The sequence below is a fragment of the Manis javanica genome, chromosome 1 (assembly GCF_040802235.1).
Source record: "Manis javanica isolate MJ-LG chromosome 1, MJ_LKY, whole genome shotgun sequence".
Taxonomy (NCBI): domain Eukaryota; kingdom Metazoa; phylum Chordata; class Mammalia; order Pholidota; family Manidae; genus Manis; species Manis javanica.
In genome coordinates this window covers 154884853-155173210 of record NC_133156.1, presented here as the reverse complement: position 1 = coordinate 155173210, position 288358 = coordinate 154884853, and the positions used below count along the sequence as shown (strand labels likewise).

Here is a 288358-nt window from a genome sequence, read left to right as displayed (position 1 = left end):
TCAACAAGTCTTGTTGATTCTATCTCCTAAGTATCTTCTGAATTCTGTTCACATGCCTTTGTTCCTATTAATACTACCCTAACGACCTTCCATCACCTCTCACCTGGAATATCACAATACCTTCCAGTTAGCCTTGCTGTTTCCTACTCAGGTAATTCAAAACACTATAGCCATGTGATTTTTAAAATTCACTTTCTTTCTCATTATTCCTTTGTACAGCATTTTGAGCGAATTCCTCAGCCTTATAATCCTGTAGTTCATGAATTCACTATTCAGCAGTTTATTGCTAATGTATCTAATTTGTTCTTGTTTGAAAATTCCTTTTACTACTCTGAGAGATATAAAATATATTTATTTTAAAGCTCTGTTCTACTAACTTGATTTCCTTAGAAGTTTCACTGTTTATTGTTTCTCATGATGTCTGTTGCTATCAGATGTCCAGTAATTCTTGCTTGTGTGCTCAACTTTGCACTTGGGATCCCTGGTAGATTATCACCTCTGCTCCTAGCAGGGAGGGGAGAAGAATAATCTGCCAGAGTTTTTGCTTCACACTGTTTTCTGCAAAAGCTGAAACACCCCAGGCCAGGTCACTGGGCTAGGGTGACCCATTCCTTGAAGGCTTTGCCAGTTGCCAGGTGGTTGCCCTGCCTTTCTGCACCCGTCACTACTGTGTATGGTAACAAACACTCTTTTTGCTGAAGCCTCGCCCATGGCAGGGTGTGTGATGTCAAGGAGTAGACTAAAGCAGCAGGGAGAAAATCAGTAAGGGCATAGTTGAACTCAACAGCACCATTGTTCAACTGGATATAATGGACATTTATAGGCTACTTCATCCTAGTAGAGTACACGTTCCTCTCACACTCACATGGAATAATCACCAAGATAGAGTACACTCTGGGCTATAAAATACACCTTAACAAATTTGAAAGAATAGAAATCATATAATGTTTACTCTCAGATCACAGTGGAATTAAACTAAAAATCAGTAATGGAAAGATAACTGGAAAATCTAAAAATACACAGAGATTAAATAGTATGCTTTTAAATAACACATGGGTTATTTATAAATTACAGAGATATATAAAATATCTAATAAATGTATAATATATATGCATAGTAAAGAAGAAATCTCAAGAGAAATTTAAAAATATTTTGAATTAAATGAAAATTAAAATGCAACTTGTCTAAATTTGTGAGATGCAGTGAAAGCAATGCTAAGAGGAAAATTTATAGATTGAATGCATATGTTAGAAAGAAGAAAAATCTAAAATGAATAAGTTTCACCTTAGGAAACTACAAAGAAAAAAAAATCTGAGTTAAGCAGAAGAAAATAAATAACAATTAGGGGAAAAATCAATAGAGAAAATCAACAAAACCAAAAGCTGGTTCTTCAAAAAGATAAATTAAATTGATAAACTTCTAACCAGACTAACTCAGAAAGAAAGAGGGAGGACACAGGTTACTGATCAGAAGTGAAAGCGGGGATGTAAAGGAAAGGATCAAGGGTGATCAAGGGGTGCTATGAATTCTCTGTTCACTAATCCAATAGCCTAGACAGAATGGGCAATCTGACATTGAAAGACACTCTGCTAAAACTCATATAAGAAGAAATAGATGACAGGGATTGGCTTTATCTCTTAAGGAAATTGAATCAGCAATTAAAAACCTTCCAAAACAAAAAGCACCAGGGCACACTATCTTGTTTCCATAGCTTTGTAATTCATCTTGAACTCAGAATAGTCACCTAACTTCTTTTTCAAAATTGTTTTGGTTACTCTGAATCGGTTTCATTACTTTAGACATTTTAGAATCAGCTTGTCAATTTCTATATAAAAGTCATCTGAGATTTTGACTGGGATGATGTTGATTTTATAGATGAGCACTTCGCAAGGAGTATGAGAACTTTCAACAAGACACTTCTGTTTTCCTGGCCAACTATTTAGAATATGGTTTTCAAACATTCTACTTCTGTATTTCCATAATCCCCATACTGTTGTTATTTTCATGTTAAATAGTCAATTTTTTTTGGAGATTTTTTTAAAAGAGAGAAAACAGTCTCATATTTACATACATATTTTATCATTTCTGGTATTCTCCATGCTTTTTCAAAAAATTTGAATTTCTGCTGGGTATCATTTTTGTGTAAGTCTGAAAAATTATTTAAATATTTCTTAAAGTATAGGTCTACTGGCAATTATTTATGTCAGATTTTTGTTGCTGTTGTCTTAAGAAATCAAGTCCTTAAACTTTGAAAGACTTTCTCCAGATACAGAGTTCTAGATTAACATTTCTTTTTAATTTCAGCATTGTAAAGATTTCCTATTACCTTCTGGCTTCAATTGTTTATTATGAAAAGTCAGTGATAATTCTTATGTTCATTACTCTATACGTAATTACTCTAATATTAATTACTTTTTCCCTCTGGCTGCTTTTAAGATTTCTAATTTGTCACTGTTTCCAGAAATTTAATTATGTTGTGTCTTTGTGTGATTTCTTTGTGTTTGTCCTGTTTTGAATTCATTGAGTTTATTGGATTTGTGGGTTAACACCGTTTTTCTCAAATTTGGAAAATTTTGATAATTTGTTCTGTACTATGCCTTCCCCTTTTGGGGACCCTAATTATATGTATATTAGACTGCTTGCTATCTTGCCACTGGTCACTGATGTTCATATTTCTTCAGTTTTTTCTTTCCTTGTGCTTTAATTTGGGTAGTTTTTATTGTTCTGATCTCTAGTTGACTGATCTTTTCTTTTCCAGTGTCTAATTTCTGTTAATATAACCAGCAATTTTTAAATTTTAGCTATTGTATTTTTTTGGCTATTGAGGTTTTACTGTGTTTCTTTTATGCCTTTCATCTCCTTTTTTCTGTGTTCATGTTCTCCTTTCAATTTCAATAGTGGTCTTAAAATCTTCACCTGCCAATTCTATCATCTTCTTTGCACTTCTGGGCCTGTTTTTATCAGTTGAAATATTTCTCCCAGTTATAGGCCATATTTTTCCTGCTTCTTCATTTGTCTAGTGATTTTTATTTTATGCTTGCTGTACTGTTCAGTGTCTGGATTTTGTTGTCTTCTTCTAAGGAGTATTGAGTTCTATTGTGGCAAACAGGTTATCTACAAATCACTTTAATAAGAGAATCCTCAAGAAAAGATTTGTTTTTAGCATTGCCAGTGTGGGCCCACAGTAACAATTAGTGACCTTTAGACTCGGGCTTAGTCAGTCCTAGTACCTAGTATGACACACCTCAGTTGTTAAGTGCTTCAATACTCAATGATCTCTCTCCATTTTGACTGGTTGGAGCATGAATGCCTTTAAGCCCCATGCAAAGTTTGGGTGTTTTTCAGCTTATAAATGTCACTGCTCCCTGAACAGCCCCATGGATGTTCACCCTTCTTCATGTTCAAGGGGGCCACTCTACAGAGTCTTCAATGCTTTCATTCTGTGGCTCCTTCCTCGCCAGCACTCTGCTGAGGAAATTCCACCACCTCACTCTCATCAAACTCCGACCTCTGTCTCCTCATGTCAGTGAGAGTGCTGTCCTCTGTTCAGATTCCCCTTTCTGTTCTACAGTCTGAAAAATGCCTTCAAGCAGAAACCTAGGGTGGTTGTAGGACTCCTTTATTTACTTCTTGCTATTGGAGATCACAATCCTACTCTGCTTGTTGTCCAATATCTGGAAACAATTGTCTCCCACATTGTGTCCAGTTTGCTAGTTATTTACAGCAGAAAGGTCAGTCTGGTACCAGTTACTTCATCACGCTTGAAAGTGCAGGTACCTGTAACATATTCTAATGTAAGAGCCAGGCTCAAGCAGTCTTTGGGGCGCTGACAGTCTCATTCCAAAAGACAAAGGAATATTTGAAGTCATACCCTGTGCAAAGCACTACAGACCAATGGGACATTAAATACTTGTGGAATAGTTGTGATGCACAAACACATAAATGTGCAAAACAATTTCCAGTATAATTGCTTTAATCTCCTTAAAACACTTATGGATAAGCACCTTTATGTAACAGGTAGAGTCCACTTCTAACACTAAGCTCTAGTTTTAATTTCCATCACATAAAAAGTTCTCTCACTAAGGTCTTTGTTGTTCTTTTGGGTTCTGTGTGTGTTTACAGTGGAATTTTAATTGTGTGGCACATACTGTAGCTTCAACACTAAATCACTTTTGTAACAAGTATTTGGCAGACATCTGCCACTGCACATTTGGGCTTTTGATCAGAGCACTGAAGTCTAAAGTGTTTGCAATACTGCTTTGGTTCACTGCCTAACAGGCTTTGACGACATGCCTCTTGCCACTCAGTGCTTATTTACTGATGATATTCCTGCCCCACATTTTCTTCCCTTTGAGTTTCTGCTTTAGCTGTTAGGTTTTTTTTTTGGCTTTTTTGACTAATTGGGTGTTTGTTTTTCTCTTTTGGCTCCTGGTACCACCTTGTCCCATTGTTCTTTCTCTAGTTTAAAGCTCACAAGGTGTTGGCTGGCTGCTTTTATTTATTTGTGGATCTTCAGCATGTGCCTGCTCCATCACACCAGAGACGCTTGTCCAGAAAAGAGCAGAGTATGTGACAACCCCTGACTCACGTAGTCAAGCTCTCCTCCTCCCACAATCTTCTTGTTTCTTGATCCTCTGGATACCAGAATCAGCAAACCTGGCCCAACCCCCTGGGTTCAGCCCCTCAGCACAGCTTCTACCTGGCCTGGGGAATGTCCTTTCTATCCAACCTTCCCCATCTTCTCTCCAGCAAAGCTGAATCATTCTCTGTGCTAATGGTTGTGTGATCATATTCCAACCTGTGGTCTCACTGGAGAAAACCAGACTGCTCCAAAAGATTCAGGACTGACAGTGGCGCACACAGCCTTCCAGCATACGGGGTGACTGAGGTCAGGGCGGTCAGTGCATGGGCAAACCCAGGAAATGATTCCAGGCCAGTGTTTCAGGCACAGAGGGAACATGTCAAAGGAGTCCTTTTGGGGGCTGCTCTTCCCTGAGCTTCTCTAGTCCCTTTTCCTATGCCTCTTTCATCCTAATACCAAATTCAGAGAACACGCAAACCCCCAGAGTTTACCAAAGGGCTCTTGACTTCTGTGAATGAGTGTGGCAACTCCAACAGTACATTTGAAAACTCAAAATACTAGTTCTGGAAGGGCTATGTTATCATGCTGAAGATTCTGCCATTCTTGCATGGAGTTGATTATGTCAATTAGCAAGCTTTAAATTCCCTATTTTTATAGGCAGGGAGATGGGGTGAGGGGTTTATCTATAAAGTACAGCCTGGATAACTTTAATAACTGATGTTTAAATAATCTCCCAACTATTGGACTATCTGGGCACTGGGGGGAATGGAAGGGCTTTGTCTTGTTGGTAGTAATACCTGGATGTGCAACCACAGAGGAGGAACGACTGACGTCTCCTCTGCGTGGGCTCGTCCCTTGCCATCATCAGAATTGTGACAAAAAACAAAAGTTGATCCAGAAAAAATATTTGCATCTAAGCTTTATATAAGTGGTTAGTTTCATTCAAATACATAGTCAGTGGTATTGAATTGGAGTCTTTTTCATGAAATTGTTTGACAATTAATCTTACACTAACTGAACATTCAGTTGGTTTAGATATTAGACTTCCACAGCATTGAAGCAGATTCTTTTTTTTCCATTAAAAAAAAATTAAGGTATCATTGATATACACTCTTATGAAGGTTTCACAAGAAAAACAATGTGGTTATTATATTCACCCTTATTATCGAGTCCCCCCCATACCCCATTGCAGTCACTGTCTGTCAGCATAGTAAGATGCCACACAGTCCCTGTTTGTCTTCTCTGAGCTGCACTGTCTTCCCTGTGACCCCACACACACCATGTGCACCAATCACGATACCCTGCAATCCCCCTCTCCCTCCCTCCCCGCCCACCCTCCCACACCCCTTCCCTTTGGTAACCACTAGTCCCTTCTTGGAATCTGTTAGTCTGCTGCTATTTTGTTCCTTCAGTTTTGTGAAGCAGAGTATTTTTAAACAGAGCAAATTTTGGTCAATGTATTTTTCTCTGAAATTCCAACAAAGACATTTATTTTAAGTCTCCCTCAACATCAGAGGCAGGAATAAGTGATTTTGCTGCTTGGGGTTATAAGGAAGTATTTATCCTCTGGATTTTTTTTTTAACTCTTGCAGCATCTGAATGATTACGGCGCTTTCTCATGCTGTGAAAAATATGACCTGCTTCATACAAAAAGCAACTAGTGTAAGAAACCAAAATGGTTGTATGATCAGCATGAGCTGCTTATATGTGGGATCTTCAAGGAAAAGGAACTGCTGATCACACTGAAGTCCGATCTTGAGCTCAACGACCCAGTCAGAGTGTACGTGGGGGATGGGGGGACCGTGGGTGGGAAGGTCCCCCGCGGAAGTGTGGAAGTGCACAGAGTGCGTCGGTGCTGAGATCACACGGAGGCCCCAGCCATTCAGCGAGGAGCCTTGTTGCTTCTTACTACTGGAAACGCATTCTGCTATTTTCTTCCAGTCTTGAGTCCAGCATTGCTGGCTATACGCGATTCCTTAGTGCCCAAAGCTCCCCGGAGCCAGTCTCTGGGTGTAAGACAGGAAACGTAAAGTGTTCCTGGCCCCAGAACAGACAGATCTGTGAACTCCAACAGAGAACGCACTGTGGGATGGCCTCTATTGTTTATACACTGGTTCAGACCATGTTGAGTCATGAATAGCCTGTCTCTGTGGAAATGTCAGTGTATCAGGCCACTTTTGGGCTAAGACCTATTGGGCTAATTAAAGCCAGGATTGGAAAGTTTATGGGAGATCTCACAGGCTCAGAAACGTCATGGACTTGTCAAGAGACTCCTGACAGGATCTCTAGGATGCCCAACTCTCCTCTCTCCTCTTCTGCCACAACTTCATTTTTCTCCCTCCCTGCAGACAGTGGTCCTCCCATGATGGCTAGCACACAGCTGCCAGCTCCTGGACTTCCCCTGGCATGGCCTGGGACACACTGAGCAATGCTGCCCCAACACAGGCCCAAGTGTCCCAGGGAAGGGACCTGAGTGAGCTGTCCACCAGCGGGGACCTGCAGACCGGGTCCTCTAAGAGGGGAAGGGAGGTCCTGGCAGAAATGGATGCAAAGGGGACTGCTGGTGGCATGCTCTGAGAAGAAAGGACAGCTCTTGGGTACATGTGGCAAGACGGGCATGTGTCCTAGTTGGTGCCATTCATCCAATTCCCATTGGCCGCAGACTTCTGATGGCCTTTTATCCTGTCTCTTCCTGTTATGGTCATTGTTTAATGGATTTAAGGCAAGAAACAGATAGCCATGTCTACACCATTTACAGCTTCCTCCAATCACAGAGAGAGAAACAGGACTCTGCGGCCTGGACTGGGTGGTTTTCCATGGTCCTCCAAAGCAGAGAGAGCAAATGCACAGTTCAACTGGACAGCAGATTTGTGGGAGCAGGGAGCGGGTCCTGCTCACCTTGGGTGCCCTCAGTTGTGTTAAGCAGTGCCTTGCACACACAGCACTATGTAAAAGCTCACCACATTCAATTTTTGAAAAAAATGAAAGCAGGAATATTATAAGCAACTGCTACTGGCCCATTGTCCAGAGCAAAAATGTGAACAAGTGGTTAAGCACAGGAATGACGATGGGCTTAACAAAGGGCCACCACATGGACCTCACTGAGGCAGGGTGCCTCAGATTCCCGCCTGGGAGCATGTCCTATGGGGTGTCACCAAGTCTCCCCACCAGCCCCAGAGCCGCTTGCGCCTGGGCATCAGCACCAAGGGGCTGTGCTTGTGTTCTGACTTGGCTGTGGGACTCTTGGAATTTTGTTGTGTTCCCTTGAAGCTCTCATAACTTTACATTAAACTGCACATTGTCACAAAAATAATTTTCAAATATACTAAGATTGCTAAACAGTAACATGTTACTCTTCTGCCAAAATGTACCATGTCCTGGAAACTCCAAGCACTCTCTAGGTGCACTGCATACATCACACGTTCAAAAGATGCTTCCGTCAGTACCGAGATGGACTTTCTGAGTGCAGCTAGAAGTCTCCACCTGACGCGTCCCGGTGGTGTCTGCTCCCACCTGCGCTGCGTGGCCCTGACCCTGTGCCCGGGGCTGACCTCCCCTCCTACTGCTTTCCGCCCTCCTGTATGCATTGCTCTCCTTTTCTCAGACTGTCTCCTGCCCTCTTCTTCGCTCCTCCGTGCACCTGCTTCCCAGGCCTGCCTCACCACAGCCCTCAGACCTCTGAGCTGAGGTGCTGTGAGCTCTGGGGTGGCCCTCAGATTCAGAGGGGGTGCTGTTTGGGCCACTTGTTTCCGGGGGACACACCAGCAAACCCAGGGGGTCAACTCTGCTGGGTGATGCCAATGCTGGTCTCCCTGGGCTCCGCCACAGGGCTTCATTCAGCTGAGGGCTCAGCTGGGGCAGAAACACTGTGACGTCCTCTCCGGCAGGACACCAGGGTTCTTCCGTGGCAGCAGACTCCCAAAAGAGAGGAAAGGTTCTTTCAAGGCCTGGCCTGGCAGGTCTCCAAACATCACTTCCACTGTTTCCTATTGATAAGCGTCGGCAAACTTCTTCTGTAATGGACCAGCTAGTAAGCATTTAACTTTTTTGAGGGCCATGTGCTCGCTGTCACAAGAACTTAAAGGCAGCCCTAGAAAATACATAAGGGAAACAGGCTGTATTCCAATATAGCTCTATTGACAGGGAGAAGCAGCAGTGGGGCCTGACCAGGGCCCATGTGCTGACCCTGTGGCTGTTGCAGTGGCACAGCCAGCCTGCACACGGAGGAAGCTGCAGACCTGGTGGTGAGCTCCTGGAGCCTGGCTGGCACGGCGCCAGGCCCCAAGTCTCCCGGGTCGGTTGCTGAAGGGCAGAAAGGCCAGCAGAGCGCATGACGAGGGAGGGTAAGCACCTGCTCGTCCACAGCCTGCTCCGGAGGACGGCGCCGGGATGGAGGGAAGCTGGCTCTCTGGCCTCCTCAGTAGCTCGGCTCTGGGTACAGGAGGGCACCACGGTGAAGCTGAGCTCCCCTGCCAGTCGGGAACGTGGGCTCCCAGTTGATCACACTGAAAACCCCCAGAAAATGACTGTCACCTCCCCCACGTTGTTCTGCCAGTAATGGCGACATTCTTTTTCTTTCTAAAGCAATTAAAACCAAGACGACTGCAAAGTGGTTGTTTTCCTGCTGTGTGATCCTTTCGTGAAAGTACATCACCATTGCTAATATTATCAGGACCGAGCGCGTTGCAGAAGATGGAGGAAAAGGGTGAGGGGGTGAGGGGGAGGTGACCTGCCTGCCACACTGCGCGGGCAGGAGTATGGGAAGCTGGTGGTGAGGTGGGCATGGGAGATGGCGAATCTTTGAAGTGGTGAAGATGTCATGCTCATCTTTCTGTACAGGGCATGCAGTGAAGTGGACAGTATGGAAGAAACAAGGTCTGGCTCTATAAACTGTACTTAATGACTGAAGGACAGGGCTCAGTGGTTGGTGGCGGAACGTTTGTAACGGACGGGGGGAAGCTCACCAGACACAGGGCTTCTGCTAACAGGGTGTCAGTTCAGCCTGGCCACAGCCCTAGAGTGCAGTCAACAACCTCTGGAGGCGGGGTCCAGTAATCCTCAGAGGAAAACCCCAGGAGGCAGGCTGGGAGGGCCCCCAAGAAGGGGGAAGGAGCGCAGCCATCCTGAAACGGCGGCAAGTGGGTGGCCGCATGGGCATCAGAGCATGGCACAGGGGGCTTCTGTGGTGCAGACGGCAGCTTGGGGGGTCTGGGAGGCTTGTGGGCTGGGTGCAGAGCACTAGGCCTACCCCAGAAGCCCCATGGGAGAGGTGAGAACGTAACTGAGTGAACAAGCGGCATCTCTGCCTCCATCCTGTGTCTGTCTCCTTTGCTGCTTCATCTTTGGGTCCAAAGCTTCTGCTCAGCCCTGCAGCCTGTTAACCATCAGAAGGAAACTTGCTCAGGAATTAAGGTTGAAGCAACCAACCCCTTACCTGAAACTCACCTCCCCTGAGGTGATAAAAAAGTATGTACAAGACTGATGGCTGGATTGTCAGGGACTTTCAGGAATATCATGGCCAAGCCACGTCAGCAAAACAACGAGTCAACTACCCACAGACCAGGAGTATCACCACCCTCCTCAGACTTTTGCTGACGTCCAGATGTCTGAGGTTGATTGTTACATCCTGACCTGAACCCCTCTCCACTCCCCAACTTCCCTGATATAAAAAGTTTGAAATCAGCCCTAAGTTAAGGTGGTTCTTTGGACACGAGTCCCCCATCTTCCTGTCTGCTGGCTTTCTGAATAAAGTCACTTTCCTTGCCCCAACACCTTGTCTGTCAACCTTGTCGGCATGTCATGCGGCAAGTGGCACAAGCTTGGACTTGGTGACAAGAATGGACAGCGGCCCAAAGAGGGAAGGACTTTGTAATGATGAGAAAGTCCCCAGGTGGGAATGGCTTCTCCCACCCCCATAGGGAGCGGAGGGTCCCTAATATCAGAAGCCTTCATGCAGAGGAAGGCAGGATGGACTCCCATGCTGAGTGGGCCCCAGGAAGTGACACGGCCGGTAAGATCCCACGGAGCTCACTGACTTGCCTTCCAGCCTCCCTTCTGGGAAGCAGCCTGCCGCTACGTGGAGAGCCCCTCAACCAGGGACTCACTGGCTTTCACGCTTCTGGTGCACGGCACGTCTGCTCTTCCCATTCCCATTTGATGTATGAAGAGTTGGCTTCACACACACCCTCATTATCACTATGGAGGTTACAAAATGTAGCTAGACACACTGTGCACTATGACCCAGCCATTGCCTACCAAAGAGAATGGAAAATACTTGCACAAAATGCGTGTCCAAATGTTCACTGCAGCTTTATTTGTAAAGGCCAAAAAGAAGGAAACAGAACAAATATTCACCAAATGGTGAATAGATAGATTGAATTGTGTTAAATCCATACAAGGGAATCGTCATAAAACATCAGTTAAAAGCAACAACAGCATAGGAGAAAGGAGAGAAGAAGCCAGACATGAAGGGTGAGCGCGGTGTCATCCTGTTTACACGGAGTTCTGCAAGAGACCAAGCTGTCGGTTGAAAGTAGATAAACACAATTACCAGAGGCCAGAGGGCAGAGGGGGAACAACTGCTAAGGGGTGTGATGGGACACTGCGGTGATGGAAACACGCCATGCCATGATTGTGGAGTGCTTGTGCAACTGTGTATGTTTGTAGAAACTCTTCGAATCACACACAAATATGTTCAGTTTATTATACTTCAATTATACCTCAATAAAGTCATTAGACAATGTGGTTTTCATTGGACTCAGCTTTCAGAATGGAGCAGTTAGGAAAAGTGGGAAAATTCTATTAAGTAACTCAGCAGATTGCTGATAGGGAGTGGGGCTCAGGTAAACTCTCTATGGCTTGGGTCCTTGGGCTGAGTTTCCAGTGACCAGTGCCCAGGGTCCATGGGGACAGAGAGGAAGATAACTGATCACCTGGCATGGCTGCAGGGGGCTGGAGGTGGCTGTGCCTCAGAAAAGTATCACCCTTCCTGGAGGCAGTAACCTACCCAGGACCCTCAGAGTAGGGACAGTACTAATGCACATGGCCCCTGGGGGAGCTTCTCTGTAACAAAGCCCTCCACCCCTGGGCCTGGAGCTGGTCCAGCCACCAGGGCCACACCGCCCCTTCCTGTACCTGCAGGCAGCTCTCAGGGATGAGGTTTACTGGTCAGGCAGTAAACAGTGACTCAGGAGTACATATCCAAAGCATGGAGGGTCTGATGAGTGCAATATGAAAAACAACTTAAAAATATCCACCCCCCGCATCCCTCCCTGCAACACACATACACAAGGCAGGAAAAAATAGAACAAAGACTACATTTCACAAAGCAAGTGCAACTATTTCAGACTAAGATGATATGAACAGCATTATAAATTATCAAAGGGCAAAGGAAATTTCCTGTGAAAATATCTTGGGTGAGACAAGAATCTTGTGCCAAACCTTAGGATGAAGAGGCATGTTTGCCAGAGAGGACTGACCCCACCCTTGAACCATGAGACTGAAATAATGAACTCCACAGAAAGGCGCTTTACAAGGCATCATCACTTACATAAACCCTTATCATTCTTGTTCTAACAATATTAATCTTGATTGTTTTGGGTCCTTAGGATGTCAGTCTGAGACAGCGATCAAAGAGCTTGTAGAATCAGAGTACGGTCTGCAGCTCCTTGTCACTTAGTGGTCATGTATGACTCCCCCAGGTAGACTGACAGCCCCCTAAGGACCCGTACACAGCTCCCAGCAGTCGGATCTGGGCCATCCAGGGGTGCAGGTGGACCCAGAAGAATCTAAGTGCATCAGACTGAGTCAGAAAACAGACACTGCTGAAAGCTGCTGATTTGCAAGTCACCACTCTGACCCTCAGGTTCCTTATCTATAAAATGGAGGTTCTGTTTCTGCCCACCCTTCAGGAGCTGGGAATGATCAACTTGGGAATCATAAAATGCCATTTAAAGTACACCTTTAGCAACACCTGGGGCAGCCTTCATACCCACTAGGTGCCTATAGTACTGGGGACTGAATGAAAGGTTTGTAATGAGGACACCTTTGCTGCGGCCTCCCCTCAATGAATGGAGGCTTTTTGACTGTTATTACTACCATATCAAAGATATTTTAATTTCACAGAACATCTTGAAGATGCTCTTACAGAAGATACAAATCTCTAATGCTCACATGGGGCTAGTTTGAACTATGTTTTCACTCCAGCCATAGGCCCTGCATTCAACATGTATCTTAACACTCTGTGCTCAGTAATTCATGGCATAAATACAGTTCAACCTTGAACAACACAGGTTTGTACTGTGTGGGTCCATGTATATGCAGACTTTTTTCAATAAAAAATACATTGGAAACATTTTTGGAGACTTGTGACAATGTGAAAAAACATTTTCTTTTCTCTAGCTTACTTCCCTGTAAGAAAACAGTGTATAATATATAGACTGCTCATGTCATTAGTAAGACTTCTGGTCAATGTAGGCTGTGAGTAGTCAGGGCCTGGGGGGAGTCAAGTGTTAGACATGGACTTTGTGCGGGGAGTTGGGGCCCCTAACCTCCATGTCATTCAAGAGTCAGCAGTAGAGGACAATATAAAACACACACATCAAAGAAGAAAGAAGGAAGTGAAAACCCCCACAACAGTTGAAGCTCTAATGATCTGGCCCCAAACGGAGCTCAGTAGGACTCGGTCCTCACTGCTCTAAGACCCACAGGAGCAATGCCTCTGTAAGAGCCCACCCCGCCTTTCTGGACCTGAGAAGACCGTCCGAGGCTGGAGGTACCCTGTGGATCACTCACAGCCCAGGGGCCCTGTAGGTGCTGGGGGCCTGCTGGTTCCTTGGCCTCTGCCTGCCCCGTACATGCTGGGGGCCCATCGGCCTGCAGGACCGTGCAACTGGCTGGGACACTGGCCTCTGGCTTTAGCCGTGGAGTACCAGCTGCTACCGTCATGTCTGCAGCTGCAAACTCCCACTACAAACCCAGACTTTGTGTCCAGGTGGTTGAACGGCTGCCCTGGGTTTAATGTAAGAGGCTGCCGAGCCCTCTGCCCAGCTGGCCCAGGGTTTGGGGAACGTGTGAGGAGTGGGCCTAAGGTGGGCAGCTGAGCTGCTCCAATGTGTCACCAGTCCATGTCCTCATGGTCTCTTCAGCTTTCAGGATCTTTTGGGTAAAATGCTGCAAACTGAAGGTATGAAGAGACTAGAGACTGGCCTCACTCAATGTGTCCATCTGTTTTAATAACACCATCTGTTTCACCAGAGATCCCTTTGGGATACAATGACCAGTATTTCAAGATTCTTTGTCTCCAGGACCCTTGTCTGGAAGTTTATGTCCACCTGAACTAAGGGCCACACCTGCCTGTGGAGTCCTGGACACATCAACAAGGGACCATGCCTGCCTGCAGAGTCCTGGGCTCGTCTAAGGGGTCACATCTGCCTGCAGAGTCCTGGTACCTCTTCAGAAGCCCTGCTCACAAAGCCTTTCAGTGAGCTGGAGCTGTGCATAATAAGGACTTTGTGCTTCTGAATATTTTTTTAGACTGAAAGGAAACTTTCCCACTTTCTCTGCCTTTGGCTTCAGTTATTTGAAATGGCAAAAGTTTTAAAATTCCGATGTGGAAATTTGCTTAATAAACAGGAAAGGAATTTTAAAGACCCGCCACTGAGCATGAAAGTTAACCCCTTGGGTGTCAGTCCTTAGGCACAGACGGCTTCTCTGGCTGATGTTTGGTGGGGTTCTCTACGCAATGGTCCTTCCATATCAGAGTTGCTGAGAGCTTTGATTATATGAACATATACTTTTTAAATATCGAACTTAAAATAAAAAGCAGATATACAAAATGACCTCATTTACACATGATTTGTGTGACCACAGATTCACTTTTAGGTGACAATATTTATTCACTCACCAAATATTTATTGAGTATTTGGTTTTATGGGGTAATGAAAAAAGAGAGAACAAACAAATTGAGGAGGTTGAAAGCTTAACATTCAATGAAGAGAAATAAGGCACACAAATAAGTCCAAAGGTGAATGGGGAAACATTCAGGGGAAAAACAAGTGCTGTAGGAATCAAAAAGAAGTATGCTCCTGGCCCAAAAGGGGGAAGTAAGAGAGATCCCTGGGAGAAGGTACATCTGAGCTTGGCCTTGAAAGGTGGGCAGTGTGGTGGACTAAAGATGGTCACAGATTCTTTGATGTTCTCCCATTGAGAAATGGCATCTTTGTCCCTCTTCCTGAATGTGAGTGGGTTGCTTCACTCAATAGAATACTGAGGCATAGATTCATGTCAGTTTCCAGGCCAATGCCTTAAGATTCTGACAGTGTCCTCTTCTTGTTGGAATAGCTGACCTTGGAATACTCTCTCTAGGAGCCCTGAGCCCCCCTGTAGCTACCCTGAGACCCTCATGCTGTTAGCAATTCAGTTGACAATCTCAGCTGAGCACTGCCTTTCCAGTTACCCCCACTAAGTTACCAGACATGTGAGCAAAGCTCTCTGGGACTGTCGAGTGCAGCCCGCCTGCCAGGTGCACTGTCCAGTGAGCTCCATCAGCACCACATGGAGTAGAAGAACCACCCAGCTGAGCCCTGCAGAGATAGGTGCCCAGAGTAGGAGGGATTTGACAAGCAGGAATGAAGGCCCAATGGCCTCCAAAAGTGGGAATGCTGTGAGCCAAGACATGAAGTTGTAAAGGTGCAGAGAACAAATTCAGGCATTGAGTTTTGGGAAAATCAGGGAATGTACAGGAAATATACAGGAAAAAAATAACTGTTGTACACATTTAAAAGCTAGAAAGAGAGTCTGAAGGTCATCTGTATGTCATATAATCTATCAGTGGAATGCCACTAAAGTTCTATGTGTTTTAAACTTTTGGTCATGGAAATTTGCAAATATACACGAAGAATAGTAGAGTGATCCTCTGTAGACATCAAAGTTTGGGCCCAAGCAATGTACAAGTGGTGTCCTAGCAAAAGAATTATCAATATTTGCTAGTCTTTTTCCTGAAATTTTATTTTAAGGGAAATCTCATCTATTACATCATTTTACCCATAAATATTCCAGCATGTTCTAATAGATAAAGACTTTAAGAACTGTAGAATCATTGTATACCCCCAAAATTAAAAATCTTAATAAGAAACCCACTCCACAATCAAGTTTCTCCTGTCAGATTTCTCATAGTGTCTTCTCATTCTTGTTTGGTTTGACTCAGAGTCAAACTGCACCCCCCACACCCTGTGTCTGGCCGTCTCTGAGATCTCCTGTGATCAGTGGCAGCTCTGTGTCCAGAGCTGCCCTCCTTTCCGTGATGTTGGCCCTGTAGACCTTCCCTGATGGGCATGGGCTCCTGGCACCCTCACTGGGTGGTGTCACTTGGCATGCTCTTCCAGCACCATGTTTCCTGTGACCAGGAGTGAGGGAGGGAGGACTCTTGGTCGCTGTGGTGTTTTGAGGTGGAGGATGCCAAGTCAGGGCTGTGTTTGAGAAGGTTGGTCTGCTAATGCATAATAATGAGTATGGGGGATACTGACTCAGCCAAACGGAGGTTTCCAAGCTTCTGGCCAAGGCTGGAGGGTGGGGATAGGGAAGGAGCTCACAGGTGTCAGAGACTATGAATGGAGAGGCTGGAGGGGAGTCGTGATAGTGATAATCTTTCCTAACATTTCTGGTGCTTGCTAGATGCCAGGCTCTGCCCCTGTAGTCTCTGATCTCAACTGCTAAATAATATTACAGTTGATATTTAGGGAAGTTTTAGAGAAGGAGGCCTAGAGAGGACATGTGTTTTATGCAGGCAAAGGCGACTCGCTGTCAGTATGCTCTTCCAGCACTGGCTTCCCATCTGTCCCCTCCTTGTGACAGCTGCTACTGACCCTCTGGCCCCTGGGATGTGGGCTGGAGAAGGGTGGAGGTGGCCTGGGAATGAGCTCACCTCCATCACTCCCTGGGGAGAGGAATCAGGGCCTAATCCTCACAAAATGTTCTTCTCACCCACTGGCAATTATTTGAAAATAATTTTCTGTAGAATCCTTGATGTCTTATCAATGCTATATTAAAGCAGTAATCAAGGTTTTTAAAAATACATATATAAGCTCATTAAAAAATTAGGACTCAATATTCACTTTGTCTTCAAATCCTACGACAGTGTGACCTGGGTAGAGCAGACTTCTTTCTTCTTGGAATATCTGAATTAACAAAAAATAAAATTGCCACTCTGCATTTTCAGCTGCTAATGGGAACAAGGGACAGGTGTGAGAGCTTGAAATGTAGGCCTGGTTCCAAAAGAAACTGTCCAGGGGGGTGGCTGCTGTCCTTATTGACCACATGAACTCCGTTCTGATCAAAATCTAGTTAAGAGATGAGAATTTACATGTTACATCAGCAAATACTGTCTCAGACACACAGTGAGGGGGGATGTTTCCAAAAGGTAAATGAGAGATTATAGTTAATATTTTTAATGTATACTGTGAACCAGTCCAAACAGCATGTTGACTTTCTGTTTGCTCTGATTTTCTTCCTAATAATAGATGTCTCGTCCTGGGCAAAGGTAAATATTTTGTGCTTTTTGTTGCTTTTTCATCGTCCCCCCTTCAGCAGTTTCCCCAAGGGTAAGACCCTCCCTGCAATCGTTTGCTGTTGCACATTACCTTTCCCCTCCGGCGCCTCGGGAAGCCGGTGCAGCCGGTCTTAGGGGTCCTCACAGCCACTTGACACTCTTCCTTGGCCCGGCATCTCCCTGTTCCAGCTCAAGGTCAGCGTCCTCATTCCCACTGCCCGCTGGAGACCCCGCCGCCTTGCAGGGAGGGCCGATGACACGGTGAGGTGGAGGGCACCCACCACTGGAAGGTGGGGAACACGAGAAACCAGACGAGGAAGGGAGGCAGCAGCCCAGGCCAGACCAGACCTTCGGCGGGAAGGGCTCCTAACGGGAGGTAATCACACAGGGGCCGCTCTGTGGCGGGCGCCCAGGGGGATCAGGTAGGGGCCTGCCCAAGGGCAGCTGGGACAAATCGCTCCCGTGTCGCTCCCCACGGCACCCCGCCCTTCGGCGTCCTCTGCACGCGAGCAGGGCGGGCCTGGGAGGCCCGGTGCGCTCCCCTCCAGCCTCACGTGGGGGCCGTGCAGGGGCTCGCGGCTGCCAGAGCGCAGGGGGGCGCGCTGCCCTGCCCGCACCTCCAGAGCGCGGCCCTCCTGGTTTCCACAGGCTTTCCTAGCGGCGTGGCTTGGAGCGGGACGTTTTCCTGGGCTGACTGCAGCTCCGAGCCCGCACTGTGGCGTCTCTGAGCCTTTCACAGTATCCCCGAGCACAGCGCTGCCAGAGGAATCCAATGAAGCCATTCCCAAGGCCCCTCTGCCCCCGCGGCGAGCGCGGCGGCGCGGCCGGCTGGTCTCCCACCCCGTCCCCTGGCCCGCAGCCCTCATCCGCTGATGTCCGCGGCCCTCCCCGGGCCGCCCTGCTGCGGTCCTCGGGGCTCTGGCACCGCGCCGGGAGCAGGGGGCTGGCGCGGCCGCTGGGCCCTGCTCGTTGGCTTGGCGCCCGCCGGGCAGGCAGGCAGGTCCCGCCCCGCAGGTTCGCAGAGAGCGTCCGCCGCCCGCGCCCCTCTCCGCGCCCAGTCCTCCCGCGAGCCGCGAGCGGAGCACACGTGGCCCTCTTGCCGCCCCGCGCCACCATGGCCGCCTCCTCTGCGCGGCCCGCCGTCCTGGCCATGACCGCGCTGGCGCTGCTCCTGACGCTGTGCCTGGGCCCAGGTAAGTTGGCGCCGCCGGGGCGTCGCGGAGGCAGATCAGTGACGGGGTGGGCCTAGGGACCCATCCTGCGCGCGGGCGAGGGGTGATAGGGGTCTTGGGTTTTGCGCTTGCAGGAGGGGGAGTAGCACGCTTGGGCAGCGGACAGAGTACCAGGACCAAGGGCAGGGTCTCAGATGTACGTGGAAACCTTGAGAAAGAATGAGAACGAAAAGTCTGAAGGAGGGACAAGAGGAGTTTGGAGCCTAATGTCAGGGGCAAAGGGGTTTGGGGAGCTTTGGGCGGGGCCTGCCCTCCAGGCCTGAGGGAGCTTTAGGCTTCATCACCGAGATTCCCTCCCAGTCGCTCTCCAAACGGGGCAAGTTCCAGGTCTGCAGAGCTGCCAGCAGGCTCACAGTCCAGATGGGGGCACTCCTAAGGAGAAATCCTTACCCTTCTCTGCTGCATGAGCCTCAGTGAAGCCGCTGAAAGTTACAGGTTCGTTCCCAATAAAACATCTACATTCACACACACACACGCCCAAAATGAAGCAGTTCGGTGGGTGTGCAGACATCTGAACCCTGTGAGTCCACAGACCCCAGCTTAAGAAGGGCCATCTGAAAATAATACGTTTTGTCCTGACCATATTGCCTGCCTCTTGAGTCGCCAGTGGCCTCCTGTGTGCAGGGGCACCGTGAAGGCTCAGGCTCAGCTTGGACAGGCAGGTATCGTGATCCCCGGCCAATTGCAAAGGGGACCAGGGTTGGGAGGTGTGCAGTGACTTGGCCGAGCCCCTGAAGCCGGTGCTTTTCCCACTGCAAAGCTGCTGGGCGCCGTCTAATGGAAATGAGGCTCTCTTGATTGCTCAGCTTCTGTACTGTGCCTCTTCAAATCAGGTGTGGAAACCCAGGCTCTCCATGGAGGGCAGGGAGCGGACAGGCAGCAGGAGCCCTGAGGCCAGAACCCTGGGTCTGGGGGAACAGCAGGGGACCAGTTCCAGTGTGTGTGGGGGGGCATCACTGCTGTTCTAAACTACCACCGCAAGAGAGGCTAATCAGTATTTGCTGTTATGTGATTTCTTTACCTCTCTGCTTTGTTCCTCCCATTTTAAGAAGCATGTCTGAGTGAAGTGAGTGAGCCTTGGCTATAAGCCATTCCTTTTCAGGTTGTATTTTATATTGTTCATACCAAGAACATAGTGAAAGTCATTTAAAATATTGTCATTGAGCTGGAATATGAACATAAGATATCAAATGAAAATCTTCATATCTATGAAAAGCATACAGGTGACTCTGTATGACACCTAATAACATTTAATGGAGAAAATGATCACTGCCCCTTCTTGATCAATTTATTAGTAGTTGTTAACTCCTTCAAAGGAGGCATCCTGCAATTCTCAATGTGTTGGGGAACCTAACAGCAGGTAACTTGATTTGATAAATTCAGGAGTGCCTATTATCACAGCCTAGGAATAGTGACAGGTGATGTTGGGCTAAAAACTACTACAGGAAAAAAATCACAGCTATTCATTTGTTCTTTATTCCTTTCTCCAAACTAATTTAGTGTGTCATCCAATTATATGTATTAATATTGATAGTTCACTGTGTAGTAATTGGCAGAGGCAACATTAATGATTCATAATTTAGGACTTATCCCTGCTTTGCACTTGGATAGCTGAGATTTGGTGGGGTTTTCATTTCTGGAGCAGCAGTGACACACATTTGCTGCAATAAATTGCAGCCTCCTGGCAAATGCCTAAGCCCTGTGTCTACTACTTCAGCATCAGGCTACATTTACTCCTTCACTGTAAGTGCTTTCACAGAAGGCACACAGTTGGAGGTACAGTTCTGTATGTGTGACCCTGTGGGTTGTTAGAGATGAGCAAACATTAAGATATTAATGAATGCTGATATTGGTACCGAGGAACGTAGCTGCCTGCTTCAACAAACGTTTTCATAGATTTCTTCTTGGACTTACTGTTGGAAGGGAAGCACAGCCTTCAAGAGTGGCGCCAGCCCATCTAATTAAACAGTCCCTCTAAGGGAGTCTTGCAAGCACACCTCCCTGCTGATTAATGCTCAGATGCCTCCAGCAACTCTTGATGGGGAACCTCTCGGGGTGACATTTCATCTTTGGATGGCTGTCCAGGTATTGGGAACCAACTTCCTGCCCTCTTCAATGGCCCAGTGGACCCTTAGAGCCATGGTTCTCCTCCCAGAAGTTCCATTTCTCTAGGTTAAACATGGAAATGCCTCTAAGTTTTTCTCATGTAATACATGTTTGGGGCCTTCCCTCCCTGGACCCTTTCCTCGACCACAGCTCCAGCCTATCTGTGACCTGCAACAGGACGTCCTGAACTGAGCCAAACAACAGAGGTAGTGATGGAACAGAGATGAGACAATTATGTTCTTTTCTCAATTTGCTATTCTTTTATTAACGTGGCCTAAAATTGCAATTGCTTTTTAAATAACCACATCACTGTAGACTGCCGTGAGCATAGACAGCGACAGCCACTGAACTCTGACAGCTGCACTTCTGTCTCAGGGCCCCCCACCCTCTTGCACAGTAGATGCCCAGCCTTCTAGGGAAGTGTTAGGACACCAGGACTTGCTCCCCAGGACTTCAGCACCTCTTGTGATATTTAAGAGAGACCTACCAACTCCCTGACAAGACTGTTTTTCACATACAGCATCAGGCCATCATTGGAAAGCTGGTTTGTCCCTGTTAGTACAGTTGGTCACCTCATTTTGCTGTGTGCTTCAGATTATGCAAGTTTACAGGGGTGTTTTTGGCAATCATTTGCTGAATCACTTTTGGAATCATTTCTCAAATCATACTCCACTGTGGCAGTAAACATATATTTTTAAGTGCACATATACTAAATATCTCTAACCAGATCATTTGACGGCTTGGTAAATTTTTAACAGAGTTTGTACATTTTTCATGACAGTTCATAGTAATGCTTTACTAAGTAGTGTGATGGATTTTTAGTTTTAATCCCTGTGCCAGTTTTGGAGGGTGTTGGTAATACATGTATGATGCAACAACAACAACAAAAGACCCTGGTCCCTCAAGAGTCTTCCCACATCAGGCTCCCTGGCTGGCACCCCTACTCTACCTGTAGGTAGGTAGCACCCACATACACTGACGGGGCTGATAGGTGAAGTGGCTGTTTAGGGACCATGGGTGTGCTGAGTGACTTGGGCCCAGAGGCATGTGAATTCCAGTTTTGTAAACACTGGACACACTAATAAAATGCATGCAAGTAAAGTGCAGCTGTGGGCAGCCTGTTTGTGACCTTTGGCTAACAATGTGTTTGCTTTTTCCCAACTGCATTGTAAATTCTTTAAGCAGGGATTCTTAATCTTATTTGGGTCTCAGACACTGTTAAGTCTGCCAAAGGCTATGGCTCCTGTTCCCAGAAAACTGTACCTTGGCAGATGCAAGCACAGGCCTTGGGACCTGCCCATGGATGCGGGGGCCCTGGGCTAAGGACCTGCCCCCTGCCCTCAGTGAGAGTCTCCATCCTGGGGCCAGACCAGCTCCTTACCCCTGAACGTGCTCTGCTCACTATTTAGGAGACGGGCTTTTCCCCAGGAGGGCTACCCCCTCACAGGACAAGACTTATACCCCATGTAGCACTTGGGGATCAGAGGCATCTGAAATCATCAGACCAGCCCACCAGGTGGAGGTGGGTGTTCTATTCAGCAGACATGCTATTTTCTATTAAAATGATTGGGCTGATTAGAAACACTTTTAGAACTGAATAAAAATAACACAAATGATGCCTGATTACAAGATGATCAGGCTAGCTAGAACTGGGCTGAATCTTTAGTGATAAGGGGGGGTTCCTTGGCTTGTGACAGCCTGACTCTAATTTCTGCCTGCTCCAGCTTCACCTGCTGCCTCCTCTGTGTCCCCTTTTCCTCTTACAGGGGCACCACTTACTAGATTTAGAGGCCACCTTAAATCCAGTGTGAGATAACCTCTTGGTTCTTAGCTAGTATGTCTGTAAATACCCTATTTCCAAATAAGTTCACATTCCACGGTTCTGGGTGGACATAAATTTTGGGGGGACATTATTCAGTCCACTGAGCTATGAAAGGTGACAGTCTGCAGGAAGGTATATATGACAAATGGCTGGCTCTCAGGATAAGACATAAGAAGGGCAGAAAGAACAATGTCAGTTTTCCTAGGGCCTAGTTCACATCCCAACTCCCTTGGCCAGCCATGGGCACTGTCACCAGGGTAAGCCATGCGAAGCCTGAATTGTCCTTCCTGGAGGACAGGGAATGCAACAAGCATTAAATACTGTGATCCTACCAAGCTGCCAAATACAGATGGGGAATGCGGTGATTTTTCCAGCTCTGATTTCTGCATTTTAAAAGGTAAAGTGCAACTCTGAAAGGATTTCTATTTCCATTCCTTTAGGTGGCGTAAGTGGAAATAAACTCAAGCTGATGCTTCAAAAATGGGAAGGTAAATATACCCCAAGTGGATAAGGGTTGCATTCTTAAGTTGATTAAAATAAAATGGCAATGCTGAATGTGCTCATTGGAGTCTTGTATTTGGAAAATCAGAAGTGTTTACTCCTTAAAAGGCTAGCAGGTCTGAAGGGCTTATTCTGTGGGTATGTGGTGTGCTTTTTTACTAGGTAAATATTATTGCTGGTAAATGTTTGAAGGTTGTTTTTCTGAGAACTGTCAGTATGGACTCAAAAATAAAACAAACAGCATTATAATGTTAATTGAATGCTGTGTATTTCAGAACCATGATGCCCTTTAGAGCACATGTCTGAATTTAGAGCACATAAGACAGTTGGCAGGGTGCATGCAGAAAAGTACTGTTGTGGTACTCTATATCCAATTAGCTTTGGGGCAGGGTTAGGCAAGAAAAAACGTTTTGTTACTAACACCTGCTGTGAAAATACCCCTCAGATAAACGTGGTAGACAGCAAAAATGTTCATAGGAAACAGAACAGTCTGGGAGCCCCACACTAGGAGCTCTGGGCCTGCTGTAATCAGTCAGACCAGCCATTCCAGCTGTGTGCTCTGGGAATGCCACTCTCCTTTGCATGTTCATCTTCACCTATAATATGAAGAAGTTATCCATTCCTCAGATATTAGGAAGTGTGACTGCATTTCTGATGTGAACACTTATTCTTCACCCCCTTAGTTAACGGGAAGGCTAATAAGCTGATGTCTGCTCCCTGACGTGGGTGCCCAGCACTTACTCCCATGCTTCCCAGTGAAGCCCCCAGGTGTCTGCCCAGGTGCTGACCACACAAGGCCCCTCCTGGGGCTGGGGACTCCTGGAGGGCTCTCAGCATCCTTCCTAGCACCTCCACTGCTCGCAAGGCCCTGGTCCACCCTGACAGATGGCCCTGCTCTGTGAGCCGCAGTGGGAAGCTCTTGCAGGCCGGCCAAAGTGGGGGCCAGAGAGCAAACCATCGAGATAATCCCAACTCCTGGGGTACATCTCAGCTTTTATTCAAGTTGAGACACGTACTGAGCACTAACTGTGTACAAGAGTATAATAGGCCCCGAGGGAAATAGACAAACAAGAGGTGAGGAAACAAATCCTCTATCTAGGTACCAATGAACACACAGGGCCCTTTACTCCCATAACCTGTGCACCCTTCATGACCACGCTAAGATGGGGACTGCCCTTCCAGCATGCCAGATGAGGGGACAGATGCAAAGCCAGACAGCAGGGGCCAGCCTGGGGCATGGCTGCTTTCCTGAGCACATCCTGCAGCAACCCTGCCCTTCCAGTAGCTGGGACCATGATGGAAAGGCAATAGCGGACATGGTAAAGCAAGGGGCAGGACCTTCCCAGTCTCAGCCAGCTCGTCCGTGGTCCATGAGGCTCAGAGATGGTGGCCCAAGGTGGCACCAGGGTCCCAGTGAGCTGCTGTGAGAAGCTTTATCACTAGGCTGGCCTGGGTCCCGGGCTTGGCCTCACCCTCCTGTGCTTTTCCTTTCTAGTTTCCTGAGCAGGCACAGTGCCCTCGTTTGCATATACAGCAAACCGTTGTTTTCTGAATGCAGAGCCCAAGGGGTAGGCACGGTGAGTGGCTGCAGGGGTGAGCTACCCTTCGTGTGATGCCTGGGCCCTAGAGACTGAAGGCTCGCCCGGGTCCCTTTCACAGCCATGCCCCTGGAGAACTGACTCACAGGCAGCAGGGAGACTGGTGATGTGGGGCAGCCTGTCATCACACGCCATGTCAGAACGGAGCAGAAGCCAGACCATGTATATGTGGTGGGACTGGGGAGCAGATGAACATTAGAGAACCTCCCCCGCCCCCAGTAAGAAAATAAATCACTCATTTCAGCACCTGCTCCAGCTGAGACCAGCGTGGCTGCCGAGGAGAGCAAAGCCAAGGAATTCCTCAGCGGCCTGAGGCGCCAGAAGCGGCAGCTGTGGGACCGGAGCCGGCCGGAGGTCCAGCAGTGGTACCAACAGTTCCTTTACATGGGCTTTGACGAGGCGGTGGGTGTTCTCACCTGCCGGAGGCCTGGCTTCCTGCACGGTGGAGTGGGGACCGGGCTTGGCTTGTGCAAACGACAGAGAAAATCAGGCTTCCCTTTCACTCCAAAGGCTTAGGTCCATCGTATGCCAAGTGCTCTCCAGGCGTTAGACTCTATTCCCATCTGTATAAGGACTCAGCTCGAATTTCCCGTCACACTACCCCAAATGAGAGTCTTTCCCGAGCACGGCTGGGAAGAATTCCAGAGACATCCCCCTCCAGAATGGCTGCGACTTAGATTCATAGAGAATCTCATTTTCCTAGGAGTCTTTTTATCTGTAGAGTTTGCCTGAGTGTCCTTAAAATAACTCACAACCTCCCAAACATATTTTCAGCCTTACCTCAAAAAATGTCAGGAACAGCAAAGTCAATGCTAGACCCATGAGGACAATGGACAGAGATGAGCACTGACTTGAGTGGTGGGGCTTCACAGATGTTTCTTGGAAAACATGTCAGTGCGTTTGAGGGAGAAGATGGTTTCATTCATGTGTCCAGGTAGGTGGGCAGTAGTTTTGTGGCACAGGAGTAAGTCGGTTGGTCATGGGGTAGACACAGCCTGCCAGCCATCCAGGCGGCAGGTGAGGGGCCGCATCTCCTGCTGGGGCAGGTGAGCCTGCAATTCACACTGTGAATAGAGGGTGTATATAAAATGTGGCAAGAGGTGAAGAAAACTCTTCAGAAACATTTTTAATGGCTGCAGAGAATAACCATGTAGCTAGATCATAACACTCCTCTCCTTCTGACCCACTGGACATATGGGTGGTTCCCTAATTTTTTGCTACTCATATATAATTTTTTGTGTGCAAATTGCTAAACACATATAGGCAAGCTCTGTGCCAGGCATGATTGTGAGTACACATATAGATTAACATTCATAACAAACCAAAAGGCAGGTACTGTTATTTGCATTTTTGTGTACAGTTTGTCCTGTATTTAGTATTAACGGGCTCAGTGGAGTTACTAGGGCAAAGGGAGACTCACATAGAAGGGCCTGTAAGCCTGTTGTGTGTTCCCTTAAGTAACGTGTGAAAGCACCAATTTTCTAGTATCTTCAGCAGCATCTGGTCTTTTCATTGACAATATACTTCTTTGATAGACGGAAATACTGTGTTCTCTCTTACTATTTTGCATTTCTTTGATTTACCAATATCTGCAGTTTATTAAAATGAGAGTTTAACATGGAGAAATGACCAAAATAATGATTGGTAACAAAACCAGAATAAAGATGAGGAGCAAATAAGATTATATGCATAGAAAAGTTCAGAAGGAAATGTATCAAGCACTACTTGTGGTTGCCTTTGGCAATGGAATGATGATCCCCCTTTTCCTTTGCCCTGCACCCACAAATAGATTTCTAAATACAAGTCTGTATTAGTTCTGTATTCACAAAACATTTAAAAAATGTATTGAAAAATACACTTTATGCCAAAACCTCAAACAAGATCATAAAATGAGAAAAACTAAGGAACCACATTATTTCACTATGGGAAAAACTGCAGTGTTGTGAGAAAAGAAAGTGTTTTCCTGGTCAAGGTGGAGGCTGAGGGGATGCTTAGAAGAGGCCAGAGCCCCCAGGCTAAGCAAATGGCATGAGTCATCTCTCCAGCCCGGCACAGTCTGGCCCATTGCTCATCCAAAGTGGGTGGGTGGCCACACAGAGCACAACACAGAGTTCTCAGATATTAATGTTCATTGGCAGTCAATATACAGTAAAAGTAGATGACAGATGCAACCACTAGAAAGTTCGATCTGGGGATGAGGCATGGTGCCTTGAGAATCTGCACTTCACAGCGTACCTTGAAATTTGGATGCAGGGGTCCACTGGCCACACTTTCAGAAAAGCTGGACCCAAAGCCCCAACTTCTGGACATGCTTGACCCTCCTCAGGCCATCTCTCTGCTCCCTGCCTTTTTGTCCTCACACAAAATCTCACCCAGTCCTGAGCATCAACACATCTAAGTCCCAATCTAAATCCATCTTGCACGTTCACCAGCAACAAAAAAAAAATCTCTCCTTTAAAAAATGGGTTAACAGCCAAGACAGTTGCCCAGGCTGTAAATGGGAATGTCATTCTGCACTTCCCACTCCCCTTGAGCTGTCCTTCCCTTACTTGTGTTAACTACACCTGTCTACTGGGGTGTCTCTCAGGGACTGCAAGGTTCTTCAAGGTAGGCAATCTGGGACTCGTTTTGAGTGGCCCTCCAGTGCCCAGACCATGGCCTGATGTGCGGTGCCCTCTTAAACAGTATCTGTGGACTTAGTAAATGCACTGTGCACGTTCTCTCCACCACCACGGGTCTGATCACAAGTACCCAAAATACCTGCCCCGTGGCTCAAATGTGCCAGTGCAGTGGCTGGTATAATGCAGCCAACATTTGTCAAGCACCTGCTCTGGGTGCAGGAGTGGGCCTGGTCGGGCATCGGACGGGGAGACAGACAGATCTGCCTCAATAGGACATGCACCACGCCTGGGCGCAGGCTGTGCCTGTATTTGGTAGATGTCTGTGTTACTTACCAAGAAAGAGAAAAATGTTTAAGTCTGGGTTATATTTAAAACTTACATGACAGAAGTTTTTAAGGGTAAGGGTGTGCATTCCTTTGGGGAAAATAGCTTGGATCCATACTCTGCAGCTGGCTGTATGGGCCGCTGAGCATGGAACACTAAAATGGGTTGCAAATTCAGGCTCTTCATCATGGAAGAACAACGCCCCAGCCTGACTTGGCTGCAGAGAGAAGCCAGGGCAAAGGTGTGGTCCAGGGGGAGTGTGTATCCTTAAGTCCATTCTCTATTGTTCTTTTTCTCCAGAAATTTGAAGATGATGTCACCTACTGGCTAAACAGAGATCGGAATGGACACGACTACTACGATTCCTACCAACAGCACTATGACGAGGATGCTGCGATCGGCCCGCGGAGCCCCTACAGCTTTAGGCACGGGGCCAGCGTCAACTACGACGACTACTAGCCAGCACCAGGCGTGGCCTCTCCACGGCGCCCACGCTGCTTGGTCTTTGGAGTGCTTCCTTTCATTAGATACTTCCTACCTGCTTCCTGTGACCAGAAAGGAGGAATTAAAGCTAAGAATATAAATGCCTTTTGATGTGTTGTGCAAGTACCTAACAATGCATTTCATTTAAAATTAGAAATAAAAGCATTTTGTTAAAAAGCCTCAGAATTCATTTGAATAAAAATTAAGCTGACGACCATTTCCTTTCCCTGCTTGTCTCTGAAGCTGGGCCATCATTGGAGAGGCACCACCCCGTTGTCTCCCCCGTGCTGTCCTTCCAGAGCCCGCACTGCAGGCCATGGACTGAGCAGGTGTCTTCAGTCTGTCACAACCCAGTCCACACTCAGTGCAAGACATAAACCAGCAGGAAGTTTTGGTTGAGAACTATTTAAACCTACAGAACATGGTTTGGAGTATTCTAACAATTTGATGGGTGTTTGAGGGCTTTTTCTGGTTCCAGGCCCTCAGCTAGCTGGATCTGTTTACTATTCTCATTCAGGAAATGAAGGGTCATAGAAGAAAACCCAGACTGGCTGATTTCAGAGCCTTACGTATCTTAAAAAATTAAAAGAATGAACTCAGGAAAGATAAAAGGATATACTTCACATTATATAAACCACCTGAGGGAAGGACAGGGAGAGTTGCTGGGGATGGAGTGGGTGGGGGGAAAGGGGGGGAAGGAGATGCGGTAGGGAGCCGTCGGGCCAGGAGGGATCTGCTCACACCCATGCACACCTACAGCCGGTAGGGGATGAGCAGTGCGGGGAGGTTTCACTCAGAATGGCTCTCATACTTTTGTGGGTCACAGACCCCTCTCAGGGAAGTTTTTTTTCTCAGAAAAATGATACACAATTTTGCAGTCTTTGAAACATCTATTCAGAAACCATAGGTAATAACAAACCCTGGGCTTAGTAACAAGAATTGGCTTTAGGAGAGGTGTTTATGGACAATCACAACATCTGCATATAAAGGTCATTCTTTTTCTTGGGAATCCTTACAACTTTTTAAATCTGTGATAAAACATACATAAAATCTGTTTTAACTATTTTTAGGTGTACAGTTCAGTGGCATTAAGGACATTTGCATTTTTGTGCAGCTCTCACCACCATCCACCCCTGAACCTGTTCATCTTTCTAAACTGAGACTATCCCTGTTAAACAACAAACCCCTGGTACCCTCCCCAGCCCCTGGCAACCACCAGACTACTCTGCGTGCTTGAATTCGATGACTCTGGGCGCCTCGTACAAGTGGAATCATACAGTGCTTGTCTTTCTGTGACTGGCTTATTCACTTAGCATCATGCCCTCAAGGTCCATCCATACTGTAGCCCGGACAAGAGTTTCTTCCCCTTCTAAGGCTGAAAAATACTCCATTGCATTTTATACCCCATTTTACTTACCCATTCACCTGTCCATGGGCAGCTGGGTGGCCTCCACCTTCTGTCGTGAATAATGCTATGAACCCGGGTGTACAAATATCTCTTCATGTCCTTGCTTTCATTTTGGGGGAATATGCCCAGAAATGGTATTACTGTATCATACAGTAATTGTTTAATATTTTTGAGGAACTGCCATACATGTTTTCCACAGTGGCTGTATCGTTTGACATTCCCACCCTTAAAACTTCTATTCTTCTTGACTATTGGGCTGGTTCAAAACCCAGGGTGATGTTAAAGGAAGGAGATTGGAGGGTGGCGACGGAGACGTGGTCGCTTCATTACTAATCCTCAAGTGCCTGCCATGTTTTTCTGTAAAGTATGTTTGCTGAACATTCTTTGTAGATACCTTTTATCAGGGAAATTACTGTAATTTTAAAACATACTAAGAAAGTTCTTAAATAGCATATGAATGTTGAATTCTATTTAATCTGATGACATAACTTTTCTTTTTAATCTATTAATATGAATTCTGTATTAAAATTCTAACTTAATTGACAAAATTCCTGCAATAAAACCTAACTTTATCTTTTTTTTAATTCATTGTTGGATATGGTTGGATAATACTTGCTTGGAATTTCTGCATCCATGTTCATGAGGAAATACTGGCTTATTTCCTTCTGGTTCTGATTTTATCCATTTAGGTGTCAAAGGTTATGCTGATCTCTTAAAATGAGCCTTTTCCATTCTCTGTGTGAGGATGGAACGGTCTGTTTCCTGAATTATTTGGTAGCAATCAGATATTGCCATTTGGATATGATGCTTTCCTCATGGCAAAATTTCTGACTTTAAATTTCTTTTACAGGTTAACTATTATTCTTTGTGCTTCTTCTTGAGTATGTTCTGCTAAATTCTAAGTAGTTATCCATTAATATCAAAGTTTTGAAGTGTGTGGAGAGTTTTTCTTAATATCCTCTTGTCTGCTTTTCTCTGTAGCCTCTGTGGTTTATGTGTTTTTTTCATTCCATTTCATTTGTGCCTTTAAAAAGATAAAATTTTCAAACACAAAGTTTTTGCTTTGTTGAGCTGTTCTTTTTGTAAATTTGTTGAATTTCATGAATTTGTTCTTTTAATTTCCTTCCTTCTATATCTGTGGGTCTTTCATTTTACATTAGATCTTAGCTCTATTTTGAGACTTATTTTTCTTAAAGGCAAGCACTTAATACTTTGTTTCCTCCCAAGTATCGCATCCCATATGAAAAGTTAGATGATGAAATCTTCTAATTTAATTTACAGTTTCTCGATGGACCCATGAGCTGATTACAAGTGTTATTAAATTTCCAAGTGAATGAATTTTTCTAATTATCTTATTGGCTTTGTTTGATAACTTACTTGCAATTGGGGAAACAAAAAAAAAAGTTTGGTCAAAGTTCCCAATCCTTTGAAGTATACTGGGGCCAACTTTATTTCTGAGTGTACATCAACCACAGTAAGTATCCATGTGTGTCTTTTGAAAGGAATGTGTCTTTTCCAGACATCAGATGTGGTCAAGTCCATCAGTATACAAGCTCAATAGTTAAATTGTTGACATTTCTTTCTTTCTGATTTTTCTTTGGTCCTTCTGATCTACTGATTAATGATATATGTGTTAAAATCTACTACGGACTTGACACGTTTTTTTCTTTAATTTTGCCAGTCTGGCTTCAAATGAGGCTATATACAAACTCATGTGGCACACACAAATTTAGAATCGAAACATCTTTCCAGTGAACGGAATCATGTATCATTATGCAGTGAATTTCCCTATTTCTAGCAATCTGTTTTTCCTGAATTGCTCTTTGATGTTAATAGGACTTCATGTGACTCCTTTTGGTTACTAATTTCCCATCTATCTTTTCCATAGTTTAACCTTTTATTGTTCTGGTCCTCTAGGGGCATCTTCTGTAAAAAGTACATAGCTGAAATTTGTTTTTAAAACATGACATAGGGGCGGAGCCAAGATGGCAGTGTGAGTAGAGCAGCAGAAATCTCCTCCCAAAACCACATATATTTATGAAAATACAACAAAGACAACTCTGCCTAGAATAGAGAAGAGGACACAGGACAACATCCAGACCACATCCACACCTGCGAGAACCCAGCGCCTCATGAAAGGGGTAAGATACAAGCCCCGGCCGGGCGGGACCCGAGCACCCCTCCCCCAGCTCCCGGCGGGAGGAGAGAGGACTGAGCGGGAGGGAGAAGGAGCCCAGGACTGCTGAACACCCAGCCCCAGCCATCCGGACCAGAGCGCAGACACAGTGCATGCGTGGGGTCCTGGATACTAGGGAAACAGGCCAGCAAGACCGGTGAGCGGGACCCTGAGGCTGGCACCTGAGGACAAAGAAAAGAAAGCAGCTTTTTTAAAAAATTATTTATTTATTTATTTATTTATTTTTTGTTGATGTTCTTTTGTTTTGGTGAGTGCTTTTTGGAATACTTAAAGAGACAGGGCGGGACACTTATTCCAGAGGCAGGGAATCTCGGGATCTCTGGGCACTCTAACCCCCTGGGCAGCAGGGAGCACGGAGGCCCCTCACGGAGATAAATAGCCTCCTAGCCGTGCCCCCTCCAACAAGGATCCACCATTTTGGAGCAGCAGCCCGAGCCAGGTCACACCCACCATAACAGCAGAGATAAACTCCATAGCAGCAGGCCAGGAATCAGAAGCCCTGTCTGCACACAGCTGCTCAGCACAAGCCACTAGAGGTCGCTGTTCTTCCAGGAGAGGAAGGCCACAAACCAACAAGAAGGAAAGCTCTTCCAGACATCACTCGTACCAGCTCTGCAAACTATCTCTATCACCATGAAAAGGCAAAATTACAGGCAAACCAAGATCACAGAGACAACAGGCAAACCAAGATCACAGAGACAACACCAGAGGAGACAGACCTAACCAGTCTTCCTGAAAAAGAATTCAAAATAAAAATCATAAACATGCTGATGGAGATGCAGAGAAAAATGCAAGAGCAGTGGGATGAAGTCCGGAGGGAGATCACAGATGTCAGGAAGGAGATCACAGAAGTGCAACAATCCCTGGAAGGATTTATAAGCAGAATGGATAGGATGCAAGAGGCCATTGAAGGAATAGAAGCCAGAGAACAGGAACGTATAGAAGCTGACATAGAGAGAGATAAAAGGATCTCCAGGAATGAAACAACACTAAGAGAAGTATGTGACCAAACCAAAAGGAATAATATTTGTATTATAGGGGTACCAGAAGAAGAAGAAAGAGGAAAAGGGATAGAAAGTCTCTTTGAAGAAATAATTGCTGAAAACTTCCCCAAACTGGGAGAGGAAATAATCGAACAGAATATGGAATTACACAGAACCCCCAACAGAAAGGATCCAAGGAGGACAACACCAAGACACATAGTAATTAAAATGGCAAGGATCAAGGACAAGGAAAGAGTTTTAAAGGCAGCTAGAGAGAAAAAGGTCACCTATAAAGGAAAACCCATCAGGCTAACATCAGACTTCTCGACAGAAACCCTACAGGCCAGAAGAGAATGGCATGATATACTTAATGCAATGAAACAGAAGGTCCTTGAACCAAGGATACTGTATCCAGCACGACTATCATTTAAATATGATGGCGGGGTGCTCGCTTCGGCAGCACATATACTAAAATTGGAACGATACAGAGAAGATTAGCATGGCCCCTGCGCAAGGATGACACGCAAATTCGTGAAGTGTTCCAAAAAAAAAAAAAATATGATGGCGGGATTAAACAATTCCCAGACAAGCTAAAGCTGAGGGATTTTGCTTCCCATAAACCACCTCTACAGGGCATCCTACAGGGACTGCTCTAGATGGGAGCACTCCTAAAAAGAGCATAGAACAAAACACACAACATATGAAGAATGGAGGAGGAGGAATAAGAAGGGAGAGAAGAAAAGAATCTCCAGACAGTGTATATAACAGCTCAATAAGTGAGCTAAGTTAGGCAGTAAGATACTAAAGAAGCTAACCTTGAACCTTTGGTAACCACGAATCTAAAGCCTGCAAAGGCAATAAGTACATATCTCTCAATAGTCACCCTAAATGTAAATGGACTTAATGCACCAATCAAAAGACACAGAGTAATAGAATGGATAAAAAAGCAAGACCCATCTATATGCTGCTTACAAGAAACTCACCTCAAACCCAAAGACAAGCATAGACTAAAAGCCAAGGGATGTAAAAACATATTTCAGGCAAACAACAGTGAGAAGAAAACAGGGGTTGCAGTACTAATATCAGACAAAATAGACTTCAAAACAAAGAAAGTAACAAGAGATAAAGAAGGATACTACATAATGATAAAGGGCTCAGTCCAACAAGAGGATATAACCATTTTAAATATATATGCACCCAATACAGGAGCACCAGCATATGTGAGGCAAATACTAACAGAACTAAAGAGGGAAATAGACTGCAATGCATTCATTCTAGGAGACTTCAACACACCACTCACCCCAAAGGATAGATCCATCGGGCAGAAAATAAGTAAGGACACACAGGCACTGAACAACACCCTAGAACAGATGGACCTAATAGACATCTATAGAACTCTACATCCAAAAGCAACAGAATATACATTCTTCTCAAGTGCACATGGAACATTCTCCAGAATAGACCACATACTAGCTCACAAAAAGAGCCTCAGTAAATTCCAAAATATTGAAATTCTACCAACCAATTTTTCAGACCACAAAGGTATAAAACTAGAAATAAATTCTACAAAGAAAACAAAAAGGCTCACAAACACATGGAGGCTTAACAACATGCTACTAAATAATCAATGGATCAATGAACAAATCAAAATAGAGATCAAGGAATATATAGAAACAAATGACAACAACAACACTAAGCCCCAACTTCTGTGGGACGCAGCGAAAGCAGTCTTAAGAGGAAAGTATATAGTGATCCAGGCACACTTGAAGATGGAAGAACAATCCCAAATGTATAGTCTAACATCACAATTATCGAAACTGGAAAAAGAAGAACAAATGAGGCCTAAAGTCAGCAGAAGGAGGGACATAATAAAGATCAGAGAAGAAATAAACAAAATTGAGAAGAATAAAACAATAGCAAAAATCAACGAAACCAAGAGCTGGTTCTTTGAGAGAATAAACAAAATAGATAAGCCTCTAGCCCAACTTATTAAGAGAAAAAGAGAATCAACACAAATCAACATAATCAGAAATGAGAATGGAAAAATCACGACAGACTCCACAGAAATACAAAGAATTATTAAAGATTACTATGAAAACCTATATGCCAACAAGCTGGAAAACCTAGAAGAAATGGACAACTTCCTAGAAAAATACAACCTCCCAAGACTTACCAAGGAAGAAACACAAAAGTTAAACAAACCAATTACGAGCAAAGAAATTGAAACGGTAATCAAAAAACTACCCAAGAACAAAACCCCGGGGCCGGACGGATTTACCTCGGAATTTTATCAGACACACAGAGAAGACATAATACCCATTCTCCTTAAAGTGTTCCAAAAAATAGAAAAAGAGGGAATACTCCCAAACTCATTCTATGAAGCCAACATCACCCTAATACCAAAACCAGGCAAAGACCCCACCAAAAAAGAAAATTACAGACCAATATCCCTGATGAATGTAGATGCAAAAATACTCAATAAAATATTAGCAAACAGAATTCAACAGTGTATCAAAAGGATCATACACCATGACAAAGTGGGATTCATCCCAGGGATGCAAGGATGGTACAACATTCGAAAATCCAACATCATCATCCACCACATCAACAAAAAGAAAGACAAAAACCACATGATCATCTCCATAGATGCTGAAAAAGCATTTGACAAAATTCAACATCCATTCATGATAAAAACTCTCAGCAAAATGGGAATAGAGGGCGAGTACCTAAACATAATAAAGGCCATATATGATAAACCCACAGCCAGCATTATACTGAACAGCGAGAAGCGGAAAGCATTTCCTCTGAGATCGGGAACCAGACAGGGATGCCCACTCTCCCCACTGTTATTTAACATAGTACTGGAGGTCCTAGCCACGGCAATCAGACAAAACAAAGAAATACAAGGAATCCAGATTGGTAAAGAAGAAGTTAAACTGTCACTATTTGCAGATGATATGATACTGTAACATAAAAAACCCTAAAGACTCCACTCCAAAACTACTAGAACTGATATCAGAATACAGCAAAGTTGCAGGATACAAAATTAACACACAGAAATCTGTAGCTTTCCTATACACTAACAATGAATCAACAGAAAGAGAAATCAGGAAAACAATTCCATTCACCATTGCATCAAAAAGAATAAAATACCTAGGAATAAACCTAACCAAAGAAGTGAAAGACTTATACTCTGAAAACTACAAGTCACTCTTAAGAGAAATTAAAGGGGACACTAATAAATGGAAACTCATCCCATGCTCATGGCTAGGAAGAATTAATATTGTCAAAATGGCCATCCTGCCCAAAGCAATATACAGATTTGATGCAATCCCTCTCAAATTACCAGCAACATTCTTCAATGAATTAGAACAAATAATTCAAAAATTCATATGGAAATACCAAAGACCCTGAATAGCCAAAGCAATCCTAAAAAAGAGGAATAAAGTAGGGGGGATCTCACTCCCCAACTTCAAGCTCTAGCACAAAGCCATAGTAATCAAGACAATTTGGTACTGGCACAAGAACAGAGCCACAGACCAGTGGAACAGATTAGAGACTCCAGACATTAACAAAAACATATGTGGTCAGTTAATATTTGATAAAGGAGCCATGGACATACAATGGCGAAATGATAGTCTCTTCAACAGATGGTGCTGGCAAAACTGGACAGCTACATGTAGGAGAATGAAACTGGACCATTGTCTAACCCCATACACAAAAGTAAATTCAAAATGGATCAAAGACCTGAATGTAAGTCATGAAACCATTAAACTCGTGGAAAAAAACATAGGCAAAAACCTCTTAGACGTAAACATGAGTGACCTCTTCTTGAACGTATCTCCCCTGGCAAGGAAAAATAACAGCAAAAATGAACAAGTGGGACTATATTAAGCTGAAAAGCTTCTGTACAGCAAAAGACACCATCAATAGAACAAAAAGGTACCCCACAGTATGGGAGAATATATTTGTAAATGACAGATCCAATAAAGGCTTGACGTCCAAAATACATAAAGAGCTCACACACCTCAACAAACAAAAAGTCAAATAATCCAATTAAAAAATGGGCAGAGAAACTGAACAGACAGTTCTCCAAAAAAGAAATACAGATGGCCAACAGACACATGAAAAGATGCTCCACATCGCTAATTGTCAGAGAAATGCAAATTAAAAACACAATGAGGTATCACCTCACACCAGTAAGGATGGCTGCCATCCAAAAGACAAACAACAAATGTTGGCGAGGTTGCGGAGAAAGGGGAACCCTCCTACACTGCTGGTGGGAATGTAAATTAGTTCAACCATTGTGGAAAGCAGTATGGAGGTTCCTCAAAATGCTCAAAATAGACTTATCATTTGACCCAGGAATTCCACTCCTAGGAATTTACCCTAAGAGCGCAGCACTCAAGTTTGAAAAAGACAGATGCACCCCTATGTTTATCGCAGCACTATTTACAGTAGCCAAGAATTGGAAGCAACCTAAGTGTCCATCAGTAGATGAATGGATAAAGAAGAAGTGGTACATATACACAATGGAACATTACTCAGCCATAAGAAGAAAATAAATCCTCCATTTGCAACAACATGGATGGAGCTAGAGGGTATTATGCTCAGTGAAATAAGCCAAGTGGAGAAAGAGAAATACCAAATGATTTCACTCATCTGAGGAGTATAAGAACAAAGGAAAAACTGAAGGAACAAAACAGCAGCAGGATCACAGAACCCAAGAATGGACTAACAGGTACCAAAGGGAAAGGGACTGGGGAGGATGGATGGTTAGGGAGGGATAAGGGGGGGAAGAAGGGGGTATTATGATTAGCATGCATAATGGGGGGGAGAACAGGGAGGGCTGTGCAACACAGAGAAGACAAGTAGTGGTTCTACAACATTTTGCTATGCTGATGGACAGTGACTGTAGAGGGGTTTGTGGAGGGGGGGACTTTGTATAGGGGAGAGCCTAGTAAACATAATATTCTTCATGTAATTGTAGATTAATGATAACAAAAAAAAAGGGAAAGAAAAGGGGGATTACTCCCTGATAGGATAAAACTAAGTGTAAATCAATGATTAAAGCATGCTTTAAATATCCTTAATTTTGATCATTTAAAGGGTGTCAGATGATCAGCTACGGAAGTACATTTTTCTGATAATATTTCTTTCTCTTAAAAAAGAAAAAAGCAGGGGCGGGAGCCAAGATGGCGGCGTGAGTAGAGCAGTGGAAATCTCCTCCCAAAAACACATAGAGCTATGAAAATATAACAAAGAAAAATCTTCCTAAAATAGAGACCACAGGACACAGGACAACATCCAGACCACATCCACACCTGCAAGAACCCAGCGCCTTGTGAAGGGGGTAAGATACAAGCCCCAGCCCGGCGGGACCCGAGCGCCCCTCCCCCCGGCTCCCGGCGGGTGGAGAGAAACCGGAGCAGTTTTTTTTTTTGGCGAGCGCTTTTTGGAAGCCTTAGAGGGACGGGCCCCCGTTGCTGGGGAGGCAGGGTGGCAGGACCGGTGAGGAGGTGCCTGGGAACGGCGCCGGAGGACAAAGAATATCCCGCGTTTCTCCCTGCGAGACCTGGGGGCGGGTGCCTGAGACCGGTGCCTGAGGACGGAGGAGGTCGCGCGTTTTTCCCCTTTTTTTTTTTTTTTCTCTTTTTGGCAAGCGCTTTTTGGAAGCCTTGAAGGGACGGGGACCCCAGTGCTAGGGAGGCACGGTGGCGGGACTGGTGAGCGGGTGGCTGGGACCGGCGCCTGAGGACAAAGAATATCCCCCGTTTTTCCCTGCGGGACCGGTGGGCGGATGCCTGAGACCGGCACTTGAGGACAGAGGAAATCGCGCGTTTTTCCCTTTTTTTTTTTTTCTCTTTTCTGCGAGTGCTTTTTGGAAGCCTTAAAGGGACAGGGACCCCGGTGCTAGGGAGGCAGGGCGGCGGGACTGGTGAGCGGGTGCCTGGGACCGGCACCTGAGGACAAAGAATATCCCGCATTTTTCCCTGTGGGACCGGTGGGTGGGTGCCTGAGACCAGCACCTGAGGACGGAAGAAATCGCGCGTTTTTCCCCCTTTTTTTTCTCTCTTTTTTTGCCAAGTGCTTTTTGGAAGCCTTGAAGGGACAGGGACCCCGGTGCTAGGGAGGCAGGGCGGCGGGACTGGTGAGCGGGTGCGTGGGACCAGTGCCTGAGGACCAAGAATATTGAGCGTTCCTTCCCTGCGGGACCGGTGGGTGGGTGCTTTTTGGAAGCCTTGAAAGGACAGGGACCCTGGTGCTAGGGAGACAGGGCAGCAGGACCAGTGCGCGGGTGCCTGGGACCGGCACCTGAGGGAAAAAAAAAAAAAAATCGCGTGTTTTTTCTTTTTTTTTTTCCTTTCTGTTCCCTCTCTCATTGTTGCTGTTGTTGTTTTGGTTTGGAGAGTGCTTTTTGGAAATCTTAAAGGGGCAGGACAGGTCACTTAGACCAGAAGCAGGGAATCTGGGGATCTCTGGGCACTCTAACCCCCTGGGCAGCAGGGAGCACAGAGGCCCCTTACGGAGATAAATAGTCTCCTGGCTGCTCCCCCTCTAACGGGGCTCCACCATTTTGGAGGAACAGCCCCAGCCAGGCCAAGCCCACAGCAACAGTGGAGATAAACCCCAAAGCAACTGGGCAGGAAGCAGAAGCCCTGTCTGCGCACAGCTGCCCAGCACAAGCCACTAGAGGTCGCTATTCTCCCAGGAAAAGGCTACAAACCAACAAGAAGGGAAGCTCTTCCAGCGGTCACTTGTACCAGCTCTGCAGACTATCTCTATCATCATGAAAAGGCAAAACTACAGGCAGACAAAGATCACAGAGACAACACCTGAGAAGGAGACAGACCTAACTAGTCCTCCTGAAAAAGAATTCAAAATAAAAATCATGAACATGCTGACAGAGATGCAGAAAAAAATGCAAGAGCAATGGGATGAGATGCAGAGAAAAATGCAAGAGCAGTGGGATGAGATGCAGAGAAAAATGCAAGAGCAGTGGGATGAAGTCCGGAAGGAGATCACAGATGTCAGGAAAGAGATCACAGAAGTGAAACAATCCCTGGAAGGATTTATAAGCAGAATGGATAAGATGCAAGAGGCCATTGAAGGAATAGAAGCCAGGGAACAGGAACGTATGGAGGCTGACATAGAGAGAGATAAGGGGATCTCCAGGAATGAAACAACACTAAGAGAAATATGTGACCAATACAAAAGGAGGAACGTTCGTATTGTGGGGGTGCCGGAAGGGGAAGGGGGAGGAGGGGGGATGGAAGGTGTCTTTGGGGGGGTGATTGCTGAAGGCTCCCCCAAACTGGGGGAGGAGATGATCGAACAGACCATGGAATTATACAGAACCCCCAACGGGGGGGATCCGGGGAGGACAACACCAAGACACATAGTGATTGGAGTGGCGAGGATCAAGGACAGGGAAAGAGTTTTAGGGGCAGCTAGAGAGGGGAGGGTCACCTATGGGGGGGGACCGGTCGGGCTGGCATCGGACTTCTCAGCGGAGGCCCTGCGGGCCGGGAGAGAGTGGCATGGTGTACTTGGTGCGGTGGAGCGGGGGGGCCTTGAACCAGGGATGCTGTATCCAGCACGACTGTCATTTGAATGTGATGGTGGGATCGGGCGATTCCCAGACAAGCAAAAGCTGAGGGAATTTGCTTCCCACAAACCACCTCTACAGGGCATCCTACAGGGACTGCTCTAGATGGGAGCACCCCTAAAAAGAGCACAGAACAAAACACACAACATATGAAGAAGGGAGGAGGAGGAATAAGAAGGGAGAGAAGAAAAGACTCTCCAGACAGTGTATATAACAGCTCAATAAGCGAGCTAAGTTAGGCAGTAAGATACTAAAGAAGCTAACCTTGAACCTTTGGTAACCACGAATCTAAAGCCTGCAATGGCAATAAGTACATATCTTTCAATAGTCACCCTAAATGTAAATGGACTTAATGCACCAATCAAAAGACATAGAGTAATAGAATGGATAAAAAAGCAAGACCCATCTATATGCTGCTTACAAGAAACTCACCTTAAACCCAAAGATAAGCATAGACTAAAAGTCAAGGGATGGAAAAACATATTTCAGGCAAACAACAGTGAGAAGAAAGCAGGGGTTGCAGTACTAATATCAGACAAAATAGACTTCAAAACAAAGAAAGTAACAAGAGATAAAGAAGGCCACTACATAATGATAAAGGGCTTAGTCCAACAAGAGGATATAACCATTCTAAATATATATGCACCCAATACAGGAGCACCAGCATATGTGAAGCAAATACTAACAGAACTAAAGAGGGAAATAGACTGCAATGCATTCATTGTAGGAGACTTCAACACACCACTCACCCCAAAGGATAGATCCACCGGGCAGAAAATAAGTAAAGACACACAGGCACTGAACAACACACTAGAACAGATGGACCTAATAGACATCTATAGAACTTTACATCCAAAAGCAACAGGATATACATTCTTCTCAAGTGCACATGGAACATTCTCCAGAATAGACCACATACTAGCTCACAAAAAGAGCCTCAGTAAATTCCACAATATTGAAATTCTACCAACCAATTTTTCAGACCACAAAGGTATGAAAGTAGAAATAAATTCTACAAAGAAAACAAAAAGGCTCACAAACACATGGAGGCTTAACAACATGCTACTAAATAATCAATGGATCAATGAACAAATCAAAATAGAGATCAAGGAATATATAGAAACAAATGACAACAACAACACTAAGCCCCAACTTCTGTGGGATGCAGCGAAAGCAGTCTTAAGAGGAAAGTATATAGCAATCCAGGCACACTTGAAGAAGGAAGAACAATCCCAAATGAATAGTCTAACATCACAATTATTAAAACTGGAAAAAGAAGAACAAATGAGGCCTAAAGTCAGCAGAAGGAGGGACATAATAAAGATCAGAGAAGAAATAAACAAAATTGAGAAGAATAAAACAATAGCAAAAATCAACGAAACCAAGAGCTGGTTCTTTGAGAAAATAAACAAAATAGATAAGCCTCTAGCCCAACTTATTAAGAGAAAAAGAGAGTCAACACAAATCAACATAATCAGAAATGAGAATGGAAAAATCACGACAGACTCCACAGAAATACAAAGAATTATTAAAGACTACTATGAAAACCTATATGCCAACAAGCTGGAAAACCTAGAAGAAATGGACAACTTCCTAGAAAAATACAACCTCCCAAGACTGACCAAGGAAGAAACACAAAAGTTAAACAAACCAATTACAAGCAAAGAAATTGAAACAGTAATCAAAAAACTACCCAAGAACAAAACCCCGGGGCCGGACGGATTTACCTCGGAATTTTATCAGACACACAGAGAAGACATAATACCCATTCTCCTTAAAGTGTTCCACAAAATAGAAGAAGAGGGAATACTCCCAAACTCATTCTATGAAGCCAACATCACCCTAATACCAAAACCAGGCAAAGACCCCACCAAAAAAGAAAATTACAGACCAATATCCCTGATGAACGTAGATGCAAAAATACTCAATAAAATATTAGCAAACAGAATTCAACAGTATATCAAAAGGATCATACACCATGACCAAGTGGGGTTCATCCCAGGGATGCAAGGATGGTACAACATTCGAAAATCCATCAACATCATCCACCACATCAACAAAAAGAAAGACAAAAACCACATGATCATCTCCATAGATGCTGAAAAAGCATTTGACAAAATTCAACATCCATTCATGATAAAAACTCTCAGCAAAATGGGAATAGAGGGCAAGTACCTCAACATAATAAAGGCCATATATGATAAACCCACAGCCAGCATTATACTGAACAGCGAGAAGCTGAAAGCATTTCCACTGAGATCGGGAACCAGACAGGGATGCCCACTCTCCCCACTGTTATTTAACATAGTACTGGAGGTCCTAGCCACGGCAATCAGACAAAACAAAGAAATACAAGAAATCCAGATTGGTAAAGAAGAAGTTAAACTGTCACTATTTGCAGATGATATGATACTGTACATAAAAAACCCTAAAGACTCCACTCCAAAACTACTAGAACTGATATCGGAATACAGCAAAGTTGCAGGATACAAAATCAACACACAGAAATCTGTAGCTTTCCTATACACTAACAACGAATCAATAGAAAGAGAAATCAGGAAAACAATTCCATTCACCATTGCATCAAAAAGAATAAAATACCTAGGAGTGAACCTAACCAAGGAAGTGAAAGACTTATACTCTGAAAACTACAAGTCACTCTTAAGAGAAATTAAAGGGGACACTAATAAATGGAAACTCATCCCATGCTCATGGCTAGGAAGAATTAGTGTCGTCAAAATGGCCATCCTGCCGAAAGCAATATACAAATTTGATGCAATCCCTCTCAAATTACCAGCAACATTCTTCAATGAATTGGAACAAATAATTCAAAAATTCATATGGAAACACCAAAGACCCCGAATAGCCAAAGCAATCCTGAAAAAGAAGAATAAAGTAGGGGGGATCTCACTCCCCAATTTCAAGCTCTACTACAAAGCCATAGTAATCAAGACAATTTGGTACTGGCACAAGAACAGAGCCACAGACCAGTGGAACAGATTAGAGACCCCAGAAATTAACCCAAACATATATGGTCAATTAATATTTGATAAAGGAGCCATGGACATACAATGGCAAAATGACAGTCTCTTCAACAGATGGTGCTGGCAAAACTGGACAGCTACATGTAGGAGAATGAAACTGGACCATTGTCTAACCCCATATACAAAGGTAAACTCAAAATGGATCAAAGACCTGAATGTAAGTCACGAAACCATTAAACTCTTGGAAAAAAACATAGGCAAAAACCTCTTAGACATAAACATGAGTGATCTCTTCTTGAACATATCTCCCCGGGCAAGGAAAACAACAGCAAAAATGAGCAAGTGGGACTACATTAAGCTGAAAAGCTTCTGTACAGCGAAAGACACCATCAATAGAACAAAAAGGAACCCTACAGTATGGGAGAATATATTTGAAAATGACAGATCTGATAAAGGCTTGACGTCCAGAATATATAAAGAGCTCACACGCCTCAACAAACAAAAAACAAATAACCCAATTAAAAAATGGGCAGAGGAACTGAACAGACAGTTCTCCAAAAAAGAAATACAGATGGCCAAGAGACACATGAAAAGATGCTCCACATCGCTAATTATCAGAGAAATGCAAATTAAAACTACAATGAGGTATCACCTCACACCAGTAAGGATAGCTGCCATCCAAAAGACAAACAACAACAAATGTTGGCGAGGCTGTGGAGAAAGGGGAACCCTCCTACACTGCTGGTGGGAATGTAAATTCGTTCAACCATTGTGGAAAGCAGTATGGAGGTGCATCAAAATGCTCAAAACAGACCTACCATTTGACCCAGGAATTCCACTCCTAGGAATTTACCCTAAGAACGCAGCAATCAAGTTTGAGAAAGACAGATGCACTCCTATGTTTATCGCAGCACTATTTACAATAGCCAAGAATTGGAAGCAACCTAAATGTCCATCTGTAGATGAATGGATAAAGAAGATGTGGTACATATACACAATGGAATACTACTCAGCCATAAGAAGTGGAAAAATCCAACCATTTGCAGCAACATGGATGGAGCTGGAGAGTATTATGCTCAGTGAAATAAGCCAAGCGGAGAAAGAGAAATACCAAATGATTTCACTCATCTGAGGAGTATAGGAACAAAGGAAAAACTGAAGGAACAAAACAGCAGCAGAATTACAGAACCCAAAAATGGACTAACAGGTACCAAAGGGAAAGGAACTGGGGAGGATGGGTGGGCAGGGAGGGATAAGGGGGGGGGAAGAAGAAGGGGGGTATTAAGATTAGCATGCATGGGGGGGAGGGAGAAAGGGGAGGGTGGGCTGCACAACACAGAGAGGACAAGTAGTGACTCTACAACATTTTGCTAAGCTGATGGACAGTAACCGTAATGTGGTTGTTAGGGGGGACCTGATATAGGGGAGAGCATAGTAAACATAGTATTCTTCAGGTAAGTGTAGATTAAAAATTTAAAAAAAAAAAAAAGAAAGAAAGAAAGAAAAGGGGGATTACTCCTTAACAGGATAAAACTATTGGTAAATCAAAGATCAACGCATGCTTTAAATATCCTTAATGTTGATCACTTAAAGGGTGTCAGACGATCAGCTATGGAGGTACTCTTTTCTGATAATATTCCTTTCTCTTAATTAAAAAAAAAAAAAAAAAAGCAGTTACTGTGTGCTGACCTCCAATGAGTTCTGCACAGTGGTATAGAGGGCATGTCAAAGTGTGGGCAAAGGGTCTGTTTGTTTCTACGCAGAAGATCAAGGCCTAGCTTGGATACCCAGAAAATGAACTAAGATACGATATGAGGAGGAGCTTCCGGCATCAGCACTCTCTGGAGGACTCGTGCCGGGGGATGATCATCAAAAAGCCTCCACAGGGATCCGGACGATGCTGCGGTTGTGGCTGCATCCAGCCCACCATCTCCTGGACTTGCCATAAGAAGGAGGAGGGAGATGTCTAGGCTGGCATGTGCATACAGTGAGACAACGAATTTGACTGGATCTGTACTGTTGGAACTCAACCAGGAGTTGGGAGGGGTGCAAGTTGTAGCACCCCAAAATCTCATGACTATAGACTATCTATGGTTAAAAGAACATATGGGATGTGAACAGATCCCAGAAATGGGCTGCTTTAATTTGTCTGATGGTTCAAGTACAGTTGGAAAATATCCATCATATCATAGATAAATTTTCACAAATGCCTAGGGTGCCTAAATGGTTTTCTTGGCTTCACTGGAGATGGCTGGTAATTATAGATTTGCTTTGTTTATGTCACCGTATTCCTATTATGTCAATATGTGTGTGCAAATTAGTTAGTAGTTTAAAACCTATACATACTTAAGGTACTATACAAGAAGATATGTCAAAGAAATAATCAATCCTCTCAAGTTTCCTTCATATGCTACATCTATAGCTTTTCTTCTTCCTTCCTAATTACAAACTTTAAATAGAATTCGTGCCTCATATCGAATTTACCGAGTATCATAATTCCTCCAGGTGGTAAAGATACCTCGAGACAAGTGCTGGGCATAGAAGCCACAGGGCATAAATCTGCAAAGAAGTAAAAAGCTAACCTTTGCAAACAATATGGCTTCTCTCTCACTTACCAACTTTACATTTCCCTGTATGGCCCCGGAAGATGACTGGTTAGCCAGAGACGGGTAAGATTCCTCAAGGGAGGAACAACCTAAGACAGGCACAGTCGCAGGGGGGCCATCAGGTGAGAATTTGGGGATCAACAGAGGTGAGGCTCAGAACCTCACCCCCCCTGCTTTGAGAGAAATCTTCTGCATCCGTGGATGTCTTGCTGCCCTTGTCTAGCCTGGATTAATACTTAGTCCATAGGCACACACCTGATCATCTGATCATCTACATTTGCCTTCTTACAGCACTAAACTATGTTTTCTACCTTTATCTTGCATCTACCTACCACTTCAGCATTTTATTAAAAATAAAAATAATAATAATAATAGGAGAAATGTGGGATCAACATATAAATCAAGTACAAAAATCAAATGAATATTCATATTTGACCTGATGGTTTATAGGTCATATTGCATGATCAAAACCGAAAGTTTCTGTGATGAATGCCCTTGTACTGTTCACCATGTAAGAATTTATTCACTCTGTAAGAATTCGTTCACCATGTAAGAACTTGTTCGTTATGCTTCAGAAGATTGGAGACTGACGAGAATTAGGCTTGAGATGGATTAATGATTGTACATTGAGCATTGACCCCCCTATACTGAATTTTATTGTTGTTAACAACCATTTGATCAATAAATATGAGAGATGCCCTCTCAAAAAAAAAAAAAAAAAAAAAGAAAAAAGCAGTTCCTGTGTGGTGATCTCCAATAAGTTCTTCACAATGGTATAAAGGGCAAAGGGTTTGTTTGTGTTTATACAGAGGATCAAAGCCTAATTTGGCTACCCAGAAAACAAATTAAGATATGATATGAAGAACTTCCAACATCAACATTCTCTGGAAGAGTCATTCCAGAAGATGATCAGCAAAAAACCTCAACAAAGATCCTGGTGCTGTTGCAGTTGTAGCTGCATTCATCCCACCGGTTCCTGGACTTGCCATTGGAATGAAGGAGATATCTAAGCTGGCCTGTGCATACAGTAAAACAACAAATTTGACTGGATCTATACTGTAGGAACTCAACCAAGAATTAGGAGAAGTGCAAGTTGCAGCGCTCCAAAATCTTACAACTATCTACTGTTTAAAGAACATATGGGATGTGAACAGTTCCCAGAAATGTGTTGTTTTAATTTGTCTGATTTTTCTCAAACTATTCAAATTTAGTTAGACAATATCAATCATATCACTGATAAGTTTTCACAAATGCTTAGGGTGCCTAACTGGTTTTCTTGGTTTCACTGAAGATGGCTGGTAATTGTAGGTCTGCTTTGGTTATGTAGCTGTATTCCTATTATGTTAATGTGTATATGCAATTTAATTAGTAGTTTAAAACCTATACATGCTTATGTTACCCTACAAGAAGATATGTCAAAGAAATAATCAATCTTCCCATGTTTTCTTCCGTCTGCTACTTCTATAGCTTTTCTTCTTCCTTCCTAATTACAACCCTTTAGTAGAATTCGTGCCACATATGGAAAATTACCGAGTATCATAATTCTTCCAAGTGATAAAGATACCTCAAGACAAATGCTGGGCATAGAAGCCACAGGGAATAAATCTGCAAAGAAGTAAAAAGCTAAGCTTTTCAAACAATATGGCTTCTCTCTTACTTACCAACTTTACATTTCCCTGTATGACCCCTGAGGATGACTGGTTAGCCAGAGATGGGTAAGATTCCTCAAGGAAGGAACAACCTAAGACAGGCACAGTCACAGGGGGGCCATCAGGTGAGAAATTGGGGATCAACAGAGGTGAGGCTTAGAACCCCATCCTCCTGTCTTGAGAGAAATCTTCTGCATCCGTGGATGTTTTGTTGCCCTTCTAGCTTGGATTAATACTTAGTCTATAGTATTAATTTACATAGACATAAATGTAGATTAAAATCATCTACATTTGCCCTCTTACAGCACTGTTTTCTACCTTTATCTTGCATCTATCTACCACTTCAGCATTTTATTTAAAAAAATAATAACAACAACAATAATAAGGGAGAAATGTGGGATTCACATATAAATCAAGTATAAAAATCAAATGCATATTCATATTTGACCTGATTGTTTATAGTTCATAATGTGTGATGAAAATCAAAAGTTTCTGTGATGACTGCCCTTGCACTGTTCACCATTTAAGAACTTATTCACTATGTAAGAATTTGTTCACCATGTAAGAACTTGTTCATTATGCTTCAGAAGATTGGAAACTGTTGAGAACTAAGCTTGGGGTTGATTAATGATTGTGCATTGAGTCCTCTATACAGAATTTTATTGTTGTTAATAACCATTGGATCAATAAATATGAGAGATGCCCTCTCAAAAAAAAAAACATGACATAATTTTTAAGGTCGTAACAGGAAAATTTAGTTCCCATACACTTATTATGATTAGTGATTTGGTTTTACTTCCAACATCACATTTTGAACTTTTGACTTGTCTTACTTGACCTGTTCCTCTCCCCTTTGTCCTCTTTTCTTGCCTTCATTTGGACTGTGTTGTCTTCCATCAGTACTCTTTTCCTTTTATTTTTTGAAGGTATGTACCAGGTCCATTCTATTAGCGCTTGCCCTATTTAATCCACATTTAACAACAGTGACAGGTAGTCAACAGCCATGTCTTCTCCTGGACAAACTAGGACCTTGCAGTACTTTATTCTCCAATCTCCCTTCCCAATTTATAAGCTATCGTAACTTGGCTTTTTAATCTAGCCTGCTTTATTTTCCTCACAAATTGTTTCATTTGTAATGGTTGGTTTGTTTAGATTGTCACATATTTATCTTGGTTCATTGTCTCTCCTTACAACTCAGACCATCCCTGCAAGGTCATTTTCCTCTGGTTTCAATCACATCCTTCAGAACACGCTTAGTGAGGGTCATTTGGTGGTTAACTCACAAGTTTGGCACTTTTCCTTGTTTTACTTGGAACAAAATATTTGGTTATTTACTCACATCTTACTGTTTTATGGTTTCCACTGTTGATATTAAGAATTTCACTGTTCATCTCTTATTCTTCTGAGGGTGACATTGTCCTTGCTGTCTTTTATAAGCCACTTGTCTTTGTTACCTTTACCTACGTCTATATCTGTGTATACTTATGCTGTTTGGAGTTTGTTGGGCTTCTTAATCTGAGGGTCAGCATCTTTCAACAACTTCGGAAAATTCTCACCATTGTTTCTTTGAACGTTGCTTCTTCTCCAGTTTGTTCTCTCTCTCTGGAACTTTACTCAAGTGTATGAATCTCAGTTATGTTCTCCCTTTCTTTTTCAAGCATGATTAGTTTGTCTCTTGTTATCTGCTTGATTTGCAAGTTTTTCTTTTATTTCTATAAGTGCATTAAACTTTTTATATTCTTTGTTATTTCCAATATTTGAAGAAGTTTTTGCAGATCTACTTCTGCATGCATCCATTGTTTCTCAGTCATGGTGTCTTTGTCTCCTTGATTTCAGGTAATTTCTATGACCTGCTCATTTTCTTTGGAACTTTGTTTGCTTGAGAAATAGCTGATGCCCGAGTTAAGCTGAATTCTGCCAGGTGGCACTTGTGTTTCCTTTTGCTAGTGGCCTAGGGTGCAGAGGATGGGGGTGGAGTTTTCCCAAATTGGGACCACTGACCAGGGCTTCATCTCCTGTCCCACGCCCTGGGCAGCCTTCAGGGAAGCCCAAGCCTGCAGGATTCTGCAGATACCTTCAAACAAGGCTTTCCCTTCATTTTGGGATTCTGCAGATTCCTTACTTGTATACCATTTAAGAGATGCATCTGAAATAACATTAAAAAACATATGATATTCAGCATTTCATTTCTCTGTTTATCTAATCTGCCATACTGCTAGAAAGAGAACTCCTAGTTGGTTGTTCATTTCAAATCAGACATTCTTCACTTTTTTGTATGTGTCTATGAATCTCTCCTAAGAATAATGCTTTTAAACACATAAAATCCATAAGACTACAAATGAAGCCAATTACACTGAATAAGTTAACAAACTTTTTAAAATATAAATTTATAAGAGTAATAAATGTGCTTCTTCATGCTATAAGTAAAAAGTTCTGTGGACAAGTTATATAATTGCTGTACTTTCCAAGTAGTGAAAGTATTTTGAGATACTCCTATTAACTATGTGATGACATATCTGATTTGTGTGCCTGACAAAGTCTCAGGTTAGAGCTCAAGGAAGTAATACTACTGCTGTTTTTTGTTTTTTGTTTTGTTTGTTTCTTTGCCTATGTTTGTAATTGAAGAAAAGGCAAAATTTCAGTTAGGGGTTAGTAAAAACAAATAATGTAATCTTTTCCCCTAGTCAAGTTCATGAAACTCTTCATTTAAAGGGATTTCCAGTCCAATTTTCCTGTAATATACCCAGAGTGGAAGTTTCCTATCATTCTTGGGCTATGGTAAAAACACCTAAGTTCTCGGAGAGCCGCCCCGCCTGGCTGTCAGCTTCCTGCTGTCCTCACTCCCCCTCGCTCTGTGCTTCAGCCACTCCCTTCAGAGAGCCATCCAATCCCTCCTTCTGGAAAGTTCTCTCTCCGCTTTCTGCCTACTTAACTCCCAGACTACCTTCAGCACTATTTTCCTCCCCAACTCTTCTAGGTCAGCTTCCTCTCTAGGCTCTGGGTTAGCACCTTCCTTGAGAAAATGATCACATGGGTGATTATGTGACAAATATCTTTCTCCCTGTTAGATTGTAGCCTCCGGCCAGGGGTCACAACTGTCTTTGCCCACCATCCTCAGTGCCCAGTACACAGCCTGCCAAAGTAGTGCTCTTTATTATGTGTTGAACGGAAACTGGCTGCACTCAGGAGGAGAGAAATCGATGTAGTCTCTTTTTTATATGTGAGGCAAATGGCCAGAGGAGTTGAAGACACCTTCTGGGATAGAAAGTGAGTTAGGAATAAGAATTATAGCTCAGTTTGGGGGTCCTCCCCACACTACCTGATTTCTCTCCATCCTATGCAGGACAAACACCACCTTACATTAGCTTATCTATGCTCCCACTTTCCCCACTTCTGACCCCCCACCACCATTTTCCCCATCAGCAGGGTCTACCTCTTCCTTCCAAAGTAGGCCTCATGGGCTTACAGTTTCTTGAGCCTGTGTTCAGCTTGGAAATAGGAAGCTAATGACTTTTCCTCACGTGACCACTGCTTCTGAGCAGGAGGAGCACCACGACCAAGGGGGAGAACTGGAGGCCAAGCCAGGGAGGCTTTTCCAAATCATACCACCCAATCTTCTGAGAGTCCCTTTTAAAATCAGGGAACGTCTACAGGTCAGAATTACTCTCCAGGACTTTACAAGTCAACCATTTTCATATAGGGTTTCCATAAGGACAAAACACCCCATTGTAAAAAACACCCTCGCCAAGAGCTAAAGACTGGAAACAGGAGGACGGCCTGTGTGCAGACAACTGCTCTCCCACGACGCCTCCATTTTTAAAGATCAGACTGACTAGATGACATCTGGGGCAGGGAGGGGACCAGGTCATCCAGGGGAACCCATGCTGGGGATCTCAAGCCTGGGGTGGCCTGGTTGCCTATTTTCAGACATCTGAGGGCCATCAAGAGAAAGATGTCTCGGAGAACCCATGAGTGGCTGCTCAGGGAAGCCGACTCGAGCTCAAAATTCTAAGAATGGAACGGGCTGTTGGACAAAGTTATGTGCTTCCAGCAAGGTCAGTGGACATTTGCTAAGAAGTTTACTAAAAATCTGCATTTGAAAATTAACATTTCTTAACATTTAAGATCATGGAATACCCAATGGCAATTTTTACATATGATGATGACTCATTTCTCCATCTCCGTTGAGACTTCATGAAGATATCTAGCACCTGAAACCTGAAACTCTGACTAAAGTTTCCTCTCTGGTAAAACTAATGGTGTGTGTATATATATATATATATATATATATATATATATATATATATATATAAGGAGCACAGGCAGGGTAGATACTAGAAATGTGAAGAGCCAGAAGGGTTTTACACTGCTCAGGCTACCTATCAGTAACTGAAGGCTCAAGGAAGTCTTGTTACAAGTAGGCCAGTGCTTTCTGGTCGTTGAGTGATCTACCCTCATGTCATGCTGTAGTGATCAGAGAAACACAGGTAAGAACACCCAGGGAACTGGGATTTACACAGCTGTGTCTTTCTACTGGAAGCACATTTATTTTCTTATAAACAAATAACTAACATACTCAACGTAAGATGGTCTGGGGAGAGGGCAAAGGACACCATGTGGTGCCACTGATGTCACCACCAGGGTTAAAATGACACCGAGAAGCAGCTTGTGTAAGAGGCAGATGTGGTTATGTAAAAAGTGTGGAATAAGCTCGGTTACAAATGATGTGTGGTGAACATCTAACATATTCAGGACCAGGTTTTTGTTGTTTTTAATTGAGATCTGTCATCCTAGTCTCTGATTTTCAGTTTTCTTTGCCAAGAAACACATTTTGTGAAAATAAGCCAGGAAAAGTGAAATGGAACATGATAAGCATAAATTATTGAAGAAAACCAAATGCTGATAGGAACACTGCTGAGTGAGGACCCCTCTTGTCCTCACTGTGCCGTCAACAGATGGCTTTTACCTCCTGCCATTTGATCGGTGTAGGTAGGAGTGACGCATTTGACTATTTGTCCATCCGACCTTTCCATTTGGCCAGCTGACTCCGACACGGTTCTAGTCTGGGAAATAATAAAGAAACACCATTACCATTACTTCCTCCTCACATCTATGTTTTATATCACTGTCACCTATCACATTTCAAAGGTGGAAAATCAGGTGTTATCACTTTTACCCATATCATTTCTTTTAGAGTCTTCAGTAACAAGTTTTTATTTTTTAATGAAACTCTTTTAGTGACTATTGATTCCCATTTAATCTTTTCAATGTCTGTTATATTTTCCTCACTTTATTTAAAATAATATTCCAGATTAATGATTTGTCAGAAAGATAACATAGGGCATCAAGCACATAATGATGTAGCTGGAATATTTAACATGATTAGATTTTTCATTATTATTTGATATCATGATTTTGATGGTAGAATACATTAAACAAGATTTTCAAATACTGAACCAGACTTGTATTCCTGTAATAAACAAACTCCACTTCTTCATTGTATGTATGTAGTTCTTTTTATGTAGTTGAATTCAATGTTAGTATTTTATATAAAATTTCTGTACCTATATTCATGAAGGATATTGGTCTGTAGGTCTTTTTTATATTGTTTTGTCTGGTTTTGTAGGCCTTTTATATATATATTTTTATACTGTTTTCATAAAATAAATTGGGAAGTGTTTCATTCCTTTTCTAGTTCCTGGAAGAGATTGTGTAGAGTTAATGTGAATTCTCTAAGTGGTAGAATTCTCCAGTGAACCCTTTTGGGCATGGACATTTCTTTTTCAGGAGGTTGTTATGAATTCTATTTCTTATAAAGCTATTTGAATTATGGATTTCATATTGGGTAAGTTGTAGTAATTTGTACTTTTCTAGGAATTGGTCTATTTCATCTAAGTTTTCAAATTTATGTTCAGTTTTACCTGGTATTTCCTTACAGTCCTTTTGATGTGTGTGTTTTGTTTCATTCCTAATGTTGGTTGTCTTCTGTTTTGTCTTGTCAAGAGTCTAAATTTTATTGATATTTTCAAAGTCTTGTAGACAGCATTTAATTGGACCACTTAAAAAAAGAACTACTCCGGCAATCTCTATCTCTCAGTTGGTGACATCAGACCATTTACACTTAATGTAATTATGTTAAGGCTAAATCTGCTGTTAGTTTTTGGGTTTGCTTGTTTTTTCTTTGTTTCTGTTTCTTTTTTCCTACCTTCTGTGGGTTTAACATTTTTTTCGAGTTCTACTTGCATTTGAGTCTTTGATAGCTATCTTGTTTGCATATTTCTTTGACAGCTATTTTAGTGGTTGCTCTAGAATAGAGCACAATAACTTCTCAAAATCTACAACTTTTACCAGTTTGAGTGCAGTATGAGACCTTACTTCTTTTACACTCCAGCATTTAAAAAATTGTTGTCTTTTTTATACCCTGAAAACCACAAGTGTTATAATTTTTGCTACAGCCATCAAACATAAATTAGAAAACTTAACAGGCAAGAGCCTATTTACCCATGTTTGTGCTCTTTCCATGTTTCTTTTTCTTCCTGATGTCCCAAGTTTCCTTCTTTTATCATTTCCTTTATGTTTAGATACTTTTATACAGTCATTCTTTTAGGGTAGGTCTGCTGGTTAAAAAGCTCTCATAGGTTTCCTTCATATGAGAATGGTTTCATTTCCTCTGCATTTCTGAAGGATACTTTCACTGAACATAAAATTCCAGATTCATAGTTCTTTTCTTACAGCACTTGAAAAATGTGCCACTTATTTCTGGTCTCTCTGGTTTCTGACAAGAAACTTGCTGCTGTTCTAGTTGTTTTGCCTCTAGAGGCAATGGGTCCTTTCCCTCTGCCTGCTTGAGATGGTCTTCTTTGGCCTTAGTTTGCAGTTTGACTATGATGTATCTTGGAGCACATTTCTTTGAGCTTATCTTATTTGGGGTTCACTCAGTATTTTCAGTCTGTTGGTTTATGTTGTTTTGCCAAATTCACAAAATCATCAGCCCTTTTTCTTTAAATATTTTTTCAGTTCCACCCTCTCTTCCTGGGACTCCAATGACATGGCAGTTAGATATTTTTTGTTGTTATAGTTTAACATATCTCCAAAGCTCTGTTCACTTTCTTCAGTGTTTTCTATTCTTCATACTGGGTAACTTCTGTTGTTTTAGCTCCAAGTTCATGTATTCCTTCCTTTGTCCTCTACACTGTTGTTGGATTCATCCACAGAGCTTTTTGAATATTTTATTTTTCAGTTCTAAAGTTCCATTCCATTTAGTTTTTATATCTTCTCTTCACTGATATTTTCTATTTTCCCATGTTTCAAGCATGCTTAAAATTGCTCAAGTATTTTTATGATGCCTGATTTCAAGTATTTCTCAGATATTCTAACATCTGTTACTGCATTTCAGTGTTGGCATCTACTGATTGTCTTACTCAGTTTAAGATTTTGGTTCTTCATGTGATTTATTGAAAACTGGTCATTTTGAGTATTTTACTACAAAAAGTGGGTCTTATTTAAATCTTGTGCTTTACCAAGATTATGTGTTTTCCTGACACTGCTCCAGTGAGTGAAAGAGAGTGCCAGGTGGGGGTGGAAGTCCAGACTCCTTATTACGGCTGCCCACGTGGCCTCCACTGGCATTTCCTTTACTGCTGATCAGTTAAAATGCAGCAAGTCTGATTCTCCACCAGGACTCATCATCCCCAGTAGGGAGTGAAAGGGGCACATTAATACTGCTGAATGGGGGGTGCAGGTCCAGGCTCCCCACATGGCCTTCTGACACCAGAGAGTTGGGATCCTTACCATCCACCAGAGACACAAGTCCCAGCTCAGGTCCTCTAGCCTCTAGCTCCTATGAGCCTTCTCTGATACTACCTTAGGGGAGGGGAGGAGGAGGTGGAGATGTTGTGTTACACCAAGAAATGGTGGAACTCCAAACCCCACTGGGTCTTTGCTGGTGGGAATGGGTTTGGGGCTGCAATACTTTTCCTGCTGTTATTTGGCTGGAGTAGAGCCACTATCTGTTCCACTAGGCTGCCTCCTTCCTGGCACATCAGCTACAGTGAACCGATTTGTCTTGGTGTTTTTGACTGTGCCCACCGGCATTTCAGGGTTGCTGGTTTCTCCAGCTCCAGGTCCGGGACATATGAGGTGAAAAGAAAACCCAGGGAACACACCACTTATATTAGTTTCTTAGGGCTACTGTAACAAAATTCTAGGCACTGGGTGTCTTAAACTACACAAATTAATTTTCTCATGGTTCTGGAGGCTTGGGTCCAAGATCAAGAAGTGAGTAGGTTTGGGTTCTCCCAGGGCCTCTCTCCTTGGCTTGCAGACGGCTGCCTTCCTGCTGTGTTCTCACATCTTTCCTCTGCACGTGCAAATGTATGTCGCCTAAATTTCCTCCTTCTAAGGACACTAGTCAAATTGGATTAGGGTCAACCCTAAAAGGCTTCATTTTTAACTTAATAACCTCTTCAAAGACCTTATTTCAAAATACAGCTATATTCTGAAGTCCTGGGACTAGGAGTTCAACATGTAAATTTTGGGAGGTCATAAGTCAGCCCAAACCATTGCCATACCCTTCCTGAGGTTCCCAGGCATTGTGCCTTTTCCTACCCTCTTTCAGAGGCTTAGTGTTTGCTTTACATATTACTTAGTGGGAAGAACAGGGAAAGGGTGTCTGTCCCATCTTCTTGGAAATGGAAGTCTCTTCTTTGTTTTTCTTTATCTTAGTTTTTTAAAAAATTGACCTCCTATGGTTGGTAAATGGTAAAGCCATCTATTCTGATTCCTACATCTGTGTCTTTACTCCACATTACATTACACTTTCCTTCAAATAAAATGCATAAAAAGACAGAAATACAAAATTCAAAATATACCAAAATAATAAGACTTCCAAAAAACATTTTTAAGAAACCCTTTCACTGACATATAAGGAGCTTGGAAGTCATCACTCTGTTCTAATTGCTAAAAGCAGGACATACCAAAACCTGAACGCCTCTTTACACATCCATCAGAGAAATGAGGTCCCAGGGCAAACTTCTCTCTCCAACATTGGAGAGACCAACAGACGGGCAGATACAGAGAATGCCAACTTACCAGAGCAGCACCCTCTGCACATCCAGGGCGGGCTCGGGGCAGGCAAGCCCAAAGGTGACTGACAAGCTGCTGGAGGCTCAGTCGGGACAAGACTCAATTAGAAAATCCAGAAGGACCCTATAATTTTGTAGGTTTTATCTCCGGGAGTTCAACTAGAGTGAGAACAGGGAAAAAATCTCCTCTGCTTCTGGCCTCAGGGAGGGGAAAAAGAACCATTTTGAAATACATCAGAGCATGTGCTCTTCCTAAAAAGGCCTGCCCACAAGAGAAACTATTTAACCACTACAGCCTGCTGGGATTCTGAGTCAAGAGCCTCAGACAAAGGGAAATAAAAATGCCCACAAACCAACCCCCCTTGCACCCAACACTGCCCTCACCTAAGGTAAAAAAATTAATAATATAAAATCCCTACTTTTTTCCCTCTCACAGCACAGCTATAGGTAAAAATGACTCATTCCCAATGTGGCTAAGATATACAAACAGGACACAGTTTAGAATGTGTGAAAAAGAGAAAACAGGCAGGTTAATCTTTGTAATTACAACAAAGCCCTGCTGGGGCCTTTGAAGCAATGCGTGCCCCCACCCCCAGACTGTGGTTGCAGTTCTCAGGGCAATGCAATTTTTCGATTCCCTATGAAAGGCAGCAATCAACCACAGAGAAAGTTGGGTAAAGCACACAAATCCCTTAACATACAGATTGAGATTTTAAAATTCACTGCTCCTCTGCCCCAGGAAATCACTGAGGACTTTCCAAATTTCCCAGTCTCTCTTATGAAACCAAATTGTAACTCACTGTCATGGCCAGATCAGGATCTCATTTAACATAACTTCTGGTTGAGAAGGAAGTTGAGCTCACACACACTAAGAACCATCAACCGAGTGGCAGCCATACAGTGCCAGGGCCATGATCCAAAACTCCACTGGCACTCCCGAGGTAGCCATGATGCTGCAGAGCCTACTTGGGGCCAGCAAGTCGAGCTCCATATCCAAGAGAAAACAGATGGGTTAATCTTGAAACCCAGTGAGTTCTGGCTCTGTAGTTTGCACCTTGCTTGAGCCCACTGACAGTTGCTGAAGTAAGATTTGCACCCATCTCATGTCCACAAGCAACAGCAGTGATGCCCAGATCATGAGCCAATGTTGAAATGCAGGGTTGCCATCTTCTAGCCCATGTCCCCCACTCACCCCATTCCAGGATCCTCCAACAATGTTCCTCTCCCTGGGACATTCATATGCTTAGTTATTTCCCTGGATGCATTACTTCTTTCCTTGGGGTGAAACAGACATGATCCTTCCTCCTCTTTTACCTCATCCCCCAAAAAATTTAATGAAAATGTTGGGGAAGAAAACCAAAAGAATGAGGCCCACAGAAGAATTCCAGAAATTAGCAAGCAATTATTTAAAGAAATCTAGACCCCAGGGCTCTGGGAGACTCCCAAACTGTACTGCACAGCCAAGCTCCACAGAACTCCCTCTGTCTGTGTTCTTTATTCAATGCTGGGGGTCACCAATACTAGCCCCACACTCACCGCTGAGCTCTGTTCATCCCTGCTCAGTAAATGGTGTGTTCAGTGGGCTTGAATTAAGTGATGATGACCATTAAAAATAAGAAATATCCTGGAGTCCTCTCTCTCAGCATGTCCAATTCAGCACCAACCCTCATTTCCAGTATCTTTTGGGGAATTTAGCATGACAAATAAAACAAAACCAGCTTCCTCGTGCTGGCCCCAGAGATTTCTGATTGCAGAAACATGTCTACTGGAAATCAGAATCCCAAGGTGACCCTGAAGGGCACAGGAGCCTGGTTTACCCTGGTTAGCTATGGAAACAGACAACTGCTCGATGCTTTCTTCGCTGTAGTGTGGGCTGAGGCTTTGTAGGGGTGCTCACCAGAGCCAACTGACTTGCAAATGTGTTGCTTTCACTTACTGCATTTTTCTTGCACTTGTTATAATAGAAATAAAAAAAGTCCTAACACCGAACCTTGAAAGAATTCTTAAAGTGAAAGCTCTCAGAGTTTTCACTCAGTGAGCCTAGTTCACAGATCTTTTCCTCCATCTGCGCTACATAATGATTCTAACTCTGGGTAAGATCTGAAAACCAACCCACATAGCAGTCAATATTACATGTGCAGATTCAGCCCAAGTAGCATATAAACGTTTTCAACATCATTGAATTACCTATTATACCAACCTGGATGTGTTCAGAATTTTCACTTAAATTAAATTCTCCACTATTTTTCTTAGCAACCCAACAATGAGCCATGCCAAGGAGAAAGCCAACCTTTTAAACTGAAAGTGAGTTTCAATATTTTATTAAAATAGCATATTTTTATCACTGTTAACCAAGAATATGTTAACATTGGCCCTCCCCCCCAAAAACGCAGCACAACACAGTAGTGATTTCAAATATCCTTGATCATGATAACCAACAAAAATACTTCAAAGTCAAGTTTGCAGCTAAAAACTAAACCTTGGAAAAATTCTGAATTAAAAGAAACATAAAATCTGCCCAAAGAATAAATGCCGGTGTGCCACCTACCTGACAATACTGCTAGGTTTTCTTTTTTTCTTTATGCATAGTAGAATGTCTCGTTTATAAGTACCCACTTTTATAAATAAAATCCGCATTTTCACCCCATTTAATGCTCCTTTTCAGCTTCACAAAGAAACCAGTAAATAAAACTGTCAATGACAGTCACGACAAATGCTCTCATAGCAAGATAAAAACTTGAAAATACACAAAGATGCATCTACACTATTTTACATAAAAAGACAGATTTAAAAAGTGCAAGGCAAAATCTGCAGTTTTTCGAAGGGAGTTTTTAGGCACATCCATTTCTTTAAAGCAAGCTTCATAATGAAATTCCAGTTTGTTCTTCATGACACCTGTTTTGTCTTTCTTTAAAAAAAAAGAAAAGAAAAAACCACATCCCATCAAGTACAGGGAGTCTCTCCCATTCCAGGAAGTGAGGTTTTCAGTTATGATGCGTCCGTCCTTTCTTTATTCTCGCGGGCTTTGGTTTGGGGATGTACTGATTGTTTGCCTGGTACTCAAGTTCTTTCCGGAAGTAGTGGATTGCTTTGTTTAAGCCTTCCTCCAGCGGGACCTGTTTAAGGAGAGAGTGAGAATGAGGGCCAAGGTCGCTGTTGAAGCAATGCACCATCCTGGGCTCCACGGGAGGGAGGTGCCGGCCTCGGGGCTCTTGAGGGACACACACAGCACTGCACGTGGGTCACAGCAGCATTGCCACGTCCTCCCAAAGCTGCTTTCAGACTGCACTGTGTACTTTGACAAATTATACTCCTCAGTGACATAAAATGAACCCCAGCCCCTCTGTCCAAACAACCTTTATTGATTTAATGTCTACTTCAGCTTGACTCAGGCACAAGGAGCACTTTAAAATAATGCACATGTGCCTTTGCTTCAGAACCTACTGTGGAGGGAAGATGCTGTGGGAAGCATCTGTATCTGACCTGTGCCTCATTCCCCACAGGATATTTGCTTTTGCACTTCTACCCCATGACCTGAGAGGGACCCAGGACAACACTAGGAAGGAGCATCTTAAGTTGGAGTTGCTCTGCAGCAGAGAGTTAACAGAAATAAAATCAGCTGCCTATTAAAAGAAGGAAGGGAGAAGCTGGAGGGAGGCCCTACTGGGAATTAGGATGTGTTCATTGCGGTGATGGTTTCACAGGGAAAAATTCATCAGAACCTGTAATTTGAACATCCTAAATAAAGGCAGTTTGCTGTATGCCAACTGTACCTCAACAAAGCTGTTAAAAGCAGACACACATGGGAAAATTAAGGTGGGTATGACTGAAAGCTCATTTAAACAAGATCCCTCAAAAATTTGTTAGGAATTAAAACTACTGGAAGGAAGAAAAACTAGTGGTCAATGCCTCATGTTCTAAACATGTTAGAATATTGTACATTTAAACTCCAGACAATAAGAATACCAACCTGTGTACATACCTCATCTAATGTAAAAGCAACAATTACTATGGAGTGAATGTGCACTAAACTTGTCAAAAAAATGTTGGTTAAAACAGAGGTTCTATTCACAAAAGTGAGCAAATTCCTTCTAAAAATGAAGATCTACGCTTGCTCTAAGCTGTTTGTACAGTGAGGGCTATTACATATTAGCTTTTCTGACTCTGGGCATGATCATATTTTTATTTCATTCAACAAATTTCTGCAGCCTTTAGCAGATCACTTGGCCTTGTAGGTCACAGGATGAAACAGGGATCAGACTGGAATTCCCACATTCCTTTAAGGCCTAACATTCTAGGATTCTATTCACTCAGGTCTCTGAGGGGTAGCAGAACATGCCACCCCAAAAGACAACTGCAGGAGCTTAGGACACCCCAAGATCTGCCACTTAGGTATCTGATCATCTCGAGCTATGGGCACTTGAAAGGCAGCTAATGCAGGAAGAGGCCTTCTTTGAACTCCCCTTATCTGTCTCAAGACAGAGCCTCCAAAAGGGATTCAATTGTCATAAATCTGCTCCCCAGAGTGTCATCAGCCAGGGAGAACCGACTCTCATCCCAGGAGAGAAGACCAGAAGTAGACACCAGACAACCTTTACCACAGACCACTGCACCTCCCTCCCATCTGCCCTTCTAGGGGCCCATGCATCTACCCTAAACATCACTTAATCTCTCCTGAGAGGCCTGTATGCTCCACCCTTTATTCCCTATTAAATCGTATTTGAGCCTGGATTTTAGAGCCACCCCTGAGTTACTTACTTTTCCTGGATATCTCTCATGTATATATGAGCTATATGTGTTAACACACTTCTGTTTGTTTTTCTCCTGTTAATTTGTCCTTCATTACAGGGTCTCAGCTAAGAATTCAAAGGTAAAGGGTACATTTACTTTCCTTGTCCACACTATGATGTCCGTTTTTAAAAGCGCTTGTCTGTGCCCCCTCCTCTCTGTGACCTGACACAGGGGCCACAGCAACCAGAGCCATGCGAAGGACGGTCCTACTCACAGAGCACCTACTGTATGACAGGCTCAGTGGCAGGTGCTAAACCTCCTGCCATGCACAGGCCCCACGTCCCTACCCTCTGGGAGGACACATGCCAGCAGAGGCCAGGGAGAAGAGCAATTAAGGAATGGAGATGAACACCGGGTACACAGCAGGTGAGTGGACACCTGCAGACGCAGCCACCAGGAGGGTCTCCTGAGGGAGGTGGCCTCTGAACTGAAGACACGAAGGCAGTAACCACACACAGCCTGGGGACAACCAGCCTGGGAGGACAGGCATTCTAGTTCAAGGCAGGGGGACCCTGCAGCTTCCTGCGGCCACAAGAGTCAAGAGCAACAGGCAGGCATGGAGCACCCCCTCTCCCCTTGCCTCTGGTCTCTCCCATTTCTGACTCAGTGGGCCCTGGTGTGGACTTGCTGGCTTGGGCACCTTGCCTGGCCCTGCACCACCAGAGTCATCCAGGGCTGAGGGGACGGGCAGGCCTACAAGGGCTGTCTGAGGCCTGAAGCCCATGCAGCTAACACCCCTGAGGCTGCTTGCAGGCTGAGCCACATGCATGCATGATTTTTCGAGCACAGATCCCACAGTGGCCCCAGACGTCCCCCTGTGAGGGTGACTGAGATGCATGATGAGAAGCTGTGTGCCAGCTGGAGGAGCCCTCGCGCCTGGTCTGCCCACATGCTGGAGCCCCACCCCAGGGGCTACACCAAGGCTGCACCAAGAGGGGGCGAGGGCTGTGGGAGACGTCCCTGTGAGGTGCAGCCACACTCACCACAGGTTCCCACCCCAGCATCAGCTTCGCTTTTTTGATGTCTGGTTTTCTTTTCTGTGGGTCATCCTGGGCTTCGGAGAGAAACTGAATTTCACTTCCACTACCTGAGTTGTTTAAAAAAAGAAAGATAAGAGAATCACAAAGCACTCTGTGTGTGACTTTTACCACACAGATCAAAGTAAAATCCTGTATGTGCAAGGAACAAGGGTGTGGATTGTGTAATGCATTGGTCCCGAAGCCACTATACCAAGAGGGGCTGATTCTGGCCCCACAGAACACAGTGAGGGGCAGGTCACACTCTCTGCACGCCTGGACTACCCCCAGTGAAATGGGAGGGCTGACCCTAGGCTGCCCGTATGGAGGCAGACCACCCACTGAGCTAACACAGCCAGCGTGCCCACAAGCATGAATCCAAAGAGGAAAACAGCAGATGTGGTATGCAGTCGTCTGTGACATCAATGCCCCCAAGAAGCTGCACCTGGATGTTCATGCCCTGCAGGAGCCTGGTGCTTGAAATCAGGCCGGCTTTTCACCCAGAAGAGCGAGGGGGAGCGACCATGGGACATTTCCTGGCTGGCACATTATGAAGACTGGATACTTAAGCACCTTCAGGAATGAGCCACAAGCCAGAACAGAGGCTGTCTAGCCACCTTGCTGGGCAGATGACGTGAAGAACAGAGAAGTCTGGCTTGTCCAGCACCTAGCTCGGCCCAGACCCCGCTGGCCAGCAGAATGAAGCTACACCAGTGACCATCGGCCAGGCCTGCAGAAGAAACCCCCAGCAGGGGTCAGTCCTAACTGCAGAATCCTGAACAAATAGGACAGTTGCTGTTCTAAGCCACTGCAGTTTGGGGTGGTGTGTTACACGGCCAGTCTCAGAACCATGGTGCTTATCTGGCAGCACACTCAGGTTTTACACCAGTGCATGTCAGACTTCAGCGAGTACATGGATCACCTGAGGACCTTGTCAAAGGGCAGCTTCGGATCCAGGAGACGTGGGTGAGTTGCGCAATTCCCCATTTTAACCAATGCCCAGATGATGAAGACTCAGGCCCCCAGGCCTCACTTTGGGTGTAGGTTTTAGATGGCCTAGACCCCAAACGAGTGGTTATGTGAGCACGTCCCCTCCTCACTTGGGTGGGATGGACAAAGAATAGGAAAGCTGGGGAGGCAGGTGTAAACAGAGGCTGCTGGAGCTGCAAGATGCTGAGTTTATGTCTAAGGAGGACCATTCCCTCTCCTGCCCGTCTGTCCACAGTGGGTAAGAACCCCTTGGCGGATGACAGCTCATGCCAGGAAGGCCAACCCTGAGGAATCAATCCAACTAGGTGTCAGGTGTGGACAGGCCCTTCAGAACATCCCATATTATACCCACCCCAGTCTAGCCGAAGACACTCCAATCTGGCTGTGCTTGACTCCAATTGTTTGATCAAGCCTGGAAAACTCCCCTTCCCCAAGAGCCAGACTTCCCAGAGCTCTAGTAAGCCTGCTGATGTGGCAGAGGGCTCACCCAGTGTACATCTGCAACCCAAGGTGGGCTGAAAACACACACTTCGTATGGCTTAAGAGTGCACCCTGGGCTGGGGCTACTCAGAGGGTCTACACTGCCACCACTATTTTAGAGCCAGGTTGGCCAGAACTGTAAAAGGAAGCGAAACCTTGTCAACAGATTCCAGCAGCAACCTTCAAGTCGGAGATGCTCACTCTTGCTCTCCGAAATTTTATGCTCACCATCGCCGGTGTTTGGAATCAGACAATTAGCGCCTGTGCAGAACGATCTACCACAATCACATCTCAGGCCCTGGAACAAACCTGTCCTTCCCATTCCACACCCGTGAACAAAACCAATTCCCTTTCTCACACCCTTCATCTTTACCTTTCCACTCTTAACTAAAGAATCAGAAAACAATGAAGTGTTCCTGATAGAGTTCTGTTTGTTATCCAATTCAATTGACTTGTATGAATTATACATTGCTAAGTCAAGATTTTATTAACTGAGAAGTAAAGTAGACAGTCGGTTTTACACAGGAAGGCATTTGTTCTACTTACCGACAAGGTTTTTAATTAACTGAGCAAATTCTAGGATCGTGTGTTCTTCTGGGTTCCCCTAAGGAAGAAATGGTTTCTTGTTATAAGAGTGTTTGCAATAGCAAACATCCCCACCACCTGAACCATGTCTTCAAAGATGGTCACAGGCTAACTCTGGCAACTCAGAAATTCACCAGACTCCTGCCGACTCATGTCTCATCAAGGCACTTACCTGATCAAGATGATTATTCAACTTGGCAAGGTGCTAAATGGTATCTGTCTTCACCTTTGTCCTCCACAAACTAACCATCTGTTGACAAGAACACGCTTCATACATACTTAGACAAGTGTACCTAATGTAGACACACACTCCCTAGAGGGGTTACCAGGACAGTCTCCACATCTAACCCTACTCTAACTGCAGTATCCTTTACATGTATGTTTGATTCTACAAAATTAGCTCTCCTAAGACCATCTATTTCCCTACGGGTGCACTGTGTTAACAAGTGAAGGATTGCAAACTCGTATGCGAAAGCTGTCACAGAAATGAAATAGACCCAGATGAGAGCTCTGGACAAGCCAAGGGGAAAGACTCAGGTGGTTTATAACACAAGCCCACTTTATGGCCACCTTTAAGGAAAATTGTTTTCTCCTTCTGTCTTTGCATCACATACCACAGAAGCCAGTGCCCCTCCCTTACCAGTTCTGCTGCCCCCACTTGTCACCTCCCCAACCCCCAACCATTATAAGACACCCCCATAAAGCTGGGCAATCCTATATCCTAACACTCTTCATTGCCAGTCTCCTAGTTTGGTCTGAAGCTAGAAGGTAGATGAGCTAGGAAGGAACTCTGGGCCTAAGTATGAGCAAAGAAAGGCCTGGCCACAAAGTGGAAGGAGGGACTGTAGAACACATCCTGTCTTTATCAGGGCCACTGGCAGACACACTCTTCAGGTTTTAGGAAAGACATGTTTCTACAAGAGATGGAAGGTCCCAAATGTCCCTGTGTAAAGGCCCTCCAGAGAGGAAAGAAGGAATATGTTACCTAAAGAAAAGAGTGTGATGACTGGAAAATCTCTGACGATATGCATATCCTTTTAAAAGGCATGTAGCAGAAACACGGGAGGATGGCATGGCCTTTACAAGCATCAGGTAGGTAAAAGCTCAAAAAAATCAGAGGCTCATAAGACACATCTTATTCTGCTCTTAATTGCATGCTTCTTGAAAGCGCATAAAGGCAGCGCTGGCTGGTGGCTTGTAGCCACTGGTACCTATGAGTGGGTCAAAAGTTGCACATGGGAGTGACATCTCCAGGGCCCATTCTTTCCTATCTTAGGAAAGACCCTGACTTAGTTCTAGCAAGAACTCTCTCCCAACTCAGCAAAAATGGATGCTACGGAACAGGCTTAAGATAGATGATTACAAAGAAAAGTATAAGGAAAGGTTTCTATGTGGAGTGATTTGAAGCAATAAGCAGGTATGGCTGCACCTGTGAACCTTGCTCCATCACAGGGAGTAGCAGAGGTGCTTTGGGAGAAGCACCTGAAAGAGATCCCAGGCTCTGTCCAGCATTAGACAGTACCTAGCATTAGGTTCTGTCCAGCGGCTCTCAGATGGGCTAAGGGACTCTTGTGCCAGATGCCACTGACAGAAGCAGGACATCCTGAATGAGGGACAGTCTATACCAGAGACCTCAGATTTTAAGTGAGATAGAATGAAGCCACTCAGAAGACAGTGACTGGAAGGGTAAGGGCCCCAGTGGCCAGAAGGTAAAGGCCCCAGTGACCAGAAGGGTAAGGGCCCCAGTGGCCAGAAGGTAAAGGCCCCAGTGACCGGAAGGGTAAGGGCCCCAGAGACGATAAGGGTAAGGACCCCAGAGAGGACCTGCGGGTACGACCCAGCCCTTGGAATCCTCAGGAAGCCAAGGCAGAGGCACCGGACTAGTTCTGGATGGGCCCCCTACCCCATACAGCGAAGGCAGGGCAGTGGCTGGATACGCAGAGAATGAGATTCTCATTCTAAATAGAAGGAGAAAGAGAAGCATGTTCACCAGCACTATTGTGCTCAGGCCTGGATAAGAGGCCCGGCCAGGCAGCCACACAATCCCTCTAGCTCCGGAACCGCGGGAAGCAGCTGAGGTGGTCCGTGCAGCAAGCTGATTATAGACGTGCCTGGTAACTGGGAAATTCCTTAACCTCCATCTTCTAAGCCTCCTGTAACCAACTGTTACCAAGACTAGCTGTACATGAAGCGATAGAGAAAGGAATACACACAGAACAATGCCCACCTCCCACCAGAAGCCTTGCCAAGTTTTAAACCTAGGTCATCAGGTGGACAGAGCTGGTTTACCACACAGCTCATCCATGTCTTGCAGACATTTTACATCTTCATATGGTCTTACTTCATTTTATTTCATTGCTTTTTTCTCTAGGACCCAGCAAGCAACAACTGTGCCTGCCCTCAGTGTGCTGATGGTGAAGAGGGCACAGCCTGGTGCTTTCATGAAGGAATGCAGCTCTGCCCTGCTCTGGACAAAGTGGAAGGGGAGGGACACTCACCAGGTTGACTGGGCTGCTGACGTTGCTGTTCATGAGAGCCACGAGCCCATTCACCAGGTCACTGGAAAAGAAGGGAAGGCCGGTCAGGGGCTGCCCACGGAGGCACGTGGGTGCTTCTCAGACCCAAGCTGCCTCCCGCGGAAAAGCAAAACCCGAATGGAAAACTGTATGTCAAAACAAAATGCTGCAAATAAGGGGGTGTGGAGGATGCTGGAGTTCTCATGGGTGAGATGGCGTCTGGGATTTGCTTTCAGTGGGTGGGAGCACACACGCGGCGGAACGGGATGGAAGCTAGTGGTGGGGTTGAGGTCTCTACTTTGCTATCTTCCTGCAACCTTTCAGCAGTTAATAATTAAAACAGGCACACACCCAAAAAAGATGGAGTTTATAAGATTTCTGATGAAAGTCCATGTTGGATGTGAACCCAGGTAGTTGGCCCAGATGAAGAAGCAGATGGTTTAAAAAAAAGAAAACAAGACCCATGGAAATGAAAGCACTCCAGTATGTAATTCCCATACTGGCAAATCACAGAGAAAGCAGACAGCACTGAGTGGTCGAAGTTGGAACACTGTCCCTTCTCCTCAACCTTCGAGTCCCCACCCGCCCACGATGCCTCGTATGAAACAGTCAGGATATCTGGATGTTTCAAATGGTGCGTGATTGACTGGGCCATGAAGGTGACGGTAAGTAAGCAAATTTTCGCTTACCAAAGTTTGGTTCTTATTTTCAGAAGCTTTAAAGTGTGGCTCTGTTAAAAAAAAGTTACTTCGTAAAAATGACACCTCACTGCTGCATACAAGCACTTTGTTCTATCTGCTGTACTTCCTGGAAGACTTTTAAAGTTCTGTTCTGATCCAAATGAAATCTGTTTTGAAACTTTCCCTCCTCCTCCTCCATCATTACCAGCAAGGAGCAGGTTACTATGGTAATAAGTTATGAAAGAAAACCTTCGTTTTTGCTCTTTTTCATTGAAAACAAATTTTTTTGGCAGGGTATTTAGTAAACTGTTTTCTGGGTTATTGTTTACAGCAAATGGGTACTGTATATGAACATGCCTACAGTCTGTCTATTCTCAAAGATCAAGCACAAATGCCAATAACGCTGACTTTGGATGTTTTCTCTTTTCTAGAAACTGGCAAAAAGTCACTTCATCACTATGGCAGTATGATGACATCACAACACGTTCTTACGGCACACGTCTCTGGATGTTTGTAAAAAGACATTAAAAGCTGCCATTCAGTAGCATCCACAATTGTTTCTAATACTGAAAGGAGGGGTTGGGGGCAGGCCCATATTAAGCTAGAAGACAACGGACTCTTAAGCAGTCATCCTCATCGTGAGGGCACGATCTTTTATATAACTGGCAACTTTTAAGGTCAGAATTGCACAGATCACACTCTTTCACCCTGAAGCTCTTTAAAAGTGTCATTTTGACAAAGTGACTTTTTAAAAAATACATAGCATGCCTTTGTTATGTGGATGAGGACATAACCTGACCATGAGAGGGTCAAACACAGTCATGCCAAGATGTCAATGCATATGATCACCTCAATCTCAGAAACCGTGAAATGCTGCTTCATGGTAATTGTGGATTTTGGAAGCAGTTAATGTAGTAACTACAGATTCAGACATTGTGCATTTTTAACTATGAAGTGAAATAGTCTCAGTTTCTAAAAAATATAGCATTTAAAAATACTAAATCTTTGGTAACTATTATCAGCTGGGTCTTGAATAACCAAGGTGGATGTCAGGAAAACCCTTTACTCGAGTTTGGTAAAGTTACGGAAGTCCTGTTACCTCACACCCCACTAGACTGGACAGAGTATCATCAGAGCACGGAAGAAACGACAAACCAGCATTATGAAGAGAGGGTTTCCTGAAACGGTTACCAACATTTCTAGTAAAACCACTGAGTTCTTTCTCTTTCCAAGCTGTCTATTGCCTCTGAGACAATCATATGTGTAGACCATGCCCCTCGCACGGGCCAGGCAGTGTGAGCACATCCTGCCCGAGCTGGGGTGCATGCAGCATGTACATCGCTGAATTCTTAAAACATGGTAATTCTAGCAAGAGAAGAGTCTGAGGCTATTCTAAATGACTTTTGTATCTGACACCATTGAAATAAGGAGGACAGGAACAGTGGGTTCTTATCTCCCTTTGCCTGCAGTCTCACAAATACTTCATGGGGTGTTTCAGCTGGAGGAGTCTGGGGCGTCTGGTGAGTTGGTTCATGGAAATTCAATATGTTCAGGGAAATTCTGAGGACTGCAAGACTCTTTAAGAAAGTGCACAGATGGGGTGGGTGAGGGTGGGCTGAAAACCTGTTACCGTAAAAAGACGGTACTCAATACACTTACGTCCCACTAGTGTGGCCCCCACAGAGAATGCACCATGGTTCCTGGGTTAAAAGTGCTTTGAATTGAAAATAATCCTAGAGGAGTGGCAGCTGCTCTTTCCTGGTTAAATTCCTTTATAGAATAGTTGGGGACCAAAATGGTCCAGTCATACTATTATTATATTCCCAGGCATTTTGCCCTGCTTGGCAAGATACTAATGAGTGGGAAGAAAAAAACACTGACTGTTATAAATGTTTATTCATAGCTTTCTTTTGCACTAAATGTGAAAATTCACAAACACTTTCAGGGAAAAAATCTACAGTGGTTGTTTGTATTTATTGATATTTATAACTTTTTTACTAGCAGCTCTATTTCTCAAAGAGATGTCCATCCAAGATTCTCACAGAATCATACAGAAGTCTGTGTAGTTGCTCAGGCTCAAGGTAGGGCAGGGGGACTTCCCAGACCTGCACCCCCAACAGCACCTCTGGGAGGGCCTCATGGCACTAGGAATAGCATTTTTGGATTGACAGGTATTCCAGGATATTCACACTGAAAATGGAAAATACGTGGCACCAAAATGTAGAACTGGGTTTTATAATGATTTGACACCAAAAAATGAAACAGAATTTACTGTAACTTTATCTTGGGGCAAATACTTTGGTATGCGTAACTATGTATATGGCTATTCTTCTCTCAGAACCCAAACTGCATTTTAAAATTAGTCACCAATTGAACTGACCAACGAAAGACAAGATTTCTGAAGATTACCAAGAAAATAAATATTATCATGTGAGACTATTCAACAAAGTTCATAAATACATTTTTATCTGCATTTAGTTTCAGCACAAAATTGGACAGCTTTAGGGTACTCTCTCTTATCTTCCTCCCAGAAACCTCATCCACCTAGGGTATGATTTTGGAAGGGGCAGGCTAGGTGGATGACGTAAGGCATCTCAGACTGGCGGAGCCGGGACCAATTCACTCTCAAAGCTGGGCAAATTCACCTATAAAACACTAGGTGGCAGTAAAAGATCAGCATGAGTCATAAAAGTCAGATGTGTAAAATTTTAACTTTCAAACGGAGAACTGCAAGAGCTTCGCCATCTGAAAATTAAAATTAACTTTAAAAACTGACCTATAACCACAATGTTAGAGTCCTGAAAATAAAGTATGAAACAGACCGAGACTGTTGGGTCTGCACCACATCCGCTAGGACCCAGGTGTGCAACGGCCCCACTGCCTTACCTGACATACTGGAACGCCCTCGTCTGCGACCCGGATCCGTAAACCTAGGAGGACACCAACAGTTAGGGCCCCCAAGGAAACCACGCTGGAAAACAGGATTCCTTAAAACTCCAGGGACGCAGACTGACCTCAAAACTGATGCTAAAGGGACTGTGATGCCACGACCCACATTTCGTACATCATAATTATGCCCTGACCGTGTGAAGGTGCAGAAATGCCTAAGGTGTGCATGCGTGCACGCACAAGGTTCTCCTGAAGAGATGGAGTCCAAGGGAGTCAGCTTCTATTAGTCTCTTGTTGTGCCAGGTGCTGGGGCCTGGATCTCAGGTCCAGCAGGGTGACAGGCCCACATCCAAGCAGTCAGCAACATGCCCAACGTGGGCCCTCCACCCTGACTGTCCACAGAACAGCTGGGCACCCAGGGAAGACTAGTCTACAGAATCTCGGGATGAGGCGGGCACCTCAATTTTTACAGCTAGTTCCCTGGGTGATTCAAACGTGTGGCTGAGTGTGAGAACCCGGAGATCCTGGATAAGAGACCGAGGTGGCAAGAGGCAGGAAAGGTTGCCTCAGGCTCCTGTGCCTACTTGTGCATGTTTCCACGGCTCCACCTGCGTTCCACCCACTACAAATTCCCTCATCTACTCCTCACCTGGCCAAGTGTGACTCATTTCTCAGGAGCAGCCCAGATGCCCCTCCTTGTGACATCTCCTCCGGCTCATCCCCCAATGAAAGAACCAAGGGCTCTGCCCTTTGTGCCCAGCGATCCTCCCCAGCTTCCTCCCTGGGACAGGAATGGCATCTGACTCATTTCTGCCCTACTGCAGCCCAGCACAAAGCAAGCATTCCGTGAACATGTGCTGATCCGTAACCTTGAGAGTTCTGCAGTTTACACACTTAATGAGAATGCAAAGATGCAAACAGAGACTCTCTGACAGACCCCTTAGCCCTATAGACAATGAAATGTCAAAGCCAAGGAGGTTTTTTTGTTGTTTGCTTGCTGCGGTGGAAGGCGGCAGATGGGAGGAGGGACTGCTTTCTGCAACACTCAGATTTCCAGGGCCGATTATACCAGCACCACCTCCCCCAGTCACCTGACACCAAGTGGGGCCAGAGACCAACAGCTGTGCAGCAGAGATCAGCCCCACTGGCCTTCCTTCCCAGGGCTCAGCTCCCCCAGTCAGGAGGCAGAGAAAGGTGAAGAGAAGGTAGGGAAGCCTGCCGCACACGCCCACCCCCCCACCTTTTTTAAGAGCAGGTTGAAAAGGCTGCTTTTGTTAATATCCTGGAAGCAGTGACACCTGCCAATGTCTAGGTTCATCTGACCTACCCACCCACTTTGGTGCAGGGCCTCAGTGAGAAGACACTGGGTCACTGATCTGGGAGGCTGCTGTCTGTGCGCTGTGTAACTAGGGCAGTGAATCTCAGAAAGGAAAACCGGGGGAGACACGGTGGGACTCAGACGCAGGCCTGCCCTTCCCTGGAGGTTCTGTTGGAACCAGTTCTCTGGCCTCACTGACCCATACAATACACTTGGGTGAGTCAGAAAGGAGGTGACAGACCTGGGTAAGTTGAAGAGGGTCCGTCCACTACAGCACTGCCAGTCTGTCAGGCTGGAGACACTCCCTGCACCTAGCAGCCCGCTAGTAGGTTTAAAAACACTTGTATTGTTGTTTTTACAACCTTATTTTAGAAGCTCAGAGCGCTGGAGTGATCTGCATCCAGCTGAGTAAAATCTATCCTGGCCCCAAGTTCAGGATTCTTCCTACCCCAGTGCATCAATAGCTTCCAACTGCCTGTGGTTTCAGGTATAAACTATCACTTGAAAGTGGGCACTGGGCCACGGTCCCAACCTCATGGAAATGTGAGCATCAAATTTAGGCAAGACCCTGGTCACAGCCGAGGTGCACACAAACCTCTGCCTGCTTCCTCAGCCACCCCCTGCCCACTCTGACTGCAGTCAGTGGGGCAGCAGGTGTGCTGCTGGGCTCCAGCCATGCCACGGAAAGCCCACTGTGCTGGCAGTGGCAAAGGCCTTCTGCACGTCTGGCTGAAGGCTGGGTCTCCAGTCAGATCACCCCTTGGGCTGTGATGAACCACCATACACCGTTTCACAGAGCTTGGCCCACAATAGTATGAGCAGAGGCACTGCTTTGTCTCACCCAGACATGCTGGAAGGAACGCGACTCAGGGCACCATGTAGTGGACATGGTAAAGGGGGCCCCCAGGGTGAGGGTTCCCAAGAACCACACCAAATGCCATCTCAAGAAAAGGAACAATGGAATTATGATGGAGATGCTCAGTAGCTCAAATGACACATAGTCCCAAAGAAAGGTTTAGAGCTACAGAATGGGGTCCCAAAAAGCTCCTGAAGATTGAAGTAACCTGTCTATGCTGTGCCTAGCTCGAAGTTTCCTCCAAGAGGGGGCAGTCCCAGCCAAGAGGCCAGGCTGTCTTCAGGCACACCTCCCCACCTGACACCTGACCCTGTGGCCACAGGCTTGGGTGCCCAGAGCTTGGCCTGCTCCCTGCAGGGCCCATTACTGTGCCCTTTGCAGGTCCCTGCGCAGGTGCCCCTTCCACCATGGTTCCACTTGATATCCATGTGGACCTGGCCTTGGGGGAAAGTCCCTATACCCAGGCAGGGATGTGTGGAGCCTGGGGACACCCAGTCTAACTCCACTGGTCCTGTCAGTGATGCAGCCTTAAAGAGGCGCTCCAGCCTGTGTTTGCTGACATGCAATGTGAGCAGTGCCCCTGGACCCTTTCTCCCTGGAGTCCTTATAAAGGCCAGAGGCCTGTTGGATTTAAGTTTCTATACTATACCATGCCCATCACATCTGGACTTTGGTCTAAATCAGCCTCCCTATATAATCCACAAAGCATTTTGCAATACAAGGACTTAGAATTACTATAATACTGAACTCTGTGTGTGCTCAATGTGACAAAGGGGGTTGTGTGTGAGAGAGGTGCTGTGCCACCCCACTACTCATCAAACATGTTGCCCCGGCCCCTGTGCACTTCCCTCCCACGGCAAGGACCAGCAGGACCAGCAGGGCGAGACCACATCTCCTTTACAAACCTGGTACCAGGCAGAAGCATGAGCACATGATGCAGGTAATGGAGACAACTGTGAATGTCTGAATGGCCCCCCAAAGCTGTCCTGTTTCCTCTAAGAGAAGACACCCTGACCTAGAGTAGCTTTGCATCATTTCAGACAATGGGAGAGACACAAGAGGATTCAGGTCCCTACTGAGGCCTGGGTAACTGCAGGTAATGCGGTGTGGTGATCAGGAACACCAAGACAGGGAGGCCGGCCCATGCTCGGCACGGGGAGCCTGCCCAGGCAGCAAGGCAGCACCCCCACTGCTCTGCCCTGGGGCCCAAGATGCTGATTCGTCTCTTCACGAATGAAGACCCAAAGCTAGGAAACACTATGATGCCACATTGTTGCTAGGAAGGGCAAATAAAATGCCGAGTTTGGACTGGTCTTAGAAGTACAGTTTCTCTAAAATCTGGAAAAACAGCAAGGCTTTTTAAATGATACAGACCCAGATTGAAACTCCAATTCTTCCACATCCAGGCTATCCTGGAAAAATTCATCTCAATAAAGTTGTTTACTCTGCAAATTAGAATAAATCACAGTCAGGTGTCTAAACATCATTAAACCCTATTGTGAATGGGTGCATTCACCCTGGATTGCAAAATAGTCTCTTCAAAGTAAACTGAATCAGCTAGTTCCACCTGAACCACACTCACCTATTTCCTAAACGTTCAAAATTGGACACGATATTGTCTGAGCTGATGGGACTCAACTTAGACCAGAGCCTCTGTGTGTGACTTACAGAACTCAGCAGCACACTCCCTGAGGCAGCCCAGCCGGCACCTGCCGCCACAGTGTATGAAGACACTGAGCACAGCTGAAGAGTGAGGTCTCCAGAGATAACGGGACAAAGGGCTTCAGAACAAAGCAGCTGGAACACTAGTGGTTACATTAATCTGGTTTGGAAACAGGAAGACAAGATCTTGAGCTGTTTCCAACTGCCACTGAGGAGGTCTTAAGTCTTAGAAACAACTGGTTGGCAACACAGCAGAAAAGGAAAAAAGTAGATGTGCTTCCTTCTTCTTCCCTAGGAAACAGAGTTCCCAAGGACGGGCTGGATCAGAGCCATGATGCATGAACCCCCACCTCCGAGACCTCTCCATGGGGCCACCCAACAGAAGCGAGAAAAGCCATCTCAACTGGGCAGAAAGGGACGAAAAGTTGGCGACTTCATCAAACCCCTGAAGGGAAATAGATCACTGTGACAAGATGAAAAATAGACATTCTGAAAAGCCTCCCTGGGGCCTGCCTCCTGCCACCAGAGGCGTCTAGAGAAGACTAAGCCTGTCCTGTCCCAGACTAACTGCAGCCCTGTGGGCACCAGCCACTTTTCTCCTCCTGTTCTGGGCACAGACACCCTCAAGGCGTGGAGACAGCACATGAGTTATGACGCCTGCCCATAATAGGTGCCTTTTTGGGGCAGGCTGGGGACTTGCTCTCCCACCTGACACTTGGAGCCCTGCTGCTGCCCGGGAGGTAATAGATTAAGGAGCTGTCTCAGAGGCTTCTCACTCTACAGAGAGTGGCTCTGATCTGGTGATGCAGCCACCGAGAGGAGGGCAGAGTGCACCAGGGGCATTCCTGGGGGTGGGGACGTCCCAGCAGAGCAGCTGGGCTGAGGCCCATGAAGGAACCCCGGGAGCCCGTGAGGCAGGCAGATGGGCATGTGGAAGGAGGGCAGGCTCACCATGGAGCACTGTCCCTGCTGGCTTTTAGGAGGAGTCCCTAGGCACCTGTGCCCGCCGCAAGGGAAAGCAGCCACTAGAAACCAAACCTTCAATTTGACCAGCATTTCTGGAGTGGAGGGAGACACAGCCATGATTGAAACAAAGTTCCTGATTTCAAAGTTTACACTCCCAAGGGCATTGGAAACTGGGAAAATGATGCTTCTGTTGATGGTAAGTGCAGAAAGCAGAAGCCTGGTTCAGAGGGGCAGAGTGATGGGCGGGTCCTCTATTTACAGCCCCCCAGCTGAGAAGCCATCCCACATAATTTTCAGAGCAACAGAACACTGACCTACTCTGCATACCCACTATGCACTAAGCTTGAAAGGGCCACAGAAACCACCGCTTGGAAGAGCAAAGAAGCAGAGGAGGAGGGTTGGTGGAGCAATGAGAAAGGTAGGAGGAAAGAGAAGCAGGCAGAGGAGGAAGGGGAGGCTTTGTGGATTCTGCAAAACTGAAGAAAACAAACTGACTGTCACCACTGAACTCCTTGAGGGAGGCCAAGGGTGTCCCCCCAGGGGGGGCAAAGGGGGTGGTGGAGACGGGTGTGGAGTGGGCAGGCCACCCTGAGGGCCGGTCTCACCCACACTACTCACTAGAACCACTGACCGCAGGCCACCAGATGGCCGCCAGGCTCCAGAAGCCTACCAGGTAGAGAGTGACGGGCAGAGGGCTTGCTTCCGAGCATCTCTAGGAAAACTGCCAAGACCTGCCTGGGACACATTACTCTACTCAACCATCTGAGGGCCCTGAGTACAAATACACCCTGGCAACAGCCAGCAGGGCCCCAAAGTGTCCAGGTCTCTGCAGGCAGGCAGAGTGGATGGAGCCTGCAGCCCCCACTAGGCTGTCTGTGGGCTTGGAGAGCAGGGTGAGCTGGCTGATGTCCAGAACCACTGCCCTCTGGACTCGGGCCATGTGATCCCCTCGTCACTGAGGGCAGCAGGGAGATACCTAACTCAGGGAAACCCCTGAATGAAGACACATGGCCGTCCCTGGGCAGACTACATCTACATTCTTGGGCGCACAGAGCCTGCACCTACCGTGAGTGGCTCCCCCTGCAGAGCCTGCAGGATGAAGTTGCTGACGACCCGCCCATCATTCATGTGCATGCGGGGCCCAAAGGTGTTGAAAATCCTTGCCACTCGCACTTCCACACCTTCCTGGAACAGAGACAAGAGGAGTGAGCGGACCCCAGAGTCAGCAACCCTGCCTCCATGTCTCCACTACCCTGCACATGAAGCACATCACAAAACACGTTTCATTACAAAGTCACGGTGGCTTTTCTCTGATTGCATGATGTGTTCACTGCACACCAATCTGGAGACTACACAAACTCAGTACCAAGCTCGAATGGGTCCCAGATCTCATCACCAAAAGTCCACCAGCCTTCACATACTGGGAGAAAACCCGAGAGCCAATTAAACTGTCCAGGGGAGAAGAAAGGTATTTATATTTTTTTCCCAGTAATTAAATAATCTACTTTCCCAAAGAGGACCATGCTATGCATACTCTTTTATCTTTATCACGTAATATTTTGTGCAAGTTTATCACTCAATATAGATTTAAATGTCAATGAATGTATAATAGCTGTTTTGAAGGAAGCAAGAGAGTATTTTATCTTGGGGAAGGAGAGACACACGTCCTCCTTAAGGAGCTACATTATACTTACACCCCCAGGCTACTCTGCTGAATATCTAATCTGTTTCAGTGAAAACTCATGACAACTAGCACCCACAGTGGTTAGAGGTCAGCAGCCAGGAAAGATACGTAAGGACACCGAGAGCAGCTATCATGACATGCTGCAACATTCACTCCTCCTATGCTTCTTTAAATGTTTCTATTTCTATTACAACAACATATGTTACTTTTATATAATCAGGAAGAGTGTATTTTCAAATATGTAATTCTCCAAACCATCTTGCTTAATTATTAATTTCACAGACTGCTCTCTCATGGATAAAAAAGCTGAATGTTTTTATCACATACTCTGAACTAGTACTTTCAACAGTGTATGTGTTTCCACTTTGCTTGGTCCATTAGATTACAGATGTGTATTTTCTGGGCATCGGAGGGCGGGTAGGACGGAGGCCTGAGGACCCGGGGCTCATGTGCCTTCTAGCTCCACAGCTTCCTAACCCAGGCCTGCCCCCCTATCTTCTCCGGCCACAGTAAAATCAGGACACGAATAGCATGACCTTACAGGGCCTTATATTCAGCCAGTTCCTGCAGCATCCCTTGCATGAGCCCAGCAGCGATAAGCTTTAGTCACTAGTATCACCACTACTGGTCCAAACTGTTCTTTTCTAGTTCTACCATCTCAGCTCTGGCGGAGGAGGGAATCCGGTGGACCCTGTAGTTGAATAGGTCTTATTTAGCATGGAATTTCCCCACCAGTATAGTAAGTGCAGGGGATGAGCTGCAGGGCTCCAGGGGCCCATGTCAGGCTTCCCAGTAGCTGAAGCCACCTGACCAGGGAGACACCTGTGACCTTAGAAGCCTCATCTGTGTCCTCACTGTGCCAAGCAAACACAGGCAGTTTCTATGTGCACTGGGATACGAACTGGTTGGGAAGAAGCCAGAGTGCTGTTTTTGCTAACTCCTCCCAGCAACTCATAATGCTTTCACCTGAGAGATCCAGTTTCTCGGGACTACGACACGAGGTCCAGGAATAAATCAGCCCTTGTCTATTGAACTAAACAGAGAATACGGTGGGAGAGGGATATGGTGAGATGTTGATCTCAACAGAAAACTCTAAAGTATCCACCAGCATTTATTTGTAAAGATCAGGAAAGAGTCACCAGTGGATAAGGGATGAAAACTCAGCAAATTCACAATAGTCAAATCCATGTGCCCAACAGGGGAAGATCAACAGGATATGCAAGAGCTAAACAAATCAGATGCTTTTCTCCTGACCCTCCCTGTCTTCCAGAACAATGTTCCAGAAGAGAGCCTCACTGAAAGCTGGTTCTGCAGACATCACAGGTCTTCCTGATTTGATTTTCCCACTTGGAATGTAATCTTAGGTGATACAGGAGGTCTCTGGACAGGGGCAGCCCCCAAGAAGGTCGTGATGCTTTTCCAGGACCTCTAGCTCTCAAGTCCAGCTTATCCCAATAGTATTAGCTCCACATTAAGCCCACACTCCTCAAATGAAGTAAATGTAAACCCAAGGCTTGTTCAACTTGAGATGCTCTCCTCTCATGCACTAGCATCTTCTGGAGTCCATGTACCACTTCATCTCTTTCTAGGTAGCACCAGGACACAAAGGCCACCCCTGCTGGGCATGCACAGTCCATCAGCTACCTGACAGGCATCCCCTGCCACCCTGGGGGAGCCCAAGCAGGCAGCTAGACAATCAGTAGGTGCTGACAGGGCTGCTTCTGGAAGCCTGGTGGGTGCCCAACATGCACACCTTGGAGGAAGGTAAAATTACTCTCCATCCCAGACCTGAGGAGTGGGTCAGTGTACAACCCAGACCCAGAAGTGCCTGGTAAGCCACGACATCTCTTTTAAGGAAGCCCCCCTCTGAAGGACGAATGAGCAAACACACAACGCCTGACTCACATTCAACGCTCCTGCTGACAGAGGCCTGCTGACTCCCACACTTGTGCATCTGTGTTTCCACCAGGACATGTGTGCATGCACGCATGCATGTATACATACACATGTGCACAAGCCACTGATCCAGCAAAGGACCTGCTGAGTCCTTCTCAAGCATGGCAGGGTTTCACTTTGTTTGTGGTTCTGTCCCGTGTGGTGAACCACACATCAACCATACTTATGACTCCAAGCATCAAGACATTTTTATGAAGGACCAACCAGGACAACTGCAAGTGTGGCTCACATCAACATAACACCAGTGGACACTTGAGAGAGGATGATGCTGAGTGCCACACAGGCAATAGCACATGCGGGGCTTTGGTAACAGCTCTGGAAACAGTGAGCAGGCTGCAGTGACATACAACCCTGGATGGGCTGGCTGCATCGGAATGTCTCCTCCCTCCTTTCTGGCAGCCAAGGGGTGGGGGTGGGTAGGCAGGTCTGGGCTGATAGGCCAGTCATGAGCCAGGAGGTGTAAGGAAGGGACAGGTATTCCTCCCTCATGAAGTTTCTCCCAATGACAGACGTATCCCCAACAGGGATTAAATGGGCTCCCTCTCTAAAACTCCTTCTACAGGGGGATCATCCCGTGGAGAGTGTTGTCTCAAGCCACTGAACAGCACCGTATGATTACAATCAGTCTTTGCTAGTGGAAGGTGCCAGAGGATGGAAGCGAGAAGCGTTGCAGTGGGAGAGCGGGTGCCCACCAGGAGCTGTCACCCCTCCATGGTGCAGATAGCTTGTCTCAAGGAGGCACCCAGGGCACAGGCAGAGAACAGGACAGAGGTAACAGGAAGAGCTCACAGGTACGGCAGGTACAGCAGGCCCAATTCTGGATGCTTCTGTGGTCATCCTCAAGTCCTGAGAGGTGCACTTCCCCTAAAGTAATAGTCAGGAGACCCTGCAGGCTGAATCATGGGACTCCCCTATGGCCTCTCATAAATGCAGCCTCATGGGGTTTGCTCCTACCTGGGGATGCAAGCCAGGCCATTACAGAACCCAAAGCTCGCTTTGCTGAGCAGATTCTCAAAAGAGCCGAAAGCTTCCAGCTCACTCTCGGAGGTGGCAGAGAGAGAAGAACACACAAGGTCCAGGGCCAGTGCTATGTGTCACCTGGTCATCTCCCTCAGCAGCTCCGCTGCAGCCTTAACCATCAGTCCAGCCACTAGGCTGCGGGCTATGCCAGTGCTCACCACAAGGCCTGGAGGGAGCAAGTGTGCTCTGCAATCTCTAGGCGGGACAAGTGTGGCGTGGAGGTGCTCAGAAAGCAAGCAGCAGAGCCAGGAAACAAGGCTGACACTGGGCAGGGCCAGGCCATGGGTCTTGATGCCTAGAGGGTGAATCTTACCCCTCCAATATTTGACTTGTTAGATGCTTGCTGAAAAATCCTTTTTTTTGAACTAACTTATACCAACTACATACAGGCACTCCTTGGAAGTCCTGTGGGTTTGGTTCTAGACCACCGCAAAAAGTGAGTACCTCAATAAAGCAAGTCAAATGGACTTTCTGGTTCCCCCATTATGTTTACACAAGTCTATTAAGTGTACAATAGCATTATGTTTAAAAAAACTAATATGCAAACCTTACTTAAAAAATAGTTTATTGATAAAAAGTGCTCACCATCATCTGAGCTCTCAGCAAGCTGTACTCTTTTTGCTGATGGAGGGTCTTGCTTCAGTATTGATGGCTGCTGAAGGCTGGGGAGACTGGCAATTTCTTAAGATAAGACAATGAAGTTTGCTAACATTTACTGACTCTTCCTTTCACAGATGATTTCTCTGCAGCATGTGATGCTGTTTGATAGCATTTTACCCACAGAACTTCTTTCAAAATTGCAGTCAGTTCTCTCAAACACTGCCACTACTTTTTATCAACTAAGTTAGTTTATGAAATATTCTAAATCCTTGTTGCCATTTCAGTGACCTTCACAGCGTATTCACGCGGAGCAGATTCCATCTCAAGAAACCACTTTCTTTGCTCACCCATACGAAACAACTCCTCATTTGTGCAAGTTTGATCCTGAGATGCAGCCATTCAGTCCCATCTTCAGGCTCCACTTCTAAGTCTAGTTCTCTTGCTGTGTCCACCACATCTGCAGTGACTTCCTCCACTGAAACCAGGAGCCCCTCAAAGTCATCCCTGAGGGCTGGAACCAGCTTCTTCCAAACTCCTGTTAATGCTGACCCTGTGACCTCTGCCCATGCATCAGGAATGTTCTTAATGGCTCTAGAATGGTGACTCCTTTCCAGAAGGGCTTTGGCTTCAACTGACTTTGCCCAGAGCCACCAGAGGAATCACTGTGTATGGCAGCTATGGCCTTATGAAATCCTAAGACTTGAAAGTTGAAATGACTCCTTGATCCCTGGGCTGCAGAATGGATGCTGTGTGAGCAGGCATGAAAATGGCATCCATATCATTGTGCATCTCCACCACAGCTCTGCGGTGGCCAGGGGCACTGTCAATGAGCAGTGATTTGGAGTCTTTCTTCTGAGCAGTAGGGTCTCAACGGTGGGCTAAAAGTACTTACTAAGCCATGTTGTAAACAGACGTGCTGTCATCCAGGCTGTGCTGTTCCATTTATAGAGCACAGGGAGAGTAGGCTAAGTGTAATTCTTAAGGGACCTAAGATTTTTGGAATGGTCAATGAGCCCTGGCTTCAACTTTAAGCCACAAGCTGCATTATCCCCTAGCAAGAGAGTCAGCCTGTCCATAGAAGCTTTGAAGCCAGGCAGTGACTTCTCTCCAACTATGAAGATCCTAGGAAGCCTCTTCTTCCAACAGAAGGCTATTTCATATACATTGAAAATCTGCTGTTTAGTGTAGTCACCCTCATTAGTTATCCTGGCTAGATCTTCTGGATAAGTTACTCCAGGTTCTCCATCAGCACGTGCTGTTTCACCTATACTGTTAGATTATGGAAAGAGTTTCTTTGCTTCAAACTTTTCTTCTGCTGCTTCCTCCCCTCTCTTAGCCTTCACAGAACTGAAAGAGGTAGGACCTTACTCTGGCTTAGGCTTTGGCATAAGAGAATGTTTTGGCTGGTTTGATCTTCTATCCAGACCACTAAAAATTTTTCCCTATCAGCAATAAGGTTGTTCCACTTTCTTACCATCCATGTGGTCATGAGAGTAACACTTTTAATTTCCTTCAAGAACATTCTCTTTGCATTCATCACTTGGCTAACTGTTCGGTGCCAGAGGCCTAGTATTCAGCCTATCTTGGCTTCAGACACCCTTCCTCACTGAGCTGAATCATTTACAGCTTTGGATTTAAAGTGAGAGACATGTGACTTTCACTTGGACCCTTAGAGGCCATCATACTGTTATTAATTGGTCTAATTTCAATACTGTTGTCTCAGGGAGTAGGGAGGGCCAAGGAGAGGGGGAGGTCAGGGGGATGGCTGGTCACTGGAGCAGTCAGGACATGCACAACATTTGCTAAGTTCACTGTCTTACACGGGCATGGTTTGTGGCACCCCAAAACAAATTACCAAAGTAACATCAAAGATCACTGAAAACAGATCACCATAACAAATGTAGTGATAATGAAGAAGTTTGAAATATTGTAAGATTACCAAAACGTGACACAGACACAAAGCAAACTGTTGAAAAAACGGTGCTGAGACATGCTTGATGCAGGGCTGCCACAGCAGACCTTCGATCTTGTAAAAGGCACAATATTTGCAAAGCACAGTAAAGAAAGTGCGATAAAATGAGGTGTGCCTGTATTTGGTTTTTTGTACATCCTTGCAGCCACTGGACTAGATGATTTCTGAGTTTTCTTTCTTTCTGCTCTGCCAAACTAGTTTCATGAATGGTGGCTTGTATTACAGACCCAGCCCAGCAGGAGGGCCACAGACCCAGCGGATCAGATGCAGGTGGGGCCATGAGCTCAAACACACACCGGGCACTGACTGGAGCACGCTGGATGGGTCCCCACATTTGTAAAATCACCATGTCCAAGTGCACACAGAAGCTGCAACTGAACTCCTCTCTGACAGGTTCACAGGTTTCCCTGCTGTCCAAAAGTAGAGCGAGCGGCCTTATGAAATCTTTCATAAGCCAAAACTGCATAAAGTGAAGATGTAATTACCATTATACAGAAAATTTTTTGAGCCTTTTCAGATCAAAAACTAACCTCTCATAGGTTTTTCTAATATCTTAGGACACATCCTGCTAACAGATGCATGGAATCGATCGAGATAAAGCACAGATGCGCACAGACACAGTTCAGAGCTCTGGTGGGTGGGCGCCGAGAGGCTGTGTGCGGGTCCTGGGAAAGAGCTCGGTGGGGCCCCTCTTGCTGCCCTGGGTGTGCGCTGCCTCCAGGAAGGCTCACTATAAAATCAATGCTAAATGCTACTTTTATTTTTCACCATTTTTCATAAAATTGAAAATCCTCTTCAAATTTCTTTGGGTTCGAGAAAACAGGTACTAATGTAAGTCTTCTGTAAAAGCAAAGTGGTATGATGCAAACTTTCAAAAAGCAGGAAATAACTGTATTGATGCAAATGAGATGCCTTTGATTCCAACTTCCATCTCATTCTATCCCCTGGTAGAAAACCCGTGGGAGCTTCTCTTTATGTAAGGAACGTGTTCTGGAGTGTGGATGTGCAGTAGGTCTTTTGGGAAATCAAAGGCTATTTTGAATATGCCAGGATATTTCATTCACCAAAGAAACCTTTGGAATAGGGAAAATCTGTAGAAAGATTATTCATACCTCTAGTCAATCTTGGTTATATTCTCAATCCCCATACACTAGGTTCAACCAGAGTAAAATACATCCACATACCATATGCCGTCTTCATAATAAAATGAAGATGTATACCTCAGAGTATAAATAATTTATACTTCAGTGCCATTATGAGTAAAAAATAAGAATTTGAATTATTAAAATAATTAACTAAAAATGTGCCAAACGCATACTGTTTCACTGGTTCATCCTTTCCAGTCTTTGTGTTCACTTGTCTCCAGAGAGCATAAACTTTAACTCCTACGGCTCTGACTTCTCTTCTAAAAGTTGCTGTCTTGAAAGGCCAAACATTTAAATGATAAGCTACCATCATCACAGTGCAGCTCCTTGCGGGTTAACCTCCCTGCTCTGAGACGCCGCTGGTAACTCGAGAGCAAGCCCCGGGTGTCATAACATGCCTGCGCGGCCGTCCAGGAGCACCAGGGCCCTCAGCCTGGGCCTGCACTTTCTCTCACTCATCCAGGCCTCCTCACCAGGAGGGCCCACCAGAAGGGCAGCAGGGAGGGGGGAAGCATGCCCTGGAGGCAGGCAACCAGTCCTGCGTTCAAGCCCCACTTACAGACCAGGAAGTTGGAAACACTTTGGCAGCCCACTTTCCCATCTGTAAAACAGGCTCCCCACACACACCTCAGGAGTGAGATTAAACAAGACTGTGCTAGGGCTGCACTCACAGGCCAGCCCACCCCAGGCGCCACTGGCAGGTCATGCTCTTCGGTGACACCTGCTCTAGGCCTCTGAACAGCTGCCCGTCAGGGATGTCCTGGCACACCAGCACTTGCAGGCCACCGGGCTGAGCACTCAGGGTCTGGAAGGCCCACCTGCGATGCGGGAGGGACAAGGGGAGGCTCAGCTCGAGTCCTGGCAATCAGTCACTTTGGTGTCTGACTCACAGAGGGTCAGGCCAAAGAGGATCTGATTTGCCCCGGATTAGGCTGCACCCAGAGGGCCAATACTGACCCCCAGACCAGAGATCACCCAGAAGCCAACCCGATGTGGGCAGAAGGTTCTCTGACCCGCCCCCTTGCTGGCAGCTAATATAAAATCACGAGTGAAAGAACCATCTGGATGTCTTAAATATTTGCATCCTTTACAGTCTTTATGTGGTGGTTTTTATCTTATTTTGTTATCTTATTTTTACCTCTGGAGAGGATTATGGGTGACAGTTTTTCTTCCTTCTTACATATCTGTGTTTCCTTATTCTCTGTTCCTGGAAAAGTATTCTGCCATAGTGGGAACACAAACACCTCTTAACTGCATGGTGCCTGCTCCTCTGGACAGACAGGAGAGGGACCCAGGCTCTTGTCCTCAGCACTCACGTGGACAAACAAGGGAGCCTAGGGGGCCCATGGTCTGGACCCATGGCTCTCTCTGCAAGGAAGCAGAGTATTTATAAGACAAACGATAGGGTAGGGAGGGTGGGAAGCTCGAGCCATGCCTTCCTCAGAGGCCTCTTGAAACTCAGGCAGGGCCAGGTGACCTCGACCCAGGCCCTCCACTCTCGGCCACGCTATCCTTGCATCTGGGTCCACAACCTCCACCTGTTGGCCACCAGAACCAGACAGGGCTTTGCCACCCATAGGTCACTCTCTAACTTGACCACCAGGTAGTAGGAGAGGCACTACGGGGAAAGGTGGCTACATCACACCTGCTGGCACGCCCTGCTGCACCTCGAGGGGCAGGGGCTATATCCAGACGACACACGATAGCAGCACGCACCTGGGCAAGCACGCATCCTTAAGCAGGGGTGCCAAGCAATGTGATGAGCCTGGGCAAATGTACAGGTGACTCAGTGCTGCTGGCCTAGACCCCAAGCTTCACAGGACATGCCAAGTCTACCTTCCACAACGCAGTTCCCAAACCCACCATGATGGTTCATCCATTGTTTCCACACACACGACACATGGCTTCCCAATGAGAAGCACCAATTAACTGGAACTTGGATGTGACTTTTCCATTCAGGCAACACTCATCTGCTGGGGCCTCCCATGCATGAAGCGCATGACAGACATTCCATAGTAAAATCATTGCTTGAGTGAGTGACAGCCCCTCATAAGGATGGCCGCTGCTGGGCAGGGACACCCCTGACAGGACTCTTGTCAGGGCCGCTTGGGCACAGGCCAGCTGTAACATGAGAGGTTTCTAACAGGTATGGACAGTTTTCAGGGCCATGTTACCTATGCCATTAATTTCTCAAGACCTATGCTGCAGTTCCAGAGTCACCTATGTGCTACATTCCTGAGCTCATGAGCCGAATGACATGCATGGATCTAGTGTCAGTATGGATCTGAAACAAAGAGCCTGGCTAGTGCCTGCATGCATATTACAGCTCCTGGCATACAGTCAGTGCTCAGTAAGTGCTGGCTGTATTATTACTAGATACTGTAAGTGTTATGAGCTCACACTTTCAAGTAATACAAATACTTAGACTCATTTAATAGAAATGAAAAGTTCAGCATAAATGTGCTCTATGTGCCCATCACTTTGCCTATATATAAAAGCTCACTTGGAGATACTACCACAAAACTGAATGCAAAAGAGAACAGTTAAGAGAAGAACCACAATAAAACGCAATTACACACTCCTCATGTGCTCAGGTTAGCTTCCTTAAGTACCAACAAGCACGGAGGTTGTTCTGTGTATCTAGGAGACCATCTTAAATTTGGGAGCCAAGACATTCTGGGCTCAAAAATGATAAAGGTATGTCCTTCCTAAAGTGGATTAATGTTTCTTACAATAAATGACAATATAAGCCAGCTGATCAATGTAGGTTAGAAAGTAATTAGTTCTATTTCTGGCTGTGATATAAAGCCAAAAAGGCCTAAATATCTATATGGGCACAAGGTTATTTCATGGGTCTTGAATGTGGGTATTTCACTAAAAGTGAGAAAAAAAACCTGACAACTCTCCTCCAAAAAACCCCAAATCCAGATGCTCAGGGACCCCAGACTCAGACATCAGCAGCTTAGCACCTGGCACCCAGAGATGCCTCTCCCCTCACACCAAGCCTGCGGCTGCCTGAGCTCTGAGCCTGCCTACAGGCGGGACCCTGGGCCTGAGAATGCTGCTCCCAGGGACAAACGCCCATGTCTCTCAAGTCCCAAGGCATGGCCACCACCACCTGTCAATGGAACAACATTCCAGTCCACGTTGATTTACCTGAGTGTCCCTCCCTCTAATAAAGGGCATCTCAATGAGGGCCTCAGAATGCTGGTGTATGCACGGCACACAGACACTGAGTGACGGACAGGCTGGCCTGGACCCCCGCCTGCCTCTGGATCCCATGTTGGGCATCTCATTGGTTCCCGCTTAGCCCTCAGGCAGGTAGGACAGTGTGCTGTGACCAATGGGCCACCTACCCAAGGCCCACAGAGGCAGAACACAGGCCCTCCTCCTCCCATCTTCAGGCTCCTTCCACTACAGCACATGGGTGAGCCAATCTGTGACATGACACTCTCTGTAGAAAAGCCCAGCACAGCAGTGAATAATTAAGAAAGCAGAAAATAACGATATAGCATAAATAACAATTCCTAAAGAGGTTAAAATCAAAGCAATAATGAATTCACATTTAATAGATAGATTAGATAAAGGAAGGTTAAAAAAAAAAGTCCACTGATTTGGGGCTTCAGGAAAATGGAGGCAATCACCCACTGTTGGTGAGCCACCAGGTGACAAAGCAACAGCTGCTCAAAGCCACGCAGCAGCATTCCCTGCCAAAGAGCTTATCCCCATGGAGTCATGTTTTAAAATAGGAGACGTGTGGGAAGAGCTGTTGACAAAACCATTAATCCATATAGTGGGAAAGAATCATTTCTGCGCATTTCACTACTTTATATCTGAGGGGACAGGCGCTCTGAAAGGCTTAACTCCAAGCCCCCAAACCTGGCTCATTACCTGCTTCATGTAGGCGTAACACATGGTCTCTGCAACACGCTTGCCCTCGTCATAGCAGGCTCGGGGTCCTATGGGATTCACGTGGCCCCAGTAATCCTCACTTTGGGGGTGAACTTCAGGATCTACGAGTGGGGGGAAAAAAAGATGTTTTCATTTTTCCTTCTTTTCAAGCTCATGTGCATAATGAACAACGAATATATTCATGATGCAAAAGGAAGCTTTGGAAAGACCAAGGTACACATTACAAATGTAGAGATACATATCAAAGAGGGCACTTCCACATTCCACAGTCCGTTCTCTGAGTCTGAGTGAGACCTGGTGCTCATACCACTCATATTAAGGAATGACAGTATTTTACAGGAGAAGAAATAAATAATAGGACCAAAGCCTTTTAAGTCTCCCCTCTCTCTGGTAAAAAAAAAAAGTTCTCTATTTTTAGGTTATTACACAAACTTTAATTAAATGTAACCTCTGTGAAGAGATACATAGATCAATTTTATCTGTAGAAAACATGTAATTACAATGAAGTACTTATTTACTGAAAAAATTTTAAGAGCATTTCTGTGGAATGCGATGATTTTCACATGTGCCACCTACTCTATAAATTCATCTCTTGCTTATCTTGTAGCTGAAGTATGACTTCAGCTCGCAGGTTCAATGGGGCCTGTGCAAGGCAGGACATGCACACAGAGGTGCTTTCAGAGGCAGGCACCCCCTCCAAAGCGTGGCAGAAGCATGGTGCACTCACATCTCTCCACCTGCTCCTGTGCGGTAAAATTCCCTTAAGGGTCAGAGTTCTATTGCACAATGAGAGACAAGGTCTAAATTCACAGATGTAACAGATGATGGCTATCAGACCTTGTCAGGGATTTCTAACAAGGGCTGGCCAAGCCAGGCCCCGAAGAGACAGTCATAAACTTGCGAATGACAGGAAAAAGCAGGCAGGGCACAGCCACTCATCTGTCCCTGGCCTGGCAGTCTGGGCTGGAAAGCCAGGGTGCTCAAGGTCACAGCAGTTTAAGAAGTCCCCTCAGAAAAATCACTTTACAATAGTAAAGGCTTAGAAGCAAAGCTGATTCCCAGTCAGCCTCCCTTTGCAACGTTTTGCAGGCTAACAGGTCAAGCACACCTTCCATGAAGCATCACTACTGCTGTTAGCCAAGAGTCAGGGCCAACCAATGGGTGATTTCCATGAGTTATGCCCTAACACTACCCAAGCACCCCAAAGACCATGAGCTGTTGTCAAATAGGCAAGCAGTGAATGAGGCAGGAGGAGAAGGAAGTGTGGACATGGGGAAGATGTCACTGTGCCCTTCTGCACAGATAATAGCAGCCCCTTTGTATTTGAGACACTTGAAAAGGTTCGGCCCTTGAGCTACAGTGACACCACTCCTCTGGTGATCCATGCAGCCCACCAGCGATGCAAAAGGGGATCATCCAGAGCTGGGTACAGGGAAACGTGCTGATCCTCTGCTGAGTCTTCATCTGGAAACAGCAGAGGCGGGGGGCGATTCCAGAGCAGCAGAGGGATGGGCAGGAGGCAGACACATCTGCCCTTTGACTGCTGAGGGTTCCAGCAAAGTGGATGGTGCCCTGCCTTTCACAGGGATTACACGGAAGGTCACTGCACCTTGATGATTTTTCTGTTTCTACGGTTATTTTTTCATCTGGTTCCCTCACTTAAAACAAAACAAATGCACCTCTTCCTATTTTTCCTCCCACTTCATGTCTCCTGTGTGGAATAGTGATGTGAAGATCGGTCTCCTCTGGCCAGAGTCTGGCTTCTGCTCTACCAACTAAGCAGTTCTCTAAAGACCTGCACCAGCTGGAGTGGGGCTGAAAAGAAATCAGCGTGGATTGAAAATGTGGCTCTCATTCCCACTCCTCACATCCACTTCCTTCAGGGTTGGGCAGAGATTGTGCAGTGCTGCGGGTTGGCAAAACCTGCTCCCGAGTGCCCTGGCTCTACCTGAGGCTCTTCCAGAAACACCTGCACGACAGCTGAGGCAATCAGCACACATCTCTTGGCCAAGCATGCAGAGCGCAGCCCAAGTTTTTGGTGGGTCTGGCTCACGCACACATTGCTCGCTTTGAAGGGTACACATGCACCAGCTCAGACGGCACAAAATCCCTGGTGCGTGCTTTCTGGGGGACGTCCCAGGACAGAAGGGCAACACCCTCCTGTGGATCTGTGACCAGAGGGTCCTCAGAGGCAAGGTGACATGACAGTCTGAGGACAGGCTTCAGCTGGAGAAAAGCAGGATGGTCCCACCCAGAGGAGGGGCGGGAGAGCAGGGGGCTGGGGTGGGAAGCCTCCCTGCTGCTAACACCAGGCAGGAAGAGCAGGGCCTTCTTAGAAACGCAATCCTGGACTCATTTTTGATTCCTTGTTCACCTAAGACAGGGTGCAGGGAGTCCAAGGGGGCCAGAGTGCGTGGCCTGGGGGAGCCCCACCCACTCACCTCCGTACACCTCCGAGGTGGAGGCCAGGAGCAGACGGGCGCCGACTCGTTTGGCCAGTCCTACAGAAAGCAAACAGAGGTCAGAGACCATCAGCCTCTGGGGAACCAGGCAACTACATACACACATGCACAACTGTGGCCTGCTTCAACACAGTGTTTTAGTACAAATAGTAATCTGATCACCCATGCATCTTCAATTATCTACTCACACTGCTTCTACTCTGAACCAAAATAAAAACAAAAGCAGTGAGAAAAACCAAAGAACCTTCACAAGCACAGTGAATACTTAGGTTGTCAGCAGGGCCGAAGGAAGGCTCTGTTAGCTTGAGAAAGTGTGGTTTGAGGAATAGAGGATTCCTTTGCCCCAAGTTCCAGTTATTTTAGCAGGGAGCTACCCATAATAGGCAGAAGGCAAGTCCTTTCACCTGAACTTCCACTATTACCCCCAACAGTCCTTCTGTCTCAACATGCTCTCCGGCATCTTCTGACTGCCTAGTGCAAGGCCTCCTGGCTGGGCCCCTCCACCCTGTCCCCATTACAATGCCCACATATGAGACCCCAAGTTCCCCAGAAGAAGAGTCTCAGGACAAATCTTATCAGAATCCCCTCCTCTGTCGACAGGATGGTGCCCTAGCACCGTGACTACATCGCCTAAGTGGGTAGAATGAATGATACCTTTGTAAATATCCTGTACTTGGTGGTCTTTCTCTCCTGTATCTAGTTCTGCTGTGAAGGAGGGTCAGGGCGGAGGGAGGATCAGGGTGTGCAGCAGCGAGAACAGGGAGCAGCCCTGGCAGGGCACATCCCGCCCCTCCCTGATCCATCCCAGACAGAAGCGGGCGGGCTTTGCTCCGTCTGCTGCCCTACTTCAAGCAGAGCATGATCCCCAAACGTCTAGTCTAAGACATTAGAAAACCAATTGAGTTTCCTTTCAGAACCTGGTCTCCATGCTTTGCTCAAATTAAAACTCAGTGTATTTCCCAAATCCATTTATAAATAAACCTGTCCTAAATGTTCCTATAATTAAATCCACTTTTTACTTGACATTTCAAAAATTGGTTCCTTTCTCCCTCTTGGCAACTAAAATCAAAACCCTAGTTTTTAAAACCTGTGTCAGACTTAAACATGCCTTTAACCAAGCATTATTAATATGTGCATATTACCCACAGCTGTAAATCTCAGGCATGTGGTTTGTGAACACACACCTGTGGCTACTGAAACCTGGGTGCACGTCCCCACCACCCCCATCTCAGATCAGAGTCCCAGCAGCCCTTTCGAGCCCAGAGGCATCCACACCATGTGTCAGGGGGAAAGGGAGGAAGGATGGCCAGTCACTTGGAAACGTAGGTGTTCACACCCAGGGGCTTAACTGAGGCAACGCAGACTGGTCATGACAAACCTATCTCCCTCCTGACAAGTCTGAGGGCACAGTGACATAAGGCCACAGTGAGACGGCAAGGACGGAATGAGGGAGGAACTGAAAAGCAGCCTCAAACTCCGACAGAGCTGTCGACACCCACATCTGGAGTTGTGTCCGTCACTCCCTACAGCTGCAAAATAAAGACAGGAAACATACCCAGCATATTTAATGTTCCAATCGTGTTGGTCTTCAGCGTCTTGATAGGGTTATACATGTAGTTTGGTGGGGAAGCCGGAGAGGCCAGGTGGTATATCTGGTCAACTAAAGGAGACAAAATGGAAGTAGGTTACCTCAAAGGAAAACTCTTAGGAAATTCTGAACTCCTAAGTATCAGACTATATAATAAAGGTGTTCATGATCTTGCACTGAAATTCTAGTTCTTACTGTTTTTATTCTTCATAGAATCGAATTTACATTTGCAATCACAAGAACTTTAAAACAGACAGCCTAGGAGGATTCTCAAGATGGCAGCATGAGGTGGGTGGTGGAAATCTCCTCCCAAAACCACGTATATTTTGAAAACACAGCAAATACAACTATTTCTAAAAGAGTGACCAGAAGTCACAGTACACTAGCCAAGCTACATTTGCAAGAACCCAACACCTCATGGAAAAGGGTAAGATACAAAGCCGTGACCCAGCAGGACCCAAGCACTCCCCCCACCCCAGCTCACCGGCAGGAGGAAAAGAATCAGAGTGGGGAGGGAGTGGAACCGCTGACTGCTATATACCCAGCCCTAGGAATCTGCCCCGTGAGCACAGACATATATTGCATGGTGCACTGGATATCAGAGGAGTGGAAAAGCAAAACCAAGATTAAGACTGTGAACAGGTTCCCGCAGCAGGCTGCCCTGGGATAAAAGAAAAGCAGGCACTTAAAAAGTCTTAAAGGGACAAGGGTTTAACAGGTAGACAAAATCACCCTGACACACTCAGCCCAGCAGGCTGGGAACTTTAAGGAACTTCAGGCGCCCTAACCCCCTGGATGGCAACAGAGCTCTGAACCCCTGCAGGGTGATAAGCAGCCTGCCATTCCTTCCCCTCTGCCTACACTGCAAGCAAACTGGTTGACCCACCATTGCTATGGAAGAGCCGGGGAGCAGCCCTGCCTACAGCAACTACACAGCTTAACATACAGGCTTCTCCCTGTGCATGGCTAACTGGCCCAGACCCAGAAGCTGCTCCCTGTGAGCAGTTGACCAGCAAAGATGGCAGAGACTGGTGCAGAGTCTGGGAGGCACAAAGGGGCCCTGTTCTCATGGAAGAACACACGTCACTTGCCTGCAACCTGCGCCAGTGCCCTAGGCCATCCTGAGGGCCGTCCTGCACACGGTAGCTGAGGGGATTAACCCAGAGGCTGCTCCCAGTGTACAGTTAAACAGCACAGACAGTGGAGACAGGAGAAGGGACTTTGTTCTCCCAGCTGACACAAGCTCCACTCACTGGCAACCACTCCCGTCACCACGAAAAGGCAGAAGAAACTTATTCAGTTCAAAATTCCTCAAACACCAGAGACAGGACTTGGAGACACTGAAATCAACAATCTTTCTGAAGAAGAATTCAAAATAAAAGTCATAGCATACTAAAGGAGCTAACAGACAAATATTCAAGACCTAAGGGATGAATGCAGGAGGGAGATAACAGAAACGAAACAAACAATGGAAGGATTTAAGAGCAGACTGGATGAGGTGGAAGAGACTCTTAATGGAATAGAAATCAGAGAATAGGAATACAGAGAAGCTGCGGCAGAGAGAGATAGAAGGATCTCTACCAAGGTAAGAATATTAAGAGAACTGTGTGACCAATCCAAATGAAACAATATTGGCATTATAGGGGTACCAGTAGAAGAGGAGAAAGAAAAAGGCATAGAAAGTGTCTTTGAAGAAAAAATTGCTGAAAACTTCGCCAAACTGGGGAAGGAAATAGTCTCTCAGAACATGGAAGTCCACAGATCTACCAACTCAAAGGACCCAAGGAGGACAACTCCAATACATATAATAATTAAAATAGCAAAGACCAAAGACAAGGACAGAGTATGAAAACAGCCAGACAGAGAAAAAAGATCACCTACAAAGGAAAACCCATCAGGCTATATCATCAGACATCTCAGCAGAAACCTTACAGGCCAGAAAGGAATGGCATGATATATTCAATGCAATGAAACAGAAGGAACTCAAAGCAAGAATACTGTATCCAGCAAGATTATCATTTAAATTTCAGGGAGGGATTAAACAATTCCCAGATAAGCAAAAGTTGAGGGAATTTACCTCGCACAAACCATATCTATAGTGTATTGTTTATCTTAAAATTTTATTAAAGGTTTTTATGAAGGTTTCACATGAAAAAACAATGTGGTTACTATATTTACCCATATTATCAAGTTCCCACCCATACCCCAATGCAGTCACTGTCTATCAGTGTAGTAAGAGGCCACAGATTCACTGTTTGCCTACTCAGTGCTACCCTATATTCCCCATGACGTCCATACCATGTGTACTAAACATAATACCCTCAATCCCCTTCTCCCTCCCTCCCCACCCACCCAGCCACATCCCTCCCCTTCGAAACCACTAGTCACCTCTTGGAGTCTGTGAGTCTGCTCCTATTTTGCTCCTTCAGTTTTGCTTTGTTGTACTCCACAAATGAGGGAAATCATTTGGCACTTGTCTTTCTCTGCCTGTCTTATTTCACTGAGCATAATATCTCTAGCTCCATCCATGTTGTTGCAAATGGTAGGATTTGATTCTTTCTTATGGCTGAATAGTATTCCATTGTGTATATGTACCACGCCTTCTTTATCCATTCATGTACTGATGGACATTTAGGTTGCTTCCATATCTTGGCTATTGTAAATAGTGCTGCAATAAACATAGGGATGCATATGTCTTTTTGAGTCGCGAGAGTTGTATTCTTTGGGTAAATTCCAAGGAGTGGGATTCCCAGGTCAAATGGTATTTCTATTTTTAGTTTTTGAGGAACTTCCATATTGCTTTCCACAATAGTTGAACCAGCTTACATTCCCACCAGCAGTGTAGGAGGGTTCCCCCTGTCCCCATCCTCACCAGCATTTGTTCTTAGTCTTCTCAATGCTGGCCATCCTTACTGGTGAGAGGTGATATCTCATTGTGGTTTTAATTTGCATTTCCCTGATGATTAGTGAGGTGGAGCATCTTTTCATGAGTCTGTTGGCCATCTGAATTTTTTCCATGGAGAATTGTCTCTTCATATCCTCTGCTCATTTTTTAATAGGGTTATTTGCTTTTTGGGTGTTAAGGCGTGTGAGTTCTTTATATATGTTGGATGTTAACCCCTGTCGGATATGTCATTTACAAATATATTCTCCCATACCGTAGGCTGCCTTTTAGTTCTGTTGATGGTGCCCTTTGCCAAACAGAAACTTTTTAGTTTGATGCACTCTCATGAGTTCATTTTTGCTTTTGTTTCCCTTGCTCGAGGAGATGCATTCAGGAAGAAGTTGCTCATGCTTATATTCAGGAGATTTTTGCCTATGTTGTTTTATAAGAGTTTTATGGTTTCATGACTTACATTCAGGTCTTTGATCCATTTCAAGTCTACTTTTGTGTAAGGGGTTAAACAATAATCCCCAGTGTCATTCTACTGCATGTAGCTGTACAGTTTTGCCAATACCAGGTGTTGAAGAGGCTGTCATTTCTCCACTGTATGTCCATGGCTCCTTTATAATACATTAATTGGCCATATATGGTTGGGTCTATATCACGGCTCTGTAGTCTGATCCACTGGTCTATGGTTCTGTACTTATGCCAGTAGCAAACTCTCTTTATTACTGTGGCTCTGTAGCAGAGCTTGAAGTTGGGGAGTGAGATCCCCCTGAGACTTACTCTTCCTTCTCAGGATTGCTGTGGCTATTCAGGGTCTTTTGTGGTTCCATATGAATTTTAGAACAATTTGCTCTAGTTTGTTGAAAAATGCTGTTGATAATTTTGATAGGAATTATTTTGAATCTGTAAATTACTTGAGGCAGGATGGCCATTTTTGATAATATTAATTCTTCCTATCCATGAGCACGGGATGTGTTTCCATTTATTGGTATCTTCTTTAATTTCTCGAATGAGGGTCCTATAGTTTTCAGAGTACAGGTCTTTCACTTTGTTGGTTAGGTTTATTCCTAGGTATTTTATTCTTTTTGATGTAATTGTGAATGGAATTGTTTTCCTGATTTGCCTTTCTCCTAGTTCATTGTTAGTGTATAAGAATGCAACAGATGTCTGTGTAATAATTTTGTATCCCACAACTTTGCCGAATTCAGTTATTAGATCTAGTACTTTTGGCATGGATTCTTTAGTTCTTTTTATGTACAATACAATATAATCTGCAAACAGGGACAGTTTAACTTCTTCCTTGCCAATCTGGATGCCTTTTATTTCTTTGTGTTGTCTGATTGCTGTGGCTAGGACCTCCAGTACTATGTTGGATAGAAGTGGGGAGAGTGGGCATCCCTGTCTTGTTCCCAATCTAAAAGGAAAAGCTTTCAGCTTCTCACTGTTAAGTATCATGTTGGCTGTGGGTGTGTCATATATAACCTTTATTATGTTGATGTACTTGCCCTGTATACCCATTTTGTTGAGTTTTAATCATGAATGGATTTTGAATTTTGTCAAATGCCTTTTCAGCATGTATGGAAATGACCATGTGGTATTTGTCCTTCTTTTTGTTGATGTGGTGGATGATGTTGATGGATTTTTGAATGTTGTACCATCCTTGCATCCCTGGAATAAATCCTACTTGATTGTTGGGAGCCACACAAAGACAACAAGATGGCCACAGTTCATGAGGTTCCTGCTTCACTTCCTGGAGATTAGCTGCGAGCCCGCGCGCGCCAACAAGGAAGCCCGCGCGCGCCAAGAGATACTCTTCTCCCCCTCCTTCCCCATTATCATATACCAATCAGAATGTAACTCGCTGCGCCACCCCTGCTATGCAGCCAATCCCCTGCCTACAAGTATCCTATGGCCCACTTTGCCCCTGAACACTGGTGTATATCTACCCCCGTCTTACAATAAAATTTGAAGGCTTGATCAGAATACTGTCTTGCCTTCGCTCTTCTCTCGCCCCCATTTTCTTTCAGGTCGGATCCCCCTCGTCCCCACAAATAACTAGGTCCCGCTGGACGGGACAAGTGGCGCCCAACGTGGGGCGGAGGCGCAGATCCTTCGCAGGCGGACCCCCGAGTAAGATATCGTCTGGCCAGACCCCTTCTTGATGAAACAATAGGAGACGCCTTTCGCCGCTCACGGAGGTCGTCGTCCCTGGTGAGTACCGGCCGCCTTACAAGAAAATGGGAACTAGATTAAGTAAAGAAGCGGTCTTCATAAGAGACCTAAAAAGTTCACTTAGGGAGAGAGGAGTTCGAGTTAAAAAGAAAGACTTGGTAAAGTTTTTTATTTTTGTTGATGAAGTCTGTCCGTGGTTTATTGTTAATGGCCCCGAAATTCATCCTAAAAAATGGCAGAAAGTAGGTAGAGATTTAAATGATTATCTTATCAAAAACGGCCCTGACTCTGTTCCTGTTTCAGTATTTTCCTATTGGGGTCTTATCAGAGATATTGTTGAAAATACTGACCCTGATAAACGTCAACTCTTGTCAGTGGCAGAATATTGCCTCCGCCCCCTATCTCGGGCGGCCTCAAAATCGTCTCTTTCGAGTGATCCCCCTGCTCCAAAATCAGCTAAATCCCCCTCCCCTAGCCCGACACCATCTTTGCTCGGTGCCCTCCATGATACCCCTCCCAAATGTTGCATTTATCCGCCTCTCCCTCGAGATTCGGACTTTGTCGATACACAAAAGGTTTTTCCGGTCGTGACTAAGAGCCAAAATGGCGAACCTTTAGATCCGGGAGACGCGGCCGAACTAGAAGACGAGGCAGCCAGGTATCACAACCCAGATTGGCCCCTTGCCGCCCCGTCGCTTAACCCCCCTTCTTACACTCCCCCTATTCGGCCTCCAAATGTTTGCGCCCCGGCCTTTTTGCCCCCGCCTGCCCCTCCGCTACCCCCTCAGGCTCCCGGTCCTGTTGGCCCCCCTACCAGCACTGAAGACCTAATAGCACAGATAGTAGAACAAAGAATAACTTGCCATCTCCAAAAATTGGTTGTCTCCCAACCAGTTCGTCCCTCATTATCTTCGCAAAGGGGCCTCTCTAAGAAACCGCTTACAGCCACAAAACCTAAAAAACTGCTCTTTCCTGTTCTTACCCGGGCCTCCGCCCGCTCTGGCCCCACCTCCACAACACATAGCCTGGAAGAGGGCGATCTTGAAAGCGATGGCGAAGACGCCCCTGCTGCTCAGGAAATAGAAAGTGAGGGGGAAGAGCAGGCTGAGCCGGAGCCGGCCGAGCCTGCCGATGGCCCTAGAGAATTTCACAAAATCCATTTCAAAAGCTTAAAAGAGCTGAACGCGGCCGTTAAAGCTTATGGCCCCAATGCCCCTTTTACCCTTTCTGTTCTTGATTCGCTGTCTCGAGGAGGACATTTACTCCCAGGTGAATGGCTGCGTATAGTCCAGGCTGTGCTTACCCGTGGTCAGTTTTTAACTTGGAAGGCAGATTTTGCTGACCGCTGTCAGACCATCGCTGCTGCCAATGTAAAAGACCCTCATTCCCCAACAGCGTCCTGGACTTTTGATAAGCTTACGGGACAGGGCAGATATATCTCTGAAACCAGGCAGCAGCGCCTTCCCCTTGGTCTTTTATCTCAAGTGAAAGATGCCGCTTTGGGCGCTTGGATATCACTCCCTGCTTCCGGGACTGCTAACACTCCTCTAACTAAGATCACTCAAAGCTCGCAAGAAGACTATAGCGAATTTGTTAGCAGACTGTTAGAGGCCGCCGAAAGGACCCTTGGTTCCGCGGCTGCCAATGATAAGATTGTAAAACAGCTAGCCTATGAAAACGCCAATTCGGCATGTCGAGCCGTCCTCCGCGGTAAGACTCGAGACAAAACTCTTGATGAAATGCTGAGAATGTGTAGAGATGTCGATCCTTTTACATCCAAAGTCCAAGCCCTTTTAGCTGTAGGTGCCGCTGTTCAGACTCCCCCGGCTTCTTATCCTCCTTCCTTCCCCGGGGGCGCACCGCCTATGCGTAACTGCTTTAAATGTGGACAGCCAGGCCATTTCGCTCGCCAATGCCCTACCACAGCTCCTCCTCCTAGAGTTGGGTCAGTCCCCGGTATTTGCCCTCGCTGCCATAAGGGGCGGCACTGGGCCAAAGAGTGCCGTAACAATCCAACAAATCCTTTTTACAGTACCACAAATCCTTTCACCCCCCCTTTTCAGGGAAACGGGCTGAGGGGCCAGCCCCGGGCCCCCCAGCCAATTCCATTTCAGCCGGCCTCGGGGAACAGCCTAGCTGTAGCACTCCCGCCCTCTATCGGGCCACACCCGGGAGTGCAGGACTTGACCTCTGTGCCTCCTCCTCAACAATATTAACGCCTGAAGAGGGAGTTACAATTATTTCCACAGGAATTTATGGCCCACCTCCCAAAGATACTTATTTTCTAATTTTAGGGCGAGCTTCCACCACAATAAACGGCCTTATTGTCCACCCTTCCTTAGTTGACAATGACTATACTGGAGAAATAAAAATTCTTGCTAGTGCCCCCCAGTGCCCTGTCAGCATTATGAAAGGTCAGCGCCTTGCGCAGGCGCTCCCCCTCCCTTTAAGTACATCTCACCCTGCTATCCATAAGAAGCGAGGCTCCTCTACCCCAGGTTCTTCAGACTTATATTGGATCCAAGCTATTACTAAAGAACGCCCCACTCTTAAACTTAAGATCCAAGGAAAAGTATTTGAAGGAATTTTAGATTCGGGGGCCGACTCTACGGTCATATCTCAGGCTTCATGGCCCTCCAGCTGGCCCTTACACGCTTCCTTGACCCATCTACAAGGAATTGGGCAGTCAAGAAACACCTTACAGAGCTCACAGTTATTAAACTGGGAAGATGAAGAAGGAAATACCGGATTCATTCAACCCTTCGTAGTTCCTGGGTTGCCGGTAAATCTTTGGGGAAGAGATATCCTTTCTCAAATGAAGGTCATCATGTGTAGCCCTAATGAAGTTGTAACACAGCAGATGCTTTCACAGGGTTACCTCCCTGGTCAGGGGTTGGGCAAACTAAAACAGGGAGATCCCAACCCGATACTGGCCACGCCTAAGATAGACCGCTCAGGTTTAGGGTTTGAAAAACATTTTTCGTAAGGGCCGTTGCTCCTCCTGCACTCCAGGCAGACAAGATTACTTGGAAAAGTGATGTTCCTGTCTGGATCGATCAATGGCCCCTTACCACTACAAAATTAAATGCAGCCATAGAGTTAGTGCAGGAACAGCTGGCTGCTGGACATATTGAACCTTCTACATCCCCTTGGAACACCCCAATCTTTGTAATCCAAAAGAAATCAGGCAAGTGGAGGCTCCTACAAGACCTCAGGGCGGTTAATAAGACTATGGTCCCTATGGGCGCATTACAACCGGGAATTCCCTCTCCAATAGCCATCCCTAAAGGGTATGTCAAATTAGTAATTGATCTAAAAGATTGCTTTTTCTCCATACCTTTGCATCCTGATGATTGCAAACGTTTTGCCTTTAGTATACCCATTACCAATTGTGTAGGGCCTTCTCCCCGGTTTCAGTGGAGAGTTCTCCCACAAGGAATGGCCAACAGCCCTACTCTTTGCCAAAAGTTTGTAGCCCAGACTATAGACCCCTTTAGGTTGCTCTTCCCCACTTTGTATATTATCCATTATATGGATGATATTCTTCTTGCCGGTCCTGACCAGCAACAGCTCTATGCGGCCAGTCAACAGCTAGTCACTGCCCTCCGAGATCGAGGACTACAAATTTCCCCAGAAAAGGTCCAGGTCCACCCCCCCCAACTATTTTTAGGCTTTGAATTATTTTCTAATAAAATCCTCACTCAAAAAATTCAGTTAAAGAGAAGCTCCTTAAACACTCTTAATGATTTTCAGCGTCTGCTAGGAGACATCAACTGGCTCAGGCCTTATTTAAAGCTGACCACCGGAGAGTTAAAGCCCTTGTTTGATGTCCTACGTGGAGACCCTGATCCTTCCTCCCCCCGCTCGCTTTCATCAGAAGCACAAAGAGCATTAACCATTGTAGAGCGGGCTATTTCTGAACAGACCATTAACTACTTCTCTCCACATCTAAGTTTGTGGCTGCTCATTTTCCCTACCCCCTTCTCCCCTACAGGAGTCCTTTGGCAAAACCATCCACTATTTTGGGTTCATTTGCCAGCCTCCCCCCCTAGAGTCTTAGCTACCTATCCTCAATTAGTTGCTGCCCTCTTACGTTTAGGCCGAGAGGCAGCTCTCAAGTTGTTTGGGAGAGACCCTGAAGTTATAACCCTCCCATACAATACATCTCAATTACAATGGCTTATTCAACATGATGATGATTGGGCAATTAGCTGCACCTCCTTCCAGGGGACAATAGACAATCATTACCCTGCAGACAGATTAGTCCAGTTCCTTCAAAAGACCCCGGTTGTCTTTCCCAAAAGGACTAAAACCACGCCAATTGCTGGGGCCGTAATGGTGTTCTCTGATGGGTCCTCCTCCGGTATAGCCGCTTTCAGTATTAATGGGCAAGTTACTCGAATACAGACAGACCTCTCTTCTGCACAACTTGTTGAACTAACTGCAATAATCAAGGTTTTTGAGCTTTTAATAAATGCCCCCTTTAACCTTTACACTGATAGTGCCTATGTAGCAACCTCTGTTCCCCTATTAGAGACAGTGCCTTACATACGTCCCTCTACAAATGCTTCCCCCCTATTCGCAAAATTGCAAAAATTAATTTTAAGCCGCGATGCCCCTTTTTTCATCGGGCACATACGCGCTCACACTGGCCTTCCAGGGCCGCTTGCCAAAGGCAATGACAGGGTTGATCTGGCGACTCAATTAGTAGCCTCTGTCACGTCAGACTCACCCTTGGCTGCAGCCCAACGGGCTCATGAACTACATCATCTCAATGCTCACACTCTTAGACTCAAATTTTCAATCACCCGAGAACAGGCCCGCCAAATAGTTCGGCAATGTCAAGGATGTCTAACTCTCCTCCCAGAGCCTCATAACGGAATCAACCCCCGGGGGTTGGTTCCAGGAGAGATATGGCAAATGGATGTCACTCATTACCCTTCCTTTGGTAAATTAAAATATATCCATGTGTCTATTGACACATGTAGTGGTTTCCTATGTGCATCCTTGCAAACGGGAGAGGCAACTAAAAATGTTATTACCCATGTTCTCTCATGCCTGGCATATCTACCACAACCTAAAATCTTAAAAACTGACAATGGGCCTGGATACGCCAGCTCTAGCTTTAAACAGTTCTGTGCGCAGTTAGGTATTAAGCACATAACAGGAATTCCCTATAATCCCCAAGGCCAAGGCATTGTTGAAAGAGCCCACTTAACCCTTAAAAACATGTTATTCAAACTTCAGTCGGGGGGAGAAGTACTCTATCCGAAAACAGGTAATGCAAAGACACTCCTAAATCATGCACTGTTTGTTCTCAATTTCCTTACTTATGACTCCGCGGGTAAAACCGCTGCTGATCGCCTTTGGCATCCCTCCACGGCAGATAATTATGCACAGGCTATGTGGAGAGATCCGATGACCAACACATGGCACGGGCCTGACCCTGTGCTCATATGGGGGAAAGGACATGCTTGTATATATGATGCTAAGGCACAAAATGCCCGATGGCTCCCAGATAGGCTCATTAAACTCCTAGACACAAATAGAGGCAAAAACAATAATAATTCCAGTCCAGGGCATATTAACCCCTGAGAAGCCTTCCCTTTCTGTTTATTTTCAGGAGGCAAAAATGAAGATATGTACACTATTGACCCTCGTCATGACCTTTCGCCCCGTTTGGACCCATCAGATTTTCAATTTCACCTGGACAGTCACCAATGAAGCAGGAGACGTCGTTTTCAGTTCTTCCACCTTAGCAAGTACCCCCCCATGGCCTGTTCTTGCCCCTGATCTCTGTGACTTGGCCGCTGGAGCTTCTGCGGCCTGGGGGACCCCAGACATTTACTTTCCTTTTTCCACCTCCCCTGAGACCTACCCTGAGGGACAATCTACCACCTCTCCTGGGTGTAACAACACCCCTAGGAGAACCTACCTCAGAGAAACAGAATTTTATGTCTGCCCGGGAGCTCATAGAGATCGAGCCCTTAACTATAAATGTGGATATAGAGACTCCTATTTCTGTGACTCCTGGGGGTGTGAGACTACGGGAGATGCTAGTTGGAAGCCTAGCTCCACCTGGGATTATATAACTGTAAGCAGGGCTTGGAATCCCAAGCCTAACTCAACTGTTACCCCAGAATGTCAAAGCACCCAATCCACAAGGGGGCGATGTACACCGCTCTCCATTGCCTTTACTGACAAGGGAAAAAGGGCCCCTATTGATGGATGGCTCAGGGGACATGAATGGGGGCTAAGGCTTTATGTTTCAGGAAAGGACCCTGGGCTCACTTTTAAAATCAAATTAATTCGATCCATTCCAAACGCCAACAAGCACGTTGTCCTTGGCCCTATTGCCCCTAAGGCAAGAGACCCAAGACCTTCTAACCCTTCTCCCCTGTCTACTAGTACTGTTTTCCAGGCCTTGCTCCCCCCGGTTTTACCCTCTACAGGCGAAATCCTTAAAGGCCTGGCTAATGTGACTGCAGAATCCCTTAACTCCACTGGATATAGCGAGTGCTGGTTATGTTTCTCCCCCGTTCCCCCGTTTTACGAAGGGATAGCAGTTTTAGTAAACACCTCAGCAGACCTCATACTTACCAATGACTCCAGCAAGACTCACTGGTCAGACCCCTCCCGTTTTTCAGAGACCTCTCCGGGTCTCACATTGACGCAGCTTTCGGGAATAGGCCTCTGTATACATAGCCCCCTCTTGCGTCTACCCCCTCAGCTAGTACCCATTTGTAACAGCTCCTTCTCACCCCCGCTGTCCTATGAATTCCTTGTCGCGCCCAACGGTACTTATTTTGCTTGCTCCTTTGGCATAACGCCCTCCGTTAACCCGCGCTTACTAATATCTAACAATGAATATTGTGTTTTAGTCATGCTCATGCCCAAGATTTCCATACATCCCACCGAAGACCTCCTTCCATATTACTCGGGCTCTACTCGCACTAAGCGTGAGCCAGTAACCGCCATTACCTTATCTGTATTATTAGGATTAGGAGCAGCTGGGGCTGGAACAGGCATTGCCTCCATAATTACTTCTAAACAACAATATTATGCTCTTAGTCAGGCTATTGATAAAGACATACAAAATCTGCAAGAGGGTTTAGACAGCCTGAAAGAATCTGTTGTCTCTCTCTCTGAGGTAGTGCTCCAAAATCGCCGAGGGTTAGACCTCCTTTTCCTGAAAGAAGGGGGCCTCTGCGCTGCTCTTAAAGAAGAATGTTGCTTCTATAAAGACAAAACAGGGTTAGTGCAAGATAGCATTGATAAAGTTAAGAAAAACCTAGAAGCCAGGCAAAAACAAAGAGAAAAGGATGAGGCCTGGTATAAAAACTGGACCTCTGCCACCCCTTGGTTAACTACTCTGATCCCCACCATCCTTGGACCCTTGGCAGGATTCTTCCTTTTAGTGTCTCTTGGCCCTTGGGCCTTAAGAAAACTAACAGTTTTTATTCGAGAGCAGGTTGACCAGCTCGTCAAGCCAGCGGTTGCTGTTCATTATCACAGACTTACAGCCTGTGATGAAGAGTCTTACACCGAGCCAACCAATGCTCCCGGCCTCCGGTTCTCAACTTTACAGGCGCCTCAACCATGGTACCATCGATTCTGGCACCGTACTTAATGTGGCCCATATGCTGGTCAGCCAGAACCAGACATACCCCTAACTATGAGGGTATGGGCATCGAGATGAGTGCGAGACAAAGTACCGCAAGGGAGGGTTCTTCCTAGAACCTCTCTGGTCCTCCCTGAGAATACGCCTGGCTTGCATAGAGGTTGGTATCCATATGTACATAAAGCCTTGACATATTAAGATCAATTTGGCTTTCAGCTCTGCCTCTCCTCCCTAAAAGATACCGAGAGCATTTGCAGGATGTTACCCTGCTGGAGGAGCCAGGCCTCTGTTCCCTCACTCGATTAAAGCCCACCTTTCTAAAATAAATAGAAAGGGAGGAGATGTTGGGAGCCACACAAAGACAACAAGATGGCCACAGTTCATGAGGTTCCTGCTTCACTTCCTGGAGATTAGCTGCGAGCCCGCGCGCGCCAACAAGGAAGCCCGCGCGCGCCAAGAGATACTCTTCTCCCCCTCCTTCCCCATTATCATATACCAATCAGAATGTAACTCGCTGCGCCACCCCTGCTATGCAGCCAATCCCCTGCCTACAAGTATCCTATGGCCCACTTTGCCCCTGAACACTGGTGTATATCTACCCCCGTCTTACAATAAAATTTGAAGGCTTGATCAGAATACTGTCTTGCCTTCGCTCTTCTCTCGCCCCCATTTTCTTTCAGGTCGGATCCCCCTCGTCCCCACAAATAACTAGGTCCCGCTGGACGGGACACTTGATCATGTTGGATGATTTTTTGATGTATTTTTTAATTTGGTTTGCTATTTTGTTGAGTATTTTTGCATGTATGTTCTTCAGGGATATTGGTCTGTAATTTTCTTTTTTTGTGCAGTCTTTGCCTCATTTTGGTATTAGAATGATGCTGGCCTCATGAAAAGAGTTTGGAAGTAGTCCCTCTTCTACTCTTTGGAAAACTTCAAGGAGGAAGGGTGTCAGGGCTTCACTAAACGTTTGATTAAATTCAGTGGTGTAGCCATCTGATGCAGGGGATTTTTTCTTAGAAAGTTTTTTGATTACCAATTCAATTTTGTTGCTGGTAATTGGTCTGTTCAGATTTTCTGTTTCTTTCTGGGTCAGCCTTGGAAGGTTGTATTTTTCTAAAAGTTGTCTATTTCCTCTAGGTTATCCAGTTTGTTAGAATATAATTTTTCATAGTATTTTCTAATAATTCTTTGTATTTCTGTGGTATCTGTGGTGATTTTTCCTTTCTCATATCTGATTCTGTTTATGTGTGTAGACTCTCTTTTTTTCTTCATAAGTCTGGCTAGGGGTTTATCTATTTGGTTTGTTTTCTTGAATAACCATCTCTTGCTTTCACTGATTCCATCTATTGTTTTATTCCTCTCAAATTTATTTACCTCTACTCTAATCTTTATTATGTCCCTCCGTCTACTGACTTTGGGTCTCGTTTGTTCTTCTTTTTCTAGTTTTGTTATTCTTAAGTTTAGACCGCTCATATGGAATTGTTCTTCTTTCCTGAGGTAGGCCTGTATGGCAATATACTTTCCTCTTAGCACGGCCTTCGCTGAGTCCAACAGATGTTGTGGTGTTGAATTATTGTTGTCATTTGTCTCCATATATTGCTTGATCTGTGTTTTTATTTGGTCATTGATCCATTGCTTATTTAGAGCATGTTGTGAAGCCTCCATGTGTTTTTAGGATTTTTCATTTTCTTTGCATAATTTATTTCTAGTTTCATACCTTTGTGGTCTGAGAAGATGGTTAGTAAAATTTCAATGTTCTTGAATTTACCAAGGCTCTTTTTGTGGCCTAGTATATCATCTATTCTTGAAAATGTTTCATGTGTACTTGAGAAAAACATGTATTCTGCTGCTTTGGGGTGTAGAGGTCTGTAGATATTTGTTAGGTCCATCTGTTCTAATGCGTTGTTCAGTGCTTCTGTCTCCTTACCTTTTATCTGTATGGTTGATCTGTCCTTTGGAGTTAGTGAGGTGTTGAAGTCTCCTACAATTAATGCACTGCATTCTATTTCCCCTTTCAATTGTTAGTATTTGTTTCACATATGTAAGTGCTCCTGTGTGGGGTGCATGTATATTTATAATGGTTATTTCTTCTTGTCGGATTAACCCTGTATTATTATGTAATGTCCTTCTTTGTCTTTTGTGACTTTCTTTGTTTTGAATTCTATTTTGTACAATACAAGTACTGCAACTCCTGCTATTTTCTCCCTATTAGTTGCACGAAGTATCTTTTTTATCCCTTCACTTTCAGTCTGTGTATGTCTTTGGGTTTAAAGTGAGTCTCTTGTAGGCAGCATATAGATGGGTCTTGTTTTTTTATCCATTCAGTGACTCTATGTTTTTGATTGGTGCATTTGGAACATTTACATTTAGGGTGATTATCGATAGGTATGTACTCATTGCCATTGCAGGGTTTAGATTTGTGGTTACCAAAGGTTCAATGTCAACTTCCTTACTATCTAAGAGTCTAACTTAACTCACTTAATATGCTATTACAAACACAATCTAAAGGTTCTTTTTTCTCTTCTTTTTTCTTCCTCCTCCTTCTTTATATATTAGGTATCATATTCTGTACTCTTTATCTATCCCTTGTTCAACTTTTTTGGGGAAAGTTGATTTAATTTTTCATTTTCTTAGTAATTAACTGTTTTACTTTCTTCACTGTGGTTTTATTACCTCTGAAGTTATTAAACAGTTATTAAACCTTAGGAACATTTTCATCTATAGCAGTCCCTCCAAAATACTGTAGAGGTGGTTAGTGGGAGGTATATCCTCAGCTTTTGCTTTTCTGGAACTTGTTTAATCCCCCCTTCAAACTTAAATGATAATCTTGCCAGATGAAGTATTCTTGGTTCAAGGAATTTACCCTAAGAATGCAGCAGCCCAGTTTGAAAAAGACAGATGCACCCCTATGTTATTGCAGCACTATTTACAATAGCCAAGAAATGGAAGCAACCTAAGTGTCCATCAGTAGATGAATGGATAAAGAAGATGTGGTACATATACACAATGGAATATTATTCAGCCATAAGAAGAAAACAAATCCTACCATTTGCAACAACATGGATGGAGCTAGAGGGTATTATGCTCAGTGAAATAAGCCAGGCAAAGAAACACAAGTATCAAATGATTTCACTCATCTGTGGAGTATAAGAACAAAGAAAAAAACTGAAAGAGCAAAACAGCAGCAGACTCACAGAACCCAAGAATGGACCAACAGTTACCAAAGGGAAAGGGACTGGGGAGGATGGGTGGGAAGAGAGGGATAACGGGGAGGAAGGAAAAAAGGGGGCATTATGATTAGCATGTATAATGTGGGGGGGAGCACAAGGAGGGCTGTACAACACAGAGAAGACAAGTAGTGATTCTACAGCATCTTACTATGCTGATGAACAGTGAATGTAATGGGGTATGTGCGGGGGACTTGGTAATGGGGGGAGTCTAGTAAACATAATGTTCCTCATGTAATTGTAGATTAATGATACCAAAAAAAAAAAAGATACTTCTGCAACACCATCTCTATCAAAATCTCAACTGTACTTTTTGCAGAAACAGAAAAAATTCATCCTAAAATTTATATAGTATCTCAAGGGACCCTGAATAGGCAAAACAATTTCGAAAAACTAGACCCAAGTTCAAAGACTTATGTTTCCTTATTTTAAAACATATTACAAAGCTACGGTAATCAACATCTGGTGCGGCAAAAAGACAGACAAAAAGGCCAATGTAACACAACAGAGCCCAGAAATAAACCCTTGTGTATATGGTCAAATGATCTTCAACAAGGGTACTAAACCATACAATAGATAAAGGACAGTCTCTTTAACAAATGGTGTTGGAAAACTAGAATCTACATTCCAAATTATCAAGTTGGAACTCTTATCTTACACCAAATGCAAAAATGAACTCCCAGTTAACTAAGACCTAAGTGTAGGACCTAAAATGATAAAACTTCCAGAAGCAAACATAGGAAAAAGCTGTGTGACACTGGAGTTGGCAAAGAGTTCTTGCACTTGACACCAAAAGGAAAGGCAACAGAAGCAAAAATAGACAAATGGGTCTACATCAAACTTAAAAGTTTTTCAAATGACAGAGTAAAAACACATTCTACAGAATGGAGAAAATGTTTCAAACTATATATGTGATAAGGCATTAATATCTGGAATATATAAAGAACTCCCACAAATCAACAGCAAAAAGTCAAATTAACTGAATTAAAAATTGGCAAAAATTTGAATAAACATTTCTGCAAAGATAATATACAGCTGGCCAAGGAGCATATGTAAAGATAGTCAACATCAATAATCAAAGAAATGCAAATCAAATCCACAGTGAGGTATCACCTCTCACCCCTTAGGCTGGCTACTGTAAGAAAAACAAAAACAGAAACAGAAAATAACAAGTGTTATCAAGGACAGGGGAAACTGGAGCCCTTGTGTGCTATTGGTGGGCATGTGACAGTTCCTCCAAATATTAAAAATAGGATTTACATATGATGTAATGATTCTACTTCTGAGTATAAACCCAGAACTGAAAGCAGAGTCTTCATGAGAGTTGCACACACTGTTCATATCAGCGTTACTCATAATAGCCAAGAGGTGGAAGCCACCCAAGTGTCCACGGACAGATGAACAGATAAGCAAAGCATGGTATATACATACAGTAGGATATTATTCAGCAAATCCTGTCATGTGCTATAGTATAAAGGAACTTTGAGGACATTACCCTAGGTGAAATAAGCCAGTCACAAACAGACAAGTATTGTCTTGATTGCATGAGGCACCCAGTCATCAAATTCATAAATACAGAAAGTAGAGTGCTGGTTACCAGGAGCCAGGGCAGGGTAGTTATTGTTCCATGGGTACAGAGTCTCAGTTTTGCAGAATGAAAAAGTTCTGTATTACAATAAGTTCTGTGTTACAACAAAAAGTCTGTGTTACAACAATATACTTAACATTACTGGTTAGTACACTTTAAAAATGCTTACAATGGCAAAATACAAAAATAGATACTTGAGAACAGTGGAAGCTGATGAAAAATAAGTATTAGTGGAAAGGGGTAAGACCTTTACCCAAACTCAAGTCAAAATGAATGGTTTTGGTTTATATATTTGTCCTTCCATTTCTCAAATCTGGGAATATAAGAGCTAAAAATAAGGCTCTGAATGACTGCAGAGCATTCAAAATTCTCAGTCGATCCTTGTCCTGCTTCAGTTAGCCAGTGCAGCTTTTGAACCTGACCCTTGGCATCTTCACACAGACTTCTGAGTGGTGAGACCCTGGGCCTTTTATAGATCTTTTTTACCTATATAATAAAATACATATGTATTTTTTTAATTGACATTCGAAAACTACTGGGTTAATTTAAAAATAAAACCCATGCTACTGAAAGAAAATCTTTCTTCAAGAAAACTAACACAAAACCTTTTAAAATTGTTTATAGTCTGTCAATATGCAAATTCATTGAAGGGATCTATTTAAATTAAGAGGAAAATCCTGTGACTGATTTCTGACCCCTATGTTTGTCTGAGTTGATTGATAATTAGCTAAAAGCAAACAAAAATTCTATTTTTGTAATATATATTATAAATATAATAAGCAATATGTATAATAAAAATGTAATTATAAATTAACAAGGTAGTTTGCACAGAAATCCCATCATGCTTAGGCTGTTTTGTTTTTTCCAGCTTACGGATATGACCAGGGCATAGGGCAGTTCCTACTCACAAGCCAAGGGCTGCAGGTGTATGTATCAAGCACACCAGCTGCATATATGGGACCCACATTTCCTTTTTAAAACACCTCATCACACTCCACTGCCGCTCTCCACCAGGACTGTGGCAGACACAAAACAGAAAACCAGACATACCTCCAGAGCTGAGTGCTACAAGAGCAAGAGCCTGGGAATGCTTCCCTCCATTGGCATTTCTGCTCATGCAGATGCAGCCACCATATGCTCCACACAGACTGTGCCAGTTGAGGTGTTTGGACTATGACCTGACAGAACAAACTACTCAGCGCTTTTTACTCTTGAGGTGACAACATATGCAGCAAAGGAAGGGAAACTGCATCAAAGACTAAGAGAAGAAGGAGCACCCTGTGAATGAATGCTTAACTCTCTGACATCAAACAAAAGACGTGCACGAGCCCAGGCTCTCTTCTGCAAGGCTCAAGTCAGCCCTTGGTGGGTGTGGGGAGGCTTCCCACTGCCCTGCCAGAGACTTTCACTTAACACCGGCAGTGCGTCCTGATGGTTAAGTGACTTTCTTCTGCCTCGTCAAGGCCTTCATTCGTGTCTTTTTCAATAGACAGTAAGCTCACTGAGCACATGAAGCAACCCTCTTAGGACCTCCACACAGCTTGGCTCTCTGCAGGGAGGGCAGCCCCTCATTTACCTCTAGCACACACACAACTGTACGTTCCCGAGCAGAGCTAGTGCATCTGAATGCCTGGGTGGGCCTGGAAATCATGACTGAAAACAGACACCCCTCCATGGTGCTCAGGCCTGGGCTGCTTTGGGAGAGGTGCAATACACATTAGATGAGTAAAGGGACCAGCCATAGATTGGGGCTTTTCATCCAAAGGGAGATCCTATCCAGTGTTTTTTTCACCATTTGACAGTTTAGCCCAGAGGCTGCTGCCCCTCCACCCAGCTGCAATGGCTAAGGTATGCCCTTCACAACTACTTCATGTTTATTTAAGTAGCAACATGATGCATTTTATTCAAAAAGAACCTGAAAATGTTATGAAACCCAATGTTTTCAGCAGGCCCCTTTCCTATGAGAATGTGTTCTGCCTGTAGCACTGACAGTAACCCCAGTCGCTGTCCTAAGGACATAGCACCAGATTCTCCTGACTAATGAGTCTGGTAAGGAGGTATGAAGAGAAGAGCAGGGCACAAACTCTAGAACAAACATAAACCATCAGCAATGAGAGGAGCTATGGAAATCCTAGGTAACGTTAATAATAAAGCCCAGGAAAAAAAGGCCCTTAAAACATGTCAATTGCACAGCAAAAATCACTTCGAAAACAAGCACGACATTCAGAAATCTCAGTTGGAAGTAGAGGCAAGGAGAAAAAAGAGAAAAGTCTGCCTACTCATTTGCTGAACGTGCACCTCTAGATGCTGACTGCCAGTGACCTTGTGACTGGGAACACTTTCAAGGGCATGCACTGTAATTACAGCTGGAAAAACAGAAGCCCAAAGAAATGAGTCTAAAAGAGCTCGAGTTAATGATCAAGGAGGGGGAGCGAGCAGAAGACTAAATAGTAAAGCAAACTGGTGTTTGCCTTTCTCACATAATTTCCTTCAATAGGTTCTAAACAGAACTCCTGGTAGAGGGTAGGCCTGTTACTTTCACATGGGGCAGACCGGCAACAGGTGGGGTTGCTGAGGCATACCCTGTGCTACTGTGAGCTCTGAAAACTGGACCAGTCTAACCACAAATAAACTTCCTATAGGTTTTTATGATGAATTTCACTGTGCCTGAAATCCTCAGAATTAACACAAAAATGCAAAAGGAAAAACTGATGAAATCGAATATCTCTTGAGACGATGATCCAAAATTGTTGCTCATAACTGTTGTGCATAAACACTGCACAAGACATTGCTCTCTGCCACATGGAATGCCCCCAACACCAGTATTTATGATAAAAAACAGGATTTAAGAAAGTACAGAACTCTCCAAAGTGTAAAGACCAAATTTCTCTTGGCACAAAGAACTAAGAGAGTGAGATTTGGCCTTGATTTCATATAAAATAACAGTGACTTAATACACCACAAGTCTGGCTCAGCCCTGGGGTCAACAGTGATGGGTCAGTGCTGGGTGTGTCAGTGACCTGCAGGCCCACAGCCAGCCTCCCCACCCCTAGAATATACCCAGGTACTGAGGGGGCTTGCCAGGACAACACCACGGCAAGAAAGCTCCTCTCTGTGGTACCCAAGCTTCACCGCAGGAATTGCCCCTGCTACAACTTAAACAGAGAGGGGCTTTCTCTGTGACCCACAGCCTCTGCACTTCATGTTTACGTTTGCAACACAAACACAACGGAAGAAATTCTAAATTATAATCAACACAAATACTCGGGTCAGAAATAGACCCAATGTGCTTGGTGACCACTGTTTCCGTCCCACCTCACACAGTCAAATTCTGAGTGTCTGGGTGCTAACAGCAAAGCCTCTCCTATTCTCACCTCTTGAGATCCCCCCTTCTAGTCTTGTGGGATTTCTGCACCTGAGTAAAAGGCAGGTAATAGAAAGGGCTGTGTGCACTGGCTTCCACATCTATAAAATGAGGAATGACCTTCTGCATACAAGTGTTGAAAGAATTAAATCTGTTAATTATACATGGTGATTACAACAGCGCCAGGAACACAGTACGTGTTCACTAAGTGTCAGCTATCACCATTTCTGTTTTCACTTCCCCGGACCTCTTCTATCCGAGTCTGAGTTTACCGAGCTGGCTCCCCATCACATAATGGGCATTTCTGCCTTTTTCTGTCCTCTACAGAAATGCTGGTTTCAAGATACCTGTTTATACAGATGGTAGACAAGTAAATTGGACAGCGTTTAGGGGAGGCACAGACTATGTGCCATCAGGAGCCTGGACATGAGTCCTAAGATAATGACAACAGTGACCTAGTTACATATACTGGGTGGCTTTCTCAAGCAAGGTTTACAATGGCCACATATTGCAAGCAACCACAATATGCAATGATACAGGGAATAATGAAATTACACTACGTTCAGGTAATGGGGCATGCTAATAAAATAATGTTGAGGGGAAAAACATGTGTCTTTGCAAAGAGACCTGCTATAGTCACACAACAGAATACTAAGCAGCTGCCAAAATAATAATAATAATGGGGCTCTCTATGTATGACATAGAAAGATCACCAGGATACAAAAAGCTGGAAAAAATGAGATGCAGGGCAATAGAGAATATGCTTTCTTTACAATAAGGGAGAGTTACAAATACCTAGTTGTACTATATTAATAACTAGGTCACATAAAGACACTGCAGATGAGCACAAATTGTGGACAGCAGTTTCCTGAAGAGAGTTGGAAACTAGGAAAATAGCAGATAGAGGCAAGAGGAAGACTTTTTACATACATCTTCTAAATTTTTTTGAATACTTGAATCATATAACACTATTGCCTATTAAGCACTTTTTGAATTTAAAAAGTCACATTTAGAGAAATGACTGATGTTAACATGAACAGAATATTTTTGTATAGAAGAATCAAGGGCAATTTCTATCTTCCTTTTTATATTTTTCTAAAATTTTTCCCAAATTTGAAATACACAACTAATCTATATATACCTTTAAATAACACTATACTGCTTCACAGGTAGCAAGCACCTTATATACAAGAGAATTCCCAGTTCTTCCTCGTTTCTTATAACGCTGTTGTCATGCATTACATTTATCCATAAGCAGTAATAACCCAATACACTGTTGCTCCTATTGTTTTGAACAAACTGTTAGACTAAGAAAAATAAAAGTTTTTATTTTACCATCATGAATTCCTTCTCTAATCTTCTTCCTTTCCTTGCGTAAATTTGACTTTCTGACCTAGGTTATTTTCCTCCTCTCTAAATAACTTTTCCTACTTCTTGCAAGCCAGGACTACAGGGGACAGATTCCCTGAAGTTTTGTTTAGCTGAGGAAGTCTTTGTTTCTCCTTCACTTTTGAACAATGATTTCACTGGATAGAGAATTCTAGGCTGGTGAGCTTTCCTTTCAACCCTTTAAATATGGCACTCCATTTTCTAGGTGTTTGCATAGTTGCTGAAGAGAAGTCTGATGTAATCCTCATCCTTGGTCTTCTATAGGTAAAGTGTGTTTATTCCCTCAGCTTCTTTCAAGGTTTTCTGTTTATCTTTAATTTTTTACAATTTGAATATGACATGCCAGGTCAAACATTTGAGGGTTGTTTATGCTGTCTGGTGTTGTCTGAGCTTCCTCAATCTATCTTTTGGGGCTTGTCATTAATTTTGGAAAATTCTCAGCCATTTTTACTTAATTCATTTCTTCTATTGTTTTCTTTCTTCTTCTGATAGTCTATGTATGCATATGTTACACCTTTTGTAATACATTTCTAATTGTCCCACAGTTCTTGGATATTCTGTTCTCATTTTTTATTCTTTTTTCTCTGTTTTCAGTTTGGGAGGGTTCACTGACATATCTTCCAGCTCACTGATCCTTCGCTCAGTCGTGTCCAATGTACTGATGAGCCCATCAAAGGCATTCTGCATTTGTTATAATGTTTTTTATTTCAGGCATTCCCTTTGGATTATTTCTTAGAGTTTCCATGTCTCTGCTTTCTTTACCTATTTGTTCTTGCATAGAGGCTACTCTTTCCATTAGAGTCCTTAGTATCTTTATCACAGCTATTCCCAGCCTGGTAATTCCAAGCACTCTGCCACATCTGGTCTATTTGAGTTCTCTCTTTAGACTGTGCTCCTCCCATTTAGCATGCCCGGTAACTTTCTGTTGAAAGGCAGACATGATGCATCAGGAAAAAGGAACCGAGATAGAGAGGCCTTTGTGTGAGGTTTCACATTTCCCTGGCTTGCCCTCAGGCCATGTTGCAGCTCCAGGTGCAAGCTAACATTTCCTCTAGTTTTCTTGTTTTTGTCTCCCCAGTGGTCTCTGGGTTTCCCTGCAGACTCCTCTGAAGCAGGGCCTGAGCCCTGCAGCTCATTCAGCCATAACTGTTATCACGTAGGATCTGTTATTGATGGGGCAGAGGTGCTGTGGAAGGGGAGGGGGCATCCCACAGGCCTAGGACTAGGTCTCAGTCTCTTAGTGAGCCTGAGTGGGCACTTCCTCCCCATGTCAGGCTCTGGGAAAACAGTTTCCCTGAAGGGCAGGCCTTTGTTGTGGAGAACAGAATGTTCTGGGCCTATTTCAAATGCCCCCTCACCCACCTGAAACATGATAAGATTCTTCTCTGATCTTCACCAGTGAGAAACCATTGGGCTCCTGTAAGTGAAACTCACAAAGTGTGCCCCAGCCCTCATAGCTGGGGCTCTGGAGCTCTTCCCCTTCCAGCTTGTCCACATTTCCAGCAGTGGTCAGGGCCTGTCATGTGCTCCTGACAGGCTCTGGCAGCTCCTCTGTCCTGCATGCCATGATTCTCTGTGTTTACCTGTGTCTCCAGGTTTCAGGGTGGCAGTCTGCCCTGTAACCTCAGTTCTCAGATGGAGCTACGAAGAGCTGTTGACTTTCAGTTTGTTCAGTTCCTTCCTTGCTGTAAGGATGGGAGCAATGATTTCCAAGTTCCTCATGTGGCACACCAGAAACCTGAAGTCCACGCCCGGACTGTAAGTCATTCCTCTCATGTGGACTTTACTGTGTAGACTTCCTGCTGAACTAGAACTTCCATCCCCCTATAGTCATGTCTGGTCAGTTCTCAAAATCCCTTCACAGTCATTGCTTGTAGTCCTGTGTGTGCCCAGTCCTCGCCTCCAAGAGCACATGGGCTTCCCTTACACATCCTTGCTTCTCTGCAGAGCACCCCTGTGACGGAGCACTGGCTCCGGTCCTCGGGCTGGAACTAGGAGCTGCCCAAATGCTACTGTTCCGTCTTCTCTGCCGCATGGCCTGGCATTTCCTTCACAAAACCCAAACGTACCCTGCTACCCCTGAAGCCTGGCCTCTCAGAAACTTGCCAGTTCCTGAATCAAGGGTTGGAAGAATAATTAAGTTTACTTCCCCCAGAGCTAAATATTTTACAGGGTAGAGTCAACATCTGAAAGTTATATGTCTCAGTTGGTAAAAATCTAGAGTTCTTTTAAAGCAATATAAAATCAGATTAAGTTATCACAATGAGTACTTATAATTCCTTCCAAGCAATGGTATTCTGTCTTTACAATCTAACCCAGACAATGCAGAGGCCTCTGTCACAACCCCAAGACAACAACACCTCGTCTTAATCATTTTTATAATCCATTACTACATGGCAGCCCTGAATTCCACAGCACCCCATCCCCATCCTGACCCTGAGTATATGCATGCAGGGTCTCCTTCTCTAATCCTACCACTTCATTCTTAGCTCAGACAACAATTAATTTCCCCTTGGAAATATGAAATTAGAATAAACTAGCTAATGTCTTTGCTTCTGAAACACAGTGGTTATACTTTGAAAATAAGAGGAAAGCTTTGCTGAGGAAAAATTAATGAAGCTCAGCTACGATGCTGCCAGATTAAGTGACACCATTGTTCCTCATTAAAATCCAAACAACCTGCCAGCCCCAGAAAAGCAAGTAAGCCGAAGTAAATGCCACAAAATACTTTTTATTTGGCCTAAGAACATTCCTGCCATAGAATAAACCAGATCAATTGAAGTTTCTTTCATCAGGAAAAAAGTACTGAAAATAGTCACATATTACACACTGGATGTCCATACAAACATTCCTGCTATGAAGAGGACAATAATTATCACATCAGCAGGACATACAAACCTGTCCCTCACTGCTAAAGGATTAACTACACACCACCAAACAGCAGTCCCACTTAAGATAGGCACAGGTGGTACGATGCCATCAGTGGAAAAACTGAACAGATGTAAGGTAAGTGACATATGACAGGCCCTCTAAGTCACTCCAGAATGCCCTGAATTAGGTCATCCTTTGTGCAACCATGAAAAACCGAGGAGACAGGGGGCATACCAAACTACGTGCATGTGGTTAAACTGAAGCGGTGTCTGATTTGAGGGGGAATGGAGGATTACTCCCTGCAAAAATAACTGTATCCCCATGGGGGACCAGGTGACACAGTTCACAAAGGAGTTCAGTTATGTGGGTACCATGGGGACAGAGAGAGGGAGGATATGGAACAGAAAGGGGTGAGAGATTATCAGACACATAGAAGAACCTGACGCTAAAGCTTGGAAGGCCCTGGGAGGAGAAACTAAAAAACAGGCTTTAAACTAGAAGTGGAACAATGTCTTCCACTGTTGCACATTAGTGCCACTTGAGGAAACTGTGTGAAGACAAAATGTCTTAATTATGTATCATGGGCCTCAATTCAGTGCGTGTTGTGTGCATGTTCTACAGAGTTGATTGCCAGAGGCAATAGAAATGGCCTAGAACAGCTTTGATGTCAAAGCCCACAGTCAGAGAAGGTAATTTACTTAACAATGTACCGCTTTTACTAAGGTTTGGCTTTTCAGTAATACTGAAACTATGTGATCAATACTTTCATTCAACAAATGTTTATTGCCATATGCAAAAATGAGGAAAGACACTGTGCTACAACCCTGTAGTAGTTTTGTATTGGTGCCCTAACACATTACACATTTAGAAGCTTAAAAATTATCCATGTACAGCCAAAGATCTGTATGTCAGGGTCCAGCCATGGTGTGACTTGACTAATTCTCTACTCTCAGGGCTGAAATGAGGTGAAATCAAAGGCTGTGTTCCTGTCATCAGAGGACAAATGACTCAGGTCATTGGCAAAATTCAGCTCCAGGAGGCTGCAGCACTGGGGTCCCCATGTCCTTGCTGGCTGTCGGCCGAGAGCTTCTGGAGGCAGCCTGCATGCTCTGGCTCATGGCCCTGCTCATGGCCAGTAGTGGTGGGTCATGTCTTCAAGTCTCTGACTTCCCTGCTGCCTGTGTCTGGGCATCTCCCACCAGCTCTGAGAGACCCTTCCCCTATTGCTGCTGCCTTTAAGGACTCATATGCTTACATGGGCTCATGAACTTAATCCAAGGTAATCTCCGTATTTTAAAACAAACTGATTCATAATCTCAATAATTCATCTTCAAATCTTTTTCCTGTAGCACAGATCCGAAAACCTTTATAATCCTGGCCATGAGAGCCCTATCACATGCATTGCCTTAATTAATCTCACAGCAACCCCGCGATGAAGTCCAAGTGGAAAGTGAGCCAAATTATCTATTATCTAAATCATGTTTCACCCTACAAAACCTATAGCCTAATCTCAAAATAAACTCCAGAGAGATTAAATAATTAAATGTTTAAAAATGAGGCAAAAACACCATGACTATTCACCTATCCTTGGGATAGTTACAGCATGAAAGAAACAGGATAGCAGTGAGGAAATAAATAGATGAGACATATAATAATTACAAAATTTAAATTAAATTAAAAGGCAAAGCCAGAATGTGGGGAATGATAAATATATGCCAATGACTAACATTCCAATTATGAAAGCACAGAAAAAAGCACATTTTTAAAAAGGCAAAGGAAACTACTTAGATTTCTTTTGTGAATTAACATGTTAGAAAATCTAACCTACTTAGTAACCAAACATATATTGAACCATGGGTTTTCTATCAAATTATTGGTAGAAAACATTTTTGTTAGTTTTTTAGAATGGTCAATGCTACCAATGTATTATTAGTGGAGTAGACCACTAAATGATGAAGGAGGCCTATTAGTATTTGGGCAATTCATATTTGAACTCTTTACTGAGGAAATAAAATTCAGACAATGACATTCATAATAAAACACTGGAGAACTTTGAGTAAGGACAGCATTTTTAAAACCATGTAGTAATGTTGCTCAGAAATTACTCTGGCTCTTCAAGATACTTTTATTGATATGCGGAATGCTCATGACTTGATAATAATGGGACAGCAGAAAGGCACACTGCCCATTAAGATGGGGCAGGTGGTTATACAAGCTTCAAGGCCAACATCTGAAGCTGAATTCTGGCCAGTGAACGGCCCCACAGCTTTGGGCAGTCCTCAGGCCGATTCTAGATTTCCATATGTAGGTGCAAGAATACCACTTAGCTCTCAGGGCTACGTTCTGATTTAGACGAGAATGACAGTGAGGTCTGTGTGATCCTGTAGGCCCACTAATCAAGTACCTGGCAGCAGTTCTCATCAGCACACCTTAGACAATTCTGGAAAATGTCTACTGTGGGTCCCTGCATTAGTTTCCTGCGGCTGCTATGACTAAAGTGCCACAAAGTAAGGTAAAAACAACAGAAATTTGTTCTCCCGCAGTTCTAGAAACCAAGAGCTGGAAAACAAGGTGTCAGCAAGGCTGTCTCACCCAGTGGCTCTGGGGAAGAATCCTCCTGGCCTCTTTCAGGTGCTCCCAGCATGGGGCTGCCTCATCCAACCCTGTACCTCAGCCTTCACATGGCCTGCTCCTCTTCTCCCATGTGTCTGTGTTCTCTGCATTCTGTCTCTTCCAAGGACTTGTCACTGGAATTGCAGCCCAACCAGGGGGTGATAATCCAGGTTGATCTCATCTCAAGATCCTTAATTTAATTACATTGGCAGTGACCTATTCCCACATAAGTCCATATTCACAGGCTCCAGGGGTTCAGATGTGTACCTATCTTTTTGGGGGCCACCAGCAGACCCATCACAGCCCCTCACCTTTAATTCCTTTTCAGTGGCAGAGTTAGCGGAGGGCTTTATACTCTCACATGTGGAACTTACTGTTGATTCAGCATTCCGCATCAGCTAACTTCCTATAGGAAGCTGGAAGTAACTTTACATCAGACTTGTTAGGCAGCAGGATGGATGTGCACCACACATCCCTAGGCTTCAACAGACCACCAAGCCGAAAGCCAGGGAGCCACGCAATAGTGAAGTCAGACATTCACACTGTCACAACCATTTTTTATCACAGTCACTAGGACAGTGCCCTGTAAGCAAATAAGACCCATTTCACAGACACAACACCAATGTACTGTGCCCAAGTCAGAAGGCTTACTATGAGGGCTGGCTGCTCTGGCGCACCCACCAAACGGGCTGAGTGGTAGCAATGCACGTCTCGCTCACCTTCAATGTAGAGGGGCTCCACCACATCATGGTTTATCAGCTCAAAGTTCTCATGGCCGATCCAGTGTTCCACATTTCTCTTCCTGCCTGTGAAGAAGTTGTCCACCACAGTCACCTCATGGCCATCCATCATGAGTTTGTCAGTGAGATGGGAACCCACAAACCCTGCTCCTCCAGTGATCTGCATCAGGACAGGGCATAAAACATCCTCAGAAAAAGCACAAGAGGACATGGTCACAACCAACTTCAGTGAGATACATCTCATGTGCAGTCACAACTTCGGGCTTGGGAGTGGGGTGGGCCAGGAGGATGGGGAAGGTTGTAAAGGAGCATTTTTACTCTTATTCCATAGCAAGAGGTTATACTACATCAACTTGTCAGCAGCCTACAAACTTAAACTACCACCCAGAAAGCGATACAGAAAACTAGTAAAGTTTCAAGATGTCCTCTTTGACAAGGGATTTTTACATTACAAAAAGGTGTTTTATAATGGATGGGATGCTGAACATCATTTATGTAGACCTAATACTACTGTCACACACTTTTAGAATTACTTCTTTTAAAAAAAGTGATTAGCGAGACAACCAAGAAGGCGGCATGAGTAGAGCAGCGGAAATCTCCTCCCAAAACCATATATATTTTTGAAAATACAACAAATACAACTAATCCTAAAAGAGAGACCAGAAGACACAGGACAACAGCCAGACTACATCCACACCCGCGAGAACCCAGCGCCTGGCGAAGGGGGTAAGATACAAGCCGCGGCCCGGCGGAACCCGAGGCCCTTCACCCCAGCTCCTGGCGGGAGGAGAGGAGTCAGAGTGGGGAGGGAGAAGGAGGCCCAGGACTGCTGAACACCCAGCCCTAGGCATCCGCACCAGAGTGCAGACACACAGTGCATGCATGGGGTGCTGGATACTAGGGAAGCAGGACAGTAAGACCTGTGAGCGGGTCCCCGCAGCTGGCGTACCTGGGACAAAAAAAAGCAAATGCTTTTTGGAAGTCTTAAAGGGACAGGGACCACACAGCTGGACGGAAGTGCCCAAGGACACTTAGCCCAGCAGCTGGGAATCTCGGGGAACTCTGGGCGCCTGAACCCCAGCAGCACAGCTCGGAGGCCACTCACTGTGATAAACAGCCTCCTGCCTGTTCCCGCTCCGATGCGGTTCCGTCATATTGGAGAAGCAGCCTGAGGCAGGCCATGCCCACAGCAACTGCAGAGCTAAATAAACTCCATAGCAGGTGGGCAAGATCAGAAGCCCTGTCTGCACGCAGCTACCCAGCACAAGCCGCTAGAGACCGCTGTTCTCCCAGGAGAGGAAGGCCACAAGCTGGCAAGAAGGGACTTTCTCTTACCCAACACACACGCCAGCTCCCCACAAATATATCTATCGCCATGAAAAGGCAGAAGAAATTGATACAGACCAAGATCACAGAGGCAAACACTGAGGAGGAGATAGACCTAACCAGTCTTCCTGAAAAAGAATTAAAAAAATAAAGCTCATAACCATGCTAATGGAGCTGAAGAGAAATATGCAAGAGCTAAGGGATGATGTGTAGAACATTACAGAAATGAAACAATCTCTGGAAGGATTTATAAACAGAATGGATAAGATGCAAGAGGCCACTGATGGAATAGAAACCAGAGAACAGGAACGCATAGAAGCTGACGCAGAGAGAGATAAAAGGATCTCCAGGAATGAAACAATATTAAGAGAACTGTGTGATCAATCCAACAACATATATCCACATTATAGGGGTACCAGAAGAAGAAGAGAGAGAAGAAGGGATAGAAAGTGTATTTGAAGAAATAATTGCTGAAAACTTCCCCAAACTGGGGGAGGAAATAATCGATCAGACCATAGAAGCACACAGATCTCCCAAAAGAAGGGACCCAAAGAGGACAACACAGACACATAATAATTAAAATGGCAAAGATCAAGGACAAGGACAGAGTTTTAAAGGCAGCTAGAGAGAAGAAAAAGGTCACCTACAAAGGAAAACCCATCAGGCTATCATCAGACTTCTCAACAGAAACCTTACAGGCCAGAAAAGAATGGCATGATATATTTAATGCAATGAAAGAAAGAGCCTTGAACCAAGGATACTATATCCAGCATGACTATCATTTAAATATGAAGGAGGGATTAAACAATTCCCAGACAAGCAAAAGTTGAGGGAATTTGCCTCCCACAAACCACCTCTACAGGGCATTTTAGAGGGACTGCTCTAGATGGGAGCACTCCTAAGACTAAATAGATAGTCACCAGAGAAAATAAAATCACAGCAAAGAAAGCAGACCAACCAAATATTAACTAAAGGCAAAAAATAAAATCAACTACCCACAAAAGCAGTTAAAGGAAGCACAAAAGAGCACAGAATAAAACAACCAACATATAAAGAATGGAGGAGGAGGAATAAGAAGGGAGAATAATAAAGAATGACCAGACAGTGTTTAAAATAGCTCAATAAGTGAGTTACGTTAGACAATAAGATACTAAAGAAACTAACCTTGAACCTTTGGCAACCATCAATCTAAAGCCTGCAATGGCAATAAGTACATATCTTTCAATAATCACCCTAGGTAAATGGACTGAATGCACCAATCAAAAGACACAGAATAACAGAATGGATAAAAAAGCAAGACCAATCTCTATGCTGCTTGACAAGAGACTCACCTCAAACCCAAAGACTATAGGAACAAAGAAAGACTGAAGGAACAAAACAGCAGCAGAATCATAGAACCTAAATATGGACTAACAGTTACCAAAGGGAAAGGGTCTGGGGAGAAAGGGAGGGAAAGGAGGAATAAGGGTGGGGAAAAAGAAAGGGGACATTACGATTAGCATGTATAATGTGGGGGGGGGCATGGGGAGGGCTGTTCAACAGAGAAGACAAGTAGTGATTCTACAGCATCTTACTACGCTGATGGACAGTGACTGTGGTGGGGTTTGTGGGGGGGATTTGGTGAAGGGGGGAGCCTAGTAAACATAATATTCTTCATGTAATTGTAGATTAATGACAACAAAATAAATTAATTAATTTAAAAAAAGTGATTAGCAACAAGCAGACATTTGATGAACTACCAAAAAAATTTTGTGATATTTAAATCAGAATCAAAAACTTCAGAAAAACTAGTATCTTTCAAACTGTGGATATGAACAAATAAATAAACCTTAGATACTACTTGTAGACAAAAGCCCTAAATGATTAAGTTTCGCTGTTTAGTTAACATCTGAGTGGGAGTGCTGACACTACAGAGTGTTGACCACTTAGTTAAACAGTGAAATGATGCAGCCCAGAGGGGCCCAGAAAGCCAGGAGTTCAGCAGCAAACGTGAAAAGGCAATTATGAGTAAAAACATTTTTAAAGACTAATAAAAATACTTTATTCAAACTAAATGGTATAAGCAGATGGGGTTAGGTAAAGCATATTTCATTTTTGGGAGGTGGGAGTGAAAAGATCAAACTCAAAAAACAGAAGTGCAGTGTGAAATTACATTCCCCATCCAGTCCTGCCCTATTCTCCACTCTGTCTTTTGCATTTAGCTCATCTTCCTGTCCCAAATGGAAAAAATTAACAGTAAGAAAAACCCACACCACTTCTTACCTAAAATGAAAAGCCCATAAGTTCCCAGGGTCTATGATTTTACATTTAATTTGCCATGAAATCCTCTGCTCAAACAAAAAAATCTGACAAAAATTCTGTGTTTACCCCAGGTAAGAGCAAACCTGGCTGGTTGAAGGACGCAAATTTGGGGACCCCAAGAAGTACCATTTGTCAACTACCAACCAGATATTTATATATGCTCTGATGAAAACACAAACAAAATCGTTAGAAGGTACATGGTTTAAAAGTTCTGATGCTCAATAGCTTTCAATCAGCTAAGTGCATTCTTTATGAGAATAGCATTTTCTAAATCCCCTGTTCTTTATACAGATTAAAAACTGAACCACAAGAACTGAGAGCTTGATCAATATCCCAGGTCATAATAATGACAGATGCAAACCACAGTCTTCCTAATTTTACATTCTCTTTACTACATGCCCATTTGTCTGCTTCATGTTTTTTATCTTTAGCACTTCTATATTTTACCTGTATACCTAAACAGTGATTTGAAAAAAAAGAACTTTGTAGAAAAATAACTGAATTTCAAATCTGGCTAACCACTAGTCCTTAATTAACTCAGTGTGAGATTTCATATTACTCCGTGCCTTTGCCTTATTGCATTTTTCCGAGCCTCCTACAGTTTTTAAATCAGAAAAGTTGTGTATTTTTAAAAGAAATTAAACTTTTATGTATATACAAATGTTTCTTAAAATAAGATGTTCTGCAGCACTTGAACTTTATTTCTGTCCCTAAAATAACTGAGTGACAACTCAGAACAATCAGAAATGAAGTATATTAAATTACACACGATTGCCTTCAACATTTCACCAGTTTTAGCAGTGACATAAAATTGTTGGGAGCATCTTAGCGTTGTTTAAAATGAACTTGGATTGTTTTCCTTGAATAATTCCTTTCTACCTAAAATACCTAAAGATTTACATAACAACTAGGTGGTTATAAAATGTTTTTCCTAATCAATTTCAGCTCATTAGGCAAGCATTTCAAACAGAAATAAAACTGGCAGAGGCTATCACTCATAAGCACTTCCTTAGGAAAACTAATCACCAAACCCAAGCATATCAGAGGGGCCCAGAAAGCCAGGAGTTCAGCAGAAAACGTGATAAGGCAATTGTAAGTGAATAATGTGGGTGTTTGCTCTTTGAATAATAAAGAGCAAACACCCAAAAGATAGCTGGAAGAAAATACATAAGACTTCTAACAGTTAAATGGATTAGAGCTTACACAGCTTCACATGGCTCATGAACCCATCTCAATGTACTGGAACTGCTTGCTTTGTGGGCCTTAGATACTGCTAATAGGCAGCCAATGTGGTCAAGTTCAAGGTCAACATTCAAACTCATGCTTCTCAGTAAATCAGCAAAAAGAATGTCTTTTCAAATAAAGCTCTTCTTTGTACTAAGGTTTCAACAATGACTGAAAAGACTAAATTTTAGCAATATATGCTGGACATGGACACCAAATGACTCTGAAATGTGGTTTAACCTAGGAGATAGCAGATGAGCGAAAAACACAAGTCCACTTACTGTGGTCATGTGTGAAGTGAAATGAGATCGGTAATATGCAACATCAACAGGAAGATCAGCCCACATGGAAATAAGTTACCCGTGTGACTGTACAGAATTCACATACTCGTAAAGCATCACAGTTTCTGATCATTCTGATGTGTGGCAGTAGAAAGCTTAGAAAAATTAACTTTTCTCTGCTGCTAAAGACACTGATATGTTTCTCAATTCGTGTTTAAATGTTTATACATTTTTGATATGATAGAAACAAAAAGATGGGTATACAATTATAACAGTCTGCTCAGGGTAAGATGTACATAAACCATCTGAAAAGACGAGATTTTTTATAAAAAAGGGAGATGATGTATGGGAAACAGGTTAATATAGACTCAAGAGTATCACTTTGGTATTTGGGTGGCACAGTACTACAAACCAGATGATGGGCTTGAGAAAAAAGAACTTTCTAGAAAAATAACTGAATTTCAATTGGGTAAAAGAACAAAAAACAACCTTGCTTACTAACAGTTCATATATCAAGGTCACAGATAAAAAGCGTCTCACAGAATGGTGGTGTAAGATGCTGGACAAACCTGTCCCCCAGCAAAACAACCATAACTCATGAAAATTAATTTTAAAAAACCAACTATTGAGATCAGTGGAATTTATCTTAAGGATATACAGCAAATGAAGAAACATTTATTTAAGAAAAAATGTAAAAACATTGAGAGTCTGTGATGCTTAAGCCATGGCCCACTTCCTCCTTTCAGCCTCCACCCTCACAGTTCAGAGTGCGTAAGAGAGTGTTAGGTGTGGCCGAAAAAGGAGCTCCCAGTCAAAAGATATGTTATCACACCAGGAAGGGTACATCACCTACATTTTTCATCCCTTACAACCTTGAGTTGCAGATGCTAAATTCCTGATGTATGAACCAAATGGATAGGAGTTCCCTTATCCACCCAGGCCCACCCAGAGGCAGCAGGCCTACCTCAGGCATGGCCAGCTGCAAAGGGTGGGACTCTGGCCACCCATGCCAGTCACTCAAAGGGCAGAGATTCCACACTGAGAGGGGCAAGAGAGGCAAGAAGATCAGGGGCTACTCCTCCTGCCCAGCTCCCTGCTTTTAAGCAGGGGTGTCACTCTCTCCTCCTACTCCAGAGCAGTGGCTCAGAGATTTTTTTCCCTGGGGACAGAGTTAGTCAATAAAAAGAGTTCCAAAGCTCTCCCCAAGGAACTGACACTATTTGCAAGAGAAAGTGGGGAAGTTTAAGCATAAGGGTGTTCTCAAAACCAATGGAGACTTATGTGGTAAACAATAAGGAGGCTGACAGCTCTGTGAGAACAAGTTAACCCAGGGGCCAGCTAGTTCTGTAAAGAGACACCTGTGAGCCCTCCTGGAGTCAGAACAAACCCCAAAGATAGGTCTCACAGTCCACCTCTGCAAAGGCGCCAGAACTTAATTGGATCACATAGGAGCAATTTATAACACAAAGCACCAATAAAATAAGAATTCATTCAACTGGCAACTTCTGGAGCCTAACAGTTGGTGTGATAACATGGAAGAAAGACAGCATAACAGAGAAATCAGGGAAAGAGACAGTCAGCAAGAGCCCTGCTAGACTCCTGTCCTCCCAGGGTCCACACCCACAGCTGCAGCTTCTGAGGGGCACATCTGAGCATCATGCTCCAGGGGAAATGGACGTCACTAGAATAGACCTGCCAAGTCACTCAACAAATAAACAAGCAAACAGAACTAATACAAGTCTCAGGGGAGAGTAGCATCCAAAGCTGCTACAATATACTACCTAAAATGTCAGTTTTCTACAAAAAATTTTAAAACATGCAAAGAAACAGGGACGTATGACCCATGCACAGGAAAAGACACAGGCAACAAAAATCACCTGTGAGGAACCAGATGTTGGATTTAACAAAGTCTTCAAAGCAGTCATCATAAATGTGTTCAAAGAACTGGAGGAAACCATGCTTAAAGAAGTAAACAGAGATTAAAAAAGAATTATAAATAGAAACAAATGGAAATTCTGGAGTTCACAAGAACAGTAACTAAAAAGAACAATCACTAGAGATCAACAATTGACTGGATATGAGAGATAAAGGAAACAGCAAAGTTGAACACAGATCCACAGGACTTAATGCAATCTGAACAGAGAGAAAAAATAAAGGAAAGTGAACAGAGGCACCAATAGACATACCAACATGAATGTAAAAGGAGTACCACAAAGGAAGAAAGAGAGGAACAGAAGAAATATCCAAAAAATAATGGATGAAAATGACCCAAAATTGACAAAACACATTAATCTACTCATACAAGAAGCTCAACAAACTCCAAGGAGGATAAATCTCAACAAAAACAGATGCACACAGACACATCATACTAAAAAATGCTCAAAATCAGAGACAAAGTTTTGAAAGCAGTTTACTGGCTTAAATACCATCCTGCAATATTTATGTCCTTCCAAGAACCTCAGAACATGACCTTAATTTGGAAACAGGGCCACTGCAGATGTAATGAGTTAAGATAAGTTCACAGTGGAGTAGGGAAAGCCCGGCAGTGTGAGACACACACAGGGAGAATACCAACTGATGACTGAGTGATGTGTCCAAGGCAGGGCACTCAAGGATGACCAGAAGTCAAGAGTAAGGCATGGGACCGATGTTCCCCTACAGCCTCCAGACAGAGGCCCTGCTGACACCTTGATTTCAGACTTCCAGCTTCCAGAACTGGGAGAGACTAAATTTCCGTTGGTTTAAGCTACTGAGTTGGGGGTAATTATTTCAGTAGCCCTAGGAAACTAAACAGAAGCAAAAGAAAATGACTCCTTAGGTTCAAGGGAAGCCAATCAATGTGATTTACCAGCTGAATTACTGTAACAAATAATGGAGATAGCAGTGGAATAACATATTCAAAGAACAGAAAAAAACAGTTAGTCAAGAATCTTACATACAACCAAAAAGAGATTTTAAAATAAAAAACAAAAAAAGAATGAAAGAATTAATTGCTAGCAGGCCTGCCATGTAAGAAATACATTCTTCAGGCTGAAAGCAATGATCCCAGATGGTAACTCAATACACAGAGAAAAATGGTGTAACAAATAAGGTAATTAAGTAACTGTAAAAGACAATATAATTGGGTTTACTCCTGTCTACTCTTAATTGATTTTAAGATTAAATTGTATGGTACAACAATGTGAACATACTTAAAGTCACAAAACTATATACTTAAAAATGGTTAAAGTAATAAAGTTTGTTATATATTTTTTTACAACAAAAAGAGAACAATTATATAAAATGATATGTACATAACTATTTGTCCCATATATTTTTCCTATTTATTTTTGTATATATTTTGCTTGTCCAATAAAATACAGAAATATGGTATTTGACAATAATAGTACAAAGCGTGTATGGGGGAACAAAAGTTGTACTGCAGTAAGGAAGTGATATCAAAAGTTAACTTAAACCCACAGGAACAAATGAAGGAAATCAGACATGATAATAAAAAGGTTAATGCAACCTATTCTATCGGTATAGCTATCCTTGCTCTCCTTTAATCCCTCAGCTTATCTAAAAGAGATAATTATATAAAGTAATAATAATAACAATGTTTTGTTGGGTTTTAACATGGGTAGAATACATCAAATGGATAGAAATAATATCACAAGAAGAGGGAGGGGTCATAGAATTACAGGAGGGACCTTTCTAGACCTCACTGGAACTCAACGTAAATCTAAGTATCCTAAGTTAAGATGTATATGGTAAGCACTAGAGCAAACAGTAAAAGTAAATTTTTAAAATACAGTAAAAAAATTATTAAAGTAATTCAAATGTTACCCAAGGGAAGATTTTCTTAAAGCACAAAAAAAAACAGTAATGGTGGGAGAGAAGAACAAAGATGTGAGGCATATGAAAAACCCAAAAGGGTAGATATAAATCCAACTATATCAATAATAACATTAAATGTGAATGGATTCAGCAATTACTCAAAAAGCCTATTAAACTGGAAAACAAAACAAGATCCAACTATATCTAACAGCTGTACACTCAAAGTTACGATGTGCTGACTGTAAAAAGACATAAACTATAACATAGAAATAAGAAAGCTGGAGTAGCTATAAAGATATCAGACAAAAATAAACTTAAAAAAAGTTAATAAAGAGAAGCAGTTTATAATGATTAAATGGTCATCTATCAAATTGATATAACAAAAATATTTATGTACCTAACAACAGTGACCCAAAATATATGAATCAAAAGTTGAAAGAACCAAAGGGAGAAATAGAGAATTGAACAATTGGAGACATCAATTCCCCACTCTCAACAATGGATAGAACCATGCAGAAAAGTAAGAAGAAAATAAAAGACTTAACAAACACTATAAGCCAGCCAGACCTAACAGATATTCATAGAACACTCTACTCAGCAATAGCATAACACACATTCTTTTTACAAGCACATGAAATATTCTCCAGGATAGACTATATCCTAGGCCATAAAACAAGCGTCAATAAATTTAAAAGTATTCAAATCATACAAAGTATGTTCTCTGACTACAATGAAATTAGAAATCAGTAACAAAGACATTTGAGAAATTAACCAGTAAGGAGAAATTAAACACACCCCTAAATAAATAATGGATCAAAGAATAAATTACAAGGGAATTAGAAATACTTTGAAATGAATGACAATAATGAAACAGCATACCAAAACTTAAGCATATGCGGGGAAAGCTTTGAAATTCCTAGAACAATACAAACTCCGAAAACTAACTCAGAAGAAATATAAATATGAGCAGATTGATTTAATACTCTAAAAAAAATTTAACAAAGAAAAGCCTAAGCTCAGATGGCTTCTGTGGTGAATTCTACCAAACATTCAAAAAGAATTAATACCAAATCTTCACAAATTCTTCTCTAAAACTACAAGAGAAGGGAACGGTTCCTGAGTTATCCTAAGAGCCCAGTACTGCCCTGATATCAAAAATCAGAAAAAGACAAGACAGGAAATTTACAGAGCAACGTCTCTGAAAAATATAGATATAAAAATCCTCAACAAAATACTAGAAAATCAAATCCAGCAATACCTAAAAAAAGATTACACATGGTAACTAACTGGTAATTATACCAGGTATGAAAGGTTGGTTGCAAACCGAAAAAACTAGAGTTAGAAGGAATGTCCTCAACCTGATAAAAGGGATCGATGAAACCCCACCACTGACATCATACTTAACAGTGAATGAGTGAAAGCTTTCGCCTAAGCTCGGGAACAGGACAAGGGTGTCTGTTCTTCCCACTTCTAGTCAACATTGTTATTAGAGGTTCTAGCTAGCACAAGTAGGCAAGGAAGTGAAATAAAGGGATCCATATTGAAAAGGCAGAAGTTAAACCACCTACAATTACAGATGGTACATAGAAAATCCTAAAAGATCCTCTTAAAACTATTTGAACTAATCAGTGAGTCCAGCAAGGATGTAAGATACAAGAAAACACAAAAATCAACTGTATTTCTATTTACTTGCAATATACAACCTAAAAATGCAACTAACAATTCCATTTACACTAGCATCAAAAAGGATAAAGCGCTTTAGAAAAAGTTTAACAAAAGAAGTACAAAACTTATACTTTGAAAACTTCAAAAAAATATGTTAAAAGAAACTAAAGACCTAAACAAATGGAATAACATCCATGTTTAAGGATTGGAAGGCAATATTGTTAATATGACAATACTGCCAGATTGATCTACAGATTCAATGCAGTCTCTATCAAAATCTCAGCTGGCTTCTTTGGAGAAATTGACAAGCTGGCCCTAAAACTCTCAAGGAACTGTAAGGGAGTAGTCAAAACTATGTTTAAAAAAAAGGACAAAGTTGAAAGACTAATACCAATTTCAAACTTAATACAAAGCTACAGTAATCAAAACAGTGCAGTACTGGCATAAGGACAGTAATAGATCAATGGAATAAAATAAAGAGTCTAGAAAGAAATATTTACATTTATGGTTAGTTGATTTTCAAGAAAGGTGCTGCAATAAAATGAGACATAAGAAATACATATTTGGTCATTCATATAACCAAGTATATATTTCCCAGGTATATTTGGCCTTCATCCACAGTTCCTGAAAAGCACTTATAGGGTCTTAAAGGTGAAATGGGTGTCTTGTCATATTAATGAGAGACCCAAGGGCAGGGGCTGGAGGCTGAATTGGCCAATGGCCAATATTTAGTCAATCATTACTATGCAATGAAGCCCTCACAAAAACCCGAGAAGGGCTTACTGTCCTCTGCTGTTGGATCCTGTTTCTCAGTCAGGGAGAACTTCTCTGCTTGGGGAACCAGAATGCCTCCACATGCCACTGAGCCAGGCCCCAAACTCCACAAGGATAGAAGCTCCTTTATTTGGGACCTTGCCCTATGTATCTCTTCACCTGGCTGTTAACTTGTATCCTTTACGGTATCCTGTATTAAACTGGTAATCATAAGTGTTTCCCTGAGTTCTGTTAGCTGCTCTAGCAAATTAACTGAACCTAAGGGGGAGGTCATTGCAACCTCCAATCTGTAGCTGGTAGGTCAGAAGCACAGGTAACTGCTGGGGCTTGTGACCGGTGTCTGAAGTGGAGGGAAGAGGGCAGTCTGGCACGATGAAGCCCTTAACCTGGGAATCTGGTGCTGTCTCTGGGCATATAGCATCAGAATTGAGTTGACTTCTCAGACATCCTGCTCGTGTTTGAGAATTGCTTGGTGTTATGTGTGGGAAGGCCCCCTCTCCCATACTTACATACAATGGAAAGGAGTTATACTACTATTACTGCTGTGTATAATACTATTATTATTGTTATACATAGGAAAATGCACCCCTGCAGGTGTTAAGACAATTTAATGGGGCATGATTAGTCTTATCAGCCAGTGGTGCTAGACAAATCATATGCAAAAAGACGAAAGACTATTGAACACCATGTACAAAACAACTCAGAATGGATCACAGACCTAAATACAAGACTAAAAGTATACAATTCTTAGGGGGAAACATGGTTAATCTTTGTGACTTTGGATTAGGCAATGATTTCTTAAACGTGACACCAAAGTGACAGGAATGAAAGAAAAAATGTATATATACTTCATTAACATTAAAAACTTATGCTTCAAAACACCATTAAAATGTGAAAAGACAACCCACAGAATGGGATAAAATACTTGCGAACCACATATCTGATAAAAAACTTATAATGTTAATTTCATTATAATACAATAAAAAAACCTAATTAAATAAATGGACTAAGTATCTGTATAGACGTTTCTCCTTAGAAGATACAGAAATGGCCAATAAACACATGAAAAGATGCTCAACATCATTCGCCATCAGGGAAACTCAAAACCACAATGAGATACCACTTCACACCTGCTAGGAGGGCTACAAAGAAGGAGACAGAAAATGACAAGTGTTGGTAAGGTTGTGGAGGGACTGGAACTCTCATACATTGCTGATGGGAATGTAAAATGGGGCAGCTGCTTTGACAGTGTAGCAGTTCCTCAAAAGGTTAAATATACAGAGCTGTCATGACTCATATGATAAACAGACAAATAAAATGTTGCATGTTCATACAATGGACTACTATTTAGTAACAAAAATTTATGAAGTACTCACACATGCTAAAACATGAATGAATCTTAGAAATACTGAAGTGAAAGAAGCCAGTCACAAAAGAACAAATATTGCATTATTCCATCTATATAAAGTAACCTGAATTGGCAAATCTCTACAGACAAAAGTAGATTTAGCAACTGCCTAAGGCTTAGGGTGTGTTGGGGCTTGAGGGAAAATGGAGAGTGACTGCTAGTGGGTGCAGGGTTTCTTTCTGGGCTAATGAAAACGTTCTAAAATTGGTAATGGTGACACAGCTCTGAGAATGTAAAAAACTACTGAATTGTACACTTTAAAGGATGAACTGTACAGTATGTAAGTTATATATCAACCAAGGTGTTATTTTTTTTAAATCCAAAGGTGCCAATTTCTCTGGACATATTTTGTTAACAGGGTTTCTTTCATGGGTGAATTTGTACTGATATTTAACAAGGAGACTAGCAGCCGAGGAGGCCCCAGTGTATTCATCAAAGTGGTCAGTGAAACAGAAAAGGATTGACAAACCACTGCTCCAGGAAAGTTTCACATCTCAAAGAGTAATGCATAGTCGTTGACCACTAACCCACTGATTCCTCAACTAGGTATATACCCCAAAGAACTGAAAATTTAAGTTCATACAAGAATTTGAACATAAATGTTCATAGATGCATTATTGAAGATAGCCTCAAAGTAGAAACAAATCCAAATGTCCATCAATTGATAAATGGATAATCAAAATGTAGTACATCCACACAATGGAATATTATTCATCCATAAAAAGGAAAGAAGTACTGATTCATACTGCAGGATGGATGAACCTTGGAAACATTATTCTAAGTTTGATGAATTGAATACTAAAGATCACATATGATTTCACGCCCATGAAATATCCAAAACAGGCAAATCCATAGAAAGACAGGATTGCCAGGAGCTGGGGGAGTGGGAATGGGGAATGACTGCTCATGGGTGTGAGGTTTCTTTTTGGGGTGATGGAAATACTCAGAATTAGAATATGGTACTGTCGCGCCACTTTGTGAACATACTATTAGTCACAGAACTGTATACCCTATAAGGGTGACTTCTGTGGTATGTGAATCATGTACCTTTATTTAAAAAGCAAGTTTCTTGATACTACAAATATTAGTCAGCTATGCAAACTTACCAAAATTCTTTTACGGTCCTTTTCTGATAAAAATTTTACTGGTGGGTATTTCTGGGTGAAGCTGTAAACATGAAGAGATTAGAAAAGAAAAAGTTAGAGATCTCATTTGAGTATTTCATCACCTACCATCAAAACAAATGGCAGATTTTGTCACTGCTGCTGTTTGCTCCTTCTCTATTCCAAATAAGCACTATAGGTACCAAGCAACCGCTGGATAATTTGAATTCAAGAAATTCTAACCTTCCCCTTGTTCTGAATCAAGCCAAGGCTAGGACTTGAGATGCTGTCTCCGAGAAGGGAAAATGTAAGAATGTACAGATTATCAGGAGTCAAAGTTAAACACAAAGTAAGGGAGGTGCGGGGCATTCTCAAGATGGTTTATTGGGGTCTGGAAGGAAAAAAGCGGCTGAGTGACTTCACATACCCAACAGAGGAGACCGTGCCTTGCAAGAGCAAGAAACGATGTTAATCATGCTGACTCCCCTATTCTGGGAACTCATAATTCCAGCACCCCTGGGGAAGAATGCCCTGACACCATCACTTTCTCTCTCTCATGGAAGGCTAGGAGCCTGTTATAAGTCTCACATTATCTTTCAATGTCTCTTGCCCGCAGCAAAGGTGCCATGGGTCCCCAACCCACACTGATGTTTCAGGAGCAGGGCAGCATAAACAGCAATAAAACGTCAAATGAAAGTTGATAAATGCAGACTTGAAATACCCATTCTTAAAATGATTCAATTAGGAACAAACTTGCTTTAAAGAAACTCGGAGAAACCTGCTTTATAGTTACTATTTTAATTGGAAAGGTACTGGGTCTGGGCCAGTCTCCATGCCCTCCTCGTCCCCAGCTGGTACCTAAGGCATCTCCTTAATGGCCGCTCGGCTGAATAGAATAGGACAGCATTAGACAGAAGACCTTGAAGAGTGGAAGCTTAAATTGGAGACTGGAACAGAAAATCTTCTTTTACAATGCAGATCAAGTCCCCTATGAAGAGCTTCCAGATTCTCAAAGGTCAAGTTACCCTGCAGGCAGAAGAGCTGGAGGTGGGCAGGGGGGAGCCTGCCGGCCTGAGTGAGAATCCGGCCTCCCGCCTGCTGGTTCTGGGGCCCGGGGCAAACCCGCAGGGCTTTGCGCACCTGGGGCTCTGGAGCAGGGAGGGGACACCAGCCCGCCGCCACTGGGAGTGCCGCAGAGCAGGGAAGCCCGCCCCAGTCAGAGCAACAGTGAGTGCGGGAGCCCGACGGACACCTGGTGTGCAAGGGGATGCCTTCTGCACTCCGAAAACTTCAGTCACTCGTCGGGAAGATGGAAACACAAACCTCGGTAGTGTGCGCCCCTCAACCTGCCGTGATGCGCCCACCTTCTCCGAGAGCCCACACCCACCTCACACAGGGGAAGCGTCGCCTTCCCCGCAGGCAGGGCTCTGGCCGCCTTCCCCGAGCGGGCCCCACCTGCCTTCAGGCTGCGGGAGAACGCAGCTCCGCACGGGGGTCCGCGCGGCCAGGACAGGCAGCTGCCGTGGACCCCGGAGGGGGGCCGCTGGGGGGCAGCATCCGGCCGGGGCGCCCCTAGGGCGTGCACACCAGCTGCGCCCCTGAACCCAAGTTTGCGCCACGTGAGCCGCCTGGAGCAGGACCTGTCTGAAGCCTAGAGCAAAAACTGACACGCGATTTATACCAGGAAGGAAACGGCAAATGGTTTTCTCGGGAATATACTTTAAAAGAAATAAAGGTGAAGCAGAAACAGTTGCCTGACACACGGTTCTGTGCAGGCTGGAAGAATAAACTACTCCCAACACCTTGTGCTCAAATGTTTCATTTAAAAAACAAAACTGGCTGCTTTCTTGCCTCGTCTTCAATATGCAACAACCAACTCTCAGATTCCACAAGCAGGACCAGGTGTTAAAGCTTTTAGAAGCCACCGCACGAGTCTCGTCTCATCCTTGAGGAGCTTGGCCCAGGGTTGAGGGCGCGGCTACCCCAGCAGCTCCTCAGGGCGGCACACTGCGTGCCTTCCTGCAGCCAGACGACAGGGCTGGGCAGCGAGTGTGTGCGGGGAAGGGTGCGGTGCCTGCGTGTGTGCGGGGCTGTGAGGTGTGTGATGGGCATGGGAGGCGAATGTGTCAGGTGAGGGTGAGGTGACTGAGGCAGGTGTGTGAGGTGCCAAGCGGGTGTGCGGTGGGTGGCAGGCGCCCTCAGCTCGGCCCGCCCTCCCTCCTGCGCCTGTGGAGCTTGCGCAGAGCCAGGCGCGCAGGAAGAAGCCCCCTGAAGGCCTGCGGAGAGGAACCAGCGGCGCAGGGCTCACCCACGTGCTCTGGGCCCCAGGACCTGTCACTGGGCCCCATTCGTCGGCACCTATGCCGCCTGGGGGGCAGCGGCCAGCAGGGCAGAGGCGCCCGCCACGCGAAGTCCGCCAAGCGGGTGGAGGGGTAGAGGGGTTGGAACCTTCCCCACCTCCCAGATTAATCCCTTAGTAATTATTTTATGCCCTTTCAGGCTCTAATCTTCCTGTTTATCAAGATCGCCAGTAAGAAGTATTATTATGTAGAACTTAAATTATCATTACTGTCTATTCAAAGAACATTTAAAAATACCGAGAAGTTAAACAAATGGCATACACTCAAGCTGTTAAGAAATGGGGGTGTGGTAAGGACAACAGCCCACATGGTTCATTTAGGCTTCTAAAATGGCACTGTCCCTATTTCTTCCCCTGTATAATATAATCTTTACTTTTCAGAAATATTCTTATTTCTTAGGGGTCCTCTGCCCCCAGTGACAAGCACCTCAAGACAACATATTTTCAGTTACATTTTAATTTTGCCAGCATCAAGCTGAGCATTCTTACCACACAGCTGGGAAAGATAAAACTAGACTGAGCTCCACGGATCATCACAAAGTCATGTCTGTACTTGACTTTCTAAGTAAAAGGATAACCGGGCTCACCGTCACTGACTGGCTCATCACCCTGAAGAACAGAGCCATTTTAGGATGAGCAACTAGAAAAGCAGCCCCCAGAGGCAAATACTTAACCTCTGAATCTATTTTAAAGGTAATTCTCAGTCTGGCTAAAGGAGTTTCTGGTAAATTCTTTAAGATAATGCTGTACTTGGGATTCTCTTTCCAATTTAGGAAACAGAGCAACAAAAAAGCATCAAGAGTCATAAAGTTCTCCTGTTTCAAGAGACCATGTGTGTAAACCATTGCCTTTGGGAAGTAATCTAATTGATTCACTTTTCTCTTCATGAACTAGTATTATTCCCTAAAGAAAATGATCGTCCATGGCAGATTGTTTTTATTTGGTGGGAGGACACCCAACATAAAATCTGTGGTAATTTTTTTCACCATAAACAATTTTTTTAGAAGCTTCAATTGAAATCTCTTGGATTATGACAGTCTTATCAAAGGGAGAATTCCTGACTCCATCCAATGAAATGTTACAAGCAACATAATTTCAAATCATGGCAAGAAAAATTTAAAGCACAAACAACAGCCTTACATTACTACTGAATATGTTAAACAACTTTTACTCCAGTAAAAGTCAAAATTAATAGTTTGCCTGACTACCTATAAACTATCAATGGACAAGTAGAAAGTGAACAAACACATTTTGATTATTTTCCATCATTATCTTTCTTTGATCATTTAATGAAAATACCAAAATTAAAGAAAAAATGGCTTTCCATATCTTCCTTTATATTCCAGACTTGATAGAAGGCTCATACAGTGCTAATGCACGTCATTCAAACTCATCCCAAGGAAAAAATAATAATTATATGAATGTGTTTGTTTTTCTTTTTTCACCCTCTAAAGACCCAACTGCCACTCTGGACACATGAAGTTTTCCACATACACTCCACAAAACATGCCAGCGCTGCAGCTGAACAGTTTTATAGAGAATGGGACCGTGAGTGCACCCCCACATGCAGGGGGAACACACCACCAGGACAAAGGGTGAGGAGGAACTTTCTTTGCAATCTGGTTCAAACAGAAGTTTCCACCCTATTATACAATACTCCTCTCCCAGCTGCTCTACCTGGACTCAATTCTGAAAACTTAGTGAGGCAGTTTGGTGACAAAAGCAGATAAATGACTAACCATGAAATCACAGGCTCCATAATCATAATACTTATGGTGCTTACAAAGGGTACCAGATTTTCAGTCCTCCAGATTTGTTTTCTTGTTTTGGAATTCTCTTAGACCAATCAACATATGCTAGAAACTATCTGACTGCCTTGAAGTTAAAAGAAGGTAAGGCCTAGTCTCAACTTGTATGTAATGAATTTTCTGGAACTGAGAAATTCACAGGGTTTGGAAAAGCAAGACTTTAACACACCTATATCATCTCTTCATCCAGTGTTTGGACTATTTGGGTTTTATATTCAAATTGGGTTGAGAAACCAAAAACATTTATGTAGACATTTGTTTAGATTGCCAGTTTGTAGATAACACATGGACAGTGGATAACAGAGGAAGGACTTTTAATGTAGGATCTACAGTTGGGTTTCAGAAGCTCCCCTGAAAAATAAATTGATTAAATAAACAATATTGTTTTCTGGAGAGAACCCATAGTTTTCATCAGAAATGGTTCTTAATGACAAAAGAGAAAAAAAGGTCTAAAAACACTAAACAAGTAAAAAAAAAAAGTTTAAAAACAATGCATCCAAACTTTAAAGTAAAAAGTTACCTTCTCATAGAAAAGTTCTTGTCTTGAAAATGCCTTATATTTTTCATACTCTAGGATGACTCAGTTGAGATGAACTTATATTAGATATTGACCTTCTAAGGTCAATCAAATAGTATTTTCCTAAACTTAAAACACAAAGTGTATACATACCTTTTTTCCAAATCTCTGATTTTCTCTCTTAGTGGCTCAACAATCTAAAATAAAAATAACTGAAATTAGTTTTAAAGTAAAAACACAGTCTTCCACCACTTCCACCCCACTGATGTTCTAGATAGGCATGACATAATTCAAAACAGGTATTAATTTCTTCTACAATTCACTTCCACTTTGAAGTAAAGTTATACCACTTGAATCTCAGTTCTAGAATCAGGATAATATACTGCATGTTGGGAGTCTTATTCCCCAGGTGCCTAAGTCTCTGAGACTTAACCTTTTTACTTGACTATCTCACTACGAACAATGTTAAAGGTGATTTGGGCTCATAAAAACAGACAGATCAACACCACCCGCTTCTGTTCAGTAACTACTGAATCCCCTAGAGCTGCCCACAAACCCTGAACATCTTGTTTCTGCATGCTATCTCCATGTCATCAGCTCCACAGGTAAACTGCAGGCTGAGTCAACCCACACCCAAGTGTGTGAACAGTGAGTGAGCTTGGACAGAACTAGCAATCCCAGGGCTTCCCCACAACTCCAGCATCTGGCTTCATACAAAATGAGTAACTCCTGTACCCTGCACAACTCGTCTTGTAACAGTCTATCTATATTTATTTGACTAAAATGTAAGTCATTATTTTAAAGCAGAAGGTGAGTCATCAACAAGAGGAGCCCGCTTTCAGTGAGGCCACTGTGGCTCTCCATCTGCACTGCAAAAGCCCATTGTGCTCCCAGGTCCTACCATCTGAGTTGGGCTGTTTTTCCTTTTAGCATCTGCTCAGGTGAGCAGATACTGGCACTTGCTTCCACTCCTTGTCAAGATACCCACTTCCCTTTCTCTACAAAAGCTCGGAAAGGCTTACCTGGAAAATCAGATAAAAGTTTAAATCTGTTCTGCCTTCAAGGTGGAATCCCTTTTACTACATCACACCTTTGTAAAATGGATAAATGCTGACCAGAGATGTATCAGCATAACAAACTGAAAGTCTCCTCATACATAAGGGATTCTTTTTTTGAGAGGTAGTTTTTCAAAATCATAGCTCAGCATCAAGCTACCACAATAAGACACTAGCACAAGCAAAGAAACTGAAGTTGACAAATAGATAGAAAAAAACAAAATGTGGGAAAGAAACCAACCTCTTCAATCTTGCTCTCAAGTTTTAGTTCACCATTTTCCTGGATAGACCTGTTGAGTAGAAAGCTACAAAACTGAGATCAATTGAAAGGCTTCTAAGACATCAAGATGTATTTCTGAACAAATTACACAGCTGGAACAAACCAAAGGCTGCGGACTCCTCCGTCCTCTTCCCAGTGTCAGTCCTGTGTCTCAACCCTTCCAGAGGGGGGTGCCCCAGGGGAAAATAAGGCATCTGGGGGAGGACTCTCCCTCCACCCACCTCACGTGCTCACTACCTGTAGGTCCTTTCTAAAATACTCTCATTTTTCATGTTATACTCAACATGGATTTAAATCAGATGCAGGAAGTGTGTCTACAGGGGCACAAGTTTCTCTGCTGGGCTTTCCTGGGGATTTAATGCAAAATGGAGTTTTTCCAAGTAAACAGACAGAGCTCCTTTATGTGTAATCTAAGCACCCCTCCTAGCCACACACAAAGCCTTCATCAGGCGACACACAAGCCCTGGTGGGAGGGATGAGATCCACACAGTCCTTCCCGTTTTGCAGGGCTAACTCCACAGGAAACGCCGGTGGGGGCACAGCCGCCCCTTGCCCTCACGGCCTTGCAGCAGCACTGACCAAATCCAGCTCAAACACTGCAATGGTGACTGCTATTCTTTTATTTTCATTACCAATTTGAAATACAGAGTGGGGTAAATTCTTCTTGAAATGTAGCACTGTACTAACAGCACCAAATTTGTTTTACAATGAAGGCTTATTAATTTTTGCTGATTTTTTTTGTTTGTTTTAGACAGTAACACAAGGACTTGACTGTTGTGAGTGTCCTTCCTGCTCTATTAAGAAGCATAAATAATACAGAGGCCAGAAGGCTCCTGTGTCCCTCCGGGAGACACAGGTGGTCTAGGCATCACCTGGCTGGTCACAGTTTCCCTTAATGCAGCTCCCTTCTCAAAAGACTTGGGTAAGCCCCCTCCTACCATCCCCAGCCCAAGCCGCCCAAAAATACCCTTACATGTTAGTGGTGTAAAAGCTAGGGTCAACCCTCTATCATCTGTAAAGGGGAGAAGGGACCCCGAGGTGGGCAATGCAAAGGAGCTGACCAGTGCAGCACCATGTTTTATCTTTCACAACTGTGCTCTATTTGGGTAAACATTAAAATCAGATTATTTCTTGAGAATATCCATAGAAGGTCAGACAGACACAGCCTAGATGCGTGAATAGCAAAAAACTCAGTTTCACTTTAAAAATATTCTTCAATTAAGACATGACATCAAAGGTGCATATGTAACAATGGATATGTGTTTATAAAACCCAACCTGATATCTGAATTATTAGAAATAATTACCTCATATTAACGAAGTTGCCCCAAACAGCTGTAAGGAAAAGAAGAAAAAAGTCAGCATTTAAGTTTATAACATTCAAGGATTTCAACTAATACAATTTTAATCAATATTTAAAAGTTAACTAAGAAAACCAAATTACAGCTCATGGAGACAATGCACACTTTTAAGTATTAAGTCCAATTTAAAAAATTTGGAATGCTTCTTGTGGGGTTTGCAGTTCAAACCTTTCCCTGAATGTCAATGCAACCAAAACCTAGAGTCAACACTGTGGCTGAACTGCAACTGAAATTCATCCCTTCTGAGTCTCATCGCATCCCCCTTATGTGAGTTTTTGGCCTGCTGTCTGCCTCTGTGACTGTAATGCCTGGAGGGTGGGTTACCATGTGTACAGCTGGCCTTCAGTACATGTCTATGTAAGTCAGCCCAGCTCCAACAAGAAGATTTTACCACTGATGACTTTAAAGACTCAACAGGAGACCAGGAGCAAATGCTTTAGGGGCTGAACAGAGGGTCACTTCACAAAGACACCTTCTCTGTGAATGAGCCATCCCAGCATTCCTATATGGTGGCCAGTGGTCATCTTCAAATGCTGACAGCCTCCTAAGGGCCAGATGCTCAGAGACGCTTCCAGACTGTGAAGAAAAAATGCAAACACCCTCCCAGTCATGGGGCGGGTGATCCCGTGAGCTAGGAAAGGCCCTGAGGTTAGGATCTATTTCTAGGCATCTTCTTATTACCATCCTCTGGGACATAGTAGGGGTTTAATAAATGTTTCTTGAATAGGACTCCAAAATCATGCTCCCTACAAGAAATCCCCTTTGTCCAGAGGGAGATGTTGGGTCCACATCTCTATTCAAATAGAAGAGAAACTCTTGATAGAAAATATAGCAATAAACAACCGAATAAAAGTAGCAAGTAACTAAGAAATGGAAGAAATGAAAGTTGTACTATATTCATTATTCATTTAAAAACATAAGGAATGTTTGTATCTGTGGATGTGATCTTGCTTTTGAATATTATCCTCAGGAAATAGATATATATATGAGAGCTGACTTCACAAATCATGGCCTTATTTGTCATCTAAAAAAAGGGGGAGGAAATGAAAATATCTTACAGTGGGGGAATTGCTACATAAATCATGACATAGCTATGCAACAAAATCAGAACTATGACTATGACCATTATAAAAAAAAAACAAGAAATAACAAGTGTTGGTGAGGATGTGGAGAAAAGGAAACCCTCCTACACTGTTGGTGGGAATGTAAATTGGTGCAGCCAGTGGAACTATGGAAAACAGTGTGGAGGTTCCTCAAAATATTACAAATTTGGCTACCATATGACCCAGTTATTCCACTTCAGGGTATTTATCTAAAGGAAATGAAAACACTAAAAAAAAAACAACAACACTGTACCTGTTTATTGCAGCAATATTTGCAATAGCCAAGACAAAGAAACAACCTAAGTGTCTACCGATAGATGAATAGGTTAAGAAAAAGTAGAGCATATATACAATGCACTATTATTCAGCCATAAAAAGAATGAAATCTTACCATCTGTGACAACATGAGTGGGCCTACAGGGCATTATGCTAAGTGAAAGTCAGATAGAGAAAGACAAACACAGTATGATCTCACTTACATGTGAAATCTGAAGGAAAAAAACAAGAAAAGAAACAAAACCCAAGCTCAAATCTGTATCCATACAGAGGACAGATTACTGGTTGCCAGAAACAGGGGATGGGGTGGGTGAAATGGTGAAGTGGGTCAAAATAAAACAAGTCCTGAGGATGTGCAGTACAGCACTGTAACAACAGTAAGTAATAGTGTATTATGTATTTGAAAGTTGCTGAAAGAATAAATCTTGAAAAATCTTATCACACACACAAAATTTGTAATATATGTGGTGACAGGTGTTACCTCAAGTTATTGTAGTGATCATTTTATAATATGTGTACACCTAAAACTAATGTTACATGTCAATCACATCTCAATAAAAAGATTACAGAACTATGTTGTAACATGATAATGCAGTTATGACAGTTCCAGCTGAGAAAATATGCATGCTATATGACTTCTGCTACTGAAACATACAAAGGAAAAAAAGATTATCTGGAGAAGTAAAAATACCGAGTTTAAATGGTGAAGTAATTGTTTCTTTTTCCTTGTATTTATGTGCTTACCTTGCCTTTTAAAAAGGAGGGAAAAGATTTTTAAACCCTGCTAAATGCCATGCCCCTGTTCTCAATCTCTTCCTAAACAACTTGTGAACATCGGGGTCAGTCCTCAGCTCAGACTTCAGACATTGTGGATGAACCAGGAGCTGCCGAACCCCACAGACATCTCACTGTCTCACAAATAAATACACCACCTCTTTTTGGCTTTAGGATTACACTGCTTGTCAAAATATACCACGAGTGGTCCCTCTCTGTTCAGGCCACTGAACTGCATGGGAAGAATTATCCTCTCCTTCAAGTGCCTTCTGCATGGGCAGTAATTTTGACAATTTTCTCAATCATTCCATGGTTTTAATTTACTCAGTTTCTTTTTTCACACTTCTCAGTCTCTTTGTCATCACTTAGACCATCTGAGATACTACGGCTGCCGGCCCGCTCCCAGACACCTCCCTGGCTGAAGTAAGGACAGGTGGCCCCCGGCCCCAGGTCTTTTCTATGTGATAGATCCTGTCCCCTGCGAAGAGGGGGAGGGGCCTGGGGTGTGGCCAGAGAAGGCAGCACCCACAGCCACAGCTTCACCACCCTTTATAAACAGAAAATGATGGCTCTTCATGGATAATGCCCACATCTATTCTTGTGGCTCAGACCTCTTTGACTGACTCTTTGCCCACACCTGGAGATGCACCCATCTCCCCAGCTGCTCTTCCCAGTTCATGGACAGAGCTTCCTGAACCCTTCACTTGCTCACCAATCAGACCTCCATGCAACCTGTCATGGCAGCCCTCCCCCAGATTCTTCACCCTCCTGCCCTACTTGGCCTCCCAACCCCTACTCTGCCTGCAAGTGGTCTCCTTGGCCAGAGGGCACCCACCTCACCTGGGCATCCCACTCTGGGGAAAGCCTCGACCACTCTCTTGTTCCAGGGGACACAGGGAGCCCCTGTGTGTCATCACAGTGCCCACTACACACTTCTGTCTAACTGGCTGCTCAAAGGTGGGTCCCCCACTAAGATCTGGTGTTTCCTTATTCACATTTGCAACACTGAGCACATGCAGGCCAGAAACCAGAATTAGGTAAATGGAAGACAAGAAATGTTTCACTATCTTACATTTATCTCTTCCTTAGTACATTTATCTTCAGAAGTATTATACCAATCAATCTTTCAAATGTTTTTATGTCAAGTGTTTTTGGCCTCCTTCTAAAGTCTGCCCACTTTGCTCTCAGAAGCAAACTGGACCGGGCTCCCAGCACAGACCACTCACAGCAGGCAGGAAGAGCCCCTGCGTCACCACAGACTCATTCCAAGGGGAAAAAACAGGTGACTTCCAATGACTGTGGAGCACTGCTCCTGGTGTCATGTGTAAGCTAGCCTGGAGCATGATTCTGTGTGTAAACCATCTGGATATGGTGTTCAAAAGCTCAACAACGATATAAATCAATGTTGCTTTTAGAATTTTGCAACCTGCTTTAGACAATTTGACCCACCTTACCGTGTCTCAAAAGAATAGCTAGGATTTACTAATAGATGATGTACTCTATAAATATTTGAACTAAACTGAACTATATTAAATCTATTACATCTAGAAAAGGATTCAATATTAAGTATTCAAGAAAAAAGGTAATCATTCATAATTACTAACAAGGGGCTTAAAACTAACCTCCTTATACAGTTTTCAAGATAATTTCTTAATTTTTACTATAAATTTTTAAAATTGCATGCAAACTGAGGCACATGGATTTCAGTTCTCTCTCTGTCCTATCTATACCTAGATTCCATGCCACACACAGGGAAACCCAGTTCAAGAACATCAATGACACAGAAATTTTCATGTAGGGCAAAAAACTCAGTGGTTTTCAAGGGAATGATTAAAACTCTGTCCTTTTACAACAAATAAAAATAATAAAATGCTAAGCCAACATTGTGGTAGTCTCTATTAGTCTAACTCGGTTTCTTAAATATGAATCAGACATCAGTTGAGATAAACCCTGTTAGAACACAATTTCTCAGTCTGTAATCTGTGGGTCTCTAAGGATTCATGAATGAGTTTCAGGAGTTTCTAATTTCAGAAATCCTTGAAAGTCTACCATGCATACATAGCTTATCAAATCCTCCATAAAAGCTGGAGTTTTAAGTGGTGCACTTGTAGAGTTTTTTAGAATAGGGGTACATCCCAAATCCTTAGATGCCAGCCACATGGAAAGTACAGACTCTTCACCAGCAATCCTGACACCCTATTTTAAGAACTGTTACAATAGTGAACCAGACAGAACCACCCTTTCCATTTCACACCTGTGCATTTTAAATGGCTGCAATGTTTATCATGCTTTTATTGGGCGTTCTGATCTGCACCTTAACCTGGAAAGCACATGGACTTCTACACTAAGTCCAGAAGAAGTCCCCTGCAGGAGGGCATACGCCTCTGTAAGGGGGATGGAAGGCATGACTGCAGGCAAGCGCTGGTGCTCAGACATCCGACCAGGCAGCACACCCACCGGGCAGTGGGAAGGGCCCTGGCTGACCCATGCAGACACCAGGCCTTTTCTTTCCAGTGTTGCCTTAACTCCCTCCTTGCTCATCCATCGGCCAGCCATCTAGCAAAGCTGGCGCCTGCAGATGCATGGAGGGTAAGGCCCCGCGGCCACGCACAGCAACCACACCCCTCATGACAGACAGGGAGGACACCAAGAGGAATGGGCCAGAGAAGGTGTCCCAGAGCTGGCTGATGGCTGGCAAGCTGCAGCAGGCATCCATCTGCAATGACGGTGGGGAGCAGCCTGACCCCACTCATGAGGGAAAAGGTGGAGCACAGGTATCCACAGGGCCCAGGGGAACTAACCCAGATCATGAGAACACAGTCCTTCAGGATGGGCAGAGGGAGAAACAGCAGGCCTGCCTACAGCAGTAACCGAGGGTGTCAGACATGGCTAAGTGCAGGTCTCTTTTAAAATGCCAACATTTATTCATTGAGCCCCTGCTAGGTGCCAAGCAAGGTATGATGTGCGGCAGCAAATGCTCCTAACCGTGGTGCCCTTTAGATCAGAATGGTTCTTTCTCCAAGACCTCACTAAGGCTGAGAATGGACAGGGATGGAGCAGGAGGCCCCACCCAAGTCAGCACTTCAGTCTCTTGTATCAGAATCTCCACAGGCATTGGATTTTTTAAGTGCCCCAGGTGATTCTGACCGCTGGGGAAGGTGGGGCCTCCACCCTAAGGGAGCTGGTGACCTGCCACGGTCAAGAGTCCAGGCCCCAACCACTCTGGTCCCTTGTAATTTCTCCAACTTGTCAAGCCTGCCCCTCCTGCCCAGGGCCTTTGCCCGCAACTCTTCTCCCAACTTCTTTTTTATCTGCCTCCCTCAGTCCATACATGTCTCAGCTCAAAAGCTACCTCACCAAAGAGCTCTTACTAAACAGTTTGTAATAGCGCTCCCCCATCCTCTTCCCTGCCCATACTTAACCTTTATCTTCACAGCACTTAGCACCTATATCTACAAGTCTATTTATCTATGAATCTATATATGGTTCCCTCCAAAAAAAATGTAAGCTCCAAAGAGGCTAAGGATCTGTTTTGCTTGCTTCTGCTACCTACAACATCAAAATGCTTGAATAATATTCAGTGCTAAGTATTTGCCAAAAGAATGAATGAATGAAAAGTTCTCCCAAACGATAGAGAATCACTGCTCTAGAACAAGAGTCAGCCAACTTTTTCTGGAAAGGAATAGGTGAGTAAATATTTAAGTCTTTGCAGGCCATATGCTCCCTGAAGCAACTAGTCAACTCTGTCACTGCTGGCCAAGCACAGTCAAGATAACTCGGGAAAGCATGGCTGTGCTCCCCATACAAGTTTATTCAAGAACACTGAAATTTAAATTTCATGTACTATGAAATAGCAATTTTTTTTTTTTACTTTTTTCAACCATTTAAAAATTGTTGAAATTTTCTTAGCTTGAGGGTGGGCTGCAGTGGGGCATAGTTTGCCAATCCCTGCTCTAAGAGATACCAGAATGATTAGGGACAATCACAGTCCAGGGAGTTGTGGTCCCTGAGGGGAAAACAACCACCAGCCACCCATATGTAACACATCAGGAGCTGCAGCCCGAACAGGATGGTGACGGCTGCACACAGGCGGGGATGTGGACCAGGCTCTGACGGAGATGGTCCGCAGGAAGAATGGGGGCTGTGCTCGCAGAGGTGCCCTGGGAAGGGCTACCTTCTGTAGCACTCCAAGTCAGCTGGACTCTGATTAGCAGGCCGCCAGCAATCATTAGACTGGGACAGGGCAGCCGTGCTTTAGCATAAAGGAGGCAGGGTGTGAGGGGCAGATGGCCAGGGTGAAGGACGCAGAGGACAGAGCAGGGGGACTATGTGCCAGGCTGAGGTGGGAGAGGTCAGGGTGGAGTGGTGACACAGGTGATGTCATGGGGTAAGAGCACAGGAGGTGTTAGACAGCCAGGGAAGGGACAATGGTCTGGGACTAGCACACACTCAGAGCTGGCATCCCAGTGAGCCAGGCTGAAGGCATCTAGTGGGCAAGGGGAAAGGGAAGCTAGAGCAGGGAAGGCAGCATCGGCCAGAGATACAGAGGGGCCCCAAGGCGAACAAGTCACAGGTTCAACAGTACTGGCACTGGCCACTGCATCGGGCCTGGCAGTGGCCATGGGAATCCCACGACAAGGCCAAGACAGACAGTAAGCACAGCGACACCAGATCACTACCTTTTACCCAACCTTTCTTCTGGCTGTCTCTAATCACAAGGTCACTTATTTGTTACCTCCACTTCCCAGCCAAAGCCTGGAGCCAAGCCTGAGCCAGGACTCACAAAAGGTCACACAGCTAGTGACCACCCTCACTGGTGCCAGTGCTTCCCCACAGGAGGGCTGCCCGACCCACCCAGGGCCCCAGCATTCCCCATTTCCACTGAAAAAAGGCAACCGTGTTTTCCCAATCCCCTACCCTCAAGCACCCTGCAGGTAGACTGTGCTCAAACACTGGGGATTGCTGACCTAATGAACTCTTTGTGGGGGGCAACCCAGCCTATACAAATGCTGAAGATGCTCCCCATTTCAGGAGAGAGACTACCAATTCCGATCTCCTGCTTGCTGAAGTTGAGAACACTTTAATTTACAGAAGTATTCAAAACTGGAACCTGCACAAATGTAAGGCACCCTGAGCTCATCTAAAATGAGTGTTATGTGCAGAGAAAGTTCCAGTAACGCTCAAGTACAGTGTGGCTCAGACACTGCTGTGATTCTGTTTACTGTTCTGCTTGAGGTTTCCCAAGCGTGTTAACTACAACAAAACGCCTCGTCTGAGCTATGACTCAGTTCGTCTGCCAAGAGCTTACTGCAAAGCTGTATGGTGTCACTGTGCTTCTACACAGAGCCTCCCAAGTGGAATTTTAAAAAATTGTCCAAAAACTCTTTGACATACCTCCCATCAGGAGGTAGGGTGTCTGTGTCCTCCCCTTGAATTTGGTGGACTTGTGACTGCTTTGACCACAAGGGAGAACAGAAGTGACACTATGTGACTTTTGGAGCTGGTCATAAAGAGTGTGCATTTCTGCCTCACTGGCTGGGACCCTGGCTCCTGGAGCCCTGGACCACTGAGTCCAGACAGCTCACCTGTGGGCACTCCAAGGCCCAGTGCTAGCCAAGCTCATCCCCAGGGGCAGACCTGCCAGCAAAGCCACCTGGAGTGGATTCCCTCCAGCCCCAACTGTGTGGATCATCCCAACTGCAGCCCCAGACGTCATAAAACAAGGACAGTCACCCCATTTCAAATTCCTGACACACAGAACCCAGAAGCATAATAAAATGGTTGTTTTTTTACACAACTACCTTTTAAAATCATTGGTTAAACAGCAAAACCAAACAAGAACCAAAACACAGACAGGTATGTCCCCACGCCTCTACTATAACAATGTTCGGATGTTTTCATGGCAGCCCTCAAATCAACCCAGGATGCAGGCTGAGTTCCTCCCCACCCATGACACATGCCCTTCCTCATGCCCACAGTGTGGAAATGCATGGACTTGGCCACTTGGCTAAAAAGTGTGGCCAGTGGGGCCAGGCAGATGTCCTGAGGAAATTCTAGCACCCAGGCTGCCTGCCTGCATCTGAACAGACAGTGAACATGTCCAGGAGAAAGGCACCCTTGCTAACCCCTGGTGAAGCCCAACACCACCAGTACTGGAACAGAGAAAATATTTGACACACCTGGGAGAAACTTTGAAACACAGCTGAAATGATTTTCAAAGCAGACAGAATATGCATTATTCTTGTAATAACAAAAGTATTAAAAGAGCTGTAATAAGAATAGTATTACTAGATGCAACAGAAAATTCAAGTTAGAAGATATTACTCTGTTTTTAATTCTTCAAGTAAAAAAGATAAATGTGCAAAAGGAGGTTTCCAGTTCCCACTCAGAGAATTTGCTGCTAACAGGTCAGGCAGCATCAAGCCTACTCCCCAACCTCAAGAAGCCGAGCCCAACACCTTGAGCCCTGGCCAGCTGGCCAGACTTGCAGTTGTTCTAAGTGGTTACACAGAATGAAAATTGTCTCAGATAAAAACGCTATTGGGATGCCTGCACAGACTCCAGTGACTGGTGCGCTTCACAAGCCTTGAGCAGAGGGCATTTGCTTGTGGGACCTCCCTTCAACATCAGCCCTGCCCTAGGCCCTCCTCAAGGCCAGACTCCAGGGCTGAGTCCCAGAAACAGGGAAGATGCAGCCCTTCCAACTCCTTGCCCTGCAGGCCCAGTTGGCCAGTCCCAAACTTCTGCTATTAAACACTAAATGACTCACACCTTCCCATATGCTTACCTAATAAAATTGCACCAACATTCCCATGGGAAAAATTTTTGCCCCAAGATATTCCTTTTTTTCACAAAATGGTTAAAAATGCAAGAAAGCGTGGGCCTTGTAGATGACTCCTTACATGTAAAAAAGTCTTTACACATAAAAATGTCCATATTAAGTGAGAAAGGAAACTTGGTAGAAGTAATTTTTTGCTTTTTAACTAAATGGAAGTTTAAAACTACATGCACATGTATTTATTCACAGAAGTCTGTGAAACATTTGGTAAGACCTTCCTATACTTCTGCATTATTTTCATTTCTACAAGTTGCAGGAAGAAAGTTTGAAATACATTTTTTCCGGTCTGTGAAGGATGCTGATTGGTTTTCTGTTCAGGCCAGGTAGAGAAGTATCATAGCTTGCAATGTACAGGTGACCTATTTAAATGCCTGAATCCGCTAAGTTAGGAAAGCCCCAAATCCAAAACCATTTAATCAGCTATCATCTCAAGGAAATAAAAGCCTGGATAAGAAAACCACCTACATGGACCTTCTGTAGGTGGTCAGGGCAAAGAGTTGTTGAGACCAGAGCCACACAAAGCATGTCACCGGAGCTTGTCTGAAACGCAGTTCCTCAGGCTAAACACTGGGATTGGGAATCAGAAACTCTGGGGTGGGGCACAGCCATTTGGGTTCAAAAGTGCTCCAGTGATGCAGATTCACCCAATCCAGTAAACAGCCCACCTTTGTTTTCCCCCTGCTGATCCTAGGACACTCCAGGCTTTGTTAAGTCAACACAGAGTTACAGTGTCAAATAAGCCCTCTCCTGTAGGTGCAATGTGGCTGCCCCTTCTCCCACTCCACTGCTGTCCCTGCCTTGCCTTTGATTCTCCCTTCTGTGTGCCAGCCCCTCCTCCAGGCTCTGGCCACCAAACAACCTGATGACCTCCATTGCTGTCCTTCCTCCCATTTCTGCCTCTCCATGGGACACTCCCTTCTCACGGGAGGACTTGTCCTGAAAGCTGTTGCCTTTGTCATTTTCCTGCTCAAGATTCCTCCAAGTTCTCAAAACTATTTTGATGTTACTTCCTACCACCAAAAGCCCTGAGCATGCACTATATGACCTTGGGGGCAGGGCAAGCCATTTTATTATTTTTTTAATTTTCTTTTTTAGTATCATTAATCTACAATTACATGAGGAATATTATCTTTACTAGACTCCCCCCATCACCAAGTACCCCCACATACCCCATTACAGTCTGTGTCCATCAGTGTAGTAAGATGCTAGAGTCACTACTTGTCTTCTCTGTGTTGTAGAGCGCACCACGTGACCCCCCACATTATACATGCTAATCATAATGCCCCCTTTCTTCCCCCCCTAACTTACCCTTCCCTTCCCACCTACCCTCCCCAGTCCCTTTCTGTTTGGTAACTGTTAGTCCATTCTTGGGTGCTGTGAGTCGGCTGCTGTTTTGTTCCTTCAGTTTTTTCTTTGTTCTTATACTCCAAGGATGAGTGAAATCATTTGATACTTGTCTTTCTCTGCCTGGCTTATTTCACTGAGCATAATACCCTGTAGCTCCATCCATGTTGTTGCAAATGGTAGGATTTGTTTCTTCTTATGGCTGAATAATATTCCATTGCATATATGTACCAAATCTTCTTTATCCATTTATCTACTGATGGACACTTAGGTTGCTTCGAATTCTTAGCTATTGTAAATAGTGCTGTGATAAACACAGGGGTGCATATGTCTTTTTCAAACAGGGCTGCTGCATTCTTAGGATAAATTCCTAGGAGTAGAATTCCCGGGTCAAATGGTATTTCTATTTTGAGATTTTTGAGGAATCTCCATAATGCTTTCCACAATGGTTGAACTAATTTACATTTCCACCAGCAGTGTAGGAGGGTTCCCCTTTCTCCACAACCTCGCCAACATTTGTTTTTGTTTTTCTTTTGGATGGTGGCAAGCCTTAGTGGTGTGAAGTGATATCTCTTTGTGGTTTTAATTTGTATTTCTCTGATGACTAGCGATGTGGAGCACCACTGCATGTGTCTGTTGGCCATCTGAATTTCTTCTTTGGAGAACTGTTCAGGTCCTCTGACCATTTTTTCATTGGATTATTTGCTTTATGTTTGTTGAGGTATGTGAGCTCTTTATATATTTTGGATGTCAGCCCTTTATCAGATCTGTCATTTATGAATATATTCTCCCATACTATAGGATGCCTTTTTGTTCTATTGATGGTGTCCTTTGCTGTACAGAAGCTTTTCAGCTTGATATAGTCCCACTTGTTCATTTTTGCTTTTGTTTCCCTGCCCGGGGAGATATGTTCATGAAGAAGTTGCTCATGTTTATGTCCAAGAGATTTTTGCCTACGTTTTTTTCTAAGAGTTTTATGGTTTCATGACTTACATTCAAGTCTTTGATCCATTTTGAATTTACTTTTGTGTATGGGGTTAGACAATGATCCAGTTTCATTCTCTTATATGTAGCTGTCCAGTTTTGCCAACACCAGCTGTTGAAGAGGCTGTCATTTCCTCTTTGTATGTCCATGGCTCCTTTATCGTATATTAACTGACCATAAATGTTTGGGTTAATATCTGGAGTCTCTATTCTGTTCCACTGGTCTGTGGATCTGTTCTTATGCCAGTACCAAATTGTCTTGATTACTGTGGCGTTGTAGTAGAATTTGAAGTTGGGAAGCAAAATCCTCCCTGCTTTATTCTTCCTTCTCAGGATTGCTTTGGCTATTCAGGGTGTTTCTGTGGTACCATATGAATTTTAAAACTATTTGTTCCAGTTCGTTGAAGAATGCTGTTGGTATTTTGATAGGGATTGCATTAAATCTGTAGATTGCTTTGGGCAGGATCGCCATTTTGACAATATTAATTCTTCCTAGCCACGAGCATGGAATGAGTTTCCATTTGTTAGTGTCTGCTTTAATTTCTCTTAAGAGCGTCTTGCAGTTTTCAGGGTATGGGTCTTTCACTTCCTTGGTTAGGTTTATTTCTAGGTATTTTATTCTTTCTGATGCAATTGGGAATGGAATTTTTTTCCTAATTTCTCTTTCTGCTAGTTCATCGTTAGTGTATAGGAAGCAACAGATTTCTGTGTATTAATTGTGTATCCTGCAATTTTGCTGAATTCACATATTAGTTCTAGTAGTTTTGGAGTGGAGTCTTTAAGGTTTTTTATGTACAATATCATGTTATCTACAAATAGTGACAGTTTGACTTCTTCTTTACCAATCTGGATGCCTTGTATTTCTTTGTTTTGTCTGATTGCTGTGGCTAGGACCTCCAGTACTATGTTGAATAACAGTGGGGAGAGTGGGCATCCCTGTCTTGTTCCCGATCTTAGAGGAAAGGCTTTCAGCTTCTCGCTGTTAAGTATGATGTTGGCTGTGGGTTTATCATATATGGCCTTTATTATGTTGAGGTACTTGCCCTTTATACCTATTTTGTTCAGAGTTTTTATCATGAATGGATGTTGAATTTTCTCAAATGCTTTTTCAGCATCTATGGAGGTGATCATGTGGTTTTTGTCCTTCTTTTTGTTGATGTGGTGGATGATGTTGATGGATTTTCGAATGCTGTACCATCCTTGCATCACAGGAACAAATCCCACTTGACCATGAAGGATGATCTTCTTCGTGTATTTTTTAATTCGGTTTGCTAATATTTTGTTCAGTATTTTCACATCTATGTTCATCAGCGATATTGGTCTGCAATTTTCTTTTTTGGGGGGATCTTTGCCTGGTTTTGGTATTAGAATGATGCTGGCTTCATAATCCAGTTTGGAAGTATTCCCTCCTCTTCTATTTTTTGGAAAATTTTAAGGAGAATGGGTATTAGTCTTCTCTATATGTCTGATAAAATTCAGCAGTAAATCCATCTGGCCTGGTGCTCTTCAGACGTTTTTTGATTGCTGATTCAATTTCGTTGCTGGTAACTGGCCTGTTTGGATTTTCTTTTTCTTCCTTGGTCAGTCTTGGAAGGTTGTATTTTTCTAGGAAGTTGTCCATTTCTCCTAGGTTTTCCAGTTTGTTAGCATATAATTTCTCATAGTAGTCTCTAATAATTGTTTGTATTTCTGTGGGTCCATCGTGATTTTTTCTTTCTCATTTCTGATTCCATTAATGTGTGTAGATTCTCTTTTTCTCTTAATAAATCGGGCTAGGGGTTTATCTATTTTGTTTATTTTCTCAAAGAAACAGCCTTCAGTTTCACTGATTTTTTTCTATTGTTTTATTCTTCTCAATTTCTTAAATTTCTTCCCTGATTTTTATTATGTCCCTTCTTCTGCTGACTTTGGGCCTCATTTGTTCTTCTTTTTCTAATCTCAATAATTGTGACTTTAGACTATTCATTTGGGACTGTTCTTCCTTCTTTAAATATGCCTGGATTGCTATCTACTTTCCTCTTAGAACTGCCTTTGCTGTGTCCCACAGAAGTTGGGACATTGTGCTGTTGTTGACATTTGTCTCCACATATTGTTTGATCTCTATTTTAATTTGATCATTGATCCATTGATTATTTAGGAGCATGTTGTTAAGCCTCCATGTGTTTGTGAGCCTTTTTGTTTTCTTTGTACAATTTATTTCTAGTTTTATACCTATGTGGTCTGAGAAGTTGGTTGGTAGAATTTCAATCAATTTGAATTTACTGTGGCTCTTTTTGTGGCCTTGTTTGTGGTCTATTCTGGAAAATGTTCCATGTGCACTTGAGTAGAATGTGTATCCTGCTGCTTTTGGATGTAGAGTTCTGTAGAAGTCTATTAGGTACATTTGTTTGAGTGGGTTGTTCAGTGCCTCTGCATCCTTACTTATTTTCTGTCTGGTGGATCTGTCCTTTGAAGTGAGTAGTGTGCTGAAGTCTCCTAGAATGAATGCATTGCATTCTATTTCCTCCTTTAATCCTGTTAGTATTTGTTTCACATATGTTGTTGCTCCTGTATTGGGTGCATATATATTTATAATGGTTATATCCTCTTGTTGGACTGAGCCCTTTATCATTATGTAATGTCCTTCTTTATCTCTCATGACTTTCTTTATTTTGAAGTCTATTTTGTCTGATACAAGTACTGCAACACCTGCTTATTTCTCCCTATTGTTTGCATGAAATATCTTTTTCCATCCCTTGACTTTTAGTCTGTGCATGTCTTTGGGTTTGAGATGAGTCTCTTGTAAGCAGCATATAGATGGGTCTTGCTTTTTTATCCATTCTATTACTCTATGTCTTTTGATTGGTGCATTCAGTCCATTTACCTTTAGGGTGATTATTGAAAGATATATACTTATTGCCATTGCAGCCTTTAGTTTCGTGGTTATCAAAGGTTCAAGGATAGCCTCTTTACTATCTAATCATCTAACTTAACTCGGTTGTTAAGCTATTATAAACACAGTGTGATGATTCTTTATTTCTCTCCCTTCTTATTCCTCCTCCTCCATTCTTTATATGTTAGGTGTTTTAATCATTACTCTTTTGTGCTTCCTTTGACTGCTTTTTTGTGCATAGTTGATTTTATTTTTTGCCTTTAGTTAGTATTTGGTTGGTCTGCTTTCTTTGTTGTGAGTTTATTTTCTCTGGTGACATATATTTAGCCTTAGAACTGCTTCCATCTAGAGCAGTCCCTTTAAAATACCCTGTAGAGGTTTGTGGGAGGCAAATTCCCTCAACTTTTGCTTGTCTGGGAATTGTTTAATCCCTCCTTCATATTTAAATGATAATCGTGCTGGATACAGTATTCTTGGTTCAAGGCCCTTCTGTTTCATTACATTAAATATATCATGCCATTCCCTTCTGGCCTGTAAGGTTTCTGTTGAGAAGTCTGATGATAGCCTGATGGGTTTTCCTTTGTAGGTGACCTTTTTTTCTCTCTCTGGCTGCCTTTAATACTCTGTCCTTGTCTTTGATCTTTGCCATTTTAATTATTATATGTCTTGGTGTTGTCCTCCTTGGTTCCCTTGTGTTGGGAAATCTGTGTGCTTCCATGGTCTAAGCTACTATTTCCTTCCCCAGTTTGGGGAGGTTTACAGCAATTACTTTTTCAAAGACACTTTCTATCCCTTTCTCTCTTCTTCTTCTGGTACCCCTATAATGCAAATATTGTTCTGTTTGGATTGGTCACACAGTTCTCTTAATATTCTTTTATTCCTGGAGATACTTTTATCTCTCTCTGCCTCAGCTTCTCTGTGTTCCTGTTCTCTGATTTCTATTCCTTTAACGGCCTCTTGCACCTCATCCAGTCTGCTCTTAAGTCCTTCCATAGATTGCTTTATTTATATATTCTCCCTCCCTAATTGCTCCTTTAGCTCTTGCATATTTCTCTGCAGGCTCATCAGCATGGTTATGACCTTTATTTTGAATTCTTTTTCAGGAAGATTGGTTAAATCTATCTCCCCAGGCCCTCGCTCAAGGGCTGTCTGGGTGATTCTGGACTGGACCAAATTCTTCTGCCTTTTCATGGTGATAGAGGTAGTTGTAGGCAGGTAGCATGTGTGTTAGCTGGGAAAACAAAGTCCCTTCCTGCTTGCTGGTTGCCTTCCCCTTCTCCGCTGCCTGTGACTGTTACCCGCACATGGGGAGTAGGCTCTGGCTTAATTTCCTGATCCACAGTGGGCAGGGCAACCCACAGCCCTGCGGGGAGAGGCAGGTGTGCCGCGTGTGCTCTCCTGTGAGAACAGTGCCCCTTCGTGCCTTGCCCCGGCTTCCTCTTCATGCGCCAGGCAGCTGCGTGCCAGCAGCCGCTTTTGCATCTGGCCTGGGCAGCTGCATGCTGTGAGGAGGCTCTGGGCAGCTGCTGTGGGCGCGGCTGCTCCCAGGCTGCTCTGCCGGGGCCATGTGGGAGGGGGAATGAACAGCATGCTGTTTATCACCGTGAGGGGCTTCAGAGCTCCGTTGCTACCCAGGGGGTTAGGGCACCTGAAGTTCCTCAGAATTCCCAGCCTGCTGGGCCAAGTGTGCCAGACCAATTCCGACCAGCTGTGAGGCCCCTGTCCCTTTAAGACTTTCAAAAAGCACTCACTTTTCTTTTGTCCCAGGGGAGCTGGCTGTGGGGACCTGCTTGCAGATTTTACTTTTCCGTTTCCCTAATATCCAGCACCCCATGCAATGTGTATCTGTGCTCCCAGTGCAGATTACTAGGGCTGGTTATTTAGCAGTCCTAGGCTTCTACTCCCTCCCCGCTCCAATTACTTTCCTCCCGCCAGGGAGCTGGGGTGAGGGGCGCTTGGGTCCCACCGGTCCATGACTTGTATCTTACCCCCTTTGTGAGAACCTGCGTTCTCGCTGATGTTGATGCAGCCTGGCTGTTGTACTGTGTCCTCTGGTCTCTCTGTTAGGCGTAGTTTTATTTGTTGTATTTTCAAAAATATATATGGTTTTGGGAGGAGATTTCTGCTGCCCTACTAACACCATCATCTTCCCCCAAGACATCTTAACTGGTACGTTCCCAGGGAGAAGCTGCTATCCTGGGATGGAGTCAGAGCTGTAAATTTCTTTTGTTGGTTTTGCAGAATTACCTGGAGGACTGATAATAGAAAAGACTTAATATCTCTCATCAAAGATGAACATCTTGGGACCACTTAAGTTCACATCCTTAGCCCTTGGTCACATTCCTGAAAAAAAAAATCCTTAAAAGGGTGAACCCCCAACATTTCAGCATGCACCTCTCTCTGAGGTCACCCACACAAGTGCATAGCCTTAAATAAAACTTTCCCAATAGTTGAGTGTGACTCTTCTCTGAGGTAACCCACACTCCCCTTTCTCCTAATGTGCACCTTTTTGCCTTAAACAAAACTTTTTCTCAACTTTTTAGGGTGCGCCTCTGTGGGTTTAATTCTAATATTCCAGAATTAGAATGCGTGGCTTTAGTGCATCTCCATATGAACAGCCATTCCTAAGGAGTGGAGAGAAGTAATTCACCTCCATATCAATGGGTAATTACCTGGGTGACTGAGAGCTTATCTGAACCTGAGAGGTTATGGGGAGGCTTCACTTGCTTCTGCAGGAGCAGGAAGACGGCCCCCAAACTGCAGTTTGTAAGTAATAAATGGGTTTTAAACTTTATTTCTCCTTTTGATTTCGGTTTTAGAGGTATTTTGCCCCAGGACTTCTTGTCCCCAGAGTTACATCTGGCAGTAGTCGGCAGGACCTCTGAACCTGAAATCTGTCTAAATGGGTGTGACCTTTGGGAAGGCTGCCCCTAGAGGGATTGGGCCTTCCCAAGAACTGGGGAAGGGTGGAGACACCGGAAGCTGCAGAGTTAGCCTTCCTTGAGATAGTGGACTGCTTAGAGGCCCTAAGTGGCCATGTAGCAGTCGCTTTCTATTGAGATAGTGGAAAATATTATCCAGGAGAGACAGAGAGCTATCAAGGAGAAAGAATATCGAGAGGGCTAATGAGGAGAGAGAGAGACTTTGGCAGGAGAGAGACATACTTCAGCATTGTTTTAAGAAGCTGGGCAATGACCTATGGGATGCCCTTAAGGAAGAGAGACAGTTATTGAAAAGACAGGTCACGCTCCTGGAAGATTCTTTAGCAGCAGAGATGGGGAAGACAGCAGGAAAAGCCGCGCTGCAGGAGGCCGTGGGGGATGGGGAGGAAATGTGGTGCCTTCAGCCCCATGGAGGAGGAGCTGGGGTGGGGCCATTGGCGGATCTGCTGCCGAGGCCTCCACCCTAGGTACCAGCTTCTCCTATATTAAAGGCCCGCCCAGCTCTAATTAAGAAAATAAAAGCAAAATAACCGTGGGCTTCTCAAAGGGAGGAGCCTCCCCCTCCTGAGGTTGTGGAGCACTCCATGCTCCTTCCCTATACCCAGGATGAGATGGTGGGCATAAGCGTCCATTTTAAGCAGAGGTCATTAGAACCTCTGCCTGCATGGCTTTTATGTCTCTGGGATATGGATGGAAAACATTGTTATGTCAGGTACTGAGGTGAGTAGACTGGCTTCCCTGACTACTCAGTCTTCCTTCCCCAGAGTTACATCTGGCAGTAGTCGGCAGGACTCAGTCATCAGGGACTTGGGTTTGTTTGTACAATTCTGCAACCCGGCAGTGGTTGCAAAATGCCCGTCACGCTTCAGGGAATCAGACACTCCTGGAATGGCTGACAGCTGTCATCAGGGTAGTTTGGGCTAATCAGGGTGATTTACCCACAAGCTGGAAAACATATGTAGAACTCCAACAGGTACTGTGGGAATTGGGCATCATCTATAATATGGACCCCCAGGGCCCTGATGAGGAGGTATTCACTGCAGGAATGAGAAATCTGGTGCTCCCTACAGCTCCCACATCTCTCTTTGGGTCCCTAGTGAATACTCTTGTCCCCCACTTAGGGCAACCCATAAGTGAGGCTCCTCGTACTTCAGCAGATCTGGGGGAGGTTGAAACAATAAGGGAACGGAAGGAAGTACAGGCTACAAATGAAAGGAAAGGTGCAAAGGGCCCCATGAAGGTCTCAAGGATCCAGGTGTGGGTTGACTTGATAAAGGCCAGGGTAGTGAAAGAAAAACTCAATGGGCAGTCCAATAGATTATTGTTAGAACTGTGGTACCAATTAAAGCCAGAGCAGCAGTGCCAGCCACTGAGGCCCAGGACACAGAAACCGGAGTCAGTGCCTCATGCCCAGCCTGAGTCCCTGCAAAACTTCCTGGGGGACAGTAGTCAAGATTTGTCTGAGCCTTCACCCCAACAGGACAACTGGGCATCAGAGTTTGACTGAGGGTGGGGGCCAAGGTCCCCACCTTGGCGGACATGGTGGGGACTGGTGGTCACATGTAGAATTAACAATTCATTGGTCCCCTGTGAATGTACAACATGACCTGGCACTGGTAAACACAGGAACTGAGTGTTCTCTGATTTAGGACAACTCTGAGCATTTTCCCAGGACCCCTACTGTGATACATGGCTATGGGAGTAAGGTAGTTAGAGTGAAGAAAGCCCAAGTCCCATTGGGGATAGGGCATTTACTCCCAAAGGAGTAAAATGTGTACATCTCCCATCCCTGAATATATTTTGGGGGTAGATAATATCCTGCAGGGCCTGTGGTTACAGACCACTGGAGCTGAGTTCAGACTGAGGGTATGTATGGTGAAGGCAGTTCTGAGAGGACATGCTAAGCATCCACCTGTAGCTCTGCCTGTACCTCGGTGGGTGACAAATACTAAGCAGTATAAATTGCCTGGGAGGCATGAGGAAATTAGCAAAACCCTACAGGAGTTGCAGAAGTGGGCATCATAAAGCCCACTAATAGTCTTTTTCATTCCCTAGTGTGGCCAGTGAAAAAGCCAGATGGCTCCTGTCATGTGACTGTGGACTACAGGGAATTGAATAAAGTCACACTCCTTTTGCATGCTGCTGTCTGCTCTCTAGCAGCCATTCTGGACATGCTCAGCCATAAGCTGGGAATGCATCATTATGTAGTAGACCTTGCTAATGCTTTCTTCTCTACCGACCATAACACAGGAAAGTCAGAGACAATTGCCTTCACATGGGAAGGCCAGCAGTGTACATTCACTGTCCTTCCACAGCGATACCTCCAGTCTCAGCATCTGCCACGGACTTGTAGCCTAGGACTTGGCCACATGGAAGAAATCGTAAATGGGGTGGTTATACATTGATGGTATTACACTCATGTCTGATTCTCTTTCAGATTTAGAAGGGGCAGTTCCTAAACTGCTGCAACATCTACAGGAGAAAGGATGGGCTGTGAAGAGTACCAAGGTTCAGGGACTTGTTTGCCTGTGCAATTATTGGGGGTTGTCTGGTTGGGTAAAACTAAAGTTATTCCTGAAGCAGTCATAGAGGAGGTCCAGGCTTTCCCCACCTCTACCACTGTGGCAGTATTATAAGAGTCTTCAGGTTTTTGGGCTACTGGAGGGTGTTTTTCCAGCACCTGGCACAAATTCTGAAGCCCTTATACTGGTTGGTATGCAAGAGCATCAGGTGGGACTGGGATGAGACATGTGCAGCTGCTTTTCCTGCTGCCAAACAGGCAGTCAAGGCTGTACAGGCCTTGAGTGTAATGGACTCATCAAGGTGCTGTGAACTAGATGTTCACATCACCAAAGATGGCTATGGATCTTTGGGGGTCTTTGGCAGTGGCTTGAAGACACACCAACCTACTGGATTCTGGTCACAACTATGGAAAGGAGCAGAGGTTTGGTATACCTTGATAAAGAAGCAAATGGCTGCTGTGTACCACACCTTGCTGGCTATGGGGCCCATGGCCAGGACAGCTACAACCAAGGTCATTACACCCTATCCCATCATCGGGTGGGTGTGAGACTGAATCCAAAGGCCACAGAGCGTCGTGGCACAGATGCTGACACTAGCCAAATGGGGCACATATTTACAGCAGTGTAGAGCCCTCTCTACTAGCTGCTTAAGTGGAGAACTCCAGTGCTTATTGGGGACAGTGACGTATGCCAGTGGAAAGCAAGAAGAACTTGCTTTTGAGCCCTTGGTAGCCAAGGGTCCTTGTCAGGAGGGAAAAGCCCCTATACCTGAAAATACTTGGTGTACAGACGCCTCCAGTCATGGGCAGCCTCTGAACTGGAAGGCTGTGGCTTTCCATCCTAAGACTGAGACAGTAGGGATGGAGGATAGAGAGGGGAAGATCAGTCAATGGGCTGAGTTGCAGGCAGTGTGGCTCATGATTACTTAGCAGCCTTCCCTGTCACTCTGCACTGACAGCTGGGCCATCTATCAGGGCTTGACCCTGTGGCTACCAACACAGTGCCATGCCAACAGGATGGTTGGTCACCAGCCCCTTTGTGGTCAAGTATTGTTGTAAGACCTATGGGCCTCTGGTCAGACTAAGACTGTTACTGTATATCATGTGACTGGCCATTTGTCTTTGGCATTCCCAGGGAATTATGAAGCAGACACACTGGCCCAGGTGCACTGGCTAGAAGGAAAGCCTGCCTCTGATGTGGCCCAATGGTTACATCAGTGTTTGTGGCAAGCAGGGTAAAAGACAATGTGGGCTGTAGCCCATTGGTGGGGCTTGCCATTGACTTTTGAAGAAGTCAGCAGAGCCCAAAAGGAGTACCTTGTGTGCTCTAATAGGGACAAGTCCCACAGCAACATGGGACAATAGTAAGGGGGCCGATACCCCTTGTCAGGTGTCAGATAGACTACATTGGGACCTCTGCCCATATCAGAAGAATATCAGTATGCCATGACTTGTGTGGTCACTGTTACTGGACTATTGGTTGCTTTTCCTGCATGTCGTGCAGATCAGCAAACCACCAAGAGGGCCTAGAGTGTCTCTTTGCAGCCTATGGCTGGCTGCAGGTGATTGAGGGCCACCAAGGTACCCACACTTCACTCAACATGCACAAGGATGGGTGCAGCAATTAGGAATATAGTGGAAGTTTCATGTACCATATAACCCTTCTGGGGCAGGCATGATAGAGAGGTACAATGGTTTGTTGAAATCTGGCTCGAAGTTGGACACCAATAGTCTATGGGGCTGGTGAGTTTGCTTATGGACAGTGTTATGGCTTTTGAATGAGAAGCCCCAAAAAGGAAACTTGAGCCCTGTAGATATGCTAACACACCCTTGCTATCGCTCCTATACAGCTGTATGTGCAAATCAAAGAAGACTTATTGAAGCCAGGATATGGCCAGCAGAGCAACATCCTGCTGCCAGCCCCAACTGCATTAAACCCTGGAGACACTGTTGAATGGACATAGTCCTGGACATTTTGAAACATGGACCTGCAATGGCTGGCCATTCTGGCACCTTGGGGAAAAAAAGGCCTGGAAGCTGGCCTCATATGTATTCCTGGAATAACAGAAGAGTGGTCCCCAAAGATCACAGTAGAGTACCCAAAACCTCTGGGAGGTAAGAGCATCTTACAGAGAAGTTTTATTTTATGTTTATGGCCAGTGCATATACCTCCCGTAGCCCTATGCTGTTACTCTAGGAACACACAGCAGGCACGCTTCTAGGCTTTTTACCCAAGGTGCCATAAGGGCCGGCCATTGCTGGTTCAGGTGCCAAAATGTCCAGGGCCACGTCCACTCAGCAGAGACCTCAGGGTTTAAAACAGTTGGGACTGGCAGCAGGATGTTGCTCTGCTGGCCATTTCCTGGTTTCAATAACTTCTCTTTGGTTTGCACATACAGTTGTACAGGAGAGGCAGCAAGGTGTGTAAGCATGCCCATGGGGCTCAAGGCCCCTTTCCGGGCTTCTCATTCAAATGCCACAGGACTGTCCATAAGTGAACTCACCAGCCCTGTAGACTACGGGTGTCCAACATCAAGCCAGATTTCAACAAACCACTGTACCTCTCATGCCTGCCTGGGATGGTTATATGATACACGAAACTTCCACCTTATTCATAATTGCTGCACACATTCTTTTAGCACATGTCCAGTAAAGAGGGTGCCTTGATAACTCTGAATCACCTGCGGCCAGCCATAGGCTGCAAAGAGACGCTCCAGGCCCCTCTGGGTGATTTGCTGATCTGCATAACATGCAGGAAAAGCAACTAACAGTCCAGTAGCCATGTCCATACAAGTCATGGCATAATGATCTCCCTCTGATATGGGCAGAGGCCCAATATAGTCTATCAGTCACCTGACAAAGGGTATCGGCCTCTTTACTATTGTCCCATGTTGCTGTGAGACTTGGTGTAAATCCCTAATAGAGCACACAAGGTACTCCTCTCAGGCTTGGATGACTTCTTCAGAAGTCAATGGCAAGCTCCACTGGTGGGCTACAGCCCACATTGTCTTTTTCCCTGCATGCGACAAACGCTGATGTAACCATTGGACCACATCAGAGGCAGGCTTTCCTTCTAGCCAGTGCACTTGGGCCAGTGTGTCTGCTTCATCATTCCCTGGGAATGCCAAAGACAAATGGCCAGTCATATGATATACAGTAACAGTCTTAGTCTGACCAGAGGCCCATAAGTCTTGCCACAACTCTTGCCCCCAAAGGGGCCAGTGACCAACCATCCGGTTGACATGATACCATGCTGGCAGCCACAGGGTCAAACCCCAAAAGATAGCCCAGCTGTCCATGCAGAAAACTATAGTGGAGGGCTCCTGGGTGATCACGAGCCATATGGCCCGCAACTCAGCCCATTGACTGCTCTTTCCCTCTCCGTCTTCCATCCGTACCATCTCAGTCTTAGGATGGAAAGCCACAGCCCTCCACTTTAAGCACTTCCCATGACCAGAGCTGTCTGTGTACCAAGCATCTTCTGGTATAGGGGCTTTTCCTGCTGATAAGGACTCTTGGCTACCAAGAGCTCAAAAGCAAGTTCTTCTTGCTTTCCACTGGCATAGGTCACTGTCCCCAATAAGCACTGGAGTTCCCCAGTTAAGGGGCTAGTACAGAGAGCACTATGCTGCTGTAAATATGTGCCCCATTTGGCCAGTGTAGGCATCTGTGGTACACCTCTCCATAGCTGTCGTATCCAGTCTCACACCCACCCCATGATGGGATAGGGTGTAATGACCTTGGTTGGAGCTGTTCTGGTGATGGGCTCTGTAGCCAGCAAGGCATGGTACACGCCTTGTTGCTTCTCTATCAAGGTGTACCAGACCTCTGCTTCTTTCCATAGTTGTGACTAGAGTCCATTCAAGCCACTGCCAAAGGCCCCATCCATAACTGTCTTTAGTTACATGAACATCTAGCTCACAAGGCCTTGATGAGTCCATTACACTCAAGGCCTGTATGGCCTTGACTGCTTGACACACTGGGGAATTAAAAGGACTGTGAGTGGGCTTTATGACACCCACCTTCTGCAACTACTGTAGAGTTTAGCCAGTTTCCTTGTGCCCCCCAGCCAATTTATACTGTTTAGTATTTATCACCCACCAAGTTACAGGCAGAGCTACAGGTGGGTGCATAGCATGTCCCCTCAGAACTGCCTTTACCACATATACCCTCAGTCTGAACTCAACTCCAGTGGTCTGTTACCAGAGGCCCTGCAGGATACCTACCCTCAAAATATATTCAGGGATGGGAGAAATGTACACAGTATACTCCTTTGGGGATAAACGCCATATACCCAATGGGATTTAGGCTTTAAGTCTAACTGCCTTATCCCCATAGCCATCTATAACAGCAGGGGTCCCAGGAAAACACTCAGGGTTGCCATAAATAAGAGAAAATTGAGCTCCTGTGTTCACCAGCACCAGGACACACTGTACATTCATGGGAGACCAATGAATTGCTAATTCTACATGTGGCCTCCAGTCGACACCACGTCCAAGGTGGGAACTTCAAGCCCCCACCACCAAATCATGACATCCAATCGTCCTCCTTTAAGGTTGGGGCCCAGGCACAGCCTTAGTACTATCCCCCAGGAAATCTTACAGGGACACACAGGCCGTACATGGAGCTTTGCCTCTGGCTTCCGTGTCCTGGACCTCAACGCCTGGCACTGCTGCTCTGGCTTTAATTGGTGCCACAGTTCTAACAAGATCCTATTGGGCTGCCCATCAAGTTTTTCTTTCACTACCCCAGCCTTTATCAAATCAACCCACACCTGGATTCTTATGACCTTCAAAGGGCCCTTTGCACCTCTCCTTTCAGTCATGGCCTGTACTTCCTCCTGTGACCTTATTGTTTTAACCTCCCCCAGATCTGCTAAAGTATGAGCAGGCTCACTTATGGTTGACCTATGTGGGGGCCAAGTGTAGTCACTAGAGATCCAAAGAGAGATGTGGGAGCTGCATGGAGCACCAGATTTGTCATTCCTATGGTGAACAACTCCTCATTGAGTCCTGGAGCTCCATATTATAGATGATATTTTTCATGCCCTTCTCCCATAACACCTGCTGGACTTCGGCATATGTTTTCCAGCTAGAGGGTAAGTATGGTAAATCACCCTGATTAGGCCAAACTGCCCTGATGGCTGCTGTCAACCAATCCAGAAGCACCTGATTCCCTGAGGTGTGATGGGCACTTTGCAACTGCTGCCAGAGGGAAGGGTGAGTTGTCAGGGAAGCCAGTGTACCCATTTCAGAACCCGATATAGCAATATTTTCCACCCCCAAATCCCAAAAGCCATGTAGACAGAGGTTCTGATGACTTCTGCTGAAAGTGGATGCTCATGTCCACCAGTTAATTCTGGGTATAGGGGCAGAGCATGGAGTACTCCACAACCTGGGGAGGGGGTGGCTCCTCCCCCTGAGGAGCCCGCAGTTGTTGCACTTTTTATTTTCTTAATTACAGCCAGGAGGGCCTTTAATACAGGAGAGGCTGGTGCCTTGGGTGGTGGCCTAGGCCACAGATCTGTCCTCAGCTCCACCCCCTCATCCTCTTCCAACATCTCCTCTACCATTTCCAGGGTTGAAGGCACTGTTTTCTCCACCCCCTCCCCTATGACCTCCTGCAAGAGGGATTCTCCGGCTGCCTCCTGCCTCACTGCTTCTAATGTATATTTCAAGAGCTCAACCCTTCTTCTCAATTACGGTCTTTTTCTTAAGGGCATCCCATAGGTCACCACCCAGCTTCTCCGAGTGATGCTGAAGTGTGTCTCTCTCAATAACCTTTTCTACTGTCTTGAGAAACACACATCCCACTATCCCAGCTGCTACACAGTTCTGAGGAATGCCTCACCCTGGTAGAAGGCCCTACCCATCTAGGATGTGCTTTACCCTAGACTGATTTCCCACTAAGGGCTCCCCAGTTGGAAGCCCCACAGATAGGGGGCTCGCGGGTGAAGCTGCACCCTTCACTGTTGCAGCCACTTGGGTCTCCCCACTATCCACAGTGGGGGGTTCCGGGCTTCTCACCACCATCTCTAGGGGCAGCCTGCTCAAGGGCTGCACTCATGACGACAGATTTCGGATTCAGAGGTCCCACCAACTATTGCCAGGTGTAATTCCAGGTTGGGGGAATTACTGGAGTTAAGTACCTTTGAAAAAGAAATCAGTCAAAGGGAGAAATAAAGTGGGAGAAACCCATTTATTTCTTACAAACAGTCATCCCGCATCTCCCACAACCCAGCTGCAGAAGTGGCCCCACCCAACCTCTCTGGTCCAGATAAGCCCTGCTGGCCCTTGTAATTACCTATGGATATGGAGATAGACTACTTCTCTCCACCTCTTGGAAACACCTATTGAGGTGGAGATTCTCGAAGTCCAAGCCAGAGATTCCAGAAATACTGCAATTTGACGCACACCTTCTGAGTACTGAGTTGAGGTGAAGAACCCAGAGACCAAGACATTGGGTGTTTAGGGGTAGTTAGTGTACCCTTTGGATAGTAAGCTGCAAGGAGTGTTGATAGTTTATGTATCTTTTGAAGGCTTTTGGAAGATCCCCAAAGGGAGACACCGGAAGCTGTGGTATTAGCCCTGCATGAGATAGAAGACTTCTTTGAGTCTTGTAAGCAATAAACAGGTTTCTCCCACTTAATGTCTCCCTTTGTCTGATTTTCGTTTCAAAGGTAATTTGCCCCAAGCTGGGAAAATATTTTCCCTCCAGAGTTACAAAAGGTAACAACCTATCAACAGAAAGCTATGTGTACGTTTACCTTATGTTTGAGCAATTACATGACTATTTCCTATAGTTGGAATTAAGATACTTTCCCCAAATCTTCACCTGAGAAATCACTTCTGCCTGTTTACAACCGAACACCAATAAATTTAAACACATTCCACTCAAACACACATTCTCAAAGCTGTAGCGCAGTGCTATTATTTAGTAAGCAAACATTCAAAAACCCCTTAATCTAAAATATGAGATAACAACACTGAATTTGGAGAAAAGGGTAGTAGAGAGCAAAAGAAAAATGCCAGAGCACTCCTGCTGTCCAGAGTGCAAAGGTGCGCTCTGCCTCTTCAAATCACTGGAGACACACACATGACTGGCAGCCGCCTCTCCTTTTCGCCCTCCCCGCCCCCACTGCCACTTCGCCAACACCAAGAGACGCCTGGTCAAAAGCACTGCCATGCTTTCTTCCGCTTTATTTCCACATAAACAGATGTGAGCTCAACGTAAGGAAATGTGGCAATTATAGATGAGGCTACCCTCATCCCTGAGGCTACCGAATGAAGGCACCAGTTTTCTGGAGCAGCAGATTGATTAAAGAAACCAAGAGGCACAATGGGGAAATTTTTCCCAGTGCAGCCCCGCGTCAGCCCAGGAGGACTGGGGGACAAGACTGGGGTGCTGCGCTCACTGCCCCTCCCAGCACAGCTCGCCCAGACTCCCACCCCCGACTCTTCACATGGTCCCCCTGTGCTCTTCCTCCTGACCAGTCACTTCCCAGGGGAATCTAGTCAGGGGCAGGTGGCCATCTCCAGCCCCCACACAAAACAGGCCACTCAGTAAATTGGCTGCCAAGCCCACGACGAATCTGCTGAAAACTGCTGACAAGCAACAGCTCAGCTGCAACACTTCCTTGTCAACCAGCTTCCCAAGAACAGCAGGGAGAAAGATTGATAAAAACGGTTGATGAGTCTATTTTTAGAATGCCTAAGGCAAAGACAGTCAGGGGGAAAAAGGTTAAAAAGAAAAAAAAAAAACCTAGGCAGGAAGAAAAAATTCTGACTCCTCACCAATTCTCAAAGGAGGGAGGAGCTCCCCTGAAATAGTAACTCTTTGAGAAAGCAGAACACTGTGGCTAAGAAGATGGGGGGAAATGTGTACATATAAGGTCTAGTGCAAAGGGCAAAGGAGACATTTTTTTAAAAACAGAACATGGATTTGGGGTTAATATTGGGGCTTGCTGTTAAAAAGTTTTGTTCATAATGCATTTGCTATTGGGTGTTTATTTAGAATGCCAAAGAGACATAAACTTCACGGAACATGTACTAAAACCTACATAAAGGAAATTATAAAAGTTTCCTAAGGGCCAAAAGGAAAGATCTCATTCAGTGAGACACATTGCTATTTCTTTGTGGGAAGACATTTTAATATGAAGTTATGAGGATTGTGATCTTATCTTTATACTTCATTCTCTGGTTTTGCCCATTGAGCACATTATTTTCCTATTTCCAAATTATATTGTAATTTTCAATGGGAACTTTAAAAACCTCATCGATGGCTTTAAATCAATCTTTTCATTTTGTTTAGGGTGGAGACATCTCCAAACTGCAGCTGGCGCAGAGGTGCTCTCATCTAGATGGAGGGCCACTGTCTGCGGGGCGTGGCTGTGTCTGAAGGTCACCCTAACACACCTGGAAAATGCCAACCTTCTACCCCCAGCTTTCATTGGGATGGCAGAGTCCAGGGGTGAGCAAAGGGGGCTCTGGGGAGGGGCAAAATAAGGGGCATGGGGGGTGAGAGTGAAGGAGGGAGCAGAGAGACGGGGCAGGATGGCTGGGGGGTGAATGGGGAGAGGCGATAGAGCGGAGTGCGGGAGGGAAGGGATGCGGGGGAGCGGAGCTAAGCGTGGGTGGGCAGTTACAGGCAGCTTGGGAGCAACCGAGCAGGTGTCAGGAGGCCCACAGGATCAGTGGCAGATCAGAGCTGGGCTGCAGCAGGGGCAGGTGTGGGACTGAGCACTGTGTCTCAGAAGAGCTGTATGCTCAGCCACTTGGCCTAGACGGGACAGCACTGCCGCCCAGGGCATAGGCCCTCCAACCACTCACGCTGGGGATGGGGCTGAGGGGCTTCCTGCACACAGGTGGACCACTCTCCCCATTAGCCATGGCAGTCATAAGGAGTGGGAGGGCTCCCACTGTGGGGCCAGGGCGGCCTGACCACCCACCAAGGCAAGGGCAGTGCCCAGGGGCTGCTAAACCACCTCCCTGGGGCCTCCTCGATGTGCAACACTCTCTCAGGACACCTTACACCTTACATGGAAGCTAAGACTTAGGGTGGGCTCAGCCTTGGGGTCCTTCAGGTCCCTCCACACCACCATGCATCACTGTGGGCAGACTAGGAGCTGGAGCAGGTCCACACCTACTCTGTGCCTCAGTTTCCCATCTACAAAATGGACAGGGCATCTCCCCATCACACCTCACTGCAGGACAGTACCGTTACCAAACAGGTCACTCCTCCTATGGCATTTCAGCACCCACAGGGAGCAGGAGCGAAGGGCAAGGTGAATCCTAAGGAGACCCAGAAAGCAGGGGCTGAGGGGTCACTTTCATTGTTTTAAAAACCTGGGATAGAAATTCTGTCTTTTAAATAATTAAGAGGCACTGGAAATAAGGGGAGTAAGGAATCTGAGTTAAAGTCCACACATCATCAAAAGAAATTAAGAGAAAGGAAAGAGCAAAGAGCCTGACTTGACTGCACACAGTTTTGCTGAGAACAATCTTTTCTGAGGACCCGCATTATTCACAGCTAATGACCATTTCCACAAGGTCTGTCACAGGCCCTTGATGAGCATCAGATTAGAGCAGTTCTTCCCTGGGAACCCACAGGAGCTAGCCTACACCATGTCTTCTGCTGCGGGTTCACTACAGCAGTCTGCTCACATCTTTAAAAGGAGGCAAATAGATGAAGGCGTCTACACTATATTGTCACTTGAATTCTAACACAGAGCCAGCATGTTTTATTTTCAATTTCTGAAAAGACTATAAAAATGTTCAAAGATCCTAAGAATAAAATTTCAGAATCTCACCACCCAAATAGAATTGTTTTCATTTTCTAGGACATTCTTCAGACTCCTTCCCAAAAAGACTACTAGGAAGGGGTTCAAGTGTCTTCTGTTGTGGCTTTACTTCACTTAGTTTGGTTAGAGCAACAAAAAGCTTAACCAGAATGTCAAAGAAACTGATAGATTAACTAGAAATTCACCCCTTGCCCTTCTAAACGAAAGGGGGTGTCACACTGCAGCCCCACTCTGAGAAGCTCACACCTGCCTGAGAAGAGCATCCAGCGCAGAGCCCTCTGACACCCACACCTGGAAATACCTCGTTTCCCAAGTGGCTCATCTACTGAAGCTATCATCTCTTTCATCTTCAATTCCTTCCCTTTCAATTTCTCAGTATTTTTTAAAAATATTATTTATTACCTGCAAAGCGTGAGGACATAGTATTTCGATTTTGTAAGTGGACAAAAATGAAACAGCAAGGTAGGCAACTTGCCCCAAGATAAGGGACGAGCTGAGTGAGGGCAAGCGAGGTCACCCTTTCATTCCACTGACATGTATCCATCAGAAATGCCTAAGACTGACACGTGTAGAATATAAAGCAGAGTGGACTCGGTACACATGAAGATCTGGCCATAGGCTACTTGCCTATCAAACATCTATTCATGAAAGCTACTGAACTCACCACACACATGCTCCTGGCCTCCTGGCCTACATGGCCCTACCACATTTCACGGCTAAAACCCACCAGCATATCTATACACAAAGGTAAGGAGATGCACACTGTGGAGTGCCACTCAGGACAGACAGGATGCCCCAAAATGCAAAATGGATTGTATCTGGCCTGGCCCTAATGTTCAAGTACTTGGAGCACATTCATTAAAACCTCTGCCTTCTCATGCTGCCTGAATGCTCATCAAGCATTTACTCATCTCACTGAATGGAGTTTATGTCAGGTCAGACTTCGAGTTCTGCCTTTAGGGACCCAAAGGACTCCTGCTCTTTGCACCTGTCATCTCCATGCCTGTGGTCATGCTGGCATGTCTGTCTTCAGCTCCACTGTCTAAATCCTCCTACCCATCCTTAAATTCCAGCTCCTGGGAATCCTGCCCACCCTCAAATTACAGCTCCAGCCTGAGGGCTCCCCATTCCTTCCAAGTCCCTGGCCCCATTTCTCTCACTGAGAAATAAGAGACTATTTCTTAAAAACTACAAGGCGAATAGGAAAACTGTTGAATATAATAAAGATCCCCAGGTCCTAAGACCTGTTTCCACCTCAGAACACCTCTGACACCCAGGGAGTGGGAGTTTTCCACATTAACAACCAATTTTCCGACTCTAACTGGGTGTCCAACAATTCAATTCAATTCTGACACTAATGAACTGGAGGTTGCATCAGACCCCACAGGGTAAGGGCTTAGTCCCACAGGGCCGCCCCTACTTCAGATGCCAGTCACAAGTCCTGGGGCTACTTATACTTCTGAAAAACTGGCTATAAACCATGGTTCCCATGACCCCCTCCTTGGGCTCAACAATTTGGTAGAACAGCTCATAGAATTCAGGAAAACAATTCACTTACAAGTATGGAGTATTTTTAAGAAAGGATACAATTCAGGAACAGCTGAATGGAAGAGCTGTCTAGGGCAAGGTAGGGAGAAGGGACTGAGGCCTCCATGCCCTCTCTAGGCACACTACCCTCCAAGCAACTAGGAAGCTCAATGAATCTCATGGTTTAGGACTTTTTACAGAGCTCAATCTCCAGGGTCCCCAATCCTCTTCCTGGAGGTCAGTGGGTGGGGCTGAAAGTGCCACGCCTGTAAGAACACGGCTGGTCTTTCTCGTGACCAGCCCCATCCTGAGGCCACCTAGGCACCCACCCTAAGTCCCTCGATTGGCATAAAGTCAGGTGTAATCAAAAGGGGCTCTTCTAACAAAACACATCAATCATGCCAACAACCCCAGGGGTTTTAGGAGCTCTACCTCAGCAACAGGGGACAAAGGCCAAATATAGTTTTCCTTTACGCCACACCAGACATGAGAAAACAGTTGCAATTTACTTCACAAATATAACACTTCACTTCATAACATATATATATATATAAAGAGCTCTTAGAAATGAAACCAAAAACTCAACAGAAAAGTAAGCAAAAGCATGAACAGTTCTCAGAAAAACATATACTACAGTCCTTGAACATTTGAAGATACACTTAACAACACTCATAACAAGAGAAATGCAAATTAAAACAAAGAGATGCCAGTTTCAAACTGGTGAAATTCACATACTTGTCAATATAGTCAGTTGGGGAGGCTGAGAGAAAACAGCTGTTCTGCATGGCTGGTGAGGCATATGCACTAGTTTATTAACTGTAGCAGAACTCATAATTGCAAAATATTTTAAATAACTTAAATAAATGCCTTCCATAGGAGACTAGTCAATCTAGTCAGAGTGAGTACTATGCAGCTGTAAAACAGAGCAAAGGTGATTGCTATACATTCAGACAGCCCACTTTCCAGGAAATACTGAGTAGGAAAGGAAAAAAGAGGCAAAAACAGTTTATATACTATACTGCCTTCTGGGTAAAACCAATAGCATGTATACACAGACTAATGCTGTAGAGAAAATGTAAATTTCTGATCAGAATTCCCAACTGGCCTTAACAGCATCCATTGTGTATATTAAGAGCCTGCCTTGCATAGTTATGAGAGTGGCAGGATGTTCAGCAGGGGCAGAGCAGCTGGTCAGTCCAAGGAGTACTGGCTCAGAGGAGGGATGGAGAGGAAACACCCCTTCTCTCCTCTCCTAAGTTCCTGGCATGTAACTAGTCAGACATTTGCCAGTCAGAGAACGGAAGCCAGGAGGGAGAACTAGGAGAGAATGGCAGCTGGCGGAGGTAAGCCATGGAGCCCCAGTGCTAGGAGGGAATCAAGCCCGTGCTGGGGAGGAGGAGGAGGGAGCAGTGCTGGAGCCAGGAAAGACTGACTTGTCTTTGCCGCTTGTACTCAGCCAGGTAACCACTATGAGAATAAATGTGGCATGAACCCCCTTTTAAAACCCCCAACTTTGTGTCCTTATCTTTATTTGGTTTCATCGAATTCATAAAGAACTTGCCCCAGGTGGGGAACTCATCCTCCCGGAGCAACAAATGACTATATTTGTGAAAAAAACAAAAAATAAACTAGAATAGATAAAATAGACTCATAAAAATGGGAATAGGGTGGAGAGGCTAGAGACTGCAGCAAGAAATATCTGACTATAATTTTTGGTACAGTTTGATTTCTGAACCATGTAAATACTTTTGAACCATTTACATACTAACAATCACAAAGAAAAAAACAAATCCTAAAACTGAACATAAACAGCAAAAAATGAACCTAACTTGTATCAGCATTAAAAAAATTATTTGAAAAATTGTGCCTTTGAACACAATACTCTAAATGCACGTCCTCAACAGGATATATTCTAAAGACAAACAGAACTACAAAGAAATCCTCAATTTTTAAAAATTTGTTGTTGGTAGTGATATTGATGTAGGAAATCTGAAACTGGTCTGTATGGCAGCTTTGATAAAGAGTTTTTACTGATGGTAGGAACAACATTTTCATTGTAGAAAAAGGAAATAGTGATATGAAAATGGGGACAGGTAAGAAACAAACCTGTTGTGTTATGATTTAAATAAGGATATCAGCATGAACTCATTACTGAATATGCACATTTCCTGGCTCTGTCCACAAAAGAGTGGGAAGCAATGATGCCTCAGTAACAATGGACACAGGTGGTGCTCAGTCAGACCCTGATTTCTAAACAATGTTCTCCACTGAAAGGAGGCAGGACTCCTAGGAGAAATGGCTGATTCCAGGTTTGGGACAGGAAAGAACAAGATGAGCCTGGAGCATCTGGAGGTCAAGGACGTAAATGCCCAAAGACTAAGAGAACCTCTAAGAATCTACGGGAACTGCAGTAATTTTTTTTTTTTAATGGAGGGTGTGAACTGATTGGTGGGACTCCAGAATACATCCACATCCTAATTCCTAGAATGTGTGAACATGACCTTACTTGGAAAATGGGTCTTTGCAGATGTAATGAAGGATCTTAAGACCAAAAGATCATCCTAGATTATCCAGCTGGGCCCTAAATTCAGTGACAAGTGTCCTTATAAGGGACACAGGGGAGATCTGACAGACTGAAGAGAAGCCATGGGGCCCACCCACAGAGAGAGACTGGAATGAGGGAGCCCCAAGCCCAGACATCTGGAGCCTTAAGGGAGGCTTCAGATGGAGAGCGGCCCTGCAGACACCTTGATTTCAGACTTCTGGCCTCTGCAACTATGAGAGAGTATGTTTCTCTTGTTTTAAAGCCACCTAGTTTCTGGCAATTTGTTACAGCTGCCACAGGAAACTAGTGAGGGAGAGGATGGGCAGTGAGTTCTTCTTTTCAGAAGAATACAATAAACACAGATGGCTTTGGAGAACTGGAAAATCCCCACTTTGAAATTCCCAACATAAAAACTGATCTAGGCAATTTGTCAGTGGATGCTAAATGCACTACTGGAGACAAGATATTCATAGTGGCTCCAAGAATCATTCCACCAATTGTATACTGAGAAATAGTACCTTTAATGAAGTGATGTGGTGGCCATCCCCTCCAGGCACCAGACTCACCATCAAAAGGGACAACCTCACAGCAGAGACCCTGCTGTGAGGCAATCATCTAGGACTATTACAAAAAATGTTTAGCTGAACTGAAACATAAGGAAACAATCAGATAAATCCAGAAGGTGGGATGTTTTTCCAGGACAACTGCCCTGGGCTTCTTCTGACAGGTAAATATCATGATATTTATGGCACAAGCCCAAATTCAAATATGGACTATATATTAGATGCTATTGTTTATGTTAGTTTTTAGACTGTGATAATGGTGATGAGATTATACAGAAGAATGCCTTTGGTCTTAGGAGGTATCCATTAAGGCTTTTAAAGGTAAAGTATTATTAGGTCTGCAACTTTCAAATATTTTTTTTTTAAGTATACATAAAAACAGAGAGCAAATGTAGAAAAAAAGAACTGGTAAATCCAGGCAGAGGATTATTTGGGTATTCACTGAATTATTCTTTAAATAGAACAGAATATAGGTATGGGAATTCTAAAAATAGAATGTTGAACTTCCAAAAACAGTTTCCAGGTTGCCCCTTCCAACCACCAAGGAGGGAAGGGAGGGAGATCCCCAGCCTCTTTTCAGTCCTCAGAACCACCTTTAGGATGCCCGAGTGGTTTCTTGTGCTTAGGGAAATCCAGAACCACCACCTCGAGTAGAGTAGACTTGTTCTCCTCTCTCGTCCCTGAGTCTGCTGGCCTCAGGATGGTGGATGACTCTCTGTGTCTCCTCCCTGGCAGCAGGCCAGCGAACGTTTACACAGTGAATTTATGAGAGCCACAGCCAGACACACCGGGGCTGATGAGATAAGGGCAAAGCTCCTCTAAGGAAAGCCCCAACTCGGGGAAATCTGAAGCCTGTTAGTAAAGACAAAGCTAACACATATTAGAAGTACTTTTATATTGTTCTCAGTGATTAATTTTGTGTCTTTTCAGTGGGATAACAGCAACAGGATAGAAAGCTACCACAGTACAATGTCATTACAACAGATACTCCCTAAACGACATGAATGGCACTAGGTATCACAACGTATGGCTCCTCAACTCCACTAAAATGTCAGAAAATAAGTTTCTCTTTTCTTCTTATTGCTCAAGATATAAGCAGGTTGGCAGTGAAAGAGGGAACAAAATGTTGAAGGAAGACAAAAAGACCATGTATGATAAACAATGGGATTAAAGACCCTGGGGCAGGCACTGGGAAAGGCCTTATACGCAGGAAGGGTGCAGAGTGGTCACACACAGCCATCTGGAAAGGCAGAGCCAAGGCAGCGCTAGGGCACGAGGTCTAACTTTCAAGCTGTCCACAGAGAAGTACAGCGGCCAGCTCCATTCCCCGCCCATGCAGAGGACACGTCCTTCCATCTCCGGGAAGGGTAGAGCAGGGGGTCTCAAGTTGGGCAGCATATGTCCAATGGGGACAATGACTGGTACGGCTCAGGACTGCAGCCTCATCCCCCATGGGCTCTTCAGGCAGGCAGCCAGGCCTGGAAGAGCCTTGTCCCCACAGCCAGAGGCTCTCCACCCCGAGTCCTCCAATCAAGCACGAGCAGACGACCCAGGGCCCCCAGAAAACAGAGGAAAGCCCTGCACAAGAAGGGAGAAGGGGCCCGGAGCAAAGGGCCTTCGGTGAGAAGAAAACTGAACACATAAAGCTACTATGAATAGAATACAACCATGAAATAAAGGCATTTTCCTAGTTCTTTAAAAATTAAGAAAACAAAAAGTGACTTATAAATAACAAAAATAAGAGGTTCAAGACGGCGGCGTGAGAGGTAAGGAGAACTCCTCCCAAAACCACATATAGTAGAAAATATAATTAATACAACCCTAAAACAGCTACAGGCTGCACCAGACTGCATACAGACATCACGATCAGAGCGGACCTCACGAAGCACGGTAACGTACAAAACCTTGACCCGTCAGGACCCGAGCCCTTCCCCCATCCCCACCTCATGGGCGGGGAGAAGAAAAACAGCGCGGGAAGGGGTTAGAAGCCTAGAACTGCTGAACACCCAGCTCTGGAGTTGCTTTGGAACACAAACCTACATTGCATGGTGCTCTAGAGGTTGGTGGGGATGGGCAGCTAGGACAGGCAGAGTGCTTGAGAGACTGAGATTCCAGCCATTTGTGGAGGACGGGATCCACATCCGGCTGCTCTGGAACAAAGGAAAGGCAGGCAGTCTGAGAGGCTTCCTAGCAGTGAGAGGGCTGCTAAGCGGGTGGGGTTTGCACGGAGCTTGCTATAAGGGAGAAGGGATAGGTGGAAAAGGCTGTCTGGGCATGCTCTGCCCAGCAGGTTGAGAACTTTGAGGAACTTCAGGTGTTCCATGCCCCTGGCTGGCTACTCAGCTCTGAGGCCCCACATTGTGACATGTAGCCTGCTGCGCATTCCTCCTAGCCTGCCAGCACTAGCCGGCAAACTGGCAGTCACTGCGCTAGTGTCATGCCAGCCAGAGGGAGGCCCCACCTACAACAGCTACAGACACAAAGCACAGAGGCTTACACCTCTGTGCTCGGCCTACTGCCTCTGATACTGGAGACAGGCAACGCACATGGGAGTCAGGAAACAGATCTTTCCTCCCCCCAGGGACGAGCACCATTCCCCTACAACTCCCCAACTCACTCTAGGGGCTGAGCAGCTCCAAAGACTAGAGCTTCTGAGTACTAGAAGGTACCACATAGAAATATGAAACATCAAAGGAACCTGGTTCAGACCAAAATCTCACAAACCCCAGAAAATGGGCCAAATGAAACTAAACTAACCAATCTTCCTGAAAGAGAGTTCAAAATAAAAATCATAAACACGTTCATGGAGGTACATAAAAATACTCAAGAACTCAGGAATAAATTTAAGACAGAGATTCAATCATGAAGAAATTCAATATCTGAAATGAAATATACAATGGAGCGATGTAAAAGCAGATTACATGTAGTAGAAGAGACGGTAAATGGAACAGAAATTAGAGAAGATGAATACAAAGAAGGTGAGGCACAGAAAGAGAAAAGAATCTCTATGAATGAAAGAATAGTGAGAGAACCGTGTGACCAATCCAGACGGAACAATATTCACATTATAGGGGTACCAGAAGAAGAAGAGAGAGAAAAAGGGATAGAAAGTATCATTGAGGACGTAATTGCTGAAAACGTCCCCAATCTGGGGAAGAAGGTAGTCTCTCAAGTCATGGAGGTGCACAGATCTCCAACACAAGGGACCGAAGGAAGACAACACTAAAACATACAATAATTAAAATGGCAAAGATTAAGAATAAAGACAGACTTTTAAAAGCAGCCAGAGAGAGAAATAAGATCACATACAAAGGAAAGCCCATCAGGCCAATGTCAGATTTCTCAATAGAAACCTTACAGGCCAGAAGGGAGTGGCATGATATATTTAATGCAATGAAGCAGAAGTGCCTCATGGAAGAATACTCTATTCAGCAAGGCTATCACTTAAATTGGAAGGAGGGATTAAACAATTTTCAGACAAGCAGAGCTGAGAGAATTTACCTCTGACAAACCACCTCTACAGTGCATTTTGGAGGGAATGCTATAGATGGAAAAGTTCGTAAGGCTATTATAGATGTCACCCAAGGGATAGACAAAGAGTACAGAATATGATATCTAACATATAAAGAATGGAGGAAGAAGAAAAAGGAGGGGAAAAAAAAGGACCTTTCAGTTGTCTTTGTAATAGCATATGAAGTGAGTGAAATTAGACTGCTAGATAGTAAGGGAACCCTTGAATCTTTGGTAACCATGAATCTAAAGCCTGCCATGGCAATAAGTACATACCTATTGATAATCACCCTAAATGTAAATGGTATGAGTGCACCAATCAAAATACATAGAGTCACTGAATGGATAAAAATACAAGACCCATCTATATGCTGCCTACAAGACACTCACTTCAATCCCAAAGACATAAACAGACTGAAAGTAAAGGGATAGAAAAAGATATTTCATGCAACTAATAGGGAGAGAAAAGCAGGAGATGCAATACTTGTATCAGACAAAATAGACGTCAAAACCAAGAAAGTCACAAGAGACAAAGAAGGACATTACATAACGATAAAAGAGTCAGTCCAACAAGAGGATATGACTATTATCAATATATATGTGCCCAACGCAGGATCACCTACATATGTGAAACAAATACTAAAAGAATTAAAGGGGGAAATAGAATGTACTGCATTCATTATAGGAGACTTCAACACACCGCTCACTCAAAAAGACAGAGGAACCAGACAGAAAATAAGTAAGGAGACAGAGGCACTGAACAACGCATTAGAACAAATGGACCTAACGGACATCTACAGAACACACCATCCAAAAGCAACACGATACACATTCTTCTCAGGTGCACATGGAACATTTTCAAGAATAGATCATATACTAGGGCACAAAAAGAGCCTCAGTAAATTAAAAAAGATTGAAATTGTACCAACCAGCTTCTCAGACCACAAAAGTACGAAACTAGAAAAAAATTACAAAAAGAAAACGAAAAAGCCCACAAACACATGGAGGCTTAATAACATGCTCCTAAATAATCAATGCATGAATGGCCCAATAAAAGGAGAGATCAAGCAATATATGTAGACAAATGACAACAATAATTCGACATCATTAAAATCTGTGGGACACAGTGAAGGCCACGCTTAGAGGGAAGTATATTGCAATACAGGCCTACCTCAGGAAAAAAGAACAATCCCAAATGAACAGTCTAAACTCACAATTAATGAAACTAGGAAAGGAAGAACAAATGAGGCCCAAAGTCAGTAGAAAGGAGGGACATAATAAAGATTAAAGCAGAAATATATAAAATTGAGAAAAATAAGACAATAGTAAGAATCAATGAAAGCAGGAGATGGTTCTTTGAGAAAATAAACAAAATAGATAAACCCATAGCCAGACTTATCAAGAAAAAAAGAGTTTACACACATTAACAGAATCAGAAATGAGAAAGGAAAAATCACTACAGGCACCATAGAAATACAAAGAATTATTAGGGAATACTATGAAAAATTATATGCTAACAAACTGGATAACCTAGAAGAAATGGACAACTTTCTAGAAAAATACAACCTTCCAAGGCTGATGCAGGAAGAAACAGAAAATCTGAATAGACCAATTACCAACAATGAAATTGAACTGGTAATTAAAAAACTGCCTAAGAACAAAAGTCCCATCCCAGGCAGTTTCACTGCTGAATTTTATCAAACATTTAGTGAAGCCCTAATACCCATCCTCCTTAAAGTTTTCCAAAAAGTAGAAGAGGGAATACTTCCAAACTCATTCTACGAGGCCAACATCACTGTATACCAAAACCAAGCAAAGACACCACAAAAAAAGAAAATTACAGACCAATATCCCTGATGAACATAGATGCAAAAATACTCAACAAAATATTAGCAAACCAAATTCAAAAATACATTAAAAAGATCACCCATCATGATCAAGTAGGATTTATTCCAGGGATGCAAGGATGGTACAGCATTAGAAAATCCATCAACATCATCCACCACATCAACCAAAAGAAGGACAAAAACCACATGATCATCTCCATAGATGCTGAAAAAGCATTCCACAACATTCAACATCCATTTATGATAAAAACTCTCAACAAAATGGCTATAGAGGGCAAGTACCTCAACATAATAAAGGCCATATATGACAAACCCATAGCCAACATTATACTTAACAGCAAGAAGCTGAAAGCTTTTCCTGTAAAATTGGGAATAAGGCAAGGATGCCCACTCTTCCACCTTCTATTCAACATAGTTCTGGAGGTCCTCGCCACAGGAGAAAAGGCATCCAGATTGGGAAGGAAGTAGTCAAACTGTCACTGTTTGCAGATGACATGATATTGTACATTTAAAACCCTAAAGAATCCACTCCAAAACTACTAGAACTAATATCTGAATTCAGCAAAGTTGCAGGATACAAAATTAATACACAGAAATCTGTTGCTTTCTTATACATTAACGATGAACTAGCAGAAAGAGAAATCAGGAAAACTATTCCATTCACAATTACATTAAAAAGGATCAAATACCTAGGAATAAACCTAATCAAGGAAGTGAAAGATCTATACTCTGAAAAACTACAAGACAATCATGAGGGATATTAAAGAAGATACCAATAAATGGAAACACATCCCATGCTCATGGATAGGAAGAATTAATATTGTCAAAATGACCATTCTGCCTAAAGCCGTCTACAGATTCAATGCAATCCCTATCAAAATTCAACAGCATTCTTCAATGAACTAGAGCAAATAGTACTAAACTTCATATGGAACCACAAAAGACCCCGAATAGCCAAAGCAATCCTGAGTAGGAAGAATAAAGTGGGGGGAATTACACTCCCTGACGTCAAGCTCTACTACAAGCCACCATAATCAAGACAATTTGGTACTGGCACAAGAACAGACCCATAGACTGACAGAACAGACTAGAGAGCCCAGATATAAACCCAAGCATATATGGTCAATTAATATACGATAAAGAAGCCATGGATATACAATGGGGAAATGACAGACTCTTCAACAGCTGGTGTTGGCAAAACTGGACAGCTACATGGAAGAGAATGAAACTGGATTATTGTCTAACTTCATACACAAAACTAAACTCAAAATGGATCAAAGACCTGAATGTAAGTCATGAAACCATAAAACTCTTAGAAAAAAACATAGGCAAAAATCTATTTGACATAAACATGAGCAACTTCTTCATGAACATATCTCCCCAGGCATGGGAAACAAAAGCAAAGATGAACAAGTGGGACTATATCAAGCTAAAAGGCTTCTGTACAGCAAAGGACATCATCAATAGAACAAAAAGGTATCCTACAGTATGGGAGAATATATTCATAAATGACATATCCGCTAAGGGGTTGACATCCAAAATATATAAACAGCTCACACACCTCAACAAACAAAAAGCAAATAATCCAATAAAAAAATGGTCAGAGGATCTGAACAGACAGTTCTCCAAAGAAGAAATTCAGATGGCCAACAGGCACATGATGTTCCACATCGCTAATCATCAGAGAAATGCAAATTAAAACCACAATGAGATATCACCTCACACCAGTTAGGATGGCCACCATCCAAAAGACAAACAACAACAAATGTTGGTGAGGATGTGGAGAAAGGGGAACCCTACTACACTGCTGGTGGGAATGTAAATTAGTTCAACCTTTGTGGAAAGCAGTAAGGAGGTTCCTCAAAAAACTAAAAGTAGAAATACTGTTGGATCCAGGAATTTCACTCCTAGGAATTCACCCTAAGACTCTCAAAAAGGAGCCCAATCGCAAAAAAGACATATGCACCCCTATGTTTATTGCTGCACTATTTACAATAGCCAAGATATGGAAGCAACCTAAGTGTCCATCAGTAGATGGATAAAGAAGAGGTGGTACATATACATAATGGAATATTATTCAGCTATAAGAAGAAAACAAATCCTACCATTTGCAACAACATGGATGGGGCTAGAGTGTATTATGTTCAGTGAAATAAGCCAGGCAGAGAAAGACAAGTATCAAATGATTTCACTTATCTGTGGAGTATAAGAACAAAGAAAAGAACTGAAGGAACATAGCAGCAGCAGACTCACAGAACCCAAGAATGGACTAACAGTTACCAAAGGGAAAGGGACTGGAGAGGAATGCTGGGAAGGGAGGGATAAGGGGGAAAAAAGAAGCATTACGATTAGCACACATAATGTAGTGGGGGCAGGGGGACATGGGGAGGCAGTATAACACAAAGACAGGTAGTGATTCTACAGCATCTTACTACGCTGATAGACAGTGACTATAATGGGGTATATGTAGTGGGGACTTGATATATAGGGAGAGTCTAGTAACCATAATGTTGCTCATATAATTATACATTAACAATACCAAAATAAAAATATAATAAATAAAAATAAAATGTAAGAAAATCACTAGAAGTGTTAGAGTACAAAGGTGATGTTTCCAGCAAGTAGAGTGAAACTTTAAAAAGAGGAGAAAATAGAAAATAAAAGGACTAGACCAGGCAGTTCTACAGTAGCTTAATATTCCAGAAAGAGAAGACAGAAAATAGAAAGGAGATAACCAAAGAGTAATTTAAGAAAATTCCCAGAACCAAAGCCTAAGAGTTCCTGGGTCACAAGGGCTCAGAGGATCCAGCGCACAGCAGCAATGCTTCCAGGGCAAGCTGTGTGGATCTAGATGGAGATGGGCAGTTAGGCCAGGCTCTCTTAAACCGGCAACAAGCAACTGGAAGCTCTCAGGGGCTGACAAGAAGAGAGATACATTCCTCAGGATGATTTCACTCTGAGGGCGTTGGGGCGGGGGGTCTGCACTGAGGCCTTCATCTTGAACAACATAATTTATCAAACCAGATAGGAAGAAACTTATATTCACGGCTAAATGCTGGGCGCAGAAGTGAAGCTGGGCACCGAAGTGAAGCTGGGTACCCTTCTCAGCTGCTGGGCACATGATTATGAGGCAACCAAGCTCCAGAAGTGAACTAAGACTGAACAGAGAGCTAGACATGTGGTTGAACAGTGGCCCTTGTGCAAGAAGATCCCACAGTCTTACAGAAAGAAAATGCAAGTCCCCCAAAAAAGGGACGGCTTCAAACTCCTCCTCAACACTAGAAGCCAGAAGGCATTGGAACAATGCCCAAGAAATTCTGAAGGAAGCTTTTTCTAGAACTGTACATTATCAATCAATTAAATGGGAAGACAGACACTTAAAAACAAAGCCTCAAAATTCTCCTCCCGTGCCCATCCAAGCTCACTGAAGTGTGAAATCAGGAGAGAGGAGAGCTTTGACGGGCAGAGCAGCCAAAGGGTCTGGGGTCATCTTCAGGAAGACTCCCCACAGGGGTCCTGATGCTTCCCAGCATCTTGAGGAAAGATGCAGATAACCAACAAAACATCTAGAGTTGAATCAGAAATAGCACATAAAAGCAAAGTAAAACAAAAACAAGCCAATTATCAGCTGCTGGGAAAAAAAAAGTCACATACAACACAACCTACTAGGAATAGGAATAGCATTTAGTCATACATATAAATATTAAATGTTGATATCCTCACAATTACACATCTCTGTGGGAGATGAGGAAGAAAAGAAAGCAAATAAACAATTATGTTCCAAAGAAGAGAATCATAATACCTGTTAATGAAAAACCAAGAACATGAGATTCTATGGCACAAAGCCAAACGCCAAACAACTGACAAAGAGGATTAAGTGCTGCCTATAGGTAGATGGAAATAGTGTCAGGGGACCTATTTTGCCTAACAAACCCAGCAGACTGCTATTTGACTTCTGAAACTACACACGTCAAGCTGAGTCTCTGCCTGGTAGGCTGGCATACTTGTCAACCAACCAGACCTTACAGCTCTTCCAGTGCGCTCATAGCACTCATTTAAGTGCTACAGAGGCTGAAACACTTAAGACATAATCCCTGTCCTCAAGGATTGGTAATTTCATTGACAAGAAAACATATGTACAGAAAAGAACTCAAGGGCAATGCAAGCTGGCATATGCTCCCCTGGGCATGACACAGACCAGTTATGTGATGGCGGAAAGGGAGACAGGACCAAGCAGGCAAAAACAATTGTGAGACAGATGTAAGAGGTGGAATGAGAAGGAGCAGCAGAACTTGAGAGGAATAGAGAGAGCATTTCTAGACTGGCTAATAGTGAGGTGTGTGATTTGGGAGTATGGACAGTTTTCTTACATGGGGAGAGATTTTACTCCAAACAGGCAGAGCAAGATTGTTAATAAGGAAAAGCAGAGACTAGAAATCACAGGCACCCTGCTGACCTCCATTTCCAGTGTCCTCAAGACAGGAGCCCTGTAACGATTTTCCTGCAGAGTGTCTCCAATTTACCATCCCTGCTTATCCTTAACTCTGCCTCCAGCCTACTCTTAACCCCCTCAGAACTGAAATCACCCTCTTCATGACCTGGCACAAGGCCTCTCCCAGCCCTGCCTGCTCTGCCTTCCTTGGGCAGCCTCATCACTGCCCTTCATCTTCACACTCCAATGACACACTACCCTTCTCTGCATTCCTAGAACACTCACTGCACTTGGTTGCCACAGGGCCTCTGCACATGCTGTTCCTTCTAGAACACATTCCCTCTTCTATTCTCAGCTCAAGCCTCAATTCCTCCTGCCCAATTGCTCTAATGCAGGGGCCCAGTCATAAGCTCTCACGCATTCCTTTCCTTCATTCCAGTTTGTAATTTAACCCTCATTTGGATGATTATCTAAGTCATAACCACCTCATCTTCTAGGCCAGTGGTCCTCAAAGTGGGGCTCCCAGACCAGTCAACAGCTTCCCGGGTGAAGCTGTTAGAAATGCAAATTGCCAGGACACACCCCAGACCTACTGAATCAGAAACTTGAGGTGGGAGGCAGCAATATGTTTTGAAAACGCTCCAGGTGATCTGATGCACATTCTTTAAGAAACACTGCCCTAGACTCTACAACAGAACAGCCCAGGTGTCTGCACTTCTTGGGGTCTGGGCACCAAGCAGGCAACAGACAACAGGACTCAGCAGGATTTCCTGATCAAATGAATGAGCAACTTCCTGTGGCTCCCCAGATCCCCTACCTTATCATCCTTAACCCTTCTAACTTTAGCAGCCCCCATAATCAACACTACACCTGCTGCAGGCCTAGGTTCTAGCCCCTGCCTTTGTGAATTCTGAACTTAGCTCTTTATAGGTTATCATTTGTGTGATCATCTGTAACTTCCTAATTTCTCTTGGCCTTAATTTCCTGACCTCTAGAATGGGGATATAGTATCTATTTCCTATTGTTGAAATAATTAAATGAGGCAGTGAGAGAGACTCATGCCTGCACATATATGGAAAGCATTCAGCAAATTTAGGTATATTATTGTTTTAACAATAATCATGCAATTTCAAATGGTCTTTCCCAGGGTCTAGGCTTTCTTACTCAAGACTGACTACACACACACTTGAGACTAGCTTTTCCTAGCTTGCGAACTACTCACATCTAACACCCATCCCTGGCCTGAAACCTTGCGTAGCAACCAGGAGCCCTGCTGGAGCTTCCTCAGCTCCACCTCCTGGAACAGCTGGGCTGTACTAGACAGGCTGGGTCTTAATCACACATGTCTTCCTAGAGCTGACCTAGTCCCTCTCCCAAGTCCCCCTCTCAACCGGTTAGCAGGTGGTTTCATTTCAGTTTGTGTCTGTCTGGTGGCTTAGATTCAAACGAAGCTCACGCTGGGAGCTATTTCTAATCCAGTTTTGGTACTTCGTAAAGTATTAATAGAAGCAATTAAAATATATTCCCATGGAACAGATCTTTAAAAAAGGAACTAAAGGGCGGTTTCTGCCTCTAAGAAGACACAGGGTGCACCACCTGCCTGCCAAGTGCCCCTCCAGCCTCTCTGGCGGTGGTGGGGTAATGACAGTGCGGGAGTCCCGCGCGCCAAACCTGGGCGCGGCCGCGGGCCGGGGGGCAAGCAGCGCTTGGCTCCCCAAGAGTTAAATGCTGAGTAATTTTCCTGCGGAGCAAACAGTCGTAGCGGGGACTCTGCCAACGGCAACAGTATTTTTATCCCACTTCACCAGCTCGGCAGAGCGGCCGCGGGCGCCCCCAGGGTGTCCCCGCGGCACGCTCCGATCGCCCGCGGACCGTCGCCGGCTCCCGTGCGACGTGGACACCAGTATCACGCGCCGGGGCGGGGGCGGGCGGGAGCCGGGTCGGCCGAGGACAGCGCCGCGCCCCGAGGCAGGGGCCCCTCCGAGGCCGCCCAGTCTTCTTTAGGCCTAAGCGGTCACTGTCCGTGTCCAACTTGGCCGGCTGCTCCGCTGCAGGAGCCCAGCAGGGAAAGCGGCCCGCAGCCCGGAGAGCGCAGAGCAGGAGGTGCAGGTCCTGCCCGGGGCGGGGAGGTCCGCCCAGGGGCCGTGCCCGGCCAGCCACCCCAGCCGCGCCGCCGTGGCCCCGGGAATGAATGGGGCTCCCCCGCCGGCGCGGGCGCGCACTCACAGGCGACATAGGCGAGCAGCGCGAGGCCCAGCAGCAGCTTCATCCTCCTGCGGTTGACGGCAGACACGAGGCGCAGCAGCGCCTTGCTCACCATCCCCGGCAGCCGCGCCGGTCCGGTGCCCTGCCGCGCGGGGCCCGCCTGCTTCACAATGCGCGGCGGCGGCCGCCCGGGGAAGACCCGCCCCCTCCCCGCGCACCCCGCCCCCGCGCGCCGGGCTTCCTGCCGGAAGAGCCACTGCGCACGCGCCGCCCCTCCCCGCCTCCGCCTCTCCCTCCGACGCACCGCCCCTTCCCCGCCTCTCGCTGCAGGCGCAATTGCAGACGCAAGCACTAAGGTTTCGGAGAATATGGCTGGGAGGTGGGGGCTGGCCGGGAACGACGCATGCGCGGCGCGACGTGTTTTTTCCAAAGTGGTGTCAGGGCTGTGGACGCGAAGCGTTTCTCCAATTGCGGCCGCGGTCGCCGGGTTTCCGAGCCCAGCCCAGTGGGTGGCACGCGGTGGGCTCCCATGTTGATATGAAAAGAAATATTTATGCTAAATTTAGCCCTGTCTTAGAAGTTCTTTGGCCGCCTCGCTCAAAAAGTGAACTAGTTCTCTGGGCTATGTTGGCTTCTTTAGTAACGATCGCCGCAGCGAAATACCAATGCACCAAACATTGCTAACGTCAAATTCCGATGCCTCTTTCTCTCTACTGTGATCGACTGGGATGTCTTTCTTTTCAAAACAAAGTTTGTCGTCATTATTAAAAATATAATGCTTGTAGTATTAAAGTTAGGAAAACCAGGAAGAGAATGAAATTGCTTTGTCTTTACCTAGAGAAAAACACTGAAGATGTCACCATGTGTTTCATTCCCATCTTTTTCTTGAGTGTATATATTTTAACATAGTATGGTGGTGAACTGTGGCGGTGTACGGATTGCATGTGCTGAAACTGAATTCATTTCTTCAATAAGCATTTACTGAATGACTACTACTAGCAAGGAGGTGTATCAGACCATACGCAAATAGGAGCTTATCGGATCCACGCGAAGGCTGGCCCAGGCAGAGAAAGAAAGATGGTACACAAAGGTCTGTAAAATGGCAAGGCAAGAGAGACGCCGGAAAGTGTTGGGGAGCTACAGGCTTAATGTGCCGCTGAGGAAATCAGAGCAGCCAGCAGTGTCTTTGACCTCTTGGAACGCCAGGCCCTTTTGCTAAACTTAACAATCCAGTACTTTTCTTTAGCTTTATTGGGAACCTCCAAGAAAAATAAGCAACTAGCAACAAATCGAAACAGTAATGTACTTTTCATACTACGTAATACAAATGCTAAGATTCTGCAATTCTAATACAACCTTCCTCATCCCAGATTTCCCCGTTAACGGGTGGAGAATCACTGAACGGGGAGGAAATATGAGCAGTTTGCTAAAGCAAGAGCCACCCTGTTATCACCGCTGGTCACAGCTGGAGAGGCCTCCTTTCAAGAAGCCCAGCCCCAGTCTCTGAAGTATCCAAGAAGGCTGGCAGGGAACACCTCCTTAGGAGGCCCAGAGAACACTGCTGGAGGAGCCAGAAGCCTGGGGTTCCAGAGTCCACTTGTCTGGAATAAACTGCATTTTGTCTGAGACTTCATTTACTTACTGTTCACAGTTTGAGTTTAGGTTAGAGCTATGATTTTTGCAGCAAGGTGTCTAGAGCAGGTAGGGCTCTGAGCTCCTCCAATTCAGATTCCATGGTTTTTAGATTAAAGGTGAGGAACAGAGATGTCAGAAAAGATTTTGTTGACACTTGCCCTACCAACAGAAATCAGATTGAAGCCGTAAGCAGATTTCAAGCATATTGCATTGCAGGCAGGGTTTAGTTGATAGGTATCTTACCAATTGTGAAATACATGCCATTTCTGTGCAAAACTCCTTAAAACCCCGGATTCCTAGTGGAGCGAGTGTGCTTCCCACCGTCATACACTGTTGCTGACTTCTGCCCCACTGGGTAAAGTATATGGAAATACCATTAGCAGCCACAGTTAAAGTAACTGCTGCTATCATTATTATTACCACCCAGAAGGCTGCTGGTGCCCAGGACCCTGATTTACAGCGTAAGGAAAGCCAGAATTGGTGTGGGGAGTAAGCAGTAGTAAGTGTTGTGCCCAGTGAAGGTGAGAAGACCTGAGGGGAAGGATGTGCCAGATAGGCTCTCCAGGCTCACTAGGGAAACCAGGGGCTTAGTAGGTCCCTTTCCTGAGCCCCTGGCTTCCCTTCCCTTCTCTTTTCTTCAAGCCCAGCTGGTCTGGGCTCACATCCTCAACTTCTTTGCCCTTGCTATCAACCACTTCTTTTTTTCAGTGGACATGTTAATATTTTTGAGCAATTACTAGTTAAAAAGGGAAATCTCAAAATGAATTGTAGTATGGTCCTCTCCTCAAGTGTTGAAAGCCAAAGAAGGGTAGGAAAGTGACACTGATTAGACTTCTACCTTGTGCTGGGACTTAGGCCAGATGCTCTCACATCTCATCTCATTCTTGCAGCAGTCCTGTGGAGAGGGTCACTATTGCTGCTCTTCCTTTATAGATGAGGAAACTGCAGCTCTGAGAGTTTAGTCAGCATCCACACAGCTGTGAGTGTGGGGCTGGGTGTCAACCCACACCTTTCCCCTACATGAGGAAGCTTTTCTGTAGGGGAAATAACAATAATTCATGGTAGAAAGCCATGAGTGCTGTCAGATAGATGGCTAAGGAAACCTGCAAGAGAGAGACTTGCTGGTCTTTGAAAATTCAATCTGAGACTCCTTATGATAAACTCCAGCAAAGCAGATTTAAAAGAATAGCACTATTCCTATTGCTCTTGTGAAAATAATTGAGCCAAATTTGTGAGACTTAATTTGCAAAAAAATGGTTATCTTTAATAAAAATAAGGATGATTTTAGAGAGAAAACAATGTTTCAGTAACACACCTTTGTGGATATTAGATTCTAATTGTGATTAATTGTCTTTGGGGGTTTGTTGTTTGCTTGTAAACTGGACTGGATCCTGAATTCTTCTGGTTTCCTGAGATATCAGACTATGACTCTCCAAACTACTGTTTCCGATTTTCTCCCATTCTTTTGACTTGGAATCATTGAGAACTAAAGCCCTGCAAAATGAAACTAGATGACTTGATACAAAATTCAGAGAAATTGACACAACAGCCTACATTTAGAAAATCTTAATGCCTGTTGCTGTATGGGCCACTCAGAAAGATCACCAGTGAGTTTGAAGTGATGAAGCCATCTGTCAAAGTAACTTCTGGATGGTGAAACTTTTATAAGTTTCTGAGGTGGGGACGTTTTTCTGCCATCCTCCCCCAGGATCTCAAGGTTGCCAATCTTTGTGAAATGAAATCTGGGGCTGGTAAATACTTGTAAGTACAGAGCTTTTCTCATGGATTCCCAGCGAGATTCCCTCAATCTTAGGGGTAATACATGTGATGAGTCTCACTGTTCTTATTGTCTCACTCATTTATATAATGGTCAAACTCTTTATGTTCTGTCCAAACAAAGGTTGTTCTGATATAGATAAGATTACTGACACTACTAAAGAGATGCCTATAGTCAGTACACAGGCTCTTATGCCTGTGTGAGGCACTAGAAAAACGTTAATAAATCAGGTTACATGATTTCATTCCAGAGTGGCCCTCACTGTCCCTGTCCAGCAGGAAGTAGTCACATGACAGATGACATCACTTTGTCCCTGATCCTACAGGATTTTGGAATGGACTGTTGACAGTAAGGAATTGTAAGAAAGTGAAAAATGCTTGGCATCTCTGCCTTCATATTTTCTCTGTCTCCTTCACTTCTTAATCTTTGGGTTCAAAGCTTCTGCTCAGCCTTGCAGCCCTGCACATAGGCTTGTTAATCATCAGAAGGCATTTTGCTCATGGCTTAAGACTGATGCAACCAGTCCCTTACCCTAAACTCACCTCTCCTGAGGAAATAAAGAAGTAACAAAAATGACGACTGGATTGTCAAGGACTTTCAGGAACATCACGGCCAGGCCACATCAAGAAACGAGTCAGCTAACCACAGACAAGGGGTTTTACCACCCTCCTCCAACCCTCGCTGACCCTCACTGATGTCCAGATGTCTGAGGTAGACTGTCACCTCCTGACCTCACTGACCTCTTGGTCCCTCTTTCGTGATATAAAAGAAAATTGAAATCAGCCCTAAGTTAAGGACATGAGTCTGCCATCTTCCCTGCCTGCTGGCTTTCCAAATAAAGTTGCTTTCCTTGCCCCACACCCCACAAAAAAGAGAGAGACATTGCTTTCAGAGAGTGTGGTGCGCTGGGTCAGCTGGTACAGGCTCACCAAAGCTGGGTATTGTTAACAAGGGTTAGCTGAAGGCTATATATGCTAGAAACTACTGTCCATGTGCTGGTTGTCTCAGCCTCTGTATGCTTGGGTCTCTGTTCTATCCTTCCGGGGATGGGAGTGTGCACGTGGCATCTCTGAGCTCCCTGGTAGGTTCTGCTGATGGGAAGGGTGGTGGAAGATCAGTGGGAAGAAGCGAGATGCCCTGCTCATGGTTCTTCCATGGTGCCCCATTGCCAGTGCTTGTGAGTTCCCAGCCTTGGCCATTGGCTAGTGAGAGTGGGTGAGAGACCCAGGCCCCCAGAATCAAGGCCTCCCTTCTGGGCTGATGCAGGGCTGATCGCCAGGCTGTCTGCAGCTTCTGGTCCCTGGGCATTACTCCTTTCTTTCATGTTCCTGAAGAATCCCTCTTCTCCCTCTTCTTTCTGTTCTTAATCCTTCCAACAACTTTGTAAACAAGCGTCTATATTAAGTTCCTCTGTTTGAAACACTAAGACTAGTTTTCCTGATGAGACCTTGGTCTGCACAGCTTCCTCTCTGCCGTGGGTCCCTGCTGGCCACTGTCCATGGAGCCTGTGCTGGAGTCCCTTCTAAAAGGACTTTACTTCCATGACATTCAGCAGAGAGGTGAATGGGGGTAGGTCTCTTGGCCCTGTAGCTGTTTTCCACCCCACCATCAAACCAGAAGAAGTGAGTACATGATACCTCCTCTCAGGCTTGGGGAATGGGGGGCTTTAATATCCCCACAATATAGATAACTTGAGATTGCTTGTCTAACATTCCCATGCCTATGGGTCTTTTAAAGAAATAGACTATATTTTTTAGAACAGTTTCAGATTTGCAGAAAAATTGAGAACATAATACAGAAGAGAGTTCCCATATACCTCACACCCATTATCCCCTATTATTAATGTCTTGCATTCATATTATATCGCTACATTTCAAAGCTTCATGCTATTGACATTATTTATGACTGTGGAAGTTGGCCCTGACAACCCGGCTGAGGTAGGGTGTCAGATTTTTCCACTGTAGAGTTACTGTTTGCCCCTTTCCAGTCCATCCTCCTCAGAGTCACCCCACACAGCCCCCTAGTAAGGAGTGGGCAGTTATGCTCCCCTCCATGGGTGTGGTATCAACATAAGTCACTTGGAGTCCTTAATTAGGGAGATCAATCTCTTTTCCCCCACTTACTTAGTTATTCAATCATTTATTTGTATCAATATGGGCACATGGATACCTATTTTATACTTGAGTTATAATGCAGCACTACTTTGTTTTATTGCTTAGATTGTTCCAGTTGGGTCCCTGGCAGCTCTTCCAGTTAGCTCATAGGCCCCTTTGATATATCCCCACTGTAGTTGGTATTTTTAGCATTTCCTTATTTTCTGGCACTACAAGATACTTCAGTTTCTCTTGTATATTTCCTCCCAAGTCCTAAATAATCAGCTAAAACCAGGGCTCTTAAAACTAAGGAGCCCTGGTTCCTTTTAATGGAGAATGGTGTTAGAGACCACTGGATGCTCTGTCTCCATGTGCCAGGACTACTGGGTGTTGCCGCCTCTGGGTTTGCACAGCCGACAGAGCAGAGAAATACGTGTGTGCAAAATAACCCCTGTGTATTGACACATCGGTCAGTATTTCCACAGGTAACCACAGTGAGCTACACATGAGTTGATCCTGATGTCTCCAGCTCTAATGCTTTGCCACATGGATCCTTTCAGCCTCCTCCCTTGCTTAGCAGCAACCTCCCACTCCAACAGTGAGAAGAAACCTGGCTCCCACCTCATCTACCATCCATTTCCTTAATTGTCCAATTTCAGTATACACATGTAGCGGTGTTGTAAAACAAATTTGAATATCTAATTGGCATAAATCAGGCAACATCCCATCTAGCAAGTAGAGAGGCTCTGAGGTGTTGTACAAAACGCAAGGTTTTAGTAGACGGGAGGGTGGGGCATGAAGGTATTAGCAAAAAAAAAGAAGGGACTGCTTCAGGCCAGGTCACCCTCCCTTAGAGGGAAGAGCAGGAGGACTTATGCAGATGACCTCATTTTCTTTTGAGGGGAAGGTCTGGGCTCAGGTGACAGAGTACTTAATAGGTGCTGACCAGAAAACTCCTGATTGACCTTTAAGGCATTTCTTGGGGAGGTTGAAGCTGCCATTAGGTTAAGTATTCAGCCCCCCGTTTGGTGACCACCCAGCAGAAGGGACTTCACGCTGGGCCTGCGGTTTTCTTTTTAACAACAGTGGCACCTAATAGTTTGCTGACGACTTCACCCCTGGGATGGCGACCTATGCATGTTTCCATCCCTTCCCCATCATAACACACACACACACACACACACACACACAACCCTTTCCTCTCTTCTGTATGCTTACATCTCTGTGCTCTGGCCCCCTGGCCCGCCCACACGTGGAGCTGCTGGCTATTCTATGCATGCAGTTTGTTTCCCTTTGTTTGGTCTATAACTTAGCAACCTCACCTTTCTCATCTAAACCCACTAATAAGAGCATCTTCCAAAGGAATGGAGTTCCCTCCCTAAGCAGTACTCTCATGCCACCCTTATAGTATCTCCTAAAGACTGATCAGAATAGTCTGGTCTTTAGTCTATAGACGCTAGGGTGTGACTGGCCTTCCCTGGGCAGCAGCTCCCATCATCCAGCCAGGTTTTCTGGCAGCATTGGCTGGAGTGGGCTCCACGCATAGAAGGCTGGTGCAGTAGGTCACAGATAGGAATACACTCATGGTCAGGGAGGAAAGCTCATGGAAGTGAATTTGAGGGATATTTCAGAAGTACAACAACAGATGTTCTGGTTGATTATAGTTATCAAAGGAGAGAAAGATTAATAAAGTAGAGCTTTCACGCCATATGCAAGGATGACAGGTCTTTCTGGAGTGTTACTCAGTGAAGACTGAGGGTATTTTTCCTCCCAGGTGTTTGCATGTTAATGAGACTCCTGGTCTAGCATTCAGACTGAAGAGATTTCAGAGCCATGCCAGCTCCAGTAGAAATGCACTGGTTGCCTGAAGCGCTCAGTGAGGAAGGGCTCCTGCATCCAGACACAGCAGGAACAATGCTGCGATGTTGGTAATGCCTGTGATGCCAGGGTTCTTGTTCACAAAGCCGAAGAATGAGCTTCACAAACACTCAAGGTAGGAGAGCAAGGTACAGGCTTTTATTTAGGAATAAAGTGAGAGGACAGAGCTCCTGGCTCAAGCCAGGAGGGGACAAAAGAGCCTGTGATGGTGCATTTTCTAGGGGTTTTATAGGCAATTGAGAATTTTTCAAGAACATCAAAAAAAGGCTTAGGGGTGTGGACTTGTACCACCTGCCCTGCCCTCAAGGTGGGCTGGGTTTTGTCCATTTGCTAGGGATCTTTACAGTGAAGTCATGGGTTATGCTGAGATACCCTTGCGGAACACTCAAACATTCCAGGTCAAGTTGCTCCCGGCCTTTTGACCTTTAACTGATCTCACTGAAGATGTCTATATTCTTAGTCTGGTATCTTTCCCTAGAGAATTAGTGTGACCTTGACTTTGCACAATGCTTAACACAGAGTTTCAGTGGGGACTTCTTTGCCCATTTTTACGTTGCTCTGACTAAATATTTGCCCTGCTTTTCCCAGAGGCCCTCACCCTACTGTGACTACACCCACGGTCCCTATCTCATTCCCCCCTCTACAGATGGAAACCCTAGCTACTGCTAGGGAAAGGGCGCGACAACCGCTCTGGCTGCTTTATGCTGAGAGGGGATGCAGTGAGGGGTGCAGTTAGGTCTTCATCAGTGCTGGGTCGAGAGGCCTCAGGAGATGGGCACATCTATCTTGGGTTCCATTTCTATTGTTTTATGGCTTTTAGGTAAGATAGAACAAATCTGTTATTAGTTTAAGTAGTAACATCTAGAGTTGGATTTTCATTTTGAATCAACTTGACGAGATTAAGAATGCATGGCTGAATATGAGGACTAGAAATAATAAAACTTTAATTGAAATGATAAGATAAAACTAAAACATCTAGAGAACTCATAGCCAGATATTTGGGGGAAACAAGAATTCTGGAACAGTCTATGTTCCAATGACTAGTATTAGGATTTAGTATAGATAAGGCTGCATTATTGAAACAATACTTTTCTCTAAAATCACCCTCATTTTTATTAGAAGTAACAAGATCAAGAAAACAATTAACACTTGGCTTGATTATTTGCACAAGTGTATCAAGAAGAGCAATTGATTACATAGGCTTTTCTGAACATGCTTTGCTGGAACTTTTTAAAAGGAATTTCAGATTGAACTTTTAAAGGCCTCTCCAGGCCAGAAAGCCAAGCCAGACTTGCCATCAGGTTTTGCCTGCAGTACCTGTAGATTTGGGCAAATTCCTCTCTTCTTGAGGTTCCCAAGACATTCCTCCTCAGGAAGGATCTGCCAGGAAGTGACCTTCCTTACTCATCTGGTAAGGCTGCTGGGAACCCTGTAAGCAAGGTCCCAGGCCAGTTCTTCCAAGGGGCTTTGTTAGCTTTATAAAGTCAACCTTAGTTCCTTAAAGCTGTCTGTTCATATCTGAGTTTACACACGTGTCTCTCAGGTATAACATTCCAGTTAAAGCCTTGGTAATATAACCATTGTTTTTAATTGGTCTTCTTGCAAGGAAAGCAGATTCTTATTGAACTTATGCAAATAAACATACTGCCATGAAATATAAAAGTAGTCACTGAGAGTTTTTAAATTCTAGAGGGATCAGGTAGAGAGAAAGATAAATGTTTCAATTCTGCTTACAAAGGTATTGTCATTTACTAAACTGTTGTCAGCTTAAGAGAGAAACCTTAAAACACTTTATCAGCAACATTTGAAACAAAAAGCCACAGAATCATCTTCCTTAGTTTACTTAATCCTATGTAACCAATACCTGTTCTGCTGAAATCTAGTTCTTTACTAGTTTAGGAGTAATAAAACAGTGACTTTAAATGACAAGACTTACAAGTGACAATGGCTTAAGATCTGATGAGAGCTTACTGTAAGACAGTTGACATAAAGAAATTCAGATATTTCTGTACCACAAAACATTCAGTAACAAAGTTTAGCATCATTCCCTTTGACAGTGCTTTCCAGGTAATTAAGCAGGTAATTATATATGTCAGATAAATATGTCAAATTAGCCAAATACTTTCCCCAATGAGAAAAAATTCCTCTGACATGTCCCAGGGGCCCTCTGGAAAATGTCAGTGTTAACTAGAGGTAAAAGCATCTTTTTGCATTTGATTTTTTTTTTTTGGCACTTGTAACCCTTAAATAGGATTATAGGTTGCCATGTAAGAATACTTATCCATTTCACCAGAATGACAACAAAATACCTCAAAGACAAATAAAGAAGATTACACAGTTGTTAGCAAAGTTTAGCTTTTACTCCTTTTAATATTAAGATCTCATTTTCTTAAATACTCCAACTGTTAGGGTCTAGGACTCCGGGGTTTCCCAGAGAACAAGACACATGGACACGGAGATGAAAATCCAAGCAAAGTCTTTATTCAGCCAGCAAGCTGGGGTCGACAGCACCTCCCCTGACACGCAGGCTGAGTCCGAGCTGCCGACCCCGAAGCAATTTTGGGTATTGATTATATAGGATCTTCACAGCAGTTACATCAAAGCCCGCGCAGTTCTACAACTAATAGGTTTAAAACACACTCTATATTGTAACCAATGGGAGACATTGTAACCTTTTTAGGGAACGCGCCAGTTGCCTGTCCGCTTCAATTGTTATCTCTTGCTTACCCAAGCATGTCTATGTGACTTATCATGGGTTACATCCCCAGGCGTTCCCAGGCTGTTGCCCACTTCTAGTTATCTAACTTAGGGTAGGCGCATTTCTCAGAAGCCTTGGGTAATTTACACAAGAAAGGACTGGGTGGCTCTCGCTCTAGGCAGTCAGGTTAAGTGTCATTAGTTCTTTTTCCTGACTTAATGCTCTCTGCACTCTGTTACATTTCCCCCCTTTTCTTGATCAGACTAAGGAATCTTCCGCAGCGGTGTCTAGGGCCTGATATTTTTGGCGAAGGACCAGGAGTTGGACGGTGTCAAACCTCTCCTGCACAAACTTAAGCAGCCTGTTTATTATACACGGGCCGATGGTAAGCAAAAACAGCAGGATGACCAGTGGCCCTGCAACGGCCGAGAGGAGGGTAGCAAACCATGGCTTGTGCTTGAACCAAGACTCAAACCAGCCTTCACTGCTGCTGCTTTCATATTCTTTACCCCGCTTGTCAAGATCTTTTTTTAGTTTGGCTAAGGAATCTCTGACTGCACCTGTCTTATCTACATAGAAACAGCATTCTTCTTTTAGGGCTGCACATAGCCCACCTTTTTTTAAGAACAAGAGGTCCAGGCCTCTTCGGTTCTGTAGGACCACCTCTGACAAGGAGGTGAGGGATTGCTCCAGGTCTGATATTGACTGTCGGAGTTGTTCTAGGTCCCTGTCGACTGCCAGCCTCAGGGCTGTGAGCCCTTTTTCTCGTGTTACAAGGGCTGCGACCCCAGTGCATGCCCCTGCTATCCCTAGAGAGAAGAGGGTCCCATTGGTCAGGGCGGTAACAACCTCCTTCTTGCTCCGGTGGGGGCTCAGCCTTTCCTCCCAATAAGAAAGCAGAGATTCATGAGAATGATACATTAGGCGAGGTAGAATGGCCACCAGCACACAAAACTCACTGTTAGCATTGAACACAGAGGTGGATAGGGCCGGAGTGAGGCCTGTCTTTGAGCAGAGCCACCAGCCCGAGGAGGGTATAATCCACTTTCCCTGCTCCCACGTAGTGTTATTATAGGAGAAGCATAACTGGCTCTGGGTCGTCGGGACTGTGCCTACACACGTACCAACGACTGAGACTTGAGCGATTATAAGTCCCCACGGTCTCCCGTCCCAGTAAGTGGGATGGGAGTTGTTGATAGTGTAGGAGCCGTTTATCCCGATTGCCTGATAGAAGGAGGGTGAACCTGGGTAGCATAGCCAACAGGGATCGGTGAGGGAGGAAGTGGTGTGGTTAAGAGTCTCTACTACTGCCTGCACCATGTCCCACATGGGATTATCTAACCCGGAGGGAGTGTGCTGGGCCCATAACTCAGAGGTCGATGGACCCGGTCCTCTCGTGGGCTCTGGAGTAAGCGTTCTGGTCGGCATTTTCTCACCCTTTTTGCTCAGGCCCTTGTCCTGGATTGAAGGTTTCTGGGGATTTATAACCGGGTTGGGACCTACGGCGGCGGTGGGAGTTGACACGGTTAATTTAATGATGAGGGTCGAGCCGGCATGCCCCTCATATTTATAATACACCATTCCCCACGCTAGTCCATTTATCTAGCGCATACCTCAGTGTTTTTGCCCATCTCAGTGAATTGAACTCTTACCCAATCCTGGTCCATTTTGACACAAGCCTTGGTTTTGTAAAGGGTCATAGGCTGGTGACAAGGGATGCCCTTGTTGACATAAGTAAATTTGACAGAATTGATTGTTGTAACTGTCCATCTCCAATCCCCATTGTTCGAGGTTACACAGTCCCAGCTGGCACAAAAGAAGTCATGCCCCTCCCTCCCCACAGTGCCTTCCTTTACCTGTTCCTGGGCAAGCATAAAACCCATGGGAGCAAGCCAAATTTGGAGGGATGGATCGGTAAACGGGGTTGATCTGCCAAAAGCAGAAATATAGGTCAGGCCACCAAGTTCCGATTGGCGCACTGTGTTGTGTGGAGTTGATGACTTCCCCATTGTCGCTATCAATCAGCATCTAGGTCAGGTTCCTTGGTTGATGGGGGTTGGTGCCTCTGATCCCTGCAGATGTGGTTCCCATGAAGAACTCTACTAAGGAGCTTATTAGCAGGATCTCTTTCATCTTCGGCTTAAGTGTAGTTTTAGGGGATTGGCAGGATGCTGCTGCACCTTCTACTCTTCTTTTCGCTTCCTTGGATCGTTACAAGGTAGGATCCGAACGTGGGTGTGGTGCACCCATGGAGCAATACCATCAACCTTGAGAGCAGTGGGGGTGGTAAACAATACAATGTAAAGTCTTTTCTACCTGGGCTCGAGAGTCCTCACTTGGAGTCTTTTGACCCATACCATATCCCCTGGGACTATGCCATGTTCCGGGCTCGGAATTTTCCTGCCCTCATAATATGCTCTGATCAGGGGCCAGATTTCCTGGTGCACTTTAGCAAGAGCTTGCAACACATTCAGATAGTCAGGGGATGGGTCCTCTGCACCGGGAAGCTGCACTCGCCGGGTTACAGGTGGAGGGGCCTCGTACATTATCTCAAATGGAGTTAAACTATGTACATAGGGGGAGTTCCGAGCACGGAAGATGGCTAAGGGAAGGAGGGTCACCCAGTCCCCGACAGTCTCCAATACTAATTTAGAAAGGGTCTCCTTCAGGGCCCGATTCATTCTTTCTACCTGCCCAGAGCTTTGTGGGTATAAGCACAATGTAACTTCCAATCTACTCCCAAAGCTAGGGCTAGTCCTTGCAGGATTTTGCTAATGAAAGCCAGGCCGTTATCGGAACCTATTGCTTCAGAGACCCATATCTGGGGATGATTTCCTCAATTAATCTTTTTGCTACTACCTGGCTAGTCTCATGCTTGGTTGGAAAGGCCTCCACCCACCCAGAGAAAGTATCTACCATAACCAGCAAATACTTGTATCCATACCTTCCTGGTTTTATTTCACTGAAGTCTATTTCTCAATTCCTCCCTGGAGACCTCCCCCTTTCCCGGGTACCTGCCGGGTGCAGCCCTCTTGGGGCTGGTCGTAGCATTGCACAGCTACTGCACTCTTTTGTGATCTGACGAGCTGCCTCATTCTGGTGAGGAAACACCAACTGCGTGGACTGGAAAAGGCTGAGCAGCTTTTTCCAGCCTAGATGGGTGGACTTATGCAGATTAGCAAGCATGTATTGCCCCAATGCTTCTGGCAGGATCAACCTACCTTCTTGGTCCCTACTCCAATTTCCCTCCCCAAACACTTTCCCCGAGACTTGTTTCCTAATCCACTCAAGATCCTGGGGGGAATACTCAGGTTTGGGTGGCAAGGGGGGCAGTTCAGGTATGGGTATTTCGAGGGCTGCAAGTACAAGGGAGTCCGAGAGGGCTGCCCTCTTAGCTTCCGCATCAGCATGGCTGTTGCCGATGGCCTCAGGTGTCTTCCATGATTGGTGGCCGGGTACATGTATAACTGCTACCGCTTTAGGTTTTTTGACAGCAGCTAGTAGTCTTTGGACTTCTTGCAGATTCCTCAGTCCCTTCCCTTCCGCGGAACAGAATCCTCTTTCTCGGTAGATGGCACCGTGGACATGGACATTGCCAAAGGCATATCTGCTATCTGTGTAAATGTTGGCCCGCTTGCCTTCTGATCTTTCCAGGGCCTCAATGAGAGCAATAAGTTCCGCCTTCTGTGCTAAGGTGCCAGGGGGCAGAGCTGCACTCCAGACAACTTCCTCTTCATGGGTTACTACTGCTGCCCCTGCTCTCCTGACCCCCTCCTGCACAAAGCTGCTCCTATCCGTATACTAATTTAGCTCACAGTTTGGTAACGGTGTGTCTTTCAGGTCTGCTCGCACCTGGATAATTTCAGAAAGGATGTCTCTACAGTCATGGATAGGGGTCGTCAGATCTGGGTCCGGAGGAAGGGTGGCAGGATTTAGGGTTACCGGGTCAGAGAAGGTGATTCGTGGAGAATCTAGGAGGAGCCCTTGGTAGTGGGTGACTCTTGGGTTTGTCATCCATTTTCCTGGAGGATGCTTGAGGATCCTCCAGCCCCTTGTGGGGCTGTTACTCTCAGGTTCCGGCCAAAAGTCAGCTTGTCTGCCTCCTTTACCAGTAGAGCGATAGCTGCTAGGATACGCAGACAAGGTGGCCACTCGGAGGCCACTGGGTCTAGCCGCTTGGACAAATAGGCCACAGGTCTTTTCCACGGGCCCAGCTGCTGAGCCAGGACTCTTTTAGCCACTCCCTTCTTTTCATCTATAAACAGGATAAAGGGTTTTTCTGGGTCTGGCAGAGATAGGGCGGGGGCCCGGAGGAGAGCTTCTTTTAGTCTGTCAAAAGCCTCTTGTTGTTCCTGAGTCCATTGCCAGCCCGGCCCTTCTTTGGTCGTTTCATATAGCAGTCGGGCTATTTCTGTGTACCCTGGAATCTAGAGCCTGCAAAACCCAGCTGAGCCAAGAAATTCTCTCACTCCCCGGCGTGAGGAAGGGACGGGGATAGTCAGGATAGTTTGTTTCATAGCTTGTGTTAGCCACCTGGCCCCATTAGATATTTTGTACCCCAAGTAGACCACTGACCTCTGACAGATGTGAGCTTTCTTGGCACTGGCTTGATATCCCAGTTCGCCCAGTTCAGCCAGCAAGTTCCCCGTGGCTTCTTCACACTCTTCATGGGTTTCCGTGGCCAGCAACAGGTCATCCACATATTGCAGCAGTGTCACACGGAGGTGGCTCCTACGAAAGGGCTCCAGGTCCTGGCTTAGGGCTTCATTGAATAAGGTGGGAGAGTTCTTGAAGCCCTGTGGTAATCTAGTCCAGGTAAGCTGCCCTTTTCTTCCCCCCCTGGCTCTTGCCTCTCAAAGGCAAACAAAAGCTGACTAACTTCAGAGAGTGGGATACGAAAGAAGGCATCTTTCAGGTCTAGAGTAGTATACCACACATGTGTGGGTGGCAGGGGGCTGAGTAGGGTATAAGGGTTGGGCACTGTAGGATAGATGTCTTCTACACTCTCATTGACTTTCTGCAAGTCCTGCACTGGTCTGTAATCTCTACTGCCAGGCTTCCTCACTGGAAGCAGGGGCATATTCCATGCAGATTGGCAGGTTTTAAGGATTCCTGTCTCCAACAGTCTATGGATATGGGGTGTTATCCCTTTCCTAGCCTCTTCCGGCATTGGATATTGCCGGACCCGGATGGGTAGTGCCGCGGCTTTGAGTTGAACAACGACCGGGGATAGGTGTTTAGCAAGACCAATTCCTCCGGTCTCGGCCCATGCAGAAGGGAACCTCTGCAACCAAGAGTCCATTTCTCCCTGGTCCCCCTTTTCTTGATCTGCCTGAAACAGACGATGTTCATTGGCAAGGGAAAGAGTTAACACATGCGCCGGTTGTAGGGGCTGCCCTTCTTTGTCCATGATTTTTATCCTTTTGGGTTCAAAATGAATGCGTGCCCCAACTTTGGTTAGTAAGTCTCTACCTAACAACGGTGCGGGGCTCTCAGGTACGACCAGAAATGAGTGAGAGAACTGATGCCTTCCTAGGTCCACTTTTCTGCTAGTGGTCCAGGCACATTTCTTGGACCCTGTCGCTCCTTGGACTATACTTGTGCGTCTTGGGTTCAGGGGACCGTGGGCCTGGTTAAGAACTGAATATTGTGCCCCAGTATCTACCATGAACCCGATGGGAGTCCCCTCCATGCACAGAGTTACCCAGGACTCGGGGAGGGGTGCCGAGCCCCATCCCTGTCAATCCTTCTCTCCTAGGTGCAGAGTCTTAACAGGGTTCCCTCTTCCTTGTTCTCTCCTTTGGGGGCACTCCCTCTTCCAATGTCCATATCTCTTACATAGGGCACATTGATCTCGTCCTAGTCGGGATTGGCAGGGTCCTGTTCCTCGAGGTGGCCTAGGGTCCTCCTTCACCCCGGCCAGGAATATCCTGGCCATCTCCTCCCTCTGCTTCTTGTTCTCCCTCTTCTGAAATTCTCTGTCTTCCTTCCTATTTTTCTCCTGCATTACCCATTTCTCTTTTCTCAGCCTTTCTTCTCTATCCTCTGGAGTTTCCCTAGCATTGAAGACCTTCTCTGCCTGCTGCAGGAGTTCCCTAATAGAGATCTCCCCCAGGTCCTCCCGCTTGTGGAGTTTTCTCCGGATATCGGGGGCTTCCTTGTTGATGAATGAGAGGACTACAGCTGATCTATGTTCCTCTGCTTCCGGGTTTATGGGGGTATACTGCCTGTAAGCATCAAACAGCCTTTCCAGATACGCGGCTAGGCTTTCCATTTCCCCCTGAACAATAGTTTTTATCTTAGCCAGGTTAGCGGGCCGTCTGGCGGCCTCCCGGAGACCGGTCATCAGAGTCTGGCAGTAGACCCGGAGATGCTCCCTACCTTCTGCAGTCCTGAAGTCCCAATCCGGGTGCGTAAGTGGGAATGCCTCATCGATGATGGGCTGGAGGGTAGTGGGTCTTCCATTCTCTCCAAGGACATTTTTCCTGGCCTCATTGAGAATATGCTCTCGCTCTTCTGTCGTGAAGAGAGTGCGGAGCAATTGCTGGCAGTCGTCCCATGTGGGACGATGGGTAAATATAATGGACTCCACTAGACCTATAAGACACTTGGAGTCCTCTGAGAAGGGAGGGTTCTGAGTCTTCCAATTATAGAGGTCACTAGATGAAAAGGGCCAGTATTGATATTGTTGAGTGATGCCTGTACCGATGGCACGCACAGGCAGAACCAGCACTGCTCCTTCTGAGGTGGAGGAGAGACCCTCCCCTTCTTGTTCCCTGGCCCCCCCGAGGCCTTAACTGCATTCCTCCTATTCTACCTGGCGCCCAGCATGGGGCCAGGGCGGGGAGTGTGGGGAAGCTCTTTCTGGCTTCCTGCCTCCCTCTGCTGAAGAGTCTGGGGAAGCTGCGGCCGCCTGGTTCCTGCTGGGTTCCCCAGCCTCGTTTTCTATCCTCCCAGCAGCTTCACCCCTCTCCTCCGCATACAGGGGTGGCTGCTCAATCAGCAGAAGGGTTAGAGAGGAGAACTGTAGGGGAGGACAGGCGGCGCAATTGGGTGCACAGGATTTCTGGCCCTGCGATCAGAGGGCTTTAATTTTTCCTGTGCAACTAGGACGGAGGTCTTTAGTATGAGGTTTCTTCACCAAAAAGGGCCTCAGCCAGGATAGAGAGTTCTCGGCTAGATTTTCCCAGACCAAGATATAGGGGTGTTGGTCAGGGTGGCCCTCAGGGTCTGGTCGGGAGATAATGGTTTTGACTTTGCTGATAAGGTCCAGGGAAAGAGACCCCTGGGTCGGCCAGCCTACTCCAAAGGAAGGCCACTTGACTGAGCAAAAGGTGTCGAGCTTACCCTTCTTGATGCCAAGACTCATATTTAAGGCCTGTTCCTTGACCTCTGGGAAATGGGAAAGGATCAGACTCTTAGGAGTAGCCTGAGTCTGACCCATAGTGAAAAAGAAGAAGAAAAAGAATATGAGGGAGACAAAGGCGAAGGATGAAGATGCCACTTCAAACAAGATGACTGTTGTATGTGCTTGTGAATGGGTGCCTGTCGTTGCACAGTTTTTCTTCTGCAGGGGACGCGAATTTATCTGGGATTCATGGCTGTGACCCCCTTATCCTATCACGGGAGTCTTCTAGCGGTGGGTGCCCTAATGGCTCTTAATTGCCTGACCCGTGCCCGTGGGGAATGATGTAGTGGCAGAAAGGAGGAACAGAGAGAGCAGGAGAACCTTAGAACAAGGAAACTTAAAATGAGAAGCGCAAATAAAAATATAAACTGAAACCAAAATGCAATAAAACAATCAATGATAACACCAAGCACACACACCACATCTGATCGCACTCGTTCGGATTGGTCCTTCTTTCACTCTGGTGCACACCACCCTCACCACTTTCAGGATCCTCAGAAACTCTCGTGATTCTCCCGTAAGGCATCCACTCAGACTGCCACAGGGTGACGAGCTTGATCCTTTCCTCCTCGGGCGCCAGGTTCCTGCCGATCAGACTTGCTTTCCTAAGGTCGAGTCACTCAGACCCTAGGGCCAAGATTAGTCACCTGGACTTCACCCAGGGTCACTAACCCGGGGGCTGGGACTACCAACCCGGACTCTCTCACTTGGGGTCACTAACCCGAGACCATACTCGGGATGGCGACTCCCGCTTTATAATGGATTTATGCAGACACAAGGGGACGACCCTCGAATTACACTGCCCCGTCCGGACAATTAGACCTTGCCTCCAGCCGTCCTTTGTTCTCAGGGAAGCCGCACGGATCCCAGATGAGCCCCTGTTAGGGTCTAGGACTCCGGGGTTTCCCAGAGAACAAGACACACTGACATGGAGATGAAAATCCAAGCAAAGTCTTTATTCAGCCAGCAAGCTGGGGTTGACAGCACCTCCCCTGACACGCAGGCTGAGTCCGAGCTGCCGACCCCAAAGCAACTTTGGGTATTGATTATATAGGATCTTCACAGCAGTTACATCAAAGCCTGCGCAGTTCTACAACTAATAGGTTTAAAACACACTCTATATTGTAACCAATGGGAGACATTGTAACCTTTTTAGGGAACGCGCCAGTTGCCTGCCCGCTTCAATTGTTATCTCTTGCTTACCCAAGCATGTCTATGTGACTTATCACGGGTTACATCCCCAGGCGTTCCCAGGCTGTTGCCCACTTCTAGTTATCTAACTTAGGGTAGGCGCATTTCTCAGAAGCCTTGGGTAATTTACACAAGAAAAGACTGGGTGGCTCTCGCTCTAGGCAGTCAGGTTAAGTGTCATTAGTTCTTTTTCCTGACTTGATGTTCTCTGCACTCTGTTACACAACAACTCATTGAGACTTTAAGCATGAGAAACTGCTTTGATAAAACAATTAGAGAACCCTTTCCAATCTTTCAACATTAAGAACAGACTAACAGTTAAGAAAACTTTGTCTTTTTAACTGAAAACAAAATTCTAAGTTTTCTGTGTACTTGATATCAAGACTCATTTACTTTAATTTAATATAGCATTACCATATCAATTCTTCCACAAACTTTCTACAACTTCCTTTTACATTCAGTTCCCCCTCTTTAAATAAACAGCTGTACTTTAGAACAGTTACTTTCTTTTATCAAAAGACTCATTCTTCAGCATGCAGAATGAATTTCCATTCCTTACATCTTCTCTTATTAAAACACACATCTTTTAGCATACAGAAATGTTTTCCTTATTACTTTAAGTAGTTTTAATTAGAACTTAAAACTATTAGGAACCTTAATGAACACTGAGAAGTAGGCTATTGTAAATTGTTACACTAACATTCTTTAGATTGACAAATTTATGAACATATTTTATAATTTCTGTAATCATGAGCTTTACAGCACAATCTCTCACTAAGCACAAAGTATATCTTCTTAATTTAGCAAAACTTTAAGATTTTAGGTTACCACAAAGATTCTCAGGCTATAGGTAGGTATACACACTGTAACACACAATTATTATTAAGAAGTTCACTTGCTACATTTAGTTTACTCATTTTTAACAACTATGCTAGATTACTTACAAAACCTTTAGTGACTATTAGACACAGTCAAGCCTCTAAGCATTTTATTCTTGAAAGATTTAGCAGATAACATCAACTTAAATGACTTTAGGTAAACTTAGGCAGCTGATAACCATAAGGACATGTCCATTTCAGTTCAAATTAAATTAGCATTAATACTTAATATCTTCTATTAGAATTTTCTGGAAGTTTTAGAATGCCCAATTTTCGCAAGCGCCTGTCTTTAAATCAATTTTATTAATACCATCTGGATGTAGAAAAATATTTCATTTACATGCTTAGACACACAAACATATAGATTGAGATATAATGACTACAGTTAGCAACACTTTTCATAAAAGAACATATACACAGACAGATAAACTGATACAGAGATTTGAGTTACTGATATCCAATTGCCTTTCTTTTTAGCTTATTTGACTAAAAGTATCTCAGTTTTCAAGAATACACTCTACAGGCAAGCAGTTTACATAAGTGGGTTAAGGTTTAGATGGCCCCAGACTAACAGGGCCAATGAAGGCTCTGAACTGATAGGGACTGTGTGTGTCCAGGGGACTGGAAATGAAACACAAGTACAATTCTAGCACCAGTCATTTAAAGCCAGGCTGTATTGCAGAAGACACATTTCTTCTGTTTCAGGAAGTCTAGTTTAAATAACTCTCAATTTTTGAAGTTAATGAACCCAATAAGTAGAATAGATTTTCACCAAAAAATTTAGAAACTAGTCTCATATTATAGTAGTCCACAGGACTATTGACTATTTACCTTTCTTGCATTAAAATAAATTCAGCTGTATAACCTTATTATATTGTATACTTCTCTCAGGGACCAAGCCTCTCCATTAAGAGTTTCTATTGAGGGCAGGCTTGTGTGCAGAAGATAATACACTTCTTTTTTAGGGTCTGGGGATCAAAATTGCTCCCAGTTCTTTAGAATGTAAGCCAGAGGCGTGTATGGCTTTAGATTTGAAGAGGATGCTCCCATCTGAAAGAGAGAGAAAGAAAGAAGGGTGTCCAGCACCTGGTCAACCTCTCTCTCTGTGAGGGCGTCCCCTCACCTTGGAGCCTGGGTGACAATCATTAGTCACCTCCTCTGTTGGCCTACTGGACTTAACCATTCCCTACCATGGTGGCCTGTAGCTTGCCTTGATTCCCCTCTTGCCTTCCCACACTAAGCAAGAGTTGCTTCAGAGCCCTGGATCTAGTGGGAACCTCACCAGTATATCTTACTTTACACCTCTGGGAGTCCTGATCCAGACCCTAGTTTCTCTGCATGGGCTTCAGCATAGTCCACTCAGGCTGCGGATAAGGAACTGCCATAGCCCCAGGAAGACTGCCTCCAAGGAAGAGAGATCAATAAAGTAGAGCCATGGCTAGAATTTAAACAGGGCCATTTACATGTACAGTTATGGAGGGGGTGTCTATACTCAAACACAAGTTTCCGCCACTGCCTGAGATTTAGCCAGTTACCCACTATAACAAATTTGACTGTGAAACAAGAGATCAGGGGTCATCTGCGACTCTCACATAGGCAGCAGCCTAGCCAGAGGTTCACTCGGTGTCATGGGATCAATCAACCGGAGCTGAGGTCCAAGGACCACTGTCTACTAGTCCAGTCTTCCCTCAGAGCCCACAGATTAGGAGAGGAAAGTAGGAAATCAGCTCAGCCACTCCCGGACATTCCCATCCATCCGGAGGTGGGAGATCAAGGAGAGGCAGACACAGGGAAACCTTTCACCCAAGACTTAAGACTGGTAGCCAACACTAATCGTCTTTTAAGTGGCTAATGGGTGCCCAGACACATTTTAATGAGATAAAAGTACAGCATTTAGTTAGGAATAAGAGGAAAGTGTGGATCTCCTACCTTGCAGTGGTGAGCATCGGGTTTCATGAAACCGATGAAGTTAGAAGAGAGTTAGGGATGCCCCCTGCCTCACCCAGAGGCCAGGGAGGCCTGAAGAAGCAGATGGAAGTCACAGACAGAGACAGAGACACTCCTCATGGATACCCAGTCAGGCTGTCGGGGTCTGATTCCAGACACGCGGGCGTTTGAGAAGCTGCTGAAGTGTAGCCTCAGCCTAGGCTCTCGCAGTTGCCCACAGCCTTCCTCAGTCCCTCACATCCAGGGAGATGCCTCTGAAGGGGAATCCTGGCCTCCACTCAGCTGACTTTCCTGGCCTCCCAAGGGAGAAGGGGGATCCACTGAGGGAGACGCCAGGGAACCTGTCACTCGAGACTTTGAGATCAGCAGCTGGGCTAGTCCCATTTAAGTGGCTGATGAGCACCTGATGTTGTGTGCCACAGACGGCTTCCTTCTATAAGGACTGTGAAAGAAAAGACAGCTTTGGATGCTGATATTTACCTCTAAAGTTATCCCAGATAAGCCCAAAAATGATGCTGGGGTTCTTGTTCATGAAGCTGAAGAATGAGCTTCACAAATACTCAAGGTAGGAGAGCAAGGTACAGGCTTTTATTTAGAAATACAGTGAGAGAATAGAGCTCCCGGCTCAAGCCAGGAGGGAACAAGAGAGCCCATGATGGTGCATTGTCAAGGGGGTTTATAGGCAATTGAGAATTTTTCAAGAACATAAAAAAAAAAGGCTTAGGGGTATGGACTTGTACCACCTGCCCTGCCCTCAAGGTGGGCTGGGTTATTGCCTGTCTGCTAGGGTTCTTTACAGTGAAGTCATGGGTTATGCTGAGATACCCTTGTGGAACACTCAAACATTCCAGGCCAAGTTGCTCCCGGCCTTTTGACCTTTAACTGATCTCACTGAAGATGTCTATATTCCCAGTCTGGTATCTTTCCCTAGAGAATTAGTGTGACCTTGTCTTTGCATAATGCTTAACACAGAGTTTCAGTGGGGACTTCTTTGCCCATTGCTACATTGTTCTGACTGTAGATATTACACCCTGCTTTTCCCGGGGCCCTCACCCTACTCTGACCACACCCACAGTCCCTGTCTCACCTGCATGGTGGGGTCAAGTGAGGCAAGAACTGGAGCCTCTGCCACTTCTAGTTGTTATGGTTCTATCCCCAAGTTCCCTTCCAGCTCAGGAATTTCATGGTGAATTTTAAGTACTTAAAACTACCATTGGAAGAGAGCATTTTGAACAAAAGCTTCTGTATCATATCAGGGCAGCAGCCTGTATTCTAGACTAAAATAACCAAGGAGCTGGAAGAGAATTTGATAATTATGACTTCCTTAAAACTGACTCAGGCCATTGCACAGAGCACTATGTGATAAGGCAACAGTGAAGTAATCAGTTATTTGTGGATTAGGGATCAGCGACTGCACAACTCATGCTTGTCAGACCTTACTATACTTTAAGTATCCGAAGAGAGCTTAAAATAACATTTTTAGGTACAAAGAGCTCCCATGAGAAAATTTTTATTGTGTGTGTGTGTGTGTGTGCAAGTGTGCACATGCATAGGATCTTTAGAATCAGATCATGCAAAATATGACATTTTGGCAGGGAGCAAAAAAAGACTCCCCTTCCTTAATACATCTTCCTTCTTTCTGGTAGGAAATTACCATAGTAAATAAATAAATCAGTGTTTTCTAGGCTAGTGTACCTTAATCAGTGTACAACTGTAAGTCTGGGGTAAGGAAATCCTGGGACAAAATACCTCTAAAAACCAAAATCAGTCAAAGGGAGAAATAAAATTTAAAACCCATTTATTGCTCACAAACTGCAGTCCCAGGCCGTCTTTCTTCTCTGCTCAAGCAGCCGCAACACCAGCCCTCCCCTTCACCTCTCAGGTACAGATAAGCCCTCTGTTGTCCAGGTAATTACCCATTGATATGGAGATGAACTTCTCCACCCCTGAGGAAAGATGTAAATGCACTAAAGCCTACTTCTTTCCACCTCTGAACGCCTGTAGATATGCAGATGCACCAAAGCCAGGCAAGAAATTCTGGAAATGTTTCAATTTTACCCACAACAACCTACACAAACTGTATGTAGTATACCAGCTGAGGAGTGATGGTGGGGTGTAGTGATGCAATAAGAAGGTAGAGAAAAGATAGTAAGAAAACAACTCACCTATCTGCATCTAAGGCCATGGAGTTACAACAATTAGACATGCTCTGATTGGGTTTTCTGGCACACCATTAATTATAATGTATTAAGGCAGCTCAAGCATGAAAGCAGCCAATATATGAAAAACATGCATGAAATACTCCACATCCTCATGTCCTCCATTTCCTCTCCACTGTCTGGCCCTATAGTCAAGAGCAGTGGCAGGGGAAGTTGGGATGGGACAGAATTAAGTGACACAAGGGAGGAGGTAATCAGCCAGGAAAGCACTCCATGACTGTAAAGTAATAAAACTTGTAGAACAGATGTGAAGGTAGTCCCACAGACATTGAGAAGGTGATAATTTTGAAGGATGACATACATTTAGACATATGTGCAAAAACAGCTACTTTAGTATCATACTTCTTGTGCAACCTTTGGATTGCTTTTAAATTAGCAATATAAGGGAAAAGCAGAGATCTTGTGATGGTAGCAAATCTCCATCATAAGGTAATGTGCAGAACTCAAAGCTGAGACGGGCAATTGTTAAGCATTAAGGGGGCAACACTAAAGCTTTTTAGCAGAATAAAGCATGGAGTGTGAAGGGAGAGCAGGACAGAAGACTCACTACTAGGAGACATGAGTTAATTCATTTTTAAAGACAGGAGAGCCTAGTTTAATATATAGGCTCAAGGTAAAGAATTAAGCAGTGATAAAATAGCAGCTCAAGAAAGCCAAAGGACTTTCTCTCTTTGTATGCCAGAAGCAGCTAGTTCTTAATGTTGGGTGTGTTTAATGGAGATTTTTACTAGGAAAGAACTTCAAAGAGATATCCCTAGGTGAATTTCAAAATAAAATTAAAATAAAGTAACACTATCCAAGTGACCATTGATAGGTGCATGGGTAAACAAAATTTGGTATTACACATATAAGGAATATTACTAGCTTGAAAAAAAAGGAAATTCAGACACTAACTACGTCATGGTTGAAGCTTGAAGACACTGTACTAAGAGAAATAAGCCAGGCACAAAAAGACAAATACTGTGTGATTACACACTTGTATGAGGAACCTAGAAAGGACAAATTCACAAAGACAGAAGTGGACTGGTCGTTGCCAGAAGGTGAGGGTGAGGAGAATGGTGAATTTTTATTTAATGGGCATGGGGCCATTAGGGAAGGTGGAAAGTTGGGGGAATGGATGGTGGTGATGATTGCACAGCAATATGAATGTACTTAATGCCACTGAACTTATGCTTAAAAAGGGTAAGGCAGTAAATTTTATGTTATGCATATTTTACCACCACAACAAAAAAAGAACTGCTCCTACTTTCTGTCCCCTCTAGAATGTGAAAAGAGAGTGAACTTCTTGAGTTTGGAAGTATGTGACAGAAATGTTGATCTTTTGGTTGATATTCATTCCTGACACAATAAATGCATTCTTACAACTGAAAAAAAACCCCACTAACATACCCACTAAAGTCCTTTCAAAGGTGTCTGTCAAAATCTCCCAAAGGAAATTCTTCTGAATTATTTTACCAAATGGAGGTGGTCACTTTGTGATTTGCTGAAATGAAAGCAATGCCAAAACCTTAAAGAAACCAGGGCCTTGTATAGTAGTAAGCTGTAACATTCTGTGTACAATTTGTTTGAGCCATTACTTAGAAGTTCAATTTGATTGGCTTAATGAAGCTGTATAGAATGCAAAGGTTTCTGTTTGTTTAAGTTGTAGTCACTGTTATGAGAGGTTCAGTGTCAGATCCTTCCTCTCCCTTACTACAACATCCTTTCTTTGAAAACAAAGAGACAGGACATGTCATTGTGACTAATGCATTTTGTCCAAAAATAAAATACACCATAGGCATTGGTGCCAGCCTGTAATACTCACAGATTTCTTTGACCTGGGGCCTCTTATGTTCTCTATTCCTGAGAAGAGAGATATCTTCATGCATGTTAGCATGAGAAGGCATGTTAAACCTTCTTTAGTAATTTAGACTAATGCTCCAGGTAACAGAGATCTCTGCATGCCCTAATAAAGGATGGCTAGCAGCCCTAATGGTGAGGAGGAGGGGGCACAATAGTTGGTATTCAAAGTCAAATAACTCCAGATTCCAATTCTGGCCCCACAACTGATGTAGCTCTGGACATGTTTCCACCTCTGGCATTTTTTCTCTTTCACAATAATAGTACTATGCAGCAGTGTGGGTACAATTACATTATTTCCAGAATCTCTCCCTGGCCTTAGTGCATCTCCATATCAATAGGTGTTTCCAAGGGGCCAAGAGATGCAGTCCATCTCCATATCAATATGTAATTACAAGGGGGAGAGAAGGCATATCTGGACTGGATAGGTTGGGTGGGGTTCATTTTTGCAGCCAGGCCATAAGAGACACAGGCAAGCAGAAGTGGACAAGTGCTTGTAGACAACAAACGAGTTTCTACCGTTTTATTTCTCCCTTTGACTTCAGTTTCAAAGGTATTTTGCCCCAGGCTGGGAAAACATTTTCCCCATGGAGTTATAATCTGTAACAGTAGTAAGACTCCTTTTGGGTTCCTGAACCCAATTTCAATGTGTGTGTGGGAGAGGGGGTCTTCTGACACAAAACACCAAGCAATTTTCAAACACCAGCAGCATGTCCAAGTACTCAACTCAATTCTGATGCTCTCTGCCCAAAGACAGCACCAGATTCCCCAGGTGAAGGGCTCCATCCATCCCACAAGACTGCTTTCCACCCCCCACTCCAGATGCTGGTTCTAGGCCCTAGGCAGTTACTTGTGCTTCTGACTTACCAGCTACTGACTGGAGGTCCTCATGACTTCCTGTTAGTTTCAGTTAATTTGCTAGTGTGGCTCAGAGAACTCAGGAAAACACTTATATTTACCAGTTAAATAAAGGATACTGTAAAGGAAACAAGTTAATAGCCAGATGAAGAGATACATAGAGCAAGATCCCAAACAAAGAAGCTTCTATTGTTGTGGATCTTGGGGCCTGGCTTGGTAGCACATGGACACATTCTGGTTCCCAAGTGTGGAAGCCTTCTTTCTGACAGAGAAGCATGATCCGAAAGAGCAATAAGTTCTTCTCAGGGGGTTTTGTGAGGGCTTCATTGCATACTCATTATGGACTCACTTTTGGCCACATGCTGATTCAGCCCATGCCCCTGACCCTGTGGGATCCAAAAGTCTCTCATTAACATGACAAGGCACCCATTTCACCTTTAAGACTGCAGTGTTTTCTTGGTATATTTAAGACCAAATATACCTGGGAAATATGTATTTCTTATGATTCATTATATTCAGCCTCCTTGAGTCTCCATCTGTAAAATGGGTTGGCCAATACATAACTTTTAGGGTTGCTGGGAGGATTAGAGATAATATATGAGAAACAGCACAGTGCCTGTTCATACAAAAGATATTCAACAAATGATTGTCATTATCATTGTTATCGGTATTATCTTTATTGGTGTTTTTGCTTACAACAGCTGACTCTTACAGCAACAAACATGCATTGGCAAAAATTGTGCTTTTTCAAAACTGTGATATTAATGCTGGGTTGAAATCATCAATAATTAGCATTACTGGTTGATTTCAATAAAATACTTCAACTCTGGATTTGTTAACTCTTTACAATTTTATTTGTAATAATTTTCTCAGTGTTTTCTGAAACAGGAATATCTTACAAAAACGTTTTATTATGGAATGCCAACAGTTGCCTTCATTAAGTGGAGGAAAAGGAAGTCTCTATTTTAAATGTGTTAATCACTTTATAGGGAATACCACAAATGCAGATGTTTCCAAAAAAAGTCAGTCACTAAGAGAAATGGCACAACAGACCTTCTTATACTTTAATCAGTTTTTCATTGGTTTACTTTAATGGAGCCCTCTGGTATGTCACTAAAGATGTGTTTCTCAGCATTTGACAAGCAAATGTTTTTGCCCAATCCAATGTTGCTGACAATGGATAAACTCAGTTGTACTGTTAGGACAGTTACAGTTGCAAATGACAAAAGTAAACAAGTCTGCTCCCAAAAAATAAGGACAATAGAAACTGAGGCCTTAGGGACTAGATCTGGTTGCTTAGTAACAGTCTCTGTCTTCGTCTCCCCACCCTCTGCCCCCAACACACACATTCTACTTCTTTATCTCTTAAGCTAGATGGAATTCCCCTTAAAGGTGGGAAATATGGTCCCATGATGTTCTAAGAATACTAAACAGGGTCAACAAAAATCTGCTGACCTCCTCCTTTTGTATGGCCTACAAGTCAGGAATGATTTTAGATTTTAAATGGTTAAAAAGTCAGAAGAAAATATTTTGTGACATGAAAATGATATGAAGCTCACACTCCTGTGTCTGTCAAATTTTATTGGAAACATAAACACCTTTATTTATTTGGTTGCTTTGCACTCCAAGGTCAGCTGAAAACAGAGACCATAAGATGACACTCTCGTCACTTGACTTCACTGTTGTCCAGCACATGAAGAATTGCAGTGACCAGTCATAATACAACATCATTTCAATTGCCAAGGATATCAAAGATCATGACATTTTATTTTTTATTATCAGTGCATACTCATTATGCCAAAAGCAGAAAAGAAGAGAAGAGTAGATTTTGAATGTCTGCCTTAGCACACAGTAGAATCTGGTTTATTTTTAGATGTCAAAGCATTGTGTTTGACATACAATAACACAATAGCTGTGCTGAGCAAATACTGCCTAGGTTGACATTACCAGACAAAGCAATTGCAGCAATACTAAAAATTCAAAGGAAATAAATGGAAACCAGCATTAAAGATGGGGCATGAGAGGTGAGACAGACAACTCCTTCCGAAACCACATATAATATGAAAATATAGTTAATTGAACTAATCCTAAAAGAGCAGCAGGAAAGAAGGCTGAGCCAGACTGCACACACCTGGAGAACAGAGCAGACGTCAAAAAACAGCGTAATGTACCCAGGCCCTGATTCGGTGGAATCCAACCCCTTCCCCCACCCCAGATCACCAGCGGGAGGAAGAGAAATGGAGTGGGGGAGGGGGTAGAAGCCTAGGACTGCTAAACACCCAGCCCTGGAGATTTGCTTTGGGAGCACAAACCTACATTGCATGGTGCTCTGGAGATTAGTGGGGTTGGAAAGCTAAGACAGGCAGAACACTTGGAGAGACTGAGATTCCAGTCATTTCTGGAGGTCAGGAATCACTTCTGCCCGCTCTGGAACAAAAGAAATGCAGGCAGTCTGAGAGGCTTCCTAGCAGTGAGAGCATTGCTGAAAGGGTGGGGATTGCACAGAGATTGCTGCTCAGGAGAAAGGAAAGGTTGACAAAGATGTCTGGGCATCCTCTGCCCAGCAGGTTGGGAACTTTCAGGAGCTTCAGGTGCTGCATCCCCCTGGCTGGCTACTCAGCTCCAAGGCCCCAATACATTGTGATACGTAGCCTGCTGCACCTTCCTCCTGGCCTGTTGGCACTGACTCGCAAACTAGTAGTCCCTGCTCTAGCATCGGGCCAGCCAGAGAGAGGCCCTGCCTATGGAAGCTGCAGATGCAAAGCACAGAGGGTGGCATCTGTGTGCTCAGCTCACTGGTACTGACAGTGGAGACAGGCATTGCAGTCGGGAAGCAGGACACTGCTCTTTCCTCTGCACAGGCACCAGCTCTGCTCTACTGCCATCCCCGAGATCACTCACAGGGCTGGCAGCTCCAGAGAGCAGAGATTCTGGATACTAAAGGGCGCCACATACAAATACGAAACATCAAAGGAGACTGGTTCAAATAAAAATCTCAGAAACACCATAAAAAGTGCCAAGTGAAACTGAAATCACAAATCTTCCTGAAAGAGAGTTCAAAATAAATATCATAAAGATGCTCATGGAGGTACAGAAAAATATTTAAAAACTCAGGGATGAATTTAGGATGGTGATGCAATCATTAAGAAATTCCATATCTGAAATGAAACATACAATGGAGGGATTTAAAAGGAAGTTAGATATAGTAGATGAGACAGTAAATAGGATAGACATTAGAGAAGAGAAACACAAAGAAGCTGAGGCTCAGAGAAAAAAGGATCCCTAGGAATGAAAGAACACTGAGAGAACTGTGTGACCAATCCAAACGGAACAATATTTGCATTATAGGGATACCAGAAGGAGAAGAGAGAGAAAGGGATAGAAAGTGTCATTGAGGAGGTAGTTGCTGAAAACTTCCCCAATCTGGGGAAGGAGATAGTCTCTCAGGCTATGGAGGTGCACAGATCTCCCAACACAAGGGACCCAAGGAAGACAACACCAAGACATATAATAATTAAAATGGCAAAGATCAAGGATAAAGACAGAGTTTTAAAAGCAGCTAGACAGAGAAAAAAGATCACATACAAAGGAAAATTGGACTTTGAAAAAAAGAGAAGAAAGGACACCTGCCTGCTGCCCTTTCCGAGTCAGCACTGCCTTTGGTAGCCCTCTGAGCAGTGCCTTGTTAGTTACTCTTTGCAGAGGGACAGGGAGTGAGGCTTCTAACAATCAATAAGTAAGCTCAATGCCCAGGCAATGCCTTGCAGCAGGTGACTACAGGAAGAACCAGAGGGCATAACAAAGGCAAAAAGCAAAGAGGGTTTCCCCTTCCCTTTCCCAGAGCCTCTTCCTACAGTAACTTCCCTCTGAGCAGCGGCCTGCCTGGTGTTAGGTCAGGGGAGAGAGCTGGGGACTGGGGGGGCACTGTTGGGCTCTTTGTGCCCCTCCTGTCTGAGCTCACACAGACAATACTGATGGCACCTGGCATTCCTGGATCTTTCTATAGCATCTTCTCACTGTGGCTTTAACAACTAGCATTCGAAGGAGTGAACAAGTCAATATATTATCTTTGGGAAAATTGTTGAAGAGGTGACAATATTGAGAATATACTCAGGGGGTGCGGCCGCACCCCTTCCCCTCTTTAATGCCTACAAGGGCATTACTGAAGGGTTATGGAGGGGTACTGGGACTGGGCTTCCAGGGAGCCATGGCTGCTGTGGAGCAGTCTGTTTCACTCAAGACAAGGGAAGCCCCAAATACTCAAGGAACCGAGCTGGACTAAGAGCCACAAAGAATAGCTGAGACCCTCACAAACCAGATGGGGAATCTGGGAATGGTCACAACCAGAGGAGATAGTCAGGGAATGTGGTGACAGAGCCAGGGAGGGCTGGAATTGGCAGCCCCCCAGTGTTTGCCTTATGGGGTATAGGCAGGAGCTCTGGGGTACTTGCCTCTACCCTGCCTGGGTTTGTGGTTTGCCTTGTGGGTAGGCATGAGCAGAGTGACACAGAAGAAGGGGCCAAGTGCCTGGAAGGCTTTTGCAAGGCTCACCTGACAGCTTTGCTAGCCAATGCCTCCTGGGCCACCCACCTGGCATTCCCTGGGGGCAGCAGTGCACGGGATTCCAAGAGCAATAGTCTAAGACCAAGTTTAGAAGTGGATCACTCTGGTGTGACTAGTAGTTTTTGAAGTGCTTAATTCCAGACTTCTGGAGAACTTGAAAGATCTGCAAGAAGAAAACACAAAGCCCTGTGTGCTGAGCTGTTTTTTGGCTTGGCATGGAGTAAAGCATCCTTCAGTTACCCCTAAGGATTCCCCCTCCCATGTTCTTTTGCATCAGGAAAGGGGGAACTGCGATTTGCATATCTGACTGGTAACTAGTCTCTCTAATAGGGCTAGGTTTCTGAAGAGCAGGTAATAAATTCTGTTCGTTAATGAGAGTGCCAGCTGCAGTTGTAAATGCTCAGTGAATACTTACCAACCCACTGACTCCAGGGAAGTGCATTGTACAAGCAAATTATGTTTTCAATTTGTTATTTTGTGAAGTTTGCATTACCATTAAAGAGCACAATTTCTCTGGGGTGTGTTGAGTAATTAACTTCCCATCAGTGAACAAAAAGCAGCTGTCAGATGTGCAAAATCATCTTCCACAAAGTCTGCTTTTGAAAATGGTTAGTATCAAGTTCAGAGATGGACTCCTTGCCTTTTAAAGAGTCACCTTCATCAACTATAAATCTGTTCATTATTAGAAGTCCAATTAATTTTTAATCACTTTAATTACCTGGTTACACAGTGATACCAGACAATGTTAAGTCTGAAAACTCAAAAGGCTTCTGAAAAGTGTTAACAGCCCACCTTTGGTTCTTCCTGTCCCATAAGACGAGGAGAGACCTGACTGAGATGGAAAGAAAGGCTTTGTGGCTATTTGGAGAAGATGGGTCATTACCAACTTGCATTAATTAGTGTCTGAATTGCAAATCAGTTTTATATATTACTTTTCCTGTGGCAGGACAGGTTTCTAAAATATGCTTGGTCAAGTGGCTTTGCATATCTCCCTCTCTTCTTTCCTTTAGCCAAGTACCCCTTCTGTTCAGAATGGGCTACTGAAAATGTGCTTCAGAACTTCTTTGACTCACCTAGAAACAATTTTGCTTTTTAAATTAAAAACAGTGAAAGCTCTGTTTAAAAATAACCTAAACTTTGGGAAGTTTACTGGGCAGAGTGCAATACTTTTGACACTTTCCTCAGAATTCATTGGGAAGAATACTGAGCTTTCCTTTGATGGCAGTCTCATGTTTTAAAGCAATATGCACCACAGGGGTGAGCGAGCCGCAATCATGCATCTGTCGAAGAACTGTTTAAGGTGGTGTGTGAATGGTCCCTGCCTGCCCATCATCCTTCAGGACCTGGCATCAGAACTGCCTTTCAGTTGTGTTCTACTTAATATGCCCTGCACACAGTGGGAGATGCACAGAAAGCAGCCTCCTCACCAGAGTCCCATCTAATTGGACAGGCTCAACTGGGAAAAGTACAAAACCGCAAGAGGAAATTAATTTCCTGGAAACTAGGCATTTGAGAACTGGAGAGGGTCATCCTGGAGAAGGGATTCATCTGGAAGCCTCAAACATAAAAAGCTTCTTTAGCAGATGAGTTCTGAGTTGGAATTAAAAAAATAATAGCACTTACCTGGTTGAAAGAATAAAAGGACAGTAGGGGAGGCAGTGTTAGAATGTGACACACAGCAGGGCAGAGCTGGAGTGCACACTGGTTTTAATTTTCCTAGGATCTTAGTTTTAAAAACTGCATTTTAAAGAATAAGGCAAAGGCAAATCATTTTAAACATTTAAATCAAAACTTTAAAACAATTCTAGTTGGGCAGTCATCACCCTAATTCAGTCTGTGCTCTCAGTAGGCTGTCCTCTGCCTCCGCCTACAGACATGCTGAAAATCTCATGCCTGTTTCCTGGCTGGTGGCTGGTTCCTTCCCGTTTGTGCTGTGGGGTTCATAGGGACAACTTGTCCCCTAGCTTTGTTGTAATTGTTTTTTGTAAGTTTCTTATTTTGATATTTAGCTACTCTGTTTTTATATGGAGATGTGGGATGATGCAAAAGTATGCTGGTATTACCACTGCTGTCTTCCTAGTTCTGTCCCAAATGTGTGTGTGCCAGTGATTCTTCGAAAACAACTTTATTGAGATATAATTCACATATCATAAAATTCACCTGCTTAAAGCATATAATTCAATGGTTTTAGTATATTCACAGACATGGGTAACCATCACCACAATTTTAGAACATTTTCATCACCCCAAAAAGAAACCTCATGCTTTATAGCTACCTAATCTTTGTCTCTGTAGATTTTTCTGTTCTGCACATTTATGGAAATGGAATAATACAACACGTGGCCTTTTGCCACTGGCTTCTTTTAAGTAGCACAGTGTTTTCAAGGTTCAGTCATGTTGTAGCATGTATCAATACTTCTTTCCTTTTTGTGGTTGAATGATATTCCATTATATGGCCTTACAATGTTTTGTTTATCCATCCGTTGATGGATATTTGTGTTTTTTTTTTACTTTCTGGCTATTATGAATAGCACTGCTATAAATATTTGTGTATGGTTTTCTCATTTCTCTTAGGCATAGACCTAGGAACATACACCTAGGAATGGAACTGCTGTGTCAGATGGTGACTCTATAGTTACTCCTTTGAGTAACTGGCTAACGTGTAAGAGGGCTCCATTTCCTTCACATCCTTGCCAACTCTTATCATCTAACTTTTTGATTTTGCCATCCTAGGGGGCGTGAAGTGGTATCTCATCATTTTGATTAATATATCCCTGATGACTAATAATGTCCAGCACTTTTTTATGTGTTTATTGGCCATTTCTAAATCTTCCATGGAGAAGTGTCTATTCCGATCCTTTGCCCATTTATTAATTGAGTTATTTGTTATTATTGAGTTATAAGGGTTTTTAAATATATATTCTGGATACAAGTTCCTCATCAGATATGTGATTTTCAAATATATTCTCCCTTTCCATTAATTGCCTTTTTACTTTTTTGATGATGTTCTTTGAAGTATAAAAATTTTAAATTTTGATTAAGTCTAATTTATCTTTTTTTATTTGTTCTGTGTTTTTGATGTCATATCTAAGAATCCTTTGGCAAATCTAAGGAAATGAATGTTTACCGCCATGTTTTCTTCTAAGGATTTTGTAGTTTTTGCTCTTACATTTAGGCCTTTGATCCATTTTGAGTTAATTTTTTGCTATATAGTATGAGGTGAAAGTCCAACTTCATTTTTTGGTATGTGACTGACCAGTTGTCCTAGCACTGTTTGTTGAAAAGACTATTTTTTTTGCTATTGGGTGGTGGTCTTGGCATCTTGCCAAAAATCTGTGGACCATAGATATGGGTTCATTCCTTGACTCTCAGTTCTATTCCACTGATCTCTGGGTCCATTGCTGGGCCAGAAGTGCACTGCTTAGCTACACTTGTCACACTGCCGCTGCTTTATAGTAAGTTTTGAAATTAGAAAGTGTGAGTCCTCCTAATTTGTTGTTCTTTTTCAAAATTGTGGCCAGTTAATGCATGACAAGGGAGGCAAGAATATCCAATGGGAAAAGACAGTCTCTTCTGTATATGGTGTTGGGGAAATTGGACAGCAACATGCAAAAAAATCAAACTGGATCATTGTCTTACACCATATACAAAAACAAACTCAAAATGTATTAAATACCTAAATATTAGACCTGAAGCTATACAACTACTAGAAGAAAACATAAGTAGTAAGCTCTAAAACATATTAATATTAGAATTTTTTTCCTGGATACATCTCCCCAGGCAAAGGAAACTAAATAGAAAATTAACAAATGAGACTACATCATCCTAAAAAGCTTCTGCACAACAAAGGAAGCCATCAACAAACTGAAAAGTCAACACACTGAATAGGAGAATGTATTTGCAAATGAATATCTGATAAAGGGCTAACATACAAAATATATGAAGAACTCTTACACTCAATATCAAAAAACAAAAAAATCTGATTAAAAAATGGGCAAAATACCTGAACAGACATTATTCCAAGTAAGGCATACAGATGGTAAACAGGTACATGAAAAGATGCTCAACATCACTAATCATCAGGGAAATGCAAATAAAAACTATATCAAGATCACCTCACTCCAGTCAGAATGCTCATATCAACAATACAAGAAACAAGTGTTGGTGAAGATGTAGAGAAAACCCACCTACAGTGTTGGCGGCAATGTCAATTGGTGCATCCGCTATGGAAAATGATATAGAGGTTCCTCAAAAACTTAAATATAGAACAATCATAGGATCCAGCAATTACATTTCTGGGGATCTCCCTGAAGAAAATGAACCACTAATTCGAGAAGACATATGCACCCCTATATTTATTGCAGCATTATTTACAGTAACCAAGATATGGAAGCAACCGAAGTGTCCATAGTAGATGAATGGCTAAAGAAGATGTGGTACATATACACAATGGAATATTATTCAACCATAAAAGAGAAAGAAATCTTGCCATTTGTGACAACATGGATGGACATAGAGGATATATGCTAAGAGAAATAAGTCAGCCAGAGAAAGATGAATGCCACATGGTTTCACTTATCTGTGGAATGTGAAGAGCAAAACAAAACAAATAAAACAGAAATAGACTCATAAACACAGAGAATAGAATGTTGATTACCATGGCAAGTTGGGGGACAGGTGAAATAGGTAAAGGGGATAAAGAGGTACAAACTTCAAATTATAAAATAATTTAGTTACAGGGGTGGAAGTATAGCATATGGAATATAGCTCGTAATATTGTAGTATCTTTGTATAATGACAGTTGGTCACCATGGACATAACTCACCATGGTAAACATTTAATAATGTATAAAACTGATGAATAAGTTGTTCATCTGAAACCAATATAATATGTTGTATATAAACTATATTTCCATAAAATGATTATAAAAACCATTTTAATAAAATTAATTAATTATAAAATTATTTATTTAATTAATTAAAATAATTAATTATAAAATTATTTTAACTATTCTGGATCTCTTGAAATTCTGTGTGAATTTCTACAGTGAAGTTGGCTGGGAATCTGTTAAGAATTGCATTTAGGAAAATCTTAACAATAATCTAATTGACACAATGAAGACATGGGCTGTGCTGAGAAACTTTTATCTGCAGAATATTCAAACATTCAAGGCTAAGTTGGTCTTGACCTCTTGAGCTTTAACTGATTAACTCATAAACTCTGAGTCTTTTCTGGCTTTCTAGGTTTAACTTGTTAACTGAGTCCTTTCTATGAGGCTTTACGGACCTTGCTCTCTTTTCACTCCACTCATATCTATTTTCCTGCCTCACACCACTTTATCTGTGCTTATCTGAAAGAAACAAAAGAGGTTATGCCAAGGCTCCAGATTTGTCACTGAAAGACCAGGTTACTATTATATGATTTTTAGTACAAGAAAATAATTTTAGGGACCATTAGACCTTCAGAGAACACCAGATATGGTGACTTTTCAGTAGCTCTATTTTTAACTGGGCATTAAATATACATAAATCATTGATCATTTGCTGTGAAACATCCACTGGGAATGGGGTGAATATATAAATTAGTAAGAAATGGCCCTTGGAGAGAGGATTAAACATGGCTGCATGAGAGGTGAGACAGACTTCCTCCTAAAACTGCATATAGTATGAAAATATAATTAATAAGACTAATCCAGAAAGAGCAACAGGAAGAGGGCTGTGCCAAACTGCATACACCTGGAGAAAAGACTAAACCTCATGGAACAGGGTAACGTACCAAAGCTGTGGGCTGGCTGGACCCAAGCCCTTCCCCCACCACAACTCTCCAGAGGGAAGAAGAGAAACAGAGTGGGGAGGGAGTGGAGGCCTGGAACTGCTGTATACCTAATTCTGGAGATCTCCTCTGGGAACACAAACCTACATCTCATGGTGCTTTCATGGTATTCTTGTGATTAGGGGGTTGAAAAGCTAAGACAGGCAGAATACCTGGAGAGACTGAGATTCCAGCCACTTGTGGAAAGCAGGGATCCATATGCAGCTGCTCTGGGACAAAAGAAAGGAGGGAAGTCTGACAGACTTCCTAACAGCAAGAAGGCTGCTAAAGGGACAAGGATTGCACAGAGTTTACTGCTCAGGAGAAAGGAAAGGTACACAAAATTGTCTGGGTGCACTCTACCCAGCAGGTTGGGAACTTTCTCTATCTTCAGGCACTCCAGCTCTCTAGCTGGCTACAAAGCTCAAGGGACCCCCTCCATAATACGCAGCCTACTGTGCCTTTCTCCCAGCCAGCCCCACCTGGCTCACAAACCGGCAAACCCTACCCTGGCATTAGGCCAGCCAGAGGGAAGCCCTGTCTATAGCAACTACAAATGCAAAGCATAGAGGCTCACACCTGTGTGTTTGGCCCACTGGATTTGGCAGTGGAGGCAGGAATAGCAGCGGGAAAGCAGGAAACAGCTCTTTCCTCCACCCAGGCACCAATAATGCTCCCCTGCGACCCCTGACATTGCTTCAGGGGCTGAGCAACTCCAGAGAGTAGAGCTTCTGGGCACTAGAGGGCAACATATACAAATATGAAATGCCAAAGAAACCTGGTTCAAAGTATAATTATGAATACAACACCTGAGAAAGTTTCAAATGAAATCAACCTCATGATTCTTCATGAAAGGGATTTCAAAATAAAAATCATTAACATGCTCATGGAGGTACAGAAAAATATTCAAGAACTCAGGAATGAAGTCTGGTCAGAGAACTAATCATTGAACAGTACAATGGAGGGTATTAAAAGCAGATAAGATATGGTGGAGGAGATGATACATGAAATAGAAATTAGAGAAGAGGAATACAAAGAAGCTGAGGCACAGAGAGAAAAAAGGATCTTTAAGAATGAAAGAATATTGAGAGAACTGTGTGACCAATCCAAACAGAACAATATTCTCATTATAGGGCTACCAGAAGAAGAAGAGAAAGAAAAAGGGATAGAAATTGTCTTTGAGGAGGTAATTGCTGAAAACTTCCCCAATCTAGGGAAGGACATAGTCTCTCAGGCCATGCACAGATCTCCCAACACAAGGGACCAAAGGAAGACAATACCAAGACATATAGTAATTAAAATGGCAAAGATTAAGGATAAGGACAGACTATTAAAAATAGCCAGAGAGAGAAATAAGATCACATACAAAAGGAAAACCAATCAGGCTATCATCAGACTTCTCAGCAGAAACCTTACAGGCCAGAAGGGAGTGGCATGATGTATTTAATGCAGAAGGGCCTCAAACCAAGAATACTTTATCCGGCAAGATTATCATTTATGTTTGAAGGAAGGATTAAACAATTTCCAAGTAAGCAAAAGCTGAGAGAATTTACCTCCAACAAACCATCTCATCACGGCATTTTGGAGGGACTGCTATAGAGTGACGTGTTCCTAAGGTTTAATAGCTGTAACCAGAGGTAATAAAACCACACTAAAGAAAACAGAACAGTTAATTACTAAGCAAATGCAAAATTAAATTAACTATCCCCAAAGTAAATTAAGGGACAAAGAGTACAGAGTATGACACCTAATATATGAAGAATGGAGGAGGAAGAAAAAGAAAGAGAAAAAAAAGAACCTTCAGATTGTGTTTTTAATAGCATATTAAGTGAGTTAAGTTAGACTCTTAGATAGTAAGGAAGTTAACCTTGAACCTTTGGTAAGCATTAATCTAAAGCCTGCAATGGCAATAAGTACATACCTATCGATAATCATCCTAAATGTAAATGGAATGAATGCACCAATCTAAAGACATAGAGTCATTGAATGGATAAAAAAACAAAACCTATCAATATGCTGCCTACAAGAGATTCACTTTAAACCCGAAGACATACACAGAGTAAAAGTGAAGGGATGGAAAAAGATATTTCATGCAGCTAATAGAGAGAAAAAAGCAGGAATTGCAGTACTTGTATCAGACAAAATAGACTTCAAAACAAAGAAAGTCAGAAGAGACAAAGAAGGACATCACATAATGATAAAGGGGTCAATCCAACAAGAAGATTTAACCATTATAAATATCTATGTGCCCAACACAGGAGCATCTACATATGTGAAACAAATACTAACAGAATTAAAAGGGGAAATAGAATGCAATGCATTCATTCTAGGAGACTTCAAAACTCCACTCACTCTGAAGGACAGATCAACCAGACAGAAAATAAGTAAGGACACAGAGGCACTGAATAACACATTAGAACAGATGGACCTAACAGACATATACGGAACAGTCCACCCAAAAGCAGCAGAATACACATTCTTCTCAAGTGCATATGGAAAATTTTCAAGAATAGATCATATACTAGGCCACAAAAAGAGCCTCAGTAAATTCAGAGATTGAAATTGTACTAACCAGTTTCTCAGACCACAAAGGTATGAAACTAGAAATAAATTATGCAAAGAAAATGAAAAATCCCACAAACACATGGAGGCTTAATAACATGCTCCTAAATAATCAATGGATCAATCACCTAATAAAAAAAGAGATCAAGCAATATATGGAGACAAATGACAACAATAATTCAACACCACAAAGTCTATGGGACACAGTGAAGGCCATGCTAAGAGGACTGTATATGGCAATACAGGCCTACCTCAGGAAAGAAGAACAATCCCATACAAGCAGTCTAAATTCACAATTAACGAAGCTAGAAAAAGAAGAACAAATGAGGCCCAGAGTCAGTAGAAGGAGGGACATAACAAAGATTCGAGCAGAAATAAATAAAATTGAGGAGAATAAAACAATGGAAAGAATCAATGAAAGCAAGAGCTGGTTCTTTGAGAAAATTAACAAAATAGATAAACCCCTAGCCAAACTTATCAAGAAAAAAAGAGAGTCTACACACAAAAACAGAAACAGAAATGAGAAAGGAAAAATCACTATGGACACCACAGAAATACAAAGAATTATTAGAGAATACTATGAAAAATTATATGCCAACAAACTGGATAACCTAGAAGAAATGGACAACTTTCTAGAAAAATACAACCTTCCAAGGCTGACCGAGAAAGAAACAGAAAATCTGAATAGATCAATTACCAATAATGAAATTGAATCGGTAATCAAAAAACTACCCAAGAACAAAACCCCTGTCCCAGATGGCCTCACTGCTGAATTGTATCAAACATTTGGTGGAGCTCTAATACCCATCTTCCTTAAAGTTTTCCAAAGAGTAGAAGAGGAGGGAATACTCTCAAACTCATTCTATGAGGCCAGCATCACTCTAATACCAAAACCAGGCAAAGACACCACAAAAAAAGAAAATTACAGACCAATATCCCTGATGAACATAGATGCAAAAATACTCAACAAACTATTAGCAAACTGAATTCAAAAATACATCAAGAGGATCATACATCATGACCAAGTGGGATTCATCCCAGGGATGCAAGGATGGTACAACATTCGAAAATTCACCAGCATCATCCAGCACATCAACCAAAAGAAGGATAAAAACGACATGATCATCTCCATAGATGCTGAAAAAGCATTTGACAAAATTCAACATCCATTCATGATAAAAACTCTCAACAAAATGGGTATATAGGGCAAGTACCTCAACATAATAAAGGCCATATATGACAAACCCACAGCCAACATTACACTTAACAGCAAGAAGCTGAAAGCTTTTCTTTTAAGATTGGGAATAAGCCAAGGATGCCCACTATCGCCACTGTTATTCAACATAGTACTGGAGGTCCTAGCCACGGCAATCAGACAACACAAAGAAATAAAAGGAATCCAGATTGGTAAGGAAGAAGTTTAACTGTCCCTGTTTGCACATTACATGATATTGCACATGAAAACTCTAAAGAATCCACTCCAAAACTACTAGAACTAATATCTGAATTCAGCAAAGTTGTGGGATACAAAATTAATACACAGAAATCTGTTGCATTCCTATACACTAATGATAAACTAGGAGAAAGAGAAATCAGGAAAACAATTCCACTCGCAATTGCACCAAAGAGAATAAAATGCCTAGGAATAAACCTAACCAAGGAAGTGAAAGACCTGTACCCTGAAAACAACAAGACACTCATAAGAGAAATTAAAGAAGATACCAATAAATGGAAACACATTCCATGGTCATGGATAGGAAGAATTAGTATTGTCAAAATGGCCATCCTGCCAAAGCAATCTACAGAGTCAATGGAATTCCTATCAAACTACCAACAGCATTCTTCAATGAACTAGAGAAAATCATTCTAAAATTCATATGGAACCACAAAAGACCCCAAATAGCCAAAGCAATCCTGAGAAGGAAGAATAAAGCTGGGGGGATTATGCTCCCCAAATTCAAGCTCTACTGCAAAGCCACAGTAATCAAAACAATTTGGTACAGGCCCAAGAACAGACTCACGGACCAGCGGAACAGACTAGAGAGCCCTGATAAAACCCAATCATTGAAGCATATATGGTCAGTTAATATATCTTAAAGGAGCCATGGACATACAATGTGGAAATGACAGCCTCTTCAACAGCTGGTGTTGGCCAAACTGGACAGCTACATGCAAGAGAATGAAACTGGATTATTGTTTAACCCCATACACAAAAGTCAACTCAAAATGTCAAACACCTTAATGTAAGTCATGAAACCATAAAACTCTTAGAAAACAACATAGGCAAAAATCTCTTGAATATAATCATGAGGAACTTTTTCCTGAATGCATCTCCTTGAGCAAAGGAAACAAAAGCAAAAATGAACTCATGGGACTACATCAAACTAAAAAGTTTCTGTATGGCAAAGGACACCATCAACAGAACAAAAAGGCATCCTACAGTATTTGAGAATATATTTTTAAATGACATATCTGACCAGGGGTTAATATCCAAAATACATTAAGAACTCAGATGCCTCAACTTCCAAAAAGCAAATAACCTGATTAAAAAATGGGCAGAGGATATGAAGAGACAATTCTCCAAAGAGGAAATTCAGATGGCCAATTGACACATGAAAAGATGCTCCACATCACTTATCATCAGGGAATTGCAAATTAAAACCACAATGAGATATCACCTCACACCAGTTAGAATGGCCAGCATCAAAAAGACTAAGAACAACAAATGCTGGTGAGTATGTGAAGAAAGGGGAACCCTCCTTTGCTGCTGGTGGGAATGTAAGCTATTTCAACTATTGTGGAGAGCAATAGGGTGGTTCCTCAAAAAACTAAAAATAGAAATACCATTTGACCTGGAGTCCCACTCCTTGGAATTACCCAAAGAATACATTTCCTCAGACTCAAAAAGACGTATGCACTCCTATGTTTATCACAGCACTATTTACAATAGCCAAGATATGGAAGCAACCTAAGTGTCCATCAGTAGATGAATGGATAAAGAAGATGTGGTACATATACACAATGGAATACTATTCAGCCATAAGAAAGAAACAAATCCTACCATTTGCAGCAACATGCATGGAGCTGGAGGATATTATGCTCAGTGAAATAAGCCAGGTGGAGAAAGACAAGTGCTAAATGATTTCTCTCATTTGTGTAGTACAGCAATGAAGCAAAACTGAAGGAACAAAATAGCAGCAGACTCACAGACTCCAAAAAGGTACTAGTGGTTTTGAAAGGGGATGGGTGTGGGAGGGTGGGTCAGGAGGGAGGGAGATGGATATTGAACTGTGTTATGTTTAGTACTCTTGGTGTGGGGGGATCACGGGGAAAACAGTGTAGCACAGCGAAGGCAAACAGTGAATCTGTGGCATCTTACTACACTGATGGACAGTGACTGCATTGGGGTATGGGTGGGAACTTGGTAATATGGGTAATTGTAGTAACCACATTGTTTTTTCATGTGAAAGCTTCATAAGACTGTATATCAAAAATACCTTAATAAAAAAAATTTTAAATACTACATTTAGTGTGCATATCAGTTTAGGGAATATTGCTTCTTAACAATAAGATGGCAATGGACATGGGTTGTTTTCCCAATTAGATCTCCTTTAATTTGTTTTATCAGAGTACAAATTTCACACATCTTTAAAAAAATTTTATTCCTAAGTATGTTATTTTTTTATGCTGCTGTAAGTGGAATTGGTTTCTTAGTTTCAGTTTTAGATTGTCCTTAACATTTTTAAACAATGCTGTTTATTATTGAAAATTTCACACATACGCAAAAGTTCATCATCAGCTTCAGCAATTGCCAACTCATGGTTTATCTCTTTTTATTTTTGTCCCACCCAGTTTATCCATCCTGAATTATTTGAAAGCTTATTTCAGACATGGTATCATTTCAGTTACAGATATTTCAGAATGTATCTTTAAAAGATAAAGATCTTCAAAAATCACTATAAGATTATTACACTTAAAATTTTTAAGTTAATCTTTTAATATCCAAGTAGCTACTACTTTTTCTTTCTCTGAGTTCTCTTCATGCTCATCATTATATGTGTATTTTTTTCTGTTTCACACAATTAACTGAAAGTTGCTTAAGCAATAGTATTGCATTATTCATCTTTGTGAATAAATCCCTATTGAAAGAATGCATGATGCTTCACAGAGTTTACATTTACTTCTGAAAATTTGCTTAGAATTAACTAACCAACCATCCAACCTCATACTCCCAATGTAGAATGAAAGAAAACAAGTATATGAGGGAACATCTATTTCAACTTGATGTATTTAGTGTTAGGAATTCCATCCGAATAACTGCCCAAAATATCGAGGAAAGCCATCTGACTGTTACAGAAGGCTATTGAGTTGTGTGATTTTGAACCCAATAAATATGTTTTTAATTGTCCTATAGGATGATTTAGCCCAGGAGAAGATGCAGTTATGTCTTAGTACAGTTTCTGTAGATTTAGATCAGACTCTTACAACTTAATAAGGTCTTCTGAAGTCCAGGATGTTCATTAGTGACTTGTCTGTCTGCACAATGAATCTGAGTCAGGTATTAAAAGCTTATTGGTAAATTTCCATTTCCTCCACTTTGTGCCTGGTTCCTGTGTCATACACAATCAAATTGTGTCTAGACAGAATGTTACCACCTCTCTTGGCTTCATTTGTCCTTTGTTCTGTGTATGGTATGTCTGCATTGTTATGACAATATGACATTAAAGATTGTATAAACTCTCCACTTAGGTGTGTTCTTGTCAACCTCCAGTTTTAACTAATGCTGTGAAACTTTCTTGGACACCAAGATATCACTTATAAGAATGGACAAATAAATTAATTTCAGCATTTTTAGTGGTAGTCAGAATTTGGGGTGTTCATATATTTCCCTTGTATAGACAAATCTAATGATAATTTCAATCTGAGGTGAGGGAGTCATAATTAACAAAAAGAAAGAGGATCCTATGCCTTCCTTAGGGACACATCCGTAGTGTTCGTTACGAATCTCCTACCTTGAATCCCCTAAGACTTGCAGAATACAGAATGAGACAAAATTTAGCCATTCTCTGCTCCCTTTTAGTCTTTGCTTTGTTTGTTCATTAGTTTATTGTATCTCTCCAACTTATTGGTGCTGCCCTAACTTAGGCTGGCCTTACCTTATATTAGTTGTCAAAGTCTATGTAAAAAACCCATATCATCCCTAAACCATGAACAGTTTCTGAGGGAAAACATCCAGTTGACAGGTAAGTGAGTGGCCCTTGGCTCTTCCCTGCCCCTCTCTTTATTGTGGTGTGATTGATGTCGCCTTTGTGTTGATTAAGCAAGAGGGGGAACGTCAGAGCAGGGCAGCTTCCTCACCAGTCCCTCCTGTGGTCTAACCACCTGGGCCAGACTGCCAAGGACTGGGAGGGACAGTGGCTAGGGAACCAGGGGCCCCTGGGTAAGGAAGAGGAAGTCAGCTAAGGACAGGGGCCACAGAATGGGCAAGGAGCCAGAGTCACTGGGTAGACAAGCCTTGGTGGCCTGCTCTCTGTGGCGAGGGCTAGGTGCCCACAAGCGGAAGCAAGCAGGGGTGCCCCTGGTTCTTTCTCTCCTGGTGATCCCTTCTCTCTGGTAATACCATGCCTCTACAAAGAAAAGTGCTAGACTTTGACATAGAAGACCTGGATTTAAAGCCTGGTATTGCTGTTTAGAGTGGTCTGGCCTTGAGCAATAGATTGCACATTTCTGAGCTTCAGTATCTGGGTCTGCCAAGGCTTATTGAGAAGATTAAGGAGCATGGTACCTAGAAGCACCCTGTCCTGGGGCCCAGGACGTTCTAGGGCAGAGAAAGCAGCAGGGGTCTTTGCCCAGTGTCTTGACCCACTTAGTTCACCAGATAACACCCCCCAAACCCTCAGATTGCCTAGCACACAAGGCAGAGACCCAAGGAATGCATGCTGAAGGGCAGCAGCTGGAAAGCCACTCTGGATGCAGAGGACCACCTAGCTGTGTTACCAGTTTCGGAGCTCACATCTCCCTGATTATTCTGTGCTGGCCACAGTGCATCCTTCAGCTGTTGTTGGCAGCACTGCCCTCTGCCCCTGGGGATACAGCAGCTACATGGCCTATTTGTAAGGAATTTACAAAACCTGTTCATGGATAGTGTCATGGGTTGGATCACATACCCCACAAATTCCTTTTGTTGAAGCCCTAACTGTTAGCACCTCAGAATGTGACTGTTTGTGGAGACAGGGACTTAGGTAAGAAAGTTAAAAAGGAGGCTTTCGTGACCAGAGCTGACAATACTGTATGTTATACTTGAAAGTTTCTCAGAGAATAAATCTTAAGTGTTCTCACCACACACTTGAAACAGTAATTACGTGAGATGATTAACCTTACTGTAGAATTTTCACAAAGTATAAGTGTACACAATTACTACATGTCAATTACATTGCAGTAAACCTGGAAAAAAAAAAACCCAGGCCCTTAGGATGAGGACCTAACCTCAAATCTCTGGTGCCCTTGCAAGAAGAAGAAACCTGCACAGATACAGACAGCAGGGCTGTGCTGCATAGAGGAAAGGCCATGTGAGGACGCAGGTGGAAGGCAGGGGCCTGCGACCCAGGCAGAGAGGCGCTGGAAGAAGATAAACCTGCCACAGGTTATATCCTCTTATTGGACTGGTCCCTTTATCATTATGAAATGTTCTTCTTTCTTGTTACTTTCTTTGTTTTGAAATCTAGCCTTCATCTGAACTTGTAGTCTTCAGAACAGTGAGAAAATAAATTTCAGTTGTTTCAGCCACCCAGGTTGTGGTATTTTGGCTTGGCAGCCTGAGCAGACTAATGCAGGCATTCTGTTACCTGATCCTTTTAACAGTGCTAGGAGGCAAATACTGTCACCCTGGGTTTGCAGATAGAGAAAGTAAGGTGTAGAGAGGTCCACGATCATCACACAATTGGCTAGAACCTATGCCTTCTGGCTTCAGGTCCAAACCTTCCTTCTGTATCTGAGCCGTCTTCTCTGCGAAGTGCTTGCTCTTCCGTTACCCCAGGCCCATCGGTAGAAGACTCTTAAGGCATTTGATTTTAAACAATCCTCATGAAGGCAAAGCCGTCACTATAGCAAATCTATGTCTAATTTTTCCTACCATTTTTCTTTGCTTTGAGTATCAAATATAATAAGACTTCAATTTTTGGATCTTCAGGAAGTTGGCAAATGTTCAGTTCCCTAGAATACCACCAGAAATACACAAAACGGAGCCTTAGGCCCAAGGCTGTTGGAGACCTCTGGCTCTCACTTTGAATGAAACAGTAAATTCACTCATAGATTTTAGAGGTGGACATGTGAAAATTGGACAAACAAGGGACTGAGATGGAAGAAGACTGAATGCATTGCTCAATGACAGAATACAGTTCTAAGATTCAAAAGCTCAGTGCTAGGTTCATAGACATGGGTGGTAAGAAACTAAAGGGGAGGTGGGGATGGCCAGGCAGGGAGAGTGACACCCATGAGAAGTGACAGCTGAATAGCAAAGGAGGCAACAGCCAAGCGGGAGAACTCTTTATGCAGGGACAAAACCCCATTGTCCCTCATAACGCAACATCCCTGTACTCACAGCTCAGTTAAATGGTTATGCTCATGATTACCTTTGGCCACCCAGAAAAGTTAATTTATACTCTGTTTACTTTGATCCCTAAGGCAGGGAGTACATAATATATTTTATGAACAAGAACAGCAGTAATTAACATTTACTGAGAGCTGTGTGCAGGGTTGGTGCTAAAGCTTTATAGGGTTTATCTTATTTGAGATATATTTCCACCCCCAAATTTTTTATTGAAGCATGGTTGATATAAAATCTTATATTGATTTCAAATATACAACCCAATGGTTCACCAGTTACCCATATTATTAAATCCTCACCCCCATTAGCACAGTTACTATCTGTCAACAACATAGGAAGATGTTACAGAATCATTGGCTATACTTTCCATGCTGTACTTCCATCCCCTTGACCAACTTATATTATGAATGAGAATTTGGGGGGCCCCTTTATTCCCCTCATACTTCCCTCCTACCCACCCCAACCCCTCCTCCATGGTAACCACCAGTCCCTTCTCAGTGTCTATGTCTACTGCTGTTTTGTTCATTTTGTTTTGCTTTGTTTTTATACTACAGAGATAAGTGAAATCATATGACATTTGTTTTTCTCTGACAGGCTTATTTCACTGAGCATAATAACCTCTATATACATCCATGTTGTTGCAAATGATAAGATTTCCTTTTTATGGCTGAATAATATTCCCTTGTGTACATTTCTTTGTTCATTCATCAATGATGGACACTTTGGTTGTTTCCGTATCTTGGCTATTGTAAATAATACAGCAATAAACACAGGGGTTCATATATATTTTTTGAATCAGGTATTTCATTTTCTTCAGGTAAATTCCTGGAAGTGGAATTACTGGGTTAAATGCTATTTCTATTTTTAGTTTTTTGAGGAACCTCCATACTGCTTTCCACAGCAACTACATCAATTTACATTCACACAGTACAGGAAGGTTCCCAGAAGGTTCCCATTTCTCCACATTCTCGCCAACACATGTTACTTCAACACTTGTCTTTTGGATAGTGGCCATTCTAACTACATGAGGAGATATCTCATTGTGGTTTTGATTTGCATTTCTCTGATGACTAGCGATGTGGAGCATCTTTTCATGTGCCTCATGGCCATCTGAATTTCTTCTTTGGAGAAAAGTCTGTTCATGTCCTCCACCCACTTTTTAATTGGGTTATTTGATTTTGGTGTTGACGTGTATGAATTCTTTATATATTTTGGATGTTAACCCTTTATTTGATAAACCATTTATGAATATATTCTCCCATAATGTAGTCTGCTTTTTTTGTTCTGCTAATGGTGTCCTTTGCTGCACAGAAGCTTTTTAGTTTGATGTAGTCCCACTTGTTTATTTTTTATTTTGTTTCCCTTACTCAAGGAAATGTGTCCAGAAAAAAATTGTTCATGCTTATATTTAAGAGATTTTTCCTATGTTTTCTTCTAAAGTTTTATGGTTTCATATCTTACATTTAGGTCTTTGATCCATTTTGAATTTACTTTTGTGTATGGTGTTATAAAATAATCCAGTTTCGTTCTCTTGTGTGTAGCTACCCATTTTTCTGATCATCAGTTATTAAAGAGGCTGTTTTTTCTCGATTGTATATTCATGGCTCCTTAATTGTGTATTAATTGACCATGTATGTGTGGGTTTATATCTGAGCTCTCTATTCTGTTCCACTGATCTATGGGTCTATCCTTGTGCCATTACCATACTGTAGCTTTGTAGTAGAGTTTGAAGTCAGAGAGCGTGAGACCCCCAACTTTGTTCTTTCTCAGGATGACTTTGGCTATTTGGAGTCTTTGTGGTTCCATATGAATTTTAGAACTATTTGTTCTAGTTCATTGAAAAATGCTGTTGGTATTTGGATAGGGATTGCATTGAATCTGTAAATTGCTTTGGGAAGGATGGCCATTTTGACAATATTAATTCTTCCTATCCATGAGCACAGGATGTGTTTCCATTTATTGGTATTTTCTTTAATTTTTCTCATGAGTGTCTTGTAGTTTTCAGAGTATAAGTCTTTCATTTCTTTGGTTAGGTTTATTCCTAGGTATTTTATTCTTTTTGATGCAATTGTAAATGGGACAGTTTTCTAGATTTCTCTTTCTGCTTGTTTTTTAGTATATAGGAATGCAACAGATTTCTGTATATTAATTTTGTATCTGCAACTTTGCTGAATCCAGTTATTAGCTCTAATAGTTTTTTGGTGGAGTATTTGGGATTTTATTTGTATAATATCATATCATCTACAAATAGTGACAGTTTAATTTCTTTCTTACCAATTTGGATGCATTTTATCTATTTGTCTTATCTGATGTCTGTGGCTAGGACCTCCAGGATTATGTTGAATAAAAGTGGTATAAGTGGACATCCTTGTCTTTTTCCTGATCTTAGAGGAAAAGCTTTCAGCTTTTTGCCATCAAGTATGTTAGCTGTGTGTTTGTTATATATAGTCTTTATTATGCTGAGATATATAACCTGTATACCCATTTTGTTGAGAGTTTTATCATGAATTGATGTTGAATTTTGTCAAGTGCTTTTTCAGTATTTGTGGAGATGATAGTGTAGTTTCTATGTTGTGGTGTATGATATTGATTTATTTATGAATATTGTACCATCCTCACATACCTGTAATAAATTCCACTTGGTTGGGAAAGATGATCCTTTTGATGTATTTTTGAACTTGGTCTGCTAATATTTTGTTGAGGATTTTTGCATCTATGTTCGTCAGTATATTGGTCTACAATTTTCTTTTTTGTATTGTCTTTAGTTCATATTAGAGTGATGCCAGCCTCATAGAATAAGTTTGGAAGTATTCCCTCCTCTTCTACTTTTTGGAGTACTTTAAGGATGGGTATTAGCTCTTCTTTAAGTGTTTAGTAGAATTCACCTGTGAAGCCATCTGTTCCCAGACTTTTGTTTGCTGGGAGTTATTTTCATTACCAATTCAATTTTGTTGTTAGTAATTTTTCTGTTCAGGTTTTCTGTTTCTTCCTGGGTCAGTCTTGGAAGGTTTTATTTTCCTAGGAATTTGTCCATTTCTTCTAGGTTGTCCAATTTATTGGCACATAATTTTCCATAGAATTCTCTAATAATTTTTTATATTTCTGTGATATCCATTGTGACTATTCCTTTTTCATTTCTGATTTTACCTGTATCCTCTCTCTTTTTTTCTTGTTAAGTCTGGCTAGGGGTTTTTCAATTTTGTTTATTGTCTCATAGAACCAGCTCTTAGTTTTGTTGATTTTTTTTCTATTGTCTTATTCTTCTCTACTTTATTTCTGCTCTGATCTTCATTATGTCTCTCCTTCTACTAACTTTGGGTTTAATTTGGTCTTCTTTTTCCAGTTTCTTTAGTTGTGAGTTTAGACTGTTTATTTGTAATGGCTCTTGTTTCTTGGTAGGCCTGTATTGCTGTGCACTTCTCTCTTAGAACCACTTTTGAGCCATTCCACAAAGTTTGGATTGTTGTATTTCTATTTTCATTTGTCTCCATGTATTGCATGCTTTCAGATTTGATTTGCTCATTGATCCATTGATTAATTAGAAGCATGTTGTTTAACCTCCTTGTGTTTGTGGACCTTCTTGTTTTCTTTGTGTAATTTATTTCTAGTTTCATACCATTGTGGTCTAAGAAGTTGGTTGAAACAATTTCAATATTTCTGAATTTATTGAGGCTCTTTTTGTGGCCTAGTATGTGATGTGATCTGTTCTGGAGAACATTCCATGCATAGCTGAGAAAAATGTGTATTCTGCTGCTTTGGGATGGAATGTTCTGGAGTTTTCTGTTAAGTCCATCTGATCTAATGTATTGTTCAGTGCTTCTGTTTCCTTATTTATTTTCTGTTTGGTTGATGTATTGATGTGAGTGGTATGTTAATGTTTCCTAAAATGATGGTATTGCAATCTATTTCCCCTTTAATTCTGTTAGTATTTGTTTTACATATTTAGGTGCTCCTATGTTGGGTGCATATATATCTGTAATGGTTATATCCTCTTATTGGACTGGTCCCTTTATCATTATGAAATGTTCTTCTTTCTTGTTACTTTCTTTGTTTCGAAATCTAGTTTGTCTGACATAAGTGACCTGCTTTTTTTCTCCCTATTACTTAGATGAAATATTTTTTTTCCATCTCCTCACTTTCAGTCTGTGTATGTCTTTAGGTCTAAAATTAGTCTCCTGTAGGCAGCATATGAGGGTCTTGTTTCTTTATCCATTCTGCCACCCTATATCTTATGATCTGTGCATTCAGGCCATTTGTATTTAAGGTAATTATTGATAGGTATGTGCTTACTGCCATTTTGTTAATTGTTTTCTTGTTGTTTTTATAATTCCTCTCTGTTCCTTTCTTTGTCTCTTATACGCTTCTTTGTTATTTGATGGTTTTCTTAGTGCTGTGATTGGATTTCTCTTTCTAAATTTTTTTTAGGTTTGTAATTACCATAAGGTTCTAGGATATCTTCCTAACTATATAACAATATATATTAAGCTGATGATGGCTCTATTTCAAACACAATCTAGAAGTTCTTCTTTTTTCTTCTTCCTCCTTCACACTTTATGTATTAGATGTCATAATCTGTAATTTTTGTGTATCCCTTGATTGATTTTGTATATAGTTGGCTTTACTACTTTTGTTTTGTTTTAATTTCATACATGCTTGGTGAGTAATTGGTCTACTACCTTTACTGTGGGTTTATTTTCACTGGTAAAAACCATTTAGGTTTAGGAACATTTCCATCTACAGAAGTCCCTTTAACATATCCTGCAAGGCCAGTTTAATGGTGGTGAATTCTTTTAATTTTTGTTCATCTGGGAAACTTTTCACTTCTCCTTCAATTATAAATGATAAACTCTCTGGGTAGAGGATTCTTGGTTGAAGTTTCTTCTATTTCAATACATTAAATATTTCATGCCACTCCCTTCTAGCCTGTAAAGTTTCTGCTGAGAATCTGCTCATAGCCTAATGGGTTTTCCTTATAAGTAATTTTTTTCTCTCTCTCTGGCTGCTTTCAATTACTCTCTCTTTATTTTAAACTTTGTCATTTAACTATTATATGTCTTGGTGTTGTCTTACTGGGGTCTTTTAGTTAGAAGCTCCCTGTGCTTCCATGACCTGAGTGTCTATTTCCTTCTCCAGATTAGAGAATTTTTCAACAATTATTTCCTCAAAGAGACTTTCTATCCCTTTGCCTCTCTCTTCTCCTTCTGATATCCTTACTATGTGAATATTGTTTTTTTTGGATTGGGTACACAGCTCTCTTGTTCTTTCATTCCTAGAGATTATTTTTTCTCTGTGTTCCTCAGTTTTGTTGTGTTCTTGTTCTCTAATTTCTGTCTCACTGACTGTCTCTTCTCCTTGTAGCAATCTATTATTCATTCCTTCCATTATATATTTCATTTCAGTTATTGTATTCTTCAGCTCTGAGTGATTTTTTCAGCTCTTCTATCTCTTTGTGGAGTCCTCCCTGAGATCTTCAATACTTTTCTGCAGATGAGTAAGCATATTTATGACTGTCAATTTGAAATATGTATCAGGAAGATTCGTAATCTCCAATTCACTTAGCCTTTTTTCTGATATCTTATCCTGTAGATTTGTTTGGAACATATTCCTCTGTCTCCTCATTTGTCAGGGTTTCTGCGTTTCTTCCTTTGTATCAGATGGATCTGCTGTGCTTCATGGTATAGAGAGTAATGGCTTTAGGAAAAAGGTGTCCTGCGGTGCCTGGAAGCTCAAGACTTTTTACTCTCCAGTGCCTGGTTCTTATCTAAGTTGGAGCCCCAGTTGCTGTTGGTTGGCAATGGGAAGGGCTGCCTTTCCATCTTTCTGCCAGTAGTAGTCTATCTCAGTCTGTCACAGGTAACAATTTGCCTCAGCCAGGCCTTTGTGATCAGAGTAGTGGCTTCTGCTGGGATCACTGTGGGCAGGGGTGCCCCCTGCCTGCCCTGAACTGATAGTGGGGCTGCTGGGTTAACAGGGTGGAGAGGGTGGTAGCACATGGGGCAACAAGTCCCAAGGTGGCAGGATACGCAGTTGCACAGGTGGTGGTGGTGAGACCTGCAGGTGTGCCCTAGCTACAGTGAGACAAGGTGCACAGCACCTTACTTGGCTTTTCTTGTGGAGGAAGGAGCACTCGGAGCTGGCTCTTTCAGATGCCTCTCTAAATGGGCTAAGGCAAGGCCAAGAGAGCTGGAAAAGCCTCCATCTGTCTGCCAGGCAACAACGTTTGATGCTGCTGGGCTGAGTGGTCGGGTGGGCCGGTGAGTGTTCAAGAAAGTGCCTTGGGACTGAGCCACCAGTGACAGGGATGAAGTGTTTGGGGCTCCCAAAAGTGCCTGACCAGTTGGGCTGAGGGAGGGCTGGGGAAGCGACATCCACCTGCCCTTTCTCCTGCAGTGAGATCTGTCCAACCCTCGCACCTCTGGTACTTCTCCCACTAGCAGAAGATCTTTCAAACTGCCTCCTCTGTTTTGGGTCTAAGTGGGACTGGCAGAGTGTGCCCGTCCCCAGCAAGTGGCAGGAGTCTCAGCCTCCAGAGTGCTTCAACTGTCCCTGATGTGCAGCCCCACTAATCATCAGAACCCAGTGCAGTGTGGACTCGTGTTCCCAGAGCAGATCTCCAGGGCCAGGTGTGCAGGGTTCCAGAGTGCCTATCTCCTCCCCAGTCCATTCCTCTTCCTCCTACCTGTGGGCTGGGATGGGAGAAGGGCTTGTGTCCTGCTCGATCTCAGCTCTGCCAGTTTCCCACTGTCTGGGTGGTCTCCCCTATTTCCCCAGGTGCAGTTGGTCTGCTCTGCAGTCTTCAGGTCGTTTTCAGGATCAGTTGTATTTGCTGTAGTTGCTTCCTTGATGTGTGTGTGGGAGGAGGTTTCTGCCTTGCCTTCCTCCTCCACCATCCTCCCCCACACCAAAATTGTTTCAATTAAAAACATTTTGGTACTTGAAACTACAGTTGGCTGTAAGATTCACTTGTAAGGAAAGATTCATTTGCTAAGGAGATTTGGTTAAATAATGGCTTCTGTGTCTTCTCTTTCACATATCAGTATCTATTTTTTCATATATATATTCAAATTCATACATATACATATATATAGACAGGTAGATATTTAATGTATCTCTGTCTATATATATTCAAAAACAAAATGTTGACACCGGAGGCTAATGTGCTTCTGAGCCAGTCTCCATGGAATTCTTAACTCCACATCTCTACTGTCTTGCGGTTTATCTATGCTTCATGCATCCTTCAGGAGCCGCTGGAGTCTGGCCTCCTTGGGGCAGCCTTCCTCAACTGCCTCAGCCCCAGGACTTCTCCCTTCTCTGACGTATACAGCTCTCTGTTCCTTTGAAGTTCACTTCATAGAATCATGAGCATTCTGGTTTTGCTGTTCATCCTTTCACTGGATGGTTACAGCCCCTGATGTCAGTGCCCATGTCCTTTGAAGAATCAGCACTTTGCGCTTTGAATTCTTTGATGCTTGCTGCTGATGTAGGGCATTATTCATGTCACAATATGTTGTTCATTTATCCATCCTCTGAGAGCTTCAGTTTCTCATCTGCACAACAGAGCTTGTGCCAACTACCTCATGGGGGTCGTTGGGGGCATCACTGTAATAACATGTGAAAACAGTCTTTATCTTCAGCATTGCTATATAATGGTTAGTTATTTGTAGTGCATTTCATATAGGACTTAACTTACTAAAGTGTGGTATGCACATGGCTTCTCAGGAACTACCTGTTGTAGATAACTTCAGGGGAATCTGCCCAGCCTGGTGTTAAGAAGGGCCCCTTCCTTCCCCTGGATTCACAGAATGAAAACTGAGTCAGCTCTTTCTGGGCACACTTTCTTCATCCCCTGACTCAAGCTGGGGGGCTCAGATTTTCACCTTCTTAGGCTTGAGTCATTGCAATGCTGGTTCTTCTCCATAAGGGCCTGAAGTGGAAAGCAAGGTAAATCCAGAGTCATCTTCCAACAAGACCACACTGAAGTAGAGACAGCAGCTGTGAGAGAGCAAAAATGAACCCACTTTGCGTAAACAGACAGGAAAAGCCCCACACAACTCTATGGAGATGGAGTTGATGTCTGGGTTTCATCTTCCTGTTTCCGGCTCATCCCCTTTGGGGTGCCCAGCTCTTTGTCCTCTGACTAGATCCAGCAGAAGCTTTTCTCCTGGATGTTACCTCTGTTTTCTCCCTAAGCTATTTGGAGTGATTTCTGCTTTTTTTTTTTAACCTTAAGTGTCTCAATTAAAGCAATCTATGATGGTAGATGCACCTGTTCTTTATTTTCTAAGCAAGCCAGATGTCCAGAACTTTAAAAGAGCAATACATTTCAGAGAAGTAATATTAGGCTATTTATGAGACAAATGTCTTTTTATTATAAAGGTGCTCTGAAAGACTGAAAGGACTGTCATAGTAGGTTTTCCTGGGAATTCCTTTCCTGAGTTGAAACATTAAGGGAATGTGTTTCATACTTTTGCATTTCATAAGCCCTAGCAATTAGTGCTTATAAAATGCTGCAAATCAAGCCTATTTCATGAAGTGAGTGGGGCCATGGGATGAGGCACAGTCTGCCTTTCTTTCCCACCTCCAAATCCAAAATCCACTTTCAGATTTCATGCTCTTGACCTTCTTGTAAACCGTGACACTGTCTACTAACTGTGATCATTCATTCATCCATTCATCCATATGGGCTGCCCTTGGTTGAAAGTCTTCTTTTTATTCAAACAAATTATCTTTTTTATTTTATCTCGATGGCTTCTCTTTTGCCGGCTCCTTAAAGACAGGTTTTTCTTATGCTTTATTTTCTTCTCTCTCTCCAATCCTTTCTTTTCTTGTTCTCTTCCTCTCCCAGGTGGTCAGGGTAAATCATGCTGCTCCTATGTTCAAGAATTTTTACATGACTCTCTGTGACCTACATATAGAAATTCAAATCATTTACCATGAGATTCAAGGACTTTCCAGGCCTTCAGGATGAGATTTTCCTCCTTTCCAGCCACACTGTCTGCTCCACGCCCCCTGGACCCTTCCAAGCTGGGTGCTGCCTGCTGGAGCCTGCTGCGCTGCCAGGTCACGCTGCATCTCATCTTCATGTCTCTTTCACATTAGCTTTCCCCTTATCTTTGCCCATCACAACACTCCAGAATGTCTCTGTGATCACCCCAGTACCATGCTGGCACTTGTAACAGAGCATTTGCTTCCTTCTGCTTTGTGCCAGAGCTGCCCCTTCTGGCTGCCTCCCTCCCTAGCTTGTTTGTTTTTCCTTGGGAAGGACTACTTTCTTCCCATTGCTGTCCCCCACTCACTGGGACCATTTTGTAAGTAATAGGTTTATTACTATACATTACTATTTATTATTACAATAAGTAACAATTGTCCAATATATATTTGCTGTGTCCAGGAGGCTGTTGAGTGCAGTGGTGAGAGAACTGGCTTGACATCAGATGGCAGAGGATTGGAGACCAGCTCTGTTCTGTGCTCAATGGGCACAGTTTACCTTGGGCAAATCCCCCAAACCCTCCTCAACTGTGAGATTACACATACGGGAGGTAAGAATAATAAAAGGACTGATGTCGTATGTTGTGAGGATTAAAAGAGATAGTAGAGGGCTTACTATAGAGCAGGCCCATAAGCAATACTTTATGTTAGCTCTTATTATAAATTAACCTAAATAAATTACAGCATCATGGAAAGCTAGTCCAAAGTATTTGTCCCCGAAGGAGTCTGTACAGAAAGAAAGGGTATTTTTATTCTCATTATTTTGCTGAGGGTTTGGGTACTTATAGATTGATTTTAAGCTGTCTTACTTAAGGCTTTATTTTTTTCAGGAGCTAAGCCAGCTATTTCTTATCCTGCTGATTTCCTCCTACCCACTAATTTGGAGGTTCTTAAACTTGAATGAGAATCAGGAACCCCTGGAGAGCTTGATAAAACACAGACGGCAGGGTGTGATTCACTGGGTCTGGGGTACAGGATGAAAACTTGCATTCCTAACAGGTTCTCAGGTGGTGCTGACATTCTTGTCCAGGGACACCACTTTGAGAAACAATGCATTATCAGGACTCAGCTCCCCAACTGAAGAGACTCACAGAGTTTTGGGGTAGGGGACTCTGGAAAACATGTCTTGTAATTTCATGTAGAAGAGATCAGCAGAGAGTAGATGACCCTCTGATCTCCAGACTTGACTGATGGTGTTAATAGTTTGTAGGTTGTTAACTTGCCAGGCTAGAAAATCTCTATTCAAGTTCACATGTCAGGTGGAAATATTTCCAGGTTACATCTGACAAGTGCTGAGGTGGGAATGCTCAGGTTCCAGGTTCCCATGTGTCATGCACATCCCTTATTGCAGTGTGGTCCTGGCTTAGCCACCAGTATCTAGTATACCTGCCTCTCTACCAGGGAATAAGTGCCTCTCTGGCCAGTGATAGAGGCCGGCTGGGAGGGGAGGTGGGACATGAGCCAGGGAGTTGGATGCCCTTCCCTGAAGTCTATCAAGATTTGCTGCTCCCGGGAGGGCACACCAACCCAGACTAGCTGAGGCTGCCTGCCTTTTGGAGTACAGGATTTTTTGAACTTGAGATTATGTTCTTTTTAATTTTTTTAATTTCTATAGTGTGTGATTGTGTGTGTATGTGTGTGTTTAGAATCAGGGAGCAGACATTAGCTGATTTAATTATCACAACAACCTCTGCAAGATTATTTGCTTTTATCCTCATCATATAGGTGAAACTCAACTTTGCTGAAGACATTTAGTAAGATTCCCAAATCTCACAGCTGGTATCAAAGCCAAGTTATAAGCTCAGATTGAACCGCAGATGATGGCCCTAGAGAAGAAATAGCCTTGTTTCTTACAGCCACGGCTTTATGTGATCAGACAGCTCTTAGCTTCATTCATTCATTCATACATTGATTAAGCACATTCTATATCCAAATCATCATGCAATATATTCTGAGGGATAAGAATGTCCAGGGTGTTACTTTCATAAAAGAGTCTAGTCTTCTTTTTCAAAGCAGAATTCTCACATATGTACTACAGAAGCAGCCTATGAATGTGCAAGCATAAAAGCAAGAAAAAAATCAATAAAATTAGTAAAAGCCAATAAAACATGTCCAATTGTTTAAATAATAATTCCTTTTTCAGCTGGCTATGATAAAACCCTAGTGACCTCAAGGCAGCACAAGTATGAGTACCGTCACATATGTAATTTCCTATAGACACAGCTGGCTCTTCTCCAATGTCTCCTCATGGAGTTGAACCTGATATTGTTTCCAGTTTTCATTAAAATCCATTGGGAATGATTAAAGTTAGCAATTAATCATAATATGACAGAATGGAAATATTGGCTGTCATTATGATCTAATAGAGGAACAAAGAATAGAATGTGGAAGTGAAGAGGCTTGCGTGAGGAAAAATCCAGATTTTGGTAGGACCTTGTGTTCCCACCATGATTAAATTTTATTGCAAAGATGACCCAGAATCCTCATTAAGGAATTCTAGTAAGAACCTTTGCTATCAGGTAAAATGATTTTGCCTGCACGTAATCTCAGTCAATTGACTTAAAACAAAAAACATTGAGTGTCAAAAGTTCCTGGAAGCCTGGAGGAAGGGCGTGGCATGGCAGTGGCTCCAAGACTCTATCAGTACCAGGTTCCTTCCTCCTTTGTGCTGTGCTACCCTCAGGCTGGGCTTTGTCCCAAGGCTGCTTCCCAGCATGGCTCCCCAATGCCACAGCTGTTCCAGGTGTCACATCCAGATGCTACCATGTCTGGCGGGAGCAGGGGAGCTGTCTTCCAGGTTTGCTGTGGATCAATCACAATGTATATGAGACTCAGAGCAAAATCGGGACTCTGCCCACAACGAAGAAGGAAGTGGCCATCATGGGCAATAAACGTGCCTCCCTCAATGTGGTGAAATTTAGGCTGACCAAAGGGGATTGCTGCAAAGCAGCACACATGGTAAACGACCTTGGTGTACGCCCCAGGGCATTTGGTGCTTTGACCAAAAATAGTGAGTGAAATATACTGCTTTTCCTTGCCTCATAAATCATGGTGACAGGCATTTACAATCATCTGCATGCAGCTGACAGCAGGCTTTTAGTGACTCATTTGAAAAGATGCCCATCAACTTGTTGGAACCTATTTCTGTTCGAATGATAATAAAGAGATGGTAATTAATAGGAATTGTGGTCAGATTTTCTGAATTGTGTTAGAAGCAGTTTCTCCCAAGTGAATTTTCAATGTGTGGTTTTGTGTGAACTCTGCAAGTTGTGTGATAACATGATTTAGTAGAAGGTGTGATGTCCCTGGGTTCTAACTCCATCAGCAGATTGGGTAAAAAGCACAAGTCCGTGCCAGATAGTGGGTGGTTGGTCATCTCAGCGCCAGCACCCCACTCCCACCTGAGGTTTAAGAGCACTTCCCTGCCCTGTTGACTCTGGGTTAGAATTGGCCAATGAGAAAGAGTGCTGAGATTTGGAAGGGGAGGTGCTACCACCTGGAGAGTTGTTGGGGACAGACACAGCAGGGTCAGAGATCTTCCCACCAGCTCCAACTCTGGGGATGCAGCAGCTCTCAGCCTTTCCAGGAACTCCTGCTTTGCAGATTGGGGGTCTCCAGGTCCTCACTGACAGCCTGCTCCCAGGGCTGAGGCTAAGGCTCTCAAGTCGACTTCTCTGACCTTTGGTGCAGCTCTCCTGACATCCATTCTGCCATCTTGTCCAATAATCACCAAGCCACTGATTCTGTCTTAAATGCTTTCTGCCCAGAATGTGTGGAATGGCTACTATTTTCTTTATCAATTCTGACAAGTCACATCCTCTTACATTTATTCAAATCCATCCCTCAACACACACACACACACATACATGCACAATACAGATACACACATTTGTATATACACATATAAGCACATACTATACACATACACTACACACACGTGCACATATATACACATAAACACACACTACACATACACACATGCATATCCACACACTACAAATACACATACAGACACATACCCATACACACATATTAACGCACAAACTCAACAGCTTTGCTAATTTAACTTCCTTCCCCGGAGAAAACCACTATTACAGTTTGGTGTGTGTTGTTCCATTTATAAACACACAAATATTTCACATATACAGTACTTCAAAAATTAATACAAATGAGATATGTTTAGTATGCTATATGTATCATTTAGCAATACTCTTTTTTTCTTGGATATGTTTTCATGATCCAGATATTATCTTGTTAATTTTGGGCATTCTATAGTATCCTATAGTTACAATTCAGTTTGTTTAAGAGCCATTCCCATTCTGAGAAACATTTAAACCATTTGCAGTATTTTTTCCAATATTAATAGTGCAGCAGTGAGCATCTCTGCAAGGTGCTTGTGTGTGTAGAGGAATGCAGGGAACAGGGCTGAGCCACCTAGTTTTTGTAGAAACTATGTGAGGCTAACATTCCTGGACCCTGCCCTAAGTTAGATAACTAGAAGCCAGAAACTACGTGAGGCTAACATTCCTGGACCCTACCCTACGTTAGATAACTAGAAGTAAACCACCCCCCTGGGGTCAAAACTCGTGATAAGTCACATAGGAATGCTTGTGCAAAGATCAGGCACCTGGTGTATCCCTGTTCCAATTTTATTGGCCAAAGTATAGAATGTGTTTCAAATTCATTGGTTGGGGTAATGTGCAGGCTCTGGTGCAATGACTGTAGAAATCCCATATAAACCATACCTAAAGTTGCTTGGGGGTCGGCAGCTCGGACTCGGCCTGCGTGTCAGGGGAGGTGCTGTCGACCCCAGCTTGCTGGCTGAATAAAGACTTTGCTTGGATTTTCATCTCCATGTCCGTGTGTCTTGTTCTCTGGGAAACCCCGGAGTCCTGGACCCTAACATTTGGGGGCTCGTCTGGGATCTGTGTGGCTTCCCTGAGAACAAAGGACGGCTGGAGGCAAGGTCTAATTGTACGGACGGGGCGGTGTAATTCGAGGGTCGCCCCCTCATGTCTGCATAAATCCATTATAAAGCAGGAGTCGCCATCCCGTGTATGGTCTCGGGTTAGTGACCCCAAGTGAGAAAGTCTGGGTTGGTAGTCCCGGCCTCCGGGTTAGTGACCCTGGGTGCAGTCCAGGTAACTAATCCTGGCCCTAGGGTCCGAGTGACTCGGCCTTAGGAAAGCAAGTCCAATTGGCAGGAACCAGGCGCCTGAGGAGGAAGGGATCGAGCTCGTCCCCCTGCGGCAGTCTGAGTGGACGCCTTTCGGGAGAATCACGAGAGTTTTTGAGGATCCTGAAAGTGGTGAGTGTGGTGCGCACCAGAGTGAAAGAAGGACCGGTCCGAACGAGTGCGATCAGATGTGGTGTGTGTGCTTAGTGTTATCATTGATTGTTTTATTGTGTTTTGGTTTCGGTTTATATTTCTTTCTGCGCTTTTTATTTTAAGTCTCCCTGTTCTAAGGTTCCCTGTTCTTTCCATTCCTCCTCTCTGCCACTAAATCATTCCCCGCGGGCACGGGTCGGGCAATTAAGAGCCATTAGGGCGCCAGCCGCTAGAAGACTCCCGTGACAGGATAAGGGGGTCACAGCCGTGAATCCCAGATAAATTTGCATCCCCCGCAGAAGAAAAACTGTGCAACAACAGGCACCCGTTCACAAGCACATACACCAGTCATCTTGTTAGAGTGGCATCTCTACCTTTTACCCTTGTCTTCCTTGTATTTTTCACTATGGGCCAGATTCAGGCTACTCCTAAAGGTCTGATCCTTTCCCACTTTCCGAAGGTTAGGAAACAGGCCCTGAATATGGGTTTTAACATTGAGAAAGGTAGGCTCAATGCTTTTTGCTCGGTCAAGTGGCCTTCCTTTGGAGTAGGCTGGCTGACCCAGGGGTCTCTTTCCATGGACTTTATTGACAAGGTCAAAGCCGTTATCTCCCGGCCAAACCCTGAGGGCCACCCTAACCAACTTCCCTATATCCTTGTTTGGGAAAATTTAGCTAAGAATCCCCCTTCCTGGCTGAGGCCCTTTTTGGTGGAGAAACCTCACACCGACCCACCAAGAGCCTCTGTCCTAGTTACCCAGGAAGATTTAAAGTCCCCTAATTGCAGGGCCAAAAACCCAAGTGCCCCGCCTGTCCTCCCTGACAGTTCTCCTCTTTACCCCCTTCTGCTGATTGAGCAGCCACCCCCATATGCGGAGGAGAGGGGTGAAGCTGCTGGGAGGATAGAAAACGAGGCTGGGGAATCCAGCGGGAACCAGGCGGCCACAGCTTCCCCAGACTCTTCAGCAGAGGAAGGCAGGAGGCCGGAAAGAGCTTCCCCACACTCCCCTGCCCTGGTCCCATGCTGGGCGCCAGGTAGAGCAGAAGGAATGCAGTTAAGGTGTCGGGGGGCCAGGGAACAAGAAGGGGAGGCTCCCTCCTCCACCTCAGAAGGAGCAGTGCCGGTTCTGCCTGTGCGTGCCATCGGTACAGGCATCGCTCAACAATATCAATACTGGCCCTTTTCATCTAGTGACCTCTATAATTGGAGGACTCAGAACCCTCCCTTCTCAGAGGACCCCAAGTGTCTTATAGGTCTAGTGGAGTCCATTATGTTTACCCATCGTCCCACATGGGACGACTGCCAGCAATTGCTCCGCACTCTCTTCACGACAGAAGAGCGAGAGCACATCCTCAATGAGGCCAGGAAAAATGTCCTCGGAGAGAATGGAAGACCCACTACCCTCCAGCCCATCATCGACGAGGCGTTCCCACTTACGCACCCGGATTGGGACTTCAGGACTGCAGAAGGTAGGGAGCATCTCCGGGTCTACTGTCAGACTCTGATGACCGGTCTCCGGGAGGCCGCCAGACGGCCCGCTAACCTGGCTAAGGTAAAAACTATTGTTCAGGGGGACATGGAAAGCCTAGCCGCATATCTGGAAAGGCTGTTTGATGCTTACAGGCAGTATACCCCCATAAACCCGGAAGCAGAGGAACATAGATCAGCTGTAGTCCTCTCATTCATCAACAAGGAAGCCCCCGATATCCGGAGAAAACTCCACAAGCGGGAGGACCTGGGGGAGATCTCTATTAGGGAACTCCTGCAGCAGGCAGAGAAGGTCTTCAATGCTAGGGAAACTCCAGAGGATAGAGAAGAAATGCTGAGGAAAGAGAAATGGGTAATGCAGGAGAAAAATAGGAAGGAAGACAGAGAATTTCAGAAGAGGGAGAACAAGAAGCAGAGGGAGGAGATGGCCAGGATATTCTTGGCCGGGGTGAAGGAGGACCCTAGGCCACCTCGAGGAACAGGACCCCGCCAATCCCAACTAGGACGAGATCAATGTGCCCTGTGTAAGAGATATGGACATTGGAAGAGGGAGTGCCCCCAAAGGAGAGAACAAGGAAGAGGGAACCCTGTTAAGACTCTGCACCTAGGAGAGGAGGATTGACAGGGACGGGGCTCGGCACCCCTCCCCGAGTCCTGGGTAACTCTGTGCATGGAGGGGACTCCCACTGGGTTCATGGTAGATACTGGGGCACAATATTCAGTTCTTAACCAGGCCCACGGTCCCCTGAACCCAAGACGCACAAGTATAGTCCAAGGAGCGACAGGGTCCAAGAAATGAGCCTGGACCACTAGCAGAAAAGTGGACCTAGGAAGGCATCAGTTCTCTCACTCATTTCTGGTCGTACCTGAGAGCCCCGCACCGTTGTTAGGTAGAGACTTACTAACCAAGGTTGGGGTGCGCATTTGTTTTGAACCCAAAGGGATAAAAATCATGGACAAAGAAGGGCAGCCCCTACAACCGGCGCATATGTTAACTCTTTCCCTGGCCAACGAACATCGTCTGTTTCAGGCAGATCAAGAAAAGGGGAGCCAGGGAGAAATGGACTCTTGGTTGCAGAGGTTCCCTTCTGCATGGGCCGAGACCGGAGGAATTGGTCTCGCTAAACATCTATCCCCGGTCGTTGTTCAACTCAAAGCTGCAGCTCTACCCATCCAGGTCTGGCAATATCCAATGCCGGAAGAGGCTAGGAAAGGGATAGCACCCCATATCCATAGACTGTTGGAGACAGGAATCCTTAAAACCTGCCAATCTGCATGGAATATGCCCCTGCTTCCAGTGAGGAAGCCTGGCAGTAGAGATTACAGACCGGTGCAGGACTTGTGAAAGGTCAATGAGAGGGTAGAAGACATCTATCCTATAGTGCCCAACCCTTACACCCTACTCAGCCACCTGCCACCTACGCATGTGTGGTATACTACTCTGGACCTGAAAGACACCTTCTTTAGTATCCCACTCTCTGAAGTTAGTCAGCCTTTGTTTGCCTTTGAGAGGCAAGAGCCAGGGGGGGAAGAAAAGGGCAGCTTACCTGGACTAGACTACCACAGGGCTTCAAGAACTCTCCCACCTTATTCAATGAAGCCCTAAGCCAGGACCTGGAGCCCTTTCGCAGGAGCCACCCCCGTGTGACACTGCTGCAATATGTGGATGACCTGTTGCTGGCCACGGAAACCCGTAAAGAGTGTGAAGAAGCCATGGGGAACTTGCTGGCTGAACTGGGCGAACTGGGATATCAAGCCAGCGCCAAGAAAGCCCACATCTGTCAGAGGTCAGTGGTGTACTTGGGGTACAAAATATCTAATGGGGCCAGGTGGCTAATGCAGGCCATGAAACAAACTATCCTGACTATCCCCGTCCCTTCCTCACCCCCGGGAGTGAGGGAATTTCTTGGCTCAGCCGGCTTTTGCAGGATCTGGATTCCAGGGTATGCAGGGATACCCTGACCGCTATATGAAATGACCAAAGAAGGGCCGGGCTGGCAATGGACTCAGGAACAACAAGAGGCTTTTGACAGACTAAAAGAAGCTCTCCTCGGGGCCCCGGCCCTATCTCTGCCAGACCCAGAAAAACCCTTTATCCTGTTTATAGATGAAAAGAAGGGAGTGGCTAAAGGAGTCCTGGCTCAGCAGCTGGGCCCGTGGAAAAGACCTGTGGCCTATTTGTCCAAGCGGCTAGATCCAGTGGCCTCCGGGTGGCCACCTTGTCTGAGTATCCTAACAGCTATCACTCTACTGGTAAAGGAGGCAAACAAGCTGACTTTTGGCCAGAACCTGAGAGTAACAGCCCCACATACCACAGGCGGGATCCTCAGGCATCCTCCAGGAAAATGGATGACGAACGCAAGACTCACCCACTTCCAAGAGCTCCTACTAGATTCTCCACGAATTGCCTTCTCTGACCCAGTAACCCTAAATCCTGCCACCCTTCTGCCAGACCCAGATCTGTTGACCCCCACCCACGACTGTAGAGACATCCTTTCCAAAATTATCCAGGTGTGAGCAGACCTGAAAGACACACTGTTACCAGACTGTGAGCTAAATTGGTATATGGTTGGGAGCAGCTTTGTGCAGCAGGGGTTCAGTAGAGCAGGGGCAGCAGTAGTAACCCATGAAGGGGAAGTTGTCTGGAGCACAGCTCTGCCCCCTGGCACCTCAGCACAGAAGGCGGAACTTATTGCTCTCGCTGAGGCCCTGGAAAGAGCAGAAGGCAAGCGGGCCAACATTTACACAGATAGCAGATATGCCTTTCGCACTGTCCATGTCCACAGTGCCATCTACCGAGAAATAGGATTCTGTTCCATGGAAGGGAAGGGACTGAGGAATCTGCAAGAAGTCCAAAGACTACTAGCTGCTGTCGAAAAACCCAAAGCGGTAGCAGTTATACGTGTACCGGGCCACCAATCAAGGAAGACACCTGAGGCCATCGGCAACAGCCATACTGATGTGGAAGCTAAGAGGGCAGCCCTCTCGGACTCCCTTGTACTTGCAGCCCTCGAAATACCCATACCTGAACTGCCCGCCTTGCCACCCAAACCTGAGAATTCCCCCCAGGATCTTGAGTGGATTAGGAAACAAGTCTCGGGGAAAGTATTTGGGGAGGGAAATTGGAGTAGGGACCAAGAAGGTAGGTTGATCCTGCCAGAAGCATTAGGACAGTACATGCTTGCTTATCTGCATAAGTCCACCCATCTAGGCTGGAAAAAGCTGCTCAGCCTTTTCCAGTCCACGCAGCTGGCGTTTCCCCACCAGAATGAGCAGCTCGTCAGATCACAAAAGAATGCAGTAGCTGTGCAATGCTACGACCAGCCCCAAGCGGGCTGCACCCGGCAGGTACCCGGGAAAGGGGGAGGGCTCCAGGGAAGAGCTGGGAAATAGACTTCACCGAAGTAAAACCAGGAAAGTATGGATATAAGTATTTGCTGGTTATGGTAGATACCTTCTGTGGGTGGGTGGAGGCTTTTCCAACCAAGCATGAGACTAGCCAGGTAGTAGCAAAAAGATTAATTGAGGAAATCATCCCCAGGTATGGGATCTCTGAAGCTATAGGTTCCTATAACGGCCCGGCATTTGTAAGCAAAATCCTGCAAGGATTAGCCCAAGCTTTGGGAATAGATTGGAAGTTACGCTGTGCTTATAACCCACAAAGCTCTGGGCAGGTAGAAAGAATGAATCGGACCCTAAAGGAGACCCTTTCTAAATTGGTATTGGAGACTGGTGGGGACTGGGTGACCCTCCTTCCCTTAGCCATCTTCCGTGCTCAGAAGTCCCCCTATGTACATGGTTTAACTCCATTTGAGATAATGTACGGGGCTCCTCCACCCATAATTTGGCAAGTGCAGCTCCCCGGTGCACAGAACCCAGCTCCTGACTATCTGAATGTGTTGCAGGCTCTTGCCAAAGTGCAGCAGGAAATCTGGCCCCTGATCAGAGCATATTACAAGGGCGGGAAAATTCCGAGCCCGGAACATGGCATAGTCCCAGGGGATACGGTATGGGTCAAAAGACACCAAGTAAGGACTCTTGAACCCAGGTGGAAGGGACCTTACGTTGTATTGTTTACCACCCCCACTGCTCTCAAGGTTGACGGTATTGGTCCTTGGGTGCATCACACCCACGTTCGGAAAATCCTGCCTCACAAAAACCCGGGTGATCATGAGGAAGAGTGAAAAGTGCAGCAGCATCCTGCGAATCCCCTGAAAATACACCTAAGCTGAAGATGAAGGGGATCCTTTTGATAAGTGCCTTCGTATGGACTCTCGAGGAAGCTACATCGGTGAAGCTGATTCCAGTGCCTGCAGGAAAACCAGGTTCGGGTCTCTCCAGGTTAGGTAACCCCTTATGGGAAATGGTGCAGGCATTCGCAGAGACTCTGAACCACACCACTCCCTCCCTCACCGATCCCTGTTGGTTATGCTATCCAGGTTCACCCCCCTTCTATGAGGCAATCGGGATAAATGGCTCCTACACCATTAATGACTCCTATCCCACTTATTGGGACAGGGGGCTGAGGGGACTTATAATCGCTCAGGTCTCAGTCATGGGAACGTGTGTAAGCTCAGTCCTGATAGTCCAGAGCCAGTTATGCTCATCCTACACGTACAATACAGGGAAGCAGGACAAGTGGATTATACCCTCCTCGGGTTGGTGGCTCTGTTTAAAGATAGGCCTCACCCCGGCCATATCCACCTCTGTGTTTAATGCTAACAGTGAGTTTTGTGTACTTGTGGCCATTCTACCACATAGGAATGCTTGTGCAAAGGTCAGTATATATGCTCTGATATACTGTGGCCTAGTATATCATTCTCATGAGACCCTCCTTTCTTATTGGGAAGAATGGCCAAACCACCACAGGGAAAAAAGGGAAGTTATTACCGCCTTGACCATTGGGGCCCTTTTTGCCCTAGGGATGGCAGGGGCTGGCACAGGGGTTGCAGCCCTTGTAACTCGAGAACAGGGGCTCACAGCTCTGAGGCAGGCTGTCGACAGGGACCTAGAACAACTTCGACAGACAATATCAGACTTGGAACAATCTCTTACCTCCTTAGCTGAGGTGGTCCTACAAAACAGAAGGGGCCTGGACCTCCCGTTCTTAAAAGAAGGTGGACTGTGCGCGGCCTTAAAGGAAGAGTGTTGCTTCTATGTAGACAAAACAGGTGCAGTCAGAGATTCCCTGGCCAAACTAAAGAAAGATCTAGAGAAGAGGTGTAAAGAATATGACAGTAGCGAGCTTGACTCTTGGTTCAAATACAAACCTTGGTTCGCTACCCTACTCTCGGCTGTTACAGGGCCACTGGTCATCCTGCTGTTATTGCTTACGATTGGTCCATGCATAGTAAATAGGCTGCTTAGGTTTGTGCGGGAAAGGGTTAACGCCGTCCAACTTCTGGTCCTTCGACAGAGATATCAGGCCCTGGATGCCGCTGTGGAAGATTCCTCAGTTTAATCAAGAAAAGGGGGGAATGTAGAGGAATGCAGGGAACAGGGCCGAGCCACCCAGTTTTTGTAGAAACTACGTGAGGCTAACATTCCTGGACCCTGCCCTACGTTAGATAACTAGAAGTAAACGACCCCCCTGGGGTCGAAACTCGTGATAAGTCACATAGGAATGCTTGTGCAAAGGTCAGGCACCTGGTGTATCCCTCTTCCAATTTTATTGGCCAAAGTATAGAATGTGTTTCAAATTCATTGGTTGGGGTAATGTGCAGGCTCTGGTGCAATGACTGTAGAAATCCCATATAAACCATACCTAAAGTTGCTTGGGGGTTGGCAGCTCGGACTCGGCCTGCGTGTCAGGGGAGGTGCTGTCGACCCCAGCTTGCTGGTTGAATAAAGACTTTGCTTGGATTTTCATCTCCGTGTCCATGTGTCTTGTTCTCTGGGAAACCCTGGAGTACTGGACCCTAACAGTGTGTGTGTGCAGCACACACAGGACGGCTCCTGCAGTGCGATTGCTGTTACCGAGGGTATTCCGATTTAGTATTTGATTTGATACATATTGCAAACTGTCTTCCAAAAGCTGTGGAAATTTTTATACCATCAATATCATGTCATGATTACCAATTCCTTATTTTTCTGTGTAAAAAGAACTGAGATAAAGGCCCACTTATTGCTTTTCATAACTCTATAATGTTTTCAAATTCATATTTTGCATCACACTATCTCCTCAAATTTCAGGACAGATGTGAAAGCTGTGGGCTAAACACATTGTGACAAAAAGTGTCTAAGGAGTAAATCTAGAATGAAAATCTGGGTTCCTTCATTTCTAATCATTAATACCAAATCTATACTTTTGATACAGCATTTTGGCTCTCAACTTAGGACTCTTTCAAGAAGGGATTTAAACAATTATTAGAAGCTTAGTAATTGGTTGAACCACATAAAATTACTATGTTTTGAGAATTGAATATAGGCCAAAATCAGCCATTTTGTGTGACCAACCCTAAGACCACAGTCCAGAAGCACCACACGTGTCAGTCTAGCACTGTTGGTGGGCTTGTCGTATGTGTGTGTTCAAGGTGCTATGTAGGCTTCAAGGATTACACTGGGGCTCATATGACAATAATATTCAGTCTAGGGAACTCACAGGAATAAGAGTGAATGGTACCCCCCTTGGGCCTTGGGCTTTGGGGTTTGGTTCCTCCTTTCTCACAGGACCATAACACTTCCAGGTAGACATCAATCATCACTTCTGTCACCCAGTAGCATGCTTCGCTCATGGTGGTTCTCACAAATGACTTTGACAAAAAGTGTTTTCAAGCTTATACTCTGATGGGGACAGATAATAGAAAAGTAAACCAAACTAGTATACACTTGTCAGCAAGAGCCCTCCTCATACAGGATGGCAGGAATCCTCTGCCCCCATCCCACAGGTGCCTAAGTGGACAGCAGACTTCTTGGGTCAGAGCAAGGCTGTGTCTGATGCACAGCACAGAAAGCAGCAGGGGCATCACCACCCGTATGAATTCCCCTACACAGGAAGGACTAAGTGACTGGCACCATGCACTGGGCACTGTACACTTGGGCAGCACAGGGCCAGGGTTCAGCCCAGGCTGGGCCCTTCCTCCAAGGGAGAGAGCAGTTACACAGTACTCACTCTGTGGTTGCCTTGACTACCTAGCTGAATGCCTTTGAAGAATCAGAAAAATTGAAGATAGATAAATAGGAATTATGTACATTTAAATGCAATTAGAAAAAAGAGTAGAAAAATAGAACAGAGAATACAAGACCTGTGGCACAATGTTAACAGGTATGATGTACATATTATTGGAATCCCAAAAGGAGAAAATGTGGAGAAAATGGCAGAAGGCATAGTTGAAGAAGCAATTGCTGAGGATCTTCCAAAGTTAATGACAGACACCAAACCACGCAATCAAAAAGCTCAGAGAATACCAATGAAGAAAAATGCAAAATAAAACAAGACACCACCACCAAAAAAAAAAAAAAAACACCCAAAACCTATACACCTAAGCATATGATATGGAAATTTCTGACAAAAAAAAAAAAGACAAAGAGAAGATTCTGAAGGTAGGCAGAGAAAAAAAGACCACATTACAAAAAGGGAACAAATATAAGAATTATAGTAGACTTCTTGTCCAAAATTATATGAACATCTTAAAGACATCTTTAAAGACAAAGATAACTTGAACATGCTGAAAGGAAAAATTATCAACACAGAAATCTATATATAATTAAACTACCTTTTTTAAATGAAAGAAAATAAAGACTTTTTCTTTCTTTCTCAAAAACTGAGAATGCATAGTCAGTAGATCTAATTTAAGAAATATTAAGGGAAACTTTTCAGGCAAGAAGGGATGCGATGCCAGATGGAAACTTAGATCCACACAAAGAAATAAAGAACAGTGGACATGGAACAAATGCGGTAAAATCTCTTATTTTTAATTGATCCAAAAGAAAATTGGCTGTCCAGAGCAAAAATAGTAGCAATATGTTGTGTTTACAGAATATATATAAAAGCAAAACATGTGACAATAATAACTCTCCGGATGGAAGAGAGGAGTTAAAAAATACACTGTTGTAAGGTTTTTATACAAAGTGTGAAGTGGTGCAATATTAATTGAAGGTAGACTCTGATTAATTAAAATGTACACTGTAAACACTAGGACAACCAATACATTTTTTAAAATAGTTATGCTCTTTCATCTGGTCACTGACATTCCAGCAGACTGATGAAGAGCCAGAAACATCACAGCTATTTTGGTCATGGCCATGGAATCTGGGAAGCCAGGGTAATGCTGCAGGCAGGAATCACTACAGGATCAGCCTCGGCAAATATCATCCAGGTTGCTTCAGAAAAGTTGGCTTTAGGCATTATCAGTTAAAGATAAACCTGAGTTTCTGCCCAACTGTTAACCTTGACAAATCATGGACCTTGTTCAGTGAGCAGACATAGGCAAATGCTGTGTAAACAAGACTGGAGCTGCTCCCAGCACCCTTTGTGGCACAGTGGGGGCTACTTCAAAGTTCTGGGGAAGGGAAAGCTCCCAAAGCAGACGGTCATAATAACAGAGAATTCTTCAGCAAAAGAACTAAAGAGAAGATTAAGAGAGTGTGTGTGGGGAGGCTGTGGCTTGAAACTATATGGAAGGACATTCATTTAACACTAACAAATGCTTTTAAAGCAAAAGCAAAAACAGGAATAAAAAAGTGAATAATGGAGATAAAATGGATAATTAAAAAAAGTTCAGTTAACCTAAGAGAAGAGGGAAAAGGGAACAACAAATAGAAAACAAGTAGAAATATGGCATATTTTAATTCAAACATATTAATAATCATATTGAATGTGAATGGGCTTAACATACCATTGAAAAGACAGTGACTCAGATTGGATTAAAAAATAAGACTGAAGTTTATGCTATTTACAAGAGACTCAGGTTACATGTGAAGATACGATCAGATAAAAGTAGAAGGTTGAAAACATGTATGGTGTAAACATGAACCAAAAGAAAGCTGGAACCATTACATCAGTAACAAACAAAGTAGTCTTCAGCACAAGAACACTATCAGGGGTAAACAGGGATGTGACCTAGTGATGCAGGGGTCAGGTCTCCAATATATGGGAATCCTAAAGGTGTATGCACTGAACACGAGATCTTCAAGACACACAAAACAGCAACTGTTAGAACTGAGAAGAAAAAATGGATAAATTCACACCTGTGGCTGACGACTTCGCCACTCCTCCCTCAGGGACTGAGAAAACAAGCAGGGAGAAAGTCAGCAGAGATGAAGATGTAAACAACACTGTAAATTAACTTGACCTAGTTGACATTTTCACAACACTAGCATTTATAGAAACTAACAGCAGAACAGGTATTTTTTTTCAAGCGCTCAAGGTATGTTTACTAAGATTGGCCGTATTCTGGGCCTAAAGCAAATTTTAAAACATTTAAAAGAACAGAAATCATACAAAAGCTGTTCTAAGATTACAATAGATTAAGCTAGATATCAATAATAGAAAAAAAATCTGGACAATTTCAAAATATTTAGAAACTAAGCAGCATAAATAACTTGAGAACTAAAGAAGAGTTCCTGAGGGAAATTTAACATATTTTGAGCTGAAAGAAAATGAAGAGACAATATATCAAATTTGTGTGATGCAGCTAAAGCAGTGTCCATTGGGACATTTATAGTATTAAATGATTATATTAGAAAGAACAGTCTCAAACTGGTAATCAAAGCTTCCAGAAACAGAAGACCAAGTTAAATACAAAAGCAAGCAGAAAAAAAATTACTAAAGATATAAGCTAAAAAAATTTTTTATAAAATTGAAATCAGAAAAACAATGGAAAAATAACAAAAACTAAAAGCTCGCTCTTTGAAAAGATGAATAACATCGATCCAGAGGTGCAGAAAGAATAGGAATTACCATATTAGGAGTGCAATAGGGGATATCACTGTAGATATTAAAAAGTAAAAACACTTTTTGAACTGTACAATGTCCATAAATTCAACAACTTAGATAAAATAGACCAGTTTCTTGAAAGACACAAACTACCAAAACTCAGTCAAGAAGAAATAGATAAAATGAATGGTTCAATATCTATTAAAGATTGAATTTGTAGTTTAAAATCTTCCAAAAAAGGCAATCTAGAAGAGATTGTTTCATTGGTGAATTCTACAATTATTTAAGGAAGAAATACCAGTCATACCAATATAATCCCTTCCAGAAAATAGAAAGAGAGGGAATTCTTCCCAACTCATTTTCTGAAGCCAGCATTTATACTAATTCCAAAACTAGACAGAGATATTACAAAAAACCTAGAGACTAAAAACCTTTATCATGTTGCAAAAATTCTTAACAAAATATTAGCAGTTTGAATTTCTCTCTCTCTCTCTCTTCCATATATATATATATATATATATATATATATATATATATATATATATATATATATGAAAAAGTGGATTGTGGAGAAAAAGGAATTTCTGAGCAGGATTCCCACCTGGCCTTAATAGTGCCTGTTGTATATATAATAAGAGCGGTTTGCACATCCATGGGATGTTTACCAGGGACAGAGTGCCTGGTCAGTCATGGGAATATCAGCCTAGAGGAGGAGTGGAGAGGAAACACCCATTCTCTGCCCCCTCCCCAGTGTTCCTGATATGTAATTGGTCAGGTGACTGCCAGTCACCAGAGACCCACCTATGGAGTTCCTCCTGGAGCTAGGGATGGGGAAGTAGAGGGTCACCTGGAGAGCAGGGAGACAGTTGTGGAGCCCTCGTGATACTGGAGGATCATGCCCAAGTGTGGGATCAGGGAGCTTGAAGAGCAGAAGAGGGAAGACTGGCAAGAGAACTAAGGGAGAACAGAGGCTGGCAGAGGGAAATTGGAGCAGACAAGATACTGAGACCTACTTCCATGAGCATAAAAGCCCCTTTAAACCCCAACTTCTTGCCCTTGCCTTTGCTTTTATTCAGTCTCATTGAATTCATAGGGAAATTGCCCTGGGCTGGGAACCCCCACCTCCTGGCACAACAAGAGTTTGTCCCAGATATGCAAGGGTGCTTAATCATTTTCTAAACTGATCAGTGTAAAGCTCACAGTATTACATGTAGTGAAAAACTGAAAGCCTTTCCTACAAGTTCATGAACAAGGCAAGGACACCTACTCTTACCACTTTTATTCAACAAAGTACTGGAAAGCTTAACCAGAGCAATTAGGCAAAAACAAACAAACAAAAAAACCAACTAAAAAGATCCAAATTAGAAAGAAAGAACTAAAATTATTTTTGTTTGTATATGACATGATCTCACATAGAGAAAACCCTGAAAACACCACCAAAAAACCTGATAGAATTAATAAATAAATTCAGTAAAAGTTGCAGGATACAAAATCAATACAAAATGAACAGTAGCATTTACATATACTAAAAATGAACTATCCAAAAGAAAATTAGGAAAACAATCCCATTTATAATATCATCAACAAGAATGAAGTAATTTAGGCATAAACTAACTAAGGGGGTAAAAGTCTTGCACATGGAAAACTAGAAAACACAGATGAAAGAAATTAAAGACATAAATAAATGGTAAGGCATCCTGGATTCATGGATTGGAAGACTCAATTTTGTTAAATTGTCCACACTACCCAGTGTGATCTACAGATGCTATGCAATTTCTAGCAAAATCCCAATGGCATTTTTTTTTTGAGAGGGCATCTCTTATATTTATTGATCAAATGGTTGTTAACAACAATAAAATTCTGAATAGGGTACTCAATGCACAATCATTAATCAACCCCAAGCCTAATTCTCAACAGTCTCCAATCTTCTGAAGCGTAATGAACAAGTTCTCCATGGTGAACAAGTTCTTACATAGTGAATAAGTTCTTACATGGTGAACAGTGCAAGGGCAGTCATATCACAGAAACTTTCAGTTTTGATCACACATCATGAACTATTAACAATCAAGTCAGATATGATTATTCATTTGATTTTTATACTTAATTTATATGTGAATCCCACATTTCTCCCTTATTATTATTGTTTTTAAATAAAATGCTGAAGTGGTAGGTAGATGCAAGATAAAGGTAGAAAACATAATTTAGTGCTGTAAGAGGGCAAATGTAGATGATCAGGTCTGTGCCTATAGACTAAGTATTAATCCAAGCTAGACAAGGGCAACAAAACATCCACGGATGCAGAAGATTTCTCTCAAAACAGGGGGGGGGGGGGTGAGGTTCTAAGCCTCACCTCTGTTGATCCCCAATTTCTCACCTGATGGCCCCCCTGCGACTGTGCCTGTCTTAGGTTGTTCCTCCCTTGAGGAATCTTACCCATCTCTGGCTAACCAGCCATCTTCCAGGGCCATAGAGGGAAATATAAAGTTGGTAAGTGAGAGAAAAGCAATATTCTTTGAAAAGGTTAACTTTTTACTTCTTTGCAGATTTATGCCCTGTGGCTTCTATGCCCAGCATTTGTCTTGAGGTATCTTACCACTTGGAGGAATTATGATACTCCGTGAATTCGATGTGAGGCACGAATTCTATTTAAGGGTTGTAATTAGGAAGGAAGAAGAAAAGCTATAGAGGTAGCAGATGGAAGAAAACATGCGAAGATTGATTATTTCTTTGACATATCTTCTTGTATAGTAACTTAAGCATGTATAGGTTTTAAACTCCTAATTAAATTGTGCACACACATTAACATAATAGGAATACAGTTATATAACCAAAACAGATCTATAATTACCAGCTATCTCCAGTGAAGCCAAGAAAACCAGTTAGGCACCCTAGGCATTTGTGAAAATTTGTCTATGATATAATGGATATTGTCCAACTGTACTTGAACAGTCTGAGAGAAATCAGACAAATTAAAACAACCCATTCGTGGGAACTGTTCACATCCCATATGTTCTTTTAACAGTAGATAGTCTGTAGTTGTAAGATTTTGGAGTGCTACAACTTGCACTTCTCCTAATTCTTGGTTGAGTTCCAACAGTATAGATACAGTCAAATTTGTTGTTTTACTGTATGCACAGGCCAGCTTAGATATCTCCTTCTTCATTCCAATGGCAAGTCCAGGAACCGGTGGGATGAATGCAGCTACAACTGCAGCATCACCTGGATCTTTGTTGAGGTTTTTTGATGATCATCTTCTGGTATGTCTCTTCCAGAGAGTGCTGAAGTTGGAAGTTCTTCTTCATATCTTATCTTAGCTCATTTCTTAGCAAATTAGGCTTTGATCCTCTGTATAAACACAAACAGACCCTTTGCCCACACTTTGATATGCCCTTTTCATCATTGTGTAGAACTCATTGGAGGTCACCACACAGGAACTGATTTTTTTTTTTAAGAGAAAGGAATATTATCAGAAAAGTGTACATCCATAGCTGATCATCTGACACCCTTTAAGTGATCAAAATTAAGGATATTTAAAGCATGCATTAATTGTTGATTTACAGTTAGTTTTATCCTATCACAGAGTAATTCCCCTTCTCTTTCTTTTTTTTTGTTATCTTTAATCTACACTTACATGAAGAATATTATGTTTACTAGGCTCTCCCCTATACCAGGTCTCCCCTATAAACCCCTTTACAGTCACTGTCCATCAGCATAGCAAAAAGTTGTAGAATCACTACTTGTCTTCTCTGTCTTGTACAGCCCTCCCCTTTCTCCCACCCCCCATGCATGCTAATCTTAATACTCCTCTTCTTCTCCCCCCCCATCCCTCCCTACCCACCCATCCTCCCCAGTCCCTTTCCCTTTGGTACCTGTTAGTCCATTCTTGGGTTCTGTGATTCTGCTGCTGTTTTGTTCCCTCAGTTTTTCCTTTGTTCTTATACTCCACAGATGAGGGAAATCATTTGGTATTTCTCTTTCTCCGCTTGACTTATTTCACTGAGCATAATACCCTTCAGCTCCATCCATGTTGCTGCAAATGGTAGGATTTGCCCTCTTCTTATGGCTGAGTAGTATTCCATTGTGTATATGTACCACATCTTCTTTATCCATTCATCTGCCGATGGACATTTAGGTTGCTTCCAATTCTTGGCTACTGTAAATAGTGCTGTGATAAACATAGGGGTGCATCTGTCTTTCTCAAACTTGACTGCTGCATTCTTAGGGTAAATTCCTAGGAGTGGAATTCCTGGGTGAAATGGTAAGTCTGTTTTGAGCATTTTGATGAACCTCCATACTGCTTTCCACAATGGTTGAACTAATTTACATTCCCACCAGCAGTGTAGGTCGGTTCCCCTTTCTCCACAGCTTCGCCAACATTGGTTGTTGTTTGTGTTTTGGATGGCAGCCATCCTTACTGGTGTGAGGTGATACCTCATTGTAGTTTTAATTTGCATTTCTCTGATAATTAATGATGTGGAGCATCTTTTCATGTGTCTGTTGGCCATCTGTATTTCTTTTTTGGAGAACTGTCTGTTCAGTTCCTCTGCCCATTTTTTAATTGGGTTATTTGTTTTTTGTTTGTTGAGGCATGTGAGCTCTTTATATATTTTGGATGTCAAGCCTTTATCGGATCAGTCATTTACAAATATATTCTCCCATACTGTAGGGTTCCTTTTTGATCTATTGATGGTGTCTTTTGCTGTACATAAGCTTTTCAGCTTAATATAGTCCCACTTGTTCATTTTTGCTGTTGTTTTCCTTGCCTGGGGAGATATGTTCAAGGAGAGGTCACTCATATTTATGTCTAAGAGGTTTTTGCCTATGTTTTTTTCCACGAGTTTAATGGTTTCATGACTTAAATTCAAGTCTTTGAACCATTTTGAATTTACTTTTGTGTATGGGGTTAGACAATGGTCCAGTTTCATTCTCCTACATGTAGCTGTTCAGTTTTGCCAGCACCATCTGTTGAAGAGACTGTCATTTTGCCATTGTATGTCCATGGCTCCTTTATCAAATATTAATTGACCATATATGCTTGGGTTAATGTCTGGGGTCTCTATTCTGTTCCACTGGTCTGTGGCTCTGTTCTTGTGCCAGTACCAAATTGTCTTGATTACTATGGCTTTATAGTAGAGCTTGAAGTTAGGGAGTGAGATACCCCCTACTTTATTCTTCTTTCTCAGGGTTGCTTTGGCTATTCGGGGTCTTTGGTGTTTCCATATGAATTTTTGAATTATTTGTTCCAGTTCATTGAAGAATGTTGCTGGTAATTTGATAGGGATTGCATCAAATCTGTATATTGCTTTGGGCAGAATGGCCATTTTGATGATATTGATTCTTCCTATCCACGAGCATGGGATGAGTTTCCATTTGTTACTGACCTCTTTAATTTCTCTTAAGAGTGACTTGTAGTTTTCAGAGTATAGGTCATTCACTTATTTGGTTAGATTTATTCCTAGGTATTTTATTCTTTTTGATGCAATTGTGAATGGAATTGTTTTCCTGATTTCTCTTTCTATTGGTTCATTGTTAGTGTATAGGAAAGCTACAGATTTCTGTGTGTTAGTTTTGTATCCTGCAACTTTGCTGTATTCTGATATCAGTTCTAGTAGTTTTGGGGTGGAGTCTTTAGGGTTTTTTATGTACAATATCATGTCCTCTGCAAATAGTGACAGTTTAACTTCTTCTTTACCAATCTGGATTTCTTGTATTTCTTTGTTTTGTCTGATTGCTGTGGCTAGGACCTCCAGTACTACGTTAAATAGCAGTGGGGGGAGTGGGCATCCCTGTCTAGTTCCCGATCTCAGAGGAAAAGCTTTCAGCTTCTCGCTGTTCAGTATAATGTTGGCTGTGGGTTTATGATATATGGCCCTTATTATGTTGAGGTACTTGCCCTCTATTCCCATTTTGCTGAGAGTTTTTTTTATCATGAATGGATGTTGAATTTTGTCAAATGCTTTTTCAGCATCTATGGAGATGATCATGTGGTTTTTGTCTTCTTTTTGTTGATGTGGTGGATGATGTTGATGGATTTTCGAATGTTGTACCATCCTTGCATCCCTGGGATGAATCCCACTTGGTCATGGTGTATGATCCTTTTGATATACTGTTGATTTCTGTTTGCTAATATTTTATTGAGTATTTTTGCATCTACATTCATCAGGGATATTGGTCTGTGATTTTCTTTTTTGGTGGGGTCTTTGCCTGGTTTGGTATTAGGGTGATGTTGGCTTCATAGAATAAGTTTGGGAGTATTCCCTCCTCTTCTATTTTCTGGAAAACTTTAAGGAGAATGGGTATTATTTCTTCTCTGTGCGTCTGATGAAATCCTGAGGTAAATCCATCCGGCCCAGGTGCTTTGTTCTTGGGTAGTTTTTTGATTACCGTTTCAATTTCTTTGCTCGTAATTGGTTTGTTTAACTTTTGTGTTTCTTCCTTGATCAGTCTTGGAAGGTTGTATTTTTCTAGGAAGTTGTCCATTTCTTCTATGTTTTCCAGCTTGTTGGCATATAGGTTTTCATAGTAGTCTTTAATAATTCTTTGTATTTCTGTGGAGTCTGTCGTGATTTTTCCATTCTCATTTCTGATTATGTTGATTTGTGTTGATTCTCTTTTTCTTTTAATAAGTTTGGCTAGAGGCTTATCTATTTTGTTTATTTTCTCAAAGAACCAGCTTTTGGTTTCATTGATTTTTGCTATTGTTTTATTCTTCTCAATTTTGTTTATTTCTTCTCTGATCTTTATTATGTCCTTCTTTCTGCTGACTTTTTGGCCTCGTTTGTTCTTCTTTTTCCAATTTCGATAATTGTGATGTTAGACTATTCATTTGGGATCGTTCTTCCTTCTTCAAGTGTGCCTGGATCGCTTTATACTTTCCTCTTAGGACTGCTTTCAATGCATCCCATGGAAGTTGGGGCTTTGCGTTGTTGTCATTTGTTTCTATATATTCCTTGATCTCTATTTTAATTTGTTCATTGATCCATTGATTATTTAGAAGCATGTTGTTAAGCCTCCATGTGTTTGTGAGCCTTTTTGTTTTCTTTGTAGAATTTATTTATTCTTTTATACCTTTGTGGTCTGAAAAATTTGTTGGTAGAATTTCAATATTTTGGAATTTACTGAGGCTCTTTTTGTGAGCTAGTATGTGGCCTATTCTGGAGAATGTTCCATGTGCACTTGAGAAGAATGTATATCCTGTTGCTTTTGGATGTAGAGTTCTATAGATGTCTATTAGGTCCATCTGCTCTACTGTGTTGTTCAGTGCTTCCGTGTCCTTACTTATTTTCTGCCCGGTGGATCTATCTTTTGGGGTGAGTGGTGTGTTGATGTCTCCTAAAATGAATGCATTGCAGCCTATTTCCCCCTTTAGTTCTGATAGTATTTGTTTCACATATGCTGGTGCTCCTGTGTTGGGTGCATATATATTTAGAATGGTTATATCCTCTTGTTGGACTGAGCCCTTTATCATTATGAAGTGTCCTTCTTTATCTCTTGTTACTTTCTTTGTTTTGAAGTCTATTTTGTCTGATATTAGTACTGCAACCCCTGCTTACTTCTCACTGTTGTTTGCCTGAAATATATTTTTCCATCCCTTAACTTTTAGGCTGTACATGTCTTTGGGTTTGAGGTGAGTTTCTTGTAAGCAGCATATAGATGGGTCTTGCTTTTTTATCCGTTTTATTACTCTGTGTCTTTTGATTGGTACATTCAGTCCATTTACATTTAGGGTGACTATTGAAAGATATGTACTTATTGCCACTGCAGGATTTAGATTCGTGGTTACCAAAGGTTCAAGTTTAGCCTCTTTAGTATCTTACTGCCTAACTTAGCTTGCTTATTGAGCTGTTATATACACTGTCTGGAGATTCTTTTCTTCTCTCTGTTCTTATTCCTCCTCCTCCATTCTTCATATGTTGGGTGTTTTGTTCTGTGCTCTTTCTAGGAGTGCTCCCATCTAGAGCAGTCCCTCTAAGACACCCTGTAGAGGTGGTTTGTGGGAAGCAAATTCCCTCAGCTTTTGCTTTTCTGGGAGTTGTTTAATCCCACCATCATATTTAAATGATTGTCGTGCTGGATACAGTATCCTTGGTTCAAGGCCCTTCTGTTTCATTGCATTAAATATATCATGCCATTCTCTTCTGGCCTGTAGGGTTTCTGTTGAGAAGTCTGATGTTAGCCTGATGGGTTTTCCTTTATAGGTGACCTTTTTCTCTCTAGCTGCCTTTAAAAATCTTTCCTTGTCCTTGATCTTTGCCATTTTAGTTATTATGTGTCTTGGTGTTGTCCTTGGATCCTTTCTGTTGGGGGTTCTGTGTATTTACGTGGTCTGTTTGATTATTTCCTCCCCCAGTTTGGGGAAGTTTTCAGGAATTATTTCTTCCAAGATACTTTCCATCCCTTTTCCTCTCTCTTCTTCTTCTGGTACCCCTATAATATGGACATTGTTCCTTTTGGATTGGTCACACAGTCCTCTTAATATTGTTTCATTACTGGAGATCCTTTTATCTCTCTCTATGTCAGCTTCTGTGCGTTCCTGTTCTCTGGTTTCAATTCCATCAATGGCCTCTTGTATCTTATCCATTCTGCTTATAAATCCTTCCAGAGTTTGTTTTATTTCTGTGATCTCCTTTCTGACATCTGTGATCTCCCTCAGACTTCATCCCATTTCTCTTGCGTATTTCTCTGCATCTCTGTCAGCATGTTTATGATTTTTATTTTGAATTCTTCATCAGGAAGACTGGTTAGGTCTGTCTCCTTCTCTGGTGTCTCTGTGATCTTGGTTTGCCTGTAATTTTGTCTTTTCATGGTGATAAGAATAGTTTGCAGAGCTGGGACTAGTGACGGCTGGAAGAACTTCCCTTCTTGTTGGTTTGTGGTCTTCCTCTCCTGGGAGTATAGCTACCTCTAGTGGCTCATTCTGGGTAGCTGTGCGCAGACAGGGCTTCTGCTTCCTGCCCGGCTGCTATGGAGTTTATCTCCACTGTTGCTGTGCGTGTGGCCTGGCTCAGGCTGCTGCTCCAATGTGGCGGATTTGCATTGGAGGGGGAGCGACTGGGAGGCTATTTATCTCCGTATGGGGCCTCTGTGCTCCCGCAGCCCAGGGGATTAGAGTGCCCAGAGATCCCAGGATTCCCTACCTCTGGACTGCGTGTCCCGCTCTGCCCCTTTAAAACTTCCAAAAAGCACTTGCCAAAACAAAACAATGACCACAAAAAAAAACAAATCGTTGCTCATTTTTCTTTATTCTCCAGTGCCATCCTCGGGCACCCGCTCACCGGACTTGCTGCCCTGTTTCCCTAGTATTGGGGTCCCTGTCACTTTAAGCCTTCCAAGAAGCACTCACCACAACAAAACAACAGCAACAACAAGAACAACAACAAAAGATGGCCGCTCGCTTTTCTTTTGTCCTCCGGCACCTGCCTCCGGTACCCGCTCACCGTTCTTACTGCCCTGTTTTCCTAGTATCCAGGGCCCCATGCATGAACTGTGTCTGCACTCTGGTCCGGATGGCTGGGGCTGGGTGTTCAGCAATCCTGGGCTCCTTCTCCCTCCATCTCAGACCTCTCTCCTACCGCTGGGAGCTGGGGAGAGGGGCGCTTGGGACCTGCTGGACTGGGGCTTGTATCTTACCCCCTTTGCAAAGTGCTGGGTTCTCGCAGGTGTGGATGTGGTCTGTATGTTGTCCTGTGTCCTCTGGTCTCTATTTTAGGAAGAGTTGTCTTTGTTTGATTTTCATAGATACATGTGGTTTTGGGAGGATATTTCCACTGCTCTACTCAAGCCGCCATCCTGGCTCCCTGCCATTTTTATTATGTACTAAATTTTTACATATATTTCGGCTTAGTTTTGATCTACCTATGTTTCTGCATCAGGGCCACACTGTTAATATTATACAAACACCTTTTATATGTTTAAGCCTAGTTGCATCTCACTTTTCTTCTCTTCCAGAATTTTCCTGACAGTTCCATAGATTTATCTTTCAGGTGAAAATATTTACAATGCTCCACCTCAAAAATTCTCGTTTTGGATTTTGGCAGTGATTTAGAGACAGCTGACACCTTCACATTATTATTTCTACTGAAGTACTAGGTACATAGATACATTTATTCAAACTCTCAATGTCTCTCAACAGAGTTTTACTATTTTCTGTGCATACTGTACATCTTACGAATTTGTTAAGTTTGTTTATAGACTCTGGGAGGTACTGTGAACTGTGTCATTCAACACCTGCTCCAACTTCCTCCTAGCATGCTTGCTGTAAAGACTGAAAGGCTAAAAATCACATTTTCCAGACTCTCTGGTAGCTAGGGTTCTCCACGTGACTTGAGTTCTATGGAACAGATACACTACTAGGGTGAGATTTAGGAAGATGCCAATTTAGGAAGGGGCAGCCATTTAGGGGTATAGAGCTTGTGGCAAAATTGTTCAGTGGCACTGAGGTTTTCTCGGGAACATTCCTGTGGTGTGGTTGGCATTGCTGCTGATAGAGTTTGTGGGGCATCCAAGCTCAGCTCCCTGAACTGTACCCCCAAATACGTAAACTTCCTAATTTGTTGTAATAAACCTGTTTCTGCTTAAGCTAGCTAGAATGAATTCTATTGTGTAGAGTCCTGATACCCATGCATGTTTCCTATTATAAAAGGGATCTTTCATTGCATCATGTCTTCTAACTGGATATTGATTATATGTGAAAATACTATTAGTTCTTCCCCCATTAAATTTGTAACTAGCTATCTCACAATACAGATTGTTTCTAATAATTTTTAATGAAGTTTCTTAGGTTTTTTAGTCATATAATCATATTTATAAATGATGTTATTTTTGCCTCTTCCTTTCCTATATCATCCTTGATTTCTTTTCCTTCCAGTATGCATCCACTTACAGTAACATCACCTTAGGTTGACTCCATATAATGTTTAATAAAGAGAGAAATTGTTCCCAGGTTCCTGCCTTCCCTCTCTCCCCTAATTGGTAAATCAGGGTTTTATGAGTGAAATCAAGGTGGGCAGCCTCCACTTCACCAGCTGTTGACCATTTGGTCAAGGCCTAACAGGACCAGACAGGGCTTTTCCAGAGAGAGCTCCTGACAGGCCTAATGCACACTAGGGGAGAAAAAGAAAACATGGACAGTGAATGCACAAAGGAGATAAAGAAGGAAAAAAATAATGGTACATTGGGCAGCTATGTGTTCATTTAACACTTACAATGTTTCATCAGGAAGAACAATGCTACTAGATTTAGCTTTATGTATTTAGTTAATCATATGGAATATTCGTCTATAACTAGTTTCACATTTTTAAATGTTAAAAAGATGTTGAAATTGTTCAAATGTTTTTCAGCATCTCAGAGGATAACTATATTTTCTTTGACATCCACTATGGTGAATAACACTTAAGATTTCTAAATTGCATGTATCAAACAACACAGCAGCAAGGTTATCAAAGTCTCACAGCAGGTCCACCCTGTGGGGTCCTTCCTGTAACGTGCTGTTCCTACGCATTTACTGCTTCTTGCCCCGAATTCCGGTTTGTCTGATACTGGGAACACAACGCACGTGGGCTCCCCCACCAGCCCGCAGGAAATCTGTAGCTTAGCGATCACAGGAAAAAAGGCTTCCCGGGAGCCACGGGTTGCTCCCCACGGTTCCGCATGGGCCCGCCCCCTTACTCCTGGCCCGTCCCAGCCCCTGCCCTGCCCCGGTCCTTCCCAGCCCCCACCGCGCCTCCTGGGCTCTGCGGACCCAAGGTGCTCATGGCTTCCTGCACAGCCCCAGCCCCTCCTTAGAGAGAGGTCATCTCCCAGCCCTCTGCCCGGCAGACTGTGCCATCTCCTGAATAAGGTCCTTTCCCAGGCCTAGGACCCTTATCCAAGGTCCTTTTCACCACTCCAAACACAAGATCCTTTTCGTCCTTCCTGGAGTACAAGCCTTCAAAACACAATGGCACATGAAAGTTTTACCTTAAACCTGGCAATGTTTTACCTCATAATCCCCAAAGGCTGATTACTACCTGCCTTCTCTTCCATTTTCCTCTTATTGCCAGAATGGAGAGGGAAAAGAGAAAGAACCAATCACATGGAGTGGAGAAAAGAAGAAGCTATTCACAGTGGGTTTGGAGGGAAGAAAAAGAACCAATCACAATGGGGAGTGGGGAAGAGAGGGAACCAGTTGCACGGCTGGGGGAGGAACTTGAAGGAGTTTTTTTATTGGGCAGACTTCGTACAAATAGAGCAAAGGCAAGACTGTGCGTCTGCTCAGGAGGAAGGGGAGGACCCTGCCTCAGGGACAGGCTTGCTGTGCGTTTCCCCACCTAAATAATGCCCTGCTCCCAAAAGATATTTCCTGGGATGCAAGGCTTCTTTCTTAGGTTTCTATCACTAGCTCCTAGTAAGGAAACTGACACACAGGAGGGGGTTGAATATTTTTTTAATTTATTTAAATATGGAAAACACTCCTGGGGTAAGAGCATGGGCAAAACAGGTGAAGGGGATAAAGGGCTACAAACTTCCAGTTACAAAATAGAATCTACAAGGTGAAAGTAGAATATAGGGAATATAGTCAATTGCATTGTAATTTCTTTGTATGAGGACAGATGGTAACTAAACTTAGGAGGGTGAACATTTAACAATGTCTATAATTGTGGGCTATGTTGTACAACTGAAACCAATATAATGTTCTAAAAATCAATGGAAAAGCATGACTAATAAGATCTATACCCAGTTTACCATGGTAAAAAGACAAATATCCATAAGTGGAGACTAAAAGAAAATAACACTCCACAATGTTAACCAGAGATGCATGTAGGTTGTGGGAACAGGGAGGCTTGTTTTCTTGTCTTTTCTGTACTTCAAATTTTTCTATATTGAAGATGCACAACCATGGCAATGAAAGTATCATCCGGAACACAGTTTCTCTAAGACACTGCCCCAGGGTGATTCCTAGGGACACTATGGTTGAGCAGAAGCTCATGTTCCTTAAGAACTGAAGGAGTCTGCTGCAGGAAGCCCTGGTGGGTCTCACCTGAGGGTGGTGCGGAGAGAAGGTATATCCATGCCAGGGCTGCCACAGAGGGGCAGGATCAACGAAGAGAAGAGAGCACAGGGTCCTGCCTGCACAGCTGCAGCCCTGGCCTTGCCTCAAGGGGCACTGAGGCTGCGAGGCACCAGGGCACAAAGGGAGAGGATCCCCAACTATGAATGTCCCCCAGCAGCAGCGTGCAGCAAAGGATTGTGTCCCTCATGGGAAATATTCCCTCCTTCAAAGATCTTCAGTTTTACCCCCTGGGTTTTACTTGGTGGCATTCAGTTACAGTAACATGCACTTTTGCTGAACGATTTGCTTTTTCCATTTCTGAAACTTCTTGCCAAAACCTGGTGGCAAAATGCATAGTCCTGTGGGCAGGGCAAACTCTAGGAAAGGGGGCCCTGCATTGGACCAGACTGGCTCTGAGGGGCTCACAACTCTTAATTCCTTAGGTGGTGGAAGCCTGAGCACCCAGCACAGGGTGGTGTCTGGGAGAAGGTCTGAGGCAAACACTTGTGAAAATTCCCTGCCTGCTCACCTTTCATGAGTATGATAGTCCTGATCTCCAGGCACCTCAGGATGAAAGCTGCAGGCAGAAATGCCCCTAGCCTCCGGGGCCCAAGGGTTTCCTAATGCTTCCCTGTGGCTTTCCCTCTCTGAGACATGATTCCCTTTAAAAAGGCTTTCAAACTCTTTTACAATATTTCTGTCTCCTTCCCAGGACTTTATTGAGTTAAAATGGAAGCCAATTAAATTCTGTTTAAGACCATGGAGACAACAAAGCTTTGAGGCACATGTTTTCTATGAATCAGCACTTGGAGGCCTCTTTGGCCTTGAAAGTAGAGGCCACGTTAGGTTTGACATGGGTTCATATTGCTGTAGATGGCACGCAAATGGCTTCTTCTTCTCTCTTGATCCCTGTACTACTTCAGAACGAAGATCTAAGCAGACATGTTGGTCTTTAAAATGCACATGCTGGTTTTTTTCATAATGTGACTGGGTAGGATTGTCATGCTCCAAAGTCATAGTGTTCAAGACCCTGAACCTCTGAAGAGACGGTCAGATTTGGGTGGTCTGAGGTGGTGTGGAACTGGGTCAAGTCCTCATTCTATGAAGTAAAGAATTTCCATCAGTAAGTGTGGTTATTGACACCAATTATTGATAATAGCTCTCTGTTGGTCTGCAGGTTCAAGGCCAACCCCTTTATTCAGGAGTTTGAGGTCTTCCTAAATTAGTTCCTATCTGTGTCTCAACTTTGAACCCCAATGTCCACCAAAGAACTAAATAGTCCCTCACCTACTATACTTGAATATGTCTCAGCATTTACTAATCCATTCCTTCATTCACCCATTCACTTATTTAACAAATACTCACCTGAACAAGACCATAATGGTACCAGATTTCAACATGCTTACATTTCCAACACTTTTTTAAAAAGCTGTCTTAATTATCTCTGAACCTGACCACTATCCTTTCTCCTGAGGCAAGTTCAAATTTCATCTCTTTGTGAGGTAGTTCCTGGTTCATTTCACTTTAAATTTATGGCTATGAGTCTCTCTATCAGCTTTCAACCTCAATCCTGCATTTCTCTAGTAATTCACACCCACACGCCTTCACCTGTCAGCTAATGACCACATATCCTACATCATACAGCAAACAGAAGCAGGGAGAGAAAAACGTGTGTTTTCCACTAACACATCTGTCTTTGGAGAAATGCTGCCTGTGACCAGGGAAACCTGGTGATCTTGTTCCCTCTCATCCGCTCTGCTGACTACTCTCCTCTCCCAGGAAAGGCAGGTTGTCTGTCTGCTAAATTATCACCCCAAGCATTCAGATATGCTACATGCAATAACTCCTAGTAAGAAAGAAAAACACAAAACCACCCCTAGACCCCCAGCCCTTCTCACCTGCAGTCCCATTCCTTTGCCCACCTTTAGAGCAGTAATTCTGGTTAATGTCAGCCTCCGTTCCTGGTTTGCTGCCTCCCACACTGGGCTCCTGTGCCACGCTGTAGGAGGGCTGTGAAGGACCTCGCTGCTGACACTCCCTGTCGGATCCATGGTGGGCTCTGTCTGCATCTCAGCTGACCCCCAGTAGCGCTTGGCACCGTTTATCCCTGGCTCCTCCTCGTCCTTCTTTGCCCCTGGCTTCGTGGGCACCATGCTGTCCCTCTCCTGGGCTGCCTCCTTTAATGGGCCTGACTGGCTCCTTCTCACCATGATTTCTGTATGTCGCAGTGTCCTGATTCTTGTCTTGGCCCTTTCTGGTCTTGTCCAGTCCAGTGGCTTGGAACACCACTTATATTCTGATGCCAGTCAAATTTGTATCTCCATCTTCTGTGTCAGCCTCTTGGTGTGCACTGAAGCTTTCTCATTAAGGTTGTATGAACCTTGGATAAATAACTTAAATTCTTCTAAGCTTTAATCTCCTAATTGTTAAAAATGGGATATAAAAGAAATAAAACCTGTTCCACTTCAAAAAAAATTTGTATCTCCAGTCCTAACTCTGCCAACTCCAGACCCAGAATCATATATTTGGTAATGATGTACTCAACATTCTCTTGAATATTTAATAGGCCTCTCAGTTTTAATACACTGCAGTCAGAACTTGTGATGGGCCCACCCCACAACCACTTTTGCTCATTTTTCTCTTTCATGGTGAAGGGTGCCATCATTTACATTCAAAAGCCCAGTTGTCCTTCAGTCTGAGGTGATTTCACACTCAAAGCCCAGTTGTCCTTAGGTCTGCTCTTTCTCAACTGTCTACATTAGCCAACGTGGCCAGCCTTACCTAATGAAGGTCAGGGCAGCCTACCGCCCTGCTCTGAGCCCCATCCCTGCCCCCAGCATTCCCGCAGCCTTCCATTCTGCTGTCCTGGCTCCCTCCTGCCCTCCCTCAGACCCCACGGCTCAGGGGTGGTTTCTGAACGATCTAAATCAGATCATGTGACGAGACCCTTTAGCACCAGCAGTGGGTTCTCAGCCTGCCCAGTGGAAAGACGACTCATATCCTCCCTGTTCTCTGCTGTAGCCACTGTAGTTTCTAACAGCTTCCTCAAACAAACCACGCTGGATCTGGCCTCAGGGTATTTACGAGCCTGGTTCCCTCGGCAGAGCACTTTTCTCCTGTAGACCTTCACTCCCTGTCTTTGTTGAGGTCCTGTCTCTTGGGTCACCTACTCTGGGCCTTCCCTCCACTGCCCTGTCCCTGAGCCCCCATCCCAGTCTGTCATTATGTTACATTTGGTTGTTTACTGTCTGTCTCCTGCTCTGGAAAGGACATTCCAGGAATTCAGGGATTTCCTCCTATTCATTTCTGTATCTCTTGTACCCATAACAACATCCAGCACACAGTAGGTCTTCAGTAAACTTGCTGAAGAATCTGTGGATGTTCCAGGTGTTAGTGATCTCTCTTTTTCTCAAAGGGCTGCTGCATTTTTAATAGGCACCCATCTGACGGGCAGTGCTGCCTTACTGTTTATTGCACATCCTTTGTGTCTGCTTTACTCTGCCAGCTCAGTGGCAGGTAGGCTGAGGACAGGCTCTTTCCATGCTGCCACCTAGCACCGTGTTCTGCACCCACTAAGAGTTAAATATGTGTATACTAATGTGGGCATGACTTCAGTTTTCCTTTCAAAATCGGCATTCCTAAAACAAATTTCAATAAACTGAAACCTAATTCTGGTGTCATGGAACATAAATCCAGCCCTAGTTGGTAAAATGAACACTGTTCTCATAACATCAGCTGTGCAAGAGGCCTCTCCCAGGGGATAAGTGGAGAGGGCTGCCAAATCACATTCGGGGTACTGGCTTCTGTTCCATCCTGGGTGCAGCTGATCAGTGGTTCTCAAAGTGTGATCTATGCACCCCTTTCGGCAGGTCTAAAAGTCCAAACTGTTTTAGTAACAATACTAAATCACACTTGCCTTTTGCACTGTGCTGACTTTTGCCTTGTGGTGCAAAAGCAATGGAGGGTTAAAGCTGCTGATGTCTTAGGACAAGTCATAGCCCTGGTGTCCAGCTGCAGTAGCAGTCTTTGAAAAAAGTCCTCAGTGCCATGACTCAAGCTCAGGTAACAGCTTTTTCTTCATGGGACACTATTTTACGTGAAAGAACTGACAAACTGTGGTTGTTCAAAATTGGGCATCTGGCAGCCATTTTCTCAACAATAAACAGTGAGCCCATTATTTCAAGGAAAATAAGTATCGGCATTTTCTGCATATGATAACACTGAAGCTCTTAAGTGAAAATGAGCACTTTGGAAGAACTGGAGAGCTTTTTAGCATTTATAGACCTTTCTGATGAGATCTGTGGTGACACTAGAACTTTCTGATATTGTAAAATGAAGTGAATCAATATTTGGGAGATCTGCATAGCTCAGAGAGCCAGTATCTTCTGAATGATCCATGTGTGATGCTACAGAGCAGGCCTAGCTGAAAGACCTGTTCACAGTTCTATGTCACAGAGTGTTGCTCTGGGAGAAGGGCTTTCCCCACCTGGGGCAAGTTCCCTATAAATTTGGTGATACTGAATTAAGGCAAGGGCAAGAAGTTGGGGGTTCAAAAGGGGGTTTATTCTCATGACAGTAGGTCTGTCTCTCCTAGCTCCCTGCTCTCCCTGACCACAGGCTACTTCCCTACCCCCAGCACCAGGAAGAACTCTGTAGGTGGGTCTCTGGTGACTGGCAGAAGCCTGACCAATCGCATACCAGGAACTGAGGGGAGAATAGAATGGGTGTTTCCCCTCCACTCATCCCCTGCACCAGTACTCCTGTGACTGACCAGCCACTCTGTCCCCAGTAAACATCCCGTGAATGTGCAAACAGACTCTTATTATATATACAGTAGGTGCTATTAAGGCCAGGTAGGAATCCTGGTCAGAAATTCCCATCTTATCCACAGAGTATGTACAGTTCACTGATTCAGGTTCCAGTTTCACACTGCAGGCAACATTTAAAAAGCACCACTTGTTGCGTTTGGGTATAGTATCAAAGATCTACAAGTACTTTAAAGGTGATTAAAATACTCCTCCCTTTTCCAAAGGCATAGTTTTATAAGCCTAGGTTGTATCCTCTACTTCAACCAAAATAATATATTGAAACAAACTGAATACAGGAGCAGATATGGGAAAACAACCATTAAAGAGATCTGCAAAAATACAAAGCAGTGCTGTTCTTCTCACTGGCCTTTTTATTTTGAAAAATGTAGCTATTCTCCCCAAAATATATCTTCTATGTTAACCCATGGTAGATCTAATCTTTTTAAACGTGAATACTATTTGCTTTAAAATTTTCTCAGTTTTAACCTGTAGATTCTGAGAGTGGAAAGGGTTCCTGAGACCAAGGCATTTGAAAACTGCTATGGTAGGTGCCATGAGGATGGGAACAGGAAGCAGGCTGTGTCTCCTTCTCCCCAGGGGACGGCAAGTTCCAGGAGATATGCTGGTTTGAATGGCCATCACTGTGGACGAGGAGCAAGCCCCTGGGTGAGTTATATATTTCCTGACTGATCCCAGAAATATGGTCATAGCCACAGGGGCTTGCTAAAGCCAGAGCTGCTCCATTTCTCTTCCAGCATTTGAAGTTACTGACACAATTAATGTTGACTTTAAGTTTCTAACTGTAGAAGGAAAAGAATGTTTCTCCTGACGCCCCATGTGATTTTCTTCTTCCTCTGCTTATTAATTGTTTCTTGTGCTTCATGTACATTGTACTTTACTCAAAATTTCACTCGCTGAAAACTTCTGGAGTTTTTCTGTGCCCCCGAAGTTCTCTCTCCCCAGGTAGTGTAGGCATCTGCCAGGCAGGCACTGTGCCTGTCCAGCTGGATTCAGGCAGTGCCACCCCAGCACTCAGTTTGGCACATAGCAGGTCCTCAGGACATGTTCGCTGACTGACTAAATAAACAGAGTTGTGATGCTATTTAGGAAGAAGATGAAAATGTTAGGTGGGTTTATTATATAATACCTTACTCTGCATGGCATTTTCTCCCACTCAGTGGCAACTGTTTTGGGAAGCACAAAACCTGGTCTTCCACAAGCCAAGACACAGCTGGGTGTTGTTTATCAAGCCCTGGTCTGGGAGTTAGGAGCCTGGCATTTTGTCCAAGCTGTGCAGCTGTGTGCCTTCAGGTCAGTTAATGCCTATACTGTCATGAGGTGAACATAGAAAATTAGATGAATATATGTTTTCTGGACACAGAAATGGTCAGAAGGGCTTTTATTTCAAAGTTGAGAGTCATACTGAATTTAAAATAAGATCTACTTTGTTCTGCATTCTCTCGCAATACATAAGAATTGTTAAGCAAAACAAGGTACAGATTGGAATGGAGAAGCTCTATAATGCATCTCACCTTCTTCAACCAGTGAGATACATGCATTAAGTCAACAGAAATTCTTGATCACTCTGTGCCCTTGTGTCACGATTGCTTAAGGCCTGGTGTGCTCTCAGGGTGGTCAGATTCTGCAAGGTTTTTGCCCTTTCTGGGACTCAGTTTCCTTATTTCTAAAATGGAAAGTTAGAAAAGAAGTTCTTCAAGTACCTTTTCAGGTTGAAATATCTGTGATATTAATCAGCCAAGGAAACATTTCTTGGTGTCTCTTACCTTTTTTAAAATCTTGGGTAACAGAATTTAAAATATTTTGAGATTTAAACAGATTTAAGTCCTGCAAAACTTCATATTCTCTCAGAAAATGAGTGATGAGACACTTCAATAATAGGAGGAGGAACAACTGTTTTGGGAAATTTGAAGATCTATGTGTCTGTACGTGATTCTCTTTCACTTGCATTAAGCTGTCTCTGAGTAGGAACACATCAAATCCTCTCTGCTCATCTCTGAAACTCATCCCTTTCTTGATTTATGGCTTCACTGGAGAGATGGATCAATTTTTCATACTTGTAATTTCCCGACTCAGCCCCATGCAATGACTTAACTGCTGAAGGCCTGTCATAAATCTGATTATTTTTTTATAAGTCTACTCTTATATGCAGCTGGGTGCCATGCATGGAGCTGTTCTTTAGATCTGATGGCAAAGCAAAGGAAAGCTCTCTGCATTTTTATGGGTCCTTCCCTCTCTCTTTCTTCTACAGTGATTTTGCTATATTCTACTCTTCTTCCCATGGCTGATAAAACTCAAGATCATAATGTTTTTGATATGGCCCCGGGCTTTATGAAGCAGGACAAGACAGCAAAGGACTCCTGATTTGATAGATCCCAGGGAAAAAAATCTAGTTTCAAAAGATGAATCTCTCACTACCTTAAAGGAAAAGAAGTTTAATACTGGAGCTGGTTGCCAGGGTTCCCCTCCAGTCTGTCAGCCAGAGTAGTGGAGCTTTCGAGGTCCCAGGAGCAAGAGCCCGCAGCTCTGAGTCGCAGCTCTCTGTGTTCTGAAAGCAGAATTCAGACCCCTGAAGCTAGTGCACGTCAAGGGAAATTTTCTCTACTTTGAAAAGAGAAAAGTGTTCTCTTTTGAGCTAATGTGTGATCCTCTTGAGGCATCAAGTCCCTTAGTTCAATGCCAACATTTTTCCTGAGTTTATTTTCTTTTCTAACACTTGCATTTAGATTATAAAATCTGCTATTGATGGATGTGGACTGTGTCTTCTGTGTTTTTGGGTTGCTGGTTCTTAGCCCAGTGTGTGGTATGTAGAACGCTCTTCAAAATGCTGAATGGATGTCTGGCTCTGTTTTCTAATATGGTGGCCCTTGTCATGCCAAAAGGAAATGCTCACTTGTACAGTATGGAATGCCTCCTGATAGATCCAGGCATTAACTAAGGAGCAAAAATCTACCCACACAGACCACTGCAGTCTGTAGAAGAAATTTAGCTAGCCAGACCACCAAGTCATGTAGCTCTATATGAACAACAAAATCACTGTGACAGCCCAATGATGGGAGTATTGCCTTTCATGGAAGTGTTTCCTCTTGATCCACTTATCAAAGATGTACAGAGCATCTATTGTGTGCCAGGAACTCTGCTGGTTTCTGAGGATAAAAAATTAAGTAAGACATGATTCTCCTCTAACAAAGTGGGGGTGATAAACTAGGGTTGAAGATCTAGGAAAAAATAAAGAATACCAGTTATATTTGAATTTCAGATAAACTAGGAATTATTTTCAGAATGTGTAGTATAGTATAATTCACATGTAGTAAGTGGGACATACTTACATTAAAAAATGATTCCTAATTTATCTGAAGTTCAAATCTAACTGGGAATCATATATTGTATTCCTGTATTGTAGTGGCTCCCACTGTAGTGGTTGTATGAACAGAATGTTTTCTGAGTTCAGAAGAGAGAACCTAATTCTCCCTGAGTGAAGCAGGAAAAATTTCTCAGCGATATTCAGGTATTAACTCATTTAATCTCATAGTAGTCAACTATTCTTTCATTTTTCAGATGAAGAAACTATAAACCAGAGGTTAGGTATGTGGCCCAAGATCACTTAGCTAGTAAGTGGCTATGCTGGGATTTGAACCCTGGAGGTGTAGATGCTCAGCCGTCATTTAATCACTAAGCTGTACTTATACTGCTGCTCCTGATAATCCATCTTAATTTATTTATGTTATGTGCTATTCAAAACATTCTCATATCTATAAGCTTAATTCACTCATGTGACACAGAGGGACTGAAAACAGTCAACAATGAACACCCTTATCTTCATTCAATGAGATTTGTGTGTTTATTTAACAAACATTTCTTGAGTACTGTATGCCTCACAGCAGTGGTGTGAGATTTGTTTGATGTTTTTCCCCTTGAATAAATTGGGATGCATTAGGTAAACCACGTTTAAAAACAAATCTGTTATCTGAGCCAGGCCTGGAACTCCTAGACCAGGTATGTGTGGTGGGTCCCTATTTTTCATTCAATAAATTAAGGACAAATGGAGGGAAGTCCAAACTATGACATGGAGATCTTTATATTCACGTAAAGTGTAGAATTGCCTTCCTTTTAGGTCTTTATATCTTCCTGTTTGGAGATAACATGGTCCAGTGCATGGGCATAACCCTGGAGTGGTCACTAGAATCCCATCGGGCGACTTGATAAAACATGGATTGTGGGGCCCTGCCCCAGAGTTGCTGACTCAGCAGGTCTGGGGTGGCCCTGAGAATCTGAATTTCTACCAGTTCTCAGGCAGCTCTGATGCTGCTGGTGCCCAGACTGTGGGGGCCCTGCACAGTGAAAGCAGCCTGTGCAATCAGAGAGCCCTGAGCCTGAGTCCCAGTACCCTGCTGGGTGAACTTGGCCCAGTGTGGTGTCCTGAGTCTTGGTTTCTTCATCTATAAAATGGGGCTTTTGCAACCATTCTGAGGATTGAATGGCATGAAGTAAAAATGCTTGTTTTTCTTTCCCTTCCCCTTTGGAGATCACATAGTTGTGCTCCTGTGGACACCCATGGAGAGAGTACTGCCTGTCTGTATTGCTTTGGCCTCTGGCCTCTGAGGAAAGGAGCATACTGACAAACACCCCCACCAGCAAGGGGTGGGAAGTGAGGGATCTTATTTGACCTGTTGCTCAATGCAGAGATTCTCCTGGTGGGTGGGAGGCACACCCAGTGGCCCTCCAAGAAGTGTTGTGACACTACACTCATGTCTTGGTTTGGGCTTTCAAAAGCAGATCCTTAGACAAAGCTCTGACAGCTTGCTTGGAAGCAGGACAGTGGGGCAGTGCAGGAGGGTGGAGCGGGTAGGGGGCAAGGCAGGGCAGCACATGGTAGCCACTTTTCTCTGCCGCGGCCAGAGCTAGTGAAACCTGTGCCTGTTGTTCCACTCAGCCTCAACCTCTTGCAACCCCCGAGTTTTTCAGGCACACTTTCACTGGAGCAAATCTCCAGAATTCAGCCCCTCTCCACACAGCACTTTCTTGTCTCCCAACTGTTTGGTCATGTCCACTGAAATCAACAAGATCACTGTGTTTAAAAAAAAGTTTATGCAGTGTCCTACTGTGGATGATGGCGCAAGAGCCATGCATCAGCAAAGCCTCTTTGGTTGGGAACATCTTAAATACTTTTTATAATGTGGGATGGGTGCAGGAAAGAGTTATGTCAGTCAATATACCGGGGCCTTGTCCCAAAAGAACAGACAATTCTGATGCCATCTTTGTGTGAGAAGCAAAGATTGGGATTGCTAATTATTCTCCTAAAGGATTCTCCTAGGGACACAAGAACCAGACAGGGTTATCATTCCAGGCTGGTCAAGTGTAAAGGGTGGGGGTTTGAGAGTCCTGTGACTAGGCAGGAATGTCTCAGAGCATCTTCACAACAGGAGCTAACCTGGCTGACTTGGGCCCCAGTGCCTGTGGGACCACACAATTCCATTTTATCTCACAGTCAGCTCCTGTGCCTTCCCTGCTTGCCTCAGACTCAGCTTGTTCTCAGTATGAGCAACTCATCTTGCACTTATGGATATGTCCCCTTTTGAGTTTGGGGGCAGCTGCTGCACACAGATCTCAGGGGGTATCTCTTAATCTGGGAGGCAGACAGGTGCCTCAGGGGGAAGGATGGTGCATCTCATTTTTAACATGGAATGTTAGCATTTCTGCCCCTGGAGTCTGGCCACTCATTTGATCATCTGTTAAAACAGGGTACAAGAGCAGAAAATGGATATTTCTGACCAGGATTCTTGCCTGACCTTAATAGTGTCCATTGTATAAACAAACAAACAAACAAATAATAAGTAAATAAATAAGAGCCTATTTGCACATCTATAGGAAGTTTACTGGTGACAGAGCCACTGGTCAGTCACAGGAGCACCCAGGGGAGGGGTGGAGAGGAAACACCCATCCTCTCCTCTCCCTGTTTCCCTGGTATGTAATTGGTCAGCTGTCTGCCAGTCACCAGGGACCCTGCCACAGAGTTCCTTCTGGAGCGCGGGAACAGGAAGCTTGGCTGCTGCTGGAAAAATGGGGAGAGAGCAGTGCTCCTAGAGGATCAAGCTTGTTCTGGGGAGCAAATTTGTAGCTGGCCTGGGGAGTACATTTGAGCCAGCCAAATTTACTGAGTTGTCTGTGACCACTGTGGGAATAAACATGGGACCTTCTTTTATCCCCAACTTCTGGCCCTTGCCTTTATTTGGTTTCTTCAAATTCATGGAGGACTTGCACCAGATGGGGAACCGCTTCCTCCTGGAGCTACAGGACATAAATATATATTTTTTCATCATGATAATGTATTGCTTTCACTTGATAAGGGATCTATGTAGTACACATTTGGGATTCCTCTTTATACTCTGAGTGAATCAGCATTACCTATATTTTACAAAATAAGAAACTGAACCCCATGGGGGCTCAGAGAAGAAAAAATGTTTCTAATGGTCAAATGGTCCAGTTAAGATTATCAATGAACGTGTTAATTTAAGAATGTATAAAACCATTCAGAAGAGTGCTCAGTGAATAGCAGGCAAGTCATAGTTACGGTGGTAGTCCTCCAGACATGCCTCATGGGCCTCCACCTGCAGAGGAGTGAGTGATCAGGTGTCTGGTTGAAGTCTTCAGAGATCCAGGTCATGGTTGCCTTGAGGCCACACATCCCAGGAGCTGTTCCTTCCCATGACCGAATAATGAGAAAAATACTACCTATTATTAGAGTAATGTCAAAGAATGGAGACCATTATTGCTTTCTAGCATGCTAACTAGTGTTGAACTATTACGTAGGCAATAATGAGTTGATAATCAGCACTCTACTCATTATTTACTCTTTAGTTTTGTAGAGTAACTTTCATTTCTCAAATGTACCCTGGAACATTTGGAGCACAAGTCAAAACAAATATAAAAATATTCATGTGAAAAATGAATCATATACCAGCTGGTTGTTCTGTTTTTGTTGACAGGAACTTGGTGGATATGTACTGTGGTTTTACTTTCTAAAAAACGATGTGCCTTTTTTCAATACAAAAATAATGTCACTAAATAGCAACTTTAAAGCATGGATTTCTGGTTGATTTTAGCAGTACTTACAGATTTGTGGTTACCCATTTGCTCTCACCTGTCCCACCTTATAGAGTCCTAAATCTTGGATTTGTGGGATGGTCCTAGTGTTGTACATTGGGTTGATGGCCTCAACCAGCAATCTAAGTTTCTTAAACATAACTTTTCTCCACTGAGCTACTAGGCTCAACTCATGTAAAACCTGATGATTTCATGTCATGAGTAAAAATTGGAATGTTATTAAGATAAAGTACTTATGATGGATGTTGCAAAGATACAAGTCAAAGTTGTTTGAACTATTTGTAAAGGGCTAGCTACCCTGGATCAAAGTCCAGGAGCTTGAATTAATTTGGGGGCATTTGTATTTTCCTTAACAGAATGAACTTCAGGAAAAGTGGACAACTGACCTTCATTTATGCCTTGGTGAGTTAAACATATTGATCTTCACCTGATGTGAAGCCCAGCGCTGGTCTAAAGGGAGACAAATCCTGCCACATGCAGCTCTTCTTTGACTCATCAATAGACTGACCAGTGGTGATTCCAAAGTTAATCTTAAGAATTCTTAATATTATTTAAATTTTGAGCCCTTCTGAATTACACAGATACAGAGTTTGTTTAGTAATGGGGAAATACCCTTTAGTACTGTGTTGTCCCATATACAGCTAATCATCACATGGTGAGCATGCAAAATGTGGCATGTTGGGGTCTAAATGGCTGGAGGGATAAATGCAGTTGACGAAACAAAATCCCAGAGTAAAACTCCAGGAAAGAGTTATTAGAGTTTCATTTGAGTCTAAGTTTAGGAGAGCTGCCTGGGAAACACAGTCCTTCTGAAGAGGAAAACCACTCCGACCAGGAGAAATTTCTTACAAGAATATAAGTCATGTTGTCAATAGTTGTATTTTATAGGTTAGTACAAACAGAAATTGATGGTACAGGACATTTCTTTGATGATTTTCAAGGCACAAGGTAATTTCAGGAAACTATTCAGACACAGAGCAGATGTACAACGCTTGCCCTAAGACCACAAGTCAGGTCTTTGTTTTAAGTAACCCAAGCATTAAGGCCAGGCACTTCTTGGAAGCATGTATTCCTAGCTTTTCTTTTTTTTTTCTTGACAACACATACTGGATTTTGAATATTGAGTAAAAAAAGAATATAAAATATTTCATTACATATTCTTGATACTTATACATGCTGAAGAGATGTTGTGTATACATTAGGTTAAATCCAACTATTATTAAAATTAATCCTACCTATTCCTCTTTACTTTTTAATGTGGCTACCAGACAATTTTAAATTCCATATGTGGTTCACATTATATTTTGTACTGGGCACAAATCTGCTGTAGAAGCTTACAGCATCTAGAGAAAGGGATATAAAAACACATCTCTCTGCTTCCAATATTATTAAAAATAAAATGTTACTACACGGAAGGAATGTAGTCTTGCCAGCAACTTGAGACCACGGGGACCTATTTTAGATTTCTGACCTGCAAAACTGTAAGAGGATAAATGCATTGTTTTCAGCCACTGCATGTGTGAGAAGTTGTTACAGAGCAACAGGATACTAATAAAAACTGGGGAAACAGAGGCTCTGAGAGGCCAGGTGACAGAGCCACGTCACAGGTCCTCTGTCAGGGTCTTGGTCTCCTGCTTCCAAGGACAGCCCCATTCCAGGGCTGCTGGAAGGAGTGAAGGTGAGTAAACCAAGGGGCCTGTAAGGAAAGCCCTGTTGCATACCTGCCCTGCAGTGAGGGAGCCCCTTGGGGTGGAAGCAGTCAGATGTCAGACAGTAAGTAGCTTTTGCTACTGAAGCCTTTACAGTCTCCATAACAATTCTTTCTAACAAGATACTAAGGAAAGGTCTTTCTATTAGTAGGTGGCCGAAGGGTAAGGCTTGAAAAAGAGATGATTTTAATATTAAGTGATTTACACAGTCATGACTATGACCTCAGAAAAGAAGGTCATGTGGTAAACTATTCTTGAAGAATTGATCCAGATGTTTGCTAGAAACCATGACAGACATGACAGACAATTCATATCACAGACTTAGTTTTTCAGACGACACAGGGAGAATAGCAAATGGCTCTCAAACAGGTCACAGGTTTTAGTGTAATTCTTTAGGGGGTCGTATTAACGGGAACCCATCAAGCTGAGTCTCTGTGTAGGTTGGGTGGTGTTATATAGTTACGGGTCTCAAACTGCCTCCCAAAGCTTGGGGACCCACTCAATAGCTGTAAATTTGAGTCCACCATGTCAGGCTGAGGGCCATCTTCCCTCCTTCTAGTTCTTTCCCTTTTGTTTCCTTGTACTGCCTGCCTTTCTTCCCTCCCACATCTTCTTTTTTTCCTGGAATATTTTAAAGCAAGTCCCAGATATTACACCATTTCATCTGTCAATATTTTAGAATGTATCTCTACTCAATACAGACGTTTTTAAACATAATTACAATATCTTATCACACACCACATCAATAGTTCTTCAATAGTATACGATACTTCATCCATATTCAACCTCTACTCTCAAAAAATCTGCTTAGATGTGTTTTGTTTCATTTAGGATAAAAACAAGGTCTACACCTTTCATTTGGTAGGCATTTCTCCACAAGTATCTTCCTCTTTTTTGGAACACTCATTTAGAAATAGTTTCAAACACTGTCTCTTTAGTTTTCTCTAATCTGGAACAGACTTTCTTTGTGTGTCTTGACCTTGACATCATTTTAGCATGCAGGACAGTTATTTGGTAGAATACCCACAATTTGGGTTTGTATAAGATATTCATAGTTAGGTATAGGTTTTGCATTTTGGCAGAAATACACAGCGATGTTGTGACCTTCTCAGAGCATCTTGTCAGGAGGCATCTGATGGCAGCGTATCCTACTGTGGTGAGGCTAGGTTTGATCACTTGGTGGATGTGGCCCCTGCCATGTTTCCCACTATCAAGTGCCTATTTTCAACTCTGGAATTCACAAGTAACTTCTGGGAGATACTTTGAGACTACATCAACATCTGGTTCCTCATTAAACTTTCCTCTAGAATCTATTGATGCTTTTCTAACTCCATGATCTCTTATTCATTTACTAGTTGGCTTTCTGTTGTAAGGGTAAGGTTTTCCATTCCCATTCTCTCTCTCTCTCTCTCTCTCTCTCTCATCAATCAATCAACCTCTGTGTACTCAAATACTCACTGTTCAGTGGATCATAAGCTGTTGTACTCATCATTCATTTTAATGTTCAGCTGTCACTGGCCTGGTCAGCGAGAATCTCCTCAAGCTGGTTCCTGTGTCCTATGCCATCCCCGTCATTTTTCAAACACTACCTTACTTTCTGGCACAAGGTTCTCCAGGACCATTTTGTACTTCCTGTGCTCCAGCACCGTATTTGGCCCTTTCTCCAAGGAATTCTGGTTAAGAACTTAATTTTAACAGCCACTTCTATAGTAAGTGATCACACATCTAACTTTTCCAAACTGATATTATTTTAAAATTAAGCAAAGGATTCCATTTTAAGTAAAACAA

General features: G+C 43.8%; 2 protein-coding genes and 1 non-coding gene across 11 annotated transcripts; 2 read left to right on the top strand and 1 right to left on the bottom strand.

Moving 5' to 3' along the window:
• Nucleotides 1–17649: 17649 nt before the first annotated feature.
• ECRG4 (ECRG4 augurin precursor) lies at nucleotides 17650–27993 on the top strand. Of its 2 annotated transcripts, none has more exons than XM_073238868.1 (4): nucleotides 17650–18322; nucleotides 22730–22777; nucleotides 24633–24753; nucleotides 25163–25307. In XM_073238868.1, the coding sequence occupies exons 1-4, from the start codon at nucleotides 17902–17904 to the stop codon at nucleotides 25236–25238; spliced, it is 666 nt and encodes a 221-aa protein (XP_073094969.1). In that variant the 5' UTR covers nucleotides 17650–17901; the 3' UTR covers nucleotides 25239–25307. The 2 variants fall into 2 exon arrangements, with proteins under 2 accessions (XP_073094969.1, XP_017532720.2); XM_017677231.3 differs by lacking the exon at nucleotides 25163–25307 and adding an exon at nucleotides 27634–27993 and having other exon boundaries at nucleotides 17742–18322; nucleotides 24633–24790.
• A 4855-nt stretch (nucleotides 27994–32848) lies between these two features.
• LOC140844607 (U6 spliceosomal RNA) lies at nucleotides 32849–32955 on the top strand. Its single transcript, XR_012123165.1, has one exon. It is a non-coding gene; the product is annotated as a U6 spliceosomal RNA (small nuclear RNA).
• A 25685-nt stretch (nucleotides 32956–58640) lies between these two features.
• UXS1 (UDP-glucuronate decarboxylase 1) lies at nucleotides 58641–187462 on the bottom strand. 8 transcript variants are annotated; one of them, XM_073238825.1, is made up of 15 exons: nucleotides 187279–187460; nucleotides 141122–141149; nucleotides 139777–139840; nucleotides 138634–138677; nucleotides 133800–133860; nucleotides 119878–120085; nucleotides 91391–91495; nucleotides 89815–89874; nucleotides 87353–87474; nucleotides 76150–76269; nucleotides 70280–70323; nucleotides 66696–66756; nucleotides 64159–64216; nucleotides 62110–62213; nucleotides 58641–59451 (listed from the first exon to the last, which is right to left on the bottom strand). In XM_073238825.1, the coding sequence occupies exons 1-15, from the start codon at nucleotides 187370–187372 to the stop codon at nucleotides 59320–59322; spliced, it is 1305 nt and encodes a 434-aa protein (XP_073094926.1). In that variant the 5' UTR covers nucleotides 187373–187460; the 3' UTR covers nucleotides 58641–59319. The 8 variants fall into 8 exon arrangements, with proteins under 8 accessions (XP_073094926.1, XP_036871437.1, XP_073094929.1 ...); XM_037015542.2 differs by having other exon boundaries at nucleotides 119878–120058; XM_073238828.1 differs by having other exon boundaries at nucleotides 139777–139825.
• Between the last annotated feature and the right edge of the window lie 100896 nt (nucleotides 187463–288358).

Bases quoted from the DNA above. Each gene is read 5' to 3' on its own strand.
- ECRG4 (XM_017677231.3), top strand. From the start codon at position 17,902: ATGAAGCCATTCCCAAGGCCCCTCTGCCCCCGCGGCGAGCGCGGCGGC. The intron at 18,323-22,729 runs GTAAGTTGGCGC...CCATTCCTTTAG, and splicing joins GACGCTGTGCCTGGGCCCAG to GTGGCGTAAGTGGAAATAAA. The intron at 24,791-27,633 runs GTGGGTGTTCTC...CTTTTTCTCCAG, and splicing joins ACATGGGCTTTGACGAGGCG to AAATTTGAAGATGATGTCAC.
- UXS1 (XM_073238825.1), bottom strand. From the start codon at position 187,372: ATGGTGAGCAAGGCGCTGCTGCGCCTCGTGTCTGCCGTCAACCGCAGG. The intron at 138,678-139,776 runs GTTGGTTTCTTT...TTTTTATTTTAG, and splicing joins TTGAGAGCAAGATTGAAGAG to ATTGTTGAGCCACTAAGAGA. The intron at 76,270-87,352 runs GTAATGAGCCAG...TCTCTGTTCCAG, and splicing joins GTTACGCCTACATGAAGCAG to GAAGGTGTGGAAGTGCGAGT.